The 279,468-nt window shown below is 56.9% G+C and overlaps 2 protein-coding genes and 1 long non-coding RNA gene across 12 annotated transcripts; 1 reads left to right on the forward strand and 2 right to left on the reverse strand.

The window, feature by feature from the left end:
* Positions 1-898: 898 nt before the first annotated feature.
* CA5A (carbonic anhydrase 5A) lies at positions 899-35,663 on the reverse strand. 5 transcript variants are annotated; one of them, XM_058707384.1, is made up of 7 exons: positions 34,865-35,663; positions 31,129-31,326; positions 16,690-16,808; positions 14,545-14,640; positions 14,331-14,393; positions 10,211-10,366; positions 899-1,652 (listed from the first exon to the last, which is right to left on the reverse strand). In XM_058707384.1, the coding sequence occupies exons 1-7, from the start codon at positions 35,019-35,021 to the stop codon at positions 1,479-1,481; spliced, it is 963 nt and encodes a 320-aa protein (XP_058563367.1). In that variant the 5' UTR covers positions 35,022-35,663; the 3' UTR covers positions 899-1,478. The 5 variants fall into 5 exon arrangements, with proteins under 5 accessions (XP_058563367.1, XP_058563371.1, XP_058563368.1 ...); XM_058707388.1 differs by lacking the exon at positions 899-1,652 and adding an exon at positions 2,724-3,215 and having other exon boundaries at positions 34,865-35,181; XM_058707385.1 differs by lacking the exon at positions 899-1,652 and adding an exon at positions 7,058-7,676 and having other exon boundaries at positions 34,865-35,159.
* Positions 35,664-46,711: 11,048 nt separating this feature from the next.
* On the forward strand, positions 46,712-159,059 carry BANP (BTG3 associated nuclear protein). 6 transcript variants are annotated; one of them, XM_058707379.1, is made up of 13 exons: positions 46,712-46,839; positions 74,019-74,157; positions 79,066-79,157; positions 80,540-80,739; positions 99,019-99,135; positions 100,821-100,996; positions 114,529-114,768; positions 123,545-123,712; positions 128,224-128,354; positions 129,964-130,035; positions 131,648-131,686; positions 154,362-154,505; positions 158,421-159,059. In XM_058707379.1, exons 2-13 carry the CDS (start codon positions 74,088-74,090, stop codon positions 158,490-158,492), a joined length of 1,521 nt encoding a protein of 506 aa, XP_058563362.1. In that variant the 5' UTR covers positions 46,712-46,839; positions 74,019-74,087; the 3' UTR covers positions 158,493-159,059. The 6 variants fall into 6 exon arrangements, with proteins under 6 accessions (XP_058563362.1, XP_058563363.1, XP_058563361.1 ...); XM_058707380.1 differs by lacking the exon at positions 46,712-46,839 and adding an exon at positions 72,956-73,614; XM_058707378.1 differs by lacking the exon at positions 46,712-46,839 and adding an exon at positions 158,016-158,100.
* Positions 159,060-276,615: 117,556 nt separating this feature from the next.
* On the reverse strand, positions 276,616-278,792 carry LOC131499567 (uncharacterized). Its single transcript, XR_009255954.1, has 2 exons — positions 278,459-278,792; positions 276,616-277,144 (listed from the first exon to the last, which is right to left on the reverse strand). It is a non-coding gene; the product is annotated as an uncharacterized LOC131499567 (long non-coding RNA).
* Positions 278,793-279,468: the final 676 nt, after the last annotated feature.

Below are 279,468 nucleotides of genomic sequence, written 5' to 3' on the forward strand. Positions count from 1 at the left end.
GACCACGGTGCAAGTGTCTCCAGCATCCAGGGCCTCCCGTCCCCACCGCCAGCGTGGTTCACCAGTGAGCCGCGTCTGGAACGTGGGCAACGCGCGCCCGGTCTGACGCTCTCCCTTCTCCCCGCAGAGCAAAGTCCCACCTTCACGTGGCCCCGAGGCCCGCCTGGACCTGGCCCCTCTGAGCAGATCTCTGCCCTTCCCTCCTGCCGCTTTGCCCTTGTTTGCTTCATCTGGCCATGCTGGTCTCGCCGATGCTCTGGAACGTTCCAGAACCGTCTCCCAGTATCTGCAAGGCTCACCTCCTCACCTCTTGCAAATCTTTGCTCGGATGCCAGCTTCTCAGGGAGGCCCACCCTGACCCCAGCGCCTGGCTCCCTGCCTCCACTTTGCATTTTCTGGAGCCCTGGTCACCTCTAGCGTATCATATCCCACATTTATTCCACCCCGCCTCCGTGCCGTCTTCCCCGCTGATGCAGGCTCCACCGGGGCTGGGCCTGGTTTGCCTTGTTGTTGGATTCACTGGTGTATCCCAGCTGCCTTGCACACTAACTGGAACATACTGACGGGAGGTGTTCGGTAAGTGGTTGCTGGACGTCGATCGGAGAGAAGCTGTGTGCCTCGTTAGGCGATCACGGGTGTACGCGGAAAGCCTGAATGGCGTGCCTGCTGTTTGATGTTCGTGCCTTTGATTTGTGTTTGTGTGTTCAGGGACCTAGAACACCTGTAGGGTGGCCTTTCTGGATTTCCAGGATTCAGTAAAAAGGATCAGAAGATTCTGCTTTACTTAAAAATAGTTTCTCTGTTTCAGGGCTGCTAAAAAAAAAAAAAAAAAAAATCCCAAAGCGACACAGGAAATTCGGACAGAATAATTGAAACAGTACACAGCTTTAATCTTCAATGCAGTAGTCTGTGAACATAATCTTAAGTATGGCGGAAACAGAAGAGCTTTTTTTCCTGTTGACAGGCATGCTGACATTTCCACGGGCTCGGGGCCGGGCATTTCTACGGCTTAGCCTCGGACGCGCACGCCGAACGCTTGGGTAGTCGACGCGTGGACAAGCTGAGTCTCACACCGAACTTGCTCCCGCCCTGTCCTCATCCCGCACCCCACGACCCGGCACGAAGCAGGGCTAGGGCTGATGTGTGTGCCCGGGGAGTCACTCTTATGATTCTGCAGAGTCCGGAGAGACCCACGTTCTGGGAAGCCACGGTTTTCAGAGCTCCTCGCTCAGGCCACTTGGCTCTTCCTCTCCCTTTTAGGCACGGCGGTCGCTGGGCAGATGACACACAAACCAGGTCAGGGAAAGGACTCAGGGCCGAAAGGTAGATGTGGGGAGGCGAGAATGTAATCCTGTACCTCAGAAACCTCCAGGAGGAGGTCATTCACCACCCTACACGATGCTTTCTGTGGTGAGCGCCAAGAACCTGGCTGCTCCAAGCTGTCCATGCTGTTCCAAGTCGGCTCGTGCTGTTCCCTTCTACTCCGTACTGCTCCGTGCTCTTCCATGCTTTAACATGCTGTTCCATACTGCTCCGTGCTGTTCCACGCCGCTTCCCAGTACTTCCCACTGCTTCATGCTCTCCCTCGCTCGCTTTCCCACACATCCATCGGACACGTGGTAGCAGGAGAGGGGTAGCTCTCTGGGGAGGTGCTGAGGAAACAATCACAGCAGAGCAGGCACTTGGGCTGAGCCCGGCGATCGAAGTTTTCGAGTGGAAGCAGAAGGGAAGGGCATTCCCGAGAGAGGGAACAGCATGCCCGAAGGCGCCGAAGCAAGAGCACGCACGGCTGACGGGGAGGTGGCGCCCGAGCTTCGTGGGTCGGGGCGCCTCGCTCGGTCTCCGCAGAACGAGCGTTTATTCTGTGCTGCGAGTCAGCGGGTACATGGGCGCCCCAGCCTCGCGGGGGACACGCGGGGGACCAGCGGACCGGCGCGAGCCCCGCAGACGGGAGGAGTGCCCGGTCCGGGCTGCAGGGAGGCCCGTGGTCAGGGCAGAGGTGAAGAAGGGGAGGACGATGAGCGACTCACACACGTGGCCCGGGGACGGCGGTGCGAGCCGAGAGAACCCCACACACAGGGGGCAACACGGGAGGGACCTGGGGTGCGGGTCTCACAGGGAGAAGCTTGTGCTCAGTTCCGAGTGTCAAGGAGGCCCCGGTGTGGAGAGGGAAGCACCGTCAGTGGTCCGCTGACGACCTGCGCCGCGGAGAGAAGAGCGGACCGGCTGTGAGCGGGGGCGTCTGGGCAGAAGGGGCGACAGGGAGAGGCTGGCGGCACAGCCGGAGGCGAGGCAGCCCGGGCAGCGGCACGGAACGCGGAGGACAGAGAGCGGATCTGGAGCACGTGACGAGCTAGGGCTGCCGCCTGCGGGGCCCATGGAGCCTTGGGTGCAGGGGGGAGTGGGGGGGGGCAGGAGCTGCGAGGGGGCTCCCCGAGGCTGGCCTTAGTGCCGGGGGCGGGTGGAGGCGCCCTTGACCGAGATGCAGACAGCGGGCGTCCACAGAACTGGGAACCCCAGGTGCGGTCCGGGGCCTCCGGGGGCCTCCGGGCCCAGGTGTTTCTGCGGAGACGTCAGCGGGCGGTAGAGCGGGGCGTCCAGGCCCCCGGGAAGGGGAGACGCGGGGTGGGGGGGGGGGTGGGCAGGGCCGCCCGCCGAAGAATTCGCAGTGGGTCCGTCCCAGGGGGGCAGCGTGGAGGGGACTGAGGCCTGCGACCCGTGGGGGGGGTGGGGGGGGGCGCCTCTGGTTCTGGGTCAGGAAGGGGAAGGGGAGGGAGGGCGGGACCGCCGTGTGCCGGGAACTGGCGCTTGCACGTTTGTATTGCAGAAAATGATAAAAGAACATGAAAGCACAGGGAGGAGTCTTTGGGCTTTCAAGTCGGGGCCAGAGTTTGTACAATACAGACCTCGGGCACAATCGCGCCACCCTGAGAGCCCGGCCCGCAAGCCCGCGGACCTTGACCCCCGCGTCTGGCAGCCACTCAGGACAGGGAGTGGGGGCGTCTGTGTTTGTTGTTTGTACCATTGCTTTGAGGGCTGGGATCAATGTCTTTCCTGTCGGGGTGTTTGTGGTTTGAGTGCAATGTGTCCCCGCTCGCTCAGTGTGGCTCCTGGGAGAGTCTCTGTGTCTCGGGGCGAACGCCGGCTTTTAAAAATAACCGACAAAAGAGAACACCTACCAGGAGACAAAGGCGCTTCTGCACTGGGAGGAAGGACTCACATCCGCATGAACGAAGGATGGAAACACTCCCACCTGTTCTTGGAATTCTGGCCGGGCCACGACGTCACCGCGTGGCGGGCAGGACCGGGCCCGGGCGCGGTGGCCCTTTCTCCCTCTTGCGAGGTCCCTCTGGACACCTGGGCCTTCCTCTGCCCCGACGGCCCTGTGGAAAGGGACGGCCCCCACCCCACCCTGACTCAGAGACCCCCACCTCCAACCACGACTCTCCCGTGGTGCCCTCGTTACCCGCCAACGCCACGTTCAGAAACCACGGGAGGTCTCAGCGGGTGCCTCTCTGGAGGGAAGCGTCCATCAGAGTGCCACTGCGGGCTATTGTAGAAAGAGATTTGTCGCGCAAGGGTCACGTCGGGGCTTTATCTTTTTGACGTGAGGCTGCGCTTTTTCTCCTACTGGGCCGCGCACCCATCAGAGTGGGCCGAGTGAACCCCCCGCAGGGCGCTGGAGGGCCACCTCCCGAGAGCGGCTCTTTCTCCCGCTTCTGCCTCTTCCTGGCCAAGAGTCTCCACCTCTGGAGCGAGCCTCAGTGTCCCCATTCAGACCTGGAGGTGATGTCCCAGAATTCCACAGAACTCGTTACAACCGCGACACGGGATTGCCGGCCACGCAAAGCACTCCCTGGGCCCCTTCCCGAAACCACCGTTCCCCGGCCCGGGGGCGCCGCACGCTTTCGGGGTGAGGGCTGGGCGCCGTGCGGTTCTGACACGCGGTGGGATTGAGGACTGCGGAGTGTGCCTGCGAACAGCCCGGGCCTGGGCGGGGACAGCCCCGAGCGGTGACCTGTTGTTCAGTAAACTCCTCTTAACCATGAATTTTGTGACCGGGGACAGCAGCTCGGAAATGGAACAGAACGTGTCCGTTTTGGTGAGTTCCTCGTTCAGTATCTATCTTGATGGCTTCGAGCCAATCCTCTCTCACCTAGCATCACCATTAAATTTGACCCTTTAGAGGGTCAAAACATGTCTATTTTAAGTCATTTTTGTTGAAAATGAACAAGCTGTGTCCGATCAGGACACAGAGCCACCTTCCCTCGGTGGCTGGTCACCTGGTGGCAGTGAGTTTTGTGAGGCCCTCGGCAGCTAAGGAAGGATACAAGGAGAGGACCGTTTGCACGGGGGGTGGGGGTGGGGTAGGGGGGTGGCGGGTTCCAATGTCCCACCTTGCTCCACCGATTCCCGCAAGTGCTGGAGTTGACACCCCAGGTGGCCTCATGTCCTGTCTGCAGGGCCTCAGAAACCCCAGCCCTCAAGTGGCCAGCCAGGTAATATATGCGTCCAGATCAAGGGAGAGAGCTGCGCTGTCCAACGCGGTGGCCACTGGCCGGTCGCGTGTGGCATTTGAAATTGAGTAATTAAAATTATGTGCAATTAAAATTCAATACCTCAATTGCCCTGACCACATTTCAAGTGTGCAATGGCCGTGCGTACCCAAGAGCTGCCACATAGGACCATGCAATTCTGGAACATTCCGCCGTCACAGAAAGTGCTATGGGACAGCACAGTTCTAGAACATTTCACCATCACAGAATGTGCTATAGGACCAATGAAGCTCTGGAACATTCCATCATCCCAGAAAGTGCTATGGGACAGCACAGTTCTAGAACATTCCATCATCACAGAAAGTGCCATGGGATAGCCTAGTTCTAGAACATCTCATCACCGTAGTGTGTGCTATAGGACCAGTGCAGCTCTGGAACATTCCATCATCCCGGAAAGTACTGTAAGGCAGTATAGTTCTAGAACATTCCAACATCACAGACCGTGCAATTGGACAGGGCTGCTCTGGAGCATTTTCAACTTTTTTTTTTTTTTTTTTTAATTTTATTTTAATTTTATTTTTTATTTTTGGGACAGAGAGAGACAAAGCATGACCAGGGGAGGGGCAGAGAGAGAGGGAGACACAGAATCGGAAACAGGCTCCAGGCTCCGAGCCATCAGCCCAGAGCCCGACGCGGGGCTCGAACTCACGGACCGCGAGATCATGACCTGGCTGAAGTCGGACGCTTAACCGACTGCGCCACCCAGGCGCCCCTGGAGCATTTTCAATATCCCTTTCCTCCGACCCCTGCGGTTCCCCCCATACCTTTCCCAATCCGTCCCCTCCCCTCACCTCCAGAGGAGACCAGTCTCAGGGCTGCTAGGCTGAAGTTGCCACCGTGTGGTTTTGCGTATACACCGTGGACGGCTGAATAATGTCCTCATGCTAACCCCCGGGACCTGTGGTTACGTGACTTCACGTGGCAAAGGGACTTGGAGACGAGAGGGTAAGAGTCTGCATGATCCTGGTGGGCCCTGGGGACTCGCAAGTCAGAGGGACGGCGTGGTGAAGGCTGGTGGCAGCGTCCAGCTTGGAAGGTGGAGGAGGGGCCACAAGCCAGGGGCCACGGGCACCTCCAGCGGTTGGGAAAGCCCGGAATCAGCTCCGTCCCGGAGCCTCCCGCAGGAACCTGCCCACACCCTGACTGTAGCTCCGTGTGGCCACGACCGACCTCTGCCCTCCAGACCGTGAGGCGACAGATGCACGTTGTCAGAGGCCCCCGGGCCCGTGGTTTTGTGGCACCTCGTGCGGCAGCCACGGGACGCTCCGCCCGCAGGCGAAAGTCCACCTCACTGAAGACTCAGGGGTGGTGACATCTCCCCGGGAGACAAGAAGTGTGTTGGGTCCAAACCAAACTTCAAACTGTCCTCTTCCCTCCTGGACCGTCCATCCGGAGCCGCCCCCCCATCCGGCTCTGCGCCCAGGCTGACGGCCCCAGCACGTGCCGTCGCCTCTGCCTGGCACCTCCGGGGCGTCACGCGGGAAGGGCGTGTGGCAGGGAGTGTAGGACTGCTCTCTCTGGAGCGGGTGCCAGAACCTGGTGGAGCCCGAACCAGGCCGTAAACCGTGGCCCCGCGCCACGGAACTTCACGGGAAGTTCTGAGGTTGGGGGAAATGTCCATCTTTGCCAAAACAAACCGCATCCGTGTCATAGCTTCCCTGTGATTTCAGATGCTATTTGTGGACCATAATCAGTCTATTTATTCTTTATCTCCCCAAAATGAATCGCAGTTTACTGCCGCACCTCAGCAGACGGCCCAGCACGAGTCCGTCCGTCTGTGCGTCACCGCAGCTGCCAGCAAGGGCATGTCGGAGGGTGCCGAGACTGGGCCGTCCGCACAGGTGCGTCCCCACCAGAGGGACATATCTGTGATGCTCCGGAAACACAAATACCACTATTGATCAGGAGGCTGCTAAAGGAACAGTCGATACGTGCTTTGAGACGAGTGGACGTTGTGGGCATCACGCTCCGTGAAGGAAGCCGGTCACAGAAGGACAGACACTGTGGGGTTCCATTTATACTTTATTCCTGCAGCCGTCAAAATCCCAGGGACGGACGGATGGACGGACACCGGACCGGTGGCGGCCAGGGGCTGGGGGAGGGGGGAGTGGGTCCCAGGGGCAGAGCTCCAGTCTTGTAAGATGTACAGATGGGGACGGGTGGAGGGGACGGCTGTACGACCTCGCGAAGGCACCGCACAGCACAGAACTGTTCGCTTAAATGTGGGTAAGACGGTCACTTACGTAATTGTGTTTCAGCACAATTACAACCCAAAACCCCACAGGGAGAAACCGTTACATGCCTTCCAGAACGGCCGTGAGGCGGCAGCGGGCGCTGAACAGCCACCTTGGACAGCCCTTGCTCTGAAGGTGGAGGCGGGGCTGCGGGCCGAGGAAGACGGGCAGCTTCTGGGAGGCGGGCCAGGCCTGCCCGCGCCTGGAATGTTGGGCTTTTTACTTGTTTGTTCATTTTTTGTTTTTTTCCTTTTTTTTTGCCCTCCAGAACTGAGGGGCTACACATGTCTGTTGTTCTAGCCCCTCTGGTTTGTGGTCATTTGCCGCAGGCAGCCCCAGGACACTGACACAACCCAGGAATCTGGAGGTGGGAAAGACGCACGTGGGGCCCAGTCTCTGCGTCGCCCGGGAAGCACGGGGTGGCCATGAGTGAGGAGAAGCAGAGAGAAGAAAGCACAGACTGCCAGGGGCTGGGTGGGGTGACCTCAGTCAGCGGGTGCTTGCTAGGGCGCTGCCGCGGGGCCCCAAGATACCCCGCGTCCCAGATTTCCATTCCTCACCATGCTTAAGTTTCTTTGAAGTGATTTCTTTTCCTTGCAACTGAAAAGTCCATTGACTGAGACAACGATCTCTTTCTCTCTTTTTAACGTCAGAGGTTAGGTCTGATCAGACTGTGAAGCTTGGGACACAGAACTTCCTCTTCTAAAAGTCAGTTCTACCCGCTGACTCGGATATAATGCATTTAGAATCTCGTGCCCTCTTCCACAGGCCGGAAGGATGAACGGACCTTCCGGTTCATCAGGGCTTGAAGTGGACGGTAGTTGTTCACCATGGCCTTCTCTTCCTCACCAGGCGCAGAAAACAGGAGCGTGCGAAAGGCGGCCAGCTGGAACGGACGGCAAGCGGAGTGAGCTGGGTGCAGGTACGGCGGGAACCAGCTCCCGAGCGTCCCTCCTGCCTTGCACAGCCGCCCCCCACACACTGAATCCGGGTGGCCCCGCGTGACCAACACGAGGCGGCAGAGGTGACTCCCAAGCTGGCTCAGAAGACGCACTGCAGCTATCTTGCTCTCTCGCGTCCCTTGCTCTGGAGAAGCCGGCTGCCATGTTGTGAGGACACCCAACCAGCCGCCCCCGGGAGGGGAGCCGAGGCCCTCCCCCCCCCCCCCCCCCACCAGCCAACAGACAGCACCGCCTTGCCAGCCACGTGAGGGAGCCGCCTTCCAGTCCCACTGAACCTTTCAGACAACGGCAGCCCCCCACGGCATCTGACGCCGCCGCCACGGGCGAGCCCAAGCCGGAACCCCGCACGTCCTGACCCACGGCAACTCGGGAGAGGTAATCGTGGTTATAGTTTCCTCGAGCCGCCACCTTTTGGGGCTGTCACACAGCAACAGATACGCAGGTGCACATAGGCGAATAGGTCCACACGCCCACAAACATACTAGATATACTGCCAAAGGAACGATGGAGTCATTTCTCTCTTAAGGAGCTGAACGTCCATCTCTTTATCATCTCGTTTGTTCTGAGTATACTCAGGGGCTCGGTGACAATCACTCGCGTGTCCAGTTACAAGCGGGCTGGGACGGCGTATTGAGCAGGCTCGATCTGGACGGCCGGCTGGTGACCTCCCCCCGCAACCCCCCGCCCTGGTGCGAGGGGCGCGGAGCCCACGGGCTCAGGCGCTCAGGCACAGTGCGCCCACCCGGGGCAAGCCCGCTGGCTCTCCCAGACACACTGTGTTCCTCCTCCCCTCCAGCTGGCGACCTCCTGCCACCATCCAGGGGCTGCACGCTCCTCCCCGCCAGGTCCCCTGGTCAGGGTGAGGGGGCTTCTCATCCCGCGTTGGTGTGTGACATTCCCCACCCGGTCTTACAACACGATCGTGTTTCTACTCCCCCCAGACAGCAGTGTGCAGGCACTGTCCTCTTTGTCACCACCTCTCCTCCTACAGTCCCTGAGTGACACGGGGCCATCTTGTGACCAGGGTCGTCCTTGTGTCTCTGACGGTTCTGGTTTGGGAGAAGAGAGGATACTTCTGCTTCCCACAGCAAACGGCGTCCTTCCGGGACTTTTGTGTGAGACGACAGTCACAGAATCGCAAGGCCGGAGCCTCAGAAAGACTGCGCGTGACTGGTGAGGCGGGGCGGGGGCCAGGGCAGCGAGCTCGCTGCGGGTCTGTTGTCCCCAGACTCCGGGTGGCCCGACACAGACAGCCTGTCTCCACACTTGTGAGATTTCCAGAGGAAAAAACACTCTGATTTTTAAAATGGAAACAGGTAATATCTATCTACTTACTTTGGGGGGGGAAAGAACGCTGAGAAAGGAAGAGGAAGAAAGTGAACGCACTGCAGAAATGCTGGGGCGGCCAGTAGTAACTGTGTGGGCGGATCTGTGGGAGACCGGACACTGCTCTGGGCGCTCACTCACCTCCTCCCTGCCCCGCCCGCTTCAGCCTTGCCCGCTGGGACCCGCTGTGGCCGATGGGACACGAGCAGACGCCACACCCGCAGGCGCCTCAGTTGGCCCCGGTCGTGTGCTTGTCTTCTGAGTGTCTGTCCGGACCATGGAGACTGGCTCTGGGGAGCCACTGGCCCAGGGAGCATGAGACACACTGGGAGCAGGATGAACCCTAAAATCTTCTCTTCTCCTTCAAGGATCCCTCTTCTTGAACGGCTTTGCAAAATCCATCGATGACATTCCTTTCTTGGTTAATGTGTTCACCCGAAAATACCTACTGAGGTCCCATTAGGGGCGAGGACCCAGGTCCCGATTGCAATGTCACTTCCGTTCCTGTAAAGTGACTTCAGCCCGAGAGACTGAAGAGCAAGCCTTGAGCCCACTCAACCGTTCGTCATCAGGGATAGTCTCCACGTCCGAATTCGAGACCGCTAGAGATCAGGTAGAGCCAAAAAGCGTTTCCTGACGTGTAGTCCCTGCCTCTCTCTCCCTGCCTCTCGATCTCCACCCCGTCTCTCTCCCACACTATTATCTCGGGCTCAGAAGAACGGAACCCCTGTTCAATCTAAACTGGCTTCTGTTTCAGTCAGAAAATTCTTCTTGTGGGAGAATATCCAAAACACACCAGAGAGGGACGCCTGGGGGGCTCAGTCAGCTCAGGTCATGATCTCGCGGTTCATGGGCTTGAGCCCCGCGTCGGGCTCTGTGCTGACGGCTTGGAGCCTGGAGCTGCTTTGGATTCTGTGTCTCCCTCTCTCCCTGCCCCTCCCCTGCTCACGCTCTGTCTCTGTCTCTGTCTCAAAAATAAACATTAACACACACACACACACACACACACACACACACACCAGAGAATAAAACCCACGACACTCACTCACAGCATCTTGGGGACACAGAGCAAGAGGGGTGAGGGGTGGGTTCGTTCGGTGCCTCCTGCTATGCTGGGTCAGGCACAACTCACCTGGTTCTGAGCCACTTGGACGGGCTCCTTCAAGATGATCCAGGTGACCGACTCGGTTAGCGGAGGGGTGGTGAGGGACCCCGGGTAGGTCCAGTAATCCCGGCAGGCGGGAAGCAGACAGGACGGCTGGAAGGGGCCCATGGCCACCTGCGCCCCCTGGGGGACCAAGACCACAGGCGGCGTCAGGTCTCAGACTGAGACGGGGGGCGTGCAGGAAGGAAGGGGATGGCACCCCATCTTTACCCAAGTTTGTTCCCGGGATAAAGACGGGGGTTGGGGTGTGGTGGTCACGTTTGGGAGCAGTAACAAGAAAACGTGACCGTCCTGTGCAGAGCAGGGACCCCCGCCCGATGCTTACACTTTTCCTTTAAAGTTACTTAGTTTTGTACACCTTGGCTGTGAAGAAAACATTACATTTTTAAAAACTGTGGCAAAGCCACGTACATAACCTGAAACTCGCCACCCTAACCACTTCTGAGCGTGCCTTTCCGTGGCGCTAACTACAGTCACATGGCACCCGCCCCCCCCCCCCCCCCCCCCCCCCGCAATCCATCTCCGGGACCTCTCCGTCTTCCCAAACAAACTGCGGCCCGTCACACGCCAGCTCGCCCCCCTCCCCCTGCCCCTGCCCCCCCCCCCCCCACCTCTTTCTGTCTCGGGGAACTGACGCCTCGTGTCAGGAGGACCCCACCGCGACTGTCCCGCGTGACGGCCGGTTTCACGGAGCACAGTGTCCTCTGAGTTCGCCCACGTTGTAGCAGGTGTGAGGAGCCCTTCCCTTTCCAGGCGGAGGAACATTCCACTGTGTGCACGGCCCACGCTTTGCTTACCCGTTCGCCCCCCTAAACGGACACCCGAGTTGCTTCCGCCCCTCGGCTCCCGTGAGAAGTGCTGCTGAGAACACGGGTGTGCCGACGCCTCTCCCAGACCTTGCTTTGCACTTATTTGGGGGTAAGTAGCCAGAAACGGAGACACTGGATCCCACGCCAATTCCGCCTTTAATTGCTTGAGGAACCGCCAGGCTGTTTCCCGTAGGGGCTGCACCAGAAAATACTACCCTTCTGGGACACCCGGTCTTCCCCTTGAGGCAGCGTCCCCTGACCCTCAGCCAGGACCCTCCTTCTCCGGACAGCTGTCCTCGACCACCGTGCGCCGAGCTCCCTGTGCGGCAGCCCGAGGGGATGCTGTCAGCACGTCCCCGGCTCGGGAGTCTCTGTTCAGAACTCACGCCCCCCCCCCCCCCCACCTCCCAGCTGGAATGAGCAAGCAAGAAACAAAATCAGGAACGAGGTGGGGGGCAGGGAGCCCGCAGACAGGGACCCCCCTGCTTCCGCCCAGGGCTGGGCCCCCTGAAGAAATCCACCAGCAGGGGTGGGAGCACCGAGGCTGTGGTCCGGATGCCGCTCGGCACGGCGTCTGGAGCAGGTGCGAAGGAGAACCTCTCGGTTCCCCAGCCAGAGGCCCTCGAGCAGGCTGTCGCTCGGTGAAGATAGGATGTCTCGGGGTCCCTGGGCTTGGCAGGCCGAGTACAGCGCCCCCACCCTGCTCTGCAGAGGCGGGGCAGGCCCGGGGCAGCGCAGCACTGACCGGCACCCAGTGTGCCCAGCTCTGCTGCGGTCCCCGCTCCGGGCCGGCTCTGCGGGAGGGTCTCCCGGCACGGGGAGGACACACGCTCGGCCTCGGGGGAAGGAGACCTCCCTGCTCGTCCAGACCCCGCCACCCAGCTGTCAGACACAGGCGCTTGGGGCCCAGGCGGCCCGGCTGTACCCTAACTGCAGTTCCCCCAGTCAGACACGGAGCCCTTAGGCAAGATGTCGGAGGTGAGGATGGGTGCTGCTTCACCCCCGCCGTCGGCTACCACTGCCCGGCTGTGCTGGCTGTGCACTGTGCGAGCAGCAGTCTAGTTAACGCATAAGGAACAGCAGCAGCGGGGCACCTGGGGGGCTCCGTGGGGTCAGCATCAGACTCTTGATTTCGGTTCACATCACGGTCTCACGGTTCGTGAGTTCGAGCCCTCTGTCGGGCTCTGCGCTGACGGGGTGGAGCCTGCTTGGGATTCTCTCTCCCCGCCTCTCTCAAAATAAATAGATAAAACTTAAAAAAAGAAAGTGGATTTGAAATACAGTTCACAGAGCCCGGAACCCACACGTTTACAGCTCCCAGGGCTCTGGCGTTCCGTATATTCACGATCGTGACGTGCGGCCATTACTGGTCAGCTTTAGAACATTCTCCGCACCTCAGAAAGGATCCCAGGAAACAAAGAACCCCAGTAGATGCTCTTTAGCGATCACGCACCCTAAACTCCCCTCACCCCCCGCCACAAATCTGCCTTCTGTCTCCACGGATTTGCCTGTTCTGGACGTTTCCTACAAAGAATCTTATTCTGTGTCACCTTTGTGAGCAGGTTCCCGCTCAGCGTTGTGTCCTCAAGACCTGAGGCGCCCAAGAGTGCTGACGGGCCGGACACCTCCCGAGGCTGTTACCGCCAAGTTTCAGAACCACCTGTGAGAGTTCCTGCTCCCTCAGCGAAGGAGAAAGTAAGACAGTTGGAAGTGACTTTCCCAAAGCCACGTAAAGAGTGGCAAAACCCAGACGCTGCAGCAAGTCTGTCCCACCCCGGGAGTGGGGGGCGGGGGCCGCGGCTCGTGCACCCACCGCTGTTCCTTGCTAATTGAAATTTCGGGAGGACCCATGACCGTGCATGTGTCAAAGCCCAAAGGATGGACGCCACAGAGGTGGCGTCCGAGGCTGCAGATGTAAAGAGTGGCCACGTTGGTGGCCCCCAGCGTGGGCTGCAGGCGGGGCCACGGAGTCTGGCGGGGTTACCCTCACTGCTCCACGAGACACACACTCCCGCTCTACAGGCTTTTTGTCCCCTAGACCCTCACTCTTATTTCCCAGGGGAGGAACCAAAGCCCAGGGGGAGCATCAGGCCCACGGATGAGGCCCCTGCTGACACCACGTCTCCCGTGAGACTTGCCCACCAGGCGCTAGGTCGGCCCGTGGGGAGACGCGCTCCAGGGCTTCCGTGGAAGGGAACAGACCCCGGCGTAAACAGCACCTCCCAGCCAGGTCCTCTCTTTCCCACCAAGAGGCGGAGGCCACGCCGTGCGGGAGGGGGCCGTGCACGCGGAAGACCTCCTGGGTTTGCTCTGGCTGCAGACCAGCGGGAAAGACGATGCTCCCAGCACCTTGACCTTGCGGAGTTCCTGAGCTGCAGGATGGGGCAGCGGGGGGTGATCTGGTCTTGGCCCCAGGAGGCCGGCCCAGAGGTCAACATCAAGGGGGAGCACACAGACCCCGTGAACCCGGCGAGGAAGGGCTGGCCCCCAGCTTTCATCTGGAGCCACTCTTGTCATTGTTACCACGGGTCGGAGCCCATCCGTCCAGGGACCACCGTGACTCCTCGAGTCCCGGAATTCTTTTGTTTGGTACCTGAACAAATAAACTACATTTCTTTGGAATTTCCACCCCTCCATCAAAGTCCTTTCACAGCTGTTGTTGGAGAAAAGCTGCAATGTTGTCATTGTCTTTTGAGCTTTAGTGCAGGAAGGTGCACGCGGGGAGCTGGGGGGGGGGGCCGAGCGGGCGAGGTGGCGAGACTCCCCCCGGTCCCCCGGCGTCCCTGTTCTGCTGGGATGGGGTGGTGCTAACTTTCCCCCCAGGAGTGTGCCGGGTGGCCCGCGAATGGACGCTCTTAAATGTTAACGGTTAGGCATTTATTTCAGTCGGTTTAAAACAAATGTTATCCCTGGTAGATGCCATTGCCTGGGACAAGGCTAAAGATTTTTAAAAAACGACAGCGTAAGGAAAAATACTAAGTAACAAATAGTGCCCGTGGCAGGTGAACAAGGCAAAACCCTGAATTTTGGGAAGTTCAGATGGGAGTCCGGCACCCCCGTGGTACGGAGGAGGGAGGGGCTCACGGGGAGCAGGGCCCCGTGGACGTCCCCGTGGACGCGGGCATCAGCCCCAGTGAGTCCCATTCCCAGAAGTGGACTCAGACCTCCCCCAGCCCCGCCACCCCCTTCTGCCAAAGTGGCCTTTAATTCCTGCAAACGATCGTTAATTAAGCCAATTCGGTTCTCTGGAGCTGCTGGTTTCAGGCTGCGTGGCCTACCTTATGCTTGACTTCTGGCAAGACTCCCACCAACTTCTGCAGTGGCTCACGGTGGGCCCCCAGCTGCAGGGCGCGGACGAGAAAGGCTCCTTTGAAGAGGCAGCAGGCGGGAGGGGGGCCACACCGCACTCTCCACGGACGGGGTTTCAGAGGCAGCTCCTGGCCACCGCGCACCCGCCCCGCCCCGCCAGGGGGAGCCGCGCCCCAGCATTACCTGTAGGAACACGCCTATCACGGCCAGGCCACTCTCCCCCAGCATAGCTTCTTTGTAACTTCGGTATTTCGCAGCATTCCAGTGAACCAGGTGCAGCTGAAACCCAGGAGAAAGGACGCGCGTTCACACGAGGCGGCCGTGGCCTCCCCGGGGCAGCCCGCGCGTCCGTTCCGCAGAGTCGGGCCCGCCGCCCGCAGCTCCCGAACTCGGGGCAAACCACCCGGTGAGGCCGATGTGAACGGTGTAACATAGGAATCGGTGCCGCGACGGCTGCCTGTTGCTGGGACGCTCGGTGAAATCCTGGATTTCAGATGAACGGCGAAGAAGTTTTAATGTCAGCATGTGGTCCCAATTGCATTTTCTTCCTACGTCTGTCCACCTCCCTTGAACTTCGTCTATGCCCTTACTTCACATCCCTCCCTGGGTTTTCCCGAGTCCAATATCGCCATCAAGATTGGCCAACTGACAAGGCTTTCAATGAGGGGCAGAGGACGAGTCCGGGACAGACGCTTTCCTGGGTCGCTGGCCAGCGGGAGGCAGGGTGCCGGGGCCTGGCCAGGCTTCCGTGTGATGAGAGCTTGTGGCCCTGCCGATGCTGAGCTTGGCCCAGACCCAAGAGGGGGCTTGGGCGTGGGCACGTATTTCCTGGTGTGCTGGGGGCCTTTCTGAACGGTGACCCTACCACCAAGTCCAGAAAGCCCTCCAGCCTCTCGTGGTCAACTAGCCCCTCCCCACGCAGCCGCTGGAGTCCAGGACTGGGGGCACCTGGTGGAGGGTGTGGGGTCCACATATGCTCCAGGCGGCCCCTCACTCCCAACCTAACACCAGTGCTCCCAGCCACAGGCACCGGGACCACAGAGGGCGGTGTGAGCTCTCCCCGCCCGTCCATGGCTCACCTGGAACCCCCCTACCTGTTGTCCCAGTTCAGTCTCCCAGAAACAAAGACAACTGGGCCCAAGGCCCCAACTGTAACTGCTTCCTTCACGGACCCACCAGTGACTGGATTTGCCTTCCAAACCTCCACGGGAGACGGGCGCTCCCACGTGGGCCGGAGGCCTGGCCGGGACGGGCCCCGCAGCCCCTGCTCGGCCGGTTCAGGGAAAGCCCCCGGCGGGCCCAGGCTCTGCTCTTGCTTCTGTGCAACAGCCTCTTCCGTTAAGTCAGCTGATCATTAAAAACCACGTGCAGACACACAGTTCCCGAGATAGAAGGCTTGCTGCGTAAAAAGCACGGAACCGGCCCCGCTCCTTCGTGTCTGTGTTGTCAAGTTGTGTCTACTTACAACCAGAGATGTAACTTCCTGTTCACAAACCGTCCCCGGAGGTCACCTCTGGGGCTGGGATCACAGGTGGGTTTCATGTTTTACTTTGACTGGATCCCAGGCCTGTTCGAGCGACAGCATCACCTCCACCGTGATGGCAGCGAAAAGTTAACACAAAAACAGCCCCTGACCTGAGATGCATCAGGAAGTCCGGTGGTTTGTGGGCGGACGGACACGTGATGAAGCGAATGTGGGCAAAAACGCTCGTGGTAGGATCTGGGCAGCAACCTCGCGGGCTCTCCCTGTGCCGACCTGCCAGTCACCGTTGGAAAAATTTCGTGACGAAATATCGGGGAGAGTCAAAAGGCACCGCTCGCCGTCCCACCGTACCCGCGAAAACCAATTCCTAACATTTATCCTTACACGTTTTCTTTACGGATTCCCATCTGGGGATGTGGCAAACGTCTCGTCGTTTCAAGAAGGTGATTTCTGTCGTGAAGATTTTCAGGTCTCAGGAGAGGCCCCGAATGCCTTGAGAGACAGGAAGCTTCTAGTCCACGATCGACCAGCAGCGCGGACGTGGCTGCGTGCCAGGCCAAGGGCACAGACTCTGTTGTTGAATCCCAGCTGGCTGATTTGGCAAGTCACGTGGCCACTCGGCACCTCCGTCTCTCCTTCCGTCAGAGGACAGTATGAATAGTACCCTCGCCCCAGGATAGCCGTGTGGGTGGGACGGGCAGGATGGCCTGGTCCAGCGTGAGCGCGGGGAGTCCCGTGCCCCGGGAATCCTTTCTCTGGGCAGCCAGGCTGCTCTGCCGCCCTACGAGCGAGCCTGGCACGTGGAAAGCACCCACGTCTTTGGTGCTAGGATAGCGTCTACGAACCTCTGCTGGGTACGCGCGGTCCTCCACCGTGTGCTCCGAGCCCCACGCGTCCACCGCTCCCCAATGGAAGTGGAACTGCTTTAGCCTGTAGTGGTTTTCCAAGGGGCCGCCGCTGATCCCTGGAAAGTGAAACCAGCAGACCGGTGTGTTAGTTTGTCCGTTGTCGTCGGACCGGGGTTTGTCTCAGTGTCTACACTGAGGTCACACAATTTCGCTCTGGAGAGATTGATGTCCTGCTGAAATGACAAACTGGAAGGCGGGCCCCGTGCGAGGCGGCACCTTGTCTGTTCACCCCTGTCCCTGTCACCGAGCCCCAGCTGGCCCACAACAGGCTCAACGTAAATGCCAGAGTGGATGCAGAGGCCAGTTCTGCCACCAGGTGGCGGCAGGGGGCTCAAGCCCGTTTGGTGCAGCCGTGAAGGTGAAGAGAACCCTTTCTGAGATGCACACCAGTCCTCAAACATTTCCAGACTTTTCTTTAATAAAAAAAAAAAAAAGATGTCTTTTGAATGAAAAAGTGGCAGCTTAAACTCCATCACCAAAACGAATATGTAACGAGGGGGATGCTCACCTAAGCAAATCCTGAGATATAACAGGCTACCTTCTCCGTCAGGCTGAACTGAACGCAGCCCATGGTCAGTCTAGTCTCACCGTATGACCAGACTTTATGGGAACACCGTTTTCTAAGTCACCCTGAGTCCCCGGCGGGGCATCTCCAACAGCTGTTAGCATGAGGCTCAGGGACACAGACGGGAGTGTCCCTCAGGGGGGAGGCTGGCTCTAAACTGAGGAATTGTGGGCGCCACCCCGAGTCCAGGCAGAGGGCTGCGAATCCAATGCCCCCAGGCTAGCGGGCCTCTGGCTGCACTTTTCTAGCAGATTTCCACCAACAGTTGCTGCAGATATGATGGTAATGGCTGTACATCTTGCTTTTTTTTTTTTAAAAATTTTTTTTCAACGTTTTTTTATTTATTTTTGGGACAGAGAGAGACAGAGCATGAACAGGGGAGGTGCAGAGAGAGGGAGACACAGAATCGGAAACAGGCTCCAGGCTCCGAGCCATCAGCCCAGAGCCCGACGCGGGGCTCGAACTCGCGGACCGCGAGATCGTGACCCGGCTGAAGTCGGACGCTTAACCGACTGCGCCACCCAGGCGCCCCTGTACATCTTGCTTTTAGCTGAAGGGAGCACGTGGTACTGGGCTGGAGACCCCAGCAGATCCCCGGGGTGGCCTTACCCACATCAACGCCTCTGCGTGGCGAAAGCAGGGAAACATTTAGTGGTGTGGCGGATGCTATGACGGTGTCAGAGGCTACTGGCGAGGGGTGCTTTCTATCCTGTTTTTGCCGTAAAAAGTGTAAGAAGCAGAAAGCACTGAGCAGATTCAGTTCACGATTCTGCCCTCGACCAGATCGTAGAGCTTCTCGCCGTGTTTCCTCATGTGGAAATGAGCGTTGTTGGTCTAGAACAGCATTAGGGTCTCACCTAGTTGAGAGGCTGTATGGTTTTACGAGGTGATCTACTCTCCCGAGCACACATACATGAACGATATTTCAATTTTTAAAAGCACACAGAAAGAAGCGTATACAACACTATAAGTCACGAGGTCTGAATGTACAGGTGCCCACGGCACACACAGCGTGAGGAGCCTCTCCGCAGGCAGGAAGGCAGGACGGATGGGAGAACCTCCCAGCGGGTTCGAACTGCAGGGCTTTAATGGAGATTTTCTGCGGCTGAAAGTACACAGGGGGGTGATTTTTTTCCCCGGAGGGGACATGATGCTCGGGCCCACTGGCCCTTGTAGCTTTGGGTCCCATCGTCATTTACTAGGGGAGGTGAGGCAGGTTGTCGGTAATCCCAGCAGTGGGAGCTAGGATTTGAGCCCAGATCTCACACCAAATCTCACGCCTTTTCCACTTGATCCTTCGAAGCAGGAAACACGATCTGAGGAAATTACAGGACCACGAACTCGGGCAGCGGAAACCTTTGTGCTTGTTCCCGCCTGGTGTCCGTGGCACGAGGGGCGTTTGCGGCACTGGCCAGCCAGAGACCTCGTGCCACCAAAGCACACCCATCAGTGACCAGGTGGCAAGCCTGAGGGCTGAGGGTGCATCCCACCAAAAACACCCATGTAGAAAAATCTCCCGGGTTGTGAACCACAGAGAGCCGGGGGTGGGAAGCCGCTGCGGTGGGAGGGGCCCGTGGGAACCCCCACTACTCCTTTCTCAGCCCGTGAAGAGCTGTAGACTCAGACTTTCTCACCTTCCGCCCGTGGACGTGGCCTCACGCTCTCCCCTGAATTCTTCACCGAAGCAGCCTCCCGCCAGCGGCCTCCTGCCTATCTGCTTCCACAAGGGAATGAAAATGGAAACCCACCCTTCGGAATCCTGGGGCTCAGGCCCCCCTCAGAAAAGAAGGGTCCTCTTCAGCGGGGCCTCCGGGACAGGTATCTCCTTCATGCTGACATCTGACCCCCCGTAGATGAACATCACTATCCCGGGCGGGCCGGGGACCAGGCGGGCTCATAACACAAAGCCCAGAAGGCTGTGGCGCCTCCTAGCCTTGTCATATGCAAACACAGACAAGGAGATCAGCAAATGGTGAGCTGGTCTGAGAAGATAAGTGAGGGGAAGGAGGTGTGGGCAGACAGAGGAGAGTTTATAGCCTGGGCTGGGCTGGGGGGCGGGGCCTGGGCTGGAGGGGCGGGGCATGCTGAGGCAGGCTGGTGGACACGCGTGGAATCTGCGTGGAATCTGGCCGTTTGGCCAACGCAGGGCTTGGTCTCCCTTTCGGCCTTTACGTGCACCTCAGGAAGAGTGAAACAGCAGGCCAGAAAGCACAATTTCTATTTTCAAGAACGCCCTAGGTCACCCGGTGACCCCAGCCCAGGCCTGCCTGAAGGTCCAGCCCCTTGGCTTGTGTAGCCAAACTCCACCCCCTTTCCTGCCAGGAAAGTTAGGGACTCAACTTACGGCTGCAGCTCTGGATAAAATAACCTCAAAATGACTTTTCATAAGGACAGTGTACTGTCAGGGTAATTACCTTTAATTAGACAACGTTAAAGAGCAAGCCTAATTCGTGAGCTGGGGGCCTTTCGCTTGCCAGGCCCCACGCCCCAGACTTGGGCATCGGTGGGCTGTTTTGCACCCAGCTGTCTCCCTGGGCAGGGGCATCGAGACGTGATCGGGGAATTACACCAGCAGCAGCCAGACCCTCCAAACACCCCGAGGAAGCTGGCCCCATGCTGAAATCTGCTGTCCCCAGATGCTATGGTCTCGGTGCTTACAGCCGTCGCCCTTAATAGCCATCTATTTGTAGTTCGGTGCTTTTACCAAGATAAGCAGGCTTTTGGCAGGCACGGCTGTTTCAAGGCTTAAAATAAGTACAAGAGAAGTTTGAGATGCTCTAACTAGTTAACACTGAAAATAACACAACATCGCCAAGTATCAGCCTGTTCTTGGTGCCACCCTGGGATCTCACGAACATTCCGAAGCTGTGACACACGAGAGCTAAGAGTTTGCATGTGTTCCCTGGACCAGGAAGACCTCTGTCATTCTCTCAGCAAGTGGGAACCTCAGCTGGCGGCCAGCACACCACCCGTGCTCCAGCAGCACAACCCCACCCCCTAGGATCTTGCATAAAGGGAATCCAGATTGCTCTCTGGTAGTTACGCTCTAAGGCCATCACATATTGGCTCCAGTTTTAGGGCTTTTTAAAAATTGTTTTCAAGGTTTATTCATTTTTCAGAGGCAGAGAAAGATAGAGCATGGCGGGGGGGCAGCTAGGGGCAGAGAGAGAGAGAGAGGGAGACCCAGAATCCGAAGCCGGCTCCAGGCCCCGAGCCGTCAGCACAGAGCCCGACGCGGGGCTCGGACTCACAAAACACGAGATCACGACCTGAGCCCAGGTCAGACGCTTAACCCACTGAGCCGCCCAGGCGCCCCCTGTGCATAGGTTCTTTTGTTTCTCTGAATCTCGAGACAATGACACCTATTGTGTGGGCACACGGTGAGCATCAAATACAGGGATGCTTACAAAACGCCCCCGGACACGGCCCCTGGAGCCCAGAAGGGGCTCAACAGGTGGTTGTACTTCCCGTTATCATTACTGGTGTTGCTGGCATTGCTAAAAATATCATCACCATCAAAGCAGAGATACGCAGAGACCTGAAGCCGCCACTGTCACTCCCCAGAGAGGACCCCCAGCCCTCGACGGGCAAACGCACTTTAAGAAAGTGTCCGTTATAGGGGCGCCTGGGTGGCGCCGTCGGTTCAGCGTCCGACTTCAGCCGGGTCACGATCTCGCGGTCCGTGAGTTCGAGCCCCGCGTCGGGCTCCGGGCCGACGGCTCGGAGCCTGGAGCCTGTTTCCGATTCTGCGTCTCCCTCTCTCTCTCTGCCCCTCCCCCGTTCATGCTCTGTCTCTCTCTGTCCCAAAAATAAAAAAAAAAAAAAAAAAAAAAAAGAAAGTGTCCGTTAGAAGGGGCTGGGCCAGCCCCCGAAGCACAGAAGAAGTCGACGTGCCTACGATGCGCCGCACCCTCTATGAAGCACTGGGGACCGAGAGGGAACGAGACAGATGGGGCCCTGTCCTCTCGGAGCTCGGAATCCGCAGGGACAGGCAGTCAGAAAATGCGTAGTGAGCGCGAGCAGTTAGGGGCTTCGTGGTGGGCACGGGGGGTGCTCTGGGGCCCTACTCCAAGCACCACAGCGGGCCTCCCTGAGGAAGTGGGGCTTCCGCTGAGCCCTAAGGATGGAGACAAAGAACAATTCTAGGCAGAAAGCAACAAGAGGCAGGGTGGATGGGAGGGAGAGAGAGTGGGCCACCGAGGCGGCACAGACGGAGAGTCCGAGGGGCCGCGGCGTGGGGTCTGCACGGGGCGCGAAGGGGCAGGTGCGGCAGAGGCCAAGCCGGGCACTGTTGTCAACAGACCGAGTGTTCCTGTCTTTAAAAGCAGACGCATCATGCAGGGTTTGCCCAATGCCATCAAGTGTTTGATTCCTCAACTGCCCTGGCCTGACTCCAAACTGTCCTCCCGGGAAGGTGTGCAAGGGGGACACGTGCCTGGGTGTGGGCTCGAGCCCCTTCCCAGACAGTGTCCCCTCTCCCGGACGTGTCCCAGGGGTCCACTGGCTCAGAAGGCCCTAAAATCATCCTCCCGAGGCCTCCCCGTGGCTCCTCGCAAGTGCCTCCTCTTCCTCCCCGCCCCCCAGGGGTCTCCCCCCTCCCCAGCCCCTCCCAGATGGTCTCCCCTCCTCCTCCTCCCCCTACGCCCCTCCAGGCCGCACATTCTGTATATTCTCTACAACTGGCCCTCTTCCTCTTGGAGATCTCCTTCTGTCCCACGCACCCCTCCTTCCGCCGCTCTGAGGGCCACACAGGGTTCCCGGGAGGGCGCCAGCCGGAGGAGGGCGCGTGGGGAGGGGTGCGGGACGGGCGGGGGCTTGCACTCGGCACCCTTGACGTGGGTCACCTTTCCAATTTACCTTTCCGTGTACGTCCCAACTCGAGATGTCCTTGCGAGGGCGGACGGTGCCTTGGGCCCTCAGCGCTGCACCGGCTCGCGGAGTCCTTACCGGAACTTTGCCGAGAGATCACGGCAGGACCTCTCTGCCGCGGACGTCCAACCAGAGCTTCTTGGGCACAGCAAGAACGATTAATTCCTGGGTGCCCCTCAGAAGCAGCGGTCAGCGGCGTTCCAGCGACGGAGAGCAGCTACCACACTGGGCATTACGATGTGACAGGTGGCTCGGTGAGGATCCCCCTCCCATTTCCAGGTTGATTCCCGTTAAGTGGAGCGTTTTGTCAGACAACTGCCCTCGACACCAAGGTCGGGGAGGGTTGGACCAGATGGGGGCTCAGACTTGCCACGTTGGCTGGGAGCTCCCCTCGGCCCCTGGGCACATAATCTGTTCCCAAGCCTGAGGAGCTGGTGGGCTGGACAGATGCAGGGAGGAGGAGGAGGAGGAGGAGGAGGAGGAGGAGGAGGAGGGCGGGTGGGAGGGCTGCCCCAGCCCTGTGCAAATGAGTCTCAGTCTCAGGGGAGGGAGGGTGTGTGTGGAGAAGAAAGAAAGAAGGATGAATGCAGGGAGGAGAGAGGGCAGGCTGGAGCGGGGCAAGGAGGTGGGGGGGAGGAGGAGAGGGCAGAAGGATGGCTCTGGGTTCTCGGGCCTTCCCAGGCAGGGCTCTCATTCCCGCTGAGAACCACAGAATGCAAGCCCGGAGAACCACACTCCACCTGACCCGCAAACAAAAGACTGCCTCTGCCCTCCCAAAACCCGTGCCCAGGGACCAAGGGAGGAGACAGCAGATAGATAAGGAACGAAGGTGGAAAGAACTCGAACTGGATAGACCGCCTACAAATTTGCGGGACAAGATAACTGCTCTGGGACATTTCAGCTCCATCAAGGCGGGACTGTGGTCAGTGCAGCCACACGCCTCTCCGTGAGGCCCAGGACCCCCTCCCGGAGTCCCCTCCTCCCCCAGGGCAGAAGCTTGGAACTACCTCCCGCCTCCCTGCAGGCGCCTCGCCTCCCGCAGCAGGTGGAGAGGTCCCCGGGACTCGGGTCCTGAGTGGGACGATGGCGGGGACAGAGAGATAGCAGAGTGGTTCCTGCTGCCGTGTTCCTGACCCTGCTCCGGGCCCCATCTCTCGCCTGCCTTCCCAGGAGGGAGCCCCGGATTCTTCCAGGCAGCTCCGTTTTGGCTTGTGTGACTCGAGTCAGCTTCTCTGGCTCGCACCTGACGGTCCCCACGGGTGGAAGTGAAGTCTGCAGACCTCCCCGCTCGGCGGGCCTGCCTCCACTCCAGGAGCCAATGTCCACTGAGCGCCTGCTGTGTGCACTGGGTGCTGATCTCTGGTGAGTGGCCTCGCGCTCAAGGACCTGGGCCCAGCTGGGATCTCTTGGCACTGGCCGTGGTTACCAACTGTCCTTTGGGGGATAAAAGGCTGTCGTTGGCCCCACTTTACAAGTGACTTAAAATTCACTTTGACGTTGGAAGGAGCATTAATGTACCTGCGGCTCTGGCGCCCGACGCCTCAAACTGCCCACCACTGTCCTTGCAAGTGAGGGACCCCCCCACCCGGGCAGCTCACACGTCAGGATGCCGCCGACCCGCCTGCAGTTCCAGATTTTCTCCTTCCGCCAGCTGAGTGGGTCACACGGAGTGCCCCGTGGTCAGAAAAGGCCAGACCCCGCCTGGCCGGCGGCGGCTTCTCCGCCGTCTCCGTGCTCCCCCTAGTGGAAGACGTTAGACGCGCACATGGCCCGAGCCCCGCTTGGGTCATTTCATTCTGAACAAAGGCAACAACTATCATCGAATTGTTAATTCAGCTCCCAGAGTGCCAAGTGCTTCCCAGAGCGCTCCTTAATTCCTCCGGAGCCAGGCGGACCTTCCCTTTACAGAGGAGGAGACTGAGGGTCAGAGAGGACCAAGGATCAGAGAGTTTAGGCGGCTTCGTAGAGCTGACGGCCTGCTCCCTCCGCACGCTTCTCTCTCTCTCTCTCTTTCTGCCCCACAGCAGGACCCTCACCCCCATGCTGTACTCCCCCTGCACCTTCAGGAATACTTGTGTGGCCTCTGGGTGCAGAGACGCAGCACAGGGGCCTGGCCCCCACAGGACACGGGTCTAGCGTGTGGGACAGAGGTGATTTCCCCTCTGTGGCCTATCCCCCCCCACTCACCTAGACAGGTGCACGGGGTGGGAACAGGGATAGGGCAGCAGGGCACCTGGCCTCCCTGGCGTCAGGCTCTACCCTGCGAGGCTGCAGAGCCCTGGCTCCTTTTCTGTGGACGGCGAGCACGGAGTGGGGTTTGGAAACAGCCCTCGGCTGAATGTTGGATAAGGGCGTCCCCTCTCCACGTGTGGGAACATTTTCTATTTTTGGGGGGTAATTGCGAGGATCCAAGGGGATAAAAGCTGTACCCCGCTCAGCACATGGCTTTGCCACACGAGGAGCACCCGGCCACGTCCAGCAGCAGCATCGACTATGGGTCACTGAACACGCGTCTCTTTCGCGGCCTCTGAGCCCCCATCTGGCAGACTGGGCGGGCGTTGTCACCCCTTCCAGAAGGATCTCCCTTCGGGACTGGGGCAAGAGGGCTTCCCGGGAGAGGAGGTGTGTGTGGGGGGAGAGGAGGCCGACGACGGGCCCTGCCTTTGCCGACTTTCCTCCCTCGCTCCCTCTGCTCCCAGGAAGCTCTCTCCCTCCAGCGCCCCTGCACCAGCCCCCACGGCCCCGGGCCCGGGCCGTCAGCTGCTTCTCCAATCCCTTGGAATGCCCCGCTGTCTCCACCTGTCATACATCATCCCTGGCTGGCGCTAATCTCGAAGCGTGAGTATTCCTCGCCCTCTGGAAAAAACTGCTGGACCCTTCTACGCTGATGGAGAATGTCCTCGGCCTCCCGATTATGTTTCTGTCTGAGTTTCTGGCGGTCACCTGTTTGCGTAACCGGACCTGGGTGATCACAGATCCTGCAAAATTACTTCTACGGCGAGTGCCTTCCCCGCTCACTTCCTTTCCTGCTCGTGGGGCACTTCCTTGCCGTCGATCCAGTGTTTTTTTGAGTTGTGGGACTGTCTTCTTTTTCTCATTTTCTTGCCGCAAACGTGTTTTAATGGGCTCCAGTCTTCAGCTGCGTTTTTCATTTCCTTTGCTCCTGGCAGTTCCCAATTTCCAGTGGCGGTGAGCAAAGAGGACGGGAGAATGTGGAAACAGGGAGAGAGCCTGGGAATCGAGCTGGGGGTGGGGGGGTGTGGGGCATGTGAAATTGAGGAGGAGAGAGAGAAAGGAAACTGGGTTTTTGGGAAAATGACAAGTAAAGTAAAACCAGATTGGCCTGGGTGGACACGAGCCACGGGGGGAATTATCTAGTAATTTATATGGCCAGAGAGAGACACCCAGATAATTCTTTCGGTCTGTGGCGGTGGTGGGGGGAAGGGGGTGGCGAGTCCCTTTGGATCAGATTGAGAAGGTGGTGCAGAAGCCAGAAAGTGAGGGTCAGGCCCAGGTCAACGCACAGGCCTGGCTGCATCAGGGCGCAACGGTCTTGAACGCTGACGGCCGCCTGACTCGGGTGGGCCGGGGTCAGTGCAGGGTCAACAGCAAGCATGCCAGGCCCGGTGGAGAGAGCTCGCGGTGCACCTCCCAGCCCCGGCCACCCTCTTTTCTGGGCACAGCACCTTGCTGCAGGGCGGGCTCGTCCTCCGTCACCGCGGTGCGCTCCAGCCGCCACGCGGGGCTTTGAGGATCAGCCCCGGGCCTGAGCTGTGATCGCCGGGGCAGGGGCGCTGTCTCTCCAAACTGCTCAATCCGGAGGGTGAACCAGAACGGCAGGTGCGTCTCTGGTCCGGGATGACCCCACCAGAGCGGAGCAGGGGCCCCAGGGAGGATTCAGCTTCCTCCCACCTTCTGTTCCATTCCTTCCATTCCTTCTGTGGGCCGTCCACCACCTGACTCAGCCACAACCCGGACTTTTCAGGATCTGAGCCGATACGTTTCCCCTTGTTCGCTTCGGCCAGTCTGAGTCGAGTCTCTGCCACGTGCAACGGTCTTAGCCAGTACAGACGAGGCCTCGCTTGGAGAGCCCATGAGAGCTCAGAGGCAGCAGAGACCGTGGGGGGGGGGGGGGTAGTGCCTGGGACAGTGACGCATGGGACCGACTGGAACTGGGCCCTGGGAGATGGCCGAGTTCTCCTCCCCGCCTGGGATCAGTGACTGTTGGAGACTGAGGCCGGCCGTGCGGGAGTATTTACACCAGGGCAAGCGGGCAAAGCTGCCAATGGCTTCCGGTCCCTCCCCCGAGCCCTAGAGGGCCAGGTGCCAAACCCTTGCCAGCGCGCCGCTGGCCAGGCTCACCTGGGCTCGGCTTCCCCGAGGACCCACCTGGGGTCTCCAGGCCCCGTGCTCTGACCGCCCACCTCTGTGGGTCAAGTGCAGCGTCCCCCCGGCCCTGGGCCTCGGGGACCCAGGCTGCCCCCGCATCGCATTTGAGCAGAAGGCGAAAGGAGGGAGGCGGCCGGTTCCCAGGTGACTCCCTTCCGTTTCTGCTCTCTCAACTCGGTCACTTTTTTTGGTCTTCTGTATTAGGGCTCTGGGAAACAAGGGGCGGAATTATCATTACTCAAACTGACTTAAGCAAAAAGAGAGATTTATTGGTCCGGGGGTTGCTTTGGCCTCAGGCACAGTTGCATTTAGAGGCTCCGACAAGGGCCTCAGGCCTCAAGTTTCCTCGCCCCTCTTGGCTTTGCTCTCCCCTGAAGACCGGCGGGCCCGGCTCCCGGCTGCCCCCGCACAACACAGGCGGGAAGGGATTCTCTTCCAACGCCTCCCAGGGGAGCTCTGGCGCTCAGCGGTCTGACCGGGGTCGCACGCCCGCCCCGGGACAGATCCCGGAAGCAGAGAGAGGCTGCCGGGGCTGGCCGTGCCCAATTCTGAGTTACTCTTGGGGTAAAAATTCCAGAGATTGAAATTCTTTTTTTTTTTTTTTTTTCAACGTTTTTTATTTATTTTTGGGACAGAGAGAGACAGAGCATGAACGGGGGAGGGGCAGAGAGAGAGGGAGACACAGAATCGGAAACAGGCTCCAGGCTCCGAGCCATCAGCCCAGAGCCCGACGCGGGGCTCGAACTCACGGACCGCGAGATCGTGACCTGGCTGAAGTCGGACGCTCAACCGACTGCGCCACCCAGGCGCCCCCAGAGATTGAAATTCTTGACCAAGAGGAGGCTGTGAGCGGTGACTCGGGGGATAATTACGACCTGTGATAGCCTCGTTCTCCAGCCTCGAACCTGAGCCTGAGCTCCCGTGGGGTTCAGAAACATCTAGAGCCCAAGTCACAGGTGCTGTTAAGACGCCCATACAGAAATAACAGCAACAACCTCACCCTGGAAGCATTACAGAGACGTCCCCGCTCCGCCTGTCAGGGCAGTCGGGCGTGGGCTTGGCCGGCACCCTGAGCAGCTGCTGGCTCTCTGGGGACCTGACCACGAGCCCAGGACCTTCTCCCCATGTGCCACGTGGGGCCAGCGCCTTGGCTTCACGCCCGACCTCTGTGGATGTTGGGTGCAGATTTTTCCCAGAGAGAGGTCACGCTTGTGAAGTTCCCTGCTCTGGAGAGCACAGAATCCCGTCGTGCGGGCTCTGTGACTTCTGGCCATGGACGTCTCTGCGCCTCATTTTTCTTATCTGTCAAATGGGAGCCAACACCCATCTCAGCAATCCTCAGGAGTACTCAAGTTTCTGCAAGCAAAGCGTTGCCAAGGAGAAGGGTCCAGCAAACAGCGGATGCGGTGAGTCCGGTGGGCTTTCCAAGCAGCAGGAACTGGGTTTGAACCTGACCCTCCACTCGCTGCGCTCGACCTTGAACGAGTCATGTCTCTGGCCCTCGGTCCTTGAGGAGAATGAGGAGACAGACGCTGTCCGCTGTGGTGTCTGCTTAGGGCCATGCTGTCATCCATTGGATGGAGGTACTTTTTTTTTTTTTTTAACGTTTATTTATTTTTGAGACAGAGAGAGACAGAGCATGAACGGGGGAGGGGCAGAGAGAGAGGGAGACACAGAATCGGAAACAGGCTCCAGGCTCTGAGCCATCAGCCCGGAGCCCGACGCGGGGCTCGAACTCACGGACCTCGAGATCGTGACCCGAGCCGAAGTCGGACGTTTAACCGACTGAGCCACCCAGGCGCCCCTGGAGGTACTTTTGAAAGAGGATGTTCACTCGTCTGTGCGGCAAAGCTTCCACCTTCTAGAAACAGCATCCCAATTTACCCTGGGACCACTGCTTCCCGGAGCATGTGGTCTCGGTGAGGCTATCACTCGGCGTTACAGGTGCTCCACTGACCAGCCACTGACGAGGTGCCACGCTCAGCCACCACACCCTTTCCCCTGGGAATCTGAACAGTTTTTGTCAAATGTATCCTAACGATACACAGGCAGAATTCCTAAGTGACCTTCGACGCTTTTTGTATTTTATGACTGAAAGGAAAATAAACCTATGTAGATATCAGTAAGACCCATAACTGCACATAATAATTATATGGGAGGAGTATGAATTCTAGAGGAACACATCCACAACCATATCTGTTTTTCCCAAAATTATTACTACATTCACATAACTAATAACCAAGCAACGGAAAGTTCAGGAACTATTATTCTTTGCTCAGTCTTTTCAACTTGCTGCATAAGGGGCACCTGGTTGCCTCGGTCAGTAGAGCATGAGGCTCTTGATCTTGGAGTCGTGAGTTCAAGCTCCACATTGCGGGTAGAGTTTACTTCAAAATAAATCGGGGCACCTGGGTGGCTCATTCGGTTTAGCGTCCGACTTCAGCTCAGGTCATGATCTCACAGTTGACGGGTTTGAGCCCTGCGTCGGGCTCTGTGCTGACGGCTCGGAGCCTGGAGCCTGACTTGGATCCTGTGTCTTCTTCTCTCTCTGCCCCTCCCCCGCTCACGCTCTGTCTCTGTCTCTCAAAGATAAACATTAAAAAATGTGTTTTAAAAAAACAAAAGCGATGAAGTTGCTGCACAAAAATTTTTAAAAATGGTACAAACCACATGGAACCTGGAAATTCAATTTTGGTTGCTCCTTGGGAATCCGGACTTGGAAGAGACCAGCGAGGGCACAGAAGGTGGCCCACCGAGTAGGTGAGCACACACATCGCTGTGCCGGGCAGCTCCTGTGCTTTCTAGGGTCTGAGAACACAGCTTCCCCTTCTCTCCTTTGAGCCCATCTCATCCTTCCCAGAAGTTCCTCTGTGCGCGCCTTGGTCAGAGTTGGCGTTTTGCCACCCCCCCCCCCCCCCCTTGCCGGCCTCAGCGAACGCCATGTGAGAGGCATGCCCGAGGGTCACGGTGAAGACCAACCTGGAGAAGCCCCCACCCCGCAGCCGCTCCGTCCATCGGAGGCAGGCCGGTTGAGGCTGGGCCTCCGTTCACCATCCAGCCCCTCTCCCGGGGCCCCCGGAAGGCCGGCACATGGGCTGCACGTGGCTCAGGGTGCCCGGAGTGGGGGCTGCGGCCGCTCGCACACTTCCAGGCCGGGTGACACAGAATCAGCGTCAGGACAGAGCCAGGACGCAGGGCTGACACCTCCCGGTGACGGCGGGAGCAGACTGACAGTCTAGGGCCGACGCTCGGCTCTAACGAAGGCTCCGCACGCCCTGCGCGAGGGCAAGGCTGCGAGCAAGCTCCCGCTCCGGCGTCCTGCTGCCGGTGACCCAGGAAGGCGGACTCAGGTCAGCAGCCGGGGCAGGTGGCAGCAGCCTGCTTCGGGAGCTGGTCCGTGCGACGCCGGGAGCCGCTGACGGCTTCCCTGCGGAGGCCTCGTTTCTTCCTCCAACAGCCTTTGAGGCGGGCGCCCTGCTCCCCACTCCCGAGGGGAGAATTGAGGCTCCTTTGCTCCCTTAACTCCTCATTCGAGGTTCATCCATCAGTTTACTGAGCACTGTGACGCTCAGCATAAACTAGAGGTCTTGCCCTCCTGGGCCTGGCATCCTCGCAGGGCGATGATGGGGAAGTAAGATGACTGGGTGCGTGGAAGGGGATGGGCTGAGGGCTGGCCCACGAGGGACCTGGGACTGGGGGCTGGGCCGGGGGTCCCCAGATTCGAGCGCTCCCAAGACTCAGCGTAGAGCCGTACGCGTGGCTAAGATTTATTACAGCGAAATGACGCAAGCACATTCTGTAGACCGCGCTGTCTGGAGGAAACCAGGCGCCGGCCTCCAGAGCCCTCTCTCGTGGAGTCACACGGGACACACCGGGTCCCCCCAGCATTGAGCCGTGACAACACGTGTGAAGTCGCGTCCACCAGGGAAGCCGGTGAGAGGCCTGCTGCCTAAGGTTTCCACTGGGGGCTGGTCGCGTGGCACCCTCTGCCCGTGCGCGCGACAATCCCCGCTCCCAGAAGGAAGACGGGCGTGTGGCATAAACAGGGTTTATGACGATACCGGCAGGCGCTGAAGGAAGGCCAGACGGAATCCGGCAGCAGTCCCGACGGAAAGCAGGGGTGGAAGGCAGCTTCCCAGACCTCACGGAGTCCCTGCTCCATCCCCTGTGCCTCACAGCCGCTGGGCGTCCTTTGGGCAGGGACCAGCGAGGGGCCCGGCTCTGGACGGCCTGCCTCGGCCTTGGTACACTTTCATTCTGCCTCCGCTTGCGGGCCCCGCCCCCACCGCGCCTCTCTCCCCCACCTGCTCCGCTCTCCTCTGTGACCTGCCGTACATGTGCGTTTCTCTTGGCACATCGTTTCTTCCCGACCGGCCCCCAGGATGTGCAGCAAAGCCGTGCAAGTGTCGGGCGTGGGCGCCATAATCCTTCAAGTGAGTGTCACCTCCCTGCCCCGCGACGCTGAGATGCCTCTGTTCTTTGCCCCCAAACACCACGTGTCAGCAAAGCCCCACCTCGTGGCCTGGCTGTGACAGGCCCCGGCCCCGGCTCACCTGACCCCTCAGTGGAGTCGTCGAAGTCCACCTGGAAGAAGTAACCGGTATTCCAGACGTAGAGGCAGCTCTCCGCGGCGTAGGAGACCATGAGAGGCTTCAGCCGCGGGTCGTAGACGCTGTCCCTCCAGCGGATGTTGATGGGGGACTGCCGGGTGCCCCCCGGCACAGAGACGGGGCCCTTCCAGAGGGGGTGCCCTGGGGTAGAGAGAAGGAAGAGAAGGCCTCCCCTGATGCACTGGAGTGACTGGTGCCTCGGGGCAGGTGGCCTCGTCACAAACGGGGCCCCAGAGGAGCCAGGTGTCTGGAAACCGGCCCAACGCGGAGCCCGGGGGGCCGCCAGGTGCCCAGCAGCCCGACCCCGGCCCTGCACGCGGGGCCTTCGCCTCATCTCCTCGCTGAACCCTCCCCCCAAAACCGGCTTTCCCGCGCGGCATTGATCTGCTTTGGATCCGCGGTCATCGTCACGGTGCGGTCACGGGAAGCCCGTGCCCCCCCACCCCCACCCTGGGGCTCCAGCCCACAGGGGTCACAGGAAGCACAGGAAGTCCGTGCCCCCCCCCCCCCCAACGTGTTACATTTGCACACAGGGCTGCCAACCACGTGCACACAGTCTCTGTCCCCAGTGAAAGGGCGTTGCTCATGACCGCGCACCATGAGGTGAGGCTGCTTGGATCCTGAACGGGCTCCCGGGCCTGTTCCTGGCGGCAGTGTGCCTCCAGGGCGAGGGCCGCGCAGCCAAGTAAGTCTGGTCTTTGCCGACGCAGGTGTCTGACGGGAAGTGATAAAGTAATACGGTATCTTCTTCTCGCTGACTCAACACCTCCCGCCGTGGGCCAAGCACCAGCCTCAGTGCCAGGAAGGACGCACTGAACGGATGTGGACCCGCCCCGCCACCCGGCTGAGCCAAATCCGGGAAGCCTCGCGGATGCATCAGCCACAGGTGCCAGCTCACGTGTCCGAGAACTTGCCCCGAAGGGCCCGTGTGGGCCCTGTCTGCCACGGCCAGGGTGCGATGCTCCCGCCAGCACGGATGTCACCAGTCCGGCCCGGGGAAGGGACGCGCTCCCTCGGCGAAAGGTAGCGCCCGTGGGTCCCTGGGCGTGGCCAGGGAATGTGGGATTGAGATGACTCTGGAACATTTTATAACGCTGTCAGTGTTCTCTCCAGGCTGAGCCACCGGCCACTTTCGGTCACACAGAGGTCCCCTGACCCGCGGTTTCTCTGCCTGCGGTTCCAGCAGCTGGCGGTCAACTGCACTCGGGCAGCGGACGATCCCGCTTCTCACGTGCTATCGGGTCGCTGATGGCCTAAGGCTCGGTCACTCATCCCGCTTCACCTCATCGCCTGGGCGTTTTATCACCTCACGTCATCGCCAAAGTGAGGATAGTGCGGTAAGGCCGCGGTGACGTTACTTTGACTACAACGTTCCAGTTTTCTGTTTTTTTTTTTTTTTTTAAATATTTTTTTTTCAACGTTTTTTATTTATTTTTGGGACAGAGAGAGACAGAGCATGAACGGGGGAGGGGCAGAGAGAGAGGGAGACACAGAATCGGAAACAGGCTCCAGGCTCTGAGCCATCAGCCCAGAGCCGGACGCGGGACTCGAACTCACGGACCGCGAGATCGTGACCTGGCTGAAGTCGGACGCTTAACCGACTGCGCCACCCAGGCGCCCCCCAGTTTTCTGTTTTATTATCGGTTCTGTTGTTCACCTCCGTGCCAAATTTACAGATTAAACTTACTGTAGCTATGCGTGTTTAGGAGAAAACAGTCTACATAAAGTTCCATCCCTTCTTGCCAGAATCCCAGGGGCTCCTGGAACGGCCCCCGGCCCCTGATAATACACTGGGGGGGGTGGGCGGTGTATTTAGTAACAAACTCTCTTTATCCCCCAAGGGAAATGTTCTGCCAAATACCGACGCACAAGACGCTAACATGAGGCACACACCTCTCAGGAAGCTCCAGTCTTCCTTTGGCGGAAGAGACTGTCCAACGTGGCGTTCTGAAATCGCCGTGGAGCCCTGGGGTTCCCCTGAAGGTAGTCTGAAGACCAGTTGACACAGAACGTTACTCTGTCCTGCACACGGGTGTGGGGATGTGCGAGGATGTGGTTGGTCATAGTTAGAGATTGGAGCCCACCTCACATTCCCCAAAAAGGAAGTGGTTTAATACGGAGGTATCGACGCTACGGCCCAAGGTGATAGTAACAACAGTCAGTGCCTGGGACGCAGTTCCACGTTCTAGGCCGGTCCATCCCCGGCCTCCTCTCTGCCTCCCACGGCGCCGTGTGATAAGTACCGTGACTTCCCGGGGGTCAAGGGGGGAAGGCACCTGCCGAGGGGTCCGGAAGTGGCGGGGCCAGGGTTCCGGTTGAAGGGGCTTGATGTCCGTCCCGGTCACACCAAGCGTAAAAGAAGGGACGGTTGTGAGGATGTCTCCAGTCGAGTCGAGAACACCCAGGTGCAGATCGACGTGTCCAGTGGGGTCCGTGTTTGCTTCGGTGAGAAGCCTTGTGAATGCGTGGACCCGTTTCGCGTGCGTGGAGGAAAGCGTCAGAGGTGAGCCCTGAAGCACACCTAGCTGTGGCCTCTGGGAGCTGGGCTCGGAGGCCGGTCAGGTGTGAGCGCCTTTCCGTGTGGTCTGAAGTCTACAGGTAGGTCCAGGGCAGGGCCCAGCGATTTACTTCCGGCTCCCGGTGCCGACCTTGCTGCCATCCCGGGCACCCACTCTGAGTCCGAGTCCGGAACGTTCACTGGGAGCCCACTGTGCACCGGGCTTTCTGCATGTGGTTCCGTGTCTACATGACCCTGTGAGACAGGCGCTTCTCCCATTTTACAGGCAAGGAGACTGGGGCTCAGGGGGCATGACAGCAGCCGGCCCCGCTCTCACCTCTGACAAGAGTCACTTGTCCCGAGTGACCACACTCAGGAGCCACTGAGAAGAAGCCCAAGCTCTTTCCACTGGCCAACCTGGACGATGTGGATATTTTAGGAATGAAAATCAGAAGTGATCTCATCAGCCAGCCTTTTTTTTTTTTTTGACAGAGGAGAAATCTGAGACCCACAATGAAGGAGGTCGCAGAATGTTAAGGACACTGCCGTCAGGGTGCGGCTGACCCGGGGCAGTCTTTGGTTGGATGATGTGTTTGTTTGTTTTTTTTTTAATTTTTTTTTTTTAACATTTATTTATTATTGAGAGACAGAGAGAGACAGAGCATGAGCAGGGGAGGGGCCGAGAGACAGGGAGACACAGAATCGGAAGCAGGCACCAGGCTCCAAACTGTCAGCACAGAGCCTGACGCAGGGCTCGAACTCACAAACCGTGACATCATGAGCTGAGCCAAAGTCGGACGCTTAACTGAGGGAGCCACCCAGGTGCCCCTGGATAATGTGTTTACTGCACGTTTGCTGAGAATGGTCTCTGCCTGAGGGGTTCTGGAGCTCAAACGACTGGCTGGGACTGGTTGGCGGGGCTAATTTCTAGGGGGCTGGATGGTCCTAGTAACAACCCATCCCAGGGGGCACTTGCTAACTGTCTTCTTCTGAGGGTCTCACCCTCCTGGTGGCCCCACGGAATGGAGCTTAAAGGAATTGTCCAAGTTCACCCACAGGAAAAGGAGACAGACTGGGAACCTGAACCCCAGCAGGCCGGTTCTAACGCCTCTCATTTTGGAAGACGCTACAGAATTAGCCAAACATCAAAGTGCATCTGGGGAAATCTGAGGGCCCACTTACCAGTATCAGTCTGACTTCTCTGCACACAAGGACCCTGTGAGCACCTTCGCTCCGGCCTCAGCGGATGACTGTGGGGGGTCCCCCACATCCGCTTGACGGAGACGGAGAAATCGGATGACTTCCAAAGGCTCCTGCCCAACACCGGGGTCCTCAACATCTTCAAACTGCTCCCCTCAGAGCCCCGTAAACACAGGGTGATCTTCCTACTCTCTGCTCTCACTTTGGTCTGGACGATCGTGGAATGGGGTTAGCCTACCTCTTTTTGTAGAACCTCACCCAACCCCCTGATCCCGAAGGTTAAATTTCAACCCGCGCCTGCCCCAGCTTCTGGACGATGCTCAGTTTGGCATAGGGGTGGGTGCCCCTCGACAGACCTGTGGCCTTCACCGTGGCCGGTCCCTCGGTTCGCTTCGATCTGGTAAACAGCAGAGTGTGCCGGGGAATCAGGAGCACACAGTGGAGAGCCCAATGCTCGTCCTGGCGAAGAGGGCAAGAGGCAAATAGGAGAGAGCAAAGGCCTTGTTCCTGGATGTTGACCCCTAGTTTGGAGCCGTGTCGTATGCATGTAGGGCCAGGCACAAAGCCGTGCCGTGTGTGTGCGGAGGGAGTGGCAGGTTCCGGAGTGCAGGGACAGGAATTAGGCAAAGCACTGCCGAGGTGGAGGGGCAGGAGGGCAGGTGACCCCTCTCTGCCAGGAACAAAGAGACATGACCTGATACAAATTTGTTCTGCCTAAAGTAACACGTCCTGGCTGGCCCAGGGAGCTCCCAGGTCACCGTGTCAGCATGGATCCTAATGCCCCCCTTTTCATGCACAAAGTATCGACACTGTGACGGCGAATCAGGCAGTCGCCCTGACTATACAACTGGCAATGTTCTCATGTGCCAGATAATAAAAAACCCCTACTTTGGACTAAACAGTAGTTTATTCCTCCTGACGCTTTTTACCTGTGAAACGGAGATTTCAGGGTGAATTCGGAATAATTGTAATTTGGGGGGGGGGGTTAAGTGTGCAAACTTCAAAGGGTCAGGGATGTCATAACTTATCATAGAATCCTGGACTCTTAGATCTGGAAAACCCCACAGAACAGGGGTTTGGAACCTTGGGTCCACGTGTGGGTTCCCAAGAACCCTGTTGGTCACGTGCACAGAATTTTGACCTGGTCTCTGGTGGCCCCTGCGTCTGCCTGCCTTCCTTGCAACTCTGGAATACACGTGGTTTTCTTCCACAGAGGCATTCTGCAAGGGTACCTACCCTTGGGTAGCTTCATTCATTCATTCATTCATTCATTCATGGACTTCTGCCCCAATTCCCTCCTCTGTAAGGTAGGGAAATAATAGCACTAACTCCGCTATGTTGCCCTCAGGGTTTAACGAATCCATGACTAATGCACTTAGGAGAGAGGTATTTCTGTTACCGATGCCCAGGTCAGCCTTCCAGGCGTTCTAGGAGCTGGCTGAGCCCTGAAGGAACGCGGGTTTCCCGGGCATCGGGGACCCTGTCAGCCAGCACTCCGTAGCCCCCTTTGCTCTGAAGGGCATGTCCTTGGCCGTGCTCAGCTACTCGGCCGTCCTCAGCCAGCCTATTTGAGGTAGAACGCCACACTGGCTGTCCCCATGGTCCTGGGGTCTTCCCGTCCTTCCTGTAGCCACACGACAGAGCTCTGCTTTATCTAGAAAATACTGCCAACTGAGCCTGCCCCACGCAACCCTCTCAGCCGACTCAAACATCAGTTCAGCCACTATTACAGTAGCAACTGAAATGTCTGCCATCAAAAGAGATAGAGAAGCCATTTACATGCATGTTATGAAAAATATTTCAAGTAGGTCAAAGGTGAAAAATGAATGCCTCTATCTTTTTGTGAACTGCACTCTGATAGCAGTTTCTTGTGGCTCTTTGTGGAAATCTCCACGACATAAAATCTTCTCTCTCTCTCTCTCTCTCTCTCACTATTTTTAATACTGGAGATAATCATATCCTATGTAAAGGGTATATATGTGTACATATGTATGTATATAGATACAGATGTAGTCACTTGATAATTATCATGAATAAGATTTTACATCAGTGCTTTTTGCTTGTTTTTTTTGAACGATAGAATACCCTGTGAAAAGATATACCATAATTCATCAAATCACTCCCTTTACAGATGGCCTATTTTTTTAAATTTAATGTTTATTTATTTTGAGAGAGAGAGAGAGAGACAGAGACAGAGACAGTGTGAGTTGGGGAGGGTCAGAGAGAGAGGGAGACACAGAATCTGAAGCCGGCTGCAGGCTCCAGGCTCTGAGCCGTCAGCACAGAGCCTGACATGGGGCTTGAACCCATGAACCGCGAGATCATGACCCAAGCCAAGGTTGGACACTTAACCGACTGAGCCACCCAGGCGCCCCTATTTTATTTTATTTTTTTTTGTCTTATAAATGACACTGCATGAACATCTTTGGAACTCCCACTTTTGACAACCATGGGTCCGAGGACAAATGTATTAAAATAGTTGATACAAATGCCAACTTGCTCTCTTGAGGGAGCGCAACATGTCCAATTGTCACCCACTTTCCTCGTATTTTGAGCCAAAGAACCTCATGTTTATCCAAACCAACGCCTTCTAATTCGTTAGTATCTCCTTTGCACGTAAAACACCAATCAGTAGCCTTCATATGATGTGTTGAAATTATCTGCTGGAACTGAACGTTTCTCATGGGGAGTCGTGATGGTTATTTTTCTGTCAATTTGGCTGAGCCACAGTGCCAAGATATTTGGTTGAACATTATCCTGAATGTTTCAGTGTAGATGTGTTTTTTCTTTTTAATGTTTATTTTTGAGAGACAGAGACAGAGCACGAATGGGGGAAGGGCAGAGAGAGAGGAAGACACAGAATCTGAAGCAGTTTCCAGGCTCTGAGCTCTCAGCACAGAGCCTGAAGTGGGGCTCGAACGGATGGACTGCGAGATCATGACCTGAGCCAAAGTTGGACGCTCAACTGACTGAGCCATCCAGGCGCCCTTCAGTGTAGACATTTTTTTGGATGTGATTAACATTTAAGTCAGTGGACATGCTCCACTGTGGGCGGGCCTCATCCAATCAGTTGAAGGCCTGAATAGAACAAAGACTGACCTCCCCTGAGCAAGAGGGAATTCTGCCAGAGTCTCCCTTTGGGCTCTGCAGGTCACCCCATGGTCTCCGGCCTGCTGCTCCTCCCCCCCATCAGATTTTGGACTTGGCTAAGCCTCTCAGTCATGTGAGCCAACTCCAGACTGTCCTTCAAAGTGCAGGAAGAAAAGATAGGAATTTCTATCGTTATTTCCTCTCTCACTGGTCATAACTTCTATTTTACATGTTTAATAGAGCACACAGTAATCGTACCTAACACACAGGAATGATTTATTCGTAAATACATATGTGTTGGAGGACCATGCCAAAAGCTTTTTATAGAGCAGACTGTGTGATCAAAGTGTGGAGCTCGCTCTTGTGTGAGACGCCTCGAATTTCTTGGCATCACTCTCTCCAGAGAGGGCTTTATTCTTACGTGATAGAAATTCACATTCATTCCTAAATGCAACTGAATGCTCTCCAAAGTACTTTAAGATCTCCAAATGATACATACACTGTCCATAAAGAAATTCTGTGCTAGTTGGGAAAAAAAAAAAAAAAAAAAAAGAAGGAAATAGGAAAAAATGCTGATTGGACAAAAATCTTGCAAATACATGCAAGTTTCCACGTGCATTTTGTCCACAGTAATCTCTTTTGTTCTCCAGGGATTTTTTTTTATAGTACAATTTTGGGCACACGCTTTTATTGATTTTATGGATTTGTAAACCTGTTTCCGTGACCTGAGCAGCCAAGGGGATTGCTTTGTAGTGGAAATCTCTTGTTCACAAGGATGTTGAAACTCAGCAGTGCTATTGAGATACTCACCACCTGCCTGGCTTAGTTACACCATCTCCTGAGTCAAATGAAAATCAATGGATCAAAGGTGCCTGGGAGCCCAAGAGAAACACTTTCTCCTCTTTGTTGAAACATACTCAACCTTTCCTTCTGGAAAATACAAATCAACAGCTTCCGGGAGAAAAGAAACAACCATTGGACAGACATCAATGCTGACATCACTGCTCACATGGGCTTGGGTGCCGCTTTTGGGTCTCGTGAGAGCCCTGGGACACTCGTGCTAGGGGCAGATGCTGTGTACGCCTGCCTGACACCTGGTCCCTTTCCTCTGATAACGTCACCCGAGTCTTCCCGGGGACACTAGCCCTCCCCCACTGGCCATCCGTGGGACTCAGGTCAAGCTGACCCCATCCCTGATGTATCTCAGGTTTGGCCAACCAGAGGGAAGGTCATTTACAGGTAACCTGAACTGACCAATCAGTGTTAACTCCGGAAGTTTCGCTGCAATTATGGGGAAAGAGACTTAGACTGGTAAGGTGTGCACCGTGTGCAGTTGCTGGGAACTCTTCTTGAGACCTTGCTCAAGAATGGAGACGTGAGCCCCGGGGCCGGAAGGCTGGAAAAGGAGAGAGGGACGGAGAGCGTGACAGGGTACCTGACATCGCCTCAGCCAAGCAATTTCCATTCCCGTATCCTGAAGTGCACTTCCAAACTTGCCATTTATGGAAATCAAGGAGTTCCTCTGATTGTATTCAGCTAGTTTACATTGCCCCATAGCCCAAAGGGCGCTCACTTGTAGGCATTTAGGTCTCCATCCTACAGACAAGGAACCGAAGCTCAGAGCAGTGACGTGCGCATTGTCTAAGTTCTCCCTCGCTGGAAATTGGCAGAGTCAGGGCTCAGGTATGGGGTCTTGAGCTCATTGCCTCATTGAGCCTTGCCTCGTGGCTGTTTGCTTCCATAGGCCCAACGTAAAGTGTATAATCCGTGCTCGCTGCATTGCAGGGAATGGCCAGTCATCTCTTCCAAATACTTACCTGGTGCAAGGAGAGTTTGGGTTGGAATAAAAAGGGTACACACAAGTCTGTGCCCCAATTATCTTCTGCTGCCTGACAAATGACTCCAAAACGTGGGGGCTGAAGACAACGTGCCTGGGCTCACACAACTGCCATCTGGGCAGGGCTCGGTAGAAAGAGCCTGTCTCTGCCCCAGGAGGCCACAGTTGAGACGGCCCATCTGGGACTGGAGGACCCGCTTCCAAGGCGGTGCGCCCACAAGGCTGGCGAGGTGCAGCTGGCTGTCGGTTCCTCTCGATGTGGGCCTCTCTGAATCGGGAAAGCAGCATTTGCTCACCGAGAACAATGAGCAGTGTCATTTAGGAGGGCATGTGGGCTCTTCAATAAGTCAAATGCAGAGTTATCATGAGTCCCGGCAATTTGGTTCCAAGGTGCACACCCAGGAGGAATGAAAACATACGTGCACGTAAATGCTTGTACACAAATGTGCACAGCAGCATTATTCAAACCAAAACATGGAAATTATCCAAATGTTCAGCAAAGGATGAGTGGATTAAGAAAAAAAACAAAACAGTATCACAAAATGCAATTAATCAGTCATAAAAAACGAAGTTACAGTAATCAAGGCAGTTTGGTGTTGGCTGAAGAATATACAAATCAGTCCGTGGGATGGAAGGGAGCCCAGAAATCGACCTCGGGGGGCTGGGCGGTGACAAAAGAGCGAAGGCATCTTCTGAACCGACGGCACTGGGACAACTGTACATCCACATGCAAAAAAATCAGTCGAGACACAGACCTTATGCCCTTCGTAAAAATGATCTCAAAATGGATCGCGGATCGAAATGTAACATGCAAAACTAAAAAGTCCTCAAAGATGACACAGGAGAAAATCTAGGTGACCCTGGGTGTGGTGATGCCTTTTCAGATACGGCACTGAAGGCGCGGTCTGGGAGAGAGATCACTAACACGTGAGCCTCCGTTGACACGAGGAACTTGTGCCGTGTGAGAGACAGTGTCAGAGGACGAGAAGACAAGCCACAGACCGGGAGAAAATATTTGCCAGAGATACAAAGACGGAACACCAAGAGTGACCTCTGGGTGACCACGATGTGTCACCGGAGGCCTCGCGAACTGTCACAAATATCCCACTCTGATGGGGGATGTTGGTGACGGGGGGAGGCCGTGAGCGTGGACGCGCGAGGGCTGCACATGCTGTCTCTGTACTTTTCTGTTCCGCTTTGCTGTGAACCGAAAACTGCTCTAAAAAATAAGATTAAGTAACAACAACAACAAAAAGATGTGCAGGCCTAACACACGTTACAACGGGGATGGACGGCCCTTGAAAATGTCATATGAGTGAAAGAAGCCAGTCACAAAAGGCCACAAGTTGTAGGATGCCACTTATATGAAATAGCCAGAACAGGCAAATGTATAGAGACGGAAAGCAGGTGAGGGGTTGCCAGGGCTGGGGGGTACGGGAGTGATGGATAATGGGGAAGCCGTTTTGGGGAAGACAGAAAGGTTCTGGAACAAGTTAGTGGTGACGGTTGCACAACTTTGTGAAGGTACTTAATAGCAATGAAGTGTGTATTTAGAATGGTTAAAATGGTAAATTTTATGTGATGTGTATTTAACTATAATAAAAAAAAAGAGAGAGAGACGGAGAAAAAAAGCAGTCAAGCAGGCCTGGCAAAGTGTAGATAGAGGAGCGGGTTATTACGTGATCCAGTAAAGGCACAGCACTCGGCCCCCATGAGCAGTCGACAGTGGCAGCTATGGATGTCTCATTAGCAGTGGTAGCCTCCAAGTCATTTGCATGGATGTAAAGTTTGACAACAACATCAGGGGAAGCGTCCCCTTTGTGCCAGATGCTGTGGTGAGCACGTCCCATGGTCAATTTCAAAATTTAGAAACAACTCTGCCAAGTAGATTTTATTGTCCCATTTTACAGATGAGGATACCGAGGCCAGGGATGTCATGTGACTGGTCCGGAGCCACACAGAGGTAATATGAGCCAGGAGTGGAGTCCATGTCACAATCTGTACGTAAAGGCACCTATGTCACAGGTGACTTTTATGAGGTCTCAACACCACACTTTCCAGGGGTGGAAAAGAAGGCACAGGACGTTTCGGTACATTTCCCAGATTCATAGGACATCCTATCCATGCAGCAGTGACTGAATAGAGTTCTCCCTGAAGACTTTAAAAAAATAATTTATTTTCTAGCCTTATTGAAGTAAAATGGACAAAGAAGATGACAATTTCGCGTGCGTATACACTATGAAAGTCCTACCACAAGCAGGTTAATGAACAACTCCACCACCTGACACGGTTAGCATTGCTCTTTTTGTGGTGAGAGTGCTTGAGGTCTTGGTCACTTCCAAGTACACGGTGTAGTCCCCATACTGTACGTTAGATCCCCAAGTGCATTCATCTTAAAACCGGGGGCACCTGGGTGGCTCATTCGGTTATGCGTCCAACTTTGGCTCAGGTCTGACCTCGCCGTTTGTCAGTTTGAGACCCGCATCGGGCTCTGTGCTGATGGCTCATAGCCTGGAGCCTGCTTGGGATTCTGTGTCTCCCTTTCTCTCTGCCTCTCCCACACTCGTACTCTGTGTCTCTCTTTCTCAAAAACAAATAAACATTAAAAAAACTTTTTTTAACTGGAAGTCTGTACACTTTGACCAGCGTTCCCATCTCCCTCACCATGACCCTGATAACCACTCTTCTACTGTCTGCTTCTGGAAGTTCGACTTGTTTTTTACTTTATTTTACTTAAAAAATGTTTATTTATCTATTTTTGAGAGAGAGAGAGCGAGAGAGAGCTGGTGCGGAGTGGGAGAGAATCCCAAGCAGGCTCCTTGCTGTCAGCACAGAGCCCGATGTGAGGCTCAAACTCATGAACCACGAGATCATGACCTGAGCGGAAGTGGGATGCTTCACCGACCGAGACACCCTGGTGCCCTGTAAGTGTGACTTTTTTAGATTCCACACGAAAGTGAGACCATGCAGTGCCTGTCTGTGTCTGGCTTACATCACTTAGCATGATGCCCTCCAGGTTCATCCACGTTGTCACAAATGGCAGGATGTCCCTCTTTCTTGCAGCTGAATAGTACTCCATTTTTTACCTATGCCACAACTTTTTCATCCACTGATGGCCACTTAGCTTGTTTCCATGTCTTCCTATCGAGAAGGAAGTTGTGGTGAACACGGGAGTGTGGACGTCTCTTCTGTTTGCATTTCGTTTGGATGTTTACCCAGAAGTGGTTGCTGGATCACGTGGTAGTTCTGTGTTCAATTTTTTGAGGACCTTCCATACTGTTTTCGACAGCGGCTACACCAGTTTGCATACATGGGTTTTATTATGCTGAGGCCTATTACCGCATTTATTGCTATTTTGAAAGCTTTTATCACGAAGGGTGCTGAATTTTGTCAAATGCTTTTTCTGCATCTAATGAGATGATTGTGTGGTTTTCATTGTATTGATGTGGTGGGTGGGTTTCCCTCCGTGTCCCCTGGTGGGTGGGACTGTTCCTGGACCACGGCTGCCGAGTGGTTAGAGCTGGGTCCCAGGGTTCCAGGAAGGCTTCAGCCATGGCTGGCTGTTGAATTATGGTTGCTGAGGGGGGTGTGCGATGGGGGACCTCCTATCCTACCATGTTGCTGACGTACTTCTTGGCCCGTAATTCTCTTGATGGACCAGAACGTGTGGCTGTGGCCTGTCTCGTGTCTGGCTAGAATCCACGTAAGTGGGGGACGGGGCTCCAGTGCCTGCTGAGCGTTGCTTCTTCCCATTTTCCCTGAACCACCCACGGACTCCTCTATCGTCGTTCGTCCCCAAACCTCATCTCTTCCCAGCAGGTGGTTTTGTGTGAGGCGGAAAAAGGTGTCCCGGGGTAGGAGCGGAATGACAGATCATCCCCTGTAGGTGGACAAATTATAAAGAGGCACTGTTCGGGGTAGTCTCCAGAGCTGTGGCTGGTGGTCAGCGGCTGGTGGTGCCCGGAGCTCATCTCAGGGAATGGTGCTTCTATCCATCTGTTTTCCCATAATTGCAGGCTCAGGTGACATCCCAGATGCCACCCCCAAGCCCTGCGCCTTGCCTCCGTCCCCAGTATCAGGTTGGGGGTCAAGTCCTTTTGATCTCATCCCATGACATCTCTTCTCCACTGTGACCACCCTAGTTCAGGCTTCTGTCCCCTCTTGCCAGGACCCCTGCCACAGCCTCCTCAAGTACTCCCCCAAATTCACTTAGGAACCCTCCTCCCCATACCCAATTCATTTTTCATCATTCCAGCTAAAGCAACTTTTGAAGATGCAAATCTGATCATATCTACCCTTGTCCCAAACCTTGAAAAGGCTTTGGTTATTTTAGGATCAAGACAAAACGCATCCTTTGGCCAACAGGGACCCGCACAGCCCATATCCTAACCACCTTTCCTGCCAGATTTCACAACCTTCCACCTCAAAGCTCTAGCACTGCCTTGGCCGTGTGACCCTGGGTGTTAACCTCCCTGAACTTCACATTCTTCACAAAGAATACGGACTATGATATATGCCTGACTCAAGGCATGGCAACTTAACACATGATCATGCGATCATTTCTTGAGTCGGGCCTTCTGCGAAACCCTTTACAAGCCCTACTTCCTTGAATCCTCCCAATATTCCCATGAGCTGTGAGTCTGAGACGCCAGTTTCCGGAGGCGGCGGCCAAGGCTCACGAGGCCTCGGCAGTGCAACATGTGCCACAGGAGAGCTTGGATTCCAAGCCCAGGTCAGGCCAACTCCATGTCCCTGCTCTTACAGACAACTGTGCTGTTTTCTAGGCTTTTTCCTGGGCAACTGAGAGTTTTGCGCATAATGGACTTGGCTTCATCCTAATGACATCTTCGGGAACAGGACGCTTCTGCAGGATCCCAGGGTCTGCTGGAAATGGCATCGCACAATTTTGTTGGGGCCTTTGAGATCTCTGTGAATGCCCAGTGCGCACACTGGAAGGGGGTTCCCTGTTTCTGGTACCATCCAGGCCAGAGTGCCCTCCCTCTCTGGCCATAAGGCCCCCACCAACAGGACACTAGCCTCATTACCTCCAGAACCTGGACGGGAATCGTGTACGAATTGACTGGCGTGGAGCAGGGCCCTCTGCAATAGGGAAGCAGCCCTTCTTTGGTGGACAGCTGGCTTTGCCAACTGCCAGCGATTTAATTATTTTTAAAACCGTGGCTAATCAGCTAGATGTCAATATTAACACTCTCCTTTATTGGAGCTTCCTGGGTGGCTAAGTGTAAAACGCATGAATCTGAGTCATCAACAACGAGAAAGAGAAGTCCGCGACTCTGGCATAAGCACAAAGACAGTTTTGATGGGCTTACTGTCTGATGATGACTTAGCAGTGGCTTGGGGCCCCGCAGCGTGCAAGGCCCGGCCAGGAAGGAGCCGGCCACCCATACCCGCACTGGAGCTACAGACAAGGAACTTTGTGATGTTTTGAAATGACACGAAAATTGCCAGTCTACAGTTACCTGCGTTCTAGTCAGATACGCACGTATCTAAGAAATCTCGGTTAAGTTTTAGACTTGGCTATGACTGAGGCAGGGGTGGGACAGAAGGCACAGCCGTCTGAAACCATTTTGCAGCCACTCATCTCTCAGGATCTGTGTGCTCAGCTTCCGCAACCCTTTCCCCCCACTATGAGCAGACTCTAGACCACAGTGTTTTGGATTCCAAACTCCGCTTTTGTCTTTTTCCAGCAGCGTGACCTTGCTGAGCAATTTTCCCTCATCTGTAGACAGGAAAACTCTCATTTCAATGTGAATAAACATCTCTTCCAGCACTGAGCTTCTGTGACTCTTCTCTGGAATTTCTTTAAGGCGCTTTTCCTGCAAAGAAACCCAATGACCAGCCTTAGGAGAGCTCCCAGGTGTTAATTCTGGAAGAGATTCTAACTAACGAGGTTGCCCAAGGTCACACGGCGCGTTACTGCCCTGAATTGGGCTTTTTGTTCCTGGCAAAAAGGGAAGTGGGCAGGAAACTTGCAGGGAAGCGTTTTCTTTCCCAAATGAAAATAGCTCCACAGCCTTGTTCTTGCTCGTCGTAAACAACTCGGAAAACAGAGGCGAGTAGAGAGAAGAAGGAAAAGCAATGGGAACCCCAGCCCACGTGAGGCGCAATGCTGATGGCAGTCAGCAGGAATCGTTTCTGGGGATTGTCTACAGTTCAGTGGTTTCTTCCCACGAGTGCCAACAAGCGTGCATTTATGCTACATACGTGGAACACGTCCACACACCGAATTCGTGCTCGTCCATAAGATAGCCTACACATTACGGACGCACGTCTCGTACGGTAACACATTAGTTACATACGGCACATGTGCCACATAACCACACACACGTTTTTCCACTCGTGAGCGCCGGGAGCTGTGGACGGACGCCGGGGAGCCCGGGGCACCTCCTATTACCTGGGGCGCGCCTCCCCAGCGGCAGCGGCCGCGACCCCCGCGTCTCAACTACAAGTCCCAGCAGCCGCGGGCGCGGCCCCTGACGGGAGACCCGAGTACGGAGAGACTACAAGTACCGGCAGGCTCAGCGCACGCGAAGGGACTACGATTCCCAGAAAGCACCGCTAGCGGGTCGCGCACGGCCCTCTGGGATATGTAGTCGTCGAGGGGAGAACTGATTCCTATTCATTCGGCCTCAGAGAAAAATGTAAATTCCTCTCACGGTCCACCGACGCAGCTTCCCACTGCGCTAACGCGGAGACGGAGCTTACGCTGAGGAGGTAAGGACCCTCAGAGGCCCAAACTAGGGCGCGGCAGGAGGACGCGTGCGCATGCTCGGCGGTCGTCGGCGCGGGCGAAAGCGCGCGCGGGAGGCTCCGAGCGGCAGGCCCCACCCCCTCGCCCCGTCCCTGCGCCCGGCGCGCCCCGCTTAGGGAGCGTGCGCAGACGGTGCAGGGCGGAGGGCCGCGGGGAGGGACTCGCGGCGCCTGCGCAGAGCGGCTGCTTCTCTCGCGAGGACGGACGCCATTATCGCATCTCCCCGACAAACACCACGAGAATTCCGCAGCCCACACGGTAATTGCAGCTCCCGCAGCCGGTCGCGTCTCCACCTCCCCCTTCCCGCGGGGCGAGAGCGAGAGCGAGAGCGAGATCTCCCCTCCTCCCTCCTCCCTGCGCCCTCCTCCGGCCGCCGCGCCCGCCGCCCCCGCCCGGGACGCCCTGCGCGGCCGGCCAACGGCCCGCCGCCCTCGGCCCTGTGGGCGCCCTCCGCTCCCCCGGTCCCCCTTCCCGGTTCCTGCTGCTTCCCCGCCGCGGGCCCTCCGCCCCCGTCAGCCTCTCCTCGCCGCCCGCCGCGAGCCCGCCCCTCCCCCCGCCCCCTGGCCCCGGCGGCGCTCCCGGCGGCGGGCCGGGCGTGGGGCCGCGCGCGAGCCTCGCTCCCCCCGGGGTGCCGCGCGCCGCGCCGGTGGGACGGGCGGGGGACCGGGCGCCCGCGGCCGCGCGCGGTGGCGGGGCCGCCCCTGCCACTTGGCGGGGACGAGGGGAGACGGCGCCGCGAGCGAGCCCCGCGCCGGTGGCCGCTGTCAGGCCGGTCTCCGGGCCGGCGTGTGCCCTGGGGCACCGGCGGGCGAGAGCGCACGCCCCCGCTCGGCCGAGGGCTCCCGGAGCAGGGGGGTGGTCGTCCGCGGGGGAAGATTTAGGGGTTCGGTCCCCCCCCCCCCCCCCGCCTGTTTGGTGTGGCCCTTCGGAAGTGCGGCCTCGGATGCCGGTCCCACCTGCACCGTGTGAGCACCTTGGAGACGCCGCCTTCACGCGGGGCTGGGTTTTCACTGAAGACCTGAGTGCTCCCGGAAGAGCTGCCCGCACCTGTGGGCGTCTGCGGACCGAGACTTTGCCCGGCTTTGGGTCTGTTCGCCCGGAGTGGCTCCTGGCGGCCCGTTCGGAATTACCTGTCCCGCCCCGGAAGGCGCTCCCGGGCCCGGCGGCGTTGGTGCGGCGGCGCCGGGGGAAGGTGGCCGGTGGGAGGGGCCGGCCGCTTCTCGGGCACACTTGCGACTGGCGGTTCACGGGAGACGGGAGCGAACCTGGGGGTAGTCAGGTGGTCCTCCGGAAGCGGGGGAGCAGGCGGTCAGAAAGTAGGTCACCCGGCCCCTCGGGATTCAGCCCTTGGGACCGCCCCGGGGTCCAGACGCCCGGTGGTAGCAGAAACCCGCAAACCGCCCGCGAGACTAGTTCTTGCTGTAGGTCTGGCTCCCATTTTCTCCTCGTCTCGCGGTGAAGATAAGAGTTAGGTTCTTGTGATGTTGGATCCTGACAACGTCCGTTGGCTTTAAGTTTTTAGAAATGGCTGCCGTTTGTGGGTTATGTGCTGTGGCTGGGACTGCTGATCCTTTCCAGTGTCTCTTGTCCCAGCGATCCGGTGAGGTGACGGAGGCCCACAGAGGTTAAGAGACTCGTCCGGGACACACAGAGCCAAGGCTTTGAACTCAGTCTGTCTGAGGTTCGAGCTTTAAAATGTATATATCTCCCCGTGTATCTGCTATTTTAACCAAAGTCTTATACACAGCACAATGTCGGTGAAAAACTTGAACATTAAGAAGCAGCAGTCCCCTGTCCAGCCTTTCAGTTTCTCTCCTCGAAGAAATCTTTTTAATGTTCCTTCTGGAAGGTTTCCATAGCTCTGAAGCGAAAGTTGGTAGTTTATTAGTTTTACACATTGTCGACTTTCTGTTATGATAGATGATTTCGCTTTTCGGGTCAGATGCCATTTTTTTCTACCCCCTGAATTAACTGTGTTAAATTGTTTATGACTGTACAAATACTGTTTGCTTCAAGGCTGAGTGGTGCATTTTCTCTCTCCTACAGTCTTTTTTTTCTGTTGTTGGTAATGGCTTTTTTTTTTTTTTTTGGTATTTTTGCATTTGCTGTTCCCATGATTCTTTGTCTTAAATTTTCAAGCATGCCAGATCTCTCCAGTGTCCCGTCTTCTCCCCAGGTCTCTGTCCTCTTTTTCTGATCTGGATTGATTACCCTGTAGGCCAGTTACAAGTGTACTGCCGATATTTTCCTGTATTATACATCTGAGTTTGTTCAAGGTTCCATGTGTAATCATGGCTTTCTTCATCATTTCAATGAGAACCTTCTGCCAAGTAGCCTTATTCCTTTTGGGTAACCCTTTAGGATCCTTTTTGGTGTTAGGGGCATTTTCAAAGTGCCCCAGGATGCGGAGTCCCACCTTGAGTGCTCTGTGCCTCTGGGGGCTTGCCTTTCAGCTCTGGGAAATTCTCTTCGTATTTATTTGAGAATTGTTTCCGCTTTTACTCTTTCAGGAGTTCTTATTAGTTTGATGGTGGACATCTTGGATTGATCCCTTGAATCTCTTTCTCCTCTTCCTTTGTCATTTTATTCTCATTTCTGGGAGGGGGCTTCGATATATTGCCCAATCTTTTAAATTTTTTATTAACACAACTGAAAATTTCGAAGAGCTTATTCTGTTTTTTTCCCCCCACAGTTTATTGTTTTGTGAATGCATTATCTTCTCGACTTTGAGGAGACCAGTAAGGATTTTTTTTCATTTCTTTTATTCTCTGATTTCTTATTCTAGTGTCACTGTCGCCATCATCTTTTTAAAAATACTGGTTTCATACTTCATATGGCAAATACTCCTTAAATATTGGTAATTATTGTTGCCTAAGGCCAGAGAAAGTAGGCAGAGAGCTGAGTCTGTGGGGCTGGTTTTGAAAATGTGCGGGTCTCCCCTCAGGTGATTGGGAACTTGTTACTGTGTGGGACTTTGAGTGCCGGAACCCAGAGACTTTTCCTCTGCGTCTTACGGCTTAAGAAAGACCCCTTTGATTTGGGGCTGCTCCCCCTGGTCTAGGGAGGACTCTTGTATAGCTTTTCCGTGCAGGGATCCAACTTCTGTGAGCAGGCTCAGCCCTTGCTTCGCTGAGTGTCCTGGCCCACCACAGGCTTAGAGCCCTCCTCTGGCCATACCCATTCCTATGTGCTCCAGGTTGTGGTTTCCTTTGTCCTCCTAGATCCTTTCAGTCTCCCAGAAATTGGCAAAATACCTGGCCCGTGTCTTCTTTCTTGTGGGTTTATTACATGCGACTAAAAGTCATTTTAATGGGACGAGCAGAGATCACCTTTGTGGCTAGTTCTCACTGTGAGCAGGAATTCCAGAGCCCATTCTTGTCACTCTGCTCTCCTGCGTCCCTGTGGCCTTGGTAATGGGTGCCTTCTGTCAGTGGAATGGGTGGCCTACTCATTGTCCCCATGGCCATCTCCGCACTGCAGTGTGGGCGGACGTGGTGCGTTCCTGCTGGAGGTTCTGGCTCCGCAGCCTTGGAGGAGTGCCAAGCTCAGCTGGGGAAGGCCAACCGTAGACAAAACGTTGTGATTTCACACTCTTCTTTCAGTCTTGGCACGTCGCACCGGCTTCTCGCACCATGTCCTCGTACAAAGATAGCACTTAAGCATGCCCGAGTTTAAGGATTTGCCTCCAGTTAAACAGTGATTACTGTACTTGAAGTGTAATCTTTTAACAGTATTTTTTCAAAATATTTTTATTCCCTGCCCCCCCCCCCCCCCCCGCCCCGTGTTTTATTTATTTATACTGAGACAGGGAGCGAGAACGAGCAAGGAAGGAGCAGAAAGGAGAGAGAGAATCCCAAGGGCTCGATCCCACTAACTGATCATGACCAGAACCAAAATCAGAGTTTGGCGCTCAACTGACTGAGTCACCCAGGCGCCCCTAAAGCGTAATCTCCACGCATGTTAGTCGATTGTCCTTTGAAAGTTGTGCACGGTGAAATACATCAGCTGCATTTGTCAGGGCCCAGCGAGGCCCACGTGAAGTGGTCCGTGGATCAGTGACCTTGCCATCTCTAGGTGTTTGGGAGAAATGCACACTCTCAGGCCCCCAGCAGACATGGAATCAGAATCTGCAACTTTGCAAACTTTTAACTTTGAAGTAAATTTACAGTTAAAGAAAAGTTGGGGGAATAGTTCAGAGCGCTTCCCTCTTCTGTCACCCACTTGCCATAACGCTGACTTCTTACATAATCAAGTGTCCTTAAAAATCAGAACCTTAGCATTAGCACAACACTATTGACTAAATTACAGACCTGACTGAATTTCATCAGTTTTCCATTAATGTCGTTTTTCTGTTTCAGGATCTAATCCAGGATCCCACTCTGCATTTAGTTGTCATGTCTCCTGAAGTGTCCTCCCATCTGTGATACTTACATAGCCCCAAGTATCTCTCCCAAGAGATTTATATATTACAAAGGGAAAAATGGTGACTTCACGGTGGAAAAACCTGACAGATACCACCTTAACCAGTAATAAGACATACCGTGTCCTGCACTGAGAAATGCGTGCCCGTAGTGCGGTCATGTGAACCCAGATTGAGTGACAGTCACCAAAATCTTAACTGTTGCTCCTCAGAAGCATCCAGGTCTCGAAAACCAGGGAAAGACTTAGAATTTGCATTTGCAGAGATGGCAGGCGTGGTATATGCACTTTGCCGCTGCGGAAATACTTCCTGTGCTAGAATAAGAGGTCACCACAGTCTCGATTTGTGCATTGGTAGATGGATGCTTCAGGCACAGGTCCTAGGTGAGTTTATGTTCATGGTTTATTGATAAAACACCCAGTATAGAGTGTTCGCCTTCATTTTTCCTGTGATCTTCACCTACACTGTATAAATTCTGAAAACATTAGCGGTACCATTAAATACACAACCCACGAGACTGACTTTAAAATGTGCGTGTAACTTTACCAGTTTAGCTATTTATAATCTGGAAAACAAACATTTTTCTCATTTTGAAGAAGCTCCTGGGGGAAAATACATGTTGAGGTTTTTGGTGACACTGTCTCAGATAAAAAGCTTTAAAAAGTCCTCCCTATAACAGGTAAATAAAGATCATTGTTGTGTTCTCTGACTTCACGTATATGATGGTCATAAAAACAAGATCACGTAATGGATTGTTCATTGGAAGTACTTTGAAGCATCCTGAGATGTTCACTTTTGGGGCTGTGAGGGGGAGTTTTAGGGAATTTGAGAGCAAATATTGAGTGGGATCTCATTGTTGCAATTTGCTCTCTCTCTCTCTCTCTTTCTGGTTTTTTTTTTTTTTTTTTTTTTTTTTTTTTTGGTGAAGTTTATTTTGAGAGAGTGCACATGCGCACGTGAGTGGGGAGGGCCAGAGAGGCAGAAGGGGAGAGAACCTCAAGCAGGTTCCGCACTGCCAGCACAGAGCCCACCGCAGGGCTCAGTCATGACCTGGGGGACCGGGCCCCAGCGCCCTGCAGTTTGCTCCTAAAAAGCTACCCTTGTTTTCTTGCTGGGGCCAGTGCCTGGAGCTCATTTAGCGCGTCCGCAAGAATTGGAAACAGCAGTCCCGTCCTGCCTGCTTTTCAGGGTAGCGATCAAATAACGTTTAGGTTTCCCATTTTCATCTTGTGCATGTTGTGAAACCAGTTACACGTTAGAGCTTCAGCTGATAATTCAACTTTATGCTATCCGCCTCACCTTTTTGGCTCTGTCCGTTGTCCAGGGCTGTGGCCGGACTGCCCCCCCTGGAGGAAGTTCTGGACTCCTCACCCCCCAGTGCAGTGGTGAGGTGTGGCATCCTTGTCATAGAGCATCGGTGTGTGCCTCTTTCAGAGGAAGCAGAGCCTGGGGGCGGCACCTGGAGCCTCCCATCCCTTGAAACCTGTGATTGTTCTTGAATTAAATTGTGATGGGAGCATGAACTTCTTAAGCCACACGCGGACGGTACGTCCAAAATAGAGTGACATCACGTGAAATTGATTCCGATATTGAATTAACTTTTCTGTACCTTTCACTTCTACCCACGGTCAAGAAGTGTCCAATATAACTGAATGTTTTGGGCCATCTACCTCCATGGTGACCCAGAATACCTCAGGAGGTCAGGTCGCTTATAGTGCAGAAGCGTGGAAGACGAATATCCAACAGGAAGGGCCAGAGAAGGCAGAGATGAGAACATGTTTTAATTGAGTCACTGAAAAAGTAGATAGGTGGCATGAATGTATATGTGGAAATGGACTACCATTTCCTTGTCCTAAATTATCTTGTATTAGCAGATAAAATAGTCGAGCGTACGTAGGGCGCTGAAAGTGCAGGCGGGTTGAACGGGGGCCCAGGTAGGGACGGAGGCCTGCCCTCACGGGTGGGAATGCTGTCAGGAAACCCGGGATGCGTTGAGCCAATCAAGCAACTGTGGCGGAAGCCTGTACTGACAAACTGTTGAGTAATAAAGATTTGTATCCTGAGCTTCAAAAACTGCTGCTTGTGGTCTGTAGTGATTTTTTTCCTTTTGTTCACAAGGTAGAAAATCACCAAATAACTTGAAGCCTGGCTTAACCTTTCTGAACTTTCTAGAAAGGGGTTTGGATGACACTGGCAGTGAAAACTTGATGTGTGTGTACTGCTGGACTCCCTGGGTGGCAGTTGGGTCCGGTGGGTGTGGCCAGGGCCTCGGGCATCTTCACGTCAAAGACAGATCAGGAACCGTGGACCCAGGCTTTGGTTCCTGCTGTCACCACGGTTCAGCCCTGTGATCCATCGGCAGGTAGATGGCTGGGGTGCGCCTGTCTGCTGCCACACCATCCTGTGGACTCGGCAGGAGCCAGGGATGGTCCTCGGGAGCAAGGTGCTGCATTAGGCTGCCTTTTATGCCAGAATGCTTCCCTGAAGATGCTGAAGCCGTGTTAATTCACACCCCATGTGTTTTTAAACGGAATTGGACAAAGAAAGCTGAGCGTCCTGTTTACCTGCTAAAAGTGGCTGCAAAAAATGTTCGTTTTTTGCAAAGTGAGGGTTTCATAGGTTATTTTAGATTTGTGTAGTTTAAATTTATGTAAAATTGCAATCATGCTCTGCTAGGAGAAAAGCTGACGGGGTGACATGAAGAAAGCAGGTGCACACTGCTTGGGGTTCCCTTCAAGCATAGCTGCTAATAAAAAGTGCGGTTAGATTTGCGTCTTGAGTTCTGGGGACCATTCAAGAACTCGGCCTGCTGTACCTCGTTGGGATTTCTCTGGATCCACCATAATATGAATCAGAAGTCACTCCTTACAGCTAACAGGAGTTGGAGCAGCAAGATCACCGAGACCTGAAGGCAACCGAACCGTCCTGTGGTTGCGCAGGCCCCTCTTCCAGAAGGTCAAGATTACTCTTCTGCAGGAATAGTTCCTTATTTCCTTACCCCTCAGTCTCAAGGCAGTTTCGAGATTCTAAAGATTCCACAAGTGTCACTAAACACTTGGGAGCTCTAGGGCAGAAGTCAGGAAACTTTTTCTGTAAAGGCCCAGATTAAATAAACTTTTTTTTGGATTTGGGGTCTCTTGTCACAACTGCTCAGCTTTTCCCTTGGAGGGTGGAGACCAGAATGGGTGTCGCTGTTTTCCAATAAAACTTATCTACAAAAACGCAGTATTTGGCCCGTGGGCTACAGTTTGTGAATCTCCAAGCTCTAGACTTAGAAGTGCTAATGCAAGTTGGAGAAATAAGTCAAAGCTGGGGGTTCAGTAACAGATGATAGGAATACTTCAGCCGGTGCCAGGTGCGGTTCAAGCACTGTCCTCGTCTTCCAGATTGCTGTGCTGTTCCCTGGGAGCGCCTTGCTCTCGAGTGCAGACCTCGAGACTTTGGGGTGATCTGGAAGAAGTCCTCCAAGCCGTCTCATTCATCTGCTGAAGGCACTGAGAGCGTAGGTCAGACACTTTTAGTTCATTTTAGAAAAGTCTACTTGTGAAGGAAGGATCCGGTGGCAGCCTTTCGGAAATACAGTGATGACAAAGTCCCCTTCAGATGAGAATCTTCTGTCCTCACTGCCTTTCTTTGGAGAGCAAAAGCCTCGGCACCTCTTAGGGATTGGGTGTTTTCAGGCTTAGACGTTGCAGGAATAGTACAGAGAATTATAACGGTCTTCTCGGATGTTACTGTTTTGTATTTGCTCTATCACCTCTCCTCACTACAGCTGTATATGTGTGTATTTTTTTCTGTACAGAGTAAGGTAATGATGTCCTCTTACTCAACCACTTATGTGGTGTTTCCTAAAAACCAGGGATATTCTTTCATACAACCACAACATAATTATTAAAATTTGGAATTTAACGTTGATACATCTCTATTATCTGAGCAACAGATCTAATTCAGGTTTTACTAGTCATCCCAATAATGTCCTTGATAGCAAAACAAAAAGGGATTCTTGTATGCACTTTGATGAATCTTTTTCCCCAAGAATATTTGCCCTGGCCCATATAATTATAAATTAGGCCCACACTCCTCACAAACTGCAAGTTTAATAAAGTCAGAAGTGCAAATTTATTGCTGACAAAAGTCACTTTGAATAATCCTTTCCTTCTGCCCTTCTATTGAGAGAGGAGTGGGAGACTCAGCCAAGAGGTCGAATGTGCTGCTCTTTCAAAAGTCCACTCAGGTCATTAGTTCCAAGTGTAAGTGAGCTGTGATTAGAACGTGCTAGAATTGTGAGTCCGAAATGAACCTGACCTTACATGGTATCATTTGCTAGAGTTATTTTTAAAAAGGTTAAATTACCTGAGGTTGCCCTCAAGTATATATAACCCTATTGGGCGAGTTAAGGGTTACTTTACAGGGGTACCTACTCAGGGCTGGATCTGTGTGTGTGTGTGTGTGTGTGTGTGTGTGTGTGTGTGTGTTTAATCAGAGCATAAATATTTTGGGTTTCTGAATTGAAATTCGTCCCGCCCCCCTCATCCTCCCCTCCTGAAAGTCAGGTTAATGGGCCAGGGTGAAAACGTTTCTGAAAGGCAGCTAAATTATGTCATGTTTCTTTTATCAAAGTAAAATTTTCTTAGTGTAGCAAATAGATTTTCTTAACATTTAAAAATAAGTTTCATTTGGAATTGTCTTAGCATGTAGCAAGCAGTTCCTGGCTCCTATGTTGCTGTCCCTGTCCGCATTTGCGACTGGAGTCCCAGTTTACTGGGTTCCCCCGCGCCTGTCTGGATTGGAGTTTTGGGTTCCATGTGGCACTTCTGACATAGGTGGGACAGTCCTCTCCAAAGATGTATTTCGGCTCTGTTGCTAATAGGATTGCCTTATGTTGTGTGGGCCGGTTTCGAGGAGGGGGAGTGTTGGGGTCTGAGACCCAGATCACCTTGTCCTGGTTGTTTGGCTCAGGGCAGACTCTTGAATGTCTCCTGCAGAGGAGGAGGAGGCTGGTGTGGAGGGCAGGTCTGAGCACTTGTGAAGCCGTTAGCCCAGCATTCACCAAGTTTCAGGGCTTAGTGCTGTTTGCAGCCTAAAATCCAAACTCCTCGCGTCTCACACAGGCTTCCTGGTGTTCTTGAGCAGTAGTGGGAAGGCATCCTAGTTTGATTCAGACATGTGACTACAAATGTGACTTTCAAAAATTAGGATACATGCTTTACATGGACGTTTTGATTGCATGGACTTTTGTTTCTGTCTTAGACCCGATCCAGTTGATTTTGGGGTTCTAAGTACAGTTCCTTTCCTTCTTTGTTTTGCTCTCAGTTACACATCGAGAACTCCGATCTTAAGGAAAACAGTGCCAGGATGCTGTATCTAGTACCAAGAATGTAAACAGATTCTTGGCCCCCACGGTGATGGTGGCGTGGGAGGCGTCCGCCTCCACCGAGCCCTCGTGAGGGCTGTGCTTGGGTCAGCCAGTGTCTAGGACACAACCTGGCCAGTCTCCTCAGGCTTTGGTCTGTTTTCCGTTCTGGATCCTGTGAGTGGTTCTCCTTGGTTATCGGCCCTGCCTCTGAGGGGTCGCGCTTGCTTGACAGGTTGTGTGGATCAGAAACCTCCGGGAATGTCCCTGCCTCTGCCATCTGTCATTGTTGCTTATTGTAACGACTGCCCAAGTTGGGAGTTAATCTTTTGTTTGTATGTTGCCTGGCTAGGGTTCCAGGTTCCCTTGACATTTAGGCACATGCTAGTGGCTTTGTTCGGTTTCTGTGAAATTGCGAGGTAGGGAAAGGAGAGTAGGATGCTGTAGTGTCCTTCCCCTCGGACTGCTGTCCACCTTCCTCCCCAGGCTTCGCAGCACGCCCCTGACGTAGGAGAGGCGGGTGGGCGATACAAGGATGGCTTTGGGAGGGACCGGGGGCACGCTCGGCTTGCCGGATCGACGGACTCAACGGCAGAGTGCGTCACAAGGAGAGGAGCTGCGCTGAACAAGTGGCGGATCCTTCTTTTTGACTTGATTTTCCCCACGAGGTGATTAAAGCCAAGATTTGTACCGTCCTGTGGCCAAAGGACTGACCGGACAGGAAGCGCAAACGTGAGCGATGGATGACGGGCGGGCTCGGTTAGCAGGACACGGGCGAGTCTCTGTGGAAAGTACTCTGCTTCCTGCCCCCCGTCCAGCCCCCCTTCTTCAGGGCCCTGGGGTCTCATTTCCCCTAATAACTGTTCATGATGCCTGTCACATAAGGGAAGCGTTTAGGGCTGGGCCTACCTGTAAAATGGGGGCACAGGGACCTGCACCAACAGGTGTGAAGACAGAATGCCTTACTGCTGGGGCGCCTGGGGGGCTCAGCCGGTTACGCGTCCCACTTCGGCTCAGGTCATGATCTCGAGGTTCGTGAGTTCGAGCCGCACGTCGGGCTCTCTGCTGTCAGCGTGGGAGCCCATCTAGGATCCCCTGTCCCCCTCTCTCTCTGCCTCTCCCCAGCTCGTGTGTGTGCACGCACGCTCTCTCTCAAAAAATAAACTTGGAAAAAAAAATGCTCTAGTGCTCATAATGGTGCTTAGAACTCAATACACGGAATTGTTGTCACATGACCTTTCAGGCCCCACGTCTTCTTACGCTTGTCAAGCTCATATGGTGCTGATTTCACTGACAGAGATGTGCATAAAGTCACAATTTTGTTTGTGGTAAACTTACATCACAGAATCTTGGAATTTTAGAACCAGGCCAGGAACTCAGAGGTATTCGAAATTAGTAAACTTGCTAAGAAAAAGCCTGGCCGTGCTTGTAAAGTACACATGTCTTGTAAATGCGAGAAGCCACAGTGGCCTTTGTGTTTCTGCCGTGAGGAACTGGCCGGTCTGGACTCCACAGACCGCCGTCCATGTAGGCTTTTAGGGTTAAGACACCCTCTTGTTCTCTCCAGGGAAGTGACTTCTCCCGCACTTCTTACTGTAAACGGCGATAGATTCTGTTATCACATGGTGTTGTAATGTGTGCGTACTGTTTGTTACTTAATGATAATTGAGAATTTTAAATTCTATTAGATGATTTTAAACAATTTGCAGCGAGTACGGATTCTTACAATCTTAGGGCCAATAGTTCTTGTATGAACGAACATACGTCAATGGGAAAAGGACTCTAAGTGTTTAATTTTACCTTTAATTCAGTCTCATAGAATGCGCCGTAGCTGGATTTAGGTATATGACCACCCAGTAGATGACCAAACCAGTAGAATATCTCTTTGAAACATGGCTTTCTTCTCCGGAGGGACAAAAATCGGCCGTGCCGTCTGCCCCATCTCCACACCTCTGAGTGTTGTCTGTCTTGACCGAAACGACAGAGGTTCAAGTCAGTCAACTTTTAGGAGAGAGTCTGTCTTAGAGCTGCATTCTCCAAGTGGTGAATGCTTCCTTTTGACTTTTCGTCCCCCGTGAGATGATTCAAGCCAAGATTCGTACCGTCCTGTAGCTGAAGGACTGACATAGCTGTCCGGCCAAGGACTGGAGGCGCGAGGTTCGGGATCGCGTGTTCACAGGGTCGCCGGGAGCCCTTGCGGTTCCCGCCCGGTGCACGCTGCAGTGGTTTGATACTAAAGTGAGAGGTTGAGCACCGGATGGACGAGCCCTCCCAGCCCCAAAGCAGCTGTAGACCACGTGCAAACAGCTGGGTGTGGCCAGGTTCTGATAAGGCTTTCTTTGTGGACGCTGAAGTTGAGTTTCATAGGATTTCGTGTCACAAAATACTGTTCTTTGGACTTGGCTGGAGGGCTGTCCGGCAACGGTGGGGTGGGGGGGGGCGGGGGGCGGGCGGATTTGACCTCGCACGCGTTTGTGGGGCAGATGAATTAGAGGAGGTCGTGTATGGGCAGGCAGGCTGGAGCCAGACTGGGGAAGGTTTGAAGCCTGGGTGAAGGGGAAGCCGAGGAGGGCCGTGCGAGGCGCTCGAGCCGGGCTCTGAGGGGACGAACCTTCTTTGGAAGAGTGTCATACAGGGCGGATGAGGGAGGACCGGCTTCCCGCCGCAGCCGCGTGGGGCTTCGGGAGGGACCAAGGGGACGCTCGGCCTGCCGGATCAGTGGGCTCGACCGCAGTGTCACAGGGAGACGATGCTGCACGTCAGAGGGGCAAGAGGCAGGGACTGGGGGGAGGCCAGCTGAGCGGCCCCCCGGCGGACCAGGTGCAGCGGGAGACAGGAGGAGGAAGAGGGAGGAAGTCGGGTCAGAATCAGCAAGCGGGAAGAAGCCCTAGGGTCTGGTGAGGGTCGGAGAGTGAGGGTAACGGCGGCGGCGCGGCGGCGAGAGCTCCCAACTGTCTGCGGGGTCTTCTGTGGGAGGCGCCGGGAGGCGGTACCTCCTCGAGCAGCCTGCTTGGGCGTGGGGGGCCGGCTCGGGCAGAGGTCAGCGGCGGAAGCGGCGGGTGGATTTTGTTGTCCCGGGCCGTGGCGTGTTTGAAATGCGAGGCGTGAGGGCGAGGTGGGGGACGGATTCGGGGGGGATGGGGTCGCCCCCCGTCATTGAAGTGTGAGCCTGCCGGCAGCCCTGGGAGATGATGCCTTCCGTCGGTCCAGCGTCCCAGGTGCTGCTTCCTGGGAGGCGGGAGGGGCCTCGGCGGCGCCCCAGGGGGGTGGGTGTGCCCCGCGGGGAAAGGCGGGGAGCTTTCGCGGGAGGGCAGAGGTGCCGGGAGGGAGGGAGACGAGACCTGGGAGGGGTGGTGCGGAAGGGCAGTCAGGAACGGGATACCGGGCTCCCGTCTGGGCCCTCGGAGAAGAGCTGACGGTGAGGTTGGAAAGCATGTTGTTTGTTTGGGGTTCAGAGGGAGAGGGAAGAGACCTCGTCTGTGGATGCGCTCGGGGGGCTTCCAGAGTGTGCTTCGGGAGTTTGGCACGGGAGGGATGTGGTGGGAGGTGGTGGCAGCGGAGTGGATGGCAGGGTCTTGCTTTTGTTTTTTCTAACGTTTACTCGTTTGAAGACCTTTTATCAGCTCCCTGCGCCGATAGCACGGGTCGTTCTAGCTCCCTGCGCCGGTTGCTCCCGCTGCCAGCGACGCACAGCGCCGCGACGTGGGGCTGTGTCCGGCGACGGGGGGGGGGGGGGCCTCCAGGCACGGCGTGGCCCGTCAGCCTGAGCATGTTGCGATCGGCCGTTCTGTGCTGCGTCCCCTCACTGGAACCTAGGGCGCAGGTGCCGGAAGAGTGCCGTGAGTACACAGGTGTGTGTCCTTCGTCTGGGTTCACAGAGGGGTAGTGTTTGGGCCGTGCCGCATCCGCGTGGGCAGGCACACCTCGGTCGCGCGGTGGGCTGGCTTCCAGGCCACCGCAGTCGAGCGGGTGCCGCGGTGATGCCGGCCGGTCACGTCGGGATCTGGGTTTGCCGGCCCGAATACTTGTTTACTCCGTACTGTAGTTGGCTTGTGTGCACTGGCAGTATGTCTAAGAAACAATGTCCGTACCTTAATGAAAACATACTTTATTGTGGGGGCGCCTGGGTGGCTCAGCGGGGTAAGCGTCTTGACTCTTGATGTTGGCTCAGGTCATGATCTCACGGTCCTGAGATCGAGCCCCACATCGGGCTCTGCGCTGAGTGTGGAGCCTGCTGAGGATTCTCTCTCTCTGCCTCTGCCCCTCCCCAACTTGTGTGTGTGCGCTCGCTCTCAAAAAAAATAAAAAATAAATACTTTATGGTTAAAAAATGCTACCCATCGTCGGTGCTTTCAGTGAGTCATAATCATTGATCACAGATCACCGCAACAAATAATAACGAAAAAGTTTGAAATATTGTGAGAATGACACATTTTGGTAATTTTTGGTAGCCCTCTATTTTTTTTTTTTTATTTATTTTTTTTCTTTTTCCTGCTTTTGAAAGTAAGTTGCATAGGGGTGCCTGGGTGGCTCAGTTAGTTAAGTGTCCGACTTCGGCTCAGGTCATGATCTCACAGTTTGTGAGTTTGAGCCCCGCATCGGGCTCTCTGCTGACAGCTCAGAGCCTGGAGCCCACTTTGGATTCTGGGTCTCGCTCTTTTTCTGCCTCTTCCATGCTCATGCTCTCTCTCTCTTTCTCTCAAACATAAACATTAAAAACTTTTTTCAATTGAAAAAAAAAGTTGCAGAGAGACCACTATATTTCACCCCTAGATGCTTGAGCGCTCATGTCCTGAGAGCAAGGGCATTCCTTTATATAGTCATACCTAAACAATGAACAGTATTCAGTGTCACTGAAGATACTGCCCATATATTTAAAAAAAAATTTTTTTTTTTTTTGGGGCGCCTGGGTGGCGCAGTCGGTTCAGCGTCCGACTTCAGCCGGGTCACGATCTCGCGGTCCGTGAGTTCGAGCCCCGCGTCAGGCTCTGGGCTGATGGCTCGGAGCCTGGAGCCTGTTTCCGATTCTGTGTCTCCCTCTCTCTCTGCCCCTCCCGCGTTCATGCTCTGTCTCTCTCTGTCCCAAAAATAAATAAAAAACGTTGAAAAAAAAAAATTAAAAAAAAATTTTTTTTGAATGTTTATTTGTTTTTCAGAGAGAGAGAGAGAGAGGGAGAGAAAGAGCATGAGCAGGGGAGGGGCAGAGAGAGAGGGAGCCACTGAATCCAAAGCAGGAGCCAGGCTCTGAGCCGTCAGCACAGAACCCGACGTGGGGCTCAAACTCACAAACCGTGAGATCATGACCTGAGCCCAAGTCGGACACTCAACCGACTGAGCCACCCAGGTACCCCGATACTGCCCATATTTAAATGTCCCCTGAAATTTGTTTATGGCTAATGACCCCCTGCCTCCCCCAAGACCTCGCTGCATCTGGCAGGTCTCTTTGTCTTGGTTAATTGAGAGCAGGCCTCTCCTAGTTTTATGCTGTGGACTTTTCAGGGGTTCCGGCCAGTAGACCTGTCCCTGTATCCCTTTCGTTCCTGCCTCTGCCGACTCCCTCAGGTCTCCACTGGGGCTGGGGGAGCTGCCTCATCGGTGCACCCCTGCCTGGGCCTGTTCTTAGCGCTAGCTAAGCGGGAGATCCAGGGGGAGCCCATTTGTCACGTGTAGTTACTGCTCTCTTCTCTTGGAGTGGCTGTTTAGCACAGTGCCTAGTGATTATTTTTTGAAGGATCAGAGAATGAGTGCGAGATCGCTTGCTGCCGCGTACAAGAGTTCGCAGACACTCGCTAAAGTTCGTCCCAGGACTAAGAAACGAGGCGACGGCTCTCAGGTCTGCAATCCGTCGTACATTCTCACACTCCCGCATCTTTGGCACAGGTAGAATTGTGTGTTGTCGGGGTAAATCCTTGACAGTGTGAACAATTTATAGCTACCAAGGAAGAAGTAAAATACGGATGCATTAATGTAAGCACCAAAATTTTTATGGCAAGACACATACAGGCTTCTGCAGTGTTTTCCCGTTTATTGTTGGCAGTTGGTAAATCAGGTGAAAGTTGCTTGTAATTGCACTCATGGTTTATATTTTATAGCAGACATCTGAAGTTCACTTTAGGTCATACATGGTTCTTCTGCTTTCTTTCTGGAGCTATGATATCTGAAAGCACTGTTTGTCAAAGTGTGGTCCAAGGAGCCACATGGGTGACTTGAGACCTTGCCAGGGGCTCTGTGAGGTCAAAATGGTTTTCATAATGATCCTAAGAGGTCATTTGTCTTTTTTGTGGGTTGACACTTGCACCGATGGTGCAGGGTTGATGTGGCAAAGCGGCCGCTGCCTGGGCCCGACAGAGGCCAAGCCCCCGGCCGCAGTTGGGTCCTTGTTTTCTTCACTGCCATGCAATTAAAAACAGCCATTTTCACCTAAGAATGTCCCTGAGGAAGCAGTCAAATTCATTTTATTAAGTCTCAGCCCTCGAGTACCCCTCTGTTTCATTCTCAGTATGACAACACAGGAAGGTTATGGAAAGTTCTTCTGCAGTGTTTCGGATTCGGAGCCCTGCCTTGGACACACCCCTTCTGCACTTGTGTTACTAGCTCAACTAGCTGTGTTTTCTCATGGACCACATAAAAGAACAGCTGACAAACTGGGCATTTTTTTTTCAATGTGAGAGAGAGAGAGGGTGGAGAGGGCGGGGGGGTGGGGTGGGGACAGAGGATCCCAATGCGGGGCTCAAACTCATGAACCGCAAGATCATGACCTGAGCTGAAGTCAGATGCTCGTGACTAAGCCACCCAGGTGCCCCGAGGGTATTTCTTAATAAATTAAAAAAAAAAAATTTTTTTAACGTTTGTTTATTTTTTGAGAGAGAGAGAGACAGAGTGTGAGCAGAGGAGGGGCAGAGAGAGAGGGAGACACGGAATCCGAAGCAGGCTCCAGGCTCTGAGCTGTCAGCACAGAGCTCGATGCGGGGGCTCAAACCCACAAGCTTCGAGATCATGACCTGAGCCGAAGTTGGACGCTTAACCCACTGAGCCACCCAGGCGCCCCTTTACTGAATGAATTAAGTTAGCCTGTTGCTTCAAGGAAAGCCACTGTGGCACCATTACTGGTGAGAAAATTTGCGTTTTCAAGTGGAATTGGAATTTTGGGAAGTGTGTATCTGTCATCGAGATCCTGATAGCTTCTCAGTACTTAAAGGTATTTCTGATATCAGTGTTAGTGAATGTGATGCTTTTGGTAATACATGATAAACTACACCTGGAATGTTCCGTGTGTGATGTTACAAAGTTGCACTTGGGTAAAAGATCCATTGAAAGTGCAAGACAGGGGCACCTGGGTGGCACAGTCGGTTAAGCGTCCGACTTCAGCTCAGGTCACGATCTCGCGGTCCGTGAGTTCGAGCCCCGTGTCGGGCTCTGTGCTGACAGCTTGGAGCCTGGAGCCTGCTTTGGATTCTGGGTCTCCCTCTCTCTCTGACCCTCCCCCGTTCATGCTCTGTCTCTCTCTGTCTCAAAAATAAATAAACGTTAAAAAAAAAAAAATTTAAAAAAGAAAGTGCAAGACAGACCAATGGATTTTATTTTTATTTTATTTTAAATGAAACTTTATTTTTTGTTTTAAAAAATTTTTAATGCTTAATTTTTGAGAGAGAGACAGAGTGTGAGCAGGGGAGGGTCAGAGAGTGAGGGAGACCCAGAATCTGAAGCAGGTTCCAGGCTCCAAGCTGTCAGCACAGAGCCCGACACGGGGCTCGAACCCACAGACTGTGAGGTCATGCCCTGAGCCAAAGTCGGACACTTAACCGACTGAGCCCCCCAGGCGCCCCCAGACCAATGAATTTTGAAACACTTAAGTAAAATGTTCACTCATAGGGTTTCAATGCAACATGACTTTAGAAAAATAAAACACCGGTTGAGTTTTGCTGTTGGATTAAGGAAGAATATCCACAGGTGCCGGAAAAGGCTGGTACAATACTGCCCCCGCAGCACTCTGGGTGAGGGTGAATTTTCTTCACGTATGTCAACCAGGATGGTTCGTTCTAGTGCAGCAGATTGGGAGCTGATGTGCGTGGGGGGATCCAGCTGCTTCCCAGTAAGTCTGACATTAGACAGATTTGTGAATATGCCACACTGTGGCCCTTTTCTTGCTAAGATTTTGCTGCTGCTGTTGTTCTGGAAACTATCTTGTATGTTAACATGGAATATGTTGATTTTTACAATTTCCAAACGAATAAAGAAATATTCATAGATTTTCTGTTCTAATTTCAAATATGGTAACTACTGATAGATACACCCATACAAGCATTAACTCTTTGGGGGCCTCACTAACTTTAAGGCGGTAAAGGGGGTCCTGGGTGCCGTGCGTGTGTGAACTAGGGCCGTGGGGGCTGTGGGAGCGGCTGGAATCCAGCCACCTCTCCTTCGTGTGTCGTGGTGGATGTTTGAGGTCTGTGGTTTTTGGAAAGGAAGAGTGAAAGTGGCACATTTAGCCAAAACCTATCAACCTTAAGGGGAAGGATCTGCTACCTGAGGCTTAATTGGCCTTCTTTGTCTAATTTTAAATGTAAACACATTTTGGGGGCTGTCTTACACGAGGGGCGGTGGGCTGGCTTTTCCCAAGAAGTGAAAACCTTGGGAAGAAGGATTTCCTGCTTCCCAGTGTCCTTGTTTATCTGGCCCCTGACCTTTTATGGAACTATGTCCCTTTCCTCCCCAGTTCGTCCTTTGCCTACACGGATTTCGGAGGAAAAAAGGAAGCGAGCGGAGTTTTTTCCACATATCTCAGCCTAATAAATACGGATTTTTTTTTTGCTTGCCGCAGACCAGCTTTTAATTATTTTATTACTGTACTACTTCCATCCAAAAGGATTTGACTAAATGGAATGATTTCAGTTTCCCGGAGGTTTCCCTGTTTCTGGAGATTTCGCCTCGAGTGCTGCTTAGCCACGTCCTTACGTGGGGATGGAAATCCCTGTTGTGGTTCTTATGGCGTGGTGGGCTTGACATTCCTGCTCGCGTGCGTTCGAAGCCTCCAACAGGAGCCATGAGGGGTGACAGGTGGCGGCTCGGCGGGCTGCGGGCTGGGGCGGCGGGTGTGCGGTAGTGCCTCAGCGGTAGCGGTCCTCCCCGGCACTGCTGTCTGGTCCCAAGCGTCTGTGTCGTGTCATGGCGTCCTGAGACTGTCAGGTATTTGTCCCGGGACGCTCCCAACCCTCAGTTCGTGTCCTCGTCCCTAGACCTCAAGGGCCTGCAAGGTAGGGGCCTCCGCCGACTGTGTCTCTTTAGACTGGCCCCTCTGCGTGCTTCTGATGGCTGGTAAATAATTGCAGTAGCCGGAGTCAGGTCGCTGCCCGGGGAGGCTGTGCGGAAACAACTTCGTCCAAATCACACTCAGCATCAAGGCTTCGCTCGAGGGTTAATGTCGGAAACGGCTCTGTGAACAATTTCTGCCCTAAAACAACTGATGAGAAAATAAATCCTGTACGTGTGACATCCCTAGTGAGACAACTCACGTGTTGTTCCCGCAGTGACTGGGAAGGTCCTTGTGTCAACACAGGGAGGCTTTATTTGGTGGTTTTTTCTTGCTGTGTTTTTTCACATAACGAGAGCCGATCGCCTGTAGCATTTTATTTTTTAGCTGTTACTGCTAAAGCAAAGTTGTGTGTGTGCTCAAATACAGTAGTTTGTCTCTTACGCCTGTTTTAATGGCCTTGTGGTTTTATTTTATGGGGATCCGAAATATTTAAAAGTTAGCAAAATTAAAAATAAATGCGCAGTTCTGCATTTCAGCTGATGGAACGGCTGCTCGTGTCCGCTGTTGACAAGTGACGAGCGGCTTGTCATACTTTCGTTGTTAACGACTGAGCGCGCCATTCGTATGAAGTTGGCCGTCGTAAACTAAACAGACTCGTGACTCCATTGTGGTCTAGTCCTTTTTGATTTTCTTTTATTTTTTGAAGTTTATTTCTTGTTTTAGCAATCTGTACACGCACCGTGGGGCTTGAACTCATGACCACAAGATCGATAATTGTAGGCTCTTCCTACTGAGTCCTTAGTGAAATCAAGACACAAAGGCAGTACTTTGGAGAGCTTACTCCGTGGTTTTTTAGTGGAAATGCTGACCTTTCCAGCTGTGCGTTGGCACGTAACCCCACAGTGGGCTCGTAGCGTTCCAGTGTGCAGCCTCCGCTAGGCAGGGGACAGAGTGATGGAACTTCCTGCCCCAGTGGGGCTCATCTTCCGGTAGGGGAGACAGGTGTTAGACGAAGTAAGTATTTAGCACACGTGGTGAGGTGGACCATCAGTGCTTTGCACGGAAGCAGGAGAGGGGAGCAGGGAGGCGGGTGCTGGGGGTGGGTCTTGAGTGGGTGTAATTCAGTGTCTCTGGGAAGATGGCGTTGGGTAGGGGCGGGCAGGTGTTGGAGTGCCGGGGCCCTGAGCTGAACGGGCGCCTGCTGAGTGGGGAGGCCACCTTGGACAGGGACCCGTAAGCAGCAGTGGGGAGAGCCTGACGGGCCCCGGAGGGTGCTGGCTGGCACTCCAGCAAGCACTTGAGTTGGCAGGAAGGCTTTGGTGGGCTTTGAACAGGTGAGGGGCATAGTTTGCCATGCGTTCTCACGCGGTCCAAGTAGCTTTTTCGCTAGGTATCGGGAACGGTTACGGGGCAAAGGCGGAGCGGGGAGACCCACGCAGAGGCCAGCACACAAATCCAGACGTGAGGTGACGAGGCCAGCGCGCAGGAAGCCAGGCCCTTGCCCACAGAGTGGCTCTAAGAGGGACGAGAACCGGGGGCTGGAGGTTTTGGCAGGGAAGGTCTGGGGGGAGCAGGGCGGTTGTGGGGCGGGGGTCTAGCGCGGTTTGGGCACGTCGAAATCGAGACTGGACTCCCAGGGGTGGTGTCGGGAGGCTGTTTGCTTCGTGGGCCTGGAGTTCACCTGAGAGGCCTGAGCTGAAGGGTGAGCCCGCGCCACCAGCACGCAGATGGTGTTCCAGAAGGACGGAGAAAGGCCTTGCCCCCAGCCGGGCACTCCCTCTGACGCCGGCCTCCACAGAGGGAAGGGAAGGCCAGGAGGCGCGTGGAGGAGGCGGGACAGAGCCCGTGCAGGTGCTGCGGGCGAGGAGCACGGGACCCAACTGGGCGGTTGGCTGGGGGGAGGTGGGGGGGGGTGGGGGGAGAGGGGACCGCTGGTCTGGGTTCTAGAGGGGATGAAGACAGCAAGTCTAGGCAGCAACTTGGGGGGCTGTGCTCTGGAGGGGAGCAGAGCAGCAGAGACGGGGGGGTTGGGGAGTAGCTCTGGGAGTGAGCCCAGAGCTGTCGTTGAGGGGCTGTGAGGAGGGCACGGCGTGTGTGGGGGCAGGAGTGGGGGGGGGGGTGCCCACGGAGCCACAGGGAAGCCCTGGGGGAGGTGGCGAGGTGGCCCGCCGAGCCCAGGCGAGGAGGGGCCGGGACGTGGAAGGGAGAGGAGAAAGGATGGCGAGGACCGTCCCCGATGCCGCTTCCCTGCAGGCTGAGGCGGCTCCCTCGTGTCTGTCGGGATTTGACGCCGTGGGCCTTGGCCACGTACTGTTCGGTTGTAGAGAACGCATTTCACGGTGATCGTCATAATGTGCCTACAGAAGGCTCCGCCCTCGGGAAGGACAGAGGATGAAGGGAGCCCGTGTCATCTACAGCCTCCCTCCCTCACGGGTACCAGCAGGTCCACCGTGATCACTCCAGGCCTCTCGTGTGCATTACACACACAGACATGTGACCACACACGCACGCGCGCGCGCACTTGTTAGAAAGCCGAACTGGGATCGTATACATGCTGTCGGGCGATTTTCCTCTTACGTTCCTTTCCGTTGGTGTTGTGTTCTGGGGATCTTTCCATTTTGGTCCGTGCGATTGAAGCAGCGTCATTCCCGTTAACAAGTGCAGCGGTTGACGGGACGGACGGCCTGCCGTCACTTCTTTTCTCGTTCCCCGAAGTTCAGGAGCTTAGGTCGTTGATCGTGGTCGGCGGGTTCTCCTTCCTGTGCCCCAGGGAAGACGCCGTCTTCACGGGCTTGCTAAGGTTCTCACTAGTCGTTGCCATCAGAGACGTTGCTGTACATTCGTCTGCTCCATTATATGAAGACTGGACTGTCTCCAGGACTTCTGAGAAATGGTAAATTTAATTTGCCAAAATGGCAACCGCATGTATCGCTCTGTTCCAGTTTTCTTGGGCTTCTTGCCCTAGTGTTTTCTATTCAAACCTTCCCTGTTAGCAGAATTTTAAGTGACTCTGTCCTGGCAACAGAACCATTTTGAGTAAACAACTTGGATAACGTGTGGTGTCCTCATTTGGAAGACGTTGGGATGCAGGATTTTATGGAGAGTTTGGAGTATTTTCCTCAGCTGCTCGCGGAACTGTTAGAGGCCAGGAAAAAGCTTGAACTGGGCGTTTGAAAACTTTCCATTAGCCCTCTATGAGACAGCTAGTTTAACCTGGAGCCTCTGAGCCCAGGGCCGTCGCGAACGGCTTCGGTGCGCAACACTTAGGTCAAGCCTGGCTGCGCATTACAGATCCCAGAATACGCTGTTTCAGAGCAGGTGGTTGGTTATTTTCCTTTCTGATAAGGAAGTCTGAGGCCGGCAGTCCAGGGACATGTGGCAGCGTCCGTCTTGTCCTTTGCTCCGCCGTTCTGGTTCCTTCTGTCCCGTCCTCATCCCTCTGGTCCAGCAGCAGGAAAACAGGATGGCTGTGGCCACACGCCAGGTGTCCTCAACGAGGTGTCGTGGCAGCTGCCCCCGCGTCTGCACGTACACCCCCTCGGCCAGGCCTGGTCACTAGGCTGCAGGAGCGGCTGGTGGGGGGAGCGGTCTGGCGGCCGCGTGGCCCAGTAAATTCGGGTTCCTCCACTGAGCAGGGGAGAAGGGCGGCTGAGATAGGCAGCCCTTCCTGGTGTTGTTTGTGAAGCTCTGAAACTTGGCAGAATTTTGTCTGTCGTGCTTTTTTCCTGGAAAAGGGTCTACAGTTTTTTTGTTTTGTTTTGTTTTGTTTTGTTTTGTTTTACATTTTGAAAGCAATCTGTGACCCCAAAACATTTTAAATCCACCAGGTCAAAGGTTGATTGGGTGGTATTTTGTCCCCGAGGACCACTGCCTTCAGGAAACAGCTCACTGTACCCTTTAATAATCTTTGCTTGGGCTCTTAATTTGGACAGAAGACGACCAAGTTTATGGCCCGAGTAGCCCTGATCTTCAGACTGACTGCCAGTGAGTCTGTACTTAGGGGTCATCTTTGGAGGACACGGAGTCAGCAGACATCTGTTCTCTACCCCGCGTCAGGCCTGACGGGCCCTCCTGGGTCCACCGGGTTGGCCGTGGCTCCTCCTCGGAGCGGTTGCCGTGCGTGCGACCCCCGCTCCCAGGGAGGGACACGCGCTCCGGTGCCCAGGCAGCGCGCTCTGGGATGGACGCTGGAATTGAGGATTTCCCCAGCAGTTTACGCCCATGTGTTTAGCTGACCAGTTTTATTTCTGAGAAGGTGACACATGCGCAGGATAAAAATGCAAATGTTATAAGAGAGTGAAAAGGGAAAAATAATTTTCTCTCCCTCTTATGTCCCAGGAATCGTCTGTGCAAATAGTCTGTGCGTATTCAGCATATTTCTTTTTAAAAAAAAGCATGCTATACACCTTCTGGCCCGCTTATATTCATATAACTCTGTATCTTGGGCGTGGTTTCTGGGAGACACCTGCCTGGCTCCTTCACACAGCCACTTGGCGTCCCGTCGTGTGGCCTCGTGGGCCCTGTTTTAACTCCCTGTTGGTGTACGTGTAGGCCGCGTCCACCCTTTTGCCTCTAAGAACCACGCCTTGGTTGTGCTGTTTTGTTTTGGGTTTTTGGGTACGTAGATCTTGGCACAGGTCTGCTTGTCCTGATTCTCAAGGACGTGAAGAGTGATCGACCTGGACTGTCCCAGAAGTACTCATCCGCACACGAACGTTCTCAGAAGGGAACGCCAGTGCTCCCACTCAACGTGGTCATGGGAGATCGTCGGCCTTTTTCTGTGTATGTTCTCCCAATGTTTTTCCCCATTGTGAACAGTTGTATGTGTGTCACAGAGCGTGTAGCCATTGTGGACGGTACTCTCTCCTTTATTCTTCACTTAGTCTTAGTTCTGCTTGTAAATGCACAGTGCTCACCCCCAACCAGTGTGCGTGTTGTCTCCTCAAGTGACTTGAGTTTTCTGAGCTTTGTTTTCTAGCAGCTTTTTCAGGAAGGGTTGATGGGAACGCCCTTCTCTGAGAGCTAGAGGGTGATAAATGTTTGCTGCCTTCACACTTGAAAGTCATTCTGTCTGGATATAAAATTCTTGGCTCACATTTCTTTCTTCGGGTATCTTAGACATGTTAATCTACTTCTTTCTGTTGTATTTAATCATCCGTTTTTTGCCCATTCTAAGTCACCTGTTCTTTTTGCCTGGATGTGTAAAGGAATTTTTTTTTTTTAATTTTTATTAGCATGTGTCTTGGGATTGATTTGTTGCCCCGCTCCCGCACCGAGGTTTGTGGTGTGTCTTTTTCATAAGTAGTTTTTAACTTTCCCCCTTCTGAAGAGTTTTCTTGATTTACACTTTTGAGTGCTCTGTTTCCTTGGACTTTGCTTTGGTTTTCGTCATTAGAGCCTTGCTCTCCACGTCCATGGGGCCTTCTCTGCCCGTCATCTGTGCTCCTCATTCTTGAACTCTTCCTTCATTTCGTTCTCATTCTTTCAATTTGCCCCCTTTTTCTCATTTCATTTTTCTTAAAGCACAGTTTACCGTGTTTATGTGCTCCTGGGTGCCTTCTCACTTCCCTCCTGCGTCCTGTCCCCTCACTTCTGCACATCTGTAATGCTGGCTTAACGGCTAACGATAACCCGCTCCCTCTGTGTAGTTCAGCTTGTTTTGGAATACTAGGGTTGGGTTTCATCTCTTTCAAGGACATGGCTTTACGCACGCTTTCATGGTCTGTAGTGCTATTATTTTCCTCCTTAGTCTCTTTTTCTATTTTTTTATTAAAAAAATTTTTTTAATGTTTATTTTTGAGAGAGACACACAGAGTGTGAGTGGGAGAGGGGCAGAGAGAGAGGGAGACACAGAATCCGAAGCAGGTTCCAGGCTCCGAGCTGTCAGCACGGAGCCTGACGCGGGGCCTGAACCCACGAACCGTGAGATCGTGACCTGAGCTGAAGTTGATCGCTTAACTGACCGAGCCACCCAAGTGCTCCTTTAGTCTCCTTTAAAACCTATAATCTTTGCATGAGATTGGACTTCAGTATTTTCTGTTGTTCATTTTCATGTGGAATTAATTTGCCTGGATATTTAGAAGGGAGGCAGGATTTAGAATAGTTATCTCTTAATTTCCGTGTTCTAGGCTCTACATTCTACTGATGTTAGAAAGTTTTAAAAGACGCAGTAACTCATTTTCTGAGCTCTCCTGGCTCTGTTTTTTTTCTCCCACTTTCTTTTTTTTTAAGTTAGCTCTGTACCCAACATGGGGCTCGAACTCACTACTCAGAGCACATACCACTGATTTAGCCAGCCGGGTACACCTTTCTCTCTCATCTTCAACCAGACTTCCATTTCTCTCAGTCTCTATTTTCTCTGTCCTGTACATTTGGTATTCTATTTCCAGTTGTTTCTCTCTAGGGTATTTAGCCTAGAAGGGAGCTTTGGGTAATTAGCCTGGAAAGTTCATGGGGCCCAGACTGTCTAGGCCTTCTAGATGCTCCCGCAAAGCCCTTTGTGGCTTCCGCCATTGGACTGTGCTCACCGCCTGGTTTCAGCTGCTGTTGTCACCCTGTCCCATTGCTTCTCTCTGCTTCCTGCTTTGTACCTGCTCCCACCACGGCGATCCTGTAGCTGTCAGTGATTTGTCCCCACTTGCTGGTATTTTGGGGTTCATTAGGCATACCTCATCACTGAATCTTGTTATAGACATGGGCCTGGATTTTGGTTTTGCTATCCTACTTGCTCATGTGTTTTTATGGCGGGACAGGGAAAGATGAAAAATCTTCGTCACTGCTGTCTTTTCATAGTTGGACTCTTAAAGGGTTCTGTCACAGTACCTTGAGGCCTCTTTTTCCCTCCCTGGCGCTTGTCATCAGTTTCTCCTTTGGTGCACAGACACCTCGTTCACTGTTGAGTCAGGCGTATCAACTGGGAATAGAAGCACCTTTGCAATTTTACCGGTTCTACATTTGATCATGCATTTACATAGAAATGTTGCACATACTCCACAAAGGAAGATTTAAGGGGCGTGTGGGCGGCTCAATTGGTGAAGCATCTGACTCTTGACTTCTGCTCAGGTCATGATCTCGTGGCTCGTGAGATCAAGCCCCGAATCAGGCTCTGCACTCAGCTTGGAGCCTGCTTGGGATTCTCTCTCTCCCTCTCTCTCTCTCCCTGCTCTGCCCGTCCCCACCCCCATACTGTCCCTACCCCCTGCACTCACCAAAAGAAAAAAGAAAAGGGAGATTTAAGGCAGGAGATTGGTTTCTCCTTTTTACAATTGTTTTCTCTAAGAAATTATGTAGAATTTAAATCTGGAAGAAGGGGAAGAGGACCCACTCTATTCACAGGATGTGAGAATTTAGAACTTTATGCCTCTTGGAACTTATTCGTTAACAGGAGTTGTCGCTAGACCCGTAGCTGAAAGCGGGTGATCTGAAAACTTTTTGACTCCTCCTGCCCCACGGGAGTGTTGACTGGGGGCTGGGAGCACTTAGTGCCAAAAGGAACACAGCTGTAGAGTTGAGGGCATAGTCTAGTTGGGGAGAGATCAATACATGATTTATTTTATAAACATTTACCACAAATAATTAAAACAAAACGTGTAAGATAAAATATCACGGTGACGTTGATTCCTGAGTCCTCCAGGATGTCCCATTTTTACGTAGTATGTTTAGATCCGTGTGTTGATAGACCATATCTGACACGACATGGCCTCATTTTTGTTTTGGAAGATAAGGTCTCTCTTGGCCTAATCAGAGTGTTTCAGGAGCAAGAAGAAAGTAACTGACTGTTCCAGACATGGTTTTTGGCTCAGGGATGACCGTTCAAACCCCTGCCCGTGAGGGCGCTTGGGGGAACGGACGATGGTGCTCCCAGGCCATGGTAGCAGGGCGGTGCCGTGGTTTGGGTCTGCTCTGGAAGCCAAAGGAAAGCAAAGCAGAGGCGCTTAGCGGAATGGTGCCTCGAGCCGCAGAAACGGAGTATGGGAGCAACAGCCCTGGGTAGAAGGGCCCGTTCAGGTAAAAGCGGGAGGCAGGGCAGCGTGGTACCGGGCGGTGCGGTGTGTGTGGCAGGATGGGCCGGCCGGGCGGGGGCCGCTGAGACTCCGGGCTGGCGGACGGCACGGTCAGTGCTCAGGCCGTCACGGGAGGCCGAGCAGGGGAGGCTGGTGTGCGGAGTGGACCGAGGAAGCGGGAAGCGGGAGGCTGTGGGGCAGGGCCGGTCTGGCGGTGAGGATGAGCAGGGTTTCTGAACTGCCGCTCGCTTCTCCGAGAGCACTACCTTTTGGTGGTTTGAAGCGAGGAGTGGCCTGTATCAAACAGCACGGCACCGGATGTGATCTGGGAGCCACGAGGCTGGCGGTCAGCCTCACGTCACAGGTCACCGTGTGATCTCCCTGTCCCTGTCTCTCTCGCTTCTGTAGGTGGCAGAGACGCAGTCCTGCGCGAGTCTGACTCCTGCCCACTCGCCGGCCACCCTCCTCTCGCTCTGGATGATGTCAGAACAGGATCTGGCGGATGTGGTGCAGATTGCCGTGGAAGACCTGAGTCCTGGTCACCCAGGTAGGGAGCTGTGGGGCAGCTCACATTCTTATTCTCTCTGTCCTTCAGAAGTCCAGAAGCACTTCCAGAAGTTTTCTTTCCTTTGAAAAGTAAAGCAGGAGCAAAGGCGATGCACGCGCTAACCATGGGGAGCCGGAACGTCGGCCCCGTGGCCGTCCATCCCAGGGGGAAGCCACCTTCCTCCCCTGCCCACGGCGGTCCTGTGACCCTTGGGGTTCCACAGCTTCCCCCCTGACTGTAGTGCGCCTTGGAAACCATGCTTTGCGGGAGCGCACAGGTCAGCTTCGCGTGTGCCCCGACCGATGGGCCTCTTCCCTGTAGATGCCACTGACCTTGTCTGTACCACACCCTGGTAGTTAGGACCCTTGCTTGTGTATCTTCGCAGATATGTTTGTAGGGTACGTTCCCAGAAGTAGAACTGCTGTGTATCTTCAAACCTTTGATATGACACTAACAGATTTCCCGGAAAAGTTTTCACTTTTTTTTTTTAATAATTTTTTTTAAACACTCAACTGGTTTATTTGCACGATTAATAATCACATTTCCAATAGTGGGGTTTTTCTCTTTAACGTTTATTTTTGAGAGAGTTGGGGGTGGTCAGAGCGAGAGGGAGACAGGATCCCGAGCAGGCTCCAGGATCTGAGCTGTCAGCACAGAGCCCGCCACGGGCTTGACCTCATAAGCAAACCGGGAGATCGTGGCCTCAGCCAGTCAGACGCTTCACGACTGAGCCACCCAGGCGCCCCTCGCAATAATGTTTTATTCAGTTATTCTGTCATTGACTGTGTGTGAGAATGACTTTTTTCCTGTATTTTTGTTTAAGGCTGGTAATTTTTCTTCACGATGTTAAAAGGACACATCTACTTTGAAACTTTAAATATTTGTCTTGAGAGACTGTGTATAAAAGAAACCCTACATTTTAGGAATTTCATCTATGAAAAGCTTTGTGTACACGTTTGTTTTAGAAGATTTCTTAGTAAATTCCTCCTCCTCTTTTTTTTTTTTTTTTTTTTTTAAGTTTGAAATGAGAAGTGCATACGATACAATCACTGAGTGTTTTAGTTGCCTGGTTATTCTTTTTGGAATAATAGAATTGAAAGGCTGACTTTTTTTTCCCCCCGCAGAAAAGAGAATTTTCAGAAATCTCATAAGAAGTAGGAAGACGTCTGTCTTTTGTGATCTGTTTGATATGTTAATTGAGAAAACTTCATTTGGAACTTAGCTCTGCTCTGGAAGGGAGAGAGTAGTATAAATGATTTTAGAATCACGTGAGCAGTCACAAAGAAATCGAGGTCCTCCTTTGAGGGATGCTGTGCTTTTCCTCTTATTTTGCTTCTGATTTGTTTGTAAGAACCACTGTCACCTGTCGGCTGGCGAGATCAAGAGCCTGGCAGGTCACTGAACAAAGTTACGGTCTGTGAGTGCGGCTGTGTGACCACAGTTTTGTCTGTGAGAGTTAGTCTGTTTGTTTAGAGCTAGAACTTGGAACCTTGGCCTCATTAGCACCACACCTTAGATGCCACTGAGCTAAGAAAAACAGAAGCACTATCACTGTAGAACACTTTTAAAAATGTCTTCATATTTTGGTAGGTGAATGACAGTTTCTTTAGAAAACACATTGCAATGTTACCAAAGAAAAATGTTCCTATTACATAACTTTTAAACCTTTTTAGAACTGTTAAAGTTCCAGAGAGTTTCCTTCCTAAATAAATTGTTTCTCTGTAGATTATAGTTCAGAGAAGGCTCAGAGAAACCATGTCTAAGCTTGGTTTTATCCCGTCTCTGTTCCTTAAATAACTGGGAACTGTAGTTTACTGTTTCTTGAGATCATTGTGTACGGGGCTCTCTGAGGCCTTAGTAGACAGAAAGCTTCCAATCTCTGGTCCAAAAGGACTTGCACACACCCAGCAAATACCATGCTGCATATATGTGTTTGCCTCTAGAGTGGGCTTAAGACTGAGATGATTTTTTTTCCCTCATCCATAAAATACGAACTTTGTGAAATTTACAAGTAGTTCGGCGAGTAGACGTAAATCCTAGCAGAAGAACTGCTTATTGGCATGTATGAAAACAAAGACGTTTAGGTTCCTCTACTTTTCATGTCCCCTCCCTGCCGCCTCCCCCCCCCCCCCCCCCCCCCCCCCCCCCCGCTCCCGGCCATGGCTACGCTCACTATGCCCGTCTGGCATGGACCGAGATTGCAGCCTTCTTTAGGCCTGCCCTTCCAGTTGTTAGTCACGGCTGTAATGAACACGGAGTTCTTCTATCCAAAAGTACTGCGAGCAGAATTCTAAAAGGCAGCGCAAGCAAGGTGTGCAAATGTAGCAAAGGACGAAGGAAAGTAAACTTGCAGCCCCACGGCCATAGAAGGTCACTGCTAGGATCCTGGCATGCTCACCTCTGTCATCTGCCGCGGGTGCGCTGCCTTTTACGCGTCTGCCCCTTTGCTTAAAGCCTTGAGGTACTTGACGCTGCTGTGGGGCACGGACTCTTCTGTAGTTACAGGAACTAGCCGTGTGGCCCTGGACAAGTCACTTAACCTCACTGGACTTGCTTTCTGTTCAGCAAATTAAAAGGATTAGAATAACGGTTGCCAGGATCTGTCTTCCAGTCCTGATACAATTCACCTACCAGTTTTCACCCACCAGTGGGAGTAAATAGACTCGGGTTTTGAGAACGCGTGTTTTGCTAACCACAAACACTCGTAGGCATGGATTTTTCCTATTTTTACTTAATTGAATGAGAATCCATTCTCACCCATTTCTGTGGAGGTGGCTGAGGCATTCCCTCCACAGGATCCACGGTGCATGATGCAAAGCCCTTTGGTAAGCAAGATGCTTTCTGTTATTGTTGACCTTGGCTCTAAGGGTCTGCAAGGTACAGCTCTGGATAATTTACCTCTAGGAAATCAGTTTACAGCTCTTGCCTTGGACCCATGAAAGGTTCACGTTTGAGCCATAGGACTATTCAGCGTCTCCAAGTGTTGGAGTTTGGAGATGAGTCATCTAGTAGGTATGGGCTTAAAGGCATTGACACTTGAAAAAAAAATCGAGATCTTATTTGGTTTTTTTTTTGTTTTTTTTGTTTAAAAAAATTTTTTTTTTTTTAACGTTTATTTGTATTTTGAGACAGAGAGAGACAGAGCATGAACGGGGGAGGGACAGAGAGAGAGGGAGACACAGAATCGGAAGCAGGCTCCAGGCTCCGAGCCATCAGCCCAGAGCCCGACGCGGGGCTCGAACTCACGGACCGTGAGATCGTGACCTGAGCCGAAGTTGGAGGCTTAACCCACTGAGCCACCCAGGCGCCCCTCGAGATCTTATTTGGAACCTTAGTCTGTACAAGCTGTCAAAGTGTCAATGCTTTGAGGTGGGGGCAGGGCACCTGGCTTTCCCCGTGCTTGCCCCAGCTGTCCCTTAGCAGGTGAGGAATCACATGCCAGCAGGATGCGCTTTGCCCGCATCTGTGCATAGCTCTGTGGGTAAAGGGCGGGGAGGCGCCTGCCCGGGGGGTAGACGCCGTGCCATGCTGGTATCACAGCATGAGCTGGTGTGAGTTCCGGCATCTGCACGGGGCTGCAGGGAAGGTGGATGGATTTCCCTGAGTAGAGATGGCTGGGTGGTGGGTGGTTCTGGGATGCTTGGGGGAGGAGCAGGGATGTGGTTAGACAGCACCGTCTGAGCAAGGCAGACGATGATGCCTGTCGCGGCGAGTCCATCTAGAACGTGGGGTGCATTTGAAAGGCGGACAGATGATACCCCAAAGTGTTTGCGTGCTGTGGTTTATTCCCACAAGTGCCGTGGTAACCTGTCTTGGTGTGTGCGTGTATACGTACAGCGTTCTACACACGCACCTGTGTATCCTCACGCACTGGTAATATTTCTGATATTGCCCTTAAAAAGTAATTGAAGCCACTAACCAGGAGGGTTGTCCACGTTCCGTTGCTAAGTGGAGAGGAAAAATGCAGACGGATCTGTTGGTAAGCCTGTGGCACCCCCACTCTGTGGACCATGTTTGTGTCCACGTGTGACCACGCAGGACGGGGGAGGGGAAATATACTAGGCGGTGAAGGTTGGTGACTTTGGCAAGACGAGGAGGAGGAAATACTGGGGCAAAATGGAAAAGCCCTCCCCGTATCATGTGGAAAACAAACATCGAATCTAAAATTCTGTCTACGTTTGTGGGTGTGTCCCGCTTACAGATTGACTAGGTCTGGGGCCGAGGAGCAGGGGTGGAGAGAAGCGCGTTTGCAGGGACGATGTGATTGTGGCAGTTTTGGTGTGGGATTTTGTGTTACCTTTACTGTTGTTTTTGCGGTGGATGCTGGACGATAGGAAGGCGGTGGGGAGCACACCCGGGCCGGCCCAGAGTGCGGAGGAGCTGGGAGGGGGAGTTGGCAGGTGCGGACAGGGCGGGTGGCTAGTGCAGGGAGAGCTGAGGCGGTCTCCCCGCGCGCCGGGGCTGAGACGGTTTTGAGGAGTAAACACCTACGGGAGGGGAGTATGAGAGCGGTTTTGGTTTTCCAGTGCGGTGGCCAACAGACAGGACTTGGACGCTGGAGAGAAATGTGTGTTACTTGGGTTTTCTCCTGCTGACGTTCCAACAGGGCAGCTCAACGGAGCAAGCGCTAAGTGGGAAGTCTGTCGTTTTGGTGTTAGGTCAAGTTGGTGGCCTATCGGGGAACTCCTTTGTCTGGTGTTGCACTTTTTTTTTTTTGAGATTAAGGGGAGCTCCTGTTTTCTGTTTGAAAGTTTTAAGTTTACACGAAACAAGTACAATGAGAAAGGGGTCGCGTTATTTCTCCATTACTGGAAAGGCGGCCCGACTGCTTACTCGCTTAGTATCGACGCGGCCCCGTCCGGCCGTTCACGTTCAAGTGTGTGTTCTGTCCCCGCCGTTGGTTTTCAGTGGTCCTGGAGAACCATGTGGTGACCGACGACGACGAGCCGGCCCTGAAGCGCCAGCGCCTGGAGATCAACTGCCAGGACCCCTCCATCAAGGTGAGAGTGCGGCGCCTCCCCGGTCCCTCCTCCACCTGCCCCGCCTGCTGGGGGCGCGCCTGCCGCGTGGAGTGCGTGCCCCCTCGCCGCTCCGTGTCCGCTCCGCGCCCCGCCGCGCCCCGCCACGCCGTCCCCACCCCACGCCGGGCCCCACCTGTGCCGCTGTGGCACCGTGGGCCCCGCAGGGCCGCGGCTGCGTGCGGGGACTCAGCGCGAGTGACACGCGCCGCCCGCTCCCTGTGATCACGTGCTGCCGTCACGCGCTGCCCCGCCCTCTTGTTACGTGCTGCCGTCACGCGCCGTTCTCACGCTGCCCTCGCGCGCTGCCCCCTCCCAGCTGTCCGGTGCTGTTCGCTCACGGTCCTTCCGCTGCCCTCACGTGCTGTCCTCACACCCGGTCCCCGCGGGAGTGTCCTCGGAGGGGGTGCAGGTGGGCCTTCCCTGCCAGGGGCCGCTCTGGTGAGGAGGTGTGCCGGCACAGTGACCGCTCCACGAAGCGGGTTGCGTGGACGCGTGTGGACTGTGTTCATCACGTGGCTCCCCTCGCTCCCCGCCTCCCCGCGCAGGCCGTTTCAGAAGCGCCTAGGTCCTTGAGAAGACGAGCTCGGCTGCGCAGGGACTGAGGATGTCTGCCCCTCCCCATTAGAGCCCGCCTCGCCCCCATTCTTGGTCCCCCCGGTCCCCTCAGCCCCGTGCCCGCCCGGGTCTCTTGTTCCCACAGCCCTGTGCCCGCCCTGGTCTGTCCCCGTAGCCTGGTCCCGGGTCCCCGTCTCCTGGTTCCGCGCCCGTCTTTTGCAGGTGTCTGTTACTCTCCCAAGTCAAAGTCAGGAACGGAGGGAGAAGAGATGGACACCGCTTCCTGTTCTGTCCGGCGGTGGTTTCTCGAGCCGCCCCCCCCCCCCCCGCAGCAGGCAGTGCACTGGTTGCGGGCGAGCTCCCACCCCCCCCACCCCCCCCCCCACCAGGAGCGCCACTGGCGGGAAGTGAATTTGAGGGAAGCTCCATGGCCCAGGGAGGCGGGTGGGACTTGAGCCCGCAGCCCTGCACGCGCAGGCCGCGTGCCGGCCACTGGGTGGCGGGCTTGCCGTTCGGAAGCGTCCGGCCGGCACCCGCAGGCCGTCGGCTTGCTGTGTGCCGCTTGCCCGGTGGGCGACACAGGCCAGCAGGGCAGCGTCCCGAAGACCGCGTGTGCGCTGTTGCAGAGCTGGGACCCTGGGCGCACGGGGACGGCCCCGGAAAGCACGCCCTGGGGAAGGGGGCCCCCACGGAGGCGCTGCGGGGTGGTTCTCCCCGAACAGATGGGACCGGAGTCGGCATCCGGGGACGTGGCTGCTTACGGTTCTCGGCGTCCCTTCTGAGGGTCTTCTCTTTTCCGCTTGCAGTCATTCCTGTACTCCATTAACCAGACAATCTGCTTACGGTTGGATAGCATCGAGGCCAAGCTGCAAGCCCTGGAGGCCACTTGTAAGTCGTTAGAGGAGAAGCTGGACCTGGTCACGAACAAGCAGCACAGCCCCATCCAAGTCCCCATGGTGGCCGGCTCCCCGCTCGGCGCGACCCAGACGTGCAACAAAGTGCGATGGTAAGAGCAGAGCGCGGGTCCCCCTCGCTGGCCCGCCTGGCCCGGTGGCGGGAGTTGTGCCCACGCCCGGCGTCCCCTCCTCGGTTCCCTGGCCCCGGGTGTAGAGAGAGGAAAGCACACGCGTGACGTGCAGCCTGAGTGCCTCTGAGTCGCCTCCCGGGCACGAACCAGCCTGTTGCGTGTCCTCTGCAGCCAGCCCACCAGATCTTGGAAGGTGTACCTTTCTTCCCTTTACTGTGTCCCGTGTGGCTGGTTCTCAGATGCTAGTGCTTGTAAGTGTTCCTGGAGCATCCTGCACTTTCCTTCCTATCGGTAGTTACTGTGTCTTCTAAAAACACTCATGGTCTAACCTAGTGGTGCCTATGGTAGTTTTCTACCGTGTGAGTTGAAACTTCATAAAGAATTCACCTAGACTGGAAAGATGTCTCCCCGTCTGTGGCCTGTTTGTGTCTCTGTCCAGGGTGTCCAGTTAGATGCTGGTGTTCCTGGCGTGACCTAAAGCTCAGGCTCTGGGCATCAGTTTCCATCAGCCTTGGCGTCTCATCTCTTCCCACGGGGGCTCCAAAGAAAGTCACACTTGTGGTGGCGGTAGAATTTGTCCTTGTAGGTGATGAGAACTTGAAGCGTTTTTGCTAAGGGCTCTCTTGTTGTCGCCTTGCTGCCAGTGTCTGCTGGGTTCTGCCCTGCCCACGTGCCCTGGGGGTGGGAGCAGCGATAAGGGGCAGGTGGGGTTGACCGGGGGTTCCTGGTTTGGTTTGGGAGTGCTCACGAACACGCTTCACTTTCAAGATGGCCACTTGTCCCAGTTTGTCTGGGACGGCTGCTGTGTGGGTGTGATTGCCAGTGCCTCGTGTGTCTGGAATGCCACGTGGCCCACGCCTGATCTCTGTCCCTAGGGAAGGTGGGCTCATCCGTGGTGTTGCTCGGAGACAGGCTTTTGCCCTGTGTTTGCAGGTGTCCTACCAGATCCCGCGTGGGTTTCCTCCAGCAGACGCTCGTGGACCCTCTTCTCTGTAGGCCGTGGGGCTCCACCCTGGCAGAACCGGTGCCTGTTTTCAGAGCAGTTTTTTTGTGATACCCTCTTATCCCAAAATGTGATGTGAAGAAAACATTTATATTGGAAAAACCAGTAAAATGTCTTAATTGCAGCATAAGGAGAAATTAAAGGCCGGCGGGGTATAATACGATAACACGTATTTCCACGAGTGAACGGTTAGGTGAGATGCACGAGGGGGCAGTGAGCAGGCCAGGTGCCCAGACGTCGTATACGGAGTCCTGGTGGTGGGGAGGGCTGTGGCGTGAGTCCACACACACTGGGAACTCAAATACTAGTTGGTGATGGAATCCTGCAAGATGACGAGCCGTTCCTGATGAACCTTCAAATAAAGCAAAATGGAATTTTTTCTAGACTCGAACGATAGTCGAATTCCTGGAAAGTTTGTTACGTTAAAATTACCCGAGAACATTTTGTGTTGGAGCTTAGAATAGAGTCAGATGCTAGGCTCAGAGAGCTGTTAGAATCCTGATTTTCCTTGAGTGTCGGGGATATTGGAAGTTTGTGCAGGAAGATGTTTTGTTAGATGAGTGTGTCTCACACGCCGAAGGACGTCTTAACCTCCTTGGCCATACCCGCAAAGTGCCAGCGGTGTCTCGTGAGTGTGATGACCCAGTACGCCCCACTGGATTTCAGACCCTGCCCCCAGCAGTTCCAGGGGGAACTGCTGCTCCCGGGCACGAGAAGAGAATGACTCGTGAGCAAGCAGCCGGCCCGTGCCGAGGGTGGTCCTCCTTCATGTGTGACTTCCTTACCTGTGTTTGGAAGAGGTAATCTTGACGAGTCAGGGAAAGTGTCGACGAAGTCTGCCCGTTCAGATTCCACAGCTGATGCCTTGTGACGGTTCCGTCAGGGGCAGGCGGGTGAGTTCCGGGTCTGAAGGGTGCTGTCGCAGCTGCGGTTTGGACCTGCGAGCCGCTTGTTTTGGGATTTGTTTCGTGTCCGGAGCAGGGTGTGTTACTGGGAGAACAGGCCTCTGCGTGCCACGGGCTGCCCTGGTCTGAAGCCGCGCGGTGACCTGGGTCAAGTCACGTGCTGGTATTAATTGTCCGTTTCCAGTTTCCTCGTCTTCAAAAACAAGACAAGACGGAGGTGACCTGGGCCTGCCTTTACGGGCTCCGTTTCCGTCTCCTGCGGTCCTAACCATGAAGCTGGGGGGTGGGGGCTGGGAGACAGGGTGGCACCGCTTCCTTTGGATTTGGGCCTGCAGGCCGGTGTGCCGTGTCCTGTTGGGCTTTGGGTTGTCCGAAGGCGGAGGGGCTCACTTGGATGAAGGCACTTCCGGGCGGCAGGGAGCCACCAGCTTCTCCAGCTTTCTTCAGCGTTTTCTCCATCGCGGGGCTGGCAGGGAGACACCATGGGCAGCCTCCCTGGGTGGAGATCCCACCGTGCTTCCCTCTGCCCCAAGACAGGAGGTAAAGCTGCTGTGGTTTTCTGTGTGTGTATTGACAAGCGGTAATTTAAAAGGAAAGCTTTCTGATACCGAGTCAGATATATGATCTGGCTAAACCAAATCAGGTAGGTTTTCTGGCTTTGAGTAATCGTACCGGTAACATAAAATCAACCCGCCAGAGAGCGCACTTACTGTGTCTCGACACAGGGTTTGTGAATGTTTTTCGTAAAACAGTTACGTGTAGAAACTGGTGTAAGAGTAAGAAAGGAACAGTCCTTTTTCTGCTTTCTCCTAAGCGTGGCCTTAAGTCATATGTATATGAATGATTTTTAAAGAATTAAGACAACAGTTGAAAGCTGCTGACAGGAAATTTTGGGGAGAAGTAAGGGAGAAGAATTTAATTACAGTAGATCAGAGGAAAAAGTGTACATTTTAGTTAGAAGGTTACAAATTTGTAAACCGTAAGTAATTGAGAATTGTGCGTATGAAATGCGAGTAGTGAGTGGGACGTAGAAAAGGGAAAGTCTCCAACATAAATTAAAAATTGATTAACATTCTGAGTAACAGAGTACTTTTACCAGTTATTTATTTTGGGCCTCAGATATTTAAAATATAAGTTAGAAGCATTTAAGTTCTGGATTACTTTAGATGTAAATCATATGCTTTTAATTTAAGGTTTTTTAGGCCCATGTTGTGGATGATTCGTGGGGAAGTCCGAGTGTAATTGAACCCGACAGATGGGGGCCCCTTAAAAGGTCTTTTCAGTTAACGAGGAATCGGGTGGTGGGTGAGAAGCCGTCGTCTGAAACCCCGCTCGCCCTTCCATTTGGAGAGGCTGCCTGAGGCCCAGAGCCAGCCCGAAGCCGCGGCGCGCAGCTAAGTCGGTGTCTGCATTCTGAGATGCGCCCGCTCGTCCGCTGGTTCTTTCTCGAGACCGTGCTCTTAGCTCTGAGAGTTACTTGTTCTCTTTACTCCTCGGGGGGCAGAAGGCAGCAGCGCGCTGCCGGCTCCAGGTGGCGACTTAGGATCCAGATTTGCAGATTGTGCGCTTGAATGAGATTCTTTAAATGAGTCCAAGAAAAAGAAATGAGAGAAAACCTTTTTCTTTGATGCTCAAGCTTAACCGTTGTAATAAACCTGTTGGTGAGGGTATTTGGATAGGTTTCATCCAATGACGGTGTTCTTCTTGGGGAAAAGAACACTCGAGTTGCTGCAGGTAGGTGCTTTTCTTTCTTGGAAGTGCACCGTAAATTTGGATTTTGCTTAATTGTGGTTCTAGGTGTAGCGACTTGAGGCTTTACCTCTAAAGCTCCTCTCACGTTGGCGTCGACGTCGGAAGTGGCCGACTGCTGACGTGCTCCTTGAGGAGCTGCGGCAGGCCCTCTGCGCATTTCAGAAGGGCCTCCGTTTTAGAATGTGGACTGCAGGGGCACCTGGGTGGCTTAGTCAGTTAAGCGGTTAAGCGTCTGACTTCAGCTCAGGTCATGATCTCACAGTTTGTGCGTTCGAGCCCCGCGTCGGGCTTTGTGCTGACAGCTCAGGGCCCGGAGCCTGCTTCCGATTCTGTGTCTCCCTCTCTCCCTGCCCCCTGCCCTGCTCACACTCTGTCTCTGTCTCTCAAAAAGCGAATAAGCGTTTAAAAAAAATTTTTAGAATGTGGGCTGCAGGGGTCAGGTGTATGGATAAGGACGTTCATACAGATCAGCGTAGAAATTCCTCTTTTGCACTTCATTGAAGCTACACACCGTGCCGTTTGGAGAAAGCACAGTGAGTAGGACATTGCTGAGCTGCGGCTGCTGCCCTAGCTGATGACCGCCAGAAAGCTGGCAGGACGGTGCCCGCACGGTGCCTACCTGGAGTGGGAGAATTCCCGCTTGTCCCCGGTGCCCTGCGGGGCCAGCCTGTGTGATGAGTCAGACAGCAGCTCAAACCCTCGTGCTCCGGGTTGGTTTCTGTTAACAGGACACGTTACTACACACGTTGACTAATTTAAAAAAAATGCTTGTCTCTTATTTTTAAAAGCAAGATGTTTTTATTTTTTATGCACAGATGGTTTTTTATTGAGATGTAATTGCCGTACAACAGATTTTCATTTTTTTTTTTTGTATAATTTTTTTTTTTAACGTTTATTTATTTTTGAGACAGAGAGAGACAGAGCATGAACGGGGGAGGGTCAGAGAGAGGGAGACACAGGATCCGAAACAGGCTCCAGGCTCCGAGCTGTCAGCCCAGAGCCCGACGCGGGGCTCGAACTCACGGACCGCGAGATCATGACCTGAGCCGAAGTCGGCCGCTTAACCGACTGAGCCACCCAGGCGCCCCCAGATTTTCATTTTTTAAGCTTGAAAAGTTTTTTTGTGTGCTTTTAAAACTTTAGCGTACTTCTACATCTACAATTTTAAAACAATCGGAGTAAATCAGGGGCCTCTTTGTAATACTCAGACATACAAGTGATTTCTTTTCGAGATAATCTTTTCCTTCAGAGAGATCGGTCCTCTGGGACACCTGAGGGAAGAAAATGATTTTCTTTCCTTTCCTCTAAGCTGATTATTGATCAAGAAATTATTTCAATTCCCTCTACCATGCTGGCTGCTGAGTCTGTTTTGTTTCCCCGAGGGCCTTTTGTGTTAAGTGTTGGTGGATGTTTGTGGAAAGGCTATTTTTTGAGCCTTCGTGGCTTCTGGGTAGAGAGAGGTCCCCTCCTGGGGGCTCTCGGGACACTTGCAGTCCTGGTGAGGGGTCATCCGTGTTCAGAGCATTTCCGCTCTGGGTCATCGAGCTCTTCAGTCAGGACCGTAGCATTTCGTGGGCTTTGGGACGTGAGAGACTCCAGATAGGGCTGTTTGAATTATGAGGAAAGGTTTGGTTTTAGCCGTGATGGACCTGGTTTTCGTTCTTTCCTTACCAAGTTTCCGGTTTTTCGATGTTTCCACTTAACTTTGTAGACGTACGATCTCTCTTGCCGACTGGTCTACGCTCCTTTGTACAGCCGCGCACGTTTAGTGACCTAACGAGGGTACCCTGTGCGTGTCAGGGCCGAGTACCAGCCAAGGAAAACTCACGGTTTACACACATACAACCGGCGGAATGATTAACCTCATGTGGTGACTCGGATACCGTCTGATAAGCAGCGCCGAGCATTTTAACAGATCGCGCACGTCTGCTAATCTGGACTGCTTCTCTGGCGGTGGAATAGCGCGAAGCTCAGAGTCTGGGATCTGGAGGTCAGTTTGGAGAGAACTGCCCTCTCGACGCCATGGAGTCTTTGGACCACGAACACGGTGCACGTCTCCCCTTACGCTGGTCTTTAAATTCTCAGCAGCCTCCTAGTTTTCAGTGCATAGCTCTTACTCGCGTCTTGTTAAAGTTTTCTCCAAGGACGCCATACTTTCAGATGCCGTCGTGAAGGGTGCCGTGCCTTCTGTACTCACCTTGATCCTGCATCGTTTCTAAATTCACTTTGTTTTAGTAGCTCTGCTGTAGGACTTAAGGTAAAGGGAAGTATTTGTGGTCATAGATGTTTTTTATATACCTAAAGAGAGTTTTACTTGTCATCAAATTTCTCTAGCATTTCTTTTTTTTGAGAGAGAGTGTGGGGGGAGAGGGCCAGAGAGAGGGAGACAGAGAATCCCAAGTGGGCTCCACACTCAGCGCAGAGGCCAAAGCAGGGCTCGAACTCAAGAACCCTGAGATGATGACCTGAGCCAAAATCAAGAGTGGGGTGCTTACCCGACTGAGCCACCCAGGCATCCTGTCTGCTCCATGGATAGGATCTCTCATTTCAGCGTGTAAGTTTTTTTCTTTTTGTACTTTTACTTCATTTCTGATCTCTGAGTGAAAGCATCCAGTCTTCCACCATTAAGTGTGGTGTTGCCTGTAAGTCTTTTGCAGACACTCTTTATCAGGTTGATGAAGTTCTATTCCTGATTTCGTGAGAGTTTTTACTGTGAGCAGGCATTGAATTGAATGTTCACGTGCTCTTTCTGTATCTTCTTGAGATGATTACGTGGTTTTTCTTTTTGATTCTGTTGTTGCAGTGAGTTATACTGATTGATTTCAAACGCTAAACCGGCCTTGCATTTCTGTCATAATAAACCTGATGGTCATAGCATGTTACCCTTTTTATGTATTTTTGGACCGACTTGCTAACGTGTGGTTAAAGGTTTTTGCCTCTGTTTTCATGGGGTATGCTAGTCGATAGTTTTCTTTCTTGACCTGTCTTTGTTACTAGGATGATGCTAGTCTCAAAAATTTATCTGGGAGGGCTGCCTGGGTGCTCAGTTGGTTAAGTGTCTGACTTGGCTCGGGTCACGATCTCACGGTTCATGAGTTCGAACCCCGCATTGAGCTCTGTGCTGCCGGCTCGGAGCCTGGAGCCTGCTTCGGATTCTGTGTCTCCCTCTCCCTCTCCGCCCCTCCCCTGCTCATCCTCTGGCTCTTTGAAAAATAAACAAACATAAGAAAACTTAAAAAAATGGTTGGGGAAGCCTTCTCTTGTCTGTTTTCTGATAATGTTTCTGGATGGTTAGTTTTATTTCTTCCTTAAATATTTGATCCAGTTTGCCAGTGAATTATGAATTCAGTTTCTTTAATAAATACAGAACTTTGATAAACATGGAACTTTTTGAGTCACTGCTATTTAATTTGTATTCCCCAGGGATTTTGTTCTTGTCTAAATCCTGGAATTTGTTAACATGATACTTGTTCATAGTATTGGCGTATTTTTTATTTTTTTATGTAAACAATTTTTTTAACGTTTTTATTCATTTTTGAGAGACAGTGCTCTTAGGGGTGGGCAGAGAGAGAGGGAGACAGAATCGGAAGCAGGCTCCGAGCTCTGAGCCGTCGGCACAGAGCGCGACGCGGGGCTCGAACCCACGAGCCGTGAGATCGCGACCTGAGCCGACAGAAGCCGAGGTTGGATGCTTAACTGAGTGAGCCACCCGGGCGTCCCTCACGTATTACCTTTCAAATGTCTGTAGGTCCACATCGCATTTAGTTGCTGTGTCTTCTTGGGCTCCTTTGGTGTGTGATAATCTCACAGAGCTGGTTTTTATAATTTTTTGAGGAGTATCGGGCAGGTGTTTTGTAGATTGTCCCTCACTTGGGATTTGTCTGTTGCTTTTCTCCTGATGAGCCTGGGGCTGCCGAAGTCTGAGAGGCAGACCCCAGAGGCGAAGTGCCATTCCCATCACACCTTCTCCGGGCTGCGTGCTAGCTCCGTGACTTCTGTCTGCCGGTGTGGCCGTGGATCACTGGGCTGAGGTTGCGTTGGTGAGATTCCTCCCCTGTCAAGTTCCAACTGCCCCCCTTCTCTGCCCCCTGTGCTCTTGGGAAGCACATCACTGGACATCACTGAGCTCAGCTCCACATAGTGTGGAGTTCTTTTTTTTTTTTTTTTTTTAATTTCTAGTTTTTGGTTTTTTTTTTTTTTTTTAACATTTATTCATTTTTGAGAGACCGCGCCCGAGCGGGGGAGGGGCAGAGAGAGAGGGAGACGCAGGATCGGAAGCAGGCTCCAGGCTCCGAGCCGTCCGCACAGAGCCCGACGCGGGGCTCGAACCCGTGGACCGCGAGATCGTGACCTGAGCCGAAGTCGGATGCTCCCCAGGCGCCCCAAATGAAAGAGTGGGAAGTTCTGCCGCACCTCTTGGGTATGTGGTTACCGTACTGCGCAGGAGGTTTATCTCTTCCTCCCCGTTTGATTGTCACTCGTTTATATCAGTGTGGACTCACGGGTATTTGTTTTACGCTCTGGGTTGGAATCTAGTACTCCTTTGTTTTGCTGCTCAAATGTTCCAGCTTCTGTGGGTGAGACTGCTCTGCGGTGGCTTCTGTGTCCTTGGACACTCCCTCCCCGCTAGTCGTTTTGGTTTGTTTTGAGCACTTCCTTCCTCTCTGGCACCACAAGGCGCTCCAGCCTCGTCTTGCGTGCTCCGCACACCAGTCCTCCAGTCAGCCGTCTCCTGTACTGGAAAGTGGCGGCAGAGACAGGATCTGAGCATCCGGAATCTCACCGCTGCGGTGTCACCCGCGGCTCTGTGTCCCCCTGCTCCCCCTGGGGGTCCCTCCTGTTGTCCGGCTTTTCCTCCTAGCAGTTCTTGTCTGGTAGCCATTTTCCTGTAGCTCCTTGGGAAGAAGAAAGGATCTGCGTTCCCAACCAACGTGCCCTTCTGGTTTGGGACTGACGGCTTGCAGTCAGAGGGCTCCGTTACGGTGCAAGTGTGGCTTCTGGAGGCGGGCTTAGAACCAGCCCTCCTCTGAAGCAGCTCGTGGTCGACGTTTGCTGCATTAGGTTATCCCTGTTTCTCTGTGGCAGCTGCTTATTTGGGGGTGTGGTTTTCACACTGGAACTTGTTCGGGTTTTTTTTGTTTTTTTTAATGTTTTTATTTATTTTTGAGACAGAGACAGAGCATGAGCAGGGGAGGAGCAGAGAAAGAGGGAGACACAGAATCCGTAGCAGGCTCCAGGCTCCGAGGCTGTCGGCACAGAGCCCGACGCGGGGCTCGAACTCACGGACCGTGAGATCATGACCCGAGCCGAAGTCGGACGCCCAGCCGACTGAGCCGCCCAGGCGCCCCAGGAACTTGTTCATTTCGTTAGATATTGGGAAGCAATTTTTAATGCTCATTTGTTCTTATCCCTAAGGATACTTTTTTGGATCCTGGTTTTTATGACTTTTTAATCTTGAGCCTGTAAAGAACAGAACTAACCCCGCGAAACAAATTTCAGTGAGGGTCGAACGCTTCGTACGTCGGTTGGGTGACTTGAACTGCGGTAAAGAATCCTCCGGATTCGTGGGCTGACTGTTGCAGGTTGGCACGTTCTGTTCCTAAAAATGCTGGCCCCTCTCCTGTTTACATCTCATCCGTGAGCACTGGTCCCAGGGCCGTGCTTGCTCTGAAGGGAATGTGGCTTGGCTGCCTGGTGGCTCCCCGAGATAGGACCACCCCGTGCACCCGGCGCGGGGGCCCGTGGTGGCCACGAGCCCCCCTGCTGCTCTGGGACGTGAGGACCTCGGGGTGTCTGGTTTTACCGTTTTAACTAAGGGCTGTGCCCCTGCTTCTGCTCCCACCGGGTTTGCTGTCACTGAAGTCTGAGGCTGGCCGCTGGACGGTTTAGACAGCTGGGTGTGTGTAAGTACACTTCACACACCGTTCACTTTATTACGACCCCGGTTCCCGTGTGCCGTGCAGGAGCACGCCTCTGAGCGCCCGTGGGAGGGTGCGTGCTGAGGGAGCACGTGTCTGTGGAGTTGGAGAACCTGTACCTGTTTTCTTGCGAGTGGAACGTGGAATCACTCGAGATTTTTGCTAGCTTGCTTTGTTGAGAGTCTTTGAGATAATTCTCAAAAATGAGACGATGAGTATCTCCGATTTCCCCAGCTGAACTGTATGAGTAGTTACTTTGAAAGGCAGAAGGACCACCGGCCCGGCAGAGGAATGTGGCCCTGCGAGACTCTTCTGTGGGTGCGAGGGAGGCGGGGACGTGGCCAACATTTTTTGATGTTCTGGCAGGTCCCTCCTCCCTCGGCCACAGAGCACAAAGCTGAACGTTACTGTGTGAAGAGAAGCCACACCTGAGCTGCCGGCCTTGCACGGGGAGGGGCGGCGTTGCGTGAAGGGGCGGTCTTGCCTCACCCTCGAAGCTTAGCACGGGACACAGAACGGGACACCCTGAGGTCGGGGCGTCTCTCCCGTGCCCGGAGCCTGGCTGTCACTCACTGAGCGTCAGGACTTCCTAGGGGAAGGAGTATTCAGAGGATTTCCTTTGGGCGTATAAGTCAGTTTCTTCTAGGATGGTCGTGCTCTCAGCACCTGCCTGCGTGGAGCACGATGTAGGCAGAGAACCTCGTCGTGGACGTTCTTCTCTGTCCTGCAGTCGTTTGGTGATGGGTGTCTGTGTCCCCCCAGCAGTGAATGTCCGTGGGTGTGTTGCCATCGATTGATCAGACTTGTTCGCCGTTGGTTTCTTACTTCCTGGAGCGAGTGCAGTCAGTGCTTGTGAACGTTTTCCTTGGTGATTAGGAGCTGGAAACCGGTTCATACAAACCTGACTTCCCCAGGGCACCCCATTCTGCAAGGAAGCAAACGTAGAGGCATTCTCTTGGGTTAAGCCCAGTGCACTAAAATTCTCGGGTAGGGAGGGAGGCTGCCCCCCTGCCCCACCATTTCCACAGCAGACTGGCTAGTTGATGGCGGCCCATCCCCTCTGAGCTGGCAACAGCTTCCGACCCGAATCAGCGTGCTGTTTCCTTTGGCCTCAGCCGGCTCCAAACATTAATCACTTTTGCCATCTCTTTGTGAGGACACAGCATAAGTTTTGTGTGTGTGCAAGTGCACGTGTGTGTCTGTGTGTACGTTCAGAATATGATTATAAGCCACTGGAATCTGTATGAGGTTTTAGCTAGAGTTAGGGTTTCTTTCTTTCTTTCTTTCTTTCTTTCTTTCTTTCTTTCTTTCTTTCTTTCTTTCTTTCTTTAAATTTTTTAATCTAGAGAGAGTGCGCATGCAAATGAGGGAAGAGGGGCAGAGGGAGGGAGAGAATCTCCGCTTAGCGCGGAGCCTGATGGGGGACTCGATCCCAGGACCCTGGGATCCTGACCTGAGCCAAAATCCAGAGTCAGACCCTCAACCAACTGAGCCACCCAGGCACCCCAGAGTTAGAGTTTCTGTAAAGTTCTCTGAGTTTATGTAGCTCTGACATCGGGCTCTCCCAAATAATATTTGCAAACTCTGGATCCACCTGACTTGACGTCATTTTGACCTCTTTGCCCGAGGTCTGTGTGTGTTTCTCTTTGCACACTACATGCTGAGCTCCTCTCCGCTGTTGGCTGGTCTTTGTCCTGCGTACCCCTGCCCCTCCTCCTCTCCGTGTGCCCACCTGCACCAGCCACTCTGTGGTCCTCAAACTCTCTGGCTCAAACCAGCTTGTTTTCTGTTTTCCTTTGTAATAAAAAGTGGCAGACACCACTTTTAAAATGATGTTTTAAAACTTTTTACCTACAGTTTTCAAGATTTTTTTTCAGGTCTTTTATTTTGGTGGTTTGTTAGGTTTTTTGCATAGACTTCAGTAGAGCCCCTTGGCGTATATTCAAATCATGGTCCATTTTGTGTGAACCGATGAGCTAAGGGGACAGAGATGTTGATGTTTTAAAATAGGAGTACAGAGACTTTTAACACGGTCACAAAGCGATTTCCTGAAACAGAAGAGAAGTTGAAGGTCACTTTGTAAGCATAGCTTGGAAAATGTTTGCCATGACATCTCTGAAAGCTGAAGATACTTTGTTGTAAAGCCATCGGAATAAAACAGTGAAAATATGCAACACTGAAAGGCTAACAGAAATAAAGGAGTATTTCTGGTCTTGACTAACAAGTGGCTAAGAGCTTGAGAGGTGCTTGGTGACAGGCTCTGTCACCTCTAAGGGGTGAGACCTTGGGCAAATACTTACCCTTTCCCAGCTTCCTCATCAGTACAGTGGGAATAAGACAGTATGTGAAGATTGCCGTGAGAGAGGTCATGCATATGAGCGCTTGGGTTCTTTGACCCTCAGCAACCCCGCGAGGGGTTTTGTTTTGGTTTATTAGAAAGAGAGCAAGAGCGAGAACGAGAGAGAGAGAGAGAGAGAGAGAGAGAGAGAGAGAGAGCGAGCACGCATGTGCATGCGCAGGGGAGGGGCGGAGAGAGGGGAGACAGAGAGTCCCAGGCAGGTTCTGGGCTGGCGGTGCGGAGCCCCGCGCGGGCTCCATCTGAGGAACCGTGAGATCATGACCTGAGCCGAGGTCTGACGCTGAACCGACTGAGCCGCCCGGACGCCCCACCGACCCTGTGAGGTTTAAAAACCCGATCCTATTAAGGCTTCTTGTTCACCAGGGGGTACCGTCAGCCGGGCCTCCCGGTGCGTGCGGGGCTCACGCTGGTGAGCGCACAGAACTCTCGGTCGCCCCACCCTCCGTGGGTGACAGTGCGCTAGGCCGTCCCGTGGGCATCGTCTTCCTAAGTTTCTCTTCTGGCTCACGAGTCTTGGTCACTTTTCTTTCCGCGGCACGAGACCATGGAGTCTAGAGGCAGGAGCCAGAGGACTGAACTAAATCAGAATCGTTCTCGAATTCATTCACATCTTATACACACGGGCTTGACTGTATACTGAGCACTCACCGAGGCAGTTGGGGTCTGTCCTTCAGAAAATGGACAGAAAGGCCCCTGTGCAGGGGCTGCCTCGTACCAAGCTAATCTGTAGTGAGCGAGCCATGTAGTGGGTGAGTGCCGTGTGGGGCCCGTGGACACAGCAGGTCTGTGCCTCTTCTGTGGGGTTGTGTGTGTGTGCAGTTTTGTTGTTTTATTTAATGTTTATTTTTGAGAGAGAGAGACGGCGTGAGCAGAGGAGGGAAGAGAGAGAGGGAGACGCAGAATCCGAAGCAGGCTCCGGGCTCTGAGCCGTCAGCACAGAGCCCGACAGGAGGCTCGGAACCACAAACTGTGAGATCGTGACTTGAGCCAAAGTCAGATGATTAACTGACGGAGCCACCCAGATGCCCCTGTTGTTTTAAATCATCAGCACCCATCAGAGTCACTTGGGAAAATGGTTAAAAAACACAAAAAATAACTTTGGGCTCTCTGGGGGCAGCCCCTAGTTTCCCCAGGAAATTACGGTGTTCAAAGAGTAGTGGGTTATGGACCATTCCTGTATTGGTTTTGGTTGGAATGTCCCCTTTGCTGCTTGAGAATTTGGGCTCAAATCTAGCTGGGCTTTGTGGGCCTGGGCACGTTACTAGCTGGTCCACACGGTGGTCTGCTGATCCGCGCAGGGAAGGCGCTGTGGTGCCCTCTCCCGCTTTGAGGATTGGGTGTCTCCTTCCATGCGGAGCCCTGGGGGCAGTCCTGCCTGCCATGACTCTCCTGGGGGGAGTGCCTGAGGGCCCTTTGCTCAGTCACTGCACACGGCCGAGTGATTCTTGTGCCCCCCCCGGTCACAGGTCACTGGGCCACGTCACAGAGCATTTTTTGCTTCTGAATGATCCTATTTTACCCAAGAGTATACAACTTGGGCGATTAGCATAATTTTAGAATTAAAACAGGACAGTCTATGAGTCTACCCTTTTCCCTTTTACTTAATTTTGGTTTTCATTTAATAAGAACTTAAAAAACAAACCAACATGTGGTTATAGGTAAGGGTATAGAAAATGATTTAAGATTGCCAAAGAATGAGTTGAGCATGTAGTTTTTAGAAAACAAAACGATTGGGGCGCCTGGATGGTTCTGTCAATTTGGGTGTCAAACTCTTGATTTTGGCTCAGGTCGTGATCTCACAGGTTCATGGGTTTGAGCCCCATGTCAGGCTCTACGCTGACATTGCGGAGCCTGCTTGGGATTCTCTGTCTCTGTCTCTCACCCCTCCCCCACTTGCTCTTTATCTTTCTTTCAAAATACATAAAAATACACTTAAAAAAAGAAAACAAAATGAGGGAGAGAGAAATTGATCACTGGAACATAGAGCCTAGAAATAGCCCCGCTGAGCTTTGACAGAGGGCCGAAGACCAGTGGGGAAGGGCAGCCTTTCAACACACGAACCAGGGCACTTGGACATCCCCGGGCGGAACGAGTGAGATGAACCTCGGTGCCCCATCATACCTGGAACAAAAACTGATTGTAACCGGAGCACACGTTTAAATACAAAACTGTAATACCTGTAGATGAAGACGTAGGGGAAAGTGTTTGGGGCCCGAGGCCGGGCTCAGACCCCCAGACTTGATAGCGAAAGCACCACCCGTGGAAAAGGAGGTATCAGACATGATGGAAATCACCGAGTTCTGCTCCACGAAGACCGGTGAGGAGGACGGAGAGTCAGCTGCAGATGGGAAGGCCATGCTGGTTCACCACGCACCTGGCAGGGACCGACGGCACACTCACCTGTAGGAAAAAAGCCCGGTTAGAAACCGGGCAGGAGACTCGAACAGATATGTTGCCAAAGAGGAGATCTGGGTGGTGAATGGGCACGTGACTATTAGTCGTCAGGGAAACGCGAGTCCAGACCACACCGAGTGTCGCTCCACGCCTGTCAGAATGGTGAAAAGCACCGAATGCTGGCGAGGATGCGGAGAAACTGGATTTCTCATCCCTTGTTGGTGGGAATGTGAAAGGTACAGCCATTCTGGAAAAGTCTGGCGGTGTTTTTTGTAAAGCTAAACGTGTACTTACCACAGGGCCCAGCAGTCACATTCTTGGGCATTTCTCCCAGAGAGATGAAAACTTAGGTTCACGACTTCTACGGGGATGTCCGTGGCAGCGTATTTGTAAGAGCCCAAACCTGCCAGTACCCCAGATGCCCTTCTGGAGTTAAAGGTTCACAGACCCCTGTGCCGTGGGAAACTGCGCAGCAGTGACGCCGGTTGAACCGGTGGTGGCTCTGCCCCTTGGATGATCTGGGGCTTCCGCTGAGTACAGAAAGCCAGTTTCCAAGGTCATGAGCTGTTTGATTCCACGTCTGTAATATTCTCAAAATGTGAGGACCGTAGATGGAGAGCAGGTTAGCACTTGCCGGGGGACGGGTGGGGCTGGGGGCTGAGGACTGCCGTCGCATTGACGGAAGCGTCCCGGTGTTGACTTCCTGCTTCTGATGCTGTACTGCAGGCTTTATGGGACGTCGCCACCGGGGACCTAGGACTTGATGTGGTACTTCTGTTCCTTCTATAGTTACTTCACAGCAGAATCTGTAGGGGATACGTTTGCACCCGTGTGTGTGTGTGTGTGTGTGTGTGAGAGAGAGAGAGAGAGAGAGAGAGAGAGAGAGAGAGAGAGAGAGAGATCTCACACACATACACACACACACACACTAACACACACACACACACACACACACACACAGTGCACCAGCACACCCTGTAAAGGATTTGTTATATGGAGTTGGCTTACGGTTGTAGGGGTAGCCAAGCACGCTTGGAGTCCAGGGCAGGTAGGCAGGAAGGGGAGATCGGGATCAGCTGGCAAGAGCTGTCCGGCGTCTCCAGTCCCAGGGACAGAATGCCTAAACCTCCTTTGGAGGGGCTCTCCTGATCAGGCCAGGTCCATTCAGGGTAGTCTCCCGTCCGGTTAATCTAACGTCAGCCAGTTGGGACTTTTAATCCATCTGCAGAATTGCTTCACAGCAGATGCACATCAGTATCTGATTGAATAATTGGGGACTGTAACTCAGCCCAGGCAAGACACTTACATTCTTGTGGCAGTTTTCCTATAATCAGCCCTCAGATGACTACTGCATTCTTACTCGTGTGATATGGATGTTCCTTAATTTTTGAAAAATGAAATATTCTTCTTATACAATTTGAGGTCGATACAAGTACATTGCATTAGTTGAAGGGGTATAATTTCTGGCATATTGTGACCTTGATATTTAAAAACAGAGAGCATTCATTGTTTTCTTAAACGTTTCCATTACGGTATGAATACTATTACCCGTTTAAAAGCATCCCATGAATAAGCTTTCCACAGTTGAATTTCACCCTATTCCTTTTGCTTTTTGGAAGTTCGTTCCCGTCTTGCGCGCCCCGCCCTGCAGTTTACCTCATCCACCAGGCTGACGTAGTCCTCCTTTGCAGCGGACACGTGGATAGAAATTGCAGCTGGGACCTGTGTTTCCCGTAGCCCCAGGGCTCAGCTCTTTTGGCTGAGTTCTCATTACAGTCACTAGTGCGTAGCTGAACAGAACAGCTTACGTGTGTTACTTGCGTGACTGATTTTTAATAATTCGGTGTCAGGAGTGTGATTTTGAGATGGATGGGGCTTTAGATTTAGTTAATCCTTGAATCCATGGATGATAATGACTTATCACTCAAGGTGAGACCGGGTTCGGCCTTGGTCCTGCTTCCCTTGGTAGTTTTTAAAGTTTTGAGTGCTGAGAAACTTGGTTCCCGTGAGGGCAGAGGCGCCTCTCAGCTCCTCAGGTCGTTAAGGTCTTTGTACACTGTCGTCAAGAACTACTTCTGATCATCTGTGAGCTGGAAAGGTCCCTTGGTCCTCCGTCAGTTTCGTTGAGAATAAGGAATGGTAACCCGGTAACTCACCCAGCGGTGCTTGGTCGGTCAGCGGAGGCGTAGACTCTTCACGCCCCGCCTGGTGTCTCAGAGTGGCCTCGTGTTCCCTTCTGGGGTCCCCGCGTCCCACGTTCACGTCCTTTTGTTTCAGGGTGGGAAAGGGGCTTTGTGAAAGGGAACAGACACATTGACGAGGGTGCTCTCTCAAGGGAAACATTTTTGGAAAATAGTCCGTTGTGCAAGGTGAGGACTGGGACGTTGCATCGTGAGAGCTGCCCACACCCGGGAACTCCCCAAAAGTCCTGGGGTACATCTAGGGTGCCTCTTCACATTGAAGGTGGTTGCTTCAGAACACCGTTTCCTTGATCTTAACAAGAATCGTTAAGGAGAAAAGGTACATTTACTCAAACAATTTGCCAGATGGTGCCATGAATACATTTTAATCTTTTTTCTCCAGGACTTCTGAGACCTCTACTGTGCTCCTGTCCATTGTGAATTCTCATTAGGGAACTGTTGTCACCCCGCAGGGTCATCCTGGTTAGTTGCTCAGGGAGGAGTGGAGAGGAGACAGGTGCATGCATGTGGGATCCTGGGGTGGCGGGAGCAGGGAGCAGTGCCCCCCCAGTGCATACAAACCATTCATCTCCTGTTTTGAAAGAGGGAAGCTGAAATCGTCAAAGCCTGTGGGTGGCCACAGTACCAAGTCAGAGGTCACCTATGTCACTTGTGAGGCCTGCCTGTGGACAGGTTGTAAGGATTTGGTGGGTTACTTTAGGTGTCACCAGAGAACAAATGGAATCGCTGTAAATACAAAGTTTTGAATGAAACGCAATTGATTATGCTTTTATTTTAGAAAACACCTCACGGTCCTGCGATTTACTCAGACATGAGATGGTGCCCTTTGTGACCCTGATTTTGGGAGGGGGCGTTTAACAGCCGTGTCGCTCTGACACGGGGCTACGTTTTCTCACGTGCTTTTGGTTACGTGAGGTTTTCTCACGTGAGAGCAGTGGTTCTCCCAGAGTCGTGAAATTTAAGCACGACCCGTGCTCAGGTGGCCTTGCCGTGCATTTCCGGTGCTCTCTGGCCCTGTAGCCTCCTGAGAGCGTGCCCGCACTTCCTGTGGCCAGAAGATGAATGACCGAGCAGTCTCCTGGAGAACCTTGGTGCCATAAGCTCCTGGCTGCTGCTTAAACTCACAGCGCCACCTCGAGGAAGGTCCCCGGATAGGGGCTCCGTTCTTTCGTGGACTCGCTTTCCTTCAAAGCAAAGACCTGTGTGTGGTCCACACACTCCCCTAGTAGAAGCCGGAGGTGATAAATGTCAGGTGTTTTTGCCCACAGTCCTTCTGTCGTGTTTGCCCCTGTCCTTCCGGAGCTCACATTTCGGAAAGGTGTCGATACGTGTGGTTCTGAAAGCCTAGGCTGCCGTGCAGGCATTCCTTGGGATGGGACGAGTGAAAATACCAGCTGAGTTTCACGCAGACATGCTACTTCAGGAGCCTGTCACCTGTGGCCTTTGGCTCCCTTCTGTGTAAAGGTGTAAATACTCTGATCTCAACTCAACTAAGCATACTAGCAGCGAGGGGTGGTAAGCTCTCGACAAAACGGTTCACCTCTGGTCTATCCTATGCCCGGTGTAGACAGTAAATCACTTTAAACGTGACTTCTGTGTGGGGCCCCCTCCCTCCCGTAGCGCAGGTCATTGGATGCTGAGTGTATTGAATGACTCTTGTGTATTCTGACAATGAATGTTGTTGTTTTAAGGTCTTCTTTTTCTTTGTGATTCTTTTGTTCCCTAGCGCCGTCCCCCAGACTACAGTAATACTCAACAGTGATCGGCAGAGCGCCATTGTAGCCAAGATGGAAGAACCCTTGGGCAACAGGGCACCGGACCCCCTGGAAAGTACCGTTAGCAAGTCAGTAGCCACCACACCAACCCCACCTTTCACTGCCACTGCCACCGCGATGAGTCCCCTCGAGAGCCACTCCACGTCCTGAGCCGGGCACAGCTGGTCGGTCGAGCCCAGCGGGCGCGGCCCACAGTTGTTTGTGGTGGGCGAGGGCCGTGCTGCGTGCAGGCCCAGGTCCTGGTGTGCCAGCTGGAGAAGGGGACGTGTTAAGGGGGGACGCACCGGGAACTTCTGTGTCCGGTGCTCACGTGCCCAGTGGGGAGACGGCTCTGTGTTTCCATAGCAGCCGGTGGGGCTCGTGCCCTCCTCCCTCGACCACCGCTTCCTCACGTGTGTCTGTCTGTCTGTCTGTCTGTACAGCAGCGTGTCAGGTCCACAGACACCTTCTATTGAGTTTGCTAAGCGATGAAGGCATTTCGAGGTGATGATTTTCTTCTCCCACCTTTTTCTCTTGAGACACTGGAAGTGTAACCTTGGTCAGAAATAGGGGTGCGTAAGAGGCATCGTGTGACGGGGAGGCGTGCTGTGGACGGCCCTGCCCGGCAGTCTGGGCTCCGCTTTTCCTGGCGACCTGCCCCGAGATGGTGGTTTTGCTTATTGTTTCCATCAGCGTGTTCACAGCGTCCTGTTTGCCTTTTTCTCTCAGTGCCCTCCGCAGATTGTTCCTGCCCCAGCTCTGTCCCGTTGTCTTTATTGTCCGAGCCCAGGCTCCCAGGGCCTAGCTGTGCCGCGGGCCTGCCGTGTCGGGTGGCGGGAGAAGAGTTGTTGACGCTCAGGCTGAGGAGATCTGGGGATCTGGGAGGCGGGGTCAGGTGTGCCTCCCGCAGGGGCTCGGCCGGAGGTCAGCTTGGGCAGGCTGCTGCGGGATCGAGTTCAGAAGCTGGAGTCCCAGCCTGCGGCACGACCACGGTTGGAAGCATGTTTTTGTCTTTGTGAACGGGGACCTTGGGCTGCGTCCCCCTTCTCGGTGCTTAGCAGTCCCCACGAAGGGATGTGGAGAGGGTCGCGGTAGAGGCAAGTAGCTTGTCTCCAGGTAATAAATACGTATGTTTTGGGCCTTTTTTGGAGCTGGCGGCTTGTGCCCTGTTTTTCTGGCAGTTTCTTACTGCTCCACAGCAGGACCCCTTTAGTGGTGAGAACATCCTCTGGGAGAGTCTCGACTGGCTTTTCAGACCCACTTCAGTGGTTTTTGTTGGTGAGAATAGTTAGGAGTGTTGACTTTGTTAACAGAGGCTGAGTCCCTTCTAGAAGGCCTACCAGTGTGGAGTGGATTGGGTCAATGGAAGTCTCCAGGCACGCTTGCTCTCCGATGAGTCTTTCCCATGACACAGCCCCAACAGTCGCTCTCACTCAAGTGCCGGCATTTTGTGGGAGCACCTCCACGATCAGAGAGCCGCCTTCTAGGCCTTGAGTCACCGTGGGTGGTGGTTTTACTTCTTCTGCGACACGAACACGTTTGTCGACTTTTACGTTTCACACAGTTTCTTCCAACCCCAGACCATTTCGTGCGATTCGGTCGCTGTTCCCCCGAGTAGAGAGAGCGGTGTGGGAAGACTCGCGAGCTGCCGCCTCGTGCAGTTAGGTTCTCTGATGAGTGGAGGAAAGAGGCACGCGGCGGCTTCAGCGCTAGTCTCTGCTCGTTGCTTGTGCTGCTCTCACAACATCGGCTGGTGTTTTTGTTTCCCGCTCAGCGCGGTGCCCGGGAGACGGCAGAACACCATTGTGGTGAAGGTGCCGGGTCAGGATGACAGCCACAACGAGGACGGGGAGAGCGGGTCCGAGGCCAGCGACTCCGTCTCCAACTGTGGACAGTCGGGAAGTCAGAACATTGGGAACAACGTCACCCTCATCACCCTGAACTCGGAAGGTGCGCCTGCAAAGCTTCTTTCCTTTGCCTGAATGGCAGTAGGTACAGCGTTCTGTTCTGTTCTGTTCTGTTCTGTGTGTTTTTTGCTTTTCAGGAAAGTCGTGCGGTCCCTACCTTAACACGATAGTCCAGCTTGATGGTTTTCCGACTTTACGGCGGTGCACACGCGGTCTGTGTGCAGCAGCCATTGCGCTTTGGGTTTTGAGTTTGGATCTTTTCCCAGGCCACCGACGTGCGGTCCGATCCTCCCTCCTGGCGCGGGGCACCGCGATCGTGAGGTCGATGGCCGGAGCCCCGACAGACGCCCTGCACCCACACTGCCATTCCGTCAACTTCAGCGGTGTTGGTGCGGTGGGTGCGTGCGTTCCGTGAGCGGTTTCACGCGTCGCGATCTGTGCGAGATGACTCCGCCCAGCGACAGGCTACCGTGAGCACAGTGAGGCTGGGCCGGGCTGGGGCACGATGTTTGGTAGGTTAGGGGCGTTAAGTACATTTTTGACTTCGAATGTTTCCAAACCCGCAATAGGTATTTTGGGACATGACCCCATCCTAAGTTGAGGGACGTCTGTATGTGTTTGCTATTTGTAAAACGTGGTAGGAGACAGTGGAAATTCTACGCACATTCAGGCGGTTTCTGAAGGCTTTCTAGTGACGGACACACCGCTGTGCTTCTAGAACCAGGAGCTGGTCATTGCCTTTGAACAGAGGTCTCGCCACGTCTCTGCTGGGGGCCAGACGTAGGTGCCCGGAGGGGACTGTGCCACCTCCCGCGAGAGGCAGAGGGAGCTGCTTGGCGGGCGCCCGGACCGGAGCCCGTTTCGCCCACACCGCGTCCTGTCCACCTGCTTCTCCTGCCACAGTCTCCCTAGCCACCTGGTGCCTCTGTCCTGCCTCTGCAGGCTAACGTGGGCCAACGTGGGCTGCCCACATGGCCTCCCACAGCACGGGGAGGAGGGGGAGTGCAGGCGTGTTAGTGCAGTGTTCCCGACCTGTAAAGCCTGTGCTTTATTCACTGGTAAACTTGTGCGGTTTTTTGGTTTACGTCTGAGTTGTTGATTTTGACTAAAAATGCAACGTAGCTTTCCTAAAACGATGATGTAGATTTACCGAGCCACGATTTTTCTGTGAGACCAGTTACTGAATCTGAAACATTGAAAACAGCGTTTTTCTCAAAGTCTTGCTCACTTCTGACATAAATAGCAAGGATCGGGACAGCAGAGTAGGAGCAGGGAGAGAAACAGAGTTTAGTGACCGCCTTTTAAAAAAACCGAGATCAGGGGCGCCTGGGGGGCTCAGTCTGTTAAGCGTCTGACTTCGGCTCAGGTGGTGATCTCAGGGTTTGTGGGTTCAAGCCCTGCATCGAGCTCTGTGCTGACAGCTTGGAGCCTGGAGTCTGCTTCGGATTCTGTGTCTCCCTTTCTCTCTGCTCCTCCCCTGCTCACACTCTCTTTCTCTTTCTAAAATAAACATTAAAAGAAAGTTTTGTTTTTTTTTTTTTAACTAAAAATCTCATTTGGGGCGCCTGGGTGGCTCAGTCGGTGAAGCGTCCGACTTCAGCTCAGGTCATGATCTCGCGGTCCGTGAGTTCAAGTCCCGCGTCGGGCTCTGTGCTGACCGCTCAGAGCCTGGAGCCTGTTTCAGATTCTGTGTCTCCCTCTCTCTCTCTGACCCTCCCCCATTCATGCTCTCTCTCTGTCTCAAAAATAAATAAATGTTAAAAAAAAAAAAATTAAAAAAAAAATTTAATTTAATTACTGTAGATTTGACCTATTAATTTATTTATTACATTTACTTATTTATTTTGAGAGAGAGAGAGAGAGAGACGGAGCATGGGCGGGGGAGAGTAGAGAGAGAGGGAGAGAGAGAATCCCAAGCAGGCTCTGAGCTGTCAGCCCAGAGCCTGACATGGGGCTTGAACTCACAAACTGTGAGATCGTGACTTGAGCTGAGATCAAGAGTTGGATGCTAAGCTGTCTGAGCCTCGCAGGTGCCCTCAAGTTTACCATCATAAAGCGTACAGTTCAGTGGGTTTTTAAAGTACATTCACATAGTTGTACACCCAGCCCCCGGTCTAATGCCGGGACATCTCTGTCACCCTGGAAAGCAGCCCTGGCAGCCACCGTCCACTTCCTGTCTTTGGTATTACGTGCTGCAGGCACTTGGCACACGTGGGCCGCGCAGTGCCGTCCACGGTGTGGCGAGTATCGCCGCTCCGATCCTTCTGTGGCTGGGTCCTTCTCCGTCGTGTGAATGGACCACATTTTGTTCATCTGCTCATCTGTCGACGGACCCTTGGGGTGTTTCCGCTTTTTAACTGTTCGGAACGTTCGTGAACAGGTGTTTGGGAGAACGTGTGGTTTTGTTTCTCTTGGGTAGCACCCGGCAGTGGAATCACTGGGTCCATTTTTTACACATTAAATTTGAGAAAGAGAGGGGTGTCGCCAGTGTCGGCGAACGGGCATTAAACATCCGTGGAGGAGATGGTGTTCGCGGCAGTCGCAGAGAAGCCTGATCGTTCTCTCTGTCCGGGTGGGTCCTGGATGAGCACGCACACAGGTCTGACCAGCCGGCCACTTAAGGCCCGGTGTTTGTTCGGTCTAAAGTGTGTCACCTAAGGCGCGTCACACTCGATAACGCCACGAGTTTCTGAGGTTGTCGTAGATACAACGTATTTCATCTTTTTATGTGTGTTACTGTGATGTGATTAACTTGAGATATATTTCACTTGGAGAAACTACAGAGTGACACAAATGAACATAGAAAAAGGGGTCAAGTTTCCAGCGTCTACATGTCTGCGGGGGGGAAAAAATACAGATTTTCTTTTGATCTGAGTCTGAGTTCTTTATGAGCTGATGCATTTGTCGAAAGCGTTACTCTCTAGCAGATTGTTTCCATCGGATAGGACTCTTGGACGGTACCTGTTGTTAGGATTGGACAGACGAGACAGAGTTGACTGATTCTGAATTTTACCTTATATCAAAGAAGAGGTCACGATTCAGGATCATTCAGCCTGACCGTTGCACTAGGAGAAAACGTGCGGCGACACGTTTGTTGTGCTGCCACTCCTTGGGAGGGTCCCCGCCGGCACTTTGCCTGCTGTGTGGAGCCCGGGCCGCGCCGCCCTCGTGGCACCGTGGTCTGTGTGGGAGGACACGGAGGCGGACGGAGTCCTCTTTAAGTGGGTGCCTCGGGCGTAACTGTTGAGGAAGAAGCTACTCCGCTGGCATCTCGTATCAGAGTTACCGTCGACCGATAGTGGCATGTTCCGTGAAACACGTCTGTGAGGCGGATGGGTGCGCGGAGAGGTGGGTGAGCGCTTTGCCTGCCATGCGCTCCCCACGACTAGAACCCCTCGCTGAGCTGGAGAGAGCGTCAGGCAGCTAGTTGTGTTAGAGAAGCACCATTCACACGCAGAGCTCCGAAGGGCCGTGAGCTCGGCTTTCGTGGGGTCATTTAATTCCCGCTGACGGCCCAGAGCCGCAAGTACGCAGACCGTTCTTACCTTCGTAGAAAAGTCTTTCGGTGCTTGCGGTTTTAGAAACCACAGCTTTCAAAATGGTTTATTTCTTAAGAATTCCAAACGGTTTGCCCGAGCTGACGTGTTCTTTTATATCACGTTTGGAGTCCGATCATTTACCGCAAGGTATCGTAGCATTTTGTCCCCGTGTTTTTGTGTAGGCCATTTTGTCTGCCATGGCACAGATTTCCTCAGAATCAGAGAGGAGTGCCAACTGTTGAGGGCAGTGGGCAGTAAACTTACTCTGGTTCCAATTCCTGTCTTCTCTTGGCATTATGGTCATGGTTCAGCATCGGGGTATCATCGTTCAGAGGTTAAGCTGGCCGAGTCAGAAACAAAGCAGCTAAAATAGGACCAAAAATGGAATGTGTTAAAATCAACGAAGAGGGGCGCCTGGGTGGCGCAGTCGGTTAAGCGTCCGACTTCAGCCAGGTCACGATCTCGCGGTCCGTGAGTTCGAGCCCCGCGTCAGGCTCCGGGCTGATGGCTCAGAGCCTGGAGCCTGTTTCCGATTCTGTGTCTCCCTCTCTCTCTGCCCCTCCCCCGTTCATGCTCTGTCTCTCTCTGTCCCAAAAATAAATAAAAAACGTTGAAAAAAAAAAATTTAAAAAAAATAAAAAAAAAAATAAAATCAACGAAGAGACTTAGTGATTGTTTTTTTAATTTTTAATGGTTATTTATTTATTTTTTGAGAGAGAGAGAAAGAGAGATGCAGCGTGAGCGGGGGAGGGGCCGAGAGAGAGGGAGACACAGGATCCGAAGCCGGCTCTGGGCTCCGAGCTGTCGGCACAGAGCCCGTCGTGGGTCTCGAACTCACAAGCCGTGAGATCGTGACCTGAGCCGAAGTGGAATGTCGAACTGACTGAGCCACCCAGGCGCCCCAGATTTAGTGATTTCTTAATAGTTTAAATTCTTGCTGTCTTTGCACTTGAGAATTCTTAAAAAACTTGAGTAATCCTTCTCATAAGATATTGGGTACTCAGCTTTAATGGGGAGGGATGGTACTTGAGGTATAATTGGATCATTGTTGGAAATTGGCCTCATGAATGTTCCAAAGCCCAGTCAGTAACATGACTTATGTGGTAAATCTCTGGGATGTACTCGGTGGGGGCAGCAGGGTAACATCTGGCGGGAGCGGTTCATTTGGGAAAGGTCGTCAGTCACGGCGCCAGGAAGGGGACGGTTCCAGGGCCCGTGAAATACGACGGGTGCAGATTGCCGTGTTCACAGAACATCAGCCTGCGTGTGTGAAGAAGGAAGTGTAGCCGGGAACGTTTCTCAAGGATCTATTTACATAATTTATTTTACAGAAACTTTTTTGAAACAAATTCTTCATGAGGTCATAACATTGAAAGCCAGCCTATCGTATCGGCCGTCGTAAGTGGGCTCCTACAAGAGCGGGATCCCAGACAGGTTGGCGACCGATCCCGGCGAGGTTGAAGAGGACCGACCGGCGTTAAGGGTGCCGGTGCGTCCTCGGGCGCGGCAGACCGTGGCAGACGGGCCGCGCGGGGAGGCCGTTGCAGCACCTCGCCCCGCGTTCCGGAACGGGCAGCGCGTGACGCCTCCCGGAGACACCGTGTCTGTGCCCGGAGGTTCCCACTCTTCGGTGGCAAAGGACCGAGGCGTCCTTGGTCTCTGCTGTGGTGGTCACGGGCGAGCTCGTGACGACTCGTGCTGAGTGGGGCAACCTGGCCCGAGCCGGCAGCCTTGCCGTCCGGTCGGCGGGGTGCTTGTGTGGTTTCTGTGCGACGCGCTCACAGGGGCTCCGGTGCCAGAGACCGTTGGTTTTGTCCCTTTTCCGTAGTATCCTGTGTGTACCTCAGTCCTCTTGAGTTGCCTCTTTGAAAACCCCCAATTATCAATCTGTTTATAGCTCACAGACGTCACATCGCTCCCAAATGAGCATGTCGTTCGGGCAACGGGTGCAAAGTCAACTGTGTCTAATGCCAGAATGGCAGGCGGGTCGTCCGTTCTCGTGGGTCGGTCGGAGGTCAGAGTGTCCCCAGCGCTCTTTGAGGGTGATGCATGTGAATAAGAGGCACAGTCGGAGTGTAAGCACCTGAATTTCAAGGATTTAGAAGTCGGTGCCAAGTTGTATCGTGAGTGACTCAGTGCTGGGAGGCCGGCCCGGCCGGGCACGTCTTGGAAAGCCTTGGTCGGCTCACGCCCGGGGCTGCTCTCGATGAGCACGGCCAGAGCCTGCGGGCCGGGCCACCCTGTCCTCGTCGCCCCTGCTCCACGCGGCAGCGTGGAGAAAGCCGCACGCCATCGGTCGGTTTTAAGGGCAGCAGACCTTACTGGGCTTGTCCTCACTCCAGAGGCTGATGATGTTTGCTCCAGGAAGGGGCGCGGCGAGTCGGGTGTGCTGGGCAGTGAGGGCCACAGGAGACTTGTGAGCGCCGGGCTCCTGGAGCCTCTGAGGGATTCACCCTGTGGTGCCATTCCTGTTCGCAGCCGTGTCTTCGTTGTACGCAGTCCGTTGCTTTTGAAATTCATTAAATTTGCAGGCCTTAACAGAAGCCACATGCAAGTTACTTTTTGGTCGAGATGGAAAATGCAGCCTGACACCAGTCACGACTAGCAGTCTGTTCCCTGAAGTCTTGCCCGGAGACGGTGGAGGCTGACTTTGAACGAAGTTGATGTGAGGTTTGCTGTGACCGTGTCCCGTGTCCCGTGTCTCTGAGAAACCCTGGGGCCCCTACTGAGTCACGGAGTGTTGCCGCCTTTTGTTTGTTCACTGTCCTCGGGGTAGCGTCACTTCTCACGATGACAGAGAAGCGATTACGTGGCGTCTCGGTCACGGCCAACAGGTGCCCGCGGCTATGGGCAGCCCTCCCCGAGGGTGTTGGGCCTCTGGGAGCATCACCGGGACCCACGAGCGTGCCCCAGCAGCACGTTCACAGGAGGTGGGCACCCGCTCCCTTGCCCTTCTCTCCGTGGTGCTGCAGACACACGGGGCTCCATGACGGAGACGTTTTTCGGGGCTGGCAGGCAGGACGGGCAGAACCACGTTGTCTTTGGAAACAGGTGAGGTGGTGAGTTAGGGTTGCTTGGAGTGAGACGGCGTTTGGAGTGGCTGGTAACCACTTTCCCCGCCCCTGCCACTTTGCGGTCACGCACAGATGTTGGCGGCGACGCCCTGAGCAGAGAGCGCCCGAGCTGCAGTTGGCCGCGTGAAGTCCCGGCTCGCGTGAGTGCTGGGTCGGTGCCATCCGGGGAGAGAGCGTGTTCAGGCCCGGGCCCTGGGCACGCAGTGAGTTTGGCAAGGCTCACTGCCGTCACTGGAGGGGAGTGCGCGTCGTGGTCGGGCGCGTCTGTGCACACGTGTGCCAGCAAGTATTGAGAGGGAGCATGACGCCAGGTGGCCCTTTTCTCCCCGTTGAACCTGTACTATCGTGAGAATGTGGCAGCCGCTCGCGGCTTGGTGCTTTCTTCTGTTCGCCTTCCTGGGGCTCAAGTAGACCTCGGAACAAATATTTGTACTCAAGCGTTTTAATGGCAAGAAAATTCCAGTTACCGCTCAGTTTTTCATTACGTTAGACTTTGCAGAAGCGCCAGCTAATTGCATTGAGAATTTCAATGATTGGGATAGAAGGCAAGTTTCTTTTTCTCATAATCTGCTAGTTTTTAAATAAAGCCAGCAGAACCTTTCTATTGTTTCCGATGCCCAAACTGACCAAGCTGTTTTGGTAAACTAAGTCCTCTATGGATCGTTAAAAGGTGAATTTCTCAGATATTTATGTGAAAGGACGTTTCATCTCGTTTTCCATTTGAAGGACCTGATTCATCGTCCTGGCGACAAGCTGGAGTCCAGACCGGGTTCTCGCTCCCGCATTGGAAGTGGGTTAGGGCTGAGTGTTTCCAAGAGGGGGCGAAACTAAACCAGCTGGTCGGCCGGTATGACCCCGTGGGGGGGGGGGGGGCGGGCAGAGCGTCTCCGGTGTCCTCTCTTCTTGCCGGGGGTCCTGGAGGTGCTGCCCAACGCCCCGACGACCACAGATGGTGACGGTGGAGCCCGGGGGTCCTTTCTCCCACTGGGGTGGGTCCCCTCCTTCCGTGGCAGTGGTTTGTCATTTCTGTGTTGGGCAGCGTGACTTGGGCTGTAGTTCTTGTCCACTGGGCTTGACTTCTTGCTCTAGAGACCACGTGCCTGGGACTCACAGAGTGCCTGGTGAAGTTAGGGGTGAATAGTTTGTAAATAGGTCATAAAATGCCTTCTAAGAATTTTTGAGACGTTTGATTGGAATAAAGTTTCTGGATAATTTCCTGTGTTATGCAAGAAATTTAAACTGTTATTTTCAGGAGTGATAGGAGGGTGGGGAGTAAGGGAAACTCATTTTTTAGAGTAATTTACTTTTGTGGGGGGAAGCATCATTTCTTGAAATAATACTATAGGATTTTTTTTTTTTTCAACGTTTTTTTAAATTTATTTTTGGGACAGAGAGAGACAGAGCATGAACGGGGGAGGGGCAGAGAGAGAGGGAGACACAGAATCGGAAACAGGCTCCAGGCTCCGAGCCGTCAGCCCAGAGCCTGACGCGGGGCTCGAACTCACGGACCGCGAGATCGTGACCTGGCTGAAGTCGGACGCTTAACCGACTGCGCCACCCAGGCGCCCCTATAGGATTTTTTTTTGAGTGCTAAACCTTAATAATATTCTTGGTACGTATCTTTAATTTTTTTATGGTTTTTTTATTTTTTTAATTACTTTTAAACTTTACGTCCAGGTCGGTTAGCATATGGTGCAACAGTGATTTCGGCAGTAGATTCCAGCGATTCATCCCCTATGTGTAACACCCAGTGCTTCTCCCAAGTCCTTGATGCCCCTCACCCATTTAGCCCATCCCCCCTCCCACAGCCCCTCCAGCAACCTTCTGTTTCTTCTCTGTATTCACGTATCTTGTGGTTTGTCCCCCTCCCTGTTTTTATATTGTTTTTGCTTGCCTTCCCTTATGTTCATCTGTTTTGTCTCTTAAAGTCCTCATATGAATGAAGTCCTATGATGTTTGTCTTTGACTAATTTCACTTAGCATGATACCCTCCAGTTCCATCCACATAGTTGCAAACGGCAAGATTTCCTTCTTTTCGATTGCCAGGTAATACTCCGTCGTATACGTAAACCGCATCTTCTTTACCCATTCATCTGCCGATGGACATTTGGGCTCTTTCCATTCTTTGGCTGTTGTCGATAGTGCTGCTGTAAACATGGGCGTGCACGTGCCCCTTCGAATCAGCACACCTGTATCCCTTGAATAAATGCCTAGTCGTGCGGTTGCTGGGTCGGAGGGCAGTTCTCTTTTTAATTTTTTGAGGACCCTCAAAACTGTTTTCTAGAGGAATTTAAACTGACATCTTTCATCCTCCGGAGTATTCTGGCAGCATTTCCAGAAGCCCATGTGCTTGGCACGGAGGACAGGTGTTTTTGCTGATAGGTGTCAGCAGGGAGTGGGGAGCCCTTGCTAGAACGGAAGCCAACTTCCTGTGAGGGCCTGGTGAGGAGACCGCCCGCCCCCCACGTCCACCGTGGCTGTTGTCCTAGCGTCGCGATTCTCCTGGTGGCGTTGGCGTCCTCGGCTGAGGGCGTGCCCTTCAGTGTTCTCTTCTGTGGCGCTCTTAGCAGAGGCCCGTTGCTGAGGACAGACTCACTGCTGATGAATCAGTCTTACTGACGATTAATCGTGTCTGACGTGAAAAAAATGAGGCTTCACTTTGATGTGTAACTTTGTTCGCTCATTTAGCATCACGTCTTGCTTTCGGAGAATTGGAATCTTTTTGAAAATGCTTGCATTTACACGTTTGTCACAGTGTCGGTTTGTTGGTGTTTTTCTTTGTTGTTCTGGAACCACGAGGCTGTCCAGTTGGGTGCCGTCTGGAAGAATGGTCTTTTGCATGACACTGTTTCAGCGCCAGGGCCAGAGTACAAGGTTTGGACGAGGTGAGGTGCTCTTGGCACAGGCGGGCAGGTGTCGACGGCCCCGTGCTAAGGGGCTTCTGATTCGTGGGGCCGTGGCGCCGGTGGGAGGCCTCACGGCGTAGATGGCACGGCTCTGGTGGAGGAAGGCACTTCCCTGAGGTGGGGACCGAGGGGCGGGCTGGGTGTGCAGGGCAGCCTGGAAGGAAGCTGGTTCTCAGGGCTGGAGTGAGTGCTGCGGTTCAGGGGGTATTTGCAGAGACCTGAACTGCTCGTCCTTGACTGAGTCATGTCCCGCGCGTCCTGGGCACGCGGTCTTGGTATCAGCCCGACAAGATGTGGGTGACTGTTGGGAAGACAGCCCCGAGCCCTTGTCCAGCATTTACGTTGCTCTGACGACAGTACGTAAACGTGGGGTGCTTGCTCAGCACAGTCACGTTACCCGTTCCCGAGAAAGGCTGCAGCAATCTTGGGCAGCGTTGCTTGTGCCGGCCCACGGGGGGTGTCTGTGGTGGTCGGGAGGCAGGTGCGGCGTGGCTCTGTGCCCCTCGTGGCTCAGGATGCTGCCACCCTTCCCTGTGGGCTCACAGGGGTCTTCCTGTTCAAACACTCAGGTCCAACAAAGATGTCATTAGAGTCTAGTCAGTCACCTTGGGTTTGACGGTATTCGCAGTTAAGTCAGCAGCAAGGGCTTGCAGCGCGGAAAGTTTCTTTGTCTTAAGCTTATTTTCAGAGAGAGAGAGAGAGAGAGCAGCGTGCAAGCCCGTAGGAGCCAGGAAGGAACAGAGAGAGGGGGAGAGAGAGGATCCCAAGCAGGCTCTGCACTGTCAGCGCATGGCTCGATATCAGGCTCGAACTCACAAACCGTGAGGTGTGACCTGAGCCGGAAGCAAGTTCGACGCTAAACTGACTGAGCCACCCAGGTGCCCCGAAAGGTTTCCACACGGTAGTTCCTGTACCGAGACGTGTCCTTGAGCTGGCGAGTAACCTCACCAGTGGCCACAGGCGTCCTTCTGTCATCCTGTCCACTCCCAGTGTCCCCTGTCAGTTCCCAGCAACATCGGGTCACTCCCCCATCTCTGTTCTCCCTCCCTCCTTCCCCTACTTGCTTTGTGTCTTGACCTGACTGCTGCAGGTGGAGGGAAGTCCTTCCACTCTGTGGTGTAATCGCAACTGGGTTCGCTGGGGGTTTCGGTACTGACCATTAGACCCCGTGCCAGGCGTGGAGCTGCCCGGCAAGGATTTTTAGATGTAAATACCCTAGACGTTCGAGCCTTCGTGGCATCTCCGATACGACCTCGAGACCGCCCCGCGAGTCCCGTCCATCTGCGTGTAGATCACGTGCCAGCCTGTCTTTCTGTACGCGGGCCGGATGTGGTAGTAGCTGAGTGATGCTCACAAACGTGCATCTACTGAGCATGTGCCCACGGCTCTGCTCCCTCGTAAACCACTGGTGTCTCTGAGAGATGACGTTGGCTACTCATCGCTTATCCTCAGTTCCAGCGGCCTAGATCGGTGATTTGTTTTCTGCCCTTCGCTAAAGCCAGGAGCCTCGCCTCAGCCGCCCCAAGTGGTGCTCCGGCCGCCGCTCGGCCTCCGGTGGTGACGTGGGCATCTCGACAGGGATGCTGATGCACACCTCCGGGTTCAAGAGCTCAGCTGGGAGAGGCTCCTGCAAAGGGGCAGGGTGGAGGCATGGGTCACAGACGAGCTCTCTACCTGCTCCGCTCCAGGCTTTTGGCAAAGCGGGGCCGGGCTGGTTGCCCTTCATGGGGACGTTTTCTGTTTCGGGGAGGTCGGAATGTAAACATTGGGACATTTCAAAATAAAGCTCGTGAGAAATATTGAAGCAGCGATAACCGTGGCTGCGACGTGACTTACGGCCCGCTTGTCAGAAAGCTGGTGTCCCTCTTCTGTCCCAGGCTCCCAGAGGGAGGTTGCGGCTCTCCCTGTAAACCCCCCTGCCGTCCCACGGTGGCCTGTTTATGCAGGGGCTCTCTCCCACACCTCAGCTAGCTTCCGTGTCAGCATCAGAAGAGCTGGTCTGGAAAGCCGTCAGGTTTCCCGGCAGTTCTGATCATAAGCGGAGCTTCCTTCTGCCAAAGGTTGAGGCTCCTTTGAGTTGAAGTTTGACAGTCAGGGAACCCTTTCACACGCAGTCTAGGTCACTCCCGCAACGACTGGAAGGAATCTGTGCCTGAGCAAAGCCCACGCCCCTTGCTAAGGGTCTGGCTCGGAAGCCCGCCTGGCCGAGAGCCTGGTCTCTGCCCCACCGTGTCCTCCCCGGGTCCCGGGGGGAGCTGGATCTGCTCTGCATCTGGCACACCGCCAGGGGCGAGGTTTCCCCTTCCGGACGGGCGGAGCGCTAGCCACCCCACTGCCCGCCCCCTTCCCTCTCCCCGAGCCGTGGGCCTGTCTCCCCGTCATCACGGTGGCTGGCCTTCCCCCGTGTGAACGCTGAGCTCTGGGCGTTTGTATGTCACATCATCCTTGAGAAAGCCCGAATCTGGGGCTTGTAACGATTTTCAGTTTGCAGAGGCAGAGACGAGTTGCTTGCACGAGAGGCCGGGAGCTCCGTCGTCTGCTGGTCCCGGAGCCCGTCCTCGCGGAGCTCTCTTGCGGGCGAGGTGGCCAGAGAGAAGACTGGGCGGCTCGCCGGGGTAGCCAGCCTGGGTGTGGGGAGACCCGGAAGAACTAACGAACCCAGAGCGTCTGACACCATGTGGAGCGGTGCCTCTCTCCAGACCTGGTCAAGGGCGTCGGGTCTGCTGGAGTCAGAGGTCAGGTGTCAGCAGCGCACGCGGCCCCTTGGCTACCCGGGTCCCAGAGACCTGCAGCTCCCCAGGCACCAGACCCCGTCCCTCCTGTGTGCCCTGCTCCTGCAGTCAGGCGAGACTCGGGGCTTTTCATTACGTAAAACGGTACTTTTGAGATTTTAAGATCACGAATGGCGCGGTTTTCGGGGTTAAGGAAAGCACGTGTGGCAGGGAACGAAGTTTCCACAAGGAGAGGAAAAAGGTCACGGTGCTCTGAATAGGAGGTCAGGGGAAGGTGCTCTCCGGTGATAGACTTCCAGCTTCACTGCTGGGAGGTCAAAGGTGGGAAGGGAGAGGGGTGGGGGTGGGGGAGGTCCACAGAACAGGACAGGGGAGCCCCGAGCCCTCACGGAAGGGCTCCGCAGTGAGGAGAGTACGGGCCGGTCTGCGCAGCCCTGGAGCCCCTTGTCCGTCCCCCCCCCCCCCCCCCCCCCCCCCCGCCCCGAGCTGGCCGGCTGCCTCCCCCGCAGTGCAGGGCAGCAGGTCCGTTTTCTCACGTGGGACGTGCCTGGCTTCCACGCGGCTTCTTCTCAGAGCACTTCCAGGCCTGTGCGTGGGTTCTTGTCGCCCCAGAGGCCGGTGGGCTCCAGGTGGCTGTCCTGCTGCTGGAACCCGAGGGAGCTCCCCTCCCGACCCCTGACGCTAACACTCTGGGGACCACTCTTGCTTCCTGTCCTCCCCGGCGCCAGCAGGCCGGAAACAAGCACGGTGGTTAGAAGTCGCTGGTGAAGCTCCCCTGCGGCAGTTGTGGAGGGAATCGGTTGGAGGCTAGAGCTCGTTTGGTGTCCCCGCTTCCGGACACCGAGACCCAGGTGTCGGGTCTGGGCGGCACCTCGGCCGGCGCTGCGGGGCCTTCTGCCACCAGACTCGCGAGGGCTGTGGGCAGCCCCGTCTCCCCGGCTGCAGACCGGCTGACGGTGCACGGCGCCTGCGTTCTGTGTGCTTTTCACTGAGGTCGTGGGGCCGGCCCGGCCCCAGGGAAGCCCGGCTGGAAGGCAGTGGGGTGTTTACGGGTCGCAGCGTTACGTCTTGTTTCTGAGATGGATCGCTGGAAACCGCGGCGGCTCTTTGGGAAACGACGCACTGGTTTCTGGTCAGCCGTGGGTGTCCACGCCTCTCCTTTGTGGCCTTGGGGGTCGCCCCGGGGCTCTTGGCCGTGCTCTGGAAGCTGGGAGAGCAGCTCGCCAACGGCCCCCAGGGAGGATCCTCCTCGAGCGCGTTTGAGTTGGGCACGGGGTGCTCTGGACTCGTGAGCTTACGTGAGACCGTGTCCCGTCTCTCCCAGAGGACTACCCCAACGGCACCTGGCTGGGCGACGAGAACAACCCGGAGATGCGGGTGCGCTGTGCCATCATCCCGTCCGACATGCTCCACATCAGCACCAACTGCCGCACCGCCGAGAAGATGGCGCTGACGCTGCTGGACTACCTCTTCCACCGGGAGGTGCAGGCCGTGTCCAACCTCTCGGGCCAGGGCAAGCACGGCAAGAAGCAGCTCGACCCCCTCACCATCTACGGGATCCGGTGTAAGTGTGGCCTTTCTCTCTGCTCACCGCCGCCGGTGCCCGGTCGCGGGAAGGGTCTGGCTGGGGGCGGGTCGGGTAAGGTAGCGTCCCGGGGCCGAGTCCGGACCCCGCGCCGTTGGCTCGAGAGGACGCTGGCCTCGGCACTAGTCGCAGAGCCGGGAGGGCAACTTCCGGATGGAGCGTCTCCTTTAGTGAACGTCCGCCGGTGCCTGCCCGTGGGAAGACCCTGGCCTCGCCGGTCCTCAGGCCGTTCCGAGGCCCAGAGAGGAGCAGAGCCAGAGCCTTCCCCATCCTCTGCCGACCGCGGCCTTTCCCTGGCTGCCCCCTGGCGCGAGCAGGGTGCCGTCTCCCTCCTTCCTTTCCAGGAGGGCCGACGATGGGCTGACCTCCCGACCGTAGCCGGCGGAGCTCATGGTGCCCGTCCTGATGTCCTCACGGCCTGTGTGGTGCGCCTCCTCTTTGAAGAGGGCCCCGTGCTCGAGTCGGTGATCCCTGTGTACCATTGGTGACATTTCAGGGGTGCAGGCGGCCCTGCGGGTGGCCCGTATCCTTATCGGCAGCACCCGCTTGCCTCTCACCCCTGGGCTCGTCCGATCCGCGGGGCCCGTCCGACTCCGGGACGCGTTGACGTGGCTTACGATACAGACACAAAATGAAGCAGAAAGACACGAGACACGAGATTTCTCACAGAAAGGCTGGGTAGCCGCATGCGAGACCCAGGTTCTGGAGGGCCGCTGTGCTTGAATGTGAGGTTTAAGTCTCATCTAGCAAAGGGCGGGGAAGTGAGTGAGTTACCTGGAACTCACTATCTCAGACCAGGGAAGGGTGCTGTCGCACCAGGAAGGAGTCGTTTTTGTCACAGGAAACTCTCTGACGTCGATCCACAAGCCTTCTGTTGAGGACAGAGAGAAACGGAAAGACTTTTTCCGTAGTTGTTCTAAAAATAGCAGGTAGGTTTTTACCTGTTCTCTTATACTTTAGATTAAAACTGAGCATTTTCTCCTGACTGTAGATCTTCCTGGCAGTCGCTAAGAAACAGAACCCAGGTCCCTCTTACACTACAGCGGCTCGTCGCCATGGTGTCCCCATTTGTTGGCCCTCCACTTTCTGCCTCTCCTGTCTGACCCGCTAGGGGTGTCTGTCACGGATGCTGAGAACCGTCCCTGGTACTCTTCTGAGAGGCCGTTCACGTAACCAGCCGACGTCGGCCCCCGAGGTGGGGCAAGAGCGGTTCACGGTCGGCGGCGGACTTTTCCTGAGGGCCAGGCTCTGTGGGCCGCGGGGTGTCTTGGAACCGCTCCGCCCTGGGAGTGGCCACTGACAAACAAGTAGGCCCGGCTGTGTTCCAACAAAACGTTATTTTTCAACAGCAGGCGGCGGGCTGCCGCCGTCCGCCAGCCCCCGGGCTGGAGCGTGATGCCAGCTGGGACCCTCCGGTGTGCCTGCGCCACTCTGGTCTCTGGGCACGTGGTGTGTGTGCAGCCCGCGGACTCGTGCTGGCATGTCGACAGGCCGCCGTGGGGTGGTGTGTGACCCCGTGACCCATAGTGCCCTGTGTGGCGGGTTTGTGAGGGTGAGGGAGCCGTGGTCCCCGATTCCCGATGGCTCTGCGGGCCGTCAGGTGTTTGTAAATGGCCACGGCCCTGGCAGTGTGTCAGGGGCTTGGAAGGGGAGCCCTGATGGAGAGGCTCCGTCTGTGGCCTGGACGGGGCCCGGGGCTGCGTGGGCACAGTGGCCTCCGGGTGGGAGGCTGCTCTTCCCGTGGGGAGTCGACAGGCCTCCTAGGACCGGAGGCTGGAGGGTGGTTGCCTCTCATTTGGAGACGCGCCTTGGAGCATCAGTCCAAGGAGTACGGGCGGTCTGTGTGCGGGCCGTGACGTGCAGGTTATTAGGCAGAGGTTTGGAGAAGGTTCCCTGGAGGTGGTGGGGAAACTGGGGGGGGGGGGTGGTGGGGAAACGGGGCGGGGGTGGGGCCCAGAGCAGAAGCACGTGGCGGTGGGGCCAGTGTGCTGGTGCCCAGGGAGACTGGGGGGGGGGGGGGTGTTGGTTGCGTGCTGCATCAACCAGACAGGCCGGTTCTGTTCCTGTGTGTGGGACCTGGGCTCTCCCATGAGCCCTCCGCCATCCGGGAAACCGAGCTGTCTTCCTGGGGCGTCAGGAGGCGCGAGATGCTGGCATGTGCCGCGCAGTAGGGGCTCAGCGCGGGAGCTGTCTGTTTGCCCCGGCCTCGCAGGTTCAGGGCACGTCCCCTGGGAGGTTGGGGCGTCCCCTGCGCTCACCAGCTGTGGTACCGCATGCGCCCATGCCAGCCGGGCGAGCCGAGCCCCCCCCCGGAAGGTAGCGCAGCCCCAGACGGCCTCTCCTTGTGAGCTCCTGGGGGATGGAAGTGTGCCCGCATCCGCGCCTGTGGTGCCCGGTACCGTGGAGACACGCGGTAGTGCGGGTTGTGAAACTGCCCTGGGGAGGGGGGGCGGGGCGCCTAGCAGGGTGACCTTCAGGGAGACTGAAGGACGGTGTCGTAGCGGGGCTGTGTTGAGAGACTAACACGGGGGTACGGCCCAGGTCGCAGCAGTGGAAGCAGAGGAGGGCAGACAGACTCCAGGAATTCTGGAGACACGAGCAAGGCTCGGCTGAGCCGAGACCCAGGAGGTCAGGTCGCCCGATTTCCCTGCAGCAGAGGGCCGACTGACCGTCAGAAACTTCTGAGTTGCCAGCACAGTGGTTGTATTTGCTTCGAAGCCAGGTGGTGGGGGCCTGTGAGTGTTTGGGCGGGAGACCGGCCCGCCCGCGTGTTCCCGTGGGGGCCCGAGGAGGAGTTCCGGGGTGCCGGGCTGTCCGGGGGCCGGCGGAGCGCCGCCACAGACAGCTGCCTTGTGCGAGCAGCCTCACTTGGCCTGTTTCTCTCCCGGGCCGGGGCGGCCTGCGGGTGTCGGTGAAGTGGGAGGGGTCCCTGACCCCGAGCACGTGTGTTCGCTGTTTTTTCACATGTGATTCGCAGAGAACGAAGGAGTGGCTTTTCAAAAGGAAGACAGTCCCCTGCGCTCAGTTGTGAGAGACCGTCCACAGGGAGCCTTCCTGGAGCCGTGGGGCCTGCCCTCACCGACTCCCTCCCTCCGACGAGGCCTGTTGAGAGAGCAGGCGAGGAGTCGCCTGGAACTAGGCTGGAACTGGCCATCTAACCGTGGCTCTGAGCTGGTGGCCCCCACCCACCACGTGCAGCCTGCGTTCTCAGCTTCCCAGCCAGAGGAGCAAGAGGGGCGCGGGCTCGGGGCCCGGAGCCCTGCAGACCCTGGGGCGGGCTGCACCTTTGCTGTGGGCGGGCAGGCGGGATGTGGCCCTTGTGAGAGCCCGGCTCCATCACGTGCGCCTGGAGCAGGTGACGGTGGGCGTCCTCCTTTGGAAGAGGGGTGTCGGGGGCCTGGGCGGAGCTCGAGGAGTGGCTGGGTGGGAGGGCGGGTGCCTAGTCCCATCGCACACCCACCTGCCTGCCGGCTCCTCCCATTGCGAAGCCTGGGCTTTCTCCTCGGCCCCTAGTGGCCGGGGCACAGTCCTGGGCTGAAGGGGCACAGGCGGGTTGGGTTTGAGTCAGGACTCCAGAGGGTTGACCGCCTGGCTTTGGGCCAGTCCCACGTGCCCCGTCACGCATACTCGGACCGCAGCCCGCGAGGGGGCGGGCGCACCATCTACACACACTAGGCCCCTGTCGTCGTCGTCTCCCCGCAGCCCGTCCTGGACTTCCTGTGAGAAGCTGTTCACCGGGCGAGGGGCCCTCTCAGTGGGAACCTTTAGATGTGATTTTGAGGTGTTAAAAGTAGTTGTTGATTTTTTCTGACTTGGGGCCGGTTCAGATTGTTGCACAAGAACCAGAACACAACAGGTGAAGCAGTGGATCGGACTGCTGAGGGCCGAGTGGCTCGGTGGCTCGGTGGCTTTGTCGCGCCCGCCTCTGTTTTCAGCTTCCTGCGGACCCGGGAGCCTCGCTCACAGCTTCCAGAACGCGACAGCTGCTGCTGCCAAGTGCAGTCATCACGGGGAGGATTCTCATCTAAATTTCCCCTTTTTGTTTGTCAACAGAAGTAGTTTTCTCCCTTTCCTTTCTCTGGGGAAAAGGAATTCGGAAACATCCGTGGGCCGTGTGTCTGAGAACTGCCTTTCTAACGAGGGAATGTGCGTTTTCGGGAGGGAAGCGGTGCCTAAAATACTCCCTGAGAAATACACGCTTTTCAGGGTGCAGCTTTAGGGCTCCCACGGATTGGAGGGCTCCCTCACACTCGGGTAAGCTAGCCGTATAGATCGTGTGCCGTGTGTACAAGCAGCACCTTACTACAGCCGTAAGCGTCCGGAACGTTTTCGGGCGGGGCTCTCAGCTAAGAACGCCACCCGTTGCCTTCTCCCCCTTGATTTGCAAGTACGGCTTTCGGCTTTCGTTCTTACGGTTCATCCCAGCGAATCACCGAGCCTCTCCTGGACTGTAATGTGGAGCGAGTTGCTCGCCCGCGTGAGCTGCTAGAAACGCGACGAAAGCACCCGTCGGGTGGACAGTCGCAGACCTCCGAAGGTATCGCGAAGCCTGCTGGTGTGGAGGTGAGGTCCCGTGGGGCCCCCGAGCCCTCGGGAGGTGGTCTGAGCTCCGCTTGGCACACGCCAGAGCCCTGCGTTCACAGAGGATGGCGGCCCCCCGGTCCGTCCCAGCAGCTGCGCCCGTAGAGGGTGGTGTTTCGTGACCGCGCAGCCGTGACGCAGAAGCTGGTTGGCGCCCACCTGCGTGAGCTGAGGTCCCCTGGTGCGCTCGGGGTGTCCCGGGGCGGCGTCACAGAGTCACGGAGCACCGCGCGCTGGGGGCTCAGAGCAGCAGGGAGTCCCCCTTCTCTCCGCCCCGGAGGCCGTAAGCCTGCGATTCTGGAGCCGGCTGGCAGCGTGTGACAGCACGGCTCCTGTCACTGCTCGTGTCCTCCCTGTGGACGTGCTCCTCTCCTCTCCTTGTCCGGACACCAGTCCCGTGGGATCCCAGCACACCTGCGCCGGCCTTCTTTCCAAGGGAGGTCACGTTCTGAGGTTCTGGGAAGGACGTGGATTTCGGAGGACACTTCACGGGGCACAGGGCTCGGGTTCTCCGGAGCTTGATACTCGAACGCGGTGCCTTACGCGGCTTCTGTGGGGGTGCCCGGCACTTGTGTTTGGTAACGCCGAGGCGCCAGAGGGAGTGCAGAGGGGGGCAGGTTTGGTGAGCACAGGTGAGAAGGTGAGCAGTCGGGGTCCTGGCTCACAGGTCGCCCGGACACAGGGCCTTGGCGCGGCCCTCAGCCTCCCTTTCCTGCTTCTCCTCAGTCGGGGCCATCGCTGCCTGGGGAGCGGGGCTCACCTGGCTCTGCGGCCTGGACACTGGACAACACACAGTCTGTGGGGAGGCGCGGTGACCAGTCCTCCTCACTCGGGGGCTAAAGATTTCTGTTGTTTTTCTAGGTCAGTCGCTGTCAAGTCAAGACCAATTCTAAGAAATAAATCTCTGGCACGCAGTCTTCTGTTCTTTCCCCTTGAACTTGAGGTTATGTGAGCAGTGATAGTGGTTTTCATTCCTCTGTGGCTGATGAGCCCCATGCCACCCACCGAGGACGTGAGATCGCCAGCTCTGTTTCTTTTTCCCACAGTGCGTCTCAGCTCTATGTGGGGCTCGTTGTTGGAGAGCTGGAGTGTGGTTTTATGATTTGAACCACCAGTGTCAGGATGGGCGTTCCGGGATGTGGGAAGGCGCTTAATGGTGACGGAGCTTCAGCTCTTTGGGAGGGAGGGGGTGAGCAGACAGCTTGCCGGGGAAGCAGCAGAAGCAAGCTCAGAGGGACCGTATTTTGGGGGGTGGCTGAGAGGGTTTGCCTGCTGAGCACTCTCCCCCAAGCCAGTGAGGGGACAAGTGGCTTATGTTCCAGAGGAGATGAAGCCCCACAGCTGCCTGGGGATCCCATGTGCTGGGGAAGGCACCGGAAGCTGCCTGGAGGTGGCCACGTCTCCTGCACAGGGTCGCTGCTCACTTTTGTCCCAGGTCTCCTGTGTGTCCGTGGGTGGGGCCTCGGGTGCTGTGTAAGGCAGGGAGGTGCTCCTGGGGGTTATGTGGCCATTTCTCCTCCACCCGGCTGGGTGCCGGGAGGCCTGGGTGTTAGCTTCTCACTCCCGACAATTCTACAGGCTCTGAAGCTAGCTTGTCGACTGTCTAATTTTGTGCATTTTTCTTGTGACCATCACATGTGAAAGGTGTTTATTTATGGGGGTGTGGGGAGAGAGAGAGAGAGAGAGAGAGAGAGAGAAAGCCCCCACTAGGGAGGGTCAGAGAGAGGGTGAGAGAGAATCCCAAGCAGGTTCCAAACTGTCAGCACAGAGCCCAGCGTGGGGCTCGGTGTCACAAACTGTGAGATCGTGACCTGAGCCGAAACCAGGAGTCGACACTTAACCACCTGACGCACCCAGGCGCCTCTCAAAGTAACCTCTTTGTCACTCATCATGAGACGTCTCTTCCACCGTTCGTTCGTTAAGCTGCGGTGCTCCGTGCTGTCCGAAAAGACAGGTGGGCTTTCGGGAAAGTCGGAGAAAGCCGCATTTCCAGGCAGCACAGAGCGGTCTGAGGCTGCACCCCGACACCTCCGCGGGCCCCCTCAGGGCAGAGCCGAAGCCTGCATGTGGGCACCTTGGGGCGCACCTTCCCCCTGCGCCCGGTGCTCTCCGCGGGGAGCCGGCTGCGCTGCTGACCCGACGGCGTTCCTGGCGGCCGCTGGGTGGGTGCTGCCGGACGTGCTGTTGGCAGGAATACGCAGCGAGGTCTCCGGAGAATTTAAAAACGGCTGCTGTGTAACTGTACAGACGTATGCTTTTTCTTCAAAGGGGTAAGCCAGGCTTTGAACTGGTAAATTGGTTTTTACAAAGTGGAACTTAAATGTTAACGTCACACATTCATGTGTGTCGTGTACGTTCGTGTCTGTTACCAAGTATTTAAAATTTCAGGCAACGTCATTAGCTCCTAGCAGCATTCGGGAGGCTTCTCCCTGCCTGTGCCGGTGTGGGGACAGGAGGGTGGGGTTTATTTAGGTCCTCTTACCGAAGCGCGTCCCGGGAAGGGCGTTCTGATGGCGCTGGGTTGCCGTTTCCCCTCTCTCGGCACCGCTGTCCTCGGCTCTGCCGTGACATCAAAGTTGGTAACCAGCCCAGAACGTTCCGAGTCAATCCCCTGGACTTAAAGCCATCGTGGGGCACGTGGCAACCACTCAGTAAATATTGATCGATGATTTCTGGCTATTTTAGAGGTGACCTGGAAATCAGCAAGCAAGGAGTTGGGCCTCATTTGTGTATTTCCTTCTGTGCACGAGGCTTGCAAAATGCAGCTGGAAGTTCCTTGGATTATTTTCCTTTCGGATCCTGTAAATCCTGTGTCTCCTCAACCCAAGGCCTTTTCATCTAGATGACAGAAATTTTGGTTGTCGTATTTAGAGTCGGAGGTCGTAAGCACATGCTCGTGAAATCAAGACGCATCTTTCCGAGAGAAAAGAAACTTGATACTTCTGTGAATTTAGGAAAACGAGCACTCCCTTTGTTGCGATTGTCTCGGCAGGAGGAGGTCTAAGGGATCAGGCGGCCGTCACGCTCTCCGCGGACAGTGTAAACGCGGCCTTCCTAGCAGTCAAAACAGGAAGTTTTTCAGCTCCGTCTTTTTATTATGAAAGTTTTGAATTTCATCCACGTGTTTTCCTGTGAGTCGGCGAAGTTCCGCGAGCCGCTCGAGTAGAGGTCATCCAGTCGAAGAGCGTTTCTTGTGGTTCCCATGGTGGTGACTGACTTCCTGTTGTCTCGGCAGAGAAGAGGCCAAGTGTCCAGTGAAGGTCTCTGTTGGCCCCCTGCGCCTCAGTGGCCTGCCTGATCCCGTTTCCTTGTGGGGGAGGGAGGACTCCGGTGCCGTTCAGTCACGTTCTGAGAGTGCTCTGTGGTGTAAGTGGTTGACGGGTGTGGGCGTCAGTAAGATGCCCCGCTAGGCCCAGAGGAACCAGGGCAAGGCTGCATGTGCCTCGGGGAGCGGGGGAGGGCATGTCATTCCGCGGGGCTGCGGGCTCTCGGGAATAAAGAATGATGTGCCCGCGGGGCGTTTTCATCCTGACCGGGCGCAGAGGGAGGGCACAGCGAGTCACAGAAGCCGGCCTCGGACTCGGGCAGCGACGGAAGAGTGTCTTCAGGTGGATCGTGACCGCATTTAGTCCACCGGGGCCGGGGCATCTGCCGTGTGCCCGGGCGGTCTGGGCTCTTGGCACAGCACACACTGTAAATGTGTCCGTCCTCTAGGTGTCAGCCGGACAGGGTGCGGGTGGGAGGGACTCCGGGTCCAACCGGCTGGTTCCGGGCAGGGCTGCTGAGGTCGAGTCTGAGCCGAGACTGGGGAGAAGGGGGACGGCCGCAGGCCCGGAGGCACGGGCGGAGGGGAGCTGGTGCTTGCGGACGCAGCTCCAGTGGCGTCGTGGGCTCCGGTTTTAACCCCGACCTTGAGGCCCCTGAGCGCCGTGTGTGGAGTGTGAATGGACGTGGTTGAGCGCGGGCGTGCTGGAGGCCCGTGGGGCCCGGCACCCAGCCGGCCGCCTCGTGGACCGGTCAGCGCCTGAATGTGTGACGTCACGGGTACCTGCTGGTGAGGCTCTCAGCCCCCGGCCACGTGTCGCTGTCCCGTGTTCGTGTGGCTCGCACACGGCCGGGACGTGAGGAGCGGCCTTCGTCTCGCCGTCCTTTAACACGGGGTGTGTGCTTTCAGGTCACCTTTTCTATAAATTTGGGATCACGGAGTCTGACTGGTATCGAATCAAACAGAGCATCGACTCCAAATGTCGGACAGCCTGGCGGCGAAAACAGCGAGGCCAGAGCCTGGCCGTCAAGAGCTTCTCGAGGAGAACGCCGTCCTCGTCTTCGTACGGCGCTTCAGGTACGCTCCGTTCGGAGTCCCGAGTGCCGCGCCCTGGGGGGCTCGGGGGGAGCGGGCCAGCGCCACCCACAGCGCCCCTCAGCGCGGCGACGGGGAGCCCGGCCCCGTGCGCGCCCCGCAGGTGAGCTATCTCGGGACCGCCGTGGGTGCTGCGTGGGGTTCCCTGAGCGGCAGGGCGGGGCCGGGTCTGGCGGCGAGCGCCGTGTCCTGTCCTCCCTCCGCCAGATTACTGAGCGCGCCGCTGGCTTCTTGTCCTTGCTGGTGTCTGCGTGGGGGGCGCGGACGAGGCGGGGGTCAGCCCGGGTCGTCGTGCTCATCGCTGCCGCTCTGAGCTAGAGACTTCCCCAAAAGAGCAAGGGCACGTTCCAGATTTTCCCTTCGGGCATCGTTGGAGGACTGGCTCTTCCGAAGCAGAAGGTTCACCAGGAACGCCACTGTGACTTCAGTGTTGCTTTTTTTAAAGCTTTTTAAAAAAAATCTCCACAACGTCTCCCTTGGCCTCGGCTCGTAGAACCGGAGCCCCGATCGGGGCCGGGGTCAGGACCCCAGGGCAGCGCGGGCAGGGTCAGCCGGATTCTCGTCCCGCGGCACTGTGGCGACAGACCCGGTGGCCCGGCATCCTTGCGGGGTCTTGCCTTTCTGAAGCAGACCTCGGGATGTGGCTCGCCTCTCGTCTCGGTAGCGACTTGCGAGCAATCCCTGACGACGAGGGGCGGCCACACACGTCGTGCCCCCAAGCCGTGGTTCTCTGAGCGGCAGTATCGAGGGACCTTCCAGCCAGAGATCTAGGCCCTTCTCTCACAACGAGCAATCCTGTTTGGGGAACTGAGGGAGGTAGCGACCGTACGATGTGCTGAAGCGGTGGCCCCCTGAAGAGGTCGCCCGCCTTCGTGGGTCTCCGGCGGGTGGGCGTGGACGCCATACACTCAGGGAGGTAGGTTTCAGGCGGGCCCGGGAGTGGCCGCCCTCTCCCTGGGGTCCGAGGGGCTAGCACGGAGCTGGCCCGTGGCTAGCGCTCAGTGTCTGTCCCGAAGGAGCGAGGAGGAAGGGCAAGATGAGGCTTTCTCTGTGGAGACGGCGCGGCCCCGTTTCAGGACCCCCGGGCAGTGGCCCGGAACCGCGAGTTTCTGACAGGCAGCGGAGGTGCTCTCGGGCCGGCCGGCACCATGTTTGAGGGTGGAAGGTGTCGAGTCCGGTGAGTGGCCGGGCGGGTGTGCTGGGGGACCCCGACTCTGCTTCCAACCCCCTGATCGGAGACTCGGGGGTCTTAGCCTCCTGCTCAGGTGTGATTCCTGCCGTGTGGTGGTGGCGTTCCGACTTGTTTCATGCTTACTTAGGATTTTTCATCTCCCTTCCAGTCAGTAGTGTTCCTTTCAACTAAATGATAGTGGTTCTGTTTACTGGGACAGGAGTTTCTTCGATTGTTTCTTGGTTTACTAAGCCTGTCAGCATTTCTTCTAAGATGCTTTGGGTTTGAGTAACTCTCAGGTGTTGGCGGCTTCTCGTGGGCGGTGAGTGGCCGCCGTGCGAGCTTGTCTTTACTTCCCGAGTGCCCTGGGCGGGCTTGGCACGCGGGGCGTGAGCCCAGCGTCTCAGGACGCCCTGTCTGGAATAGACGGTGTCTGGGAAACCCCGGCTGCCCGCCGACACCGGTGGCTTTGGAAGAACAACAGTAGTGGCCCTCGCGTGGCCTGGGCGGCGGCTCCTCTCTCGGGAGCGCAGCGCACTGGCGCGGGGAGGGGGCAGGGCTGCCCTCGTCTTGCCCTTCCCGGAAGCGGGTGTCGTTCCCGTTCCCGCGTGAGAAGGCTGCTGCCAGCCCCCGGTGGTGCGCAGGGAGGAGGAGGAGGAGGAGGAGGAGGAGGAGGAGGAGGAGGAGGAGGTAGTGCTCTTAACAAGTCTCGGGAAGGAGACGAGCACGCACGGTTCCTTTCCCGGGTCGAGGAGGCGCTCTGAGCCGCTGTAGCCCGTCCCCGGCTCCTGCTCACGCCCCGCAGCCGGCCCTTCTCGTGCGGCCCGCCGGCGGCCAGAGCTGCCTGCCGCGCGCCTGGAATCGAATTCTCGAGAGAGACCCAGAGCGTGTTTTTCTCTTAACACGCTTTTAAAAAAGTCCATTGCTTTGGAAGTTCCTGTTGATGTAATTGTTTGCCATTTTATTGTACTGCATGCTTGACTAAAATTAGAGAAAACCAAGTCGGTGATTAGCTAATGGGACTCTGGCAGGTTCTCGCTCTGTTTGTACGCTCTCAGCTTCACAAAGCAGATCTGAGACTGAAGGCTATTCTGGTGACAGAAATAATCCGGGAAAATGCAGTTAAGCCAGGATTCCTGACTTAGTTTGGAATTGGTAGTCATTCCAGCAGGGTTTGTCTTACTTATTTTGGAATTACCAGATAAAAAAGGAATTTCCAAGTAAATACTATTAAAGGAAATTCTGAGCCGAGGCTAGTTTATTTAAAGGTGAATTAGTACTGCCCATTTGAACACAAACCATACACCCCCTAGTGTCAGTGAATTCATAAAACACCAATTTATTAAAACATTTGTCTTGTACCGTCCCACCTGGCAACACCGTGGAAACTTTTGTAAGTGCTTAAGTTAAAGGTGGCTGCATTTCACGGTTTAAACTGCAGCCCGGCGCGCTCCCTGCGGGCCTCATCAGTGAGTTGAAGGCCTCAGGAGGGTGTCTGCGCAGCGCCCAATATTTTAGAGCTGCAGAGAACCAGCTCGTAACAGTCCACTGCCTGCCCATCTGTGGGTGCAGCGGTCTCTCCTCTGGACAAAGAGGGGAGCGGGGGTGTGGGGGCTCTTGGAGCGGCCTGCCTTTCTGTTGCACACTCTTTCCTTTGTATAATTATAGGGAGCTGTTGATTAATTGGCAGATTCAAGAATTTGAGTCTTAGGCTTGAAAAGCATTTACTTGCTACCCATATGTCCTGTTTTCTGCAGTTACTTTAGAACCTTGGGGTTCTAATTCTTCTTGGATCTCTGAACCCGTTGAGAACTGGCACGATCAGCTGATGTTTATTGACACTAGAGCAGGAATTATTTGAGCATCTATTTAGTTAAGTAGTTACGACTAACCTGCAGAGTGGACTCTAATAAGTGTTTTGGTCACGTACCCTCTTTAAGAGGTTGGAAAGTGTATATTCCTCCTTACGTATTTTTAAGTCGACATTTTAAAACGTTGACACCTGAAGCTTTTCATTATACTTTGAAATCATTGAGAAGGATGTAATTTCTGACATAACGCAAGTATTAACATTTTAACACCATCATGTTAGTTTTTTTTTTTTTTTTTTTTTTTTTTAATTTATTTTTGGGACAGAGAGAGACAGAGCATGAACGGGGGAGGGGCAGAGAGAGAGGGAGACACAGAATCGGAAACAGGCTCCAGGCTCCGAGCCGTCAGCCCAGAGCCTGACGCGGGGCTCGAACTCACGGATCGCGAGATCGTGACCTGGCTGAAGTCGGACGCTTAACCGACTGCGCCACCCGGCGCCCCCATGTTAGTTTTTAAAATGTATGCAGCGAGGGGCGCCTGGGTGGGTCAGTCGGTTGAGTGTCTGACTTCGTGTCAGGTCATGATCTCACGGTTCAGTTCATGGGGTTGAGGCCTGCATGGGGCTCTGTGCTGACAGCTCAGAGCCTGGAGCCTGCTTGGGGTTCGGTGTCTCCCTCTCTCTCTGCCCCTCCCCCACTCATGCTCTCGTTCTCTCTCTCTCAAAAATAAACATTAAAAAAATATTAAAATGTTATGAAGTGGAATGTATATACTGTGTCAATTTAATGCCCATGGAATAGAAGAAAAATATACTCATCTTTCATCTTTCTTTTTTCTCCTTTGTGTTAACAGTCCACATCTCGCTGAGTCTCATCCTGTTGTGTTTACGTTTTCTTACTGTCCGTCCACCATAATTCTCTGCGGAAAAATTGTATGCACAAAATCAAAACGTTTTTTCTGAGCCTTTAATTTTTTGAGCATTTGAGAATCTTCTATTGAGGTATCATTACAACTAAAATTAATACACAACATGTCAACACAAAGGTCTCGTTTGGGATTAAACAAAGGAAGTGAAGGTTTATTGGAAATGCATCTTTAAACAAGAGGATGGAGAGTTTTTTTCCATAGTGGGCTTAATTGTCCGTGAACGAATACCGATCACGTACTGGTGAGAAGCAGGGTGTAACACCAACTTTGTGCTTCTGTTTCACTTCTGCTGACGAATCCTGAGCAACTCGTTTAAACAAGCAGATGAGACTCCTCTGTCAGAATGGTCCTTCCCCGGACTCCTGTCCCCCGGTCAGAAACCTCGATCCCCAGCACCGACAACTCATGACTCTACAGGATGCCGTGGCCCCTTCCCTGGGACCTGCCCACTGCTGTCCGGGAAGGAGGGGTTTCCTTTCCTCTTTGGGGGAAGGTGGTGCTGGGGAGGGAGGGAAGCCCAGAGGCGTGCCCACGGCCGGCCCGTCCCCCGCTGGTTGCTGAGGCCCTCTGTACTTCCCTGCAGAGACCGTGATGAGCACGCCGCCCCCCGCCAGCGAGATGCCGCAGCCTCCGCCACAGGCCCTGCACTACGCCCTGGCCAACGCCCAGCAGGTCCAGATCCACCAGATCGGAGAGGACGGACAGGTCCAAGTAGTATGTGCCCTTCTCGCTAGTCTGCCTCCACCGGGGCCGGGGCAGGCAGGGTGGGGGCGTGGCCGGTGGGGAGGGCAGGCCCCGGCTTCCCCTGCGTTTCCGGGTCGTGCCATGGTAGCTTGGGGTGAGGTCAGAGCGCCAGTCTAAAGAAGTGGTTCGGGGTGTCGGCTCTGCATCTCATAAACGAGGGCGGTTCCCGAGGGGGTGTGTCCTTGTCGGTGTCCCCTCGGGGCTCCCCTGCGTGTGCTGCCCCCGTGGCCGCCGTCAGCTCTGGGGGTCAGGCCATTCGACCATCCCTGCCCTTACCTGTCATCCTGGGAGGCGCTGTCGATGCGTCATAGACAGTCTTCTCAGTTCGGAAACAGGGGCATCCTTTTCCTGAGGGAAGAAAATTTCCTCCTGGGGTCAGTGGAGAGAGCTAGTGAGTGGCCTCAGGGATCGCATAGCACTCCCTTTGGATGCCTGGCTGTATCTTAGACTCGTGTGGGCAGTTGGCTTAGCAGTGAGCCACACCCCTGCCTCAGCCCTCCTTGCGTGGTCTGGCCCAGGTAGAAATGCCTCCAGACTCATGCTGGCCCCTACGGCTGGGGAGAGCAGGAGGGCGGGAGCGTCACCAGGGAGCGGGACGTTTTCATGTCCCCGGGGTCCTGTTGGCCGTCCAGTCACACCCAGCTGCGTGACCAGGCTTTCTCCTGGAAAGCTCAGGGTGGCCTCAGTGTGACGTTGCACTCAGCATGCTGCCTGGAAAAGGGCCGGCTTCCGGAAAGTGTTAATGAGCGTTTTTGTGTGTGTTGGCGGGGGGGGGGGGGGGGGGGGGGGATTCTTCATCTTGCAGATGAGATCGATAGCAGTTATAGATGGTGAATAGAAATAGTGAATTCTTTGTTTAGGTGACAATCACAAAGGCGGTTAATTCTTACCTTTGTAGTAAGAAGGTTCTTGAAAGAACTCCAGAATAACTTCAAAACAGTTTACACACAGTAAAACGAAAGCAAGAGAAAATCCTGCAGTGGTGTTGAGCCATGTTGGCATTTATGGGAATCGTTCATCTGCCTGTGTCTACAAACCTAAGTGGTTCAGTCAGTTAAGCGTCTGACTTTGGCTCTGATCCTGCGGTTTGTGGGTTTGAGGCCCACATCAGTCTCTACGCTGACAGCTCAGAGCCCCGGGCTGCTTTGGATTCTGTGTCTCGCCCTGTCTGTGCCCCTCCCCTGCTCATGCTTGGTCTCTCTCAAAAATAAACAAACATTAAAAAAAAAAAAAAAAAGAAGAAGTTAGTCTAATTTTGTGGGAAACTTCTGTTTCCCTTCTTTTCCAAATGACCCTCACATTCTTAACTTTGCCTGTTGGGTAGCAGTTAAAGACTTGACAGATTTCTCCAGGCCCCATTAAGAGTTAGCCAGAAAATGTTCTGTACGTGTCGCATTCTGACAGTTTAAATTCAGGAGGCTATTTGATAAGCTTATACTATGCGTATATTGTACTATTCAGGATTTAGTTGTCCTGGGTTGCCAGCAGGTAACCGAAAACAAAAGTTCCAGAAAGCGCGTCTTGCTTGCTGTGGCTTTGATTTCCTTCTGATGCTCCTTGGTGTGTTCTCTTGTTGTGGATCCCACAGGGCCACCTCCACATCGCACAGGTGCCACAGGGCGAGCAGGTGCAGATCACGCAAGACAGCGAGGTGAGTGGCGGCCTTCAGAGCTGCCCAGGGCCCACCCAGGGCCCACGGGCTCCTCCCATGGCGGGAGATGGGTGGGGGTCCCCGGATGACACGCACGTGCAGCCGTGGCCACCTGACTCCTGCTTCCTTGGGAGGCGATTGTGCTGGAGGGGAGGGACCGTGGGGAGAGGGTCTCGGGATGTGTTAGGAGGGAGGTGCTTTCACCTGGAGGCCACGGGCTGCACACATCCAAGCCTTGTGAGCAGGCCGTGTGCCAAGGGAAGAGGCGCAGAGTTTCTGAGGGGCAAATAGGGATATGCCGCTGAAGGGGTGCTCGCTTGGTCCCGTGAGAAGCGGGCCTCACGCAGGAGCACGGTCCGTTTGCTGACTGGTGGGTGGGCAGGGAAGCAAAGGAGGAAGCCCGTACTGGGTGGGAAAGGAAAGGAGAGCGGACACGGGTTGCAGGAGGCCGCGGGCGGGGTGTTCTCTTGGGGGGCTGGGGAAGCTCCGTTTCAGAGGTGCCGAGGCCCAGCCAGCGGCCTGAGACGTCTGGCAGGATCCTCCACTGCAGGGCGCTTAGTTTGCTCGTAGCCTCCAGAAGGAAAATCCGTACAGATTTGTTTTAATACTCTCGTTGCTAAAAAATCATTAGACTGCTGCTTGGATTTCAGTTTTTTGATCAACTTTGCCCTTTTAGATTTCATAAACGCCTCCCTGTTGTTCATGCGATCCCGCATTTTCTGTTTCTGTTAGGAATTGAGTGCCAGGAATTAGAAGACATTGCTGCTGCCACTAATGGTTACCTCGTAATAAGTTAGAGTGTGTGATTAGTTTTATCACAGTAAAGCCTTAGCTTGTTCCTTTAACAATTAAATATTTTGTCCCAATGAAGGTATCTGTGAGGACAGTGACGGATGAGCTTACCAGACCTAAACCAATCATTTTTTCCCCAAAGAAATGACAGTGCATTTCCACCTGGTGAGACGCCAGTGGGCCTGCGTCTGGTTGGTTGTGTTTTGTCCTGTGTCTTCCTGTGTCCCCGTCAGGGATGCTGGATGAGGAGAACGCGGGACCTCTCTGTGCTGCTGTTGGTTCTTGTCATCGGAGTTGTTTCAGAATGAAATGTTCGGGGAAAAAATGACATTTTCATTTGGGGTCAGGATGGGGGGAGGTGAGCATGACGTTTTTCACAGTTTTTCTTCTTAAAAGAGGAAAAAGTGTCTGTAAATTCAGTTTTTTTTTTTTTTTTTTTTTTTTTTTTGGGACAGAGAGAGACAGAGCATGAACGGGGGAGGGGCAGAGAGAGAGGGAGACACAGAATCGGAAACAGGCTCCAGGCTCCGAGCCATCAGCCCAGAGCCTGACGCGGGGCTCGAACCCACGGACCACGAGATCGTGACCTGGCTGAAGTCGGACGCTTAACCGACTGCGCCACCCAGGCGCCCCTGTAAATTCAGTTTTAAGATATTTTGTTGTGGAGTTTTTATCGCTACAAGGGGCTGAACTTTTGTAGAACTGATGTTGGTGGTTTTGCTGGCCATTCGCACGTGGCACGGGGCGCTCCTGCCCCTGTCTCCTCGTGTCTGGAAGTTGTTCCGGTCCTTGACTTCTCCTTTTTCCACCCATTCTGCAGGGCAATCTCCAGATCCACCACGTGGGACAGGACGGGCAGGTGAGTGCGCATCTGCCGTCGCTTACTGCCCGCTTGCCGTGCGGGTCACCAGACCTCGTGCTGCCGCGGGGCCGGCCCGGGAGCGAGAGGGGGGAAGTGCCGGCTTTACCCTTGCTGGCCGCAGACATCCTGAAGGATGTGGACCCGTGGCAGTGGGGCTCTGGGCTGCATTTGGTTCTTTGCGGGATTTTATGTAGCTGTTTGTAGATGGAACCGCACCGGCTCTTTATCATTGTTAATTTCCACGAATGTTGCGGATGCTGGGTTCGTGCAGTTGCTGTGTGTTAGAACGAGCTCGGTTTTGTTCTTGTGTGTTACTGCCAAGCTCCAGTCACCACCTTTCCAAGTATCTCTGACGAAAGCGTAACTGCACGGTCACTCACTGAGCACCTGATACAAATTGTCTTTACAAAGGAGAGTGCTCCTGCTGTGAGGGTTTGAGGGTGTGATTTGCTTTCTAGATCGAGTCTAAATTCCTGGTGGATTTGGGGATGGATATTTTCACGTCCTTTTGAAGAATTTGTATTAAAGAGACCTTTATAGCCTTTGAATAATTACGGGAGAGAGTCTGAAGAATCTTCCTTTTCTTTGAAACGTGACTTACGAGCCACAAACCTCGAGCTCGATTCGTGTCGAGATGGTACTTGCTGTTCTCGAAACCAGCCGTGTTCTCCCCCTCCGAAACGCCTGTGTGCGTTCCCGTTGTCAGTGGCGACGGCCCGGTGTCTGCCGTGCGTGGGGCATGAGGACGTGTGTCCCTGGAATCAGAAGCGGGAGGACGGCGGCACCCCCCGGGTTTCATCTGAAACCCTCCGAACGCCTGGGGAGAAGTGCGCAGACCTTAAGTTCAGTCACTCGTTTAGATCGGAGTGCCTCGGTTTTCGGTTTCATCTTGAAACCTGCGCGTGAGGTTTTCCGCAGAGTCTTGAAGCGCCAAAAAGCCGAAGCAGTGCAGGGTTACCGAACGGTCCCCAGTTGTTGCCTCTGAGCCCTGTCTCGGGGGTAAGGTCGCCGGTCGGGCCCGTACAGGTCGCTTCTCAGCAGGTTTGTGCCGCATGTTTCTCTCGGTCGGGCACGAGATGTCCTGTCTGGGTGGGAGAGGACGGGTCGTCATGTGCGGTTTATCTCTGGTTTTGACCACTTCGTGGTTTGTGTTTATACTGGGAGTGAAATTTCATCCTAATGAAAACGTTGCTGAACTTTATAATTCGTGAGAAAAGAAAGTGTGTTACATTTGACATCCTCCTCGTTCCCGTCTCTATTCCTGAGCAGGATTCCACTTGGGATTTTTGAGAAATAATCAGGTTTTTGTATCGCGTGAGTACCGTGCCGGTGTGTATGATTGTAGAGCGCACGTCCCCAACACCCCGTGAGAGCAGAGAGCCCAGCCTCTGTGGACGAGACGGCAGGTGCTGCTTTCGGCTCAGGAAGGGCCTCTGGGGTGGCCGTCAGAAGAGCCCCTCTCGGAAGAGTCCGCAGACCGGAGAGTTTTGTGCACAGTTACCGAGTGCTGCCTCACCGGAGTCGGCCGTCGCGCCCGGGCCTGTCCTCCGCGAGCAGCCGTTCATCCCCTGCGTACGACCGTCGGGCGCCCTCCCTGCTTCTTAGCTCCCTGCTTCTTCGCCAGCGCCCTGCCACGTCCCCACAGCTGCCAACCTGATCGCCGTCCGTGTCACACGTAATGGTCTGTGAACCATCCGATTCTGTTTGCCTGTGGAATCTCATGCTGCCTTCCCACCTCGGCCTGATTCTCACTGTCCGTCGTGTTTGTGGGCCTCCGATTGCACACACACACCTCGGGGGCAGGCAGGGGCAACACTGGTGGCGGCCGGAGGAGTTTCAGGGTCCGTCACCTTTGTTCTTTTCTGAAGGAGACTCTGCTCTCTGATTGAAGTAAGCAGCGTGTGTGTTCACGCGAGGGGTGAGGTGAGCCGTGTGTGTTCGTGCAGAGCTGCCTTTTTCTTTCAAACCCGCCAGCTGCTCCTTTCTTGTTTTCCGTTTGTGGAAATTCCTTTTTGTTATTTTATCATTTGGCCGGTTCTTGTTCGTACTGAGTTACCCTGCTTGTGACCGCTTCGTTTTTTAACTTCCCCAAAAACTTGAACAGAGAATGAATGATGTTTCACAAGACACAGAAGAAGCCTCCGCTCCCCTCGAGGTCACTGACAGGGTGACCTAGAAGTGTGGCCGTGTCGCAGGCGGGAGCGCCCGTGGTTCACTCTCCCGCCCTCGCCCCCACGGCCCGTCGGCTCTGTCTCTGTGCACCGGCCTCCCCCGCCCGCAGGAGGACAGTGCCGGGGCGCGGTGGCTCCTTCCCCTCCAGACGTGGCCTCCCCAGTTTCCGCACAATGGAGCCTTTTCCCGGCCTGGCACGGGCGTTGGCATTTGGTTTACTGAAGATCGACCGCACTAGGCCGGTTCCGGTTGTAGGCAGCAGAGGTGTTGAAAGGCCATCTCTGCTCTGCAAAGAGAAGAGCCTCCCTCAATTCCAGAAGCCCCCCGAAGAAAGTCACGTGTTCTTGTTGTTTTGGAGTTCACAGACCCACCGCCGGTCTCACTAGCTTCGTGTTCGCTTCTTACTCGGTAGTTCTGTCTGTCACTGGGAATCATTATGCAGCAACGCCCCAGATCTTTCCAGAGCAGCCGAGAGTCAGTCAGGGGCCAGAGCCCATGCCGCCCGGCCCTCTCATTCCGCTTGCTTCCCGACCGGGACCGCCGAGCCCCTCCCCATCCTGCTCCTGTGGGGCCGTGGTTGTCCTTGGTTTCGTGGATGGGACGGAGGGACACGTGTGCTGTGCTTTGTTGCCGCCGGTGGGCCCGAGAGGCCACGTCCAGAGCGAGGGCTGGCACCTTTGTCGTGGCCTGTCGGGTCGGCTGCCCTGAGTTCGCACGGCCCCGCCCCGGGCTGCGGGTCTGCCAGTGCCGCCCCCGCCACGTCTGTGCTCGTCGGGCTACACGGGGCGAGATCCCAGTCCCATCCTGTGTGGGGCCCCCTGGGCTTCAGCCCTCATGTGGCTGCGGGGTCACGTGAGAGTGCGCCTGGCGCTTTAGAGACACGGGCTTAGGGTGCTTGTGTCGTCCCCCAAGTGTGGGAGAGAAGGGTCAGAGGAAGGACAGCTGACTTGCAGCCCGGCGGAGAACCACAGGTTTAGTTGGAAGCCGCATTCCGGGGGACGGTCACGGCCGAGAGCAGGTTCCAGGCGGCCCCGGGCCAGGTGGCATGTTCACGTTTCCTCTTCTCTTCCCGGCTGTTCCTGGCTACGTGCAAAGACCACTTGCTAATCCTTCCTGATCTATTTTGGGGGGAAGCTAGATGGCCAGGTTCGTTGGGGTGGAAATTAAAATGCAGTCGTTGATTCTGGTCACGGGCTCTGGACGAGGGCGCCTTCTGGGAGCGCGACGGAGGAGCCTCAGCTCTTGTGGCCCTGTTGCCGGTGCTCCCTGGTGTTCAGAGAGGCACTTGGTGGGGCCGGTTCCTGCTGTGCTGATGTGTGTCATCCCCAGTCTGAGCACAGGGCCCGTGGGGGTGCAGGTGACTTCTTGTACTGTTCCCGGCCCAGGGAGCACTTCGGGGCTAACCTCTCCTGCTGGGGGAACGGAGAGCCGTGAACTTGGAACGGGGAAGCGCCGGGAGTGCCCGCGTGGTACTCGGAACCGTGGGATTTGTTTGAGAGGGTGGGCCTCGTGTAGCAGATCAGATCGGGAGCAGAGAAATGTGGAATTCTCAGGAGGAGGCCGGAGCCAGTCCTGCCCCGTAGCGATTCCGGCTGGATGTGTGGACGAAGCACGGATAAAAGTGTGAGTCACGTGAAGTGATCTCGTGCTTAAGGGATTTCGGTTTCCCGAGTTAGCGGTGGGTATGACGGGAGGAGTTTTAATTCCGTGTGGATTTTCGGAAGATTCTGAAAAGGGAAAACAGTTCTCAAGGATTAAGAGCCCTAGGGTTGCCGTCTGCGGTGGGGTGGAGGAGACGACTGGGACGCATTCTAAAAGAGAACCGATGGCCTTTCTCAGGTCCTGGGAGCTTTTTCACGGAGAGACGTGCTTATGCAGGCGGACCCGGGCCGCCTCGGGGAGGTGCCCTTGTTGCGGTGGTCGTGCCCACCCGCGCTGGGCCTCTGCTCCGGGTCCTTCCCGCTCGTCGGGCCCGTCCTTCCTCGCTCACTGCGGCGGGTGGACGGCCAGGGCACGTGGTGGAGCAGATGCCGGCCCGCGGGCCACGTGCCCGTGTCCACGGTGACAACGTGGTTCTGCACCGTGGCTCTCGCCCTCTCCCTCGTGCGCACGCACGGTCGGAGCGGGCTCGCAAAATGATAGTGGCCTCACTGCGTGCTGATTGCTTTCACGCTTTTTATTCTGTCCTGTTCTTTCTGTTTTGTTTTGTTTTTTTATCTTTTGTGAAGATTGGTTGTGATGGGACACATTAACTCGACTTTGTGACCGCAGTTTGAACAGGACCAGAATCAATGACCACTGATGTCACTTTAAGACCTAAGATGTTCTGAGTTCTAAGTTCTAAGATCTGAAGTTCTAAGATGTTGTCATTAAGTAATTTTTAAAACATTTATGATTACATAGCATTTACGTTGTGAACATTAACACATCTTTCTTTTCATGTTTTGATAAAAGATAATTAGATAAAGCAGCGCATAGAAAGCTTATGCTTTTTTTTTTTTAGAGTCTCAGTTAAGCTTAAGAAAAACGATTATGAACACTTGAACTCCAAACTCTTTTTCAGCATACTTCTGAAGCCACCTCATGTACATCAGGAAAATTGGGATACTCTTGGTACTTGAGTGTTAAAATGAAATCTTCCCGAAGGAGTCGGGAGTTGCCTTTCATCGTCCAGGAGCCTCCACCTCCAGTGCCGTGTCACCTGGCTGCCCCTGTCGCTGGGTCTCTAGGCCTTTTGCTGCTCACGCGCGACTGGGGGCTCCCGGGGAGGGGCGTGGAAGAGCTCCTCCTGCCGAGGAAGCAGGGCGGGGTCTGGGAGAGGGGCAGCCCTGTCCTGGAGGGGCAGTCGCAGCTGGTCTGTGCCGGAAGGCCCTGCTGAGAGCGGCTGTGGGGGTCAGGCCGGCCTCTGCCAGCGACAGGGGGCCTCTGTCCCGCAGCTCCTTCTGGACGTAATGTGCCTGAATCTCCTACTTGCTCTTGGTCGGAGAAAACTGGTGGTTGTGGGGCACCCCCCGCCCCGGGTCGGCCCTGTGGCGCTGTCTAGGAGAAGAGGGCAGTTCTGGCAGAGAACAGCCTGTCATTTTGTCAGTTTTGTCGTGTGTATATGAGAGAGAGAAAGAGAGAGACATTATTCGGAAAGCTGTGTACTTAAGCATTAGTTGGGAGATACTCTGTTTCTTGTTAGTATTAATGCCATGAATGAGCCTTTTAAAGAAAGAGTAGCTGAACCTGATCAGTGAAGAGCAATTTAACTTAGAAATTTAGCTGTTCAAAACGAATAAAAATTGTTTGTTACGGAAATGCCGCACGGGGTTTGGTCCTCTCAGGGAACCCTCGGCAAGTAGCAGGTGAGGTGGCACGAGGCACTGTGTTTGTGTGACCGAAAATCCTAGGTGGAGACCACGGTGCTGCCGACACAGGAGCTGGGGAGGAAGTGGCCGAGAAAACCCCCAGGCCCGTCTTTAGCAGCTGAGTCCCTTGTAGAGTGAACCTCTCGGTCAAGGCAGCCTTTTTTACGAGCGTCAGCGAGCCTTGCTTCTGTCCCTGCCCCAGGAAGCTGAGCCCGGCAGGCGTTAACGAGACGGCCCTGGAGCATGTAGGCCGGTCACAGCGGCCACGGCATGGTGTCCGGCTCGGGCCGAACTCCCGCTTTGTCGGCCTTGCCCCTCCATGCAGGGGAGGGGCTTGTAACGTTGTGTGGACGTTTTAACCTTGGCGAGACATTTAAAAAAATACTTTCAGATGAGTAACACAGGATTCGAGTTTGGCCCGGTTTTGTGCATTAGTTAAGAATGATGCGGTTGAAAACGTTTTAGGAGTCACTCTTAAATTCTAAGAAGATTGTGCCTCGGTGTCTGTCCTTTCGCCGTAACTTGTACTGGCACAGACAGTAAATTCCAGACTTTTGTTGCATGGCTGTCTGCATCTCATCGTCCAGGAGCCTCGTTACCTCCAGAGCTGTGTCAGCCTGTTTTGTCCTGCTCCTCATGATGCCGGCCCTTGTCTGGGGCAGGGCGAGGCTGTGCGGGCTCGGGACTCAGGAGGAAGATGCTGATCTTGAGAAGGGACGTTCCCTTTCCACACCGCTGCCCTTCCCGTGAGCAGACCTTCCGGGAAGCAGAGGGGCCTGTGGCCAAGAGCGTCGTTTGGCTTTCTGACTTTGAGGCAGACGTCCCAAGTTGCCTCGTAGATGTGGACTTGAAACTTTTCAGGGTTGAATGCGAGCTTCACAAGTGGGGCCTGCCATAAACAGTCCCCATGAAGTACAACAGGTCGGTGTTCAACCTTGGATTCCGGGGACCCTAAGCTCGATAGGGGAGCTCAAGAAGGTGCTTGGTTACCTGTCGTCTTCTGGGAGAGCTTTTTCGAGTACGGGGGGGTGAAAAACAGGCCAAGTTCCTGTTGGAGGAGGGGTGGTGAGGACACCCAGAGCCTGCCTGGGGTTGCTCCATCCGCCCGTGCCCTCACACCACCTCGCCTGCGGGACAGGCAGACCCGGTTCTGTGCGGGGACGTCGTCTGTGCATTGTGGAGCCTGGTAGAAGCTGTGGTGTGCGCCCTCTGTCCCGTCACCCGTCGTCAGAGCCCCACGATAAGCCCCCCTGCGGCTGCGAGTCAGAGTTTGGCCCTAGCGAGACACGTTCACGGTTCAGATCCCAGCTCTTCCTGAGCTTGTCCTGGACGGAAGACTCCAGTGCGTGGGGCTTTCTGGTCTGAGATCCCAAGTGGGAACAGTGAAGGCGCCTTCCAGCCCGTCCCAGACTCCCACCTTCCCAGATAAAACACTCTCAGATCTGTGTTACGTCCACAGAGGACTTACGCTCGGTTCACAGCTTTCGGGCACCAGCGTCCTGAGTACGTGGTGCCTCGTGAACTTAATGCTGGTGTATTGTGCCCTTCACAGTAATAGACCGTCAACCAGAAGCGTTGAGGGTGAATTCTGCTTTCTCTTTATATGGCTAGGACTATGTACAGGTTTTAAATAAGTGTAAAGATGCCGTCTGACTTTGACCCCAGTGAGTAGTGCCCCCAGATGCTAGCAGAAGGGAACCTGGGACTTGAGGGGGACTGACGGGCGGTACCTGTGGCCGGGCCCAGATGTGATCGTGGCTCGCCCCCACCTCAGAAATCACACACATCACAAACACTTGGCTCTGAATTTGTTCCAACCGTTTTTACATTTCAGTGGTGAATGTCGGATAAAACCGTTGCCGAGTCTTTGTCGGGAATATTTGGGTGCTCAGGGTTTAGGTAGCAGGAGGTACGTGCTTTGGTTCTGATTGATTTTATGTGATTGAAGCCTGGGTCAACTCACGGTAATTTTCCAGCTCTTCCAATCCGTTGGAAGGACAACTAAAAAACTGTACCCAGTTTAAGAGATTGCAGTGCGGTCGTAGAATTAGACGTGGGAGTACAGACTCCGTGCAGAGAGGTTCAGTTTGAGTAGTGCAGGGAAGAAGCAGCCGAAGACAGGGCGTTTGTTCTGAAAATGTTGTCAGTGTCGGATTTGTTTCTGCAAAACGAGTCGTGATTTGAAAGTGTCAGGTATGAATGCCCGTGGCAAGCAGGACAGATGGTGGTGTTGTAGGAATAGGAGCCCGTGTGGCGGACCCCCCTCTGCTGTGGGTGTTGGGCGCAGTCAGAGTGGGAGGCCGGCCGGCTTGGGTGCCATAGCAGAGGTGGGCGTGCTCTGAGGTCGCTCGCTCACTCGAGTCGTCGAGCTTCCCGCCATGTGACTTCATACCAAGACTGGACATCGCCTGTGACTCATTATGTTGCTAAACCGAAAATGCTTTATTTTCCCCTCTTAACTTCTCTGAAGTTAATTGTTTTCTTGGGAGGTTAGATTACATCAGGCATAGGACATGTGTTGTTTCAATTAGAGCATATTGTAATTCTGCTCAAATTGAGAACATTCTTTAGGAGAGCAATGGGGTCCCTTGCCCGCCAAGCATTTCGGTTACGTTAACAAGGATGTAAATCTTGTCTCTTGGGTTTCCTCGGATAATTAAGGCAGAGTCAACTGGGATAAAGGCAGTTAAATGTAGGCAGGGTGCTTTTCAGTTAGTATACGTACCGCTTTTGAGACATGTACTTGGTGACGATTGCTTGAGAATTTTAAGTTGCCAGTGGAACAGAGTCAGTGGTTCATCTCACTTGGTCATGGAAGTGCGGATGATGGTTGGACAGGCAGGTGCTTGTATTCCTACAAATCGCAGACTTTAACTGGCATTGGCACGGCACGTCCGACTTCGGCTCAGGTCCTGATCTCATAGTCCGTGAGTTCGAGCCCCATGTCTGGCTCTGTGCCGACGGCTCAGAGCCTGGAGCCTGCTTCGGATTCTGTGTCTCCCTCTCTCTGCCCCTCCCCCACTCATGCTCTGTCTCCCTCTGTCAAAAATAAACACAAAAAAAATTTTTTTGAGAGAGAGTGCGAGCAGAGAGGGGGCAGAGAGAGGGGGAGACACAGAATCCGAAGCAGGTTCCAGGCTCTGAGCTGTCAGCATAGAGCCCGACGTGGGGCCCAAACCCACGAGCTGTGAGACTGACCTGAGGTCTGATGCTTAACCGACAGCCACCCAGCAACCCTAAAAAATAATAGCTTTTAACTTTATGTTTGTTTCCGAGACACTTTTTTTATTTTACTCATCTTGTTTCTTTGGGAGTTTAAGAAAAAGCAAAGGCCTCAACATGTATTCATGTGACTAGAAATAATGCCGGATAAGGAGCGTGTTGGTGGGTAATTGGCCACCACTGCTCGCTGATCTCAGATTCTTCTTGGAGCACCACGTCTGTGGCTCCTCTCTGCTTACTGGGTTCTTCAGCACCCAAGGACAGGCACCCATTCCTGAGAGGGCACTGGTGCCTCGTTGCTTGTAGTTAATACCAAGTTGTTATTAAAGACCAACACACAACCAAGAACCAGAAGTCAGTGGTCACTTTGACCTTGAATGTACCATAGGAAGGTTCCCCATCATATGCAGATCACCTTTAGAAAGCTGGCCGTGCCTTGCCATCCAGAGCGCCATAAGGAGCGAGCCGTCTGCCTGCAGTGACTCAGGCACCCTTTCTGGAGCTGGACGCGTGTTTTCTCCTGTATCAGAGCCTCTCTCGCAGCATGCCTAGTGAGGAGATGAGATTGCACTCAGGAGCTGTGTGAGTGGTAACGCGTGCCTCACACACAGGGTAGGAGACCCCGGCCCCTCCTGCCCTGTGCAGGGAGGGGGGCCAGGGGTGGCTCTCGTGGCTCCTGGAGCCCCATCCTGGCCCCGTTCTCCAGAACACCGTGAGCACCACCAGGGCGACACGACTCCCGTCCCCTCCACCTCCATGCGCTCTCGTGCGATTGTTGATTTTCTTGAGCTGTGTTCTCATCTGTGCCCTCTACTGTGCCCTCTCTGCCCTCTCTGGCCCTGCTGGAGCGACAGCTCTTCGAACTTCTGTTGGGGCCGAGACGATTTGAGCTGTGGAAACGTATGCGGAAAGTAAGGGGCAGACGCACGGGGGCCCTTCCTGGTTATGTGTGCGTTGGGTGGGCGCTTGGGCGCGGGGCAGAGCTGTGGAGCTGCGCGGTGTCGCTTCCTGAGGCAAGCGGCACGTACAGCTTAGGATTCGGATCCAGCAGGTTCGGATTTAGGAAGATTGAAATACTCCCTTTGGACCCAAAAGTCTGTTGCTAGGCAATATCCTATGTGTTGAGACATTCAGACCTGGGTCAGTTACGTCTCTACACGTGGGAGATCTTCAGCCACGTGGGGAAGGTTTAAAGGCTTGGCCTTTGGTCCCGTTGCTTAGACCACGCATCACAGAACGGGTTGGCGCCATGTCAACTGCGTGCCGGGATACCGGGTTTTGTTTTTCTAATAGTTGTAGTTAACGTCCTCAGATGCGCGTGAAAGCGTTTATAGACGTGTATAAGCTGACCGGCCTCAGTTCCCTTGCACACCTGGAGAATTCTGTGTTCTCTGCGATGACGAACACACCACACACACACTTCCTTTATACGAAAGTGAAGCGCGTCAGTAGCCTGGGCTCCTCTCACTGCATATTTGTGACGTAACTTTACCGACATCCAGCGGCAGGCGGATGCTCTTCAAACTCTGCACCTCTCTTGGCTTTGTTGGCGTGTGTACTCCTCCTTATACTTGAGAAGTAAATTTCCGTAGCCTTCAGAATATTTTCTGCGAGACGAGGCCTTCTCAACCCCGCTGGAGAAGAGATGGGAAGTATTCAACATTTTACGTGGCATAACTTTTTGTGGAGTGGGTGAGGAGAAGTGTGTATGCGTTGATTGTATTTGGGGTAGGTGCAGGTGTGTGTGCAAAAGGTGCATAGCAGATGTGTGTGAAGGTGGGCACACAGTAGGTGTGTGTGTGTGCAGAAGGTGTGCGCGCAGTAGGTGTGCGTGTGATGCTTTCCCGTGTAGCAGTAGCAGAATGTTGCGTTTCGGGAGGCCGCGGTCCGCTTTTGCTGGCTTGCCACGCCGGGGAGAACGGTCCCAACCTCACGTACAGGGCACACACTGTGTCGCTTCACTTCTAATAAAAACGTTCCGTTCAAGAACATGTGTTTCTGCCTTGCGTGCCAAACACACACAGAAATCTTGGAGAACCTATGTAGCTCACGGAATTAATCCCTCACGGGAAAGCCTTCCCTAACTAGAAATGGTGGAAAATATAATTGAAGCCGTAAAGGCCAGAAGCGGCGAGTTTGGTGTTGATTAGTTCCAAAAACATCCTAGAAAAGTCACAGAAACAAGCACGCCTCTCCTGTCGCCTGGCCGGCTGGCCACGAGAGGCTGTGGGTCTGTCACCCTGTGTGAGGCGGCTGGCCTGGACGGGGCAGCGGGGTGGGGCCCCGGGGTTCCCTGCTGCTGGCTCCAGTTCTGCAGGAGTCCTTCGGGTCCCCGGCAGAGGCTTGTCGTACGAAGCAACATGGGTGCAAGTGGGCACAGGGCACCCGAGAGCTCGTCCTGGAGGGTCTCGGTCTCTTGTGAGCAGCACGGACAGTCGTTTCAGACTTGGGGACGATGCGTCGGTGATGCTGGCTGTAGCTTTAGGCCCGTCGTGTGTCCTCTGACTGTCGCAGACGGGTCGGTCTCACGCCGGGCGGTGGTTTGGGTGGGAAGGATATTAACCACGTTTCCCGAGAGGTTGGATGAAGTGATTATTTAAATGTAGTTTTACAGTATTTTATGAAGCCGAAGCGTTGTCGTCTTTGAGGGGCTCAGAGAAGTTGAGGCCGAAGGAGCTTTATAACACGCAAAGCGCTTCCAACCGAGTGGCCACACCGTGTGCTGGTGGAGTCCTCACGGTCCTCCCTGAGCCCCTTTGGGTGATCTCGCATCAGAGTTTTGTGACCAGTCAAGGGAGGGGTCTTCAAATCAAGGGCAGGCCTTACAGTCAGTTTCACATATGTTTAAGAGGTTGAATCAGATAGTTTTAATACCATCAGATCCACAGATTTTATTCATTTCTATTCTTTGCAGCACTTAGTACAGTATTATGTTATCCGTCCTTAGTGATTATTTATTGATGAATGAATTCAGTAATAATTATTCCAAATTAGCTCTTAGTTAATTGTAAGATGTGCGAATGGAAGGCATTTCCAAACATTTTTAAGCTGTTTAGAAATGGAACATATATTCACCGATGATTTTCATCATGAGTAATAGCCTGGAAACGTATGGGAGAATACTTACCTAATGCTTACAGCTCGGTAGGCTGAAAAGTTGTGACTGCTGAGTAATTGCAAAATTCTCTTTGGTGGCATCCAACTTGTGGAAATTTTTGTGCATGAGGGAGGTGTGGTGATTTCTTTACGCTTTTCTCTCACCATCTTCTTAACGTCTCTGTTTTGCGCTTGCGGGCCTGCTGTGTCACGGGTGGCACGTGCACGTGACCGGGTGGGCAGCCGGAGCCCACAGCCGGTGCCCGTGTACCGGGCGGTTCGGCTAATGACGCAGAGCAGCTGGGGAGCATGTGAAGGGTTCTTTAGGCCCGAGACTCCCGTTCCAGGAGCCGTTCTAGTGGGACGGCCGAGAGGAAGCCAAGTCACCACCGCAGCCCTAGGAACGGAATTTCTGAATTTCTGCTAGCAGCGAGTTGGGTGGAAGGTGAGACTCTGGAAGCAAGATGGCCATTGATACCCCTGTCATTGGACAGAAGTTTCCCTTCTTCCTCATCAAAGAGGTTGGGAATGAAAGAGGGACACCCGTTAGGACATTCCATTCCCCTTCTGACCAAACCTGGCACTTGCCTCGTGCAAACTCAGGTGCTCTGACAGGCCCCCTTGCGTGAAACCCGAGCCTGTGCCCCCAGCCTCCCTGTGGAAGGAGAGAGCTCAGTCAGTGGAGAACGTTCTCGGGAAGTCGGGTGGGAAGGCTTTCGTCGGCGTGCTGTCGGTCTTCAGGGTCTGGAGGCCTCGGGAGCACGTGGTCATCCTGTGGGACGCTGAGCAGGGAGGAAGCAGGGCCACCGAGGACTCACCCCCCGGCCGTTGTGACAGCGAGAGGCATGCCACGTGCCGAGTCTTGATGGGTAAGGGTCAAGAGCCCGCCTGGAGTCACGCTGAGCCCTTGACCCATCAAATGACGAGATTACTACAGAAGAGAAAGTTTTTTTGTTTTTTGGTTTTTTTTTTTTTTTAATAATTTTTATCTTTATTTTAGAGAGAGAGACAGAGCACAAGCAGGGGAGGAACAGAAAGAGAGGGAGACACAGAATCAGAAGCAGGCTTCCGGCTCTGAGCCGTCAGCACAGAGCCCGACGCGGGGCTCGAACCTGCTGACCGCGAGATCCTGACCTGAGCCGAAGTCAGAGGCCCAACTGACTGAGCCACCCGTGCGTCCCCAGAAGAGAAAGTTTTCAAGCACAGTAGAACTTCCCATTTGGTTTTAACCCACTTTGAGAGTGAACCACTGAGTATTCAGTCCATTGTGTGTTCACGAGGAGTCTTGGATCTAGAAATCCGAGATCCATTCCGACCACGGAGCCTGGTTAACAAATTCAAGCTGCTGCTTCAATGGTGAGCTGAATAACTTAACAGAATCCTACGTTGTCTCACTCACTCGCTCATCTTGGGTACCTGAGGGATAGTGAGAACGCGGGTCCTTTTCTCCCGCATCAGGAGCTCGTGATGTGCAGTTGTCCCGCTGGCAGAGGGGCCGGGCACACGGGACCACGCGGGCCGTGTCTGCAGATGCAGGAGGCTCCGCTCTGGACTCCGTGAGGATTAGGTTTAGAAATTTGCGACGGTCCGTAGCAGGGCCAGTGCGAATGCCAGTGTTAACGCTTTGCACAGTTCAAGGGCAGAGGTCGGCTTCTGACCCGGTAACGTCACAGAGTCAGCGTGGTGTCCACCCTGTTCTGAGCAGCCAGAAAGGTTCCTGGTTTCCTCTCACACAGGTGAAAAGGGGAACACCTGGAAACACTTTGTGAAACACCACCGGTCTCTTTTCTGTCCTCTGAGGATCGTCTGTAGTTCGAAGATGAAAGGGGCAACACGCCACGGGGTTCGGGTGGGAGAGCGAGTGTGACATCCGAGACCGTCAGGCTTGCGTGTGCGCGCGTGCGAGCAAGAGGGAGGCAGGGAGATGAGCCTACTGAGCTGATGGCTGCTCCGTGCACAGCATACATTAAGGAGGTGGAAAAACGATGGAGGAATTATCTTCTCGTGCCAACAAATACGGTCCCTTACTTTCAAAATCCAGGCCATTATTTCGTGTTGACTCGCAAAGTGAAACAAAAAGCTTGGACAGCGACCCAGACTGAGTTTTAATTCTGTTTTTTCCTCTGTGCCTCTGAGCGCGTGCAGTTGCTCTCACCAGCGGTTCTCCCTCCCCGTTTCTGCGTCACGAGACGTACACGACGCTCGGCGTCAGGGACGGTCCCGTGCCCACCGTCAAGTTGGCCTGAGCCCTGAGTTGGGTGCTCTAGCTGGAGAAGAGTGAAGATGTGTGTGTGCGGCTGAGTTTGCAGCGGAAGCCTGTGGAAAGGTAGCGGTCAGGGCGCGGGCCCATGCCCCCCGTGATGGCGGCCGCTGCCTGTCCGCGGAGGCAGCCGCTCCCCGGGAGTGGCACCGGTAGAGTGCCACGCGGACCGCCTGGGCCACACGGCCAGACGCGGGCCGCCGGCTGCTGGACACCGGGTGCGCCCGTGGTGTGCAGGGGTCTCGACGAGGTTCTGAGAGGGGCCGGTTAGTGGGCGGTTCGCTGAAGTAGGAGGGGAAACCTTGGCTCCTTAAAAATAGGCCTTCGTTGGGGCGCCCGGGGGGCTCAGTCGGTGGAGCGTCCGACTTCGGCTCGGGTCACCATCTCACGGTGCGTGAGTCTGAGCCCCACGTCGGGCTCTGTGCCGACGGCTTGGGGCCTGGAAGCCGCTTTGGTTTCTGTGTCTCCCTCTCCAGTATCCTGGGGGAGGGCTCAGGCCCAGGGAGGAGCAGGGTCCAGTGTTCGCCCTGTGCTGGTTCCGGGAGGAGCATGCCCTCAGCACATGGGGGGAGGTGCCTCTTCTGCAGGCTAACAGGGTAAGGAGAGCTGGGTCCAGAACGGGCCGGTTCTTAATGGAAAATTGGAACTTGACTGTTTAAGAGACCATCGCTTGTTTTGTCTTGATTTTGCCGGGTTTCTCACGATTGCCGTTAAGCAACGCGAGCAGCTTCAGAGTCCCGCCGGCATCCAGCTGGTCTTGTCAGCAGCCCGGCCCTGCCGTCGTCTTGCCCGTGTGCCTCGGCCAGTGGCATCTCCCGTGCGCCGGCCGTGTTTGTGGCCCGCCCGGACCCCCGTGCCTGTCTGCACACGCTCCGGGGCACCCGGCCCTGCCAGTGGGGAGAAGCCTGTGGGTTGGCCCTGTGGGAGGGCCGGGGAGAAGGTTGCCCCCCGAGCCACCTGGAGGCCCTGCGTGCGAGCGCCCGGCAAGGGTGGGGGACGAGAGAAGAGCCATTGGCACTTTCTCTGGAAGGAAGGGGCCTGAGCTCTGTCAACCGGAGGCTTGACCGGGCGGCCCTGGGCATGGGGTTACTGTGATCCAGCCGAGGGTCTGAAGGTCGGGAGTTTGTTCCCGAGCTACCACCCCACAATCAGTGCCCCCCACTGCGTGGTTTAGGCAGCAGGTGCTCTCTCGCAATCGGGAGGCCTGAGGTCTACTATTCATCGGGGCTGCGTTCCTTCTGGAAGCTCAGGGGGGCATCTTGCCTGCCGCTCCTGGGGGTTCCAGGCATCCCTGGGCTGTGGCCACATCCTTCCACCGCCTCCTCTGTGGTCACGTGGCACCCGTCTTCCCACGTGGTCCAAATGTCTCTCTTCTTAGGAGGATGGGTACTTTCGGATTGGGGCCCGCCCGACTCCCATGTGACTTCTGCTCGTAGCTTAATCTCATCCTCCCGGATCCTGGGTCCACGTTTTATTTACTCACTTTTTAAAGTTTATTTATTTTGAGAGAGAGCGTGCGCAGGGGAGGGGCAGAGAGAGAGAGGAGGAGAGCATCCCAAGCAGGCTCCACTCTATCAGCACGCCATCAGGGCCACGTGTGGGGCTCGATCCCACGAACCTGAGATCGTGACCCAAGCTGAAGTCAGACACCTAACCGACCGAGCCGCCCAGGCGCCTCCGCGTTTACAGGTCCCCCTTACAGGTACTGGAGCTCAGGATGTGGACGTTCCTTTTGGGGGACACAGATGGACCCGCCGCGTCCCTTCTCGGACCCACGTGCCCTCGAGGTGTGTAGCGACCCGAGGTCCGGGCCGCGGAGCAAGCCGCTGTGAGGTGCCGGCGTGCGGTGACGTGCTGGTGCGGCGGGGCCTTGGGGAGCGGCCTGAGCCTGCCCGCCGTGTGCGCGTGGCCGTCCTTTGGGGAACACGCGGGGGCGTGTGGCGGGGGCCGTTTTGCACGTGCCTCCCGGTGCCGGAAGTCAGGGTGTGCTTTGGGACTGGGCTGTGGGGTCGGGGCCGCCGCCTCTGGGCCTGGTCCCAGACGGGGGCGAGGCGTCCGTCCCTAGACGTTCTCTGCTTGGTGTGCGCTAACCCTGGCTCAGCAGAGAGATCCGTTTCTGAACCTTGCTTTGCGCAGAATGAAAACGCCGTGCCGACGGGGGCCGCGGCACCCGGTGTGAGGCACGTGCACGCGTGCGTTAGCGGGCAGCTTGTGCGTGTGTCTCCTCCGGACAGACTGTTCGCGTCTCCCTGCGGACGCACGTGCGCCTGTGTCGGGCACCCGTCCGGGTCTCCGTCTTTCCCTCCAGGGCCTGCGGGCCGCACCCTCCCTGTGCCGTCTCTGGCTTCCCTGGAGCTGGCAGGTGTTAGTCGGCATTTGCAGCTCCCCTGAGACACAGACGCTCATGGACGCTTCCCACAGAATTGAGCCCAGTAGGAAGGTGGCATCGCTCCTTCTAGTTCTTTCTTTGGCCACACGGTGAGCACAGCGAGAACTTTGCTTGTTCCGTGCAGTGAGTTTCTAAATTCGCGAAGTGACCAGAGCCACGGGAGCGGGAGCAGAAGCATCGTGCGTGGCCGTGGCTGCCGCCTCAGCTCGTCCCGGTCGCAGAGTGTGCAGGTTGGCAGGCCGGGTGCCCCCAGGCACCCCTCCCTTTCCCGAGTGGGTGTGACCGTCGCTGCGCCGAGTGGACGAGTCACGAGATACACGGAACTGTCTTCTGTGTCGCCTGCTGCCCGTCCACCCCGTGCGCCCCTTCTAGAAGCCAGGGGCCTGGGCCCCACGGGGAGAACTGGAGGTCTTTGGACTTGGCTTTGAATCATTACCCTCCCCACGCCCCACCCCGCCCCAGTCTACTAGGAGGTTGTAAGACACGTGGTTAAGATTTGTTCCCAGGAATGCTGTCCTATCTGGAGTGACGGGGGACGTGTACCGAGTGTCTCCAGACGTCCGTCTCTGCTTTACTGTGTTTCTTCGGGTTTTGCTTTGCTTTCTCCCCAGATTGCGTTGGAGGTTTGGGCTCCGATGCTGGAACAAGCCGCAGAGCAGGCGGCAGAGACTCTTTATTGCTGCCTGCCGCCTAGCGTCCTTATGTGAGCGGGGTCCGGACGGCGGCCCCTGGGGCCCTCCGACCCGTAGGCCTCCGAGGAGTTTTCTCTGCCGGTCTGAGGAGTGACCCCGGAGGAGCGGTGTTCTGCGTCTGCCTGTGACTCCCTTCTGTTGGTGCTCGTTTCTGACCGTCTACTCACGGCGACTCGGTTCACAAAAGCCCTCAAAATGGAGCCTGGGAAACAGAGGAGTGTTCCCGTCAGGGGTTTAAAGGCTTAAGAATGATCATTTGGAAAGATGTGGGGCTGGCGGACCTCCTGGCCAGTGGTGCTTGGGGACATCCTTGGGACAGGCTGACGGACCTGGTTCTCAGCTCCTTCTTGCCTTCACATTGAGATGTGAAAAGACTGCTCTCCTTGAGTCTGTTTCCTTAACGAGTCGGATGCCAAAGTGAATGACAAAAACAAGTAAGCGACCTTGTGTTCCAAGACACCTTTGGATTTCCTGGCCTCATCTTTGTTCCTGGCCACACACACTTAATTAGTCACAAGTGGATCTTAGGTTTTGTTTTGTTTCATCTGAGCACATTCTGGCTTGGATTTGGAATTTTGTATCTAAACATTACTGAAACGTCCTTGGACTTCTTGAGTTTATTTTAGGTTTGTAGCTGTTTTGTATTATTTCATTTGGGCATTAAATGTCTCGCAGTTGGCACCATATAGAGGGAAACCGGATGGGTGCCCTCCAAAATCCGGTGCTCTTGGATCCAGGAGTCCCTCCGTAGGCTGCTTCGGACGCATCCCCTATGCCATTAACGGTCCCTCGCCTGACAGTGACGGGCCTGTCTCACTACTGTGCAGGGAAGCCCCGTCCGTGAGGCTGGGAAGGCGGCAGGTGCATGCGTTCTCCGCGGGGTGGCCGCGGGGCGGCCGCGGGGCGCTCCCAGGTCAGCCGCAGGAAGCCTGGAGGGATGCTTCTGGCGGCTGGCCTGGGAGCTCGCTGCATTCCTGTTAGATTTTTCTACATTCCCGAGCCTGTTGGAAAAGGCCACAAACATCAAATGGGTGGGAAGGAGCCGGGAGCTCACCATCGGAGACGTCCCGCTCATTCTAGGGCAGGAGGGAGGCGGCGGTGCTGGGCTCTCGCCCCCCAACAGGGCAAGGATGGGCTGCGCACTTGCGGTGGGTTCGTGGTGGGGCGCCACCGCGATCCGTGCGACATGGCACGTGACCTCATTTTTGCTGCTCTGTGTTTTCGATTTGACGTAACTAGGCTTTATTCCTCACCAGTTTGAAAGCAGGTCCAAATGTACACATCGTGTCTCCGCCTGCTGTGTGTTTCAGGCGGCTGCTGGAGCTTTGAGCTGCTCTCAAACCATAGCAGGCAAATGAGATTCTTGTGTGATTGATTTCTGTAGTGTTTTCACTTTCACCCGCTTCACTTGAAGTGTGTCATCCTAGTAAATCACAGCTGCGGCGGGGGTACGTGACAGAGCGGACCGTCCCCTGCCCCCTGGCCTCCTTGTGAGTGGCCCCGGCTGAGAGCCTCCCCGAGGCCCTGTGGGGCGCCACCTGCCAGGCCCCCTCCTCTTAACCGCTGTCTCTGTGCCTCTCTGTATGCCCTGGTCCCGGCCTGCCTTGCGCTGGTCACTGACACCTTTCTCTGCCTGGACTGTGGCCTAGAAAGGAGGGGTCCTGTCCCAAGCCCTGCTCGGTTAGTGCGGCTCATTCTTTGATTGTCAAACGGCACTAGGTGAAGGGTAGACTGATACACTTGTCGGTCGGTGGGTTTCCCTCCTCACACCACAGGGGTGCCGGCCAGTTCAGTGGTCGTGACGTGCCCTCTGTGCGCAAGCTCGCGGAGGTTCTTTCGAACCTGCTCTTAATAAACATGTTCCGATGGCTGGGAAACCGGTGATCTGTAACTTGGCCATCCTCCGGTCAGACCTTCTAGACCTTCTCCTCCTCCGTCCTCCCTTCAGGGCGAGAACAGTCTCTGCCGCGTAGGTCCAGGTCATGGATGCTGTTTTGTGGCCCCGGGTGAGACGAGGCCCCCACGTCTGCCGGACTGCGGTGTGACAAGGCAGCCCTGAGAGGCCCGGCTGGCTGGGCTTGGGAGGGAGCTCCCCACGGGCAGAGCAGTCTCTTGCCCGCTCCTTCCTCCCTGTGTGTTTTCTCCCTCAACCTCCCCTTAAGAGAGCTTTTCCAAATTTTGAGGACTACCTGAAAAGCGTCGCAGATCGCTTCTGTGTGGCGACGTCTCTCTGCCCGTGGCAGAGCCCCGGCCGGGGTGCCGATTTGTGTGGAGGTCAGCCCGTGGTGGGGGACGTGCCCTTGGAGGAGCCGAGTGTAGCTGCAAGGGAAGCCGGTGAGCAAGGCCAGGCTGGGGCGGTGGCCCGGGTCCCGGGGGTGCCTTCCTCGGGGCTGCTGGAGGTCGGCGTGTGTGAAGCCGGCCTGGAAGACGCTCTGTGATCCGGGTCTCGGTGGAGCCTCCCCGCACGGCTTCCTCCGCAGCCAGCCGGCTCCTGACGCAGCCCCCCAGCAGCCTTTCCGTCCCCTGTGGTCCCCAGAGAAGTTGTCCCCCTGTGGGGCTCTTGCTGCCTCCCTTTCTCCTGGGGCAGCGCGGCGCCCCCTTCCGGCCACGTCCCCAGCCCTTGGCTTTGAGGTCCCCGTGGTGAGCAAGGGCAGGGCGCTAAGTGCCCGGAAGGCCTTTCCCACCAGTCCTGTGCGCGTTGACTTGGGCTCATTCCTGACTCGCCGTCAAGAGCCACCCGTGCGGGCACGTTGAGGAGGTGTGGTGTTTGGAATGAAGTCTCAGGTGGAAACGTTTTCCTCTCTTTACTTTCACTCGCCAGCCAGGCTGGGGATGTGCCTCCTTCGATACCATAATGAAGCACGTTCGATGCTGCGGTTTCTGACTTTCCAGTTCTTACAATTTACTCAGTCGTGTGGCTCGTGTGAAAAGTCACCTCGTTGGCAGTGCTGACAGGGAACAGTTCGCCCTCTGGAAACCGTAACCTGCCCTCCATCGTAGGGGTGGTGGCTCGCTTTCAGAGCCAGAGTCAGACGGAGCCTTGCCTGGAAACGGCCCCACGACTGCGCGGCTTTCATGAAAACATAGTTGGCGATCTGACCCTAAACCGGCGTATTCAGGGATCTTTTGTATCGCGCAGTGGTGACTACGTTACCTCGTGCTTTAGCTCCCGGGTTTCAAAACGTCGTGTGGTTTTTAAGTTCAGTCCGGGGTGCAGCAAAACCATGCTAAGTGGGGGTGGCTTTGCTGCATGGGTCCCCCGCTCCGGCCCCTCCTCCTGCCTTCTCCCCCCACCGAAGGGCACCGAGGACACCGTAAATGTCTGTGCGGCTTTGAGAACTTACCACCAAGTGCTTTTCGTCTTTTCCCCGTTCTGGTCTAGCTGTCGTGAGGCCGAGTTGCCGCCCCTGTGCGAGCCCTCCCCTGAGCCACACACCTGTTCGCGTGACTCCACCAGTTAGAGGGGGGGGAGTGGGGGCCACCCCTGCCACGTGGGGGGTGGAGGTACGGAGCTCAGCAGGACCGGGTCCTCTCTCTGACCGTGAGCAATCTGGTGGAGGGTAAGTCCCGGGAAGAGAAAACGTGAATGCTACGGGGTCTTTGGTTTTCTCTGGTTTTTTCAAACCCTTCTTTCGAACACTCGTTGGTACAAATAGCTCATGATTATGGTGGGAGAGGAGCCGTCGTCGTTGTTGGGTCAGCCCTTGGAAGTGGGAGGCCAGCTCCTTGGAAGGAGACGGCCGAGGAGAGGCCGGCGTGTCGTGTGAGTGTCCTGTGGCTGCGGTGACCGGTGAGCACACGCCTGCAGGCTCACGCCGGAGGCTCGTTCTCTCATGGTCTAGAGGTCACAAGCCCAGTGTGGGCTCATGGGGCTGCGGTCAGACTGTCACGGGGCTGGCTCCTCCCGGAGGCCCCAGGGGCGAATCGCTTCCTGTCTGCCCCAGCCTCCAGGCCTGCCGCACCCTTGGCGGGTGGCCCGTCCTCGTCCCCCGTCCCCCAAGCCGGCGGTTGGCCCCCCTCTGCCCCTCCGCAGCTGGGAAACGCAGTGTGTGACGCGGGGCCCACCTGTTGCCGCAGGACACTCCCTGTCTCCGTGTCCTCGCCTTTGTCCCGCCTGCAGGTGCCTCTGCCGCGTCTAGGGCACACCCCCAGGATCTGGGGGGTTCATCTTCCTGGCACAGCCGGCTGGTATTAGAACACGACACTGCCTGCAAGTGGTTTCTGAAGACACGCGAGGAGGGGTGGTTGAGAGCCGTCTGCCGTCTTCTTTTCTGAGAGTTGAACTCATCTGTGTTTTTCCAGCAGCGGACGCATCGTTAGAGAAATAGAACTTTTGCTCGTCAAAAACTACAATGCCGTTTAAAAACCACGGACTGTGTTTTTAGAGACTGCTGGAGATCTGTATCCGAGCCCGCCTCTCCCGGGCTGAGCAGCCCCTTCCTCTGTCTCAGTGCCCTCACCCTCTTCCTCAGCTCTGACCACTGGTGCGGGAGGCAGTCGGGCCGGTCGGGAGGCACGGTCATTCCCGCCCTGCTGTGGACCGCCGGCAAGCATCCGTGATCCCGTTGACAAGTCGTTTGAAGGGGGGTGGGATACGACCCCGGGTATAAACACGCACGGTTCACGGCAGCTCCCTCGTGAATGCAAAGCCACGGATGCCCTCACCCCTACCTCCCCGTCCGGCCTGCGGGGCAGCGAGGCGGCAGCCCACCTGCCCAGCTGTTGGGGGGGGGGGTGGGAATTGGGCCTGGGGGTCGGGTCGCCCACGAGTGGTGGGGTCACCCAGAGCCCATCTCCCGGGGCCTCATCTGCCCCCTCCTGTCGGCACGGCCCACAGTGGGTGTCCCGGGGACTCGGGGCCTCCCGTCCCCCGGGGGTTCCCCTCCATCAGCATCTTGGACCTCCCTCCCGATGGCAGCTCCTCACCCTGAGCCCCTCTCCGCACCACCCGCAGCCGTGGGGTCCCTGACTCAGGCACGTCTCCGCTTTGCTTCATAACCGCGGGCGTCCGCTGCCCGGTTTCTTTGTGTGCCTGGCTCTTGAGCACCCTGGGGGCTCCCGGCGGATGCGGGTCGAGGACGTGCCGCCATTTTCTGTCCCCTCCAGGCTACCTTCAGGCTCTGCCCCCAAGAACCTCAAAGAGCAGTGGTTTCTGGGAGGTGTCCGGGGCTCCTGCCTCTGTCCCACATCCCTCTGCCTCCTTGCCTCTCTCTCGGCACCCTCGGCCCCGTCCCTGAGCTCACTCGTGTCCAGCGTGTGGGTGTTTGAGGGGGTCACTTGCACGCGTTGCACGACTCGGTCACGCCGCGCGTGCTTGACACTCACACTCGCGCCATCCAGGCGCTGGGTTGCCGGTCGGATGTCATTCCAGGGTCATTCACGAGACAGACGGGCCCCGCTGTGTGGTCCTGGGCTCGTCCCCCGTGGTTCACGTGGTCATGGCGGAGTGGCACCGGTGTCTGTGCTGACGGGGTCTCCTTTGTCTCTCCAGGTGCTGCAGGGGGCCCAGCTGATAGCCGTGGCCTCTTCCGACCCTGCTGCCGCGGGGGTGGACGGCTCACCTCTCCAGGGCAGCGACATCCAGGTCCAGTACGTCCAGCTGGCTCCGGTGACTGACCACACCGCTGCAGCTCAGGTGGGTCCCACCCCTCGTGGAAGCACACACCCTGTCCGGATAGGTCCCGGGGCTTCTGCAGCTCTGAGCACAGCTTGGGCGTTTCTCCTTCTGATGTCCCCCCGCGAGCAAGGTACACTGTCACGGAAAGGCACGTGACTTGGACACGGGCACCGACGTGGGCGGTAGTTTTTGTAAGTGCCCGAAGCAGTGAAGGCGAGGGCTTGGTTCCCGGCCCACGGGCCGCCAGGTGTCCATCTGCAAGATCAGGGGCCAGCGTCCAGTTGTGCCTCTTGAGCCCACGGGGCCAGCTCCCGGGGACTGCAGAACGAGAGGGTCCCTGTTTACCGAGGTCTCGCTGCTGCTCTGAGAGTGGCAGGGCCCAGAGGTCAGCACTCGTGCAGACAACAGGCTCTGCCTTTATGGCCTTTGTGGCTCGGCCTTGACCCTTTCCCAGGGGCGGGTTGTGGGTCCTTGTGCCCAGTGGCTCTGCTCTGTGGCACAAATGCAGGATGGCGCTTCACTCGGTCCTCAGGGGCCCCGTCCGGCCTGGTTGCCAGCCTCCCGCCCGGGCGCCTCCTGCGTGGCAGCCGAAGGCCTTGCTGGGAACCACACGGGCACTGGGGCCCAGGGTTCCCTCCGCTCAGTTTGTGCGTACTCCACGCACCGTCTGATGGGCTGAGCGCTGGCTCCCCGTCCCCCACCTCCCATCCCAGAAACCACTCGTCTCCGTGCTCTCCTAGAAGCACAGCAAACGGTCTGGACACGTCCCGAGATGCCAGATAAGGGGGCTGCTGCTTGGGGATTTGACACGTTTGTAGAGCTGCCCCCCTGGTGAGTGCGCTTGGCCGGATGAACACCGTGGACGACCTCTCCTCGGATCTCCTGGGTCTGGGGAGCCAGGCCCGGGCCCCCCACGCTAGGGCCAAGAGCCCGCTGGAGGCCCCCTCGAGGGGACGGCATGCTCTCGATCCGACGGGGCGACTGTGTGTTTGTGAGAGTAACCTAGGACGGGTCCCCGGACCGCGGGGGTCGCTGGCACAAAGCTCAGGCCGCGGGTGGCCCGTGTTCTGAAACCTCGCGGGCCTTCCCGCCGAGCCCAGGCCGAGATCACCTCTGACGCAGGACTCCCGTCTGCCCCGAGCGTGGCCGGTCGGCTCCTGCCGGCCTTCTCGTACACCCTGTCGTCCTCCGGGCCGCTCCTGTACTCCTGCATCCCGGCACTGAGAAGCGGTGTGTGTCTCGATGCCACGGGCCTCTGACGCGCGGAACCGAGGCCCCGGATTTCCACGCAGCTCTCTCCCCTCTCGCGCTCCGCTCGGGCCCCGTGCCGGTGCTGTGCGTGTGCTCAGCTCTCGGCAGGAAGGAAAATTCTTGTCTGCTTTCCTTGCAGCCTCATGAGGTGGTTGCCAAGGAATGGAGTTCAGTGGAGCCAGCCAGGGTGCTCGGGGCGACCTCGTGACCGGGTGGCCGGCTGGGTGGACTAGGCGCTCCCGGGAGACTTCGGTTTTTTACCTCCTAATGCGAGGCGAGGCCCCAGCTGGCAAACGCGGTTCCTGGAGGAGGCACCGCCTCTCCGCCTCACGGTTCCCACCACCCACCGGGCCACCCCGGCCACTCCCACGTGAGGGGCCACCGCAGCCCGGTGTGGCTTTTGTGCAGCTGTGACCGCAGCGGCCCACCCCACCCTGGACGTGAACCAGGAAGGGTTGGGTGTGACCGGGAGCCCATGGTGTTGGGGGATGAGGTGGCGTTCTCTCTGGCTGGCCCATTTCGGTGGTTTGAGCATTAACTTGTCCTGGAAGAGAGGGCCCCCCGCTGCAGGCCCGCCTTGTCCCACGCCGGGTGGCTCGTGTGATGCCCCGTGTGGTTGTAAGCGGGGTCATTGCACGAAGGCGGTTCTCCTCCCCGCTGCCCAGCAGTTGCAGAAGGGTCACACGGCGTGCGCCACAGACCGGGGATACCGTGTGCCGAGCTGTCTCACCGGACCGGGTTCGCGGTCATTTGACACATTTCAGAGTGGAGGAAGGCCGTGTCCATCTTCGCTCTTCGCCACCCTGGGCTTCCTGTCTGTGTTCTTGGTCTGCATTCCTGCCTGGCCGGTCTCAGGACCCACTTAACGCGTCTGTATAAGAACAGGCCAGAGAATGAGGTTTGCACCCACTGGGGTGTTTTCCCTGTAGCAGACCCTGCTCGGCATGGACTTGAATGGTCAGTGGGTTACACGGCAGCAGGGTGGCCCCGGGCCCGGCCCCCCATGCATGTCCCCGGAGCCCGCTGCTCCTGTCCCCTCACCTTCCGTGGCCCCGCTGGTGCCTCACACAGACGCGACCACGTCTGCGGAGGGAAAGGGCTCCTGTTTCTTCATCAACACCAAGGCCTCCACTCCTGTAGGTTTACTCTCGGTTCGGGTTTGCCCATCAGAATGGGGTCACATACCCGAACTCGCTCCTGGAAGAGATGAGAGTCCCCCAGGAGCCCCCCAGGGGCTGTAAGAGCCGTCTAGCTCATGAGAGGATGGGCTTCTCTTGGGCAGGAGGCCAGGGCACTGGCCCCACGGAGCAGCCAGTAGGAAGGGCGATGAGTGCCTGTGCCCAGGCGGGTGCCCGAGTTCTCACCTGTGTGGGAGGCCAGGGCTCCCCGCTGCCTCCGTTCCCTCAAACGTCTCGAACGTTCTGACTCGTCTGCGTGGAGCCCTTTCTCTACGTTTCCTGCCCGAGACACAGGTCTGGTGCTGCGTTTTGAGGACACAGGAGAAGGGAGGGGTCCTCATCAGAGTGTGGGTGTCCCTGAATCCCAGGCAGGTCCCCACCTCATCTGTGCTCCGCCTTCTGCGCGCCTGGGTCCAAAGCTGCCTTTCTGGTTTTTCAAGGGTGGGGAGGGACTCTCGCTCCCACAGGGGCCTCTCTGCCCGGCCTGTAACCCACCCTGCCCCCTCTGCCTGCAGCCGCCAACACGGCTGAGTCCACTTTCCCAGAAATTTCCCAGAGATGTGTGGTCGCCTCCGCTGTGCCTTGCAGGTTCATGCTCTGGCCGTTCTTGCCCGCCCTCGGTCCTGGGCTCCGTGGCCGTGTGGCCCATGCCTGTGCCACGTCCTTCCACTGCAAGGGCCCCTCCCCGCTTTCAGGACGCACCGCGTGCAATGTCATTTGATATTCAGATTTCGAAACTAAAGCGTTAGTCTGCGATAAGAGCTGCAGGGGGCTCCTGGCCGCCAGCATCGGTGGCCGTCTGCCTCTTTCTTCCTTCACACCCGCATGCCTGGCCTCTGCAACCAAGTTTCCTGCCAGGGCAGCCGGAAACCCACCTCTGAGGGTCCGATCTTTGTGACGTTGCCTTTGGCCAACGGCGTAGAGGAGCCCGAAGAAAAAACCCAGTTATTCTCTGTTTCGGGGCTTGTTCGGGATGATTGAGCTGGATGATTGGTGACTTACTCCAAGTCGTATTTTTCCCTTTGTCTTAAAACTGTGAATATGCATTTAAGGTCCTTTTAACATCTGTAGATCATTGATTAGAACTTCTCTCGTTAAGGAGAGAAAGGTGACTGCCCCTGAAATGTTTTCTGGAACGTTGGAGCAGTTTTTATAAGAAGGCAAAATGGTGACCGAAATTCTAGGTAAATAGGACGGGTTAAGTACTCCAAAGGCATTCCCCAGTGATGCGCAGGGGTGGGACTGGGAAATTAGCACAGAACCTCGTTGGGCCACAGAGCACGTGTGGGGAGGGTCGGTGGGTAAAGAGGGGCCACGGCCCCGGGGAGAGTCTTCTCCCAGAGCGGTGAACCTACGACTCTTGGCCCTCTCTAGCCCTGTTGTGTGTGTGTGTTCCATGCACGAGAGCCATTGGTGTCCTGTGACCTGTGAGTGACCTGGATGTGACCCGGACTTGCGTTGGTGGGTACTTTTATAGAAAGCCCTCCTCTCTCCCCTCTTGCAGACGGCTGAGACCCTGCAGCCCACCCTGCAGCCGGAAATGCAGCTTGAGCATGGAGCGATCCAGATCCAGTAGGCGGGCCGGGCCACCCACCCACAACAGAACCTAAGACAGAGCCGCTGCCGTGCTCAGCGCTGGCCCCGGCCAGCCACCCTGTTCTTCACGCGCCCCGGTCCCATGGCTTTGCACGGAGGTGACTGCACATGCTCTGTTCGAGTGCATCTGAAAGCCTCACCCGCCGGGGAGAGTGTCCCAATGCATACAAGGTGACAGTAACGGCCGCTGCCCCTGCCAGAAGACCCTTACTTTTTGTCCCACTGTCGGCGTCTAGAGAAGAGTGGGGAAGCACAGCGTGCGTTGCATCAAGTACGTGCGGAAAACCAAGAACTACGATATTTTTCTCTGTTCAAACAGCTTTTTTAATTTGCTATGGTGTTTATAACAAAAAAGAAAATTGAAAAAAAAAGTGGAGTAGCAGAAGCCTTTTGCTGTGTGCTCTGTTCAGTGTAAGGAAAATAGGTATTTGCAGAAGACAACTAACGATTTTGATGGAAATATTGCTTACCTACTTTTCTAGGGGGAAATGCTCTCAAAACTGTTAATTATGCATTTCTAATGAAATAAAATGTATTTATGACCACAGCAGCTTTGTATCATTTCCTCTTGAGAGGTGGTTCACCCTGAGGCTGGCCTCGTTCCTGGCGGGTGCTTGGGAAGTCACCCGATAGGCCCTTTCAGCCGTGCTGACGCTAGAGGCAGGGTCCTTGTCAAAGAAAGGGTCGTGGCTGTTTCTTGCAGTCCGGTGTAATGGGGCCCGGGAATGGCTTCCCCAGATGCCAAGCCCCGCGCCATGGCACGCCCCCTCTCGAACACGGGTGCCCCTCGGGACAGCGTGAGCCTGTCTCGGTATGGGGGGAGTTTCCGCAGGCAGACTGTGCTGGTGAATGACACGGGCCTCTCCCAGCTGTACAGAGTTACAGCTCTGGGGATCCTTAGGGAAACTCACACCCAAAGAAGCATGCTTTAGCGTCTATATTTTAAGAAGAAAGATAGTTCCAAAACCGAAGTCCCAGAGGTGCTTCGCATGACGTGTCCCCGGCAGTGTCTGGGCCGCTCGGTCCCCTCTGTTCTGGCAGTTACCCTGGCGGCTCTGGGAGATTCCCATCAGGAAGTTGTGTTCACCTACTCGGGCGCGCTCCAAGTTGTCATCTCAAACAGTTGGTATCTCCCACACCACCACGTTGGGGGTTGCTGCGCCGGGTAGTTTAGACCAGCGCGTGCTAAGGGGTGAAGGCGGGCTCGGGCAGCAGCTCCCGGGAGTGGGGTGGTGCCTCCGTGTGCCACGCCTCCATCCACCCTCCAGGGATGAGCAGAGCACCGTGGGGGTGAGGACAGTCCCTGGGAGGGGCCATCCTCCCGCAGATGGGAACGGGAGAGAGGACCGGCTCCACAAGGCGGGAGGAAGCTCCCGTTCATGCGTCCGCAATCCCGAAAGAAGGTTAGGGAAGAAAGATGACGTTTACAGGATTCCGGACACAGAGCAGATCCCAAGGAGAAGTAAAAGGAAGCTAATGCTTCCGCGCCCACACATCGTTAAAGGCAGAGCTCACTCTGAAAGCAGCCGGAGAGAAAGGACATCCCCCCGCGGTGGGGTGGCTCCCAGCAGCAGCACGGGCCACCTCTCCACGCCCACCGGAAGTCGGGAGCACAGGCTGCTGCCAGCAGGGCACCCAGAGAAAGAACTTCTCGACGCCAAATTGAGTGTTCACTAAAACTGAATGTTGTTCAGGGATACTGAGGACAGTCGCCATCGGTCCCGGCATGTCCGTGCAGGGGTACGGCGTTCGTACACCCAAGAGAATTGAAAGCACATGGCCACCCGTAAAAACATGCTCACAAATGGTCGCCGTGGTGTCATTGCTCACGGCCAAACAGTGGAGACAGCCTCAGTGTCTCTCAGCAGATGAGTGGGTAAGCCGAATGTGACCTGGCCACACACAAAATGAATTTTATTTGGCCATAAAAAGGAATGCGGGTCGGACATGGGTTATAACACAGGGGAGCCTCAAAAACATCCTCCTGAGTGAAAGAAGCCAGACACAGTAGGCCACACATCACAGGACCCCGTTTCTGCGAACCATTTCGAACAGGCCAGTCGGTAGAGGCAGCAGAAGCAGATCACTGGGCGCAGGGGCCACGGAGGGGAGAGATGGGCAGTGACTGCTCGTGGGGGCGGGCTTTTGTGTGGGGTGACGAGAAGGTTTTGGAATTCAGTGGTGATGTTGGCCCAGCTCGGTAAATACACCGAAAGTCACTGAAATATACATGTAAAAGGGTGAAATTCTTGGCATATCAATTATATCTCAAAGCCATTAAAGAATTGGATGGCATTTCAGAAACCTCTCAAACAAAATGAAGGTATTACCTACAGATGATCCCTCCCCTAAAGGAGATTGCAAGGAATTTTCTTCAAGAGCAGGAATGTAGATCCAGGAGGAGGCACAAACGGTAATAAACACAGATGACGTCTAAGTGCCCCGCCTAAAACCGTCTGACATTGAAATTTTCAAACACGATAAAATACTGGAGAAAATTGCCTTGTAAGTTGGGACAGGCAGGAAGGAGCTAAACTGTTTTAAAGCCCCTTTTTATTGCCCTGGAGACAAAGGATCAAGATCCTGTACGGTTTTAAGATGCCAGGCTTAATATCCTTGACAAACATTTAAGAAACGCAGTATAGAGGAAGCGTTAGGCGTGGGATATCTGAACAACGTGCTGAAGAAACTCAGCCGAGCTGACGGCAGAGCGCCGCGTCCGGCGGTCGAAAGCGTGCGCAGTCTGCCCGCGTGCCAGACCATAAAGAAGGTCTCTACAGACCGCCCGGGACTGAGATCCTGCCGCCTGCAACTCTCTGACCACGTGGGATCAAGTTAAAAGTTAATGAGAGGAAAGGAGTATGTGTGCAAAGGTTTGCAGATTAAGTAATGTGCTTTTAAAATCACCCGTGGGTCAAATAAATGGAAATAGGTATTTTTAATTACCAATTAAAAATGGCAGGTTGACATATCAAAACTTGTGCAACACGTTGAGAATTGTGAGTTGGTTTAGAAAAGGTTTATGTTTCCTTCTGATACGTTCCCAGAACTGGGGCTGCTGGGCCCTACAATCATTTCTTTTCTACCTTCTTGAGGAACCTCCGTACTGTTTTCCTGAGCGGGCGGCACCACTTTGCGGTCCCACCCGCAGAGCACAAGGGCTCCCTTTTCTCCACGCCCTCGTCAGCGTTCTCTCTCGTCTTTTTGGCGATGGCCGTGCTGACCGCTGTGGTTTTGGTTTGCGTTTCCCTGTTGTCCAGCGAGCATGAGGGTCTTTCCATGTGCCTGTGGACCTTTCGTAGATCTTCTTTGGAGGAATGTCTGTTCAGGTCCTTTATCCATTTTTTTAATTGGGCTATCCGTTTTTTTGCTGTCAAATTGTGTGAATTCTTCATGTGTTTTGGAGACTAACTCCTCATCGGATAACCTGCTTGGCAGTTGTTTTTTTCTCATCCTGTAGCTTGTCTTTCCACTTTGTTGGTGATTTCTTATGCTGGGCGAAAGCTTTTTAGTTGGATGTGGTCCCTGGTCCCACTGGTTATGTTTTATCTTGTCGCCTGTGCTGCGAGTGTCTGTCCAGACCACCGTTTCTGAGACCCGTGTCAAGGAGCTTTGTTCCTGTGTTTCCTTCTAGGAGTTCATGGGTTCAGGTCTTACACTTAAGTCTTTAATCGATTTCAAGTTAGTTTTTGTGAGTGGTGTAAAATGTGGGTCCAGTTTGATTCTTTTGCACGTGAATACCTAATTACCGCAACACCACTTACGGTAGAGGCGGTCTTTTCTCCAGTGAGTATTCTTGCCGCTTTTATTCGACACACTACTGGCGAGAGCAATTAGAATACCAGAACCAGCATATGATTCAGCGATTCCATTTATGGGAATATATCCAAGGGAAACAAAAACACTAACTCAAAAAGGTATCTGCACCCCTACGTTAACAGCAACATTGTTTACAGTCACCAAGACCTAGCGACAACCTAAAGTGTCCACGGGGAGACGAATGGATAAAGAAGATGTGGTATGTGTACACCGTGGAAATTCATTCTCTTGTAGAAAAAAAGAAACCTACCGCTTGCAACAACACGGATGGACCTTGAAGGAATTAGGCTAAGTGAAATGAGTCCGAGAAAGATACCGTATGGTATCACTTGTACGTGGAATCTAAAACAAACGAAAGGCCAAACTCCTAGAAAAAGAGATCAGACTTGTGGTTACCAGGTGGGGGCGGGGAAGGGAGGGGAAACTGGAGGAAGACGGTCAAAAGGTCCAAACTTCCGGCTACAAAGCAAGTGAGTGCTAGGGATGTAACGAACAGCATGACGACTACAGTTACCACTACTTTACGAGATACGCGACAGCTAAGAGAGTAAATCCTGAGAGTTCTGACATTTGTCCCCTTTTCCTTCTTTTTTTTGTATTTATGTGAGAAGATGGATGTTAGATGAACCTATTATGGTAATTCTTCCACGATATATGTAAATCAAGCCATCACGCTGTATGCGTTCAACTTGTATAATGATGTGTGTCTATCAATTATTTTTCGGTAAAGCTGGGAAGAAAAAAGAGGAGGCATCTTGCCTTGTTCCTGATCTTAGACGATAAGCTTTCAGCCTTTTACCACTAGGGATGATGTTAGCTATGGGCTTGTCATACACAGCCTTCATTAGGACGAAGTGTGTTCCTTCTATACCTTATTTGTGGAGAGAGTTTTTATCATGAAAGGGCGTTGTAATTTGCTGCGTGCCTTTTCTGCGTCTACTGAGGTGATCTACAGTTTCTATTCTACGTTTTGTTAGCGAGGTAGGTCATGCTTATTGACTGATGTGTATCGAATCCTCCGCACATCCCAGGGATGACTCCCACTTGATCACAGTGTAGGATCTGCTAGTTCTTGTGTTGAGAATTTTCACATCTACAATCATCGGGCATATCGGCTTATACTTTGCTTGTCTCTTCATCTGGCTTTGATATCAGGGTAATGCTGGCCTTGTAAAATGAGTTTGGGCGTGTCCTCTCAAGTTTTCTGGAAGAGGTTGAGGAGGATTGGCATAAATTCTTTAAATGTTTGGGAGAATTCATCAGCGTAGCCATCTGGCTTGGGCTTCTCTGCGTTGGGAAGGTTTTGATGACTGTTTAATGTCCTTGTTCCTGGTCTGTTCACGTTATATTTCTTCATGATTTAAGAAATAAATCAAGTTGTGGCAAGCCGTATGTTTCTAGGAATGTATCCATTTCTGCTGGGTCATCTAGTTGGTAGGCACGTAATTGCTCATGGTAATCTCCTAGGATCCTTTGCATTTCCAATTTTGTTGGAGTCTCTCTCCTTTCTTCTTAGTCTAGCGAAAGGTTTGTCCATTTTGTTTATCTTTTCGAGAAAACAGCACCACCCACTGTATGTGCATGTGTATATCCTGCCATATCCTTTTAGTGTATTGGGGAACGAATTAACCCTTTTGTTATTACATAGTTACCTTCTTTGTCTCGTTACGGTTTTGGACTTGAAGTCTTTTTTTATTTTTTAACGTAAGGATAGCTGCTCCTGCTGTCTTTTATTTTCCACTGGCATGGAATATCTTTTCTGTCTCCTCACTTTGAACCTGTGTGTGTTCTTAAAGCTGAAGCAAGTCTCTTTTTAGACAGCGTGCACTTGAGTCTTTGTTTTTTTTTTACCCATGCGTCGAGTCTCTGCCTTTTTGATTGGATAATTTAATCCATGTATACTAAAAGTAATTATTCTAAGAATAACTGGTGCCAGTTCATTCATAGTTTCCACTGCCTTCTAGCTTCCTTGTTCCTTCCGTCCTCTCTTACCGTCTTCCTTCGTGGAGTGATGGTTTTCTGCAGGTGCTGTGCTCTGATGCCTTTTTTCACCATCTTCTGTGTATCTTCTCTGGGGTTTTGCTTTGCTGTTAGCATGAGGCTAACGTAACATTTTACAATAGTCTCTTTAGGGGCGTGTGGGTGGCTCAGTCGGTCGAGTGTCTGACTTCGGCTCAGGTCACGATCTCACAGTTCGTGGGTTCGAGCCCCGCGTCGGGCTCGGTGCTGACGGCTCGGAGCCCGGAGCCTGCTTCGGATTCTCTGTCTCCCTCTCTGTCTGCCCCTCCCCTGCTCACACTCTCTGTTTCTCTCAAAAATAAGTAAAAATGTTAAAAAAAACATTTTTTACATAAAAAAGTCTTTTTAAAGCTGATAATCTCAATCCCACGAAAAAAATACCCTTTTACATTTTTGATGTCACAGTTTACATGTTTTTATATTGTGTATTCATTGACAAAGTGGCGTAGCTCTTTTTAATACTTACGTCCTTTAACGCTTATGCTAGTGTTAGTGATGAACGCATCAGCATACGTGTGTTAGAGTGCTGTGAACTTGACCACGTCCTCACCTGCCTCAGCGTCTTCCGTACGTTGGTCTGTTTTCATGTCAGTAATCAGCCTCTTTGCATCTCAGTTCTTCTCGCAAGGCAGGCTCGTGGCGAGGCCGCCCCCACATATGTTCTCTGGAATGGCTTTATCCCCCTCGTTTCCGAGCGACACCTCTGCTGGGTGTTGTGGTTGGCAGCTTTTTTCTCTCGGCGTTTTGCGTGCATCAGCCTGCTGGTTTCTGACGTCCTTCGTGCCTGCAGACAGCCTGTGTGGGTTCCCTGTGTGCAAGCAGTTGTTCTTGTCTGGCTGCTTTTAAAAGCCTCTCTTTTCCCTGTGGTTTTAGGGACTCGTATTATCGTGTATCCTGGGGAAGGTAGCTTGGGGTTGAAACCAGGGGTGGGGGGTGGGGAGAGGGGCTTAAGCTTTGTGAACTTGTATTTCTTGAACTGAGCTCTCTGCCCTCCTCTCCGGGACTCCAGCAACGTGCACACTGTGTCTGGACGTTCTCCTGTAACTCACGTTGTGTTCCTTCATGCGTCGTCTTTCCCCTTCCTGTTTGTTCCCTTGCGGATGCTTCAAGGGACACGCCTTCTGGTTCGCCGCTGCCTCTTCTCTCTTCCGCCTGCTTCAGAGTCTCCACTGAGTCTTTTAGTCACGGTACTCTTGAGCCTCAAGGTTTCTGGTTTTTATCTGTTTTTTATTACTGTTTTGTAAATAATGTTTTTATTTATTTTTGAGAGAGACAGAGACAGAGCGTGAAGGGGAGGGGCAGAGAGAGAGGGAGACACAGAATCCGAGGCAGGCTCCAGGCTCTGTCTGAGCTGTCAGCACAGAGTCTGACGCGGGGCTCGAACCCACGAACTGAGATCGTGACCTGAGCCGAAGTCGGACGCTTAACCCACGAGCCTCCCTGGTGCTCTGGGGTTTCTGGTTTTTAAAAAAAAAACATGTTTTCTATTTCTTTTCTGGACTCCATTCTCATTTTGTTCACGTGTTGTGTCCTAATTTCATTCACTTGTCTGTGTCTTCTTGTTTATTGTGTTTCTTTAAAAGCATTATTCTGAATTCTTTTCAGACATTTCATGGATCTCCCTTTCTTTGGGGCCACTTGTTGTCGCTTTATTGGTTTCCTTTTGGGGTGTCGTGTTTCCTTGATTGTTGTGATCCCGTGGCCTTGTGTTGACATCTGGACATTTTGAGAAGCGGGCACCCGTTCTGGTCGGTACAGATGGGCTCTAGCAGGGAAGCCTTCACAGGCAGCCCGTCCAGGAACCGCGGTGAGCCGTCTGGCGGGTTGTGGTGGGCTTGCCGCTGGAGTCCTCGGGTAGGCGGCCTGGTGCCTGGGGGTGCAGGGTCAGGTCTGGGCCCTGAGTTCACGGCGGGCCAGCCCTGGAGTCTGTGGGGCATTCGGGCACAGACCGGATGCCCCTGCCCCCGGGAGCACGTCTGTGTCTGTGCTGGAGATGATGCGAAATGGTCTTGTCTGAGCTGCGCTCCACCCGGGCGCTCCGACCCTTCACCCAGGCTCCTTCACGCTTGCCGAGACGTTCTCCTGTGTGGGTGGCTGTTCAACCTGATGTTTCCGGGAGGGGACGACGCCAGAAGCCCCCGTGCTGATGCCGCTTAGTAGCTCCCGTCTTCGTGGACTCGCACGTACAGCTTAAAGTGTCGTCACAAGGACGACTCCAGGCGCGTGTGACTGCGCTGGGCGGTGTTTCCGGATGCTTAAGAATGAGAAGCAGTCTGTTACACACTCTTTCACTAAACAGAAGAGGCTTGTGTCCTGTCTTGTTTCATGAGGCAGCATAACCTTGGTGCTAAAGCCTGACAAGGACGGGAGGGAGGGAGGGAGAGGAAGAGAAAGAGAGAGATGGTTATAGAGCAGTGTTTCTCTTGAAAATCCCAACACTCGTAAACAAAGTGTGGACGAGCTGGATCTGCTAATATTGAATGATAATGTATTATGGCCCAGGTGGGTGGGATTCAGGAATGCAGATTTGTATATTTTTTAAAATGCACGTAGTTTACCACATTAATGAGATAAAGCGTGATCTTGATAAACTCAGAAAAATCGTTTGTACAATTCGATACCTATTCAAGATTAAGAGGCAAGAGTGCTTTTAGCAAACCAGGAATAGAAAGGAACTTTCTTAATCTAATCAAATGAGAAATCTGTGACAGACATCCTGCTTAACTGTGAAATATCGAAAGCTCTGTCCCCGAGATGGATTGAGGCAGGACCGGCTGCTCAGCACTGCTGGGGTCCCCACGCTGCAACACTAGCCAGAAAAGGGGATTTAAGGGTGCCGGGCTTGAAAACCCAGAAACAAAACTGCCACCATTCGCAGAGATAATGTTACAGGTGAAGAAAATCGAAAGCAATGCAGATTCACAGGCAAACTATTAAAAGAAGGGAGAGAAATTTAGTGAGGTGGTGGCCACGTGCCCAACGTACAAGAATTGATTCTTATCACCAGGAACAATCAATAATGATCACTTGTTTATTTATTTATTTGTATTTTTTATTTTAAAGCTGAAGTGAGAGAGCTGAAGGGGCAGAGACAGAGGGACAGAGGTCAGATCCAAGAGGTGGGGCTCAGACCCACAGACCTCGAGATCGTGACCTGAGCTGAAATCCGAGTGGGACGCTTAACCGACTGGGCCCCCCAGGTGTCCCCTGACAACTTATCACAGGGTTTCGGACACTTAAGTTATGTGGAAACTAGCAAAAGGTAAGTAACAGGAAACTAAAATACTCTTGGAGGAAACCTAAGAGATGTAGGCGTTTGGCACGTCTGTGGATTGATTAGAAGCTTCAAGGTGTCCTTTCTTCCCTAAATGGTGGATCACTGCAATTCCAGCTGAACTCGAGACGGGGACTTTTGTGTACATTGACAAGCTTGTTCGAGAAGGTATTTGAAAACGCAAAGGGCCAAGAAGACCGTCCTAAGGACCGAGCAACTCTGGAGGGCGGTGTGGCATTATCACGAGCGTGGGATCAGGCTCCTGGAGGCAGAGCCGTCCGAGGCACCCCGCAGCCCAGAGGAGGGGCAGTGTTGTCCACGGGCGGTGTCCGGGTCAGTCGGATCCCCACAGGGCAGCGGTCGGGGACCCCCTTCGCAGCACACACAGAAACCAGTGGCGGGGGTGGGGCACACGTAGAGGACCGGCACGAAACTTCCGGCAGGCAAACGATGGTGCTCTCTGCACGACCCTGGAGCTCCAGAGGTGTCTGTCACCAGATGCGGAAGTTCCATGTGCAATGGCGTCACCCGGCAGCGGGGACCTCTGGTTCGTCCAAAGGCGCCGGTAGAGAAGGGGCAGGTGTTGTCCGTCTTTTTAGCCCACAAAGGACACGGGCCCAGGGTCCGCGAGGTCGTGAGGTTCCTTGTTATCCGAAGGTGAACAGACAGACCCGTGTCTAAAGGGACCAGACAGATGGAGGAGGGAAGCCATGGTGACGGTTTCTGGAGACGAGGGTAGAAGTGCCCGTCGCTCTTTGCTGACGAATTTTTTAACGAGTAGTGAATTTTTGTCACGCGAACAGATGCTTCGAAAACCCACAAATGGCCACTAAGCATCTGAAAAAGTGCTCGATCTCACTGGTCCGATCCAAGCCACCACGAGACACCTCAGGGTCGCTAAGATGTAAAGGACTGGCGGGATCGATGGCCGTGAGCTCCGGCCTGTGCGCGGTGACGTGTGCAAGGTGGGAGTCCGTGCGGGGCCTAGTGCCCCTGCGGTCCAGCAGCCCGCGTGAGCCCGGCAGTGCAGTGGGAACGCCTGGAGGCCTAAAGGCTGAGGCCGGAGCTGGCGTGGTGTGGGACAGGCAGGCCGGCCGCTGGCATTAGAAGCCCCCGGGGAGGAAGGGGTTGTGGTGGCGGGCGAGCCTGGCCTCGCTGTGGTCCTTGATCTGGGTGCGTCGCCGTGTGAGGACGACGCCCTCGGGTCGCTCTTCAATTTAAAAAGTCAGTTTCTAGGTAAAACACGCGAAAGACAGAAGTTTGCCACCAGGAGACGTTTTAAAGAAGTTTTCGAGACCATCCTTTTGGCAAAGGGAGCGCGATCCCAGACAGAAGATCCTGGGGGACAGGCCAGTGCAGACGCGTGAGCAGTCGGAGAAGCCCCACGAAGAAGACCGCGTCTGCGGGCCTAGAAGGAAAACGAAGGGAGCACATCGTGAAGGGAGCATTCGGAGGAATGGAGGAAGCAGAGAGTTTGGGTTTGGGTCCATCAGGCTGTAGCTCTTCATCCGCTAAAAGCCTAGAAAGCGTGTGCAGCCAAACTAAGTGGGGGGGGGGGGGGCTGAAGGGTGTGTCGATCAAGAGCACAGCCTGGTCTAACCTCAGAATGTCGCCCAGTGTAACTCAGCATGTGAACAGACTGGAGGAGAAGGACGAGAGCCTCTCCACGGAAGCAGAAGTGGCTCTCGATAAAGTTCATTCAGAAGGTTAAAGGGGACTGTCAGCGTTCTAGAAATGAAAGGGAACCCCTTAACCCGACCAAGGGTTTCCACAAACACGGGACGGCGGATGGCGCGCCGCGCACGCACCCGGACTCGGGAGCGCGGCGAGGGCGCCGGGCCTCACCTGGGCTGGGTGGGAGGGGAGGGCCCGCGGGGCAGGAACTCAGCATTCGCCGCTGTGCCCGGTCTGGGATCTGTGATGTTGGTGTCGCTTTTCTCGAGGAGGTCCCACAAAACCTGGATCTGCCCCTTACCTGGTCACCAGCTCCCGGACTTCTGGGAGCCGGTGGCCGAGGGACACAGAGGGAAGGGCGGCGGCCGTGGGACTGGAATGTGGGCAGTGGGCCCGGTTTTCAGCTCACTTCCTGGGCAGCGTCCCTGGGACCCTCTGGCCCGGCCTGTCACGGGAAACCACCCGGAGGCCGGCCCACAGGCCTGATCCGGCTTACACGTACCCCCTGTGGCTCCGCCCACGTCCAGCCCAGCCCTGTGCCGGCCAGCCAGGCCGTCAGGAGGTGGTGAGCCTCGGGTCTGGCCCCTTGCCCCTGGCCCCGTTCCCCGCAAGGACCTCCCCGTGTGACGGACGGCACAGGGGCCCCTGATCCTCGGCCAGGCCGAGGGGGCGTGGGCCGGGGCTCTCTGTGGATCCCAGGCTCTCTCCGCCTGCCCCGGGAAGAGGCATACCTCAGTGAGGGCCTCATGCTGGCCGGCGGGCCTGGGGCAGCTCCAGGAATCCCCCCGAGCCAGACCCGGCTTGCTTATCACAGCTAAGCTGCTCCGTCTTCCTCGCTGGCTCCCTCCAGCCCTTGCCGCGTCTGCCACTGGTGGGCGTTCAAGAATGATCTCAGCGCCGTGGGTGTAGCTGACTTCAGGCCCGTGGCCGCTGACGACCAGGAAAGCCTGTGCTTGCTCTGTTTGGAGTCTGCCACAGACTCACAGATGGATCTCTTGTGTCCTTCGTAAAGTTTGCTTTACCCTCGCGCCTCTCTGGGCAGCCGGACCAGGGCCCCGGAGGCCCAGGGGACTGCCCGAACGCTCCCAGCCCTGCCTCAGCCCTCTCTCCTCTCACTCAGCCACGGGGCTGGGGGCGTCATTTCGTCCGTGAGCCTGGGTGCCAGGGCCTCGCGGGCTGACGGGGGACAAAGGTGGATCACAGGAGGACCCCGTGGTTCTCAGCCAGGGGTATTCTGGCCCCTCCATGGGACGATGGCCAACATCTGAAGACATTTTTGGTTATAGCGGGGGGAAGGGAGTGGCACTGGCGTCTCGTGGGTAGAGGCGGGATCCAGGACCTGTGGGCACTTGGAATGAGGAGGGACAGGGAGGCTGGGAATCGGGGGAGGGAGGAAGAAGAAGGAGAGAAGACACCAAAGGCCCCCACTTCCCCAGCGAGGCCAGGTGTCCCTCAGAGAGCATGGCTGGCTTCTTGTCCCCGTGCCGTCCCTTCCTTTCCTTGTCTGGACTTAGGGCAGCAGCAGGGGCGCTGTGAGGGCAGGAGGGGGAGGGGATGCCTTGGCCCAAGGGGGATCCGGCCCTGCCGTCTGCCTGCTCTGGAGGAGTGGGCGCTGGATGGACTTCTGTGGATGCTCAGGGTGCAAGGGGCACACCTGTCCCTCGGGCCTTTGCTCAGGCCCGTGCCCTGGGGACTTCTTCACTGGCCAACCCCCGGGACGGCCTGGCGGTCCTACAGACTGGGCCATCCTGTGGGCCGAGGCCCTGGGCGGCAGAGCACGTGTGGGAGGTGGGCAGGGGCTCAGCTCAGATGAGGGGAGGCGGGGGACAGACTGGCAGAGTGGAGGGTGTGGACAGCCAGCCCCGTACCCAGGGGTGACGCTGGCCCGGGGGGTGGAGGGGGACGCGTGGACATCCCGGGCCGGCACGGCAGGTCCCACAAAGGCAAGGGAGCGGCCCGTGACCGCGGCCGCCTGCCATGCGGGGTGGTGGCAGAAGTGGGCTGTCGTGACCCGCACCTTAGCGCGAGGGCTCGGCTCCCGCAAACTCGGACCTGCTCCCGCAAGGCCCGGCGTGCTGGCCGAATGGAAAACGGCACCCCCGTAGTCCATCTGAGCCCCGTCCCAGTCGGGCCACAGAGCAGAGGGCCCATCCGTCCAACCGTGCCCTGTCTCAGGCGGTCACGTCCGTCTCCTTCGGTCCACGCGGGTCTCCGCTTGGCCGCAGTGCGCGGCCGTGTTGTAGGAATTGTAGTGTCCCCTGGAGAGGAGATCCCTGTGGGGCGGGAACAGCAGCAGCCGAGGCTGTGCCTCTTGGGGGGCCCTTTGGGGGAGGGGGCAGAATTTCACTCAGGTCCATTACTGGCCATGGGAACATGAACTGTTTAATACAGTGTTTGCCAGGGCCCTCCACTGCAAATTATTCTTATCTTCTCTGTTATACGAAGTATTTTGCACAAAAATATTTTAAAACCGTGTAAACATTTCGTGCTTCCTTAAACTTCCACTTATTTGCCCATTCATTTATCTGAGTTTGAGCTCATGAACTACATTTTTTTTTTAACCCAGAGAGTTTCTTACTCTCGGTGAGCCCCGCCAAGCTGGCTCCCGAGCGCAGTGACGGCCCCGGGGTTCCTGGACGGCGTCCTGGCTGCCTGGTGTGTCAGAGTATTGCAGGAGCGCCTGGCGTTTCCCTGCCCAACTGCAGCCTTTCATCTCTGTAAGGAGTCCTGGTCACTTTTAGTGGAAGATGGTACTTAGAAACCAAGATCTGGGTGCCGCGGGTGCTCACGACCCTGGCACTGGGGCATCACTGCTCCCTGCCGTGTGTGTGTGTGTGTGTGTGTGTGTGTGTGTGTGTGTGTCCGTCCGTGCAGACATACCCATTCGCTCAACACACAGATACACATTTATCTGCTGCTGAATTTCCCTGGTCAGCCAACTGCCAGCTTCCTCCCTTTGTCGAGCGGTCTGCACTTTCGCTTCCTCGATGCACAGAACTCTCTGCTCGATCCTTGCTAAGATTCTGTGGCCGGTGGGAGGCATCTCTCCCGAGCCTGTCATTGGACAGATGGGGCGGCCACGGCCCACCAGGAAATCTGGACCGATGGCAGAACTCAGGAATTGTCACCGAGGCTCTCTGGACAGGTTCCGGAAAGAGCTGCCGGCGTCTCCTGAGTGCTTCGTAAGAGCAAAAAGCGTACAGGCCGTCTGCATCCAAGGTGATTCTGTGGACCGTGGCTCGGGGCATCCGCCACAGACCTCTGGATGCCGGCTGGAGGTCGGGGGCAGCGGGCAATGGTGGGAGGGAGTTCTCCGGCCTGAAGCGCGGAGAGGCGAGAGGAGAGGGTGTTGTAGCAGGATAGCGGGTTTGGCTCCAGGGCCGTGTCCGAGGGCGGCTGGGACTTCGTGTTTTCTGAGGTCATGAAGGAGCCCCTGGCTCTTGAGGCCACAGGACAGCTCCGCTTCATGCCCTGGCCCCTGGGCCGGTGGAGCCTTCCACTCGTTGGACTTGCTGTGGAGCAGGGAGAGGGGCAGAGAGAAGCGAGTTCAACCTGAACCCTCGGTAATCCAGTGTTCATGTGCCCTCTCTCTGCCGTAGGCAAGGCGCTCTGTCTTCCCCACCTGGAGGCGGTTAATTGGAAGGAAAATCATGCCCGCTTGTGCCACACTTCCTTTGTCAGGGCACGGGGCCAGTCCCCCGGGCCAAGCCAGCCCTCACCTGGAGGTTGCCACCATCATTTGCCGATCTGCCTGCTCTGGCCCGTAGGACCCCAGCCCCTTCTTTGTCCCAGGTTCGGCTGCGGAATGGCCTGGCTGGGGCCAAAAGCACGGAAGGAAGGTTCTCAGGAGGCTCAGACACAGGGGCAGCATTAAATTCCCAAACTCCTGGTTGACCGGGGCTTTCTCCCATCCCTCAAGGCTGACCAGCTCCCGGGGCCGAGCCACGAGGGGCCACCGGCCACAGGGGTCCTCGCCGCTGAACACCTTGCCTTGAAAGGAAACGTGCTCCCTGCTGTAGGAGCAAGAGAACGTGGGAGAGAATGTTGGCCAGTGACACGGGGGTGCTTGGAATTCAGGAAGGGGGTTCTGACTGGTACCGTGTGTCATTAGGACAGGCCGTCAGCCTTCACTCCAGCCTCCAGGTTACTGGCTGATTCTCCCCATCTTCCTGCATGGATGGCTCAGCCCTCGCGTGTCCAGACCTCTCTTCCCCCTGATGTCCTTTCTCAACCTGAACTTCGTGGCTCCTTGTGCCTCCTGGGTAAGGAGTCCCCCAGTTAGATTCTGCCACATTGACTGGCATTTCTTTTCTTGGTCTAAAAACACCGTTTCAAGGATCAAAATGACCTTATGTTTTGCAGTGGTGATGGGAGACTAAAATCCAATGAATTGGCCATTTTGGTGAAATGTGTAGCATCTTAATTATAGCACAATAAAGCTGTGATTTTTTTTTTTTAAAGGGCCTTACCATTCTAATTAAAATAAGTGAGTTAATCATAGCAGCATAACTCTCTGCTCTGGCCTTTCATCGTTCTCTTAATTCCTTTGGCCTTCCCCTAAATTTGGTCTTCCAGTAAATGGGTGTAGAAGGGAGGTCAGACGCCATCATCTCTTTGCATGGCAGTCCCAGTCCCAGATAGGGAGTGGTAGGGCTAAGACAACCCATAGATCTTGACCTGGGCTCTTCCCGTGTGCTCGCCATCAGTGGACGTTCTATGATTTCACACTGGTCACCATCCTGGTCTAATTGGGTCATTTTCAGATTGATTAGTCTGAGTCTCTTGACCTTTTCATTGTTTTTCTCTGAACCTCTTTTTTTTTTTTTAATTTTTTAATGTTTATTTATTTTTTGAGAGAGACAGAGACAGAGCAGGAGCAGGGGAGAGAAGCCCCCACAGATGGCTGTTAGATATCAAGGAGACTCCTTCCTTGATTGGAAATCTGTTTCTCATTCATGGTGGCAAACAGTGCTAAAAATAAGAAATGGGAGGCGTGTGGACCATTTGGGGATTCAGGACAGACTGTAGGGCCAGCCTCCGAGGTGGCCTCGATGATCTGCTCCTCGTGGTGTTCACGCCCTGTGCCGGCCCCTCGCACGGCGAGCCTGGGCCAGGTCCACGTGAGGAGTGTATTACGGCGGAAGTGAGCGCGGGGCTCCTCCTTGACGTGAGATTATAAATGCCTTGTGGCTCCTGCCTCCGTCTGCTGGGGAAGCCAGCCGCCATGCCGTGAGGACCCTCCCACGGGCATGTGGGGAGGAGCTGAGGCCCCCAGCTGGAGCCAGCCAGCTTGCTAGCCGGCGAGGGGCCCCGGTCCAGCCTTCACATGAGACCGCAGGGCATAGCCCAGGTGAAAACTGCCCAGCCCACAGAAAGGGCGAGAGAGAGCAAGTGATTTTGCTGTTCAATGCCACCAGTTTTGGGGTGGTTTGCCACACAGCACGAGGTTACCAAAACAAGCACACACACCCCCCCCCCCCCCCGCCACACACACAGGCTACAGATGAGCGGATGCGCCATAGTTTTGGACGAGGGACAGATAAAATCCTCCTTTTTTACCTCCCTGAGACCCTTGTCAAGATCCTGGAGTAAGTGCTCCCTGCCCAGCATCCCTGATCTGCCGTGGGGTTTCAACTCCCCCGGTCCTGGAGCATCCACGGTAGTGTGCAGGCCCGTGAGGAGGTCTGTTGGACAAGCCAGGCCACCTGCCACCTTCACTGACAACAGCCAGCCTCGCAAGTTTACCCCTCGGGAGGCTGGTCTCTGGTTCTCGACGCGTCCCCGAAGTTGGGCGTGCTGGCAGCAGCCCGCGCATCCTGCGTCTGCCTCACGAAAGAAAACGCCTTGTCTGAAATGCCTGTGTCAGAATTGGAGGTAAACCAGCTGCGCTCGAACGGCTGGGGGAACTCGAAGGCCGTGGCCCTGCCCCCGCCCCGAGACTCCGGTTCGGTCCTCCAGAGCGCACCCTGGCACCCGGAGGTCCGGAACCCGCCCGGGAGTAAAAAGTAGAATCCAACAAGTACAGGCCGTCCACAGTCTTAGGAAATTGTTCTGGAAACGGTGGTCTGACCTGAAACGGTTTACCCTTAGTCGCATTTGCTGCAGGAAGATCTGTCACGGTGCTGTGGAGGGCAGGACGCCCAGCGTGGCTTTTTAGGTAGGGAGGGCCACAGAGCCCACAGCTGACGGGCTGTGTCGACAACCGCCCGGGCTCCACCTGCCACAAACCCCCGTCACGAAGCGAAGCAAGTCTCGCGGCCCGGAGCTCCCTCGCACGGTGGGTGCTCACGGAGCGCTCAGAGAAGGGCTTGGCCCTGCATCGGTCGGGGCCCTACCAGACCGGGGGGAACTGGGGGCAGCATTCACACACGTCAGAGGTGGACCCTGAGGCTTGGGCTCACGGAGTCCGCCGCGCAGCAGGGAACAGTCGGCCGCAGTCCAGGGCGAACGTCTTCTTCCGCAGGAAATCGCTCTCCTCTCAGTGTCCTTCAGTCCAGGGGGTGAGGCCCCCCCACATCTCAGAGGGCGCCCTCCTTTACCTGGAGCTCAGCCACGCGTGCCAGGCACCTTCCCAGCAACACCCAGATGCGAGAGTGACTCAGCACCTGGGGGACCGCCAGCCCCGCTCCCGAAGGAGCCGCCTGTTGGGATTCTGTCCCCGACACCGAGAAACTTCCTCGCTCAGCTGTGTGCCCGTTGTGCCCGTTGCTGTGTGCGCCCGGGCTGCGCCGGGAGCTGCCTCTCGCTTGCGGCAAGAGCCCCCAGCGCTCGGGGGACCCCTGGCATGTGGGATGCTTTCAGAAGTGTTTGTTGAATCGTGATCTGTGCGTCCATGCCGTCACGGTGATGTGCACGCCGATGTGCCCGTCGGACGCTGATGACGTGACTCGTGAGGCCCTTGCACCGAAGAGCGCCGTCCAGACGAGCCCTGAAAGGGAGGCGTCGGTGAAACCCACGTCTTTCCCGCAGATCCCGTGGGGTGGGGTCTCTCAGCCTGCAGGGTGGCTCCGGGCTTTGGTGTAAGATAGGTGCAAGCCCCAGCCCTGCCACCTGCTAGCTGCACGACTTGGGCAAGTCACTGGGCCCTCTGAGCCTCGCTGGTCCCACCCAGAAGTCCGGCAGGCAGCACCGGACCCGGGCAGGGGAAGGCTCTGGGGGGCGGGAGGCGGGGTCGACTCTCTTATTTTTAGAGATCTGTTTCCTGATTATAAAAAGCCAAGCACCCTGATCGTGGGCAACCTCAAACATCCCGAAAAGCAGGAGGAGGAGGGTGAAGCCCACCTACAACTCTGCCATCCGGACTCGCCCAGCACTGAAGTCGTGGAGTGTCTTGGGTTCAGGGTCTCCCTGTGCGTTCCTTTCCCCCCAGCCCACCGCAGGGTCAAGATTCAACGCCTCAGACATCAGGTGAGGACGCGCTAGAAATTCTGACCTCTGTCTCCACGCACGGGTCCTGTTTCTAGGTCCCGTTCCACCGGTTCCGGACACAATTACTTACATCTACACACGGGCTTAGGGAAAATCCCTGCAAAGGCGGAAGGCCGTTAGCCATGCCCGTGAGCTGCTGGCCCACCCGCGTCCAGACTCTTCTTAATTTACCGCCCCCCACTTGGGGGCGTCGAGGTTCCGATTAGTTGGCATCTGTGCAAAGCGTTTTCTGGATCTTGGACCTCCTCCGGAGAGGAGGTGCCGTAGAATGACCTCCATCAAAGGTGAACAGCATTTTCAAGGCTGCAGGCACACATCAGCCAATTGGCGGGTCACACGTGAAGAGTGCACGGGCCTGGCCACGGCCTGCGCGAGCCCCAGCGGCGGGACCAGGCGAAGGTGGAACCTGTCTGGACTTCCACGCGTGTCGCACGTACTCCTGATCGTGCAGTCCTGAACCTCATCCCCACGAGAGAGGGACCAGTAGCGTCTGAATTTTGCCAGGCTCAGAGAGGGTTAACAACTTGCTTTAACTGGCCCGGCCAGGTGGTGGTCAAGTCAGGGTGTGATCCCTGCGTGCTGCTGCCTCCTGGGGCCATACGGTGTGCATGCTGAGGGGCCTCGCCCCTTCCCTCCACGTGGGGCCACGGAGGCTCTCTGGAAGAGGCCGCAGAGAGGTACCTCCGTGGGCTGGAACTCAGGTGTCAGCTGAGTTCTGCCATCAGAAATGAGAACCAAGGTTGGGAATGTGTCCTTTCGGTCTCCCGGTCAAATGGCTACCGAGGGTCCTTTCTGATGGCAGGGTAGTCAGGAAGAAGGAGACTGGAGACCCCAGGGACCCTTTGGAGGGTTGTGTGAGCCCTGTGTGACCGGGGGACATACTGGTGACAGCCTTGCTTGGTCCCTGTGGCTGGACAGGAATAAGGACGTGAGCACATGTGTGAGCGTGCGTGTCATGAGAGCCATGTGGAAGCATGCGTGTGCGAGTGTGCCTGGGGCCTCTGGGGGGCTGGGAGTTCTCTGAGGGGCTGCTGTCCCCCGAGAGGTCAGTCCTGTCACCTCTTTCCACATCCGCTGTGGAATCCGCATCTGGCGCATGGAAGGAGCTCACAGCAACTTCAGGGGTAAACTATGGTCATGTTATGCTCCCATGACTCAGTTTCCCTGGTAGCTGAGAGCCGAGGATGCCTTGGTAAGCGGACAGATCAGGCAACTCTGGGGCCGCAGGATGTGTAGGCTCAGAGGAGAGACCGGCTTTCGTGTTTGGTGACCCTTGCCTGCACTGGGCACGTAAATGGCTCCCGCCAAGTTCATTGGTCAGTGGGTGCTGTTGACATCTTGCAGACGTGGACGTGGGGGCTCACGAGGGAACACGACCGGCTGGGCGTCCACGGAGAATTAGGAGGGGCAGGAATCCAGCCCGTCCTGCTTCTCCCAGTGCCCACCGCCCTCCCTGAGCCTGGGGGTGCATCTGACCCGCTAAACTGTCCTACAGAAAGCCGCAGAAAGGAGCCCAACAAAGGGCAGCCCCCTGAGACCCGCGGGCTGGCGACCCCAGGGAGGACGCCTCCTGAATCCCCTGTCAGCAGGTGTCCCCCCGCCGTGCCGCTGAGGAAGCAGTCCAGAGGGTTAAGAAAACCAGCAGCCTCGCAAAGAAGCATTTTCCGGCGTCTTCCCCACATGTTCCAGCTTATGGTGGGGAAAGCAAGGGGGGAGTCCGGTGGAGACCAGGGGCTGGTCCGTGGCCCCCGAGTGCAGCCAGTTTGTGCCCCTGCACACGCAGGGATGACGTTCTCCGGATCCCTCCCGACCGGGCAAAGGCAGGGTTAAGTGCGTGCAGGGAGTGGGAATCCCAGCTGCCTGGGGCTTGCAGCTCCCCAGCCGAGCGGAGGCCGAGCCGAGAGAGGCAGAGTCCGCCGCCCCGCGGCCGCCGCAGGCACCTGGGCCGGCGCCGTCCCCGAGGACACGAGGATAGCTGCCCCGCCACACGCCACACGCCGGGACACGCAGCAGCCACGGCACTGCCGCCTCCAGGGTAAGTTCAGGCTCCCCGCGCCCGCGCCGGTCCGGGCGCCGGCTCTGGCGCTGGCTGACGGGGGTGTCGGAAGTTTAGTGCTTTCCTTAGGAGTTCGGATGTGACGCTGACAGGGCCGCCTGTGTTTTTGTTGCTGCTGTTAATGCATTCAGACTTGCAACCGAACCCTGGGAACAAATGCCATCTGGGGACGTCTTTAAGGCAGAGCAGAGCGTTCTGTTTTCCTTTTGAAAATTCCGAGCCTGGACCAAATGTGAGCTCAAGGGCAGATCACTTGCTGGGAGTGGAGACCGCCTGCAGCCCTCGGTCCGAGGCCGTCGGGGCGCCCCCTTTGCGAAGGGTGCCTGCTGGACGCCTGCATCGTCGTTTCCCCTCTGAGAGCCGTCCGTCCACGGCGACGGCCTTCTCTCTCAAGGCAGCCGGTTCAGACGTGCTCCGAACAAACCCGATTAGCTGTACTTTCTGCTAAATGTGCGTCTCGTTACGGCTTCCCTGACTAAGCGAGGAGGCAGGACCGGTCGCCCCGACCAGCCAGGAGCAGAAGTGGGACTTCCCACTTGCGGTCACACGGGCCGTCCGAAGCCTGCTCTGGTGACGACAGGCCACTGTCCCGCGCTCCTGAGCGCCGGTCTCCACCCCGGCACAGGCCTCTCTCTCCCCACACTCCCGGACTTGTTTCCCAGTATAAAGCCGGGCAGCGACCGGGAATGACCGTCACGGTTTCTGCACCGAAACTTCCTGAGACCCCCTGAGAAGGTCCCTCCGCCACACGCAGACTCGACCCAGACCCCCGTTGCGCGGGGTTTGCTGTGGGTTCTTCTGGGCTCGGCCTCTGTGGCCGGAAGGATGGCGGGCCCGGTTGTTGACGAGTCCCCGGAGGGACCCGGATGACAGGAAGGGACGTGGACGAGGCTCTGAAGGTCCAGGTCTCCCGGGTGTCACCGCGCTTTGTGTAGAAGTCGTGGGATGCCGGGCGTCGGCGATTCCTCGCGCCTTCCGCGTCCTGAGCTGTAAGGGGAGGCAGGTGGAGGCGGCTTGGGCCGGATTCCCCGCCCCGGTCGGATGGTGGGAGCACGGGGCTTCCTCATCGCTGTGTCCCTGCTGGCGGTCAGGCGTCCGGATTGGGAGATGCCCCCGTCAGTGATCACAGCCGTCTTCCTGGAATCGGACTCTGCGGAGAGAGAACTTCCAGACCCGGAGCTCAGCGCGGGCTGAGCAGACCGAAGCGAGGGGCTGGCGCTAGAGACCGGCGCCCCGCCCCCCACTCCTAACACATTAGCTGCCGGGTCCGTTTGCTTCCACGTCCACCCCCTGGGACCCTGTCCCCTTGGTTTCGTCCTGCGGCACGCACCTTGTGGCTGCGACCCCCGAAGGGGGGGCGGCCGGGTTCCGGGCAGACGCACCTTTTCGTGGTTTTGATTTTTCTCGAAATGGTGTCCCGGTGTCCACAGGCGCTCCAGAAGCGGGACTGGCTTCTCTGCGGCTCCCCGCTCTGAGCCCCAGGCGTCTCCAACCCAACACACGCAAGAGTCTTCAGGTAGGAAGAAGCCATCACTGCAGCCACCGGGGTCGGTGGTTACGGGTGGGTTGCCCCAACTCCCCCCTCCCCACCCCCCCCACCCCCCCGGCTGGTGTCCTTCCTTCTGCCGAGCGGTCCAAGCGGCTGAGCTCTTCCCTGAGAACCGCCTCGCAGGGGGCTCCTCGCTGGGTGCTCCCGGGGAGTGTGGGGCTCCAGCCCCCAAGCCCCCCCTACGCAGTGCCAGGGGCCGTCGTGGGTGGGGGTGGGGCATCTGGTCCCCTCTTTCCTGCAGCAAAAATGCTCTCACCGTGTGGGGCGAGGGGCAGGAGCACCACCCTCACTGAGCCCCGCGCCCTGGCTCCTGCGTCTGGGAATCGCCAGGCCTGCTCCCCAGGAACTGGGTTTACGGCATCTTTGAGCCTCACGAGAGCCCCCCCAAAGCACAGTGGCGTGAGGTCTCTTAACACCCTCCCCTTTCTGGTCACAAAAATTGGGCCTCGGGGTGGTTAAGACCCTGGCTCAGGCCCCCTGGCCCGGAAGTTCCTAGCCGGCCGCGAGCCTGGCCGTCCCGTCGTGAGGCCTTCTGCCTCCCAGATGCCACCTGAGAGTCCCCGGTGGGTTCGTTGAGATACACGGGGCGCTCGCTGAAAGGGCACAACCCCGCGGTCTCTGGCGTATCCGCAGAGCTGTGCAGCCCTCCCCACTGTCCGTTTTTGAACTTCTTCTTCAGGGCGGGCAAGCCCGTGCCCCTGAGCAGCGCCCCCTCCCCGGCCCGGCAGCCCCTCACCCAGGGCCTCACAGGTGGCCGCCTGTGTCCTCCGGGCCCGCCCCCGTTGTAGCGTGTGTGTCCCCGCGAGGTCTTGGCCCGCCCCGCGGGGCCTCGGAGCCTTCGGAAGACCGACCGGCTCTCCGTGCGGCGACCAGATGCCTCTGCGCCGCTCACGCCCTCCCTGCACAGGCGCAGACGGCCGCGGCCCGGCCGCCTTGCGCCACGAGCGCACACGCCCCGGCCGTTCCCACCCCGACGGGGCAACCACTCGTACGTTCGCACGAGTTTGACCGCTGAAAGGCTAAGGGGCCCCCGTAACACCCGCGGCACTTTCACGGGGTCCGTGGGGGGCTGGGGGTGCGTCTGCCAGCAGACGTGTGATCTCAGGCAGGACTGGGAAGCAAGCGTCACTTCAGACGGGTGAGGCGTCCAGGGCCTGACGTGCTGTGTGGTAAAGGGTTCCGCAGCCCCAGCTGGAGTTTCCGCGATTGATTGCCGATGCCTGCCTTGGACGGGGGAGGGGGTTGCCAGGACGTGTGCAGGGTGGTGGTGGGTGCACGTGTGTTTAGAGGGGAGCAGTCGCCAGATCTCAGACGCCAGGGCCAGGGCACATGCAGAAGGCGGGGGCTCACGCCAGCCCGTGTGTGTGTGTGTGTGTGTGTGTGTGTGTGTGTGTGTGTACAGATGGACGCGTCCCCAGCCCAGCCTCGCTGGCCAGGCCACGTCTCAGGCAGGCGGAGTTGGGCGCGGGCCCGGCGAGCTGGTTCCAGGGAGTCCGTGCGGAAGTCACTTCCCAGCTCAGCCACCTCTGAGTAATCGAGGATTTAAGATGTGCAGTCTGCTGTCTGGCCACATCTGGTGGTACTCGGGCCAGCGCAAAGCGTTTCCTTTTGGCCGTTGAGTCCCCACAGAGGGAGACGGCGTGGAAGGGCGCCAGCATCCCGCCACTCGCCCCCACGCCTCTGAAGTCAGTGCATTGCAGCGGAGTCACGAGCCCGGCCTGCGCCCCCGGCGTCCTGCCCCCGCTCCCCGCTCGCTATTGACGCGCGGCCCTTGGCAGACGGGGCTCCCGCAGGAACGCCCTCCAGCAGACACGGAGTCCAGGGCAGTGAACTCCCACAGAAGAGATTGGCTGCCTAACAGGGAAGAACCCTGTGTACTCTCTCGAGGGAGTAGGTATGTGGATTCGCGCTGCCAGAGTTCCAGAACTTTCCCTCAGCGTCACCTTACTTATCTTCTTTGTTTGCAACCTCCCACCTAATTCTTCTCCTCTGAAAGGTCCTATTTCCCCCTTAACAACCGATCCAGACAGCAGATGTAGCCGAGGGAGGAATGTTTGTTCCGCGTCTCCGTATCTGGGCTGACCAGAATCTCCGCTTCCCGGACGTCCTCAACTGTCAGCCACCATCTGTGGCCCCGACGGGGGTCTCCTCCTCTGCTGTGCAGCGTGTGGGCTGGCCCACGGCCCCGCCTGGTCCCGAAACACAGGCGCTTAACCCGAGCTGGCCCTACCCGCCAGGAGAGAGGGCACCGGCTGGGGTACTGCCCGTGCGGACCATCGCCGGGCCCACGGCGGGCACGTGTTCTGGGTGCCTCTGCACCCCTGCACCCGTGAGGGCGGGTTTATGGCTTTCCTGTTTTCAGACACCGCGACTGGTAAGCCGAAAATGGCCCCCCAACGGCGTCCTCGTCCCAGTCCCCAGAACCCGCGGCCGTGTGGCTTCCCGAGGCAAAAGGACTTTGCAGATGTGATCCTGTTCGGGCTCCGGAGACGGAGATGTTTTCGGGATCATCCAGGCCGGTGGGGCGTGGTCACGGGGTCCTTACGAGAGGGAGGTGGGGGGAGCCTTGGCACAGACGGAGGAGGCCACGCGAGCCCGGAGGCCGAGGCTGGGGCCCCCGTGGCCACGCTTGGAGAACCCCCTCTGCTTCCTGCTTGGGCTGAGCTGGCAGTGCCTGCTCCCGCGCGGGGTCCCATCCACGGGCTGGGCGGGCCGCTCTGGGCTGTCGCCACGTGTCCCCGGCTGGGTCCAATGCAGGTGACTCGCAGGGTCTGCATTTAAGACCCACCGGCCGCGTCCTAAGTGAGCGGCTTCCCGTGCCAGCGGCGAGGGACCCGCCGGGTTTGCGCAGCCCTGGTGCCCGCCTCCTGCCCTTGGGCCCTGGGTTCCCTCCACACCACCAGCCCTTTGCTTCAGCACCGGCGTCTCCTACTGGGTGAGCTGTGGCTCCCACTTCAGAACTAGAGCGTGGCCTTTACAGTTTGTTTATTTCTAATCTCTGTGCCCAGCGTGGGGCTCGAGATCGAGAGTCGCGCGTCACCCCGACTGGGCCGGCCGGGTACCCGGAGTGCGGCCTGTAAAACCCGCTCGTTGTAAAGTAGCTTCTCTGTCCGGGGGAGGGAAGGATTTGAAGCCAGCGGGTTTGGAGCAAGGCGGACCCCTCAGGGCGGACGCCGAGCTCGGCCTGCGCACGTGGCTCGGGACGGGCCCAGGTGAGGCAGGAAACGCCAGCGCCCGACGGCTCGGCCAGGTGCGGCCAAGTGGCGAGCGCGTGTCGGAGGCGGGTCTCCGTGCTGGCCTGGCCGCTGCCGCCGTGAGGCCCCAGGGCAGGTCTGAGGACGCGGAGAGACCGCAGGAGAACGGGAGCATCCGGTCCCCCCCCCTGCTGCTCGCCTCACAGATAGGTAAGCCAAGGCTCCGAGTGGACGGTTTGCCGGGGGCACCGGCGCGGAGGCCTTAGCTCTGCAGGCCCCCCGGCTGGCGCCCTTCCCTCTGCACCCTCCCCGGCCCCGGGCCAGGCCCCGCGGGCGCAGGGTTCTCGGGGGTTGGCGGCTGCCCTGGGCCGAGGGGCAGGGGACTGGGCGTTAGGAACCCGCATTTGAAGCCCATTTCCTCTGAGCTCGTGCACGTTTCCCTTTTAGGGCTGTGCTTTCTTTGCAGAGCAGGGCGTCGTGGCCCGTGAGCAGTCTCTCCTCTGTCGTGTTCCGCGGCCCCGCACTGTAATTACGCTTCCCTTCTGTTCCGGCGTGCCCGTATCGCCGCTCTGACGCCTGCCGGGTGGGGTGCAGGTGGCTGGTGAAGGGGCAGTCGGGCTAAGGGAGCGGGAGCTCTCGGCTGTGGAAAGCCCACCGTGGAGTCTGCCGGGGAAGCTTCCGGCTTCTCTGGACGGTGCGGGGAGCCCCTCCCCCACCGGTGCGAGCACAGTTCCCACGGGACCTAAAGGCCGTCGGGTGGGGGACGCCAGCCTCGGTGCCAGAACGCCGTGATGGGGGGCCCTGCTGCCGGCTGTCCGGGCGGCACAAAGGAAATGCCCTCCCCTGACGGCCGGCCGGGCCCAGCCCCCACTCAGCTGCCCTGGCAGGTCACGGCGGCCCCACCCGTAAGTGGGGAGAACAAAGTACACAATGAGCATGTGCCTCTCAGGACACGGGCCCTTCTCCGGGGGAGGCCAGGCTGGCCGGGAGGAGGCGCGGCCGGAAAGGGCTTCCAGGCTTCAGGCTGTGTGGTGTTTCAGCGATCCGGGTTCCGGGGCACAAACGTAGAACCACCAAGAGCCTCCGTCCTGCTCTGGTGGAGGGATTTGTGTATGTGGGGCCCGTGTGTGTGTGTCTCTGATAGGGATCCTAGGACATTGCCACGACCCTCCCGACCTGGCGATCGAATCTACCGAAGGGAAAAGCTCACACCCGGCTTGCCGAGGTCCCGCCCTCCAGCTGGGCCGGCACGGCCCGCATCAATTCCACGCGGCGCTGCTGGGTCCTCGAGGCACCTGCGCCCATTCTGCAGGCGGGGAAGCCGAGCGCCAGGGTGCAAGGTCACGGGCCGGTGAGTGACCGATCCCGAGGGGAGGCCCGCACTGTTTGACCTGGAACCTCCCGGCTCGTTTTCCCTTCCCTTCTGAGCCGGACTGCCGCGTCCAGGGAGCGCCCCGGCCTCATCCACTCCAGCAGAGCGGGGAAGTAGGAAGAAGCGTGGCTGAGGCGGCCACTGTGTTTATTTCTGGCCGCTTAGATCATTTCTGCACCTCACTGTAGTTTCCAGTGCATTTACGATAAGTATACGTTATTTTCGTGATCAGAAAGAGTTATAGAAACCTTTAGGGGCACGAGCATAACGCGTGAAGTGTGTGAGTCCTGGCGGACAAAGCAGAGTTACTTCCCAAGAGCAGCTGGGGTCTACACCCCGGGCGGCCACACGTCCAGCCACCCTGCACGCCTTCCCTTTCTCACTTTAACCCTGATTTGTCTGCAGTGGCGTGGGCTCGGTTAAAAACACGTGTGGCTCCCTCGCGGTTAAGGCTGTGTCAATGAGAGGACAGTGAAACGTACCACGCGAGGCTCCCAGGGAAGCAGTGTGTTTCCTGTGTGGTGTGGACGGAGGGACAGGCGCACGGGTCGGTAGGACAGCACTCAAGGCCCCGAAATAGACCCGCGCAGACGCGCCCAGCTGATTCCTAATAAAGGCCAAAAGCCATTCCGTGGAGGGAGGGCAAGCTTTCCAACAGCGGGACATCGAGGGGCGGAAAGTGACCCTCCAGCTAACCTTACACCTCATTCAAAAATACGGCAAAACGGGTCAGGGATTAAATGTAAAGCGAAAAGCTATGAAACTTTAGAAGAAGGAATCACAGAAAACGTTCAGGATGGAAAGCCAGGCACAGAGTTCCTAGACTTGACGCTTAAAGCGTGGCCCGCTAAAGGACCTTCAGAAATGTGCCGACGCCCGTAAAAGGGACTCGCTCGGGATGAAGAAGCTTTGGTTCATTGACAGACTCTGTTACGAGGGGACGGAGCGGGAGCGAACGTTTGCCGAAACTAAACGCACACCCGGCAATTACACTCTTGGGGCGTCTGTCCCGAGAAACGGAGGCCTGTCTCTGCGCAGAGTGGACACAGATATTCGTGGCCTCTGTGTTCCTGACAGCACAAGACTGGAAACAACTCCGGCGTCCTCCGTCAACATGGGATGCCACCGGGCGCGAACCGGGAGCACGCAGCCGGGAGAGAGCTGATCGCGTGCCCCCACTTCCTTCCCATCGCCGGTGACGGGGCAAGTGGGACTTGCCCGAGAAGGTCTTGACCCTGCCGGACTTCCTTGGGGACTCTGCGTCTCCGAGTCTGGGTGACGGACGCGTAACCTCTGAAGTTGTCGGTAATGACCGTGGGGGGGGGGGCGTGTTCTGAAGGCTCAGGCCTGTAGAGTGACGTGGCTGGGCGTTCCTGTCAGTGGGGCGGACACAGAAGGAGGAAGCGAAGCACAGAGAGGTCACTTGCCCCAGGTCACCCAGCTAGCGAGTGGCAGAGCAGCGATTTCACCCCCGGCGCTCTGGTTCTCCACTCTGCCTCGGCCCGTGCCGGCTGCCACACCCCCGTCCTCAGAGGGGACGAGCTGGGTCACCAGCTCTAAAGGTGTCTCTCTGGCCTCTGGAGGGCGGACCGTCACCCTGCTGGCGACGGTGAGGCTGTGTCCCCGCCTGTGGTGGCTTAGCCGCGGATTTCTCCACGGAGGCGGCTCCTTTTCCTCCCTGAGGGGGTCTCGGCCCGAGCCAGGCTTTCTGCCCACACCTGGCCCTGCTTCTCCACCCGGCCCCGGGGCAGCAGAATCCAGACAAGTGATGGGGCGTCTGGCCTGGGAAAAGGCCCCTCAGCGGAGAGGGGTGGTCCACGTGGGGCCCGGAGCCTGGCCAGAGGCCTGGTTTTGACGCTCCCTGCTGTGTGGGCTCGGGGGAGCTCCTTAACCTCTCTGGGCCTTAATCTCCGACCCAGCAGGCTCCGACGGGCTGATTGGAGGTGAGCTCTGTTATCTCGGGCTCAGAGCCCTCTCTCCTCCGTGAGCATTGGTGAGCCTTTTGGAACAGCATCCTGTCGCCGTCGGCGGCCTCTCCCCGGCATTGCGACTGCGATGCGAGGAGGAGGGAACACGGCGGCCCACGTTCTGTGCCGCTCTCCCCAGGTTGGCCTGCCTTGGGCTGCTAGGTCTGTATGGGGACAGGGGACTGCCCTGCACACGCCACCGGCCACCTTCCAGAAGGGCCGCCGAGGGCATTCTGCACCCAGGTGCGGTGTCCAGGAGATTTTCATTCCTGGGCCCGTGCAGCCCCTGTGCTGTCCCGTTCAGGCCCCGTGTTGTCCCGTGAGGCCCCTTGCTGTCCCGTGCAGGCCCCGTGCTGTCCCGTGCAGGCCCCGTGCTGCCCCGTGAGGCCCCGTGCCGTCCCGTTCAGGCCCCGTGCTGTGGCGTCCCCGCTGGATCGGAGGTTCCTGACCATCACGGTGCCCCCGACCCCTTCTGGAGTGAAGATCTCAAACGTGTCAGAGAACACCCGTGCTCTGGGCGTGAGAGGAGCCAGGCCGGCTGCAGCACACCTATCCCGGAAAACAAGTCAGGGTTCCACACGGGCTCCTGCGGAGTTGGAGAGGCCACCCGCCCCCGTTCTGAGCCTGCAGCCTCGTGGGGCCGGGCGGCATCTGTGGGGTCAGCAGTAAGCCCGCGGGGCGCTAAGTCCCGGGCGCCGCCGACCCTTCTGCGCTTTGGGACGGACACTCGTACCTGCAGATGCTCCGTTTCAGTACAGGGCCGTGAGGACGAAGGCGTGATTGTTTCCCGTTCGAGCTCACTGGCTCCTCCTCTGGAGCCCTTCTGCTCGAGACCGAGGACGGGCCCCAGCCTCGCCACCTGCGGGGGAGAGAGCACCGCGTTGGAAACCACAGGGCCCGATCGATCGTCCATCGTCGGAAAGGCACGGGGCTGGGCGCCCCAAGACGTTCCCGTCTGGAATCTCTGTGGGCAGATGCCGGGAGTCTGCACTCAACGCTCCGCCCTAGGAGGTGACTTTACACGCTTAGAGCCTGGGAGCATCGCAAGGACCCAGGAGCTATTCACCTGCAGGCCCGGACCGGCGAGGAAGGAACAGCCCCCCAAGGCCTTGACAGGCAAGACTACGGTTTGTCTCTCTCTTCCTCCTCCCTTCCTTCTTTCCCTCCTCCTTTCCTTCCTTCCTTCCTTCCTTCCTTCCTTCCTTCCTTCCTTCCTTCCTTCCTTCCTTCCTTCTCTCTCCCTCCCTCCCTCCTTCCTTCCTTCCTTCCTTCCTTCCTTCCTTCCTTCCTTCCTTCTCTCTCTCCCTCCCTCCTTCCTTCCTTCCTCCCTTCCTCCCTTTTCTCCTCCCTTCCCTCCTTCCCTCCTTCCCTCCTCCCTCCCTTCCTTCTCTCCCTCCCTTCTCTTTCCTCTCTTCTCTCCTCTCCTCCTCTCTTCCTCCTTCCTTTCTTCCTTCCAGTCTTCCCTCCTTCTTCCTTTCCCTCCTCCCTTCCCTCCCTCCCTCCATCCCTCCCTCCTTCCTTTCTTCTCTCCCTCCTTTCTTCTCTCCCTCCTTCCTTCTCTTCCTCCTTCCCTCCTCCCTCCCTTCCCTCCTTCCTCCCTTCCTTCTCTCCCTTCCTCCTCCTTCCTCCCTTCTCTCCACCCCTCCTCTCTTCCCTTCTTCCTTTCTTCCTTCCAGTCTTCCCTCCTTCTTCCTTTCCCTCCTCCCTTCCCTCCCTCCCTCCCTCCTTCCTTTCTCCTCTCCCTCCTTCCTTCTCTCCCTCCTTCCCTCCTTCCTTCCTCCCTTGTTTCCTCCCCTCTTCTCTTCCCTCCTTCCTTCCCCCCTCCCTTTGCTCCCTCCTTCCTTCTCTCCTTCCCTCCCTCCTCCCTTCCCTCCCTCCTCCCTTCCCTCCTTCCTTCCTTCTCTCCATCCATCTCACAGACACACCTGTAGGATTTTTTCTGCGGCTGGCTGGTTAGTTACGCCCCTGTATCCCTGTATTGAAAGGCTGTCCTGGACCCTTCAAAGGTGATGCGTTTCTTCTAGAACGCTTGGTGGCATCTGGGAGCCTTTCATCTTTCTCGGGGGCAGTTCCCAGCACGGCCCTGAGGAGCCGAGGCCTTTGGGTGGAGCCCAAGTTCAGTGTCCGTGCTCTCAACGTGGGGGCCGCCTGCTGTGGGGCTGCCGCTGGGTTTGGGAGCAGAGTGAGCTGGTTCGGTCGATTTTCTCCTCGGTCCTCATCTCCAGTGTGGCAGTTGAATAGACGGGACATTAGGCATGTAATCCAGGACCGAGAGGCACAGCTCACTCTCCTGTCTCCTCGGGTAGAGCTGCCTGACCTGGGCTCAGGTCCCCGCTGTGCCTGCCCTAGTGCCCTGATGGAAAAGGTCCTTTAAAAGTTTTTTGTGATGTTTGTTTATTTTTGAGAGAGACAGAGCATGAGCAGGGGAGGGGCAGAGAGAGAGGGAGACACAGAATCCGAAGCGGGCTCCAGGCTCCGAGCTGTTGGCACAGAGCCCGACGCGGGGCTCGAACTCAGAAACCCTGAGATCAGGACCTGAGGTGAAGCTGGATGCTTAAGTGACTGAGCCAAAGGGTCCTTTTTACCAGATTCTGACTCAAACCACCACAAAATGCACACACGTCAAGGACTGTAACTCGAGAACTCGGAGGCGATCTCAGAGCCCCGCGCAAGGGCAGCCGGGAACGCCGGCTGGGATTTGCTGACGGACGCGAGGCCGGCCTGTTGATGCACGCTTGCTCCTCTGCGTTTCTGGGACCGGGGCCACCTGCACCGTGACCACCGGCCTGTCGTGCAGAGAACAGCCCAGACGGCCAAGGGCAGGGCCTCGGGCTGCGCACGTCGTCGGCGTTTCAAAGCGTGCTGCAAGTTTTCCTGACACTTGCAACTCTGCTGAACAGCGACGCCGTTTCCCCAACCCTCGGGTGGCTTTGTGGAAGTGGGTTTGTGCGAGGCATGTGCCCCCGGGGACCCGGGCCGTGGCAGCCCAGGCTGTGGCTTCTCGGTCGGCTCCTGGCTCGGCCGGGAACCCGGTGTGAAACCCACTGCCTCCGCCCCCGACCCAGCACGTCGGCAGCCTGCAGCGCGTTCGTCGCCACGAACCGCCGCACCGAGGCTCACAGCGCTTCCCAGGGCACCCACTCCCCTCCCGGGCCAACCGCCCAGAGCAGCCAAGTGCGGGAGCGTCAGCACCGCCCCTGGCTCCTTAGGAGTCGGAGGTGGACGCCCGCGATCCGCTGCGGGGGCCGACGGCTCGGGTGCGTTTCCACAGACGTGGGGTCGGCGAGAAGGAGACACGGGCGCCGAGAACCTGTCCTGCCAGGCGTCCGTCCGCCCACCGTTGGGGCCGATGCCGGACCACCCGTGAGTTAGGAGTCAAGAGGATGGGCAGCCGGGGCCTGTTGGCTGCACCGCTGGGGCGGCTCTCCGGGGCGGGAGAGTCCGCGTGTCACGTTCGCCTGTTCGGGCCTGATCGCTCCTTCTGGGAACAAGGGTGGCGGGGGCCAAGCGTCTGGGCTGCGGTCGGGGACACCCTCACGACGGGACGGAGCCCTGCCCGCGGGGGGTGGGGGGTGGGTCTGGACAGGGTGCTGACTAAGCAGCCTGCACGTGGGTGGACGGGTCCCGCAGCAGGTGGGTGGGGAAGCCCGCGGCCGCCCTCGGCTTTCCCCGTTTCCGGCCCACGTTGATCTGGAGGACTGAATGGTCTTCTGAGGAGCCGGCGCGGGCCCGGGGGAGGGAGGCCTTCCCGGCGGTGTTTCAGAGCACTGGGGCTCTCCGGGTCGCACAGGAGGTCGTGGACCCTTCTGCCTCGTGGGCGTCGCGGAAACGGCAGATGGAAAATTCATCTGTGCCTGGGAGCTTTGTTTTCGTTTCACACAGTGATGTCATCGGGCCCTTTAGGGAGGCCTCGCTAGCCAGAGGGCTGGGAAAGGAAGCGAGGTGCCCCTCCCCACCCCCCCAGGACCACAGGCAGCTGCGGGAAGTGGTCGGACATCGTTCCCGGCACCCGAAAACTCCGGGTGGGCAGCAGGGCCGGAGGCCGGCGTCCCCGGGCCGCAGGTGGCTGCGCTTTGCCAGGAATGAGGTTCCGCCTGAACCCCAGAGCTGGCGCCCAGCACGGGCACCGCCCTCCGTCCGCCAGCGCCCACCTGGGCTCGCGGTTCTCCGGTTCCCACCCCAAAAGCCACGAGTCACCGCCGGCCCAGGGTGGGCCTCGCGGGCGAGGACATGGGGTTCCCGTGCTCCCTCACCGAGCTGGCTCTCGGTGGGCAGAAGGCACGGAGCGTGGCTGGAAAACTCGGACAGATGGCAGCTGGGAGGCAGAGGTGCCGGTTCCGGAGGAGGGGAGCCTTGCCAAGGGCGCCTGGGAAGCCCTAGCAGAGCGCCTCGCGGAGGCTGCGCCTCCCGGTGGTCTTTCTTGGACCTCGGCCACGGGAGTTGAGTTCTGAGGCTCAGAAAGGCCGCGTCCCGTCTCCCTCCCTCGATGGGGCGAGGGTGAACGCCCGCGGGGTCTGCGCTGTGCCTGCTCTGACCCCGATGTTTGTGAAAACTCTCCGAGACTTTAACCGTGTTATACAGACTTCAAAAAAGACTCAAATCGTTTAAGAAATTTGTCCAAAGTCGGACAGAAACCAGACACCAAGCGGCCGTCTCACTGGCTGAGAACTCAGAACTGTTGATGACGGCACCGGACGGGCTGACGCGCCCACGTTCAGAGTAGCGTGAGCCGCACAGGGACGCCGTCGTCCTTGAACGCGCTCGCCCTCGGCCACACGGCTCTTAGCGCCCGGCCAAAGTCTGTGATGCCGGCTCACGTCCTCCGTCCTGCCCTGGGCCTGTGAGAGAGCCAGGAGGGGACATCCCACAGGTCGTTAGCGCGTCCATTTTACTCCAGTGACCGGAGGACAGTGAATCGTTTTGCTGTCGCCTTCTTGACCCCTGATTGGCAGAGCAGTTGCGAGACCACGTAACGCGGTTCCGACGTAACCGTGTAAAAATTAACACTGGGTCCCTGCTGGCGTCCGGTTTACCCTTTATCGTTCAGGCGTGTTTTGTCACGCTACGCCTCTTCCCTCTCAACTCACCGGCCACTTGAGTAGAGGTCTGTGCGCCCCCCCCCCCCCCAAAGCCATCTGCCTCCCGTCCTCAAACCCACCGGGCAGCTGGGAAGGTGCAGCACGGATCCCGCCCCCCTGGGCCCACCCCACTCCCGCCACCGGAGGATTTAAGGCCAAGCCCAACCCGGCCCGAGTGGCAAGTCGGGATGTCGTCGGCTGCATCCACTGTGAGGGCCCCGCTTGCCTCCGCGTGGGGCTCAGCTGCGTGCTGACGAGCCGTATCCGAGATGGGGATTGCACGGCAGTGCCTGTGGGATCTCGTTCCTTCTGTGAGGCTCAGCTCTGGTTCTCTATAGTTTCTACGGGGTCCCATTGGGGGGTCCAATAAATAGTGAGTAAAGGGGCGAGGGGACACCCAGTGTTTGTCCTTCTGAGCCGCAACCTCCAGAAAGCCACACGCACTGTCACCATGGTTATGAGCATGAGGGTTTGGCCGTGCACTTGGGCGCTTGACTCTGTGGCCGTCACTGTGGTTTTGACACCGGAAGGATGCTGTCGCCAGCCAGCGGGAGCCCTTCGGGACGTGCCTGTGTCTATTTATTTAGTTTGTTTATTTTGAAGTTTTTTTAATGTTTTATTTCTTTTTGAGACAGAGAGAGAGCGTGAACAGGGGAGGGGCAGAGAGAGGGAGACACAGAATCCGAAGCGGGCTCCAGGCTCCGAGCTGTTGGCACAGAGCCCGACGCGGGGCTCGAACTCACAGACTGTGAGATCATGAGCTGAGCCGAAGTCGGACGCTCAACCGACTCAGCCCCCCAGATGCCCCATGCCTGTGTCTTTTCAAATTCTCATTTTCTTATTTTTATTTTCTCCTATTAAATACTTTTAATCACTTGGATTTTGTGTGTTGATGAGTCTGGACAAGCTGATACACGTGTAAACAACACCAGTATCGGGACACCGTCACCCCACCTTATCAGCTTCCTCTCACATAGATCCAATGTGACCGTTCTGGGGTCTCACGTAAGCGGAGTCCTATTAAGGACCCGTTGTGTGCTTTCACGCAGTGGGATGTGCGTCAAAATCCCCACGGGGGATTGTCAGGCGTCCTCCCGTGTGCGGTTAGCAGCATCCCACTGTGTGCGTGCACACCAGTTTGTGTGTGCACCGCCCCCCCCCCCCCTTGGCGCGGGCCCGTGGGCCGTCTCCAGCCTGGGGCTGCGGGGCACAGAGCTACTGCGAGCACACACTGCCAGTCTGTGCGCGGACGTGTGTTTTCATTCCCCCGGGGCCGACCCCTGGGAGGGGCTCTGGCCTCTGAACAACGAGCTCTACGAGCAGCTGCCAGACTGTTCTCCAAGGCGGCCGCTCCCTGTGCATCCCGGCCGCCGACGTACGGGGGTTGCAGGTGTGGGGGCTGGGACGAGGGTGGGGCCCCTGCAGACTCTCGGAGGTGCCCACCCGCCCCTCCCTGGCCCCCGGTGCTGCCGGCCGGCACGCTTGCCACTCTGGGTATTGTCAGTCGTTCCAACGTTTCCTTTCAGCTGTCCTGGCGGTCGTGTGGGCATCGTAGTCCGCCCATCTGCCCATCCTGTGGGCCCGTCTGCACCGTCAAGGAAGGGTCTGCTTAAATCTTTTTACTCCCTTTTTATCGGGATGTTTGTGCTCAGTATGGAGCGTTGAGAGCTTTTTGATATGGCCCGGACACGGTCCTTTCTGAAGTGTGTGTTTGGTGAATATTTTCTCCTGGTCGCTGGCTCCTTCGTTTTCTTAATCACGCCTTTTGTTTTTGTTTTTTTTTTTTAATTTTTTTTTTAACGTTTATTTATTTTTGAGACAGAGACAGAGCATGAACGGGGGAGGGTCAGAGAGGGAGACACAGAATCCGAAGCAGGCTCCAGGCTCTGAGCTGTCAGCACCGAGCCCGACGCAGGGCTCGAACTCACAGACCGCGAGATCATGACCTGAGCCAAAGTCGGCCGCTTAACCGACTGAGCCACCCAGGAGCCCCAATCACGCCTTTTGAAGAGCAGAGTCTATAAGTTTTGTTTTGTTTTGTTTTTTTTACAGCTCATGGTCTTTTGTGTCCTCTCCAAGGACTCTCTGTCCATCCTAAGGTCGCAAACAGTTTTTTAGTTGTTTTCTTCCAGAAGTTTTAAAAATCAAGCTTTTCCATCTGGACGTATGATCCGTCGCAGGATGATCTTTGTGTCTGGGTTGGAGCAGGGGTCGAGATTCATGTACGTTTTCATATGGACGTGCACCTGGGTCACTACGTTTGTTAGAAAGACCGTTCTTTGCCCCCGTTCTTTGCCCCCAGCACCGTGGTGGCACCTGGTTGGGAATTCAGTGGCCATTTGCCGGGGGGTCTGTCCCTGGCCCTCCTCCTTCCATCCATGTGTCCGTCCTTACGCTAACGCCACACCGCCCTGATTACGGTAGCTTTCGTTACGTGCCTTCCCAATTGGTTCTTCTTTCTCAGAAGAGTTTTGGCTGTTACCGATCTTTTGTGTTGCCCTGTGACTTGTAGACTTGGCCTTCCAGTCTCTGCAAAAACAGCCTGCTGTCCTTGGGTCTGTTGAGCACTCTGGGAGGAGTCTGTCTCACTGTGCCAACTGCTCCGATCCACACGGAGTTGGCTACGTCCTTCATCGACGCATCCTCTAGTCGTGTCCGCGGTGGCCTGCGTCGCCGGGTCGAGCCCCTATTCTGCTAACGATCCAACTGTATGTGACATTTAATTGTTTTCTCAATTTCCAATCCCTTGTGCGTGTACAGAGAAATACGGCTGATTTTTGGTACTGACCTTTATCCTGAGACCTGCTTGCTTGCTTTATCCGTTCGTTTGTTCATTCATTCATTCATTCATTCATTCATTCATTCATTTTGTAATCCCGTAGGGTCATCTAGGTAGACGTTCACACTGTCTGTGAGTAGAGGTTCGTTAATGTCTGTTTCGGCACCGGCTAGGACCCCGGCACCACATGACGTGACCGTGAGGAGACAGACGCCCGGCCGTGTATCTTGCCACGGAGGATGGTGTGAGCTCCGGAATTCACACGGACACTGATCTAGGGGGCTTTCGTCCGTCCCGAACTTGCTTGGAGTTTTGTCACAGTTGGGCGCTGAGTTTGGTGGACAGCTTTCACTAAACCTCTTGAGAGGGATCTCCCTGTTTTTCTCCTGTTTGCCGTTTGCATGGTGAGTCGCCTCGGCCGGTTCTCAAACAGGGAAGCCAGCCTTTCCTTCCTGGGACCCACGCCCCCCGGCAGCCACAAGTGGTCATTCTCACACGTTGCTGGCCTTGTGTCTGCTTATGAGAGGTTTGGGTCCTGTTTGCGTGGAACGTCACCTGGTGCTGGTGTCAGAGTCACGTGAGTAAGGAAACCTCCTCCCTCCTTTATTTCGGAGCGACTTTGTGCAGTCTGGAGTTGCCGCCTTCCCCCGGGGGCTGGCAGATCGTAGGGCTGGACCCACCTGCCCCGCAGGACCCAGCATCAGCCTGTGTCTGTCGCTTTTATTTTGTGGTTACTCTGTTTACTCCGAGGAGTCTGACGACGTCCTCTGCAGCCGGGACAAGCTAGGTGTCCGTGCACGTGTTTGTGCTTATAAGGAGGTCTCGGGGTCTTTAGACGTAGTAGTGATCGTGCACGGAGGTGGGGAGACTGTGCATCTCCTGGGAGGCTTGCCCTCCCGGGGGGCTGTGGTGGGGCCGCCGTGCACCCTGGGGGCGCCCGCCAGGTTCGGGCTGTAGGTGGGGCGGGGCTCCTTCCGATTTGGATTCTACGCTGGGAGGTGGTGTCGGCCACAAGTGTGCATAGGAGGAGAGCTTTGTTCCTGAAGCAACACGTCCCTCCTCCCTCAGGACAAAGGAGCCCTCAGGGGACCGTCCCAACACTGAAGAGTGGAGCTGATTTTTGAACGCCTCCCCCAGAAGCGGGCACCAGAGCCTGCAGGCTAGAAGCTGTCTGTGTAGACTATAGTTTCGCGATGTGTGTGTTCTGGAAGGGCGGCCGGGGCTGGCTCCCTCGCGCCCTGGGGTCTGTGCAGGGGGGCGGGGTCATGACTGCCCATGCCCCGGGAGGGACGGCGGACAGCGGCTGTGGTGCAAGCCCGATGGCGACCGGGGCACTGGCTGGTGCTGCCCTCTGGAACAGCAGCACGTCTCCCACGACGGGGCCATGAAAGTCACGTTTAACTGACCGGTTGAATTTCTTTTTGCTGACCTGACCCTCTGGCCCGCAAAGGAAGTCGACGCTCCGGGAAGACCAGAGTGCCGCCCCAGAACGCTCCGGAAGTCCTCCCCACCCGTGGGGACGCAAAGCTTCTCGGTGCAGGTGCTCCCTGTGTGGTGTGACGTCTCAGCCCCGTGGCTTTGTGGCTCCGTCCCCCCCCCGAGTGCCAGCGTTTGCTCTGGGCACCTCCTCGCCTTCTTGAGAGGGACTGGGGACTCCCAGGGCTGCCCAGGGAGGAGGTCAGGGGTCCCGGCTGCCCCCCACCCCGTCAACCTGCCCCGTCCGAGGAGGCGGAGGCAGGCGTGACTGCCTGTTCTGGAAAAGCACGCCCTGCGCTCAAGGCGCTGAGAGAAAAGAACAGAGCAAACCCTTCATCCCACTGGGGACCGTGTACCCGGGATGCACACACGCAGTACACACTTGGAGAAGTGGTGCCGCGCTCGTAGATCTATGTAAAGGCCCCGGCGCCGTGGCAGCTTCGCCAGTTGAGAATTCTGGTCTCGGCTCCGGTCGTGATCTCGCAGTTTGTGAGTTGGAGCCCCGCGTTGGGCTCTGTGCTGACGGCATGGACGGCGGCACGGAGCCTCCTTGGGGTTCTCCCTCCCTCCCTCTCTTTCTCGCTGCCCCTCCCCTGCTCGAGCTCCTTCTGTCAAAATAAATAAACATTAAAAAAAATGGTTTAAATAAAAATAAACCTAGCGTAAAGGTTGAGAGTAAGTACGAGGAGTCAATAAAAACAATTCGTGATATACTGATAGAGCACGAAATCCCCCGGACAACCAAAAGGTGCCCGACGCGTCCACTCAGATGAGAGAACTCAGCGGTCAGCGAGTCCGTGCAAACTCTCGCATGTCGCTAGCCCTCTCTGCGCCTCGGGTCCCTTGTCTCGCCGGGACAGTTGCCCGGGGAAGCTGTTCGCGTGGCTGCCCGAGGACCCGGCCCTCTCGTTCCTTTCCAGGCGCCCCCAGCTAGAGACTGGGAGTCGGGGGGCACCGTCCCTCCCTCCGCACGTAGGTGATCTGTGGTACGTGAATTCCCCCAAGCGCCGACTCTGGGTCTGGTCTCGCGTTGGTTCGGTGGCTGGTGCTTGGAACTCAGTAGGTGATGAATAAATTCGCGTTCAAATGAAGTACTTGTTTAACCAGCTGTTGAAGTTACTCTGAGGGAACCCTTGGGGGCCTTTGGTTTGAAGAAGTTGTCAATTTGGGGCAAAACCCTGCCATGTGGCAGGAAGAGGTCGTTGTAGCTTTCTCTCTGTCTGAATTAAAAGGACCGTACAGGGCGCTTGGCGGGCTCCATGGGCCGGTGGAGCGTGTGACTCCTGATCTCGGGGTCGTGAGTTGGAGCCCCACGTTGGATGCAGAGATGACTTTAACCACAACAACAAAAAGGGACTGTGTAAACGTGTGGGCGGGGCATCTGCCCCCAGAGCTCACCACGGTCCGGCCCTTGCCTGTCGGTCGTATGGAATCCAGGCGGCAAACCACACGGACGGCAGCCCGTGTCACCGGCGCCGAACGCTCTGGAAGAGGGGGCCTGAGCTGCGCCCCCACCGCCGGGGTCTCCAGGGAGGATGGAGGGAAGCACTGGGGGCCTCGCAGGAGGCAAGGGTGTCCTCTGGAAAACTCACACCTCACACATAACACGGACGGCTCTGCCGTTAACGTGACAGGCATGTTCCTAGAAACCACCACACCGTGTGAGCTCCTGCGACAAAACCCACGAGGCCTGTGGGGGAAATGGGGCTGGGGCACAAAACTCAAACCCTGTGAGGGGACACGTGAAGACGGAGCCTCATAAAACCACCGTCCGGCTTCACGTGCGTTCAGGGGTCACACACATAAGGACCAGGATGAACCCGGCCTGAGGCTCGACAGGTTGGGTCGCGGGGCACGCGGGCCTGGGCAGGTGGCCGCGGCGGGTGCAGGGGGCTCCGTCAGGGCCGCCCGCGTTCAGTCTTCTTGTAAAGAGAAAAGTTAGAGCACACATCCCCCCGTTGAATCGCGTTCGAAATGATGGCTCTTCTCAGCCAGAGACTGTTGGGAAATGAAAAGCAAAGCAGAAGGGAAAAGAAAACAAAGACTTGGAGCATCATCTAAGCTGCGAGCCCGTCCAGACGTGGACAGAGGCCAGAGGCAGACAGAGGGCGGGCCGGTGCCTCTCGATGGCCCTTCCTGCAGGACGGTCCTTCCCCGGCCGCCCGCCCGGGGCCCCCTCGCTCTCAGGCAAGGGAAGAAGTGTGAGTGCACGTTTCCGCAACTGGGAAATTGCACCAGAGGCCCCTCCGCCCGGGAGCCCCTCAGGCATCCGGGGAACTGAAGCCACTGAGGTCAGGCGGGCCAGCGCGTGTCCCTGCAGACGTGTTCCCCGGGGTGTCTCCGGGGGCGTCGGTGCGCGCTGCCTCCAGGAGAGAACGCCGGACAGTCGTTGTCCCGTCCACCCGCTGCTGACGGCCAGGAGCACGCTTACCCCCAGACACACCCCCCAGGTCAGGATGCCCTGTGACCTCCTGGGGGTGGCCTGGGGCTGTCCCTCTGTTGTCAGGGGCGCTGAGGACAGTCGTACTTGCTCTCCACCCCGCGGGGCCGTCGGGGTGGGGGGACCCCCCAGCCTCTCCGTCTGTTTTGCATCACGGCCTGCAGTCCCGCGGCTTTAGTCCCTCGCAGCCACGCGTTTTGGAAACTACCATCTGCGCCCAGCCTTGCGGTGACTTCAGCCGGCTCGTGCTCCCTCGTGACGACGGCACAGGACCCGTGCCCTGCGACCCGTTTCTGCTCAGAGCCGAGAGGGTGTGCAGGGCTGGGGTCTCTCCGTCCTCGAGCGCCCCGGCCTCCGCCCCTCCAGCCTTCACTCGCGGGGCCCGCAGCCTCCACGGCCACCACCTCCACGCTGCTCGCCCGGGGGACGCCGCACCGGCACCTGCCTGGCCCGCTTTGCGCAGCTCCGAGGCAGTGACGTGTATGCACTCGGGAGGTCCTGCTCCTGTGGCTGGCAGAATGGCGTCCTCCCGAAGACGCGCACGACCTGACCCCCAGAGTCTGCGGCCGTGTGGCCTCACGCGGCCTAACGGTCTTCGCGGCTGTGATCAAGGACCCGGGGACGGGGAGGCGGTCGCGGATGATCTGGGTGGGCCCAGTGTCCTCACAGGGTCCTTACACGGGGGAGACGGGGGTTCCGAGAGGAGAGGAGATCCCGGGAGAAGGGGTCACAGGCCGGAAGAGGCCGCTGCTGTGAACACCGAGGGAGGGGCCGGAGGCCAAGGCCGTGGTGCCTCTGGAATCCGGGACAGGCAAGAAAACAGCCCCTCCCTGGAGCCTCCGGAGGGAGTCAGCCTACCCACACCTTGATCTTGGCTCCGCGAGGCTGGGGCCGTGCCTGACCTCTGCCCTCCGGACGGAGACAATCCATTTGCGTGGCTTCCGGTTACTCAGTCCGTGGCCCTTTGCGGCAGGAGCCCCAGGACACCGCGACCCCTCCGTCCTCTGCCCCCCCCCCCCCCCCCTTGACCTTAGGCGTGAGCCAGAGAGCAGACCTGCTGAGCGCTGGCTGTCTCGGGCTCCGCCGGTGGTCAGACCGGATCAGGTGGGCCACGCGGCCCTGGGCTCGCTCCCGTCCGCCCCAGCCTTGCAGCACGCCACGCGATGTCCCCCTAGCAGTGCTCCTGTTCTTTCCGGCGCCACCTAAGACGTGGCCGTCCGGTGTCACCTGTCTGCGGGGTCAGCTCCGGATCCGTGTCGGAGTGTTTTGGGAACCGTTTTAAGCATCTGTATCTCCTTCTTCGGGATGTTCTCCGCGGTGACAGGTATTTATCTTGCGAGGGTGGGTTTGAATTTCGGGACAAAGTGGAAACGTCTGGAATGGAAACTCGATGAGTGTCCTGGACAAGAGGGACCGTGCAGTCTGCGAGCCCAACGTTCTCTGGCACAGGGAGACTCGGGAGCCTTCCCGGCGGCCCCGGCGAGAGGCAGCGGAGACACAGTGCGCCCTGAGCCGCGGGGGTGCGGCCGGTGCCCGAAACGGGTCCCGGCGGGAGGCCCCGCGTCTAGGGAGCCCCCCCCCCCCCCGCCCCCGCCGTGTGTCCATTCTGTCAGCACTGAGGGGGCCGACCCACCCACCCCAGGGTTCAGGTCCCAGGAGTACGGAGGGAGGGGGTGCGCACTGCCCCAATGCTTCAGTCATCCCTCCCTGTGGGTTCGGTGACGCGGGCTTTTCCTTTTCAATGAGCGTCGCCACTTACCGTCTTTGCACAGATGTCCCTTGAATTACCCGGGGTAAGTTCCTAGAGGGGCCCACAGAGTCAGGAGCCCCTTTGAAGTTGGGACGGATTCCCAAGTGACACTTAAAGTCTGCTGCGCGAGGGTCCGGTCTTTCACAGGGCGGTGCCACCGGGTGACCCTGCCGTCCACTCAGGACGCGGCCCCTCTCTGGGGCTTGTCATCGGCCGTCAGTCGGGACTCGTAGCTGCTTTCCTGTCCTCCGTGCTCCCCAAGCACTGGGGGGGTGGCTGCTGGCCTGGGGTTGTGCATGACCCTACTCACCCCTCCTTCACCTCCTGACGGCTCCTCACCCCTCACCCCTCCTTCACCTACTGAGGCCTCCTCAACCCTCACCCCTCCTTCACCTCCCAACGGCTCCTCAGCCCTCACCCCTCCTTCACCTCCTGAGGCCTCCTCACCCCTCACCCCTCCTTCACCTCCCGACGGCTCCTCACCCCTCACCCCTCCTTCACCTCCCGACGGCTCCTCACCCCTCACCCCTCCTTCACCTCCTGAATCCTCCTCACCCCTCCTTCACCTCTCGAGGCCTCCTCACTCCTCACCCCTCCTTCACCTCCCAATGGCTCCTCAGTCCTCACCCTTCCTTCACCTCCCGATGGCTCCTCACCCCTCACCCCTCCTTCACCTCCTGAGGCCTCCTCACCCCTCACCCCTCCTTCACCTCCCAACAGTTCCTCAGCCCTCACCCCTCCTTCACCTCCCGATGGCTCCTCACCTCTCACCCCTCCTTCACCTCCCGATGGCTCCTCACCCCTCACCCCTCCTTCACCTCCTGAGGCTTCCTCACCCCTTCTTCACCTCCCAACAGCTCCTCACCCCTCACCCCTCCTTCACCTCCTGAGGCCTCCTCACCCTTCACCCCTCCTTCACCTCCCGACGGCTCCTCACCCCTCACCCCTCCTTCACCTCCTGATGGCTCCCCAGCCCTCACGACTCCTTCACCTCCTGAGGCCTCCTCACCCCTCCTTCACCTCCTGATGGCTCCTCACCCCTCACCCCTCCTTCACCTTCCGAAGGCTCCTCACCCCTCACCCCTCCTTCACCTCTCGAGGCCTCCTCACCCCTCACCTCTCCTTCACCTCCCAAGGCCTCCTCACCCCGAGTCCATATGGACAGCACGCGCCGTCCGTCCGCTTTGTTCCCTCATACCACGTCTGGGGCTCCAGCCCACTCAGTTGTCATCTGCCAGGAAGGGCTTGAGGCCGGTGACACGGCTGGAGGCATTCACTCCTGGGGAGGCTGTCGTCGGACAGGATCCATCACGGGCCCAGTGCTGGCCGTCTGCGGGGTTGGGGGCCGGTCCCCCCACCCCTACTTGTCCCCAACAGCTAGGACGGCTTTTCCTGATGACGCAGCTGCTCAGCAGAATGCTGGTCTGGTGCCGGGACCTTGAGAGCAAAGGGACACAGATCCGGCCAAGTTGTGGTCGGCTGAATAAGGGCCCCCAAGACGTCCACGCCCCGACTGCAAGAGCCCAGAGAGTGTGGTTGGCAGGATGTGGTGCACGTGGCTGTGTCGACTGGGGCCTCCTGCGTCCAGGAGACGCCGACGGGCAGCCCCTGGTCGTCTGCAGCACCCCCCTGCCCCCCCGGCCCCCGCACCCTGCACCCAGCCTCACCCTCACCCTTGGGCACAGACGTCCTCCTCATTCTCTGGTTTTCGTTTCACAGACCCTAATGGCGGCAGTAAAGCCAAGCGTTCTCAAGGTGCGTGGACGTCCTGGGGCCCCGGGGTGACGCGGGCCACAGCGTGAGGCTGTGTCCCCGGCAGGCCCCGCACGCGGCTGGGTGGAAAACAGGGTGGGAGCCGGCAGGGGGTGGAGGCCCCGTCTCCCTGCAGGTCAGTGCCTCGCGCCCCCCGCCCCCCTCCGGCTGGGTCTCCAGGCCGGGGAGGGCTCGTCTGTGCCGAGCCAAGAGCAGAACCACACAGACCGGAGGTTGTGTGAGATCCCGAGTCCCTTCGGGAAGGACTGTGGACAGCTGGTCGCAGGCGCCGGAAGGCTTGTCGGTAGGGAAGCAGTTGACCAGAATCTGCCTGAGGTCGGGGACTGCGAGCCTGACTCCGGGTCCCTCGGGAGACCCTGTGTGCCAGGACGGCTCCAGCGGGCTCTCCTGGAGGGTGGAGAGCCCTGGATTGCTGCCACAAAGACCCCCGTGGACACCCATTAGCTTCATGGCCTCTTGAGTAAGTGGATGTTCTCTGCCAGCCTCAATCTCCCCACCTGCAAAGGGGACGATGCCCCCTGGGTCCTGGGGCCAGAGGGGTCCACTTTTCAGTACAGCTGCAGAGGGCCTGTCCAGCATCCCTTGAGAGCCGAGAGCTGGTTTCCCACCCACAGTGGAACAAATCCACTTTCTAGTTAACCCTGTCTGGCGGAAGCAGACTTGTTGTTCCGGAAAAAACCTGAAGCTCGCGTCCTTATTTTCTTGTCAGTTTCATCTGGCAGCTTCCTCAACCACACAACGTCCTGGGTTTCCTGTCAGAGGGTTGACGGTACGGATGAGTAAATTGTGCCTTCCTGGCAGGAGTGCCCGGCTGCCCGACAGACGGCGTGGGTGCCTCTGCGTGCGGCCAGTTTGCACCTCGAGACTTCCCAGGGCGCAGAGGCCTGTGCGACCCGCCCGATCGCCCGTGTGAGCGGGTTCCCGGGCAGCTGCCCAGCCAGCCTGCCCCTCGGTCTGGTTTTTTTCCCCCCGTATCAAGGGGATTAAATGGTATTAACGTACCAAAATGCACAAAATCACAGTGCAGAGCACGATTCTTGCTGTGTGCTCAGACTGCTGCCAGTGAATTAGGGTAAGAGGGCCTGAGGGTCGGGCGCGCATCGAGCCTCGTCCTGAGCCTGGAGACGAGGAGCCGGGGGCATCCACGCACAGGCAGCTCCGTGCGCCCCTAAGGATGGCTGTGTGGGGCCTGGACTGGAGCCTTCCCCGGAGGCTCAGAGCCCCAAGAAGCTGCCCACTCTGCGCCTTGGCCTGGGGAAGGGATGAAGAAACTTGCTTTGTGTCCAGGGATTTAAATGGAGGCACCAAATCTTTACCGTCCGTGGGTCTGGTGGCCACGGATGCAGTCTGCGCGGCACAAAGTCACAAGGATGAGAATTCACATAAAACGGAGGCCACAACCCAAGGAGCTGGTAAACCCAAATACATTTTCTGTTTCCCAGGATCCCTGGGAGGCTCCCAGGAAAAAACGACTCCTGCCCGCGATGAGGACACTGTGAAAAACCACATTAAGAATGAGCTTTCCTGAGGAGTAATAAGCCAACGGAGAATCGGCACTCTGTCAGCTAGAAATAAGAGAACAGAGTGGAATAGACGTGTTTGTTTAAAGTTAGGATTTTTGGGGGCGCCTGTGTGGCTCAGTCGGTGGAGCGTCTGACTTCGGCTCAGGTCGTGATCTCGCAGTCCATGAGTTCGAGCCCCATGTCAGGCTCTGTGATGACAGCTCGGAGCCTGGAGCCTGCTTGGAATTCTGTGTCTCCCCCTCTCTCTGCCCCTCCCCTGCTCACACACTGTCTCTCTCTCAAAAATAAATAAAGATTAAAAAAGTAATAATAAATAAAGCTAGGATTTTTTTTTTTTTTTTAGAGAGAGAGTGTGTGTGAGAGCATGAGTAGGGGAGAGAGGCAGAGAGGGAGAGAGAATCCCAAGCAGGCTCCAAGTGGAGCCCGACAGGGCTGGATCCCACTGCCCTGGGATCATGACCTGAGCCAAAATCAAGAGTCAGAGGCTCAACTGACTGAGCCACCCAGGTGCCCCTAAAATTAGGAAATTTTAATTTTTTTAATGTTTACTTATTTTTGAGAGAGAGACAGAGACAGACAGAGCACAAGCAGGGGAGGGCCAGAGAGAGAAGGAGACACAGAATCCGAAACAGGCTCCAGGCTCCGAGCGGTCGGCACCGAGCCCGACGCGGGGCTCGAACCCACGAACCGTGAGATCCTGACCCGAGTCACCGTCAGAAGCTTAACCGATGTGGAATTAAGCAGGTGGAGCTTATTTACAGGAGAGATGGGCCTGTCGAAATAGGAAACGTGCTGGGTGTGCTCCACGGGGACCCTAACAACGCTGGCTGGAAGTCGGGTCCAAGGAGCCCCCACACGCGAGAGGTGCCGGGTGCCGCGGGGAAGCCCAGGGCAGCGCTGGTGCTCGCGGGACACACAGCGCGAGAGGCAGCATCGAAGAAATTGAGGAAAAGTCAAGGCCTTGCCCTCCTGCATCTCAAAATCTACTCCAAAGCCAGGCTAATGAAGGAACGCGGCACAGAAACCGCTAAGCGGGTTTTAAGAAATGGATGCAGAGTTTCATTTAGGATCAGTAACACTTCAGCGGAAGGGATCGTCGCAAAGGGCCGTGGGTGTGGTTAATCCACCACTTGGAAGAGAGTGATTTAGAGCCCTTCCTCACGCACAAGCTAAATTCTGCACGGATCGTGCAGCTAAATGTCAAAACAAAAAGTGTCAGAAGACAAGTAAAATATTTTCATAATTCTGGCTGGGCAGAGACTCCCTCCCCCAAGCGCTAAATCCGTGCGGGACGAGACCGATGCATGTGGTGGCTGCGTGAGACCCCCCCCGCCCCCCCCCGCCCCCCCCGCCCCGTGAGAACCCAAGCCGGCCGGCAGGTGCGGCGGGGAGAAAACCCTCACGCCGTGTGACGGCGGCACGGCAGACGCGTGTCAGCCCACAGACGTCCAAGCCCTGGGGCCGGGCTGTCGGGGGCCCCGTGGCACCACAAGGCCCTTGTGAGAGGGGGTGGAGAAGACGTGATGGAAGGAGAGGTCAGGCCGCCACGGGGCATGAGCCCCAGAATTCGGGGGGGGGGGTGCTTCTCTAGAAGCTGTGGAGGGGCAGGAGCGTCCGCAAGGAGCCAGCCCTGCCCGCACCCGGATCTTAGCGCCCTGAGACCCCTGCCAGACGGAGGAGAACACGCCCAGCTGCTTTCACCAGGAAAGCGGGTGCTCGTCTGTCACAGCAGCGGCAAGAAGTTCATACAGACCGACGTGCACACTCAGGCCGGGTCTTCTGTAGATAATACGGACACGACCCCCAACGGGCCCAGCACCGAGGAGATGGTTCCAGAAGAAATACAAATGGTGTCCGGGGGAAGAGGTCAGCCACCTCGAGCCCCAGGGCCAAGGGAGGGGGTCTAGGGGGATGGCTTCGGCCAGGGGTAGGGATGTTGCCTTGCCCCTGGCCCTGGCCCGTCCCCTGCCTTGGCCGTCGGGGTCCCGGCAGCCCGGCCTCCTTGTACGCTATCCCGAGACGCCACGGGGAGACGGTGGGAGGGCACCGTGGGCCATTGCTGAGCGCGCACAGTGCGGGCTGAGGGTCGGAAGCCAGTCTTCGTTCAGTCTGAGCGCTCTTGAGAGCGTCTCCCCCCGACTGAACGCTCACCACGTGCTAGGCAGGGCTCCCTGCGCGTCCACGGTACAGAGCTGAAGCCACGGGCCGCCCGGGGCTGCCTGCCCCTGCCGCGTGCCACACTGCCGTCCCGTCCCTCTCCCTCCCCAGGGAGGGTGGCAGGGCCGGCTTCCCAGGATGTGCGTGGCAGTGCCCGGATTCCATCCGTAAGAGGCCCGAGGGCAGAGGAATCACGAGATCGGGACCCACTGTTGACGACAGCTCCCCCTTTGTGTGGGGGGCAGTGTCTTCCACGTGGGCCCCCCAGCCCCCCACGCTGACCGCACCGACCCTGTGCCAGGCCCTGCTGTGCTCCGTGCGCTGCTCGTTACTGATGGCGATCTGCCCCCAGACCGTTTCTCCGTCAGCCAGCCTCACTGGGCGCGTCACCTCGTGACCTAGAGCAGGATCCGCGGTCCCCGGAGTGCCTTCGTGTCTCTGCTCCCCCACCGGCTGGCACGTGACCTCTGGCAGGTGTCACCAGGCCAGGCCTCCACCTGTTCCCCCCCCCAACCCCATTTGTAAGGTGGGGGGGGGGGTCCTCACATTAGCCTCGCGGGGCCGTCTGTGGGATTGATCCTGCGCCTGTGGTATAGACCCAGCCTGGGGAGGGGGTGTGAGCTCTGACTCCCACCGGCTGGGGTCTGGATTAATGCTTCAAGTGGGGAGCCACCTGCCCTGAAGGAGTGAAGTTTTGTTCCCTTCCAGAGTAAGCGGATGTCTGCGCTGGAACGTGTGCTAGGCTCGGCCAGGGCCACCCTCCAGTGCCCGGTGTGGCCTCAGTGGGGGAAGAGGCTCCTGGTAACCATCTCCAGGCCCCGGGCGGTCTTTGATCAGGAAAATCTCTGTTTATTCTATGGTATAAACATGTTCCAAGGTGGGTCGGCCCGCCCGCCCCGCCGAGCTGCCAAGAGCTGGGAGGGGAGGGGGGCTGAGGCCGTCTGAGCCCCGCCCTCCCCGATGGCCCCGGCGTCATCCCTGCACCCAGCTACCGGCGCTGGCTGGCCGGCGACCCACACCCTCCGCGTGCACGGTTCAGGGACCGTGACGCAGTCTCGGTACCCGCCAGGGCAAGGACCTGCCGCCGTTTCTGTGTGTATGTTAACTGCCTTTACTCTGCCAAAGCCTCCGATAGCATCTGGCCCCCGGCCTCCGGGCCCCCCTGCCTCCCTCTTCCCGTCACGTTTACCGAGGGCCGGCGGTGTGCCTGGTGCCACAGAGTCGGCAGAGGGCCGGGAGCAGAACCAGTGCTCTCGGGGAGACAGATGCACAGAAAGGCGGTTATACCCAGGAGGGGACGTGGGGTAGGGCAGAGGCGCAGCCGAGGGGAGCGCCCGGCCCAGCCTGTGGGGGGGCGAAGGGCACCGGGAGCCAGAGGGGCTGGGGTGCGTGGTAGGAGCAGAAGCAAAGTGGGGGACAGGAAGCGGGGGGATGGGAAGTGGGGACAGTTCAGTACAAAGTGGGGAGCAAAGAACAAAGGGGGAGGAGAAGAGGGGGGAGGAGCCAAAATGTTGGAGGCGCTTGAAGGCTTTCATGGGAAGAAGCCCAGACTGTCTGTGTGTTGGGCTCAGAAGAGTCTGCTGTGAGTCATGTACACTTGAGTATGAATGTACGAGTGTTGTTTCCATAGGTTGATTTTTGTGTACTTCCGAAAGGATTGCGAACCCCTGAATCTGGCCGGGGCGGTGGTTTGGAAGTAAGAGAGGGTGGGAGATGGATGGTCTGGGCCCCAGAGCTGCCCTGGGCTGGGGCACCTTTCAGAAAGGGAGCCTGGGCACCTGGTGCTCTCAGGGGTGGCCCAGGGTGGGGTCTTGTCCCCGCGGAGCTGCGCCGTCTGCTTGCTGGTCAGGGGTGTCTGACTTAAGTGGCCGTGCACGGTGTTGCCACGAGGGGCCGTTCAGTAGAATAAAATACTACCGAGTGTTTGCTGGGTGTCCCCCCACCCCTCCGATGTCCCATCTGCAGGCAGTGACAGGTGACAGGACAAAGGATCTCTCGCGGTTAATGCCAGCTGCCCGTGTCCGACGAGGGGAACGAAATCAATCGTGCCCCTCCAGCTGCGGTCACCGTCTGCGCCTCGCGATGAAAGTTCGCCACACTTTTCTGTCCCCATTCTCAAGGACGGATGTGTAAGAGACTCAGCGTGCCACACTGGGATGGTTTGAGGTTAACTTTTGCCTTGGAACGAAAGATTCTTCACGATCTGCGTTTTCTGGGTCCTCCTCCGAGTGCCCGTGCGGCCCAGCAAAGCCCCTGCGTCCCGACGAGAGAGCAGAGCTCTGGGCTTCTGTTTAACCCAAAATGAGGAGGTGACCCGTGGAAGGGGCAGCATTTCGGGTCATTTTCCGGATGTGTTCCCAGATGTCAGACTAGCGCCTCACACCGCAGGCATCAGTTACACGCCTCTGTTACCTTTTTAAGATTAAAAATGTGGTTTGGGGGGCTCCTGGGGGGCTCAGTCAGTTGGGCATCGACTTTGGCTCAGGTCACGATCTCACGGTGCGTGGGTTCGAGCCCTGCGTCGGGCTCTGTGCTGACAGCTCGGAGCCTGGAGCCTCCTTCCAATTCTGGGTCTCCCTCTCTCTCTGCCCCTTCCCCGCTCTCGCTCTCTCTCTCTCTCTCTCTCTCTCTCTCTCTCTCTGAGCCGTCACCACCTCTTCATCCTCCGGCTCCCGGGCCTCGTTCATCACTGGCGCTGCACCCCCCACCAGGACCCCCCGGTCGAGTGTGCCCGTGCATGTGTGCGTGTGTGTGCACCCCCTGGCAGCAACAGGCCTGGGCGTGGGGAGGCCTCTGCCGCCCGCCTCTGGTGCCCATGTGGTTTTCAGGGCCCCCCGGGGAAGAACCTGGTCCCTTGGGCCAGAAGCAGGACAGGAGGGAGGCATCTCACCCCCTGGGCGGGCGCAGCTCTCCGGCTGTCATTTCGCGGAGGACACGACCTCCCGGGACGGGACCGGGGAGGCCTGCAGCCCGAGGGACAGCTTTGCCAGCGAGAAAAGGGGTCACGCAGAGGCCCGGGGCCTCCTCCGGCAGCTTTTCAGGCCACAACGAGGGAGCAGGAAGTTCACGGAACAGCCGGGATGAGAGGGCCAGAGGGGCCGGAGGGACAAACGGGCATTCCCAGGGTTAGGGTCAGCGGGCCAGCTGTGTTTAGAGTGTCCCTGGGCATCGGGGGTGCCGGGGTGAATGCGTCACGGCCCCGGAGCTGTCCACGGCGTGCTCCCCGGAGCCTGAGAGGACGGGGCCTCACGCGGCAAAGCGCAGCCGTGACGAAGGACCCAGCTCACCCGCGGTCACGGGGCACGTGGGGGCCTCGCCGTGTCCGTTTCCGTGGAGCCGACCGCGGCCATCCAATCCTCCCCTTGTTTGTGGGGCTGGAGTCTGTCCCTTGGCAGAGGACGTCTGTCTGGTCCCTGACTCTTGCCCCCCCTGGAACTGCAGCCCCAGAGCAGAGACCAGGTCACCAGCCTCGCTCTTTATCAGCCCTGCTCTGAGCCGCCAGCCTCTGCGGGCTCGGGTCCACGCGGGGCAGGGAGTTAGTAAACGGTGCATGCGTCTGGGACTCGCGCTGAGAGCCCATCTTCCCCACAGTAGCAAGGGGACACGTGTCCGGTGGTCTCACCTCTGAAGACACCCCCCGCCCTCCGGCAAAGCTCCCGAGGACACACAGCCGTTGGATCTCAGCGGGTCATTCCCCCCCCTCCTTAAGTTTATTTATTTATTTTGAGAGAGCCAGAGACAGCGTAAGCAGGGGAGAGGCAGAGAAGGAGGAGGGCTGCCAGCACAGAGCCCCACGTGGGGCTCGACCTCCCGAAACTGTGAGATCACCACCTGAGCCAAGACCAAGAGTCGGACGCTTAACCGACTGAGCCCCCCAGGCGCCCCTCGGCTCCCAGTTTCAATCTCAGCACCAACACAAGTTGGGCAGATTCTTTTCTCTCTTTAGGTCCCAGATTCTTCCAGGAGGCAGAGCAAGTCTTTGAACTCTTGGCGCCCAGCGAACTCCTACGTATCCTTCAAAGCCCTGGTCCTGTGCCTCTTCTCTCAGGGTGGAGACAGCTTGCCGTCCTCTGGGGCTTTGCTGTGCACCTACCATAAAACCTGCCCTGTGTCACATACCTCCGTATCTGTCGCGTCCCACGGGCAGGCAAGCACACACCCACCCTGGCGCCTGTGCGGGTTCCAGAGTGTTTATTGGTCGAACTAAAGGGGAGACTACAAACCCCCTCAAAGCTGGCTGTTTTCTTGGGGCCCTTGCTGAAGGGGGCTGTTTTGAATACACCCTGATTCTCTCCTCGGTGTGCAGAATGACGCCTGGGAAGACCGCTCTCTGGAGCACAACCCGGGGCGTGTGGCTGCGGCCCACCCGGGAGGCTCTTTCCCACCCCCGGCCCGGCCTCGCCGCCCGCGAGGCTGCCGTTGGACCCGGAGGGCTCGCTGGCTGAGACACAGGCCGTCCCTCACAGGAGAGGAGGAGGATGTCTTCGGGCAGCTGCCTGCGTGGCTGGCGTGCTCCGGGCTCACGGTATGCGGCTGCCCCGTCCCCCCAGCGGGCCGCCCACCGCACCCTCCGCCCGCAGGCAGGACGCCAGGTGAGAGTGACCGCTGGACCGGGGGAAGTCCGCATTTCGCGGTGTGGTAGCAAACTCCCCACCGGGGAGCTGTGATCTGGGCCACCGTGGATGCCTGAGAGCCGCCAGCGCTCCCGGCGGGGATTGTGACCCGCTGTTAGAGCTCCGGCTTTGCACCAGCCGGCCGGGTGGCCTCACCGTCAAGGGGGAGGGCGGGACTTTATTGGTCTCTCCTCAGTGCTTTTCGTAAACTCGCACCATTAGTGAAAGTTTGGGGGTCACCTCTAGATTAGCACCGTGTGTAAAAGGTTGTTAAGAGCGCGGAGATCTGGGGACTTGAGATGTTACAGAATGGGCTCGTGGAACGCGTTTTTCCGCTCCGGGCTTCCCTCGGGGGGCTGGGTTGGGGTCTGCGAATCGACAGTCTGAAAGGAGTCCACGGCATCTGGGGAGAAGACAGGTGTGCCCCCTGCTCGGTTCTCAGGTTTACGTGGGCACAAGGATCGCGTGAAGGGCTTGTTAAAATGCAAGTATTTGGGACCCCTCTGCCCCCAAATGCATTCAGAGCCTGGCACCGTGCCCAGGAATCTGCATTGTAAATCGGCCCCCAGATGACTCTGCTGAACGTAGGTGGTCTTCCGACCACACAGCAGAAACCTCTGCCAGGATCGTTAACGGTGCCACGTGAGCAGGGCTCATAAAAAGCAGGGTGGGTCTTACGTGGGAGCTTTGGACTTTAAGGTTTTGAACCCGCAATAGCCAGGAGAGGCTGGATGAAGAGGGGCTTGAGACGAAGGATTCTGCCTGGACTCTTGTTTTATTTGTGCATTATTTTTATAGTAGTGAAATACACGCAACGTGAAACTCACGGTCTTCACCATTTGTGGCGCACGTTTCTAGGGCATCGGGTATATTCGCGTTGTCACGCGACCGTCCCAGCCAACCTTCCGCCCTCCCAGACTGGAACCCGGCCCCCATTAAACACTGATCCCCTCCCCCAGCCCGCACCCCCCCCCCCATCCGCTCTGTATGAGTCCGACTCCTCTGGGGACCCCATATGAGTGGGATCTTACAGCGTTTGCCCCTCTGTGTCTGGCTCATCTCAGCATAAGGTCCTCCAGGTTCATCCAGCTTGCAGCAGGTGTCCAGATGTCCTTACTTTTAAGGGGTGGATAACGTTCTGTTGCACTGAGAGACCGTGTTGTGTCCCACCATTCGCCCATCGGGCGGACACGTGGGTTATTGTGAGTCACGCCGCTGCGAACACGGGCGTGCAAGTCTCCGTCTGAGACCCTGCTCTCGGTTCTTTGGGGGATATGCCCGGGAATAGAATTTTGCGTCGTATGGTAATTCCGTTTTAATTTTTTTTTTTTTTTTGAGGAAGCTGGATTCCTGGTTTCTTTGACACTTGCCCCGAAACATCAAGGAAAATCTTCCCCGTCGCCTTCCTATAATTTGCCTCTTTCTCTTTTGTAAGTTTTCATTCATTTATTTTGAGAGAGAGAAAGAACGCATGTGCGCACGCAGGGGAGGGGTGCAGAGAGGGCGCCGCCCTGACGCGGGGCTCAAACTCGTGAACCCTGAGATCACGCCTGAGCTGAAACCGAGAGTTGGACCTTAACCAACTGAGCCCCCCACCCAGGCGGCCCTCTACAAGTCACTTCTAAAAAATCTTTTTTTAATGTTTATTTTCGAGACAGAGACAGAGCGCGAGCCGGGGAGGGGCGGGGAGAGAGGGAGACGCAGAATCCGAAGCAGGTTCCGGGTTCGGAGCCGTCAGCACAGAGCCCGACGCGGGGCTCGAACTCGTCACCTGCGAGATCATGACCTGAGTCGCCGAGGGACGCTCAACCCACCGAGCCCCCAGGCGCCCCTCTCTAAGTCACTTCTAATTTGCTATATTCCCTCCTGGTCTCCCAGCCCCCGAGGAAGGCGCTCACACCGTTTTGTTGGTGTGTAGTGCACGTGCTGTGGGCCACGGCGTCCCTCCTCGCCCCTCGACGGCCGTCCGCTCGGGTGGGCGTCCACACAGCCGGCCCCACCCTTGCTCCCGCCCTGCGGACTTGGGTCCCGTGTGGGGCGAACCCGCACACACAGAGGTGGGGCCCGCCGCTTACGAGCCCAGCCGTCGCAGCGCGGGGGGGCGTGAGCTGCGAGGAGGCGCCAGACCCGTCGTCGGCACAACCGGAGAAGCGTCACAGGACCCCACGGGGGGCGCCGGACTCTCCTCTCGAGCCGTGCGGTGTGAGCGGTGGGGAAACTGAGAGCAGAGGCCACGGGTCTGCATCCCTCGGGCCCAGGAGGGGGTCACGGCCGTCGGAAGTACCACGCGGTCCCGAAATGCCGAGCGGGGTCCTCCGGAGGGAGCGCGTGCAGACGCAGGAGAGCCGTGCCCGCCGGACACGGCACGCTGGTGACAGCCACGTCCTGGGACCGCCTGTGGCTGACGTGGAGTGCGGGGCCTGGTGAGGACGTGTCCCCCAGGCCTTGACTGTTAGCTTTTTTTTTTTTTTTTAATAAGATAAAAAAGGAAATTCATGGAGCAAAAAAGTCACCTAGTTCTCATGATGTTTATAAACACGATGGGTATTTGGACACTTCATGTTACCCAACAACAAAAGCAAACAAGGAAGGAAAGATCTGTTTTGTCCAGAGTAACTCGGTTACTTGAGACGGAGAAACGCCCCCACCCTGTAGCTCATCAGCGGTTCCGAGAACTGGGGCCGAGGATCGTGGTCGGCCTGGAAAGCCCACGTGGGCCCTTGGCCTGGCTCATTCGGTTGCTTAGCAACACCCGAAACTGTGGAAACTCGAGCTGCCGGGGTTTGAAAGCGCGTGCGCCTGCGCGTGTCCCGGATGGAACCCTGAGCTGGAATTGGCCGCGGTCGCCCCCGCTCTCCGCCAGCCTCGCCCCGTGGCACCCCCGCCCCGCCTGGGGCCGAGGCTCGTCAACCACAGTCCCTGAAAAGTCCCCGGAGACACGGCCCGCGCGGGAGGCCTCCCTCCAGGTACCCGTGTTCACAGTGCATCTGTGAAGGCGCCTGGCTGGCTCAGCGGGTTGAGCGTCTGGCTCTTGATTGCGGCTCAGGTCACATCTCCCGGTTCGTGGGTTCGAGCACCGAGCCCGCCTGGGATTCTCTCGCTCCCTCTCTCTGTCCCCGCCCCTCCCACCGTGGGCTCGCACTCTCTCTGTGTCTCAAAATAAAAAAAAACCTTGAAAAGGTGCCTCTGCGGTCATCCTTGGGCACAATTATGTCTGTCCCACCGCCCATTCTAGCGTCTTGTATGTGGACCGCAGCACTGTGATCGTTCACCGCGATGCTTTTAGCAAACAGCTAACAGATGCTTCCGTGCACCCCCCGGGGTTCTATGAACGTGCCCCGCAACTGGACCTGCGGTTCAGGGAGAGTCTTCATTCTGGCAACTTCTGTTTTTTTGGTCTTGTTGCGTTTTTTCCTTTCTCATGTTCGTTTATTTTTGGGGGAGCACGGGAGTGGGGGAGGGGACCAAGAGAGGGGGGACAGAGGATCTGAAGCGGGCTCTGCGCTCAAGCGGAGAGCCCGACGTGGGGCTCGAGGTCACGAACCGTGAGACCACGACCTGAGCCAAAGTCGGACGCTGAACCGACTGAGCCCCCCAGCCCCCCCCCCCCCCCCAGGCGCCCCTCCTCCGGCCACTTCTAAATTGAACTTCTACTTCGTGAGAAACTGAGCCCAGAGTCGGGTGGGGAACACGTTCGTCCGGACGTACTCGAGTGACCACAACGAGAACGCAGAACTTGCTTCAAGTGACAAAGTTGGGGGGCCCTGGAAACCCGGAGAACGCTTTCTTGACTAAGCAAGGCTTGCGTGAAGGATGTGCTTCTGCAGAGGGGCTGACGTTCCCGCACCAGCCGTAGATTTTTCTCCATTCCCTCACCCGGCGAAAATTGAAAAAAACTATTAAGATTCCTGCCTCCCCCGCCCTCGGGAGGCCGGGAAGCGGGGTGAGCCCGATGGAGAGCCCACTCGAGAGAGAGCAGGGGCGGAGGGGCGGGGGGGACGGCGGGGAGGCAGTTGTGCGGAGGAGGTCAGGCCTTCCTCGCAGAACGTTGACGGGAGACAACTCTGAGAAATGCCGCAAAGGGAGAGCTCGTTGTAGACCGTTTGGCTACAGTCTGCACCCGACACTGCTTTGCGCCGCAGCTAACGGGAGACCCTCCGCCAGGGGTCGCCGGCGGTGGAAACGGTGCGCAGCCGGGAGGACCGCAGGCGGGCGCTCCGGTGTCCAAGGGGCTTCCCGACATCCCCCTGTGGCGTTCCCTCGCGTGGGGGGTGGGGACGTGGCTGCTTCTCACGCCGGGTGCCGGCCGGAACCGCGGCCTGGGCAGCTGGGGACTCCGGCCGTCCCCGGGGCGCGGCCGAGCTCCGCCTGGCCCGCCGACTCCCTCCCCGTCGGAATCTGCCCCGCGGGTCCCCCCCCCCCCCGCCCCCCCCCCCCCCCCCGCTCCCGTCTGTGGCCGGTGCCAGCCGCGACTGAGCAGGGGCGCCCTCGGAAATACTTCATCCTGACGTCTGTGCTCATGTGTTTTATCGGGGAAAAAAGTCATTAACCTCTACCTGGGTCTCCGGGTGACTTTGGGGTTTCTTTTTGTTTTTGTTTTTGTTTTTTTACGGCAAGAATTACGTAGCAGTTGGTAAACCCCTTCTCTCCTTTGAAAACAGCTTCGCGTGCAGAGCAGCCTCTCTTGCCGGGAATTCTGAGATGCTCCAGAGGCACTCGGGGCGCTGGGAGCCCTTCCATGACTGTGGCCACCCGCTACGTGTTTCTTCACAAACGGCGGTCTGATGAGTTGCCAGACTCGAACCATTTGGGTTTCCAGTGGTGGTGTTGGACCGGGGGCGAGTTTCTGTCCAGGGGATTTGCTCCAAATGCTGCTTCCTCCGCGCTGCTTGCCGAGAAGGCGGGATCCCGGGGCCGTGCGTGTCCCCCGCGCCGCTGACCTGGGCTGGGGTCTGCCGCCGTTACTGACATGCACGCCGGGTTCGGGACGGTGTGAAGGGGGTCCCTCCCCGCCAGAGGGCACTTCGTCCTGGAACCTCTGCTGCCCCAGGCAGGCCGGCGGGGCCCCGGGGGGAGAGGAGGCCCGGGCACGGTCCAGGGAGGCGCCTTCAGAAACCCCGCCGAGCTGAGGACGAGGGGGCAGAGCGGGGGTGACTGAAGTGTGGCTCCACCCCAGCGCTCTCCAGATGGAGCCTCTCTTGCCGTCCCGGGGGGAGGTGCTGGGGTTCCACCGTGCACCCTTGGCCAACACTCCCTCCCCAGCCCCTTTGCGCATAAATCAGGAGGTCAGCGGCGGTGGTTCCCCGCGTCTCACGCGATGCCGACGTCCCGGAGTGGGTGAGATCCCTGGTGTTTCGCATGGAAAAAGCAAATGCGAAGATGAGGGGGAGCTTTCCGGTTGCCCCGGGGATTTTTCTCCAAGTGGGGCAGAAAGATGTGCCCCCCCCCCGACCCCCCTGCCCAGGGCGAGGGGGATCTCCGTGTTTGCTTGTTGGATGCGCGAGCTGCGTGCGCCTGGAGGGGCCGCCGCCGTCCGCGAGGTCGCCGACACACAGGGTCAGCTCGGGCTGCCACGGCACAACACCACAGCGGGGTTTAAACGGCAATTGCTCTCTTCTGATCCCGGGGCCCGGAAGTGTGAGAGTAAGGTGCCGGCCGAGGTAGGTTCCAGCCGAGGCCTCTCTGACCGTCTCCTCTGTGCGAGCCCAGACGCAGCCTCTCCCGGAAAGGCCCCAGGTCCTGCTGGACCTCATGTGACCATCACCTCCCCGAAGGCCTCGCCTGCAAACTCTGTCATGTTGGGGGTCAGGCCGCACACGTTCGGTCCCCAACGGTGCATGAGCCCGCGTCTTCATCTTTCTGGTCCCCTCTGTCCCCACCAGGGCCTTTCCACTCTTCTGAGCATCTCTACAAAATGCCAGGGTCTTACCACCAAGCCGGCCCGTGGGGACGGACGGACAGGGGCCTCTTTCCCTTTGGTCTGAGGAGATGACATCTGGTGGGAACCAAGAGGCCCCGCCACCTGTCATCTCGAGGACGTCAGGCCCTCAGAAGAGACAGCACGCATGTGACCGTGTGGGTCACAGGGAGCGGGTCGTGGGCGCAAGCCTCTCGCGCACGTCTGGCCGGACACCATCCGCGCCTGCACAGACACGGGGGGCACGGGTTTCGGTTTTGTACCAGCGGGTTGGATTGCACACCCTGAGCCACAGCCGCGGCTTCGCTCAGCCTATCCCGCGTGGCTCCATTTCTGTGCGTACGGCCCGGCCTCCTTCCTTCGCACGGCAGCGTGTGTCCCACAGGGAGGAGGAACCCCGCCGGCTCTGACCTGCCCCCTGCCGATCACCCTCAAGGGTTTCTGGGATTTCGCTGCTTCCGGCGACATTGTGCTCATCTCCTCGTACGCACTCGCGCTTCTTAAACGTGGGCGCGTCATGGGGCGCCTGGGTGGCGCAGTCGGTTGGGCGTCCGACTTCAGCCAGGTCACGATCTCGCGGTCCGTGGGTTCGAGCCCCGCGTCAGGCTCTGGGCTGATGGCTCCGAGCCTGGAGCCTGTTTCCGATTCTGTGTCTCCCTCTCTCTCTGCCCCTCCCCCGTTCATGCTCTGTCTCTCTCTGTCCCAAAAATAAATAAATGTTGAAAAAAAAAAAAATTAAAAAAAAAAAATAAACGTGGGCGCGTCAAGTCAGGCATCCGGGTGCGTCTCCGCTTCTGGCGACGTCCTGTATTGACGTTCCTCCTTATCCGTGTTAATCTGACGGGCACGCGGGGCCCTTCCTCGTTTTAGTTAGTTTCCTGGCAGTTCTGACGCCGAGAGGAGACCCGAGTCCTTGGTGACGGGAAGGCCACCTGTTCCGCTGAGGGGCGCAGAGCGGGTGGTCTGGCCCTGCGTGCCTGCAGCCACGACTCCTGGCCTTCCCAGCTTTGCTCTCCTCCCTGCTTGTCAGACCAGTGAGCTGGGCCAGGCGGAGAGAACCGGGGGCCCTGAGTCAGAGAGGGAGGACCCGTACCAGGGTGCTTGGCCACCACTGGGGGCTGGGCACCGGCAGGCGTGGGGAGCACCCACGGCACGGCGCTGTGAGGGTTAGGGCACAAAAATGCCCACACTTGCAGCGAGCGCCCCTTTCCCAGGCCCGTCGTGGAGCGAGTGGGGCCAGCGCGAGAGCCGCCCTCCCCGGTTCAGCACGACACGGCGTGGGGCAGGGCGCCACGGTCAGCAGCGTCTGGAACGCGGTCGTGCGGCACGGAGGGTCTGACGGGGCCACGCTCAGAGCACGACGGACGGAGCAGACTGCCGATGCCGCCCATGTGGAAGTGGGAGAGGCCACCGGGAGCGGTGATCTCTGAACTCGGTGTTCCCAGAGTGGAGGTCGGACACAAAGCACAGAGAAAGCAGCCGGTGGTTCCCCGGAGCCTCTTCGGTCAGGAGCTGTCGACAAGCACACCTCGACTTCCCCCTGGCTGGTTTTGCTGTTCCATTTTCCCGTCCGTCATCTGAGCCCCGGACGTTGCCGAGCCCGTGCCGCGCATTAGTGGCGGAGGGTGGAGACTCCTCCCTGAGACGTGCGCTCACGTGACGGCCTGCTGCCCGCTGTTTTGCAAGAAAACGCTAGAAGAACGTACTTGCGGAAAGACCGTCGCATTCACCTCTGTATTTTCCACAGTTGTTCGGCGCCCGCCGCACAGCGGGGCCACGAGAGCTGTCTGCGCCGGGGCCCCCGTCAGGCGCACCCTCGGCTGACTCCCCACGTCCTCCGACTGCCTTCATCTGACACACACCACACCTGCTTGCGTGGAACGGAATACAGAACCTTCGAGGGGATGCCGAGCAGGACACGGGAACTCCGTCCCCGTCCCCTCCCCGCCAACTGCCGTTGGTCTGTTCACGGGAGGGTGGACTGTCCCCTGGCTCCATCCTTCGCTGGCCCTGGGCGTCTGCCTTCAGTGTCAAGACCTAGCATCGGGCTGTGTCCTCGGCCACGCGTGCTCTGAAACGGCAGTAGACGGGACCACGTGGCTGTGCCTGCACCTGCTGACGTGAAGTCTCGAGTGTCGGATGCAAGTCTGCGGCACTGAATCGGGCGAGGAAGAATGAGACGTCAGGGGCCTCCTGTTTCCAACGAGGGGCGCGTGGACCTCGTCTGTGAGCATCGCAGCCGGGCCTGTGTGGCGCGTGAGGCGGGGTGGGTCCGTAGGATCACGCACCCCGAAGGGAGTAGCTTCCGAAGGGAGTAGCTTCCGAAGTGAGCCCTGAAGGGGGCCCGGAAGGAACTGAGCAGAGCCCAGAGCGGGTGGAGAGCCGCTAATGAAATGGTCCAAAGTCACCATAGCAGTAACTGCCGTTACGTACTCTGTGTTCGTCACGGGCCACGTTTGCGTTTGCTCGTCTCATCTACAAGACAGCCCCACCGTCTATGACTCGTTAAACTCGAATAAAAATTAGAAAAAATAAACTCGAAAAAAACTCAGATAAAAACAACCCAGGTTTTTAAATAAGCCAAGACTGAATAGGCACGTGATAAAAATCTCTATGTGGCCAATAACCACGAAGAGGGACTCAGGTCATTCATTAGTCATTAGGGAGCCACAAGCGTAAACCACAACAGGTGTGAGAAACCGTCACCCGAGTGGCCAGAACATCGGTCATTTCCATCTGGAAACATCGTTAGATTTATCTTCCAGCTCACGAAGTCCTTCTTCAGTGAGGTCTAATGATCAAATTCTGAATTCCAGTTTTTACATTTCTCAGTTCCAGAATCCTCCCTGGCTCCTTGTTAAGCGCTCCCACGGTGCCGAAACGCTCAGTCTTGCCTTTTCTGTCCTTGAAGTCCACCACCGCCTTCCACGGCCCCGTTTCTGTTGCCAGGAAGCAGCCTCCCCCCGCCACCCCCCCTCCCCGGGAACGTACGGAGAAGCCCGCAGCCAGAACCAAAGCCGTTGTTCGGACATTTGAGACCCCAAACTCCCCCCCTGCTTCCACAGAGAAACACTTGGGGAAGAGCAGGCGTGGAACCGTGTGCTGCGTCGCGGCTGCCCGTGCCCGTGGTCCGCATCCGGTCCTCACGGCCCCGGGTCAGTGTCGGCACCAGCCACCTCCCACTGCTGAGGAGGGAGGCTCGTGGGGAAGGACCCACGTGCTGCTTCCCTGAGTTTGCAAGAGCCAGTCAGGACCCTGGTGGTGCGCGGTCCCCCAGGGCTGCCCTGCTCCCGTCTGCCTCGCCCGCCTCCGTGTCGCGGGAGCGGCGTTGGGCTGTGTTGCGGGTAGCCCGTCAGCGCTGGTCAGAGGCACGAATGAATGAACGAACGAATGAATGAAACGGCACAGCGGAAACCTGAAACCTCGTCTCCTTGCAAGCTGTGCGCTGGCTTCTCCCACCGTGACTCCCCCCACACAAGGACCGGCGGACGAGTCCTTCTGGGTGGTTTTAGGAGGATGGGAGGGACACTAGCAGTGCCACAAAGAGGCACGAATTCTGTGGCGTGGTGAAAACGTAGATTCTGACGAGCAGGTCTGGGGGGGCGGCCTGCGATGCTGCGCTCCTCGAGGTGATGCCCGTGCTGCTGGCTCACAGGCGGTGCTCCGAAGGGTGTGGGAGACGAGGGCATCCAGGGTTGGGGACGATGCCCGTGGGAAGTGTGTGCCCGGCGGCGGGGGGGTGGTGCACCACGGCCCTGAGCTCAGGTGTTTTTAACGTGGCTTTATTGAGATAAAATTCACCTACTGTTCAATCTATTTGAAGGCACAGTTCAGTTTTCAGTGTGTTTACGGCGTTGTGCGAATACCACCCGTGGTTCATTTTAGAACATTTTCGTCACCCCAGAAGGAAACCCCGTGCCCAGTGTCTGTCACCCCCGATTCCCCTCCCGCAGCCCCTGCAAACCGTGAATCTCCCTCTGTCTCATTTCACATAAATGGAACCGTGCACTACCGGCCTGTGGCGACTGGCTCCCTTCTGTCGGCCTCACGTTTCCATGGCCCGTGAGGGCTTCATCCGGGCGCGGGTCCGACCCCAGCACACGGCGCGCCTGCCGTTTACCCGTTAGTTCGGTGGACGCTTCTGTTTCCGGGTTTGGGCTGGGGTGAATAATGCTGCACCGTTCGCGTGGACACGTGTTTTCATTTCTCTCGGGCGCACGTCCATCTAGGAGCAGAGCTGCAGGGTCACGTGGTGACCGTGTCCCGTGTTTGGAGGGGACGTCCCCTCCTTTCCGTCCCCACCGGCACCGAGTGAGGGTTCTGATTCCCCGTCCTACAGACACGACCGCCTGTGCTTCGACAGGAGCCGCTGTAACGAGTCGGAAGCGTCTCTCGCGGTTTTGGTTTGCGTTTCCCGGTCGCTAATGGTGGGGGATCTTTCCCCTGCGCCCGTGTAAACGTCTCCTTCGTCTTTTTCATCATGGACTCGCGGGATTTCTTCATACGCTATGAATACAAGTCCCCTGTCGGGGAGATGACTTGCAAGTATTTTCTCTCATTCTGTGTCTTTTCGCTTTCTTGATGGTGTCCAAAATCTGGCATTTTGACCCGGTACAACGTGCGTATTTTAAAAACCTTTTCTTGCTTAGCTTTTGATGTCACGTCTGAGAGAGACTGCTGCCCAACCCAGGCTCGCGACGGTTTGCGACCTCACCTTCCGAGGCCTGCGGTTGAGCTCTCGTGTGTAGGTCTCGGAGCCTCGTCGAGTTCATCTTTGTTGTTCTGCGCCCCCCCACCCCCGCCGCCCCCCGCTTCATTCTCTGGCACGCGGGTGTCCCGCCGTCAGCTCCACCTGCCGAAGAGACCGTCCTTCCCCCACCGAGCAGCCGTGGCGTCCTCGTCGAGAATCAGGTTGCGCGTACGTGCGAGGGCTCGGGGGGCAGATTCTCGCAGTCGGGGCAAAGATGAAGGGCTGCATCGTCCTGCTGTCGCGAGGGCTCCGTGGCATAGTCGGCGAGAGGAGGGCGCGGGGGCCGGCGGGGGCTCGGGGAGGCCGTGTCCCCGCGGAACACGCTGCTGCAGAGGCGCGCCGTCTCGTTGCCATGCCAACACGACCTGGCCTGCGCACCGCCAACCTGGCGGGCACGGATGGAAAGAATGACTCCGTCCTTTCACGGAGAGGGACGATGATCTCAGGTGAGGGGCCGGGATTTGGAACCAGATGTCCTTGGTAACAAAGACTCGGGGAAAACGTGGCCCCGGCGGTGTTTCCAGGGCGGCCGCTTCACCCCTGCTTCCCCCCGGGCCCGGCAGCCGCAGGAGGCGTTTCTTCCCTGCGCGGGGCTGGCCGGGCCTCCAGGCTTCCCGAATCGCTCCAGGCGGCCGGCCAGGGGCTGACGCCAAGACCCCCCACCCCACGGGCCTCCCCGGCAGTTTCCCAAAGGCCCGGCGTTCGGTATCCTTCCCGCCAGAATGTTCCGTGCTCCTGCTGGGTTCTGCGGGCCGCCTCCTGGCGCGAAGTGGGCGCCGTGTCGCGTCACGCGGGGACCTCGTGCAGCTGGCTCAGGGAGGACCCGCTCGCCGCTGCTTCGCACGCTCCAGGAACCTTGTCGGTGCCACGTCCGACTTCCTGTGCGAGATCCTGACGAGGGTTACTCTTGCGTCTCAGCGGTGGCTCACGGGGCGGCCGTCCCTTGTCCCCGTGGTCCCCCACCACTCCCACCAAGAGCCGGTGCCGTACCCTCGGGGGCGGGCAGTGCCCATCTCTCAGGGGCTCCCGAGGCCTCAAAACCACACCGGGCAGACCCTCTCGGGAGCCAAAACTGCCACGGCGGGTAGGCGCTGCCAGGAGAGGCTGATTTGGTCCACCGCGGGGCCGGCGAAGGGATGCCCGGGTCCTCCCTCTGGGCCGCCCTCCTCGACCGGAGCCCCCCCAGTGCTGCTGCAGAGGTCTTGTCCGCCCCCACCTTCTGAGACACCGCCCCCTCCAGCCCCTGCGTTGTATCCCCTGGTTCTCTGTCGTCATGAGGCGACTGTGCATCCCCACGAGGGCAGGGACGGCCAGCCCGGTCACTGCGGAGCGCCGGCAGCCGTGGGCACTCGCGGGGCCTTGCTGAAAGCTGGTCAGGGTGAGGTCCGGCCCCTCTGACCCAGGTTTTCCCGCTCATTCTGCTCCCTCTCTCCCTCCGCCAGCACCGACTTTTCTCGCATCTCCCTCGCCTGCTTAGAGAGGCGCCTGGCTCCTCCTGTCTCCAGGATAACACGCAAGACTTCCTGTTGTCTCTCCCCCAGCCTGTCTCCATCCCTAGGAGCCAGTCCTGCCACACGTCCAGGGGTTCTGTCCCCCACTCCTCTGCAGGTGCCCCCCTCCTGCCCTGCCAGGAGGAGGACCCCAGAGCCAGCATCCTGGTCCCTGGTCCTCAGACCGCCTCGGGCAGCGTGGGCTAGAGCTGAGGGAGAGGACGCCGTGCGGGGGCACCGCGGCTGCGGAGATCTGTGGGAAGGAGGGGGACAGCACTGCCTGCACGTGCCCGGCAGTGCCTGGCCTTCGGGGTGGCCCTGGGACTTCGATTTCCTTCGAACTAGAGCTGTGTTTTGTCAAAACCTCTAAATATTTAACCTAACGGGCTTATCATAATTTAAAATTATTTGCCATATTCTAGGGGAGGTTCTAAGTTTCCTGTTGTGCAAGAGCTTCGTCTTCGTAGACACGCGGCCGGTGGGCTCCGTGCCGTGTCGCAGGTGGTGGGGGCCAGGCTGTTGTTCCCTGGAGCCAGGACGGCCCCCCTGCTCTCCCAGCCCCTGTGTGATGGTGGAGGGGCCGTGCCCCTGGGGTTCTGCCCCCACTGCGGCCTGGGCCACCTTGGGTAACATGTTTTCCTTCTTTGTGACTCAGTTTCCTCAAGCGTGCCTTCTTGGTGTTTCCCGCGTCCGACGTGGATGGTTTTACATGGCAGCCTCCAGACGCCTTGGATCCCATAGAGAGGGACTCAGGTTCCGTTCTTTCTAGCACTGCGTTTGTGACCAGGCGCGAGTCTCGGTGGGGTGTTGACTAGTTTTCTTAGCACTCTCTCGTCTCCCTTTTAGACAAACGCAACCAACATCAGGCCCCAAGACTGGTGGGCAGGAGAATCCAGCTAGAACGTAAGGATGTTAAAAGTGGATTTATATTTTTAAAGATTTTTTTAATGTTTGTTTTTTGAGAGAGAGAGAGAGAGAGAGAGACAGAGCTCAAGCGGGGGAGGAACAGAGAGTGAGGGAGACACAGAATGTGAAGCAGGCTCCCGGCTCTGAGTTGTCAGCACAGAGCCCGACGCAGGGCTTGAACCCACCAACTGTGAGATCGTGACCTGAGCCAAAGTCAGATGCTTAATTGACTGAGCCCCCCAGGCGCCCCAAAAATGAATTGATTTTTAAGGCGCGGAGCCTGCTGCCCTGCCAGCCTCTGGTTCCCTGACACCGTGCTGTCCCCCTGAGCACTGGGGACGTGCCGGAGGGACGCACGGAGCCCGCAGGCCGCCAGCCGACAGAAGGGCTTTTGTTGATTCGACTTAAAAGTTCAACGGTGAAGGTACAGTGATTTATTTTTGCAGCCCTGACACCAGTTCAGATGTTGGTGGAGCACGCATCGGGGTGAAGACAGTATTTTTGCTAAACTGAGCGTCCGCGGGCAGAAATCCGCGTGGGATGGGCGTGCTGCCCGCCGGCGGTGATCATGTGGGACCTTCTCCCAGTCCCGCGGGCAGCCCAGGTGGTCACCGTGCGTCCCTATTCAGTCCAGTAACTGAACCACAAAACCTGTGTGGTGAAGGCTGGATTAAAAGACAAAACCCCACAGGCAGTCCAGGCTTCTGTCTTCGGCCTGACATCAGTCTCGCGTCAAAGAGGCCCAGCGCCGCATAGCTTTGCTTCGTAAATGAGTCCTTTACGTTTTGGTTGCATTTTATTCCAATCCACCGGAAACGTCAAAGTTTTCCGCGAAAACTGCCCTTCCGTGGAGCTTTCGGCGCGGCTCAGTTATCGCCGAGAAAGCGTGCTCACAGAAGATGCCGGAATGCTTTTCCGAAAAGGAAGGGGAGCTGCAGACGGAGGCTGGCCGGGTGAGCCCCGGGCCCTGACGCCACTTTGGAAGGATCTTCTGACGAAGGCCACATTCACATCGGATGCATTTATGTTCTGTAGCCAACTGGAATGTAACAGACACAGTCTAGACTTCAAAGCAGTTGAATTTGGTGAAACATTCAGAAGGATCCGCGGGACAACTTGTTCGATGAGTTTGGGTCTATAAAATATTTGCTGCCCGGTTCTTGCACGCAGAACAGACGCGCTGCCCACCCTGACGTCCAGACGTCTCGCGTGGAGAAGGCAGCCTGGAGGAAAGCCCGGAGCTTGCCGGCCGGCGCCCACAGCGGGGCAGGCTCCCAGGGCAACAGCGCGTTTACAGACAGGCTCGGTCGAGGGCGTCCGCGACTTTGCAGCCACCGGTCGCAAAGTACAGCCCTGAGAAGGTTGAGGATAAGGACTTGGATAAACAGTGAAGAAAGTGTTGGAGCCAGATGTGCTTGAAAACCAGAGTGCGCGAATGTGCATCCAGAGTAACTATTCCACTGGTCATTTTACACATCGAGGCAATCAGTACAAAGACGTTTGTAACGTTTTGCTTTACTATGCACAGTAATAGACTTGGAATAGTTTGTCCTGATAATAGATTTGATTTTTTTATTTAAAAATTTTTTTCGTGTTTGTTTATTTTTGAGAGAGTGAGAGAGACAGAGAGAGAGAGACAGAGAGACAGAGCATGAGCAGGGGAGGGGCAGAGAGAAAGGGAGACACAGAATCTGAGGCAGGATCCAGGCTCTGAGCCGTCAGCACAGAGCCCGACGCGGGGCTCGAACTCACAAGCTGCGAGATCGTGACCTGAGCGAAAGTCGTCGCTCAACCGACTGAGCCACCCAGGCACCCTAATTATTATTTATTTTCTTTTTAAATTTTTTTTAACGTTTTTTCATTTTTGAGAGACAGACAGAGACAGAGTGCAAGTGGGGGAGGGGCAGAGAGAGAGGGAGACACAGAAGCCGAAGCAGGCTCCAGGCTCTGAGCCATCAGCACAGACCCTGATGCAGGACTCAAATTCATGAACCATGAGATCATGACTTGAGCTGAAGTTGGACCCTTAACCAACGGAGCCACCCAGGCGACCCTGTGCTGATAATAGATTTTAAATAGAACTGTTTCATAGGGCCAGAAATAAAGAAAATAAAAATGCCAGGCAATAATTTGATATTTCAAGAAAGTAGATATTTTAAAACATGTTTAGCACCCATTTTTACTGTGAGCAGTGTCTTGGTTTGCTTGATGAGTCACACTGTCACCCTGATGGTATCACGCAACGTCCCCTCCGCGCCATCAGTATCGTGTTCCCTTAGGTTTTCCGTGCTCCTTAAGAATACACGTTACCTTCCTTGTTTTTGTATTCATTATTAACGTAATCCAACTGTCTGAAGATATTTAGTGCCTACTCTCTGCCGGATTTTGTAGCTTCATAAGCCCCGAGTATAGTAAAGGTGTAGTAATTAAGACTCTTTAAAGTTGGGGGCACCTGGGTGACTCAGTCGGTTAAACATCCGTCTCTTGGTTTTGGCTCAGGTCACGATCTCACGGTTCGTGAGTTCAAGTCCCACATCAGGCTTCATGCTATCAGTGCAGAGCCTGCTTGGGATTCCCTCTCTCTCTCCCTCTCTCTCTCTCTCTGGCCCTCCCCCGCTTTTACTCTCTCTCTCAAAACAAATAAACTTTAAAAAAAAAGTTGGATGGATGATGAATGGGTGGATGGATGGGTGGACAGGTGGATGTGTGTGCAAATGGATGTTGGATGGATGGATGGATGAATGGATGGGTAGGTATTTGGATGAGTGGATGGATGGATGGATGGCCAGATGGATGGATGGGGGATGGATGGATGGATGGATAATTGACGGGATGGGTGGGTGGATGAATGGCCAGATCAACGGATAGAGTGTTGATTAAACTTGGTCATTCATAAGACCATCACTGATACTTTGGTTGTGAGTTTTGTTTCTTTCTGAGTCTGAGGCACATTATCCTGGTTCATTACAACACAATCTCCCTGTTGACCAGATCACTTTACACTGTGTCATAGCTCTGTGAGTTCCTGGTCATCAGAGTAAGTAGGTGAGAAACCAGGACTAGACTAAGTTGGTATAAATCTTGCAAACCGTTGGTGGAGTTTGGGTTTCCAGATGGTGGTGTTCAGAATCTGTTTTCGATTGGACGGTGCACTTTCCCATTAGAGGTTGTAACTGGCCAAGGACCGCTTCGGTGAGGCAGGGTCACGTTCTGCACCAGGTGTGGTTTCCAGGTGGCTGGCAGATGGGATCCACTGTACCTATGGTCCCGAGGGAGGGTAGAACCAACGTGGACCAGGACCTTGTGTCACGGAGCAATCCGGGACCGTATCCATCCACTGAAATCCTGCCCATGGGAGGAACTCCCCCAAGAGGCCACCCACCGCCTCTCCTTTTAGAACACACCTCCGCCTGCTCTGAGCTCTTCCAGCCCTTGGCTCACACTGCCCCCAGGTGACCATGGCTTGTCTTCTACATCCTGGTCCCTACGAGCCTGCAACTTGCCGTTCCCCGATGCTCGTTGAAAGTAATCGGATGCGGGGATTGCTGCCAGGATCTGCTGCCCTCTCCTGTTTCCTGCTTCCGTGCGGTGCTTATTCAGGAGGCCGACGTTCAGAAGCTTCTGAAGGTCAAGGCTTGAGCTGTCTAAATGAGTCAGGTCTCAGCCAGATTCCTGGTGTTTGGAGGGGAAACGGCTGCTAAGAATCGCGGGTGCTGCGGAGTGCCGCCGCGTGCGAACCCTAGAAGGGGCACGATCACCACTCTTCGGTTTCAGTTGGGGGACCCGAGGCATAGAGAGGTGAGGAAGCTGACCCACGGCCCACAGCTGGTTCATGGCACGATCGGGGTCAAGAGCAGACGGGCCGGGCCACCCGCGGGCCTGTGTTCCCTTTTCCAGCGTTTTATTGTAAAAAGTCCAACACACAGGAGAGTTAAAACAACCTTGTGGCGAACACCCACATGCCCACGTCTCATTCCGCCGTTCACGTGAACTACATTCACGTCGTCCGTCTCCATCCGTCTCTCGTCCCTCTGTCCATCCGTGAATCCGTCTTTTTTTGGTGTGCATTGCAAAAAGCATTTGCTGACACTGGTAGGTTTCACCCCAAACCCTTGAGCTCACATTTCACCAACTGGAGTTCGATATTCATGTTTCTGAGTGAAATTTCCATGCCATGAAATACACGCACCTTAGGCTTACTGTTTGCCGAGTTTCAACAAAAGCAAACGCCTATGGAACCCGTCCCCATATCAAGACTTGGAACTGTCCCATCAACAGTCTCCATACTTCTTAATAGGTCTACCCCCCGTCCCTCGAGGGAACCACAGCCCTGGTGTTTTCATCATAGATTAGCTCTGCTTGTTCCAGAAATCTACATAAACCAGAGTCAGCACTTTTAACCGCTCGTCCACACCGCCATGTGATGAGGGGTTTTCCAAGGGCTGGCTCTGGGGGACCGACAGATCTTTCCTTTCTCTGAGCGTCAGCCGGGGTTCTCCTCGCTTCTCCGGTGAAGTGGAACCAACAGGACATCTACTGTCTGTCTGTACCTGTCTGTCCGTCATCTGTCCATGTTATCTATCTACCATCGCTCTCCCTCTTGCTATCTACCTGGGAAGCACCTCTCTCTTTTTATCGTCTATTGACATCTGTCTGTCTCTTTCCCTGCGGGGAGAGAGAGATTGATTTTTATGTTTTTGAGATTTATCTTAATTTTAACGACTGTGGGCTGGCAAGTCTGAAATCTGTAGGGCAGGTCAACAGGCCGGAGACGCTGGCTAGATGTCTGCTACGGTCACGAGGCAGAATTGTTTCTTCTCTGGGAAAGCTCCGTTTTTGCTCCTCAGAACATCAACTGGTTGGAGGAGGCCCTCCCACCGTGGGAAGACTGACCCCTGTTACTCAGAGCCGGCTGACCACACGCTCCCCGAATCTACCGAGTACCTTCGTGGTAACGTCGACTCTGGCGTCTGGCCAAACGGCCGGGCACCCCGGCTTCCCCAGCCGACTCGTGAAATTGACCTTCATGCTGGCTGTGGGAAGGCGGGGTCCCCAAGTGGAGGCGGGACCTCAGCGGCCGTCAGGGGGAGCCCGAGCGGGCCGGGCTGCCGACAGCACAGCTGTCGTGCACCGAGAAGGTTCTGTGCACCGCTCTCCACAATGAGGATGATGCACTCCTCCCCATAGATGATCTGATTGTGTTTTAATGAGAACAATATTTGCTGCGAGGAAGGATGAATCCAGCCATGTTTTTATGTCAGCCAGATGTCTTCAACTCTTTACCCCCTCCCAGGATTAGGAGTCTGGCAAAACCTGTAATGCAGCCCCCCCCCGCTCCCCCCCCCCCCCGCCCAAGGTCCCTCCCCCGGCCCCGCCACCCCCCTTACTGTCAAGCCCATGGGTGTTTCCAGGGAAATGTGGGCCATGTGTAGCTGATTCATTTACACGTTGCTCATCAAAATACAACTTTGTCAGAGCTAGTTGGCAGCCGGGTAGCCTTTCGAGTCCTTTTTGTAAGTCTCTCACCGTCCCTGTCGTTTCGGCCAAGTGTTACCAGAGCCTCTGTCCGGAGCTCAGAAGCTCTGGCATCTGAGCGGGCACCAAACTTGGCCGAACGTTTTCTGCTGATTTTCGGCTGAGCAAAGCCCGCAGCTGGGAAAGACGAGACTCCGGGCGTAGTTAACTGTTTTCTCCCCTTAACGTTTATCAGGCTCACAACACGCTCTGGGCGGAGCGTGCGGGACCCGGCCGCCGCTGTGACAGGTGGGGCTCTGCCACTGGGTCCCGGGCCGCTCTGGGATGGCTCCGCGCGTGACCGAGTTGCCTCGCGCGGGTCTCTCTTTGACAGGCTGTTTGCTTTCGCCAGAGAACGGGGCAGGGAAGTCGTGTCTGTTTCTTCGCTCTGGAGCTTAGCTCGGTCTTTGATCTGTTCCCTCAGTCCCTTTCGGTGAACACCTGCTGGGTGACGCGCTCTGGAGACAGGGCTGGGCGGCAGCCGTGACAGCGGCTCGTGTACGTCCCTCCGGAGGGACCGACCCGGGGTGCGGAGGCCCCGTGCAGCCTGAGAGGGAAGCACCGGGTGGGGGGGGGGGGGACACGGTGTGCTGACACCATCGTGTGGGAGGAGGGACAGGAGGTGGGGGAGGTCACGCACGTCCCCGCTGCGTGAGGGAGCTTGAGATGTCGACCGGCCTCCGGCAGGTGCCAGACTGGGTCCAGTTTTGCTGCTGTTTCAATCGGGTTTGCTGGGAGGTAATGGACTCTGGTAGAACTCGGGTCTGCGACCTGCCATGTGTGCACGCGGTGTAACCCTCCCGGCCAGCACGCGACCCGCCCTCCGCAGTGGGCTCCTCCTTCCCGCCAGACCCCTGCAGTCCCCGCGACCCCTGGTGCCCTCCACGAGACCCTCACAGACCTCGCCCTCCCCCCAGCGTGACCCCTGCAGTCCCCGCCAGATCCCCAGGACTCCTGATACACCCCCGTGGACCCCACTGACCCCCACACACCCCGCCACGCTTCACCGCCTCACACAGGCCCCTGCTGGCCCCAGCAGCCTCCATCCGATTTCTGGCACCGGAGGTCAGTGCTCCCTTTTCCGGAATGTCACTGAGGTGCAGGGACCCACGATGGGACCCTGCGCGGCTGTGTCCCCTCCCGCCGCCCTGCGTCTGACGGTCTGCTCCCTTTACGGCCGATGGCACTCCCCGATGCGGACGCCCGGTGCTGGCTTGTCCACCCGGGTTGGGGGATGCCGCTGGCCGGGTCCACTTCTGCACCGTCGAGCATGGAGCCCCTGGGAGCCCTTGTGCCGGCCGGGTGGGCGTCGGACCCCCGGCTCCCCGTGTGGTCACGTTACGGGCCGCTGCCGGACGTCTTCCAAGGTGGCTGCAGCGCGAGGCTCGGCCACGCGGGACAGGCGGAGCCCCAGCGCCCGGCGGCCTCCGGTTCTGCGGGGTCAGCGTCGCTGATCTGGGCCATCCTTGCGGGTGTGCCGTGGTCCCTCCCGGGGGCTCGGGTTGGCGCTTCTCTCACGACTAACACGTTGAGCATCTTTCCGTGGGCGCCACCGGAGGCCTCTTTATTACAGGTGCGGAGGGGGGAGCGTTGGGCCGGGGGCCGGCGGGGGGCCGAGCCCGGGTCTCAGCTGCCGACTCGCTGTGTGACCTCGGGCAAGTTCCTCGGCCTCCCTGAGCCTCACCTCCCGCAGCTGTTCGCGTCGGGGCTGCTGTGAGGCCGAGTAGTGGGTGGCAAAGCACTTGCCCATTCGTTGCGAGGTCGTTCGTTGCGAGGCCGTTGTGTGGTCGCGGTCGTGGGCCGCGAGGAGCTGCGCCGGAGTCTTGCTGCCGCTCCCCCGCCTCGGTTCTGCCGCTGGACGTGGCGGCGCCCCCTTCCTTACTCACGTCCCCGTCACAGTCACGGCGGCAAAGTCGACTGTGTTGACTTCAACTGTGGCTGCGGAAATTTGGGTAGCGGGCTGCTCTCAGTACAGGTCTGCTTTATTTCCTGGGGCAAGGGGGTGGGGGGAACTGATACATGAGGGTCCGTTCTTTCTGGAAGTCTGTTCCCCATCAGGATCCTCCAGTTCTCAGCCCCCCCAGCTTCCCTGCCGCCACCCCCCCCCCCGCCCCCCGCACACACACCGGCCTGGGCAACACAGGCAAGACCACATTCCCACTTTCTCAGGCCACGAGCCTTGGGACCATCCTGGACACCCCTCCGTCCCGCTCACATTCCGGCGTCAGCAGGTCCTGTGGCTCTGCTTTCAGGGTGGGCCCAGCACCCTAACGACGAGGGTGACCGCCTCATCGCACGTACTCGGGCGGCCCCTCCTCTCCCACCTGGCCCGTTGCCGTGACTCGCGAACGGGTCTGCCCGGTCCCCCCGCCCGGGCCTGCAGTCCGTTCTCCAGAGAGCGGGCGGCCGGAGGTCTCCCGTGTCCCTGGTCCCCAACCCCCGTCCACACCCCTCCCGCCTGTGACCTTCTGCCCAGGCCACCCCCACCGGCTCTGTCAAAGTCCTCCTCCTCAGACCCCCACCGCCCTCAGCATCCCCCACCTGCTTGGCACCCTCATGGCACGGGCGGGCAGCTGACAGGTTGTGCCGTGTTTCTGGTCTGTCCTGCCTCTCAGGTGTCGACCCCGTGCCGCGGGGGTTCCCTGCTCTCGTTCCCTGCCCGTCCAGGCCCCCTGTGCTTGATGTGCACAGGGCCCGGGGCACCTGTTGAGGGAGCACGCTGGGAATGGCCTTGTGGATCCCCCCGGACTTGGTGACGGTAACGGCCGAGAGCTGTAGGGCTCCTCTCGCGAAGATCAGGCTCAGGAGGTAAATTACTTTTCTGGAACCACCGAGGAGTCGGGAGGTGGTTCCCGCAGGTCACGTTCATCCAGTCACGGCAGGGCGTATGTGGTTCGTTCTTGAGCGCGGGGGTGTGGGAAGAAGGTATTAAGTCCGGATCTCTGAATACAGCGGGGCCTGCTGACGGGCCCTTCAGGAAGGCGTGCACACGGGAGGCAGCTGTTGCATAGATGCCTCCCAGACGTCAACCTCTGCGGTCCTTGCTCTTGGGTTGACGGTTTTTCTGGAGTGCCCCCCGCCCACGTTCCAGCTGAGGATGAGGGAGAGGGCGAGCCGGGCCCCAAACCCCAGCAGGGAGTGGGTGAGAGGCATGTGTGGTCTTGGGGCCCGGCATGCAGCCTTCAGTAACGGGTGATCGACTGACTGATGGGCTGAGGCGGCTGGTGCTCGCCTTGCGTTGTGCTCTGGATCCCCGTCAGAACGGAACCCCTGCCTGCGCCGGGCCAGAGAAGGGCCCCTGAGACGCTCCCGCTGCTGGGGATTCCTGGGCTCTTCACTCCCTAAGCTACCGGAAGGTTCTCTTTCTGAACCAGCATTTTTCCAGCAGCGCCCTAGAGGGGTGTGGAACACGTTTTGGAGATCGGTGTCCTAGGAGCTCGGTGACAAGTACCCGTCCCTAACCGTGCCATCCCGGCCCCCGCCCACCTGGCACACCCAGCAGCCCCCAAGGCAGAGACCTGCCATTAATTCCTCCAGGCTTACGATAGCTGCTTCCAACATACATACCGAATAGCGATACCAATAGCCTTAACCCCTGTCACCAGGCACCGTATCTCCATCATCTCTAATCAATATTGTCCTTAAACGTCAGCCTGGGGAAAATGCTCATAGTCTGTGGTTAAATAAGGACGTTGCGGAGAGTTTATAAATTGCCATAAAGTCCACAGCTGCCCTACCTTGGGGAGAAATGCCCTTTATCCTGAAATTATGTCCTTTTCGTTATTTGATGAGATGATCATGTTAGCAGGGGGTAATAGATTTTTAGCGTTTTTAGTTAAAATGTGGAAATAACAAATTATCAACCTGACATTAAACCAAAAAACTCATCTGAAAATTTTACTGCTTGGGGGGCATCTGGTTCTGGCCACGGGCTTACTTGCCACTAGATTTTCACCCAGAAAATGGGGTGAAATCGACAGAGCACGGCCTCACACATCGGGAGGCGAATGATGTGAGGAGGGAAGCACACAAGGGTCCCGTGACTGCACCAGCCCCTCAGGAGGGAAATGAAATAGAGGCGGCAGGCTCACCAAGTGGGGAGACTGGAGTTCGGGGAGGCCAAACCAGCAAGAACTGAGGGCAGGGGACCGGGGGCCTGTAGAGGGACTCCACAGCGTTGTGCTGAGTGCTGAGTGCACATGTGTGGGGAGGAGGTGCCCAGAGGGGCAGGCAGAACAATCCTGGGAGCTCGCGCAGGACTGGCTAGTTTGTGTTTACGGCAGGCAGAGTGGGAAGGACCTTCTAAGACGCTGGCATTGGGTGGAATCTCAGAAGAGTACCCTCTGCACGATGGTGGTAAATTAGCTCTCACCGAAGTCTGCTCTGGACCCACCCTAACAGCATTTAAAAGCAGATCTCGGGAGGATATGACCGACTCCAAACAACTGGACTGCACACCTGAGTAAAATCCATCACTCTTTAAAAGAGCACAACAGAAGCCAGAAAGCAACTGTGGACACGGCGATGTCTGGCATTCAATCAAAAATAACCAGGCATGGGAAAAAAAGCAGAAAATTAAGACCCATAATCAGGGAGAACATGAATCAACAGAAAGAGACCCAGAAGCGGCAGAGGTGATGGAATTAACAGACAAGGTTAATACAGCTGTTGGAAATATGCCCCACATGTTCAGGAAGGAAGAGAAATACGTAATGAGAAATGAAAGATATAAAAAAGTGACAAATGGAACTCTAAGAGATGAAAACTTAATATTCGAAATGAAAAATGTGCTGGATGGGGCTCACAGCAGATAAACACCGTGGAATTAAAGATCAGTGGGTTTGAAGCTATAAAAATGATCCAAAACAAACCAGAGAGAAAAAAGACTGAAAAACAAAATAACAGAAGCCTGGTGCCCTGTGGGGTAATATCCAGTCCTCCAGCCCATGTGTAACTGGGGTTCTGGAAAGAGGAGAGAGAGAAGCAGGGACAGAGAATGTTTTGAAACAATAATGGCCAGAAATTTTTTGAATTTACTGGAAACCATAAACCCACAGATCTAATGAGCAAAATAGACCCCGTGTAGAATAAACATTGAGAAAGCACATGAAGGCACATTATAAACAAATTGCTGAAACCCGGTGATAAAGCGGAAACAGCCAGAAGCAGCTGATAAACACAGCACTGTGGATGCCCGAGCAGAGCTGTGAGGGACAGCAGACCTCCTGCCAGGAACCATGCCACCCGGAACACGATGGGGCGACGCCTTCAGTGTGTTAAAAAGGGGGGAAACTGTCAACTAAGGTTTCACTGCCCAGTAAAAGTCTGGTTCAGAATTGGAGACAAAGTCAACACTGTTCAGACGAGCAAAACCAGGTAGAATTCATTGTCAGCGTATCCACCCGGTAAGAAATGCGAGAGGGGTTCTTCCCGCGGAAGAACGGTCCCCGATGGAAACCGCCCCACACACAATAAATGCACAGGTGCCCGGGAAATGTGGTTTTCTCGTTTTTCTACCTCTTGAAATGATAATTTGCTGTCCAAAGCAGAAATAATACCAACGCATTTGGGGGTTCATATTATACACGGAAGTACCATCCCCGATGATAACAGCACGAGGGACAGGAGGGGGACGTGGGAGTGTGTTGTCCTCACACCGTGCGTGACAAGGCGTAACAAGATGAGGAGGCAAACTGTGATGCGTTTCATACGTACGTCGTGACCTCCAGAGCACCCACTGAAAATAAAACGTGAAGGCGTAGCTGATGAGCCCATGGTGCGGATAAAGGAGAATCATTAAAATACGTCCCTCAGTGAACCCACAAGAAGCCGTGACCGTGGGAGCAAGAAAACAAGGAAGGGACAGGAGAACAGAAGCCAGATCACGGGGACGGTTTTAAAGTGGCTCGCACCGATAATTACGTTAGTGTCAACCGTCTAACGCTCAAAGCAGACACAGACCGCGAGACGGGACAACGCGGGGACCCCCAGGAAGCGCTGCCTGCGAGACGGGCGGCTTCACTAGGAGGGCACACGTAGGTTGGAAAAGACAAACCATCTAAACCAACCCAGCACGAAGCTGGAGGGGCTGTGTCAGTGCCGGATGTCGCATCAAGGAAAGTTTCCAGGGATAAAGAAGTCGATTCTCAGCATAAAGGGGCCAGTTTGCATAGAAGACATGAATGCTAAACGTGTGGGTCCATAGTAACAGCTTCAAGTGTGAAAAGGAAGCCTCAAGAGCGTTGTGGGGACACAGGGAGAAATGCACATTTTTAGCCAGAGGCTTCCACACCTGTGCCCTGCAGGGTCGTAGCTGGGGGTGGGGGGGGTGGTCCACAGCCAGGGCAGGTGGGGAGGTACCAGGAAGAACACGGAAGTGGCTCGTGCGGCGGTGGGACTGACCAAGCAAGCCTGACGGCAGGGGTGCAGGCACAGGTACAGCCGGCACTGTTGTCCGTAGGAAGACAGTCTTCTTTCCCCGCAGGAGCGTCGCCCTGCCTTTCAGGGTCCTCCGACGGGGTCTGGCGGGCCCACGCAGGCTCCTCCCCCTTACGTGAAGCCAGCTAACTAGGGACTCAATCGCATCTGCAAACCCCCTTCCCAGCAGCGCCTAGACGCGCGTCTGGCCGCCCGACTCGGGCTGTCGCCCAGCACAGCCAGCACAGCAGCCCTGTCCCAGCAGCTAGAGGACAGGCGGACAGAAGATCGGTGATGACACAGGCGACTCCAAAAACGTTACCAATTAACTGTACCCAGCTGGCACCCCTAGAACATTCCAGCCCACGGCAGAGCGCACGTGGAGCGTTCATCCAGATGGGCCATATTCCGGACCATAAACCAGATCCCAATAAATGGAAGAGTCGAACCATACAAACTGTGTTTTCCGACCAAGGGGGTTAATTGCAGAGAGGTCAGGAGACTTCTCCAAGACCAGGTCGCTAATAAGAGAGGAGGCCAGGGTTTGGACACAGGCTTTCTTCCCACTTCCTGTGCCCCTGGCTCCGGGCGAGCGAGCAGGTCTGTGCCCCGGGGATGGGACCCGGCTGGCACCGGGCAGCACCTGCGTCTTGTAAAATGCTCCACGTTGCTGGTGACCATGTGTTATTGGTGCCAGGCCGCACAGTCGGTCGTCGAGCTCAGCGTCACACACGTCGTCAGAAGGGCCTCACGAGCTCCACCCCGGGTGCGTTTGTCTTTGCAGACAGACCCCCGGCATGCACTGACGTCGTGGGAGTTTCTCTGGAGGACCCAGAGAGGCGGCGGGGACAGTGTGATGGATTGGAGCTGGCCGGGGACCCTGTGTCCCTCCTGGAGGTCCAGAGGCACCCCCCAGACACTGCCAGAGTCGTCTCCCGACGGAACACGGGGTGGGGAGGCGGCGGCTGCCTGGGCCGGCGTGGAAGCCTTCACGAGCCACCTCCTCCCCCGTGAGATGACGGAAGAGGTCCTGCTCCAAGATGTCTTGACCTTGGAGCTCTAGCTGAGATGTGAAGGTGGGGACTCTTTCCCTGTTATCACTGAGTCTTTGTCCCTTGGCAGGCTTCCGGGCTGCCTGTGGTAGGTAGTTCTGGGCCCCGTCCGTGCAAACACAATCCCATCATCCACCAAAACTCAAATGACCCAGCACATCGTCCCGCTTACTCATCTGCTTTTGTGGCAAGTTCGGGTAAAAAAGCAGCTGTGAAAAAAGACAATTAAATCCAAACCAGATGTTGCACGAAACACGTATGTGAACCCTAGATGACGAAGCGATGTGCCCAAAAAGCCGCGGCGGGACGGGGACGTGGCCGTTCACGCGTGGCATGCCGCACTGAGGTCCGGCGCCAGGACCGCGTGAGCTTTTCCGAGGCCACAGAAATCCCGAAGCCGAGGCGATGTACTCATCTGCTGATTGGCAGGGGATAATGCTTTATCGGAGCACAGACATTTCCGGAGTAATTTATCCCTTCGCTCATCTGGTTGGGAAAGGGGAGCACTGCGGGGAGAGGGGGACGTGGAAGCGGGTTAAGGGGGCCGAGGTCGGACTCGTTTGCCAAACTACACAACTACAACGAAACGCTGAATTAATCACCACAAATTAAGACACTGTTTACCGAGGGTTGGAGGGGTCCATCGCTTAGTAACCGTGGGGTTTCCTGTGTCCCTCCTGACCCCCCTCCCAGCCCCCGCTGCCCGCTGGCAAGCCGGCGTGTTTTTCTTGCCACGTGAGTCCGCTGGAATCGGGACTCGGGTTCTCTTGGGAGCAGCGTGTTCTGCGGTTACTCTGAGCGGGGACAGGGCATCAGTTCTCCATCGCGGTGCTGAGCGTCCCCAGCGCGGCCACGGGGACACCCCAGGGAGCCCCGCTCCTCTGGCCGACAGCCCCTGCGTGGGGCCTGGGGGCCTGTCTTCTGCTGCGCGAGGTTCTGTCTGTGTGGGCTGCAGCCCAGCGAGGTTCTGACCGCGGTGGCCCCGACTTCTGAAAGCCCCCCCACCCGGCCTGTAATGGGCCCACGGATTCCACGGTATGTCCGCTCTCCTGGGAGGCTGGTGACTTTCCGATCCTTATTCCGGCGGTCACCCGCCCGCCCACCCCGTGCTGCAAGGCACAGAGCTGGAGAAGGGCAGGGGCTCTGCCCACAACGGGTGCACAGGCGGGAAGGTCTGGGGGGGCCCTGGTAGCAGGGGCTCCGGGGGGCTGCGGGGTGGGGAGCAGCGCACTGCAGGATGGGGGCCCCCAAGGGGCTGGGATGCAAGGGCTGTGTCTCGTGGACACCGGCCCAGGTCACTGGCCGTCCCTCCCCAAGGACACCAACGTACAACAGGATGGCCCTCAGTTCGCCACCGGAGCGTGGCACCTGCGTGTGTCTCTTTCTCTGCTCCTTCCCAGCTTGCACCGTGTCTCTCAGAAATAAATAAACGTTAAAAAAAGAATTTTGAAAAAAGAAAGTAAAAGGACAGAAAAATTGCGGCCTGAACACAGCATATGAAGTGGCCGTCAGACGGGGATTACCAGACGGGAGGACGGACGTTTTGTGGCCCAGGCGTCGTTCTGCACGTGCACCGGCCCCACACCTGAGGCCTGAAGCTCGTGTCCGCCAGCTGTCGCGAGGCGGGGGGCGGGCAGCCCAGGGGCAGCAGGGTCCCGGCACAGCACCGTCCACGCGGACCTGCCGGACATCCACGGGACCGTCCTCCCCAAATCAGCGGAACGTGCCTTTTTTACGAGCGGGCACGGAACATCCGCCAACGGGCCACGTTCTGGGTCATAAAACAAATCTCAGCGAGTTTCAAAGAAATGAAATTCTGTGGCACGTGTTCCGTGGCCACAGCAGAGTCAGAGTGGAAATCCGGAGTATCTCCACCCACCCCGAAGACTGCCCGGGACCCCGCCTCGTCCCACTGTAACAGGCGCAGCGGAGGACGGAAGCCGCGAGAAGCCACAGGCGGGCGAGGGCCCCGGTGATGGGCCCACAAAGAGTGGCCGAGTGGCAGAGAGGGTCTGAGTGGAGGCGTCAGTATTTTGCCGCAGAGGGTGGGACAGACGGAGGCTACAAGTCAGTGTGTCTGTGCCCCAGTCCTGTGTGGACAGGGCGGGGGGGGGGGCATCTGCGGGGGGCCACGTGCGGGTCAGGCGGCCGTCCTTCCTTCCTGCGGGAGGGAGGGCCCACATCGCCTGCATCGACTCTGCGCCTCTGCTCCCCATCCTGGCTTCCCCGGGGCCCTTCTGGGTGGCTCCGTGGCCCCGTGGGTCCCCTGCCCGGCACCAGATCTCCCAGGGACACGGGGCGGGTGCCGCTGACTGATAAGTAGCACCTCGCGGTCTGCCTGCCGCTGGAAAACCTTCTGGAAAGTGGGAGGAACCAGCTATTTAACATATTATTTCTGCCATGTCCCCAAAGATGCAGCCAAGGAGAAAGCTATTTTAGCAAGAGACTGGAAAGAAAAAGGCCATTTTTCTTGGCCGCGTGGTCTCAGTTTCCTCTGCTTCTGGCGATGGGTCTGTTTTCTCTCTCCTCGCTACGGAACGGCAGCACCGCCTTTGTCCGCCGACCCGTGGTCCTCCCGCCTCGGGCTGTGGGCGGTTGAGGTCGCCTCCGAAGCTTCCAGTAAAGCAGGCCTGCTCCGCGGTGACCCCGGGGGCCGCGTGCGCGGGCCGTCCCGTCACGAGGGTGCTGGACCCTGGTCAGGAAGCACGCGCTGCTCACGGGCTTCTTCAGGGGACACGGCCTCTCTCAGCCCCGTGGCTCCTGCCTGCCTCGGGCCGGGCTCGTGCGGGGACACGCGCGCACGGGCTCGCAGAAACATTCGCCCACTCGGACACACGCGTACACGCGCTCACGGGTGGTGGCCTGGGGAAAACGGGAGAAACGTCCTAAAGTCTCAGATCAGCCATCACCCTCCACCAGTGGATGCCGTTGGTAATCGTTTCTGCGTATTCCTCATAAAACCGGATTCGAGAAGGGGGTGCGGCCTGGCCCAATGGCCTTCCTTCTGGGACGAGCTCCCAACCCCAGGCCGCAGCGTTCAAGCGTGTCTTTTTCCGGTGGGACGCTGGATTTGTTAGAGGGTCTAGATCAGGTCCTGTCGACGGGTGTCCACGGTTGGCCTTTTCTCCCCCCCCCCCCTTTCCTTATAAGTCGGCCGGTAATGGAAGGCCATCCCCGTAGCCAGAAGCCTCTGGACACCAGAGCTGCTCCCCCCGAGCCGGAGGATCTGGGCCGGCTACCCCTGCAGGCTCCCGCGCGGTGATGTGTTCAGGGGAAGGTGAGCCAGACTTGTAGCCGGAGAGTTGTCTTTGGCTCAGCGTCCTCACGAAGCATTTAGCCTTTTCTCCGAGAGACCAGCTGGGGCGAGGAGTCAGAAGACATCCCTAAAGATAAGTGCCAGCCGCGGTCCCCCCAGAAGGCCGCAGGGGCCCCCTTCCTCCTCACAGAAGTCAGCTCAGCCCAAGAGGCACCGGCTGCTGCCGGAATGTGCCAGCCGGGGCCCTGCCGCATGTGCTCAAGCCTCTTTGTGTGGGAAAAGTGTATGCAAAGTAAAATAAACAGGGCTGCGGCTGGGCTGGGGGCTGCCGCCTGTGATTGAGTCAGGGCGGGTCCCAGACCGGCCGCTGCAAGACAGACCCTCGGGGAGACACGGACTCCGGACACTCGGCTCGACTCCCCGCTGCAGGGCGGGGGGCGGGGGGGGGGGGGTGGTTCTGGGGACGGTGGGGTGTGGAGGTGCCCCGGCCAGAGGCGGGAGCCCGTGGGAGTCCGGCCTGCCGGTCCCGGGATGCGATCGCTGGGAGGGCCAGGTGGGCTTGGCCCAGACGGGCCCTCCGAGCCGGGAGCCTCGGCGGGGTCCCCAGAAGCCCGGCGGCGGCCTCCGCGCCCGCTCCCTGGGGGGACGCCGAGCCCTTCCCGACGCGTGGCTGCGGTCTTGTGTTCAGCCTGGGAACGCGCGTGTCAGCTCAGGAAGGACAATCCCCGAATCTCCTCGGTGCAGCCCCACCGTGTCTCTGTAATGAGGACGGTGCCTGGTGATGCCTCACTCTGTGGGGCGATGCTGTCGGCGGTAACGTCTTCCCGCCAAGGAACCGGCCACGCCGTCCCCCGCCCCGCGTTCGTTTAGGGGATTTGGGACCCGGAGAAGGCTCTGTAAGTTGAGTCTCAGAAATGCTGAGAGCGTCCCAAATGTGGTTTACAGAAACAGCAGAAGTGGTCCAACTCAAGGCCAGACTGCCTGCATTTTCTTACATCTGTGAAATCAAAACCAGACAGAATGCTTTATTAGAATGCACCGCCTGAGGCTATTTTTTTCCCATGGCGAATATAATCGGCCCCAACTTTTTTGTTTCTCTGCGTGTTTATCTTGGAGGGTCTCGAGTCCCGTGATAGATCCTTCCTCCTCCTCCAGAGCCACTGCCCAGCCCTTTCTCCCCGGCGGGGTCTGGGGAGGGGCCTGGCAGGCAAGCGGGTAGGGGGCCTGACCCTGACCCCCCTGCAGAGATCACGGCCTCCACCCTGCACCCGCCCCCCGCGGCCTCTCTCACACAGGCCCCTGGCTCCTGGGCTCGCCCTTCTTCCTTCCGGGACCTGGCCCACAGGGGAATCTGGTCTGGCCCTAAGCGGATTCATGCGCCCTGTTTCCAAGCAAAGCCTGCTGTCCACGCTGCCCGGAGCGCCCTCCCTTCCTGCCCTGGGGGCTCCCACTCATCCTCCCCCACCCCGAGCCGCTCCCTCCCCCGAGCTCCCATGACACTTTGTGCATCCTGTGATTGTAGCATCCACATCGCGGGTGGCCGTCTGTTGTCTGTCTAGCGTGGACCTGGGACGCCACAGCTGTCGTCCTGAGGGCCGGCTCCCGGGGGCGCCGGAGCTGCCGTGTCGAGGATTCACGGAGCGTGTGACTCAGCAGGACAGGACATTCTTGTTTAATGATGTCATCCTGTGCAAGGGAGGAGGACACAGTCCAGAGCCTGCGATGCTCAAAGTCGCTAGAGCATCCGAATCCGCTGGAGGGCTCGTTAAGCCTGGACTGGCGGCCCCTCTCCCCAAGCTTCTGCTCCCGGAGTTCTGGCTGGGATCCCAGGGGCTGTCGGTCCTGCTGGTCCCCAGGCTGGGGGGCACTGACCTGCGTCCCAGGCCGGCAGCCTCAGCGTCCCCTGGGGCCCTGCTAGAAAGGCAGAGCCTCACCCTGCTCAGACCTACTGCATACGAATCTGATTTTAGAGACCCCTCGGGGGGCTGCTGTGTGTGTCAGAGGTGAGGAAACGCTGGTTTCGACCCTGAGCTCCCTGGTGCGGGAATCACATACTGTTCATCCTGTGCCCTCTGCACGCGGAGGCCCCTCACACACACGTGTCGACTGAATGCTCAGTAAGCCGAGTGTCCCCCGACTTTCCCTTCGTTCCCAAGTTGTGTATGAAGTGTCCCCGCCGCGGGGAAGACGCTCTGTCAGAGATACTGGCAGGACGCTGCTCACGGCTGGCGCGTGTTCAAGGACACGTAGCTTCAGCAAACACACGCAGGCCTTTCCCGGGCCGTCCCGAGGGCGGCTCGGCCACTGTCATTTCTGAGGACAACAAAAATCTGAACGCACTTCCCCAACTAGTGCCAGAGGGAAGAGCTCTCTGGAAAGATAAACTCGGCCACGTTTGGGGGCCCGGACCCAGCAGCAGAGGGGCGCAGAGGCCTCGGACACCACCTTGGTTCCTTCCGGTGGAGTCTCTCGTGGCGCCACCTGGTCGCCATCAGGGAGGGATGTTTGGACCTGTGGCCACGATGCCCGCACGGCTCTGGGAACCCCTCTCTGGAAAGCACTGGGTATGTTTATGTATGCAACGCGCGTTGATCGTGCTCCTGCTGTATACAGGGCCCTGGCCGGGGTTCAGGGGGCCTGCCCTTCACAGAAGGCATTGCTCCCCGTGCTGCTTGCCACTGTGGAAAAAGCCACAGGAGTATCAGCCAACCAGGATGGGACGTTCGAGAGCCCCATCTGGACCCCGTGGCTGCCCCTCCCTTTCTATCTCGTCTCCCCCTTTGATTCTTTGTGCTGGGAAGTAGGTTCTCATACGTGGGACCGTGGGCTTTGGAGCAGTGGGCGGGTAGGTCCCGATCCATATACATAGCTAATCTGGATAAATCAGGCCCAAACCTTGCCGGTTTTCCGGGCATGTATTTTCTTGTGTTCTGGAACATTCTGAGCATCGTAGACTCACGGGAACAGGGAAAACGTTTGGAGGCTAATTTCCGATCGACGTTTTCTGGAGAAGAAAGGAGGAGCCCATGAGCCCTGGCCACGCCAGGCCCAGTGTCTTCCGCTCTCCCGCCTCGGCCCCTGCGCACCTGGCACCGTGCCAGGCCTCACCCTCTTCGTCACGCGCTTTGTGCCATTAGCGGCAGCTCGCTGGACGAAGGAAGGCGGGAAGGAGGGGGCGCAGACACTGAGCTAGAGAAGTAAACTGGGGTGAGATCGCCCATACCCCATAATGTGCTGCTGAGATTAGTTCTTGGCCTAAAGGCAGTAGGGAGCCATTAGAGACTCTAGGCTGGGAGCAACCGAAGCAAAACTGTGTGTTTGGAGCATCCCTGTCGGATGTGGTGGGGCTGATGTGGGCTGAGCTGGAGGCTGAGGTGAGGCGGGTGCAGAGCCCGGGGGAGGGGCGCCGCTGGCTTGAACTGGGGAAGCGTGGGTCTAAACGCACACACAGGATGATCGCTAATTGCTACAAAGTCACTCTTCCGGTTGACGCAGTCGTCGTGTTCGCTTCTTGTTGCCTCTGTAACAAAGGACCACACACCAGGTGGAAGTTTATCCTCTTGTAGCCCGGATGCCAGCAGCCCCAAATCAAGGTGTGGGCAGGACGGACCCTCTCCAGGAGAGGGTCCGTCCTGCCTCTCCCAGCTCCTGGGAGCTCCCGGCACCTCCTGGCTGGTGGCCGCGTCCTTCGCGTCCCTCCAGCGTCTCCCTCCGTCCCGCAAGCACACTTGTGGTCACAGTGAGGGCCCGCCCTGCCGCCAGGTAATCTCAGCTCCCGGGACCCGCCGTGCAGAGCCTTGGCCATGTCGGCAGCCCCTCTGGGGTGTGGGTTGGGACGGGGTATCTCTGGGGCTGTGGCTCAGCTGGGCTCATGCGGCCGGCACTCCGTCCGTGTGCCGGCTCACCGGCAGCTGGAAGCGGCTTCCACGGTCGGTGACTCAGCGGGACCTGCCCCCGGGAGCGCGTCGGGGCCCACACCTCTGATCCTCTCAGCAGCCCGATGAAGGGCCGGGCAGCTGCACCCCTGTGCGGGCAGCGGCGGGACAGGCTCCGGGGGGGGGGCCCACGCGCTGCCCCGCGTCGCCCAGCCAGAGGCGCATCCACGCTGTGAGCGGGTCGGGGGCGGAGCGAGGCCCGGGGCTCACGGGCAGGGCAGCGGGGAGACGGGGCCACCGGGAGGGGCGGTTGCAGAGAAGCCGGGCTACCCCTTGGCTGGGGAGGGGGGCCGGCAGAGAATCTGGGCCTCGAGCACAATCGGAAATGCTGACGGGGTGTCTGCTTCCGAGCTCAGGGGGCATGCGTGGTGGAGGGTTTCCAGCCCCGCTTCCTTCTCGAGAAGGCCCTGGCCTCGCGGCGGCAGCATGGCCTCCGGAAGCTTCCGGTCCGAGCCCCAGGGGCGTGAGCCGCTTCCTCGGAGGTCCCCAGCCACGCCCCGGCACCTCATCTCGTGGGCCTGACTTGGGCCACGGCCCCTGAGACCAGGTGATGGATGCTCTGACGGGCTGGGCCCCGCGGCCGTTCTCGGAGCTGCCCCGATCCGCCCGACCTGAGGAGGGGAGCGGGGAGGACACCCGAGGAGCCGGCACGGGCGGCCGGGGCACGTGGGGGTGCCCGGCAGGGCCACCGCCGTCTGACCAGCACGCCTGCTGGCATCTACGGCCCCGGCAACCACGGCCAGCGTGCACGGGGCAAGGCCTCCAGTTTCACGCGAAATGAATTCGTAGAATCACACGCGTCCGGGGGAAGGGGGAGGGGAGGGAGTGTTCCCTGGGCACGTACCGCGTGGGAGGCGCCGTGGCCCCGACGGAGATCTCGCTTAATCCTCGGCGACCTTGAGAGGAGGGCGTAGTCATCCCCAGGCCCCGGTGAGGACGGCCAGCGGCAGGTGCTACGCCGGGATTTGAGCCCCGGGAACCCGCGCGAGCCTGTCAGGCGCCTCTTGTCAGTCAGAACGTCTGCGTGTCCCCGTGCGCTGCCGGGTGAGGACGTCGTCACCTCCCAGACAATCTCTCCAATGCCGTCCCTGCCCAGCAAGGGAGCCAGGCGGGGCTCGAGAGCCTCTGTGGCCCTCGGGTGCTGGTGGAAGCCGTCTGGGGAGAGGGCTCCGTGGGGCTTAGCGCAGACACTGCCTTTAAGGGGTTCTCCTGGGGGAGCGGGGTCTGGATACTTCGGGAGAGTCTGGGGGCGGACGCTGTCTGTGGGGGATCGTCTCAGCCCTCAGTCGAGCCGTGCCCGGGGCCAAGGCCTCGTCGAAGGCGGGGCGGGTCCCCACCCTCCCGCCCACCCTGCTTGGCTGCTGTGGCCCTGTTTCCTTAAGCAGAGGACCGGGGGGGGGGGGGGGGACCAGCAGGGCGGGGGCGAGGCGGGTGCCAGGGTCTCCACCTCCCAGATGGTGACCCCGGGCCCAGGGCTCACAGGCTCTGCAGACTGCGTGCGCGCTGCATTTCGGAACACCCCAGCGTCCCTGCGGGTCGCGGCTCCACAAAATAAACTTGCTGAGTCGTGGTCCTTTGCGTGCCGCCTTCTCGCTTTGCTCCGTCGTCTTATCCAGAGGTTTTGTTTCCTCCCTGCTAACGAGTGCCGGGCACAGCAGGGCCAGCACTCAGCGGCTCTGCCGGCTCCGGACGGCCCTCCTGTCACACGGTCCCTCCGCCCATGGCCCTGTGAGACTCACCTCATTCTCGCCCCGCAGGTGACACCCCTGGGACACCCGGGCCTCTTTCCACCCCGGAGCCTGCGCCTGGCCCCGCGGCTGCGCGAGGCCCCAGAGACGAAGGATGGTTCGCGTTCTAACCGCTAGACAGGGGCGTGTCATCACTGAGAACAGGCGTGGACGCAAGCACGTCCCCTCCCCTCCCTCCTCTGCCCTTCCCCGCCCTGCCCTCCCTGCGGGGAGAACTGGCTGGCACCCTGGCTCCTTGGGTGGGGGGCCCTCTGGCAGGTCGCCCTCTAGCTTGTGAAACCATTTGCTTTGGCCTCAGCACCTCCGTGGTTGTCCAGCCCATCCTTCATCGCGTCAGGGCCCCTGGGCCGAGCGCAGGGTGTTGCTGGTGCTTTTCTGCCAAGTACGAGAGCCTCTGAGGATGGCCAAGTCGTGTGTGTCCAAGAGGACGTCAGGGCCCGGGAGGTGATGTGGGGGCCTCTGGTGTTGCCGAGGGGGAGTGGTCAGGCCGCCGTGGCTGGTGGCGCGGCCTCAGGATACGGAGACACTTTCATGACAGGCAACCATGTCAGCTGTTGGAAAGCACGTTGCACGGATGGGGAGCAGTGAGCGAGTCTCCTGCCCAGCTACTGAAAGGGCCACTTGCTTTCTCTGGGTCTTTCTCTCTACCTAATAGCTCCATGCTCCTGAGGGCTCGTGTCCTGATCTCCCTGAGGTCCCCTCTACTGATCTCCCTGAGGGCTCCTGTCCTCATCTCCCTGAGGGCTCCTGTCCTCATCTCCCTGACTGCTCTTGTCCTGATCTCCCTGAGGACTCCTGTCCTCATCTCCCTGAGGGCTCCTGTCCTGATCTCCCTGAGGGCTCCTGTCCTGATACCCTGAGGGCTCCTGTCCTCATCTCCCTGAGGGCTCCTGTCCTGATCTCTCTGAGGGCTCCTGTCCTCATCTCCCTGGGGGCTCCTGTCCTTATCTCTCTGAGGGCTCTTGTCCTGATCTCCCTGAGGGCTCCTGTCCTGATACCCTGAGGGCTCCTGTCCTCGTCTCCCTGAGGGCTCCTGTCCTCATCTCCCTGAAGGCTCTTGTCCTGATCTCTCTGAGGGCTCCTGTCCTGATCACCCTGAGGGCTCCTGTCCTCATCTCCGTGAGGGCTCCTGAAAGCAAACCCTCCTTACCTTGCCTGTCCCCACATAGCCTCAAGAGGTAGGAGCCATTGTCACGTTAATCCTCGCATAGGTTAAATGACTTTCTCAAAGTCAGCTGGATGGTGCCTCAGAGCCTGCGCAGCAACAGCAGCAACAACACTAGCTAGGATCCCAGGGCCGTGACCTCCCGTGGAGGTGGCCAGTTCTGATCCTGACAGAAAGGGGCAGATCTGAGAGCCCCAAATGCTAGGGTGGGCAGGGCTGTGGGCCCACAGAGGTGGGCTCACTGAACTGCCCAGCAGGGAGGATGGTAGCCATTGACCCGGGGCTGGCCCAGCAGCCAGTGTGGACAGGAAGTGGCTGCTCTCTAACCCAGGCAACATGTGGCAGAAATGTTAAGATGTCCCCTCCTCTTGGCATGCGGACACTCTCTGTCCCCTGGCCTCTGCCATCTAGGAACTCATAGTACCCATGAGAAGGAGCCTCAAGAGTAAAACTGCGCTCGAGGACCACAAGCCGACCCGGCGTGGAAACCAAAGGAAGCACCGGGTTGGGACAGAGCTGGAGGCCACAGGGGCTGCCCTGCTCTTCCACTTGCCGGGGACCTTTCCTGACCACAGCAGGAGGCGGCCAGGCCTGTGAGCCCGTCCTGCGTCTGGGGCTGGTGGGTGCTCTTCCTCAGCACTTCAGCGGGTCAGCGACAGTGCAGGTGACAGTGCGGGGGCGGGGCGGGGGAGCAGGTGGCCTCCGGGGGAGGGGCTGGGCGCCTTCCTGCAGCTCGTCACCTTTCTCCACCAACGAGCCAGCTGCTGACAGCCGTCCCCATTTTCTGAGAGCTGCGGGGCCAGAGGAAAAGAAATGGGAGCCCTGCAGAGCCCCGGTCCCACCTCCCCGCACCTCCCTGCGCCTCCCTGTCCCTCCCTGCGCTTTCTTGCCCCTCTCTGTGCCTCCCTGCAAACCGCCTGCTCTCAGATACAGCTGGGCACGGCTGTAACCACATGACCTCGATAACGTGTGCACAGAATGTGCTTTCGGAGCAGCATGGATTTTGCAGCGTGTACAAACAAGCCCTCCCGCTTTAGAAAAGCACAAGGAGGCCAAGAGGGTGAGGGCCCTGCCTTTCTGGGCTCAGGCAGCGTCTGCACCAGGGCTGTGCCACTGAAGACAGCCCGTCTGGGGGCCTTGGGTAGTGGTTTTGAAAATCCACGATTCAGCCCCCACTGATGGTTTGAAACGAGGCTGCTGAGCCTAGGATTTTCCGGGGCGGCGCGAGGACTTTGGAGGCCGCCGCTGTCGGCCGGGCCTCACCCCCCACCCCGCCGCCCTGCCCGGGAAGGCCTGGCACACAGGTGGTGACGGCCCTCGCGGAAGGGATGAATCCGCGCACACAGAATTCCATTAAAAAGGGCAGTGTGCGTGCCCTGGGGGGCCTCGGGCTGTCACGGAGGCACAAACACGAACAGAGCCAGGACATCGGGAAGAAGCCCCGTGGCTCTTTCGCCGGTTTCTGTACTCCGAGCTATCTAAACGGAAATCTCTTCCGGAGGAATTCGTGTTCTGTGTAAACTGGTCGAGGCCGTGCTCTGTGGGTTTGGGGAGACAGGACAGAGCTCCAGAGAGAGCCCTGAGGGCGACTGAGGGCCAGATAGCCAGGCCCACGGTGCCTGACTTGGGAAGCCGGGACCGTCCTGCCCAGAGGAGACAGCAGCGCTGCACCCGGACGTCTCCCAAATCAGCAGCGCTCTATTCTTGCCGGAGACTGGTGCTCTGACTCACCTCCATCGGCCCCGCTGCATCCGGCAGCCAGCCTTACGCTTTCCGTTTGCAGGCGGGGAAAACTGAGGCCCAGAAGAGACAGTGACGATGCGAAGGGGCGATCAGGAGCTGTGTGTCCAAGCCCCGGCCTTAATTGTCTGGATGGCACCGAGCCTCACCGGCCGGCCCGGGTTCAATCTGCCGCCAGTGACAGCTGGCACTGGGGCAGGAGGGAGGCTGCTGAGGCAGGTCAGACACTGGCCCCCAACGGGGCAGCGTTCGAGATTCTGGCGAGGGAGGGGCTCAGCCTGCGGCGGCTCTCTCTGGACCCGCCCACAAGGGCCTGAGCACAGGAGAAGGGGATCCCCTGAGAATTAAGCACTGCGAGTCACTGGAAAGATGCTAAGGGGACGGAAAACACCCACAAGGAGCGTCTCACCCTTGCTCTCCTCCGCGGTCCGCACGATGTCCCTTTCCAATGTGATGTCACCCCCGCGTGGGCAGGAAGGGGGGTGCTCAGAGAGAACAGCCCGTTGCACGAGGCCCCGTGGCCGGAGAGAGCAGGGGCTGTGCGTGGTTCGTTCCTGCCAGAGCTCGATCCCCCGGACCACGTGGCGTCCGTGGCCAGCTTCTCCCTGCTCGTCGGGGGCGGCGGGCCTCTGATGGACAGCTCGCTCTTGAACAGCCGTTTTCTCCTCGTCTGGGTCACGTTCCACCTGGGCTGCCCAGAGCGGGGACGTCTTGCCCAGCCGGTCATAATGTGCATCTGTGGCAGCCGCCCACTCCCCCGTGATTTACCGGGCTTGGTCCGCGCTGCAGAGAACGACACGTCTAGGAAGCTGGCCGTCTCTGCTCCGGAGGCCGTTGGAGAAACCGTACCTGTCAGGAGAGCTGCCCTTTTGGCTTTGACGGTAGAGCAGAACCATCAGGAAGAACACACGGGTACAAGGGCGAGGATAGCAGGCCAGGCCCGCCTTTGCCGTGGGCGTCCCGCCCCCTTGTGCAGCAGCAGGGAGGGGGCTGTCCGGCCATCGGAACAGCAGGCTGTTCACACCGAGCCACCCATCAGACCGGATTTCTTTTTTTTTTTTTTTAAATTTTTTTTTTTTTCAATGTTTTTTATTTATTTTTTGGGACAGAGAGAGACAGAGCATGAACGGGGGAGGGGCAGAGAGAGAGGGAGACACAGAATGGGAAACAGGCTCCAGGCTCCGAGCCATCAGCCCAGAGCCTGACGCGGGGCTCGAACTCACGGACCGCGAGATCGTGACCTGGCTGAAGTCGGACGCTTAACCGACTGCGCCACCCAGGCGCCCCCAGACCGGATTTCTAACCTCTGCGTCCTCGGCACTGGGTACACACCAGCGGCACAGCGCGTGGGGTCACGTGGGATTAAACGCTCAGTGGAAAGCAGAGGTCTTTCCCGAGGACGTGGGGGCCAGAGTTTGGGGGCGACGTGAGCCTGTCTGCATTCTAGAGAAAACCCTTGTCCGTGGTGTCAGTTACGCACTACCGTGTAACAAACATCCCCGAGCCGCAGCAGCTGAATGCAGTCAGCATTTACCGTCTCCCCGTTTCTGTGGGCCAGGGGCCCGGCAGCGGCTTGGCGGTGTGGTGCTGGCCTCACAGCGTCTCACCCAGCCTGTCAGCTTGGCTGCAGGCATCTGGAGGCCGCCTGGGCCCCGGGGCGTCCATCTCCAAGCTCGTGTCTGGAGGCCTCAGTCACCGGCCACGCGGACCCCCACCGGGCAAGCCATCTGGGGGAGGGGGGGCGGGCGGGGTGATCTCGTCTTGTACGTCACGCACCATCACGTCCACGGCCTGCCGTGCGTCAACAGCCAACCGCGAAGCCTAGCCCACCCTCAAGGGGAAGGGACTTCATCTCCACCGCTGAGGGCAGGGGCGTCCAAGTATTTGCAGGAGTGTTTTAGAGCCACCATGCCCATCGCAGCCGGATGGAGCTAACCATCCGTTTATTCAGAAAGTACTTAAAGCTGACGGTGCGGCGGGCGAGGTAGGCAGTGGTTGGATGTGCTCCTCTCCCTGTGCCGGGGGTCAGTGCTGCGGGGAGCCGCCTGTTTTGGAGAGAGGGCAGGGCCGGCTCGGAGCGCATCCCTGAGGCCCCGGCAGTGGGGTGAGGCGGTGAGGGGCTGGTGCAGCGGGGCCGCCCCTGCTCCTGCCGAGACGGAAACCTTCTACACCCAGTCCACACGGTTGCCCTTAGTCACACGTGGCTGCTGATCACTCGAAATGTGTGTCCGGGAACCAAAGCCCTGAATGTTCGGTTTTATCGAATTCTGACTCATTCTGAATGAGTTAAGTAGCCGCCGTGACGAGCGGTGACCACGGGGGACAGTGCGGGTCAGAGAGCAGTGGCTCGGGTTCACGTGGCTCGGATTCAGCGAGCGGTGGCCGGCCGGCCCCATCCTTATGGCACTCTTCCTCCACATCGAGGGGCATCGCCGCCTCCTAGTGTCCTCTCGGTGACCCGTGTTGGCCTAGGTTCTGCCAGGGCCCCACTTGGAGCAGGCGGGGACTCACCAGGAACCCGGGGAGGGGGGGCGTGGCTTAATGCCCCAGCTCTGGTCTGCACACACCCCCCGAAATGCCTCCCACATTCCCGCTCTGATGTCACCAGGGGGAGGCTGCAGAGGACGCTCACAAGGCTCCGCGGGCTCTCTGAGGCGTTCGTGGACTTTGTCCAGGGACACCTGTCAGCCCCCATGCGCACCTGGTGGTCACACGCACGGGGGTTCTGCACATCACAGCCAGCCCGGGCCCACGGCCAAGTCCTGGGTCACCCGCCCCCATGGGTTCCGAGTCCCTCTCCCAGCCCTGGAGGCTCGAGGGGCACCAGCCCAGCCTGCGGGAGAAGCTCTGTGCTCGTGAGCTTGTCCCCAGGGCTTCCCCCACCTCTGAGCATCCCACAGCCCGGCGGAGTTTGCCAGAGAAAGATGAGAACTTTTAGTTATAAAAAGGGTGTTTTCAGAGGAAAAAGGCAGCCGAGAGCGGGTGAGTGGCTGTAAACCAGAGCAGGGTCCGCACGGCCCCTCGGTGCCCCTGTCTCCGTGGTGGGAGCGTGCCAGCGGGAAGGCATTCGGGCCTCCAGGCGTGCCGAGGGCAGGTGGGTGTGAGGGGCCGGCTCCGGCCTGCGTGCCAACTGTTGTTCGGGTAAAGGGCCCCTCGCCCCCGCCTCTCCCAACATTCGTTGGTGAGCGGCCCGTCTTCCCGAGGATCCAGCCGGCCTGGACCACCCGTAGGCTTTTGCAGCAAAGCAAGATCTCGTTTCGGGGCTCCTGCTTTCCACGGCGCATTTGTTCTGGGGGTGTGGGAAGGGGACGGTGCCCCCAAGCAAGGTGCGGACAGGAGGGACAGCGCACCCCCGCGGGGTCTCGCAGACCCTCCGCTGCTCTCTCCGGGGGTGGTGAGGAGCACTGAGCTGCCCACCGGGGACGGCAGGGGGGGGGGTGGGCGGGCGGGGGGCGGGGGCGGGACACATGCTTGCTCCCCACCGGCCAGCAAGCTGTCTGAGCGCACACCTCTGGGTAAGGGGCCTGCGGCAAGGTTCCCGGCGCTGGGGGCCCCAGGGCTTTCTCTCTGGGCAGAGTCCAAGGTGATGCCCCACGCGGCTCCTAGAGCCCGCCTCCGATGCCCGGGTCATTCCTGCAACACTTTTCACTCGATGCCTCATCGTCCTTCTGTGCAGGCTTCTCGGGTCCCCGAGACCGAGGACAGCATGGGGGTGGGGGGGCGTGGAGGTGCGTGAGGGGCAGTGGTGTGGGGTTCAGAAGGGCCCAGGGTGGGCTTTGAGCCCCAGAGGGCTCTATGCCTGGCAGGTTCTCAGTGCCCCTTCAGAGGCTCCGGGGAGGGTCCTTCCTGCCTCTTGCGGCTGCTGGGGGCTCCAGGTGACCCCTGGCTGTGGCCGTGCCCTCCACCCCTGCCTCTGTCTTCACGTGGCCTCTCCCCTATACGTTTCTGCGTCTCCGTCTGGCTTTCTCCCGGGGACACCAGTCTCTGGGTGAGGGCCCACCCTAATGGCCTCATCTTGACTTAAACACATCCTCAAAGACCCTGTTTCCGAATGAGGCCCCCATTCACAGGTACTGGGGGTTAGGGCTTCCCCGTGTCTTCTGGACGGGCCGCATTCACCCCATAACAAGGACAGATTCTGAGGGTAAGAATTTCTTAGGAAGTGCATCATAAGCCCCGTGGAGTGGGTAGAAGTGACCAGAACGTTGGCTCGGGGACCCCTGGGAACCTGAGCGAAGCATGTGTGCGCCTGCGTGCCGGGCGCCGTCCCACGAAGCCCTCTGGGCGTTCGGTGGTGCCGAGCCCTCTTCCCACCTCGTGGAACACTGTCCAGAGCGGGCGCGCGGAGAGGAGACACTCGGCCTCAAGGTCCTGCAGGGTTTTCCCGCACGGACAAAAGAGACGCTCCCAGGAAAGGTTGAAAACCTCACTGGCCAGACACGGGATCGCCCTTCGGAGAGGAAGTCACGCGCGAGGTGCAGGCGGAGGGAGGGCGGTGGGGCGGCCTCCTTCTGTCCCCGCGGGCTTAACTTGGCCTCTCGAAGGCTGAAGGTCGTAGGGGCGTCGGCTGCATTTTTCCTGAGAAGCCTGCAGCTTTGCACTATCATTCCAGAGACCTGGATCCGGCCTGACACGGAAAATGGAGCGGTTTGCTGTGAAGCTAACGCTAGCGGCCTGACTGCAGGCATCTAGGAAGTTGGCGAGCGGCACCCCGAGCGTGTGCCAGCCCTGCGCGTATAATGTGAAAAGCAGTGGGGCGCGAGGTGTGGGTGAGGGAGCGGAGACCTACGCGTGTCCCTGGAGCGCCACGGCTTTCTGTCATGAGGCATCCTTTCTGGCAGCACACGACCCCCCCCCTGCACCCCGATTTCACCCCAGACGTTACTGGAAGCTCTTTGCCACAAGGATCTGAAGGAGCTCATTATTTTAGGAAAGGAAATGGTGAATGAGGAAAATAATATCCGAATACATAACCTCAAACCACGATGGAGAGGTTTCCCGATCAAAAGTCAGCCTCTCGTGACCCCTGATTACTTTCCTGCTTGCTCCAGGAGGTTTGGGGGGCCCCCCCCGCCCCCCACCACCCCAGGATCGGGGTGCCCGGTGCTTTCTGCGAAGGGAGGACGGCTCCGTGCCCGGAAACTCCGTTCCAGGCAGACTGCCCCACTTTGGCTGCGTTTTCAAAGGGCTTTGTTCTTCAGGGTTCCGTCCGTGTGCAAACGCCATGAACAGCAGCGATCCCGACCCTGACGGGTGAGCGGAGGGTCACGTCTTCTCCACGGAAGCTGCCCCTTCCCGGGCAGAGGAACCACCCACAGACAGTGCGGGCCGTGAGCTGTCAGAGAAGCGCTGTCTCCTGAGACGTTTTCTGAGCCGTCGTGAGGAAGAATGTTGTGTCTCAGGACACACACAGGCCAGAACAAATGATGGATTTAACATGGATCTGGAAAGAAGTCCTGAAAACCAAGGAAAGTCAGCAGGGACGCCAAGCCTCGGGAATGTTCCGAGAAGGAAGGAGGACTGTGGCCGAGGAGGGTCCCAGATGGCGGGAGGGCCGCCAGGGATTAGGGGTGAGGGTGGGGCAGCCCAGGGGCACTGGGTTCCCAGCCGAGGGGCAGGTGCGGTGCGGGTTAGGGCAGGGCACGGCCTCACCCTCAGGCTGCAGGTCCAGAAGGAGGCCCCGGGGAGAGACCCCGAGCAGGACGCAGAAGGGCCGTGGACACGGGGCCTGCCCGCCTCGGCCGTGTGGGCTCTGTGACCGCAGTGTCGTCTACACCGCGTCGAACGTGCGAGCGCAGCCGCGGGAGGAGCGCGAAAGCCAGCACCTCCCTGCAGGAGGGCTCCCGCCGGCCTTGACCTGGGCCTCGGGGCCGGTGTGGGCTGCGGATGTCTGCCGCCCCGAGGAAGGGGCACGGGCGGGGTCGCGGGTTCCTCCGCGCCCTGCACCTGACTGAGCAGACATGGGACCAGATGAAGCGGGCCGGGCGGTGGGTAGGGGTGCCCCCCTCCGACATCTCACTTAGTTTCGCCTCGAAATACTTCAGGGGTGCGTGTCCCCTCCGTAAGCACAGCTCAACTGTGAGATTGGAAAATTCCACGAGCGCTCGGTCACACTGTCCACAGACCTTGTTCAGACCCTGCCCAGTGTCCCAGCAGGGTCGCTGATACCGGGGGCCAGTGGGCCGGCGCAGGCCTGCTGTCTGTGGGATGCCCCCCAGAGGCCGAGGTGCCGGCCGAGCTCCTCCTCCGTGCGTCCTGTCTGGAGGTGCCTGACGCCGGGGGCCCCCACCCGGTTAGGGTGTCCTCTGGGCTCCTGCCCTGGGAAGGGGCTGCTTGTCATAGGTTCTGGCACCACCACAACGAAGGACCACAGCCTGGGCCGCTTAAAACCGCAGGCGTCTCTTCCCCCACAGTCCTGGAGGCCGGAGGTGTGGCAGGGGCCCGCCCCGCTCCCTCTAGGGACCGCGGGGGAGGGTCCTTCCTGCCGGGTCCAGCTCCCGGGGGCCCGGGCATCCCTGGGCTGTGGCCCCGTCCTCCAGTCTCTGTCCTGGCTTCACGTGGCCTCCCCTCCTGTCTGAAATCCTCCTGTGCCGCCTCAGGTGGATGCATCCGGGGCCCACGTGTGGCCCCATTCCCAGGCTCTGGGCGTCGGGGCCCACGGTCACCGACCACGGAAGCTACAAGGGTTTAGTGGGGTGCCTTGGGCACGTGTAAGTGTCCTTCGTCAGACCTCGATAAATGTCACCGTTGCTAAATGATGATTTTCCATTTCTGTCCTTCTCCTCCGCTTATGCATTCGTATCAGTACGGACTCATGGGTTTCGTTTCGTTTTACGGGTCATAACCCATGGCCATTATTCTGTGTTTTGACGCTGAAATCGTCCCAGATTTGTGTCCCTTTGACACGTCCGTCCTTCTTTGAGCCAATTCCTTACTTTCACGTAAAAACAGGTATCCCGGCTCACCTTGCGCTTCCTCTGCCACAGCCCTGCCGTGTGGCATTTTCCCCCAAAATCCTTTTTTCCGGGCACATGGACTTCAGAAACCCAGATCTGGGCTCGGGGCTCCGCTGCCCCTGGCGCTCGGCTTGCGTGAGGACAGGTGCCGGGAACACACCTGCATCCGCAGCCCTTCCCCGATGTGGCTCCCACGCGTGTGGGAGACCACGAGTTCGCACCCACACCCCCAATCCCAGCGCCTGACCCCAGACCCCGGGGCCATTCCTGTTCCCTCCCTTCTCCGCCAGGGAGGCGCCTGGCACCCACCGTCGGACTTACTTGCTTGGTCCCGGAGCAAACAAGATAGTTTCAGAAGTGCCCAGCACCCCACCCCCACCCCCAAGAAAACCAAGGCTATTACCCAGAGTTTACTATTTCTTACACTTTTTTTGTCTTGAAGAAAATGCTGTTCAGAATTGACTCCGGTGAGTTCCTGCCTCCCCACACGTTATTCCTTGGAGATACACTTAGACTCTTTTGTCTCTGCGATCCTGGGGAGCCCCCTCCCCATGTTTTTCGTCTTCGAGTGTGTAAACTGCTGTCACGGCTCCCCCAGACGACACGCGAGCACCCTCGGAGGTCCTGCACCGCTCCCAGCTCGTTGTCCCTCCCCTCTGCACATACACCGTCTCGTGCGTTTCTGGCTGATTCCTCCTGAGATTCTCTTTGCAAAAATAGTCATGGTCTGGGGCGTCTGGGTGGCTCTGTCGGTTGAGCGTCCGACTTCGGCTCAGGTCACGATCTCACGGTTCGTGGGTTCGAGCCCCGCGTCGGGCTCCGTGCCGACGGCTTGGAGTCTGGAGCCTGCTTCCGATTCTGTGTCTCCCTCGCTCCCTGGCCCTTCCCCGCTCACGCTCTGTCTCTGTCTAAAAACTAAGTAAAGGACCACAAGCTGGACTTGTCAGCCAAAAAAAGAAAAATCATGCTCTGTTTCCTTGTTTCCCCTTCCTTTCACCCAGAAGACGGCACTGAGAGCGCATCCTAGAAGCCGCTCTATATTTGCTCCCGGAGGACAGCCTTGCTCTTTCTCACGGCCTCGTGGAGCCCCGCGTGGACGTGTCAAGCTCGTTCAGGCACCGCCGTGCCCACAGGCGCTCGGCTTCTTTCCGGGCTCTTGCAGGCACAGTGTTGTGCCGGATCACCTCGTGCACGCGTGCTCTTGTGCTGTCGCCGGGGCGGCTACGGAACGCATCCTAGCAGGGGGCTTGCCGGAGCGCAGGTGACGGGCCGCGTTCCCTGCACGGGGACCCCAGGGGGGGTTTGTGTTCCTCCCAGCAAACCTGGGAGGGACGGCAGTGACGCTTTTAAATAGCTGCAGCCCGAGAGGTGAGCCCTGATATCACAGGGTAGTTTCAACCTGCACTTCTGTTGTGAGCGACGTTGAACAACGCTATGTGGATAGTGGCCATTTTTATGTATTTTTGGTGAATTATGTCTGCTCGTCTTTGCTCACTTTTCTATTGGGTCTGCCCTCCCACCTCAATTTTTAGTAGTTCCCCCTATAGAAGGATATTCTCCCTGTATTTTTTTGGTATATTTTTGTGTATATATCCCTGTATATTTTGTGTATATTTTTTGTGTATATTTCTGTATTTTCCCAGTTTGTCATTTGCCCTTTGAATTTCCTTAGGGTGCGTTTTTTAAACCATGGAAATAATGCGCTTTTAAAAGTATTATTACTTTTGTTGAATTCTTGGCTCATAGAGATTTTTTGTTAAGGCTTTATTTTCTTTAAAAAAATTTTTTTAATGTTTATTTATTTTTGAGACAGAGAGAGACAGAGCATGAATGGGGGAAGGTCAGAGAGAGAGGGAGACACAGAATCCGAAGCAGGCTCCAGGCTCTGAGCTGTCAGCACAGAGCCTGAGGTGGGGCTCGAACTCACGGACCGTGAGATCATGACTTGAGCCGAAGTTGGACGCTTAACCAACTGAGCCACCCAGGTGCCCCAAGACTTTATTTTTTTAGAGCACTTTAAGATCCCCCAGAAAACTAGAGGGGGCCGTACCAGGATTTCCCATATACCTCCTCCCCTACACGCACAGCCTCCCCCACTGTCAGTGCCCCCACCAGAGTGGCGCGTTCGTTACAAGCATGAACCCACCCTGACTCGTGCTGATCACGCGCGGTCCATAGTTACGACCCGAAGATTCACGCGTGGTGTCGTACGTTCTGTGGGTTTGGACAGGTGTATAATGACCGTGTACACCTGTACAGCATCACATAGCGTATTTCCTCTGCAGTCTGTCCATTCCTCCTTCTCCAGCCCCTGGCAAGCACTGATCTTTTTACTGTCTCCAGAGTTGTGCCTCTTCCGGAATGTCAGAGTCGGAATCATACCACAAGTACCGGCTTCTCGCATGTCTTCTCAGTAAGACGCATGCAACTTTCCTCCGTGTCTTTTCATGGCGGCTCATTTCGTTGTGGCACTGAGCAAGACCCCGCTGTCTGGATGGACCACAGCTTATTCATCCATCACCTACTGAAGGACACCTTGGTGGCTTCCGAGTTTTGACCATTAGGAACGAAGCTGCTAGAAACATCCCTGTGCAGGTGTTTGTGTGGCTGTAGTCTTCTGTGCCTTTGGATGAATGACCAAGGGGTGACACTGCTGGGTCTTATGGCAAGAGGACGTTTAGCTTTGTAAGAGATCACCCAGTTCTTCCAGAGTGGCTGCCCCATTTTGCCTTAACGAGAGCCCCCAGTGTTGTAGATTTGGGCCGTTCCGATGGGTGTGTGGTGGTGTTCCCGTTGTTGTTTGAATTCGTACCAACACATCGCTGAGTGCTGTAGCCGCACGCTGCGTTGTGAGTCTAGCAGTGTCGTAGTAGCCCTTGACTTTGTCCCATTCAGTATTGACTTGGCTATTCTGGTCTTTCGCCTCTCCATATAAACTTTAGAATCAGTGTGTCTGTATCCACAAAATAACTTGCTGGGATCAACTTGGAAAGAGCTAACATCTTGATGGTCCTGAGGTCTTCCTATCCATGAACATGGAATATCTAAATGGTATAACTGTTATTTAGTTCTTTGATTGTGTTCATCAGAGTTTTGCGGTTTTCCTCATGTGGATCTTGTACATATTTTGTTAGAGGGGCGCCTGGGTGGCTCAGTCGGTTAAGCATCCAACTTCGGCTCAGGTCATGATCTCACGGTTCATGAGTTCGAGCCCCGTGTCAGGCTCTGTGCTGACGGCTCGGAGCCTGGAGCCTGCTTCCGATTCTGTGTCTCCCTCTCTCTCTGCCCCTCCCCTCTCCCGCATGTGTGTTCGTGCACATGCGCGCTCTCTCTCTCTCTCAAAAATAAACATTAACAAAATTTTTTTAAAAGAATCATACCTAACTTTTTTATTTTGAGATGCTAATGCAAATGGTATTTTTTTAAATTTCAAATTCCACTTGTTCAGTGCAATTGACCCTTGTGTATTAACCTTGTATCCCTCAACCTTGTTGTGATCACTTATTAGTTCCAGGAGGGATTTTTTTTTTTCTATCAGTTCCTTCAGATTTTCTACATAAACAATCAGGTCATCTGTGAACGGTTTTATTTCTTCCTTTCCAATCTGTATACCTTTTCTTGTCTCGTTGAATTAACTAGAACTTCCAGTGTGATGTCGAAAAGGCGTGCCAAGGGAGGACATTTTTGTGCTTGATCTTAGTGGGAAGGTTTCTAGTACAATGTTAGCTGTAAGCTTTTGCAGATAATCGAAAAAGAATGAAGTCGAAAAAAATCCTTCTATTCTTACTTTACTGAGAGTTTTATCATGAATAGGTGTTGGGTTTTGTGAAGGGTGTTTTCTGCATCTATTAATATGACCATATGTTTTTCTTTCTTAGTGTATTGATGTGACTGATACTTTCATTAATTTCTAATTTTGAATCAGTCTGGCATATCTTGGGTAAACCCCACTTGGTCATGGTGTATAATTCTTTTATACATTGCTAGATTCAATTCGTTAATATTTTATTGAGGGTTTTTGCATCTGTATTCATGAGAGATAATGGTAATGTCGTTGGTTTTGGTATCAGGGTAATGCCGGCCGCATAGAATGGGTTAGGAAGTGTTTTCTCTGAAACAGATTATAGAGGATAATTTTTTCCTTAAATGTTTGGTAGAATTCACCAGCGAGCCCCTCTGGGCTTGGTGCTTTCTGGTTTTTAAGGTTATTAATTATTGATTGAATTTTCTAAATAAGTGAAACCTATTCAGATTGTCTATTTCTTCTGTGAGTTTTGGCAGATTATGTCTTTCAAGGAACTTGTCCATCTTGTCTAGGTCACCAAGTTTGTAATCACAGAGCTCTTCCCGGTATTCCTTCATTACGCTTTTAATTCCGTGGGATCTGCAGTGATTCATTTCCTTTTTAATATTTTTATGATTCATTTCTGATATTAGTAATTCATGCCCTCTCATCTTAGCCCAAGGCTCCCTGATTTCATTGATCTTTTCAAAGAACCGGCTTGTGGTTTGTTGGGTTTCTCTGTTGACTTCCTGTTGTCAGTTTCGTTGACTTCTGCTCTAAATCTTACCCTTTTCTCTGCTCATTTCCTATTTGATTCGCCCTTATTTTTTTCTGCTTTCCTGAGATGGAAACATAAAGTACTGATTTTAGCTCCTTTTTTTTTTTTTTTTGGTAATATGTGCAGTCAATGCCATAAACCTTCCTCTAAGCACTGCTTTTGGTGCATTCCACAGATTTTAGTAAGTCGTATTTGCATTTTCTTTTAGTTCACAATATTTTTAAATTTCTCCTGAGATTTCTCCCTTGACCCGTTTGTTATTTAGACGTGTGTTGTTTAATTTCCACATAGTTTGGGATTTTCAACTTATCTCTCTGTTACTGATTTTTGGTTTCGTTTTCTTGCGGTTTGTATTCTTTTTTTTTTTTTTTTTTTAATTTTTTTTTTTCAACGTTTTTTATTTATTTTTGGGACAGAGAGAGACAGAGCATGAACGGGGGAGGGGCAGAGAGAGAGGGAGACGCAGAATCGGAAACAGGCTCCAGGCTCCGAGCCGTGAGCCCAGAGCCTGACGCGGGGCTCGAACTCACGGACCGCGAGATCGTGACCTGGCTGAAGTCGGACGCTTAACCGACTGCGCCACCCAGGCGCCCCTGCGGTTTGTATTCTTTAAAAAATCCAATATTTCAAATGTAACTCATATGCCATTTAGCTCTTGGACACCGTGCTAGTTCTTCGGGTGTGCGTGGGTTTTTGAGGTGGGTCTGTTTTACCTGGCAGTTCATACCGTGAAACAGATGCAGACAGAACCCTTTCTCTCTCTCTCTCTCTGTTTTTGTGTTTTCCTGGATTTCTCCCATCACTTTCCAGCTCTGCGATCTCTGTGAATGTTGCCCTTTGCTTTTCAACCCAGTGAGATTACGTGCCTTCTACTAGAATGTCAGCCATCGGCGTGGTGCTGACTGGGTCTTGCCATCAGGCAAAAACATCATGAAGTGGGACTCACCCAGCGTCACCCCCTTCATCCACGTGCAGACACGCTTCTGTCCTCTGCCACTGGCCTGTGCTCCCCACTTCCTTCAGGGGCCGCGTCTCCTCCGTTGTCTGGTGTTGGCGGCTGTGTGGGGAAGAGAGAATCTTACAGAGGCTCATTCTCTGATACGGGATTTCGGTCGTCTTTGTACAGGGGTTGGGGCTCGTCCTATTTACTTATCGAGCCTTTTCAGGTTGTTGGATACTTTTGCCCAGAGGACCTGGGAACTTTTTCTTTATCTTTAACTTTGATAGCTTCACTGAGGTACGGCAGAGCCGGAACTCCAAGGGGAGTTTTCCAGGGGCCCGGTGGCTCTGGGCACGTAGATTCAGATCGTCTACCTCTGCAGTTTATACGTGCTGGCTCTTCCCGCCTTCTTTTCCAATCTCTTTTTCTCTGACGCTTTTTGCTTTTTGACTTTATCTCATTTCCATTCCCTTGGTCCATTTTTCTTCTCTCCTTCAATGGTATCATTAAATTGTACTCAACTCTGCTCCTGTTTGGGCATGTTTAATGAAGTCTTCATTGCATATGTGACTTTGTCTTCTTTCTTTCTTTCTTTCTTTCTTTCTTTCTTTCTTTCTTTCTTTCTGTCCATATTTACTTCATTTCTTCCTGGATGCGTGTGTCTATATGTGTGTGTGTCCATGTTTGTTCTTAGTCTTGGAATTTACGGCTCAAAGCGATTGTCATACACTCAAGTGCTTGTTTGAGAATATTTAGTCTCCTTTGGAGTGTTACGTTACTGTTTTCTTCTGTTCTGTTTTGATTGGAGGGGATGGTAAGTTTTTCCACCTGAAATGTTTTGATCCCCATGCTCTGTTTCCTTTTTATAACAGCTTTTAACTTTTTCCAAAAAATTGCTAAACAGTGTCCCCAAATCTCTGTTCTTCACATCCACACACATACACACATGTGCATGCACACACGAAGAGAGAGAGAGAGAGAGAGAGAGAGAGTCAGAGAGAGTCTGCTTATGATGGCTCTGAAAGTACCTGAGCCAGTGTGAGAAGGGAAAATCTAGAAGTTTGGACTTCTAGACTGTTTTTTTCTCTCCCTTAAGAGGTGTTAAATTCTTCATTATCTAGGTGAAGAATTCTATCTGCATTTTATGGACATGGTGGTCAAGTTGGGGCGGCTTATGAGATTCAGAATTGCCCTTGTTTTCGGATAGCACAGAGCCCCTGGGTGCACACGGACAGGGTGTGTGCTCTCCTGGGCTGTCTGGCTGTGAGACCCGAAATTTCCCTACAGATTTTCCCCACCGCCTTGGCATCTCGGAAGGGCAGCTCTCCCTCTCCCCCCCTGAAGAATTGCCTTTCTGAGGCTGCGTCCTCAAACCCTGCATGCATTTCTGAGGTCCTTTCCTGTGGCCACTGCTGCGGGTTTTCAGAACTCTCTTTCTGGCACTTTCCCAGTTGTGACGGGCTGCCTCTTCCTGGGGGTGTTTCTAGCTCGGTCCTCTTCTGTTTCCCAAACTCATGCCGTTCCCCACCCAGCCTTCTGAGGTGGGAACACAAGAAACAGCTCTGAAATTAGTGCTTATTTTTCTGTCTACAGGATAATTGTAAGTTTTTAGTATTCGTTGTCACGTGGATGTGCTGACGGCGTGGAACTTGCGTGGGCCTTGCTCCCCTTCAGCTGCATGAGTTTTCGAGGGTGTTTGGAAAGATCCAGATTTAGGTGGCTGCCCTTATCTTGCCCGCCAGGAAGCCCCAGCCCCTGCCCCACATCTTTTTGATAGGAAACTGTTCGTATCTTGAAACGCGTAACCTTGGGACTGAGGTTACCTTCAACTAAAAAGAGCAAAGAATTTGGAAGTAAGTCCAAGGGGCTGTGTGTCCACGCAAAGCCCGCCTGCTCCATAAAGAGGCTGTATTCCCTCCGAAGGATTCCTCGGTCGGCACCTGACAGGGGCCAGCTGGGCTCCGCATGCTGCCCCGTCTGTGGTTGGCTCCAAGCAGAGATTTCCGACAAGGAGGACGTGCTCCGCGAAGGCGCGATTCACTTTCTGCTTGGCCTTTTGAGAACCTAGAGTTTCCAGATGAGAGGAACGAGGGCCGCTCCTGGTGTCCTGGAAGAGCCGTGTTAACATCCCCACCGCGACTGTGGATCTTTCCGCCCCTGCTTTTAGTTCTGTTGGCTTTTTAGTGAATAAATACAAACTTCGGATTCTAATATTTTTCTGGCGGATTCACCATTTTATCACGAGGAGAGATGTCCCTTTGTGCCTCTGGTAATCCTTCCCTCCCGAAGGCTTCGCTTCCGTCGCGTTGGTATAGCTACGCCAGCTTTCTTTCGGTTCCCGTTTGAGTGGTTTTCCATTGCGTGTGCTTATCTTTCAGACTTTCTGCCTTATAATGAAGGTTTGTCTGTTGTGATCAGCACAGGAGATGGTCAATTACTGACATGTTTGGATTTATACTGGCCATATTTTTTGCGATTGATTTGACTTATCTCTTTTATAAGCTCTTTTCTCTCGTGTCTTGCCTTTTGTGGATCAATAAACATTTTAGATATTTCACAGTTTCCCTGTATTAACTTTTACTGGTCCTTTAGTGGTTACTCTAGAGGCACATTAATCTGTAACAATCTAAGACCCTTAGCCACTCCCCATTCGTGCGGGAAACGTGGAATAACTTAACTCTCTTCAGACCCAGCCGCTCCTTGTGTTTTGTGACCATGCCTTCTAACGCCCCACATATTTTGGACCCCACGACTCATCCTCATCGCGGCTTCGTGCAGCCGGCACTCAGGAAGCGTTCGTTCGCGTGTGTCCACATATCCGCCCTTGCTGTTGCTTCCTTGTTCCTCCCTGAAATTCCACTTTTTTCTCTGGGGTCATTTTCTTTTTGTCTGAAGAACCTTTAGGACTTCCTTTGGAACAGCTTTTCTGGCAGGAAAGCCGCTCGGTTTTTACTTGCCCGACGTGTCTCCATTACACCGTTATCGTTAGAGGGTAACGTAAGCGGGCCAGCGCTGCTGCTTCGGCATTCTCAAAGACGGGACCTTATTGTCTCTGGACCTGCCCACGTCTCTGCCGAGGGGTTGGTCGTCAGTCTCGTTACTGTTCCTTTGAAGGCGAGGAGTCTTTTCTCGCCACATCCATGATTTGTCTTTGGTTTTAAGACGTCTTAATACGATGTGCTTTCAGCGTGGCTTTCTTCATATTTATCACGCTTCTGATGCTGCGGGTTTCAGGGGTTGGTTTCTTTTATTATCTTTTCAAGTATTACTTCTTTATCATTCTTGATCTCTTCTCCCAGGACTCCAGTTACCGCATGTTTAACCTCTTAACCATGTCCCGTCTGTCTCCGACGTTGTTGTCGTGAATTGTTTCCTCCTGCTTCAACGTGGTTAGATTCTATCAGCCTGTTTTCCAGTTTACCAATTCTGTCTTCGGCTCTGTCTAACCTGTGTTCTTCCTCTTCAGATAGCGTATTTTCCCCCCTCGGTTCTAGAATGCCCTCTGCTGAGTTTCTCCATCTTTCCGTCCCTTTTCTTAAATTTACTCAGCATGCTAGTTTTTTAAAGTCTGCCTTTTAAATCTGATATCTGGATCACTTCTGGGCCTGTTTCTAAGATCTGTGTTTTCTCTTGGTTTTTGGACATGTGGTCCTGTCTTCTGTCACAACAAGTAATTTTATTATTGTTATTATTTTAGAGAGAGAGTGTGAGTGGGTGGGGGAGAGGGGCAGAGGGAGAGAGAGAGAATCCCAAGCAGGCTCCACACTCAGCATAGGGGCTAACACGGGTCTCAATCCCATGAGCCTGGGATCATGACCTGAGTCGAAATCAAGAGTGGGACCCTCAACCTACTGAGCCCCCCAGGCACCCCCCCACACACACACTGGTGGGTCCTAGAGTCTAAACTTTGCTTCTCTTTGCTTCTCCTCCACACAACCCATTTCCACCTAACCCCAGAACTTACCACATCACCTCTGGGGAAAACTGGCTAGTCCTTCCAACACCCTACGTCGCCGCTAAAAGTTCCACTGATTCTCTGTCCCTAGTGGGGATACCCTCTGGGTGCAGCGCCACACGGCTCTCGGCTTCCCGCCAGTGCCACAAGCGACAGGTGCCCCCAGAATCCAAGCAGGTGCAGGTGGCTCTCCTCACTGGTCCCCCTTCTCTAAGCCCACCCTCCTGACGCCCTCCAGCAGGCGGCCCCTTGCCCTGGAGAGCTCTCTGGTTGTTCTCAGCGGGAATCGTGGCCCCGTGCTAGCTCTCATTCCCACCTACAGCCTGTTACTGGGATTCTGAAGCGGGCGCCTCCACAGGCTCTCTGATGGGTGCGTCCTTCAGGAGGCAGGAAAGGTCCACAACGAGAGCCAGATCTCACGCCCGCCCGCTGTGCTGCAAAACCGTGACCGCTGCTTCTAAGTGGAAGCACTAACAGGTCTCGGCTCCCCTCGGGTGCCTGGGGGATTCCATCATGAGGAGTGAGTGTGGTGAACCCCAGGCTCCCCGCAGCCAGAGAACGATGCCAGCCCCCTCCTCGTCCCGCAGAAGGGTGCTGGAGGCAAGGGACAACCGGATGAGAGTTTGACCACCTGGCCCATGATGGGCCTGGGTGATGGGGCGTTGTCATTCAACGCTCACGAGCCCCTGGAGCTCGTTCAGTTGTGCGATTCATCTCATTTAATGCTTGTAACGGCTGTGAGACAATTACCCTTGCCGTCCTGTTTCGCAGACGGGGCAGCCGGCCGCACTGCTTGCCGGGGGTCTGGTACTTTAAGTGGCAGGGCCCTAATTGGAGCCTGGGTGTATTGGCTTCAGGGCCCGAGTTCGGACGCGTACGGCTCTCGGGTGGCCGTGGGCCGCGAGCACGGTCGAAGGACTCCCCGGGACCTGGCCTCCCAGACCAGCCCCACCTGCTTTCCGCCTCCAAAGCTTGGCTGAATCCGTTCGCTCCCTTGAGCCTGCAGATTTCCACACGCTTTGGCCAGACGCCTCGATGCCCCCGCCCTCCCACCACCCAGCCCGTGCCAGGTACCAGTCCCTGGGAGGGAGATCAGCCAGAACACTGGGGCAGGCCTTGGGCCGGGACTCCGTTCCGTCCACACTGCTTGCCGAGTGCCTGCTCGGCGCCACAGATGAGGCCGGGGGAGTGCTCGGACACAGAGCCCAGAGCCGTCTCACGTGTCACTGTTAAAGCAGGACTTGGGGCGAGGCCGGACTGGGGTCGGCTTGGCCGCAGGACGCCGGGTCCTCCCGGCATTGCTTCTCTCGTCTGGGAACCCACAAAACCAGCTCCCCACAGTTGTGAGGGCACAAGGGCCATGACATAGAGGAAGTGCTTTGTCACGTGTAAACTCCCCGTGGCGCTACTCCCCGTGGAGGCTGCTGGGCCTCCCTCGGGCCAGCCCAGGCTCCCTGGTCACGGGGGCGTTTTTCCCAGAGGGGTTTCAGGACCAGGGAGCAAGGCTTTTCCAAATAGCCAGAACGTGGCCATGTCCAAAGACAGGGGAAGCCTCCTGCACACCCCTGCCAGACCGGGGCACGGGGTCCTCGCACGGGGTCCTCGGCCCCAGGCGGGAGCCCCTGTCCCGCTGTGTGTCCAGCACGTGCCATCGGAGACCAGCGGGGGCCCAGGTGTTCATGTCTCATGGTGACCACGTCCCAGGGTAAGAGCGGTGCAGACCTGCTCCCTCAGCGTGGAGGCTGGAGCCTGGAATCAAGGCGCCACCAGGCCGCCCTGGCGGCCGCATCCCAGCTCCGCCTGGTTTGTCCCGGGCCTCCGGTGTCCTTTCCTCTTTCTCTTTAAGGACGATGAATGTGGGGCCCACCTGAATCCAGGATGACCCCATCGCAATAGCCTTTACTTAATCAACCGCAAAGACCCTTTTCCCAGATGAAGTCAAGCTTACACGTTCTGGGCAGGAGACCGTCTTCCGGAGCCACCATTCAACCCAATATTTCTCACTTTCTCACTTTTTAAGAACTTTTTTCATGGTTATTTATTTTTGAGACAGAGGGAGACAGAGGGAGACAGAGTGCGAGCGGGGGAGGGGCAGAGAGAGCGGCAGACACAGAATCTGAAGCGGGCTCCGGGCTCCAAGCCGTCGGCACAGAGCCCGACGCGGGGCTCGAACTCACAGACCGCGACATCACGCCCTGAGCCAAAGTCGGTCGCGCACCCGACGGAGCCAGCCAGGCGCCCCTCCTCCACACTTTCTTGACTGAGGTTCACAGCAAGGAATACATCGCTTCGCCTCGACCGTAAACGACCCGCACTCACAACCACACATGGAATGTTCTGTGCGGCTCCACTCCGGTTTTCTGTGACAAACGGCAGTATCTGCCGTTCTGCTTCTTCTCCCCGCTTCTGTCCAGTTGCAGACTCGCTCAGTTGACCCCCCGACCTCCTCGCGGCCTGCAGCCTGGATCAAAGGCTCCTCTCGGGAGGGGCGGACCCTCTGTGTCGCCGCCGGCCTGCCGGTTCCACACCGAGGTGGTGGGGCTCGCTGTGGAGGGGGGTCCGAGCGGTTGCCTGAAACCCCACTGTCGCGGGTGGGAACCTTCCGCCTGAAGGCGCTCGGGGCAGTGGTGCTCGTAGTGGGGACGGACGGGGCCACCCAAGTGTCCAGTCACAGGGGAGGCCTTGCCGAGTATCACACGGCCCCTACGAGCCTGGTTAGAAACGCGTTGGGAACGTGGAGAACGGCTCCTGACATAACGTGGGCGAAGAGCTCCAAAGAAGGATGCGAACGCGGTCAGTGCTGTGGCCGCGGGGCCCAGAGCGGCGCCTGTGTGGGCGGACGTGTGTGTGTGTCTGTGTGTGTGTGTTTGCCGAATGAGTCAGTGAGCGACGTAGGGGAGCGGCAGGAACCCCTTCCGACCCCCTCCAGGCCGGTCTCCAAGCGGGGACAGTCCGTCTCCTGTCGGCCGTGCCCCCAAAGTGCAGGCCGCGCGGGGGTGCGGACCTACGCCGGGGCAGGGGGCGTTTGCGGAGTGACGGGTGGGTGACAGTTGGGGCGTTTTTAGCGTTTCCCCTTTTTGCCAGATGACTGGTAACGCCGGTTTCGTCGGGGCTGAGTCCTTCTGGAGACCGGGCCTGTAGGCAGGCCCCGAGGAGGGGCTGGGGGGAGCAGGTCCGTCAGCACGCCGGCCACATGGCGGAATGATGCCCCGCGGCCCAGGCCCGCTCATCCCTCCCCTGCAAGGCGGGCCCGTCTTCCCCTGACCCTGGGCCGGTGGCATCCGGGCCCAGGGCTAGCAGGCCACACGCGCTGAGCCCGGACCCGGGGCGGCGAACACCCGGGGGAATCGTTTCTTCCTGCTCTAACGTCGCGGCCCACGGCGCCTCACCTGACGGGCCCCAGCTGGGGAGGTGGCCGCTTGATGCCCCTGGCCGTGCCCCACCCCCCGAGGTCCGGGACACCCCCAGGCCGGGCCCCGGCAGGCATGTCAGCTGGTCAGGTACGGTCCTCACATCCTTCCCAGCTGCCCGCGGGAGTGCTTCCCCAGGCCTCACACGGGAGGCTCAGCCCCGAGGGGCGTCCTCACTCATTCACTCAGCCGTGACTGCAGGCCGACCTCGAGGTCCACACCGTAAGTGCTGGGCTCAGAGCCTCGGGAGCAGCGGTCGCCGCAGACTCGAAAACGGGCCGCACTTCCCACGTGCCGCGGAGCAGAGGAGGGCGCGACATTCCCACCAGGAGTGGACCGGGGCTGGGGGGGGACGGCAGGGGAGTCCTGAGCATGAAGGTCCCGGTGCCGCCGGCCCCCTCGAGACACAGCCCGCGTGGAAAAACCCATCAGCCTGTGGACGGTGCGAAAAGCGCGCCTGGTTACGGCACCCGCGTGGGGTCTGCAGCCGTGCCCGCAGCGGGAACAGAGGGCACGGCAGAAAAACGTGCCGAGTTCTTGGGAAAACCGGGTGGCCGGAGGAGGACGGAGAAGAGCGTGTGCGTGCGTGTGTGACTGTACGTGTGGGTGTGTGTGCCTTGGGCCCTCGGCTCCTTTTCCGTGAAGCGTTGCGCGTGTCTCCTGCTGTGGTCTGGTCACTTGTGGGAGCTGAGCTGGAACAGGTGTGTGCTCGCTCTGGAGCAGGAGGCCACCTTGGCCTTGGTGGCAGGACTGACCACCCCCCCCCCCCCGGCCTCTGCCGCACCATAGGGCCGTCCCCATCTGTCTCTTCGCAGGGCCTCAGATGCCCCGACTCTGCGGACTCTGAGCCCGCCTGGCCCCGCCTGTGCCCGTGCTCCCCGCAGCGTCCTCAGGCCCCTTGCCCCACAGACTGGTCTTCAAGTTTCCGTAAATATTTTAAAACTCCCGTCGGACGGCACCCTGGTAGGACTGTGCTCCTGACTTCCGCAGCTGGCTGAATTCTGGTTGAATGCCTGCTGTTACTCGATGCAGATTTCCCCAAGGCTTAAACTGGAGACACATTCTTTATCCTTATCCTGAAATCTTGTACGGAGCCCTTCAAGGGAGGACTTAGATAAAGGGGCTCTTTTTAATGGAAAGAAGGAGATGGGGTCAGGGGCCCACGGAGATTCCCCAGGGGAGGGCGAGTGACTGCTGTCTGGGGAGCAGCCGCGGTGCCACTGTCCCCGAAGTGCGCCGGGCTCCTGGCACAGAGCAGGCTCCCTCCCCGGTCCCCACCCCTACGGCGCTCCGTCCCTCCGTCCATCTCCCTGGGGCTCAGGCAGGGAAGCCACAGCCAGAGGCTTGCCCCAGTTGTGTGTGGGGAGGGATCTAAACACCTTCCACGTCTTCGGGGGCCTGGCTCTCTGCACAGTTGCCGTGGGCTGAACTCTGTCCCCTGATGAGGTGCATTCTGGTCCTACCAACCCCCAGCCTCGTTTGGAAATAGGGTCTTCGCAGGTGGAGGAAGATGGGGTCATTCCAGTGGGTCCCTTTAAGAGGAGGAGAGAGGGGGGAGAGGCCGCGGAAGCTGGGGCCCCAGGAGCGGTTCTTACCCCGGAACCCAGGCGGCAGCCAGCCCTGCCGGTGCCCCCCGGGGGGAGTAGATCTCCCCCAGGATGGGGGGCACCAGTGTGGGGCCCGTCACGGGTCCTTGGGAAGAGGGCTGGTGCTGAGACGGCCCGTGTGCTCTCGTGGCCCACACCCCATCCGCGCGCTCGTTTGCCTCTCCCCCTTGGCCCTTCGGTCATTTCACAGCCTTGTTTCCACCCCGACTCGTTTCACCGGCGAGTCCGGAAGCGTGGATTCCAAAGCGACAGACATTTGGAAAATCATCACAGCGCAGGGTCGTGAGTGGAGTTCTCGCCAGGGGCCGGGGCCGCGTGCCCGAGCGTGGGAGGGGAGCCGTGGCGCTGGGCTGGGCCCCGCTCTGGGCCGTCACCACCCCTCCTCACCTGGCCCAGGTGGTCCACACGGGGCCCTGCATTCCTCTCGCTCCTGCCCTGGCTCCATATCGGCGTCTCTGAGGGGCCCTCACCCCTCACCCCTCCCTCGATGCCCACACGGACTGAAAGCGCGTCGTGTCCTGCCGCCGACGTGACAAAGGACCACTGGCGGGGGACTTGCGACCTCATCCATGTCGTGTCTCCAAATTCTGGGGGCAGAATCCAAACTCAAGGTTCCTGCAGGGTCTCCGGCCGGTGGCCGCGATGCCCGGTGGCCCGGTGCGGGGCACACGTGTGAGCCACCTGAGACCCGGGCCGTGTGTCTTCGGGCCCCGTCTTCCCCGTCTGGACATGGGGGTCTCAGCGCCTGCATCCCAGGATTACAGCCGGTCCCCTGGGACGGGGGCTCAGCGCCCCCTGGATTCTTGCTCTGCTGGGAGATGGTTCAGTTGGTAGTGCGTGCTGGAGGCTGACCCTGAACTTTCTGAGCCAGTAACTTCTGTTTTTTTGTAACACGTTCTCCCTCTGAAATATTTGGAAAACACAGAAAAGTAGATAAAGAGCAAACAGACACGCGAGGGAGGCCGTTTTTCATGCTTCCAGCATTCTTCCCCCATGAAGTGTCTCCGCGGTCGGGATTGACCCGGAAAACAGTTTTCGCACGGCCCCGGGGAGGCCCGCCGGGTCAGACACCGCAACGGCCTTCGTTTTCGGTGAAGACACAATCTGAGGGGTTCGTCCCTCTGAGGCTTCAGACATAAAGGGATTTCCTTGCATCTCACCAGACGAATCAACCCGAGGAAAATTCAAAAGTCAGAACCGGGCTAAAGCAATAAAATCAACGTCGACGTTTTCACCATCGTTCCGATATTTTTCCGCGAGAAGAGATCGCCGCGGACGCGGCCGAAGGCCCGGACGTGTTTGCGCAGCGTCCCCGCCGGGCCCGGCAGACGCAGGGAGGAAGTCGGGGAGCCGCCGGCCTCTGAAGGACACAGAGGAAGCAGGAGGAGGCTCAGGCAGCGCGTGTCCCGTTTGCGACGTGACCCCCAAGGCGTGGCGGCCGGCGTCCAGCAGCACTGGCCTCGTGCAACTTGAGTGCCTCGTTCCGGAGGTTTCTATGACGAGGAGGGACCGGTGCACACAGGTGCCTGGATGCCCAGCAGGTAGTTTCTGCACCACACGCAGTTTGAAAACTTATAAAACCCGCCAGCCAGGTGTAAAACGGGAGCCCTTGCCTGAGCCTGTGACCGGCCCACGTCCTCCCCAGCGGCGGGGACTGTCCCTAATGGGATACAAGACACGGGAAGCCAGCAAGGGCCCGTGAGCTCATCCACGTGGTGAAGGGTGAGCTGCTGTGGTTCAACCCCATTCTCTTGCTGCCCCCAAAACCCCAGAACCACGAGAACCCACGGCGGGTTTGAGCCTCCGCTCGGAGGTCTGGCCCATCTGTGAGTGGGTCTCCCACTTGTGGTTTCCACAGGACCTTGTGCTATTTAAGTGCTTTTCTGAAACATGAAAGTGAAATACGAAATGATGGTTTTTCTGTTGGAGCGAGCTCACTGGTGTTGGTGGGGTGCACTCTGAACCCGCGTGGTCAGTGACAGTCTTGCCCAGCAGCTCCGTGGGCTCCTGAGTTCACCGCTCGGCACTCAGATCAGCTTCCCCCCCAGTGAGCCGAGGGGGGCGGTCTCAGAACCGGCAGCTGAAACATGCAAACGGGCTGGGGTTCAACATTCACAGAAGCCAGCAGGCAGCGTGACGCTGGGGCAGGGAGGCCCCTGCTCCGAGGGCACAGGAGCCAGGCCAAGGAAGGTCACGGCTCAGACTGTGGCCCAGGGCACTGGAGGGACTGGCCGGGTCGGCCTGTGGGGACCGGCATGCTTGTGTGGGGTGGAGAGGCCTCTGCCCCTGGAGTCGCCTGTCTAGGGGAGACCGGCGTGTTGTTGGCGGGTCTGTTTCGGAGCCTCTCAGTCAGCAGTGTTCCTGCTGTGTGTTTGGAAGCGCTGACAGTCCCCACCTGGCTGTCAGCAAAGCCTCGTTCCCATCACGTGACGGCGGGACGGTCTGGACCGAGTGTGTGTCAGATCAGTAGGGTATAAAACAGGCATCCGGTCAGCAGCGCTCATGCCTTTCCCCCTGGACTCCCGGGGCCGCCCTCCCCACCCCCGGCACTCCCACGTGTCCGCGGACGGAGGCTGCCCGTGCCCAGGGCTGTGCGGAAGGACAGAAACCTCAGCCGGGCTCTCAGGCCCCCGGGGGCAGGGCCCTGATGCAGCACGCACCTGTGTGACGGTCTGAGGCACCATCCCGGCCCCGGCCCTGTCCTCCAGCCTGTGGCCTTAGGGGTGAGTCCCCATGTCCTTCCTTTGTAGTAACTCGTGTCTTTAGGTTTGTCTTCTGCTGGGATCGGCCCCAGAACAGGCTTGTGTCCCCAGTTTCGCCTGTGAGCCGCCCCGACCGCACACGCCAGAGCCCGGCCTGGACTCAGAGTCTGCATTGCCCGGTCCCTTCAGGGGGTGGAATCTGTGCGTCCCCGACCAGACCGGGAAGCTGGGTTTGAAGCCACCTGTGGGGCCCCATCCCCTGCTCTCCCTCAGCTGTCCCCGGGGGGGTCTCACTAGAGGGAAACAGGACCTCCACAGGATCCCCGGCCCTGTCGCTGACCTCTGTCTCTGACCTCTGCTGCCCCAGTTACAGTCCGGAGGCGGGAGCTTCAGATGACCTTGGGATCTGAGGGGAGACACCAAGCACTGTTCTTGGTCGGGAGGACAAACCCCCGCCCCTCTCATGTTTTCCCTTAATTAATGGACTTTCTTTTCTAGAGTGGTTGTAGGTTCAGCCACTGCTGAAGCCTCTCCCAGCTCAGTGCCTCCCTCCTGATCTCTTGGGGTTGGGAACCGAGGTTTGCAAATCCCTATTTCATTTAAACCCCGAGGCCGCAAAGAGACCGTGGTACTTTTCTGTCTTCACTGAAGATGGCCGGACCCCCATCGTCTCTGGCACTGGAGGCCAGAGCTGGGACACGAGCATGACCGGCTGCCCCAGCCTGTCCCAGTCGGCGGGGGCGGGGGAGGAGTGGACTCACCTGTCCCCAGCCACGGCCACTCCTGACGTGTGGAAGTGACGCACTGGAGGGACGCCGGGGCAGAGGTCCTTGTGTGACGATGGGTGGGAGTGAGAGGGCGCGGGAGGGGAGTCGTGGCGGGCGGGGCCACGTCAGGGGTGGGGCCGCCGGGCTTTCCTGTGCGGCCGCTGTGGTGAACGTGCTGACCACTCGGCCGCAACGTCCCCCCTGCGCCCGGCCTGGGTCGGAACCGAGGGGGGGTGTAGGGATCAGCACAGCACGGACCTCGGGGTCCAGGGGGACGTAGGGGTGTGGACCACACCCTGCGGAGAAGCTGAGTTTCCTCCCAAGCTGGCACGGACGAGCACGTGAAAACCGGGCGGCACAGAGGGGTCTCTGCGACTCGGACGAGCCCCTCCTGAAGGAACTGTGGACACGGGGCGCGTCATCCAGCTGTCGCCCGTGGCCCCGAGGCCTCCCGTCGCCGGGGCCAGGCTGTCGGGAAGAGAAGGGCACCGGGGGGGGGGGGGGGGCGGTGCTGTGGGAAGCCCCCTCCCCAGTTTGCACCAGGGGCCCCCACGGCGTCCGAGGCCTGGCCGCCGACCCTCTCTCTCAGTGGCGTGGGAGGGAGACACCCCCGCCGCCTTCACCGGGCTCCGTCCGGGGCCGGCGCAGACGCCGTGGCTCATGGCCCGGGGACAGCTGCTCACGCGCACGTCCGCACGCGTCCCACACGAGTCCTCGTGCACGTGTTGTGCACCCGCTCGCAGGCACATCTGCTCACGTGCGCGTCTGCACGCCACGTGTGCGCTCACACGCTCGGCTGGCGGGCCTTCCCTCGCGGGGCAGCGGCGGGGGCTCCGAGCACTTCTGTTGCCCCAGGAGAAGTGTGTTTGCTTGGGACCTGGGAGGCTCAGGGGGACGGACCCCAGACCTCACGTGTCCCCTGCCTGGGGCCGACTGTCAGTTGTTGGGGGGGTGAACTCGGGACTTCTCAAGGCCCAGGTGAGGACCAGGGACGTGGCCCAAAAGGCAGGCGTGCCGGTACGATTGGAGTTTCTCCCCTCGTATGTGTGACCGCAAGAATGTGCCTGAGTCCCCCTGGCGGGGAAGTATGACACCAGGTCACCGACGTCCTCTGATCTGGAGGCTGATGTCCCACCCATCCTGCCAGGACACCGCATGGGCTCTCCGCCATGCAGACCTGGAGGGAGGTGGAGGGGAGGTGACAGAGCACGGCTGGGCCCGGTCTGCCCCCATCAGCCCCTCGGGAGGCGGGTTGGGGAAGGCACTCGAGTGCCCGGGCTGCAGGCTGCACCCCCGCCACTGAGGAAGGATGAGAGGCTCACGGAAGCCCGTTCCTGGGACTCCCGCACTCTGGACAGAGCAGCCTGGGGCTCCTGGAGCTGGGCTGGACCTGGAGCCCGGGGGCCTCTGCCCAAGAGCCCCAGAGAGCTTGCAGGCTGGGAGCCGTCCCGTCCTGAGGACACGCCTTCAGGAACGGCTTCCCCGAGCCTGTACCCCTGCGCCCCGGAGTCTGGGCGGCTGGCTGGGGTCCCGGGACTCTGCGTCCCCACTTGCCCCGCGAGCCTCCACCGTCTGCCCCAAGGGCCCGGAGGGGTGACGTCAGCATCCCTCTTTGTGTCCCAGCCCACACCCGCACCCACCTGGGGATGCAAGCCTAACTCCTCATCGCCCCCCCCCAGCCAGACTGTGGAGAAGGCAGGAGGCTGGGCCACGCTCCAGCACCTGGAGGTCGACGCTTCCTGACCGGGGGGCAGGGGCCACCACAGCAAAGCCGGGACGCGGGGCGTGGGTGCCCTCCGGAGCTGGGCCTCCCTTGCCCGATTCTGGTCGGGCCCTCTCTTGGCACCCACGTGCACTTGGGCGGAATGGACCGTCTGCCCCAGAAAGACCCCGCAGGAGATCGGGCAGGCGTTTCCAGAGGCGTCCCAAATGCAGGAGGCGGTGGCTCCGTTTCCGAGGGGCCTGGGGGACGTGACAGCGGGCAGTGAGCCCATCCTTGGAGCCACTTGCTTCGGGGCAGGGGTCCCTCCGTCGTGGCTGCTGGGGGCCTTTGGGGCACTCGGCAGGGCTTTGTGCAACCAGAACAAAGGCACCTTCCCCAGGACACAGTGCTGTCGTGAAGGCATCTGACAGCCGCCTGGTGGCAGGGACCCCGGGCCTCACCCCCCGCTGGGAACGGCCGCTGCGATTATAAGACCTCGTGCCGCCCCACAGGCTGCCTCCCCACCTGCCTGCGCCACGGCCCTGCCCTCCGCAGAAGACACGACAGTGTCCTTTCCTAGGTCCCTGCAGCCGCCACAGCGAATGACCAGGGCGGGGCCTGACGCTGCGGACTTCATTCTCCCCCAGCCCATCTCTGCACAGGCTCCGGGAGGGTCCCTCCTGCCCCTTCCAGCTCCCGGGGGACCCAGGCGTCCCTCAGCCTCTTCTCGGTGTGCATCTGGCCAGCTCCCCACCTGGAATAAGGACTCCAGTCTTGGGGTGGAGGACGCACTTAATTCACTATGACCTCTGAATCACATCTGCAAAGACCCTGGTTCCAGAAGGCCACGTCCTCGGGCTCTGGGGGTTGGGACTTGGACATACCCTCTGGGGGACACCATTCAACTCATAACAGGCCCCAAACGTCAACAGGGCTGAGTCTGAGAAGGTTGCCGTCCACAAAGAACCTGGCGCGTGCCCCGTCTCTCTCGTGGGGGCTGCCCGTGTGAGGGACCGGGCGGGAGCTGCCCCCCGCGCCGCCCCACCCGAGTCCGCACCGCCCCCGCCTGTAGCTGAGACTGTATGGAAGACCCGTGCGTCCCCAATCTGTGGCCCCACGGCGGGGGTGGCTGGAGAGGATCGGGGCGCAGGGTCGTCTTTGTGGCCCGGAGCGTCTGGTGCAGAAGGAGGTGGGCCAGGGTTCTCTTCCCGGAACGCCCAGCTCTGTGGTGTGCGTGAACCTCCCAGAAAGGGCAGCCGCTTCTCCCTCCACTCCCAGCCCTGTTCCCACCCCGTGCAATGCCACTTCAGGGGGAGTGTGCCCGGCAGACTGCCAGGTGTGCCTTCCCAAGGCAGTGGCGGGGAGAGGCCGGGGCCGGGGGTGGGGGGTGGGGGGGGGGAGTCCTTCCGGAACCAGGGCCAGGCTGACGCAGCTCCTCCTGGCCTCGTTCTCTGCGTGGGCCTCACCCCCCACCTGGGCCTCTCTGAGCCGCCATCTCCCTGGGCTGGAGCAGGGCTGGGTGGGGGCCCATCCGTCACACCTGGGAGGGGACTTACTGCCCAGGACGGGGCCGGTGGGGGCAGGGAAGGCCCAGGTCATGGGTGCAGAGGAGGGAAGGATGGTGTGTTAGTCAGTTCAGGGTGCGTAACAAAGCACCACAGACCAGGAACGTAAACCACAGATGTTTATTCTCTCCCAGTCCTGAAAGGTGGGATCAAGGTGTGGAACCAGACAGGGCTGGTTCCTCCCCAGGCCCGTCTCCTTGGCTTGCCGATGGCCACTTCTCCCCATGTCCTCCCGTGGTCATCCTTCTGTGCGTGTCTGTGTCCCGATGTCACTTAAAAGGACACGTAACTTCCTGTTACGTTGGATCAGGGACCACCCTGGTGACTCCATTTTAACTTAGTTACCTCTTTAAAGACCTTACCTCCAAATGTGGTCACATTCTGGGGTTCTAGAAATTAGGATTTTGACACATTTTGGGGGGCCATGGCTCAGTTCACAACAGATGGATCTGAACTTCGAGTGTGGCCAGTGGCACCCAGGCCGGGGTCCCCGGCAGCGTAGTGACGGTCAGATCTTGCCACAAGGGTCAGCCTGGTTTCCCCGGCCAGGACGCCAGCCATTGCCCGAAAGCAGGAGCCTCCGACACACGGGGTCTGGCAGCTCATCCTTAAAAACCCAGGGTGTTTACACATTCCTGTAATGAAGGAAAAAAACCCAAGTAGCAAAAAACCAGAGCAATTATTCACTCTTGCTTTCTTAAGCTACAGAAGGAGCTGGTTGGGAAATCATGAGTCAAGTGAAATCCTTTATGGAATGAACAAAACAAAAGGAACAAAAGCCATTTGACTTGCTCACTGAGCCCCCCCCCCCAGCCCCCCGCGGGGAGACGCTGACTGGGGCTGGGAACGATTACCATCCTCGCCGCCCCCAGCTTGCTGCCCGTCCCGGCGCTGGCTGTCTGCATTCCCCTGTATCCTCTATCCAGATGCTTAAGTCACTGCTTATAATGGCACAAAATGTCAGGAGGTGGCTCTCAGAGTCTGGAAAAACAGTGGCGTGTCCTTGGCCGCCTGCTGCCTCCTTGGCTCCACACGGAAGCTCCATCCCAGGGCACCTACCTGAGTCACTTTGTGCTGCACCGTGGACACGGGGGCTGAGCAGGTCCGTTCACAGCCTGCGAACGCTCGTCTGTGAGCCTGTCCTGCTGAGCTGTCCTGCGCCCACACAGACGGAGTCCAGGGCCTGTCTGCAAGTGGCTTCTGACTTTGGGATGCAAGACGTAGGTAACCCCGTTTCCCTAAGTTCCTCCGGGAAGAGCGAGTGCCCTTCAGTTGTGTTCTCACTTGGCTCTGGTCTGCTCTGCAGCTGTTTGCTGATGGACCACCCAAGGACTGCACTTGTCAAGGATAGAGAGACGCATCTCATCCAACCTGTGTTCCAGGAGAGCACAGGGAATTGAGTATCTCATTCAACCCTGTGTTCCCAGGGCAGGTGTAGAGAAGTAGAGAAAAAGAGCTACCTTGTGTGTGTTTTTGGTTGTATGGATGGATAGATGAGTGGATGGGTGGGTGAATGGGCGGATGCGTGTATAGACAGGTAGATGGATGGATGGGTGGATGGATGGATAGATAGGTGGGTGGGTGGGTGGATGGTTTGGTGGGTGAATGGGTGTGTAGACGGGTGGGTGGGTGGATGGATGGATGGATGGATGGATGGATGGATGGATGGTTTGGTAGGTGAATGGGTGTGTAGACGGATGGATGGATGGATGGATGGATGGATGGATGGATGAGTGGTGGTTGGGTGGATGAATATAAAGCAGTCACCTAACTGTGACACCCAGGCCATGTTAGGTGCCCAGTGGTGTGGGTAAGAAAGTCCATGATCTGGGAAGGCAGAGAAACTGGCTGTCCCCAAAAGACCTGGAATTCACTGCCAGTGACAAGAAGATATCCTCACCAACACATCACTGCTGAAGGGAAGACCATGAACCAGTCAAAGGACTTACCAGAAGACTAGACTTTGCCCTCGATTCCCACACATATGGTCTCCATGTGATGTCACTGGCTTCATCGAGAGTCTCATTTCATGAAGGAGCAAAGGGAGAGGGGTGTATTCTGATGAGGTTGTCCCTCTGGGGTGAGCACAGGCTCACTGCAGCCTCAGCAGCTTGGGACAGACACAAGCACGGACTCCGGGATGTGACGAGGCTGAGGAAGTACTGGCCAGACCGTGATGGTCTCTGGCTGTGGAGGCAGGACCGTTTCTCATGGCCCAGAAGAGTAGGGGAGAGGATGTGTCAGCGCCTGGCCTTTCCCACCCTGGATTGTATCCTCCCACGGCCCCTGCTACCGTCCCCTCTGTGGGTCTGGAGATGTGTCCCGAGGCCAGGAGGTCAGCTGCCCGGGAGGAATCAAAGGCCTCCAAGGGTTCCCAGATGAGTCACCGCATGACAGTCACCTTCCTCCTCTTCCACCAGCCCAAATAAGTCATCTCCAGAGAGGGGAATTCTGGACCCCAAATGCTCCCCCCTCCATGAGTCAAGCCTCCTGGCCTATTTTTAGGCCATTTCTCCAGATTGTCATGACAGACAAGGCCTGTTTACACTGGATCGGAGCTGCTCTGGGAATCATCCATCCAAGCATGGACCTCAAAACAAAGAGCAGTGAGGACGGACAGAAGCCATGTGCCCTGGTGACAATGGCAGCCCGCATGACCACAGAGGCCAAGGGCTGGAGCAGCCTTATGTCACTGGACACCTTCCAACAGCCAGAATGGTTGTTTTGGCTCACCCGACGAAAGTGGTTAGAAGTGCCCGTCTGGGCACCGCGCACACGTCACTGGACACGGAAGGGTCAGCTGGTGCTCCCCCAGCCGTCGGCCCTGGCCCCGTGTTCCACGAGGGCCCCATCCAATCCTTCTCTGCCTCCCGCAGCGGACAGAGAGCAACCGGACGGTATGAACTTCACCTTGTTCACATTCAAAACCCTGGCTCTGACCCCGGGAAAGGCTCAGTAC

Source organism: Neofelis nebulosa, chromosome 17, assembly GCF_028018385.1.
Source record: "Neofelis nebulosa isolate mNeoNeb1 chromosome 17, mNeoNeb1.pri, whole genome shotgun sequence".
NCBI classification, from domain to species: domain Eukaryota; kingdom Metazoa; phylum Chordata; class Mammalia; order Carnivora; family Felidae; genus Neofelis; species Neofelis nebulosa.

Coding starts and splice junctions, on each gene's coding strand:
- BANP (XM_058707379.1), top strand. CDS start 74,088: ATGATGTCAGAACAGGATCTGGCGGATGTGGTGCAGATTGCCGTGGAA. Junction 74,158..79,065: donor CCTGAGTCCTGGTCACCCAG/GTAGGGAGCTGT, acceptor GTTGGTTTTCAG/TGGTCCTGGAGAACCATGTG. Junction 100,997..114,528: donor CATCACCCTGAACTCGGAAG/GTGCGCCTGCAA, acceptor CGTCTCTCCCAG/AGGACTACCCCAACGGCACC.
- CA5A (XM_058707384.1), bottom strand. CDS start 35,021: ATGTTGAGGACCCCGGTGTTGGGCAGGAGCCTTTGGAAGTCATCCGAT. Junction 14,394..14,544: donor TGATAGGCGTGTTCCTACAG/GTAATGCTGGGG, acceptor CGCGCCCTGCAG/CTGGGGGCCCACCGTGAGCC. Junction 10,367..14,330: donor TGCCAGAAGTCAAGCATAAG/GTAGGCCACGCA, acceptor TTGGTCCCCCAG/GGGGCGCAGGTGGCCATGGG.